This window comes from Mustelus asterias, chromosome 5 (genome assembly GCF_964213995.1).
Source record: "Mustelus asterias chromosome 5, sMusAst1.hap1.1, whole genome shotgun sequence".
Classification (NCBI taxonomy): Eukaryota; Metazoa; Chordata; class Chondrichthyes; order Carcharhiniformes; family Triakidae; genus Mustelus; species Mustelus asterias.
In genome coordinates, this window is record NC_135805.1 from 137,099,277 (window position 1) to 137,380,075 (window position 280,799).

The 280,799-nt window shown below is 44.3% G+C and overlaps 1 protein-coding gene and 1 pseudogene across 1 annotated transcript; one reads left to right on the forward strand and one right to left on the reverse strand.

The window, feature by feature from the left end:
- Nucleotides 1-11,076: 11,076 nt before the first annotated feature.
- Nucleotides 11,077-240,726, forward strand: LOC144493806 (uncharacterized). Its single transcript, XM_078213330.1, has 29 exons — nt 11,077-11,151; nt 18,563-18,705; nt 21,589-22,149; nt 48,188-48,353; nt 48,469-48,694; nt 60,461-60,634; nt 61,234-61,323; nt 64,355-64,438; nt 70,199-70,261; nt 121,083-121,136; nt 121,228-121,281; nt 126,048-126,101; nt 127,746-127,799; nt 127,911-127,964; nt 128,270-128,323; nt 135,778-135,831; nt 162,125-162,169; nt 163,133-163,186; nt 169,312-169,365; nt 173,795-173,848; nt 176,100-176,171; nt 185,533-185,568; nt 197,608-197,652; nt 202,556-202,588; nt 202,692-202,847; nt 202,932-202,986; nt 205,459-205,650; nt 225,025-225,102; nt 238,359-240,726. Exons 2-29 carry the CDS (start codon nt 18,606-18,608, stop codon nt 238,544-238,546), a joined length of 2,904 nt encoding a protein of 967 aa, XP_078069456.1. The 5' UTR covers nt 11,077-11,151; nt 18,563-18,605; the 3' UTR covers nt 238,547-240,726.
- Nucleotides 164,125-164,254, reverse strand: LOC144494490 (U2 spliceosomal RNA; annotated as a pseudogene).
- Nucleotides 240,727-280,799: the final 40,073 nt, after the last annotated feature.

Below are 280,799 nucleotides of genomic sequence, written 5' to 3' on the forward strand. Positions count from 1 at the left end.
TTGGCAATACCAATAGTGATCTAACATTATTATGGGAGGAGTTTTTGTTTTGAAGGTCTAATGCAGTAATATACTGTTATTCAACCTTTAAAAATATTTAAGGAGCTCAAAAGCAAGAGAGTGAAAAGAATAATCGTTAATTCTGAAATGACCTTGGAATAACAGGTAACATAACTTTTGAAAAATTTTACTTTTGCCAATGCAGCTGCTGTGGCCATATGGATTGTCGATCACATATTCTTAAAAGTATTTAGCTTGTTGAATTCACCAAAGCAAATTGCAGAGCAACCTTTAAATAAAACAGATCCAAGGTCTTTCCTTTAGAGATATGTATCCCTTGTGGCCATATGCAACTCTGTTAGCAAATGACATCTTGCCAGATCCACATGAAAAATTGTGAGAGCGAGTCAAGTTTTTAGTAGTTCACAGAGCATAAAGACTCAGGCAACGTCAGTGCACACCTCCTGCTTAGAGATTGCAGCTGGTACAAAGGCTCCTGTCAGCCCTTTCAGATGGTATGCTTCTGAACAATTTATCCTCATTGATTATTGTGTAAGTAGTTGTGAAAAACTATGTAGAAAATTGTACAAAATAGAGAAAAATAGCAAAACATGTTACCCAATTCTAGTATTCAGCATAACTTTGAAAACAAAATACTTAATTCTAAATTTTAAATTCGCATACAGAACTGATTGAAATTGGTTCTAATTAGTTTATTTGTACAAAGTTAAGGTAGAAACAGATAGACACTAAAATTATGCTCTAATATTGGTCTAATGAAAGAATCAGCAGACTTTGCTTTTTTTACATATCTAAAATTAGAATGTTGTTACTTTTGCAGTACATGTAAGCTGTGCCTTGTTCTCAACATACTGTGGTTTATTTAGATTGTTTATTATTGGTAGTAATGATTAAGCAGAAAATATTAGTGACGGTTGGGATTCTTATTCCAAGTACATTCTTAAAATCTGTGAAATATTATTTGTTTGTGGTTATGCTACAAACTGTAGATGGAGCTGATCCTCCCTGAAGCACTGCCATTCATAACATTACAGCATGTTTGTCAGACAATTTCTCATAATTGTTTAATAAACCACAAATAATGAATGAATGATTTTATTATATGCAGGGAAATTACTTTAAGGGTACCATTCACTCCATAGTTCTGTGATTAACCAACTCCATGATGTAAATCTAGATACAAAGCAATTGGGAGCTTTGAGCTGTCGTAAGTAGGCATTTGCTGCATCGATAATATTTGAATTCTTCTTATTATCATTGTTTAATTACTAACTTAGCACACGGGAAATCCCTGTGCCCTGTTGTTACATTTGCTGTTGTAAAATTCAATAATTTTCTTGGTATCCAAGAGTTAAATGAGCATTTTGCTAATATGAAGTTCAGAGCAAGATTCCAACTCCAACAATGTGAAACTCTCTTGTGTAGATATTCTTGTATGTTTGAATATAGATGTTGAATTACCAAGTCGTGACATTTTCAAAAGTGTTGTCACAAATATGGTTTTGAACATTTATTAATTGTACAGATATTGACAATTGCAATCCATGAAAACCCATTGTTAATTTGTGGAAGTGAACACCCCTACATTGCCTTTCATTATTTCTGCTATGTCATTATGCACTATTATACATTTACAACCATTAAATCTTGCCCATGTACAAGTAATTTTCTTCAGAATAATTATATATGATGTCATTTTATATTTTTTTGACATTTATCTTAAAATTTTGAAAGAAAATAGAAAACTTTAGCATTTGCTAGGGTAACTCAAGTTTCTCAAGAGTCTGAGGAGTCTTTATTTTAAAACCTGGTTTTCGTCCAGCTGGATTTACAGACGGCTGTTTGCTATTTATGTGGCTGTAAAATGAGCCTGTGTAGTCCTTGGTGCTACAATATAATAAATTAACCCTGTGTATTACAACTCAGGTTTAGAAGAGACCTGTAGTTGCTCCTGATTTTCCTACAACTACTGCCAGAGTTCAGTCCTGCTCAGGGCATGTTATTGACCTGGAGATGAATTCTGGCAGTCTGAGGGACAGAGAGAAACAGTGCTTAGAGGTATAGTGTTATCAGGAAAATTTGAGCACCTTTTCCAGCTGTTGTAGAAGATGACTTGGGAGTCATTTTTTCTCTATTGATGTATGTTATGTTAAAAAGATAAAGCAGTTTGCTAATCCTGCATAGATCATAATCAGCTAAGAGTGCTCAAATTTCTGGGATTACTCCAATCCATAATAATTCACAGATCTTGATCACCACTACAGATGCATATATTGTTAGGGTACCGATCAGAAACCCCAAGTTATGTTATGAAGCCCAACTATACCCCAACAGTTTTTCTATTTTTTGACATTAGTGTGAGGGTAAGGACTGGAATTCTCTGGTTGTTCACGCCAGTGGGATTCTCCAGTTCCGCCAGCAGTGCACGCTCACCCGCCCACGGGTTTCCAGCCGGCATGGGGTAATGTCAATGGGAATTCCCATTGACAGCAGCAGGACTAGAGAATCCCGCTACTGGCAAACAATGCGCCACCTCCCACTGGCGGGAAACATGTGGCTGGGAGGCTGGAGAACGTGGCCCAAGGTGTTTCACTCCAGATGTTATTGACTCACTTCCTATTGACACACTAGGAAGCTTTTGTCAAAACAAACTTTATTTAACAATACAGTTTAACTATAATACATGAATTAGCTTAACTTCTATCAATTGAAATACTTAAACATGACAAGATACAATTCTTAACTGCCAATCGATCTCTATTAATTCCAATTCAAACAATATTCATCTTATAGACTAAAACTGCTCTTCAAAATCAGTTAGTAACACACAAGCTTGTGTGCTTGATTTTGGGTTGCCAGTCCTTGAACCTCCAGAAACCTCTGGAGTGAGAAATAAGAGAGTAAGAGAGACCTATTTCTCCCAGCAGGTCCCAAACAGCAGCCTTCAGAGAGAGAGAGCTCTTGCCTCTTTCAGAACCTGGCAGGAACTGCCTGCTTTTCCCTATAAGTTTAGCTTCCCCCCTTAAGCGCATGACTCTGTCAATCAATCTAATCATAACCCTGCTCTGAAACCCCAGGGGGATAAACCAAATAAACAAAAATGCATGAACTCAGATTAAAACAAATACATCCCGAGCTAAAATCAATCATTAGCCTGAATTCTCAGCATATGAGATGTCTGTTTTACAGACAAATAGGCACCATGTAAAACAGATCTGAACTCCAAACATACCCCTTACAACAAACATGATACGAATACATTTCTTAAAGGAATAGTATCATCACAAAATGCAGATAGCAGCAGGTGGGCACCAAGCCTCTCTCATGCAATCTGATCCCCCAATACTCCTTTAGTGGTCTTCTTCCTTTCTTCCCAGCACTTTGATACCCTTTGGTAGTGGAACTTGAGTATTGCTGAAAAAGGCATGTTGAACCTTTTGCCTTGCACTGATCAGGAGAATTCACAAAAATATCAAATGTGAAGGAAACAACAATTATACTTCATGAGAAGAGAGTACTAATTGGTTGGCAAATTAACTCTGATTGGTCGAGGTGTTGGCCATGGAGAATGCACCAATTTACTGATAACTGACAGTTAACTGCCAAGTTTTGTTTAAATTCAAACCAAGCAGGTTGACTGATTGGTCAAGGCATTGCCCTGGGGAATGAACTGAGAATGGCTATCTCCTATGTTGTTAGTTAAAACAGGTGCAATGTGTGTAAAAAAAAAATTTCTGTTTGCAAATAACTGAGCCCTGTGTGTTAATATATGTGGCTTCTAACATGCATAAGGTGTGTCTCACTGTGAGCTCAAATGATGATCTTGAATGGTTGTCAGTGTAATTAACATACTGAGGATTGTTTAGCAAATGTTGACCAATCGTAGAGTCACATCTAAAGTTGGACACTATGGATGGGATTCCCTGGTCTTGACCGTGGCAGGACCCATTGCAAGTGAGAATGGAAAATTAGGTGATCCAGCCAAAACTCCATTCACTCTTGATGGCACCGGAAAATCGTAGCTACGAATGAGGATGGATGACTGTGATTTGAGTTTTGCAAGCACGGGCTGGTTGGGTACAGCCAGTACCTTGCTTGTTGCTAACAGCTGAACTACAGATTCTGTTCCCTTTACATTTGGTATTCTTGCAAATTATACTGAGCAGTGCAAGATGAAAAGCTTTGACAACATGTGTCTTTTTTGCAGGAAATCATTGTCATGTTTCTGATTTATGGCCATTTTCTCACAAAATATTTAGGACAAAGTTATATTTATCTGTGCCTTCATAAAGCAAAATGTATTTACGTAAGTTTAATTCAATACTTGAGACAAAAGGTAGTTCAAACATTGATGTATTAAGCATTCAAGTTGTTTCTTCAAAGGCAAAAAGCAATAGGCATTTTTCTAGCCTGTCACAGAAATTGACAAACACATCATGTTCATTTGGCAAAATTTAATGGAGTCCACTGGGGCTGGCCATCAGATTCCCCAACCATTCAGAGTTGGCCGGATCTACAGAGTCTTTGTGGAAGGCCAGCTATTGTGGAGTGGCCTTCCATTAGAGTGGAAAATGCTGCCAAAAGGAGCGAGGAGGTCATCATAATCACCAAACTGAGGGGCATATCAAGGATCTAAGGAGCAGTTCAGAGGAGCTGAGGGGCAGCCATTAGGTGTTGTAGTCTCTCAGGCAAGAACCGGTGCAGTGCCTCAGATGTCAGGTGTATTGGCCAAGCCTGGGCCCCACTGAAGGACATTCCCTACCCAAGTGCAGCAAAGGGTAAAGGGGGATTCATCCACCCAATCCTTCTGGTTTCAAAGTAGAGGAGGATGGACTAGGCATCAGAGGCTCCAGTGCTGGAGCAGCAGCATTAACAGTGACTCGATGGGCCACAGAATGATGAAGGGGGAATGGCAGCAGAAATTAGACCAAAGATGGGTCGTACCATCAATTTTCCATGAACTACTTCTATATGTCAAAGTGCTAGAGAAGACTGAGGCTGTTAAGGGACACCATCGCCAACCCCAGGGATCCACTGGGAATATGTGCAAGATATTCCAGGCAGATACCACTGCATTTAAGAAGTCACTCATGTCTTGTTCAAGAGGTGGAGATGCTGGCGTTGGACTGGGGTAAACAAAGTAAGAAGTCTCACAACACCAGGTTAAAGTCCAACAGGTTTATTTGGTAGCAAAAGCTACTAGCTTTCGGAGTGCTGCTCCTTCAGCGCTCCGAAAGCTAGTGGCTTTTGCTACCAAATAAACCTGTTGGACTTTAACCTGGTGTTGTGAGACTTCTTACTTTGTTCAAGAGGACCAGAGAGTTTATGCACTACCACACTGACCCTGATAGCCAGAAAGGTCTCTCTTGGATTTGAGACATTTACAGGCTTTCCACCAGTGCTGGATCTAATTGATTGCACCCATTTGGCAACCATAGCTCCCTTGGACGAGCCTGCAGCCTTCATAAACAGGAAGGAGTGCTTCTCAAAATGGTATATGACTACTGTAAGTGCATCTTGCAACTGTGAGCCAGCTTCCCAGGGAGCACCTATGACTCTTGTGTACTTCAATATTCCCAGGTGTCATAGCTGATTCCATCCCAAGCATGCCTTGGGGACAAGAGATATCCACACAGGAAACAGCTGCTGACGCTGGTGAGAAACCCTTGCACTAAAGCCAAGTAACATTTATAATGTCTGCCATGCATTGACGAGAGCCACAATTGAGCAGCTAATTGGTCTGATGAAGATGAAATTTCGTTACTTGGAACATTTCGGTGGCACATTGCAATATGCTGCAGTGAAGGTTTCCAGGACCATTGTTGTCTGATGCACACTGCACAACCCTAGCATACAGAGCAGGGGAGGCCTTGCAGCCAGAGGAGTTGGATGAGTCTCACTCATCTTCTGAAAAGGAGGATGTGGAAGAGGAGGCAGAGCAAGCAGAATGAGGCACCTGCAGCAGAGGCAAGAACCATGAATAGTTGAACAAGGGAGGTTCATGCAAATTCCCAACTCCAGCTCCAATGGGGTGCAGTCCAGGAATTTACAGCTGAGTTGCAGGCAGGTTGCTGATCATGATACCCCGTGGCTAGAATAATCTTAGCGGTTATATTCTGGGTGCCCAAGGTCTGGAGGGCCACAGCATCCTGAGGGCTCCTGTACAGATGCAGCTGCCTCCTCTGTGACTACAGCTACTGGAGGCAACAGGTCACTGACAAAGGGATTGAGGAGCAATTCACCATCGGTCCACCTTGAAAAGAACCTCCAGATGTACCAAGCTGCCACTCCTCTTCCCTTTTGAAAGGCAGCTTCTCTATGCTGTCTACTGGAGATAAAGGAGCGCCTGGAGGGAAGTCCAGGCACTTTGCTTCCCTCTTTCTTGCCTGCTCTTGGGTAAAGCAATAGCTTGCAGGTCTGAATGTCACTGAGTGGTCTGCTGAATCTGGCTGTCCATGAGGGTTGCCTCTCAATAAGGGAAACCATGCATTCACACACCTGAGACACAGTAGAACACATGCCCTGGATGGTCACTTTCATTTGCATGGGCTGCGAATATGCAGATAGGGCCTGGGTGTAATTGTTATTGATGCAGGCTTGATGGGCCAAATGACCTCCTTCTGTACTGTAGGGATACATTGATACTATGGTTGGAGTCATACCTGGGACTAAGGAAGATGGTTGTGGTAACTGGAGGTCAATCATCTCAGCTCCAGGACGTCGCTGCAGGAGTTATTCAGGGCAGTGTCCAAAGCCCAACCATCTTCACCTTCCTTCCATCATAAGGTTAGAAGTGGAGATGTTTGCCGATGACTGTGCAATGTTCAGTATCATTCACGACTCCTCAAATACTGAAGCAGCTCATGTCCAAATGCAGCGAGACCTGGAAAATATCCAAGCTTGGGCTGACAGGTGGCAAGTAACAATCACACCACACATGTGCTAAGCAATGACCATCTACAACAAGAGAAGACTCAACCATCGTTCCTTGACATTCAATGGCATTACCATTGCTGAATCCCCCACTGTCAACTTCCTGGGGGTTAAAACATTGACCAGAAACTGAACTGGACTAGCCATATTAAAATTGTGGTGACCATAGCAGACCAAAGGCTAGGAATCCGGCAGCAAGTAACTCACCTCCTGATTTCCCAAAGCCTGTCTACCATCTGCAAGGCACAAGTCAGGAGTGTAATGGAATCCTCTCCATTTGCCTGGATCAGTGCACCTCCAACAACACTCAAGAAGCTTGGCACCATCCAGGACAAAGTAGCCTGCTTGATTGCTATCCCTTGCACAAACACTTAATCCCTCCACCATTGACGAACAGTGGCAGCCATGTATACCATCTATAAGGTACACTGCAAGAACTCACCAAGGTTCCTTCAGCATCACCTTCCAAACCCATGACCGCTACCATCCAGAAGGACAAGAGCAGCAGATACCCGAGAACACCACAACCTGGAGGTTCCCCGCCAAGCCATTCACCAACCTAAATTGGAAATATATTGCCGTTCCTTCACTGTCACTGGGTCAAGATCTGGAATTCCCTCCCTAACAGCACTATGGACATACCTATACCTCAGGGACTGCAGTGGTTCAAGAAGACAGCTCATCACCACTTTCTCAGAGGCAACTAAGGAAGGGCAATAAATATTGGTCTAGCCAGCGACGCCTACGTCCCATAAATGAATCAAAAAACATGCTGCATCCACTCTCACCGAACTTGGAGGATGCTGGCATCAAGTAGCAAATGCTTGTCACCCACATGCAGCTATTGCTCATGATATAGCTGCTGTTGAGTCATACAATTCATTCATCTACCTAGTCAATCCCTCCCCAGTGAGTATCATCGCACCTTGCCCACATGAAAACCACAGTGCTTTCTTCATTCAATTGCCCTCATCCTGACCGTGCAGAGTAAGCCATTGACCCGCTTTCAACACTAGACCTGTGTGCATTGCTGGACCCCATGGCTGTTAACTTCCACTATTCTGTCCATCCGGGTTTCCTTGGACAGGTGGGAGGGTCTCTTCTTGCTGTCTGTAGAAAACAGCACCGCCTGCTGTTCCTGTGTAGACTGGAGGAAAATCCACAGAGACATTGCCGAACCTTTGTTGCCACCTTTTGTCTGCCCTGCAACATTTCCCTGTTTCCAGGCTGATTTGTTGATTGCTTCCTGGAAATATGGGAGTTGATATCGCTTGCTGTGGGAGTTAATGGCTCTTGCTGCATGATTTGAATCTCTTGCTCTTTCTTGTTTCGATCTCCATCGAGACAGTAACTTATTTTCTTTTTGTAAATCGGAAGACCCAGGTATTTACTAAAAGAATGAAGCCACAAGATTCACTGTTTAAAACAAAATAATTTAACTACACAAAAATCAACTAACATGAATACTAGTAACTACATTATGCTTAGTCAATTATGTTAAGGATATTAAAAGTACAATGAACACAGTTACTTGTACTCTGAACCAAACTTCTTAACCAAGTCTCGGTGAACTTTAACACTTACAAGTTGTACACTTTTTAAAATATTCTGCTTTTAGATTCAAAGTAAAAGTACACAAAAAGGCAAGAAAAAGCAATAGACCTGAGGTTTGGAAGCAGATGGACAAAGGGATTGATTAAGAAGGAGAAAATAGAATATGAGTAAACTAGCAAGGAATATAAAAACTCACTTATAAAAGTTTCTATATATAGATGAAGAGAAAAATATTTTTTTTTAAATGTAGGCCCCTTACAGTCAGAAATGGGGGAATTCATAACAGGGAACAAATAAATGGCTGAGGAACTAAATTCATACTTTGCTTCTGTCTTCACAAAGGAAGACATGGCTAATGTACTGCAAGTTCTGAGAGAAACAGGTTTTGGGGAAATTGACGAACTGAAGGTGGATAAATCTCCAGGACCTGATAATCTTCATCCCAGATTATTTAAGGAAGTGACCCTAGAAATAGTAGATCTATAGTTGGTCATTTTCCAAAATTATTTGACTCTGGACTGGTTCCTACAGATTGGAGGGTAGCTAATGTAAGCCTGCTATTCAAAAAAGAGGTGGAGGGAAAACAGAGAACTATAGACCAGTGAGCCTAACATCAGTACTGAGGAAGTTGCTAGAGTACATTATCAAGGATTTCATAGCACCACATTTGGAAAGCAGTGGTATAATCAGACAAAGTCAGCATGGATTTATGAAAGGAAAACCATGCTTGACAAATCTGCTGGAATTCTTTGAGGATGTAACTAGTAGAGCTGAACAGGAATGAGTTGAATGAATGTGGTTTATTTAGACTTTCAGAATGCTTTCGACAAGGTCTCACACAGCAGATTACCATGTAAAGTTAAACCACATGGAAATATGGCCAGTGTCTGGAGATGGATAGAAAGCTGGTTAGCAGACAGGAAATAAAATGTTGAAATAAACGAGTCTTTTTTCTGACTGGCAGGCAGTGTCCAGTGGGGTACCACAGGGATCTATGCTAGGACCCCAACTGTTCTCATTATATCTTAATGATTTGGACAGAGGCAGAGATCTGGAGATGGACCTGCAGATAGTTATATTGACTGCTGCAGTGGAACAGGCTCTAGACAATAACAGGGTGGCAGAGACCATGTGAGCTGTTGACAGCATTTGTTATCACCCTGTCATTCTCACATGATACTCATGCTGAATTGATGTCAAGACTAACTGAAATAGCATGATATGCACAAAATATGGGGGTCGATTTTACCAAATCGGGACTAAGTGCTGGGTCCGGTCGTCAAACGGATCCACGCCTGGCAACCGTGCTCCAGCGCGCCCATACGCCTTTTTTCGGCGCCAGTCTATTAGGCGGGGCTTAGCGCTGTTGGAGCAGCCGGAGTTCGGAACAGACCGCAGGCAGCGCGCCCGGGCGCGAAAGGCAAAGCCGCACAGACAGCAGAGAGGATGAAAGGAATTCCCTTTGGAGGATAATGTCCACGTTATAATCACAGGAACTAAAAACCTGACAGTCCAAAATCTGGGATAATATTACAGGACAGGGATGGGGGGATATACATTTTGAAATATTATCCCAGATTTTGGACTGTCAGGTTTTTAGTTCCTGTGATTTGGACATTACCCTCCAAAGGGAATTCCTTTCATCCTCTCTGCTGTCTGTGCTGCTTTGCCTTTCCCTGGGGGGGAGGGGGGATGGAGAAGGGGAGTGAGGTGTCTCCCCTGGGGGGGGCGGGTGGGGGGGGGGGTGGTGATGGAGAAGGGGAGTGGCGTGTCTGCCCCTGGAGGGGAGGGGGGATGGAGAAGGGGAGTGACGTGTCTGCCCCTGGGGGGGGTGATTCCTCCTCCAATCCCTCCTCCGGTGGGGAGGAGGGATCGGCCGCAGACTGGCAGCGGCCCCCTCTCACCCCCAGGGGCAGACACGTCACTCCCCTTCTCCATCCCCCCCCCGCCCCCCCCCCCCCTCCCCCGCCTCCCTGGGAAAGGCAGAGCAAGGCCAGGAACATGCAGGAGGCTGTCGATGGACTGCAGATCGGAAGGCTGGTGGAGGGAGACCAGCGATCAAGCTAGGTCGGGGGGGTGCCTCCCGGGGTGGGGGGGGGTGGTCTTCTGGTGGGGCCTGCCTCCCAGGGCTGTCCGATCGGTGGGGGGGGGGGGGGGGGGGGGATTGGCTTCGGCGGTTCCCCTGCTGAATTGGAGTCCCATTCGGACTTTTATTTAGCAGGTCGTTTAATGCGCGGACGCGAAATGGGCTGCAACCTGGTAAAGTCGGATTCGTCGGTAAAGTTGGACGCGAGCTTTATTAAGTCGATTTAAATGCATGCAAATGCATTTAAATCGTCGCGCTGGCCGATTCAGGCGCGCGCCAAACCTGCACCCGGATCGGCGCTCGGTAAAGACGCGATCTGCCATGAGTCGGGTGCAGATCGCGTTTTAGGCCTGATGCCCAACTTTACCGCAATTTCGCGCCCGTAAATTTTGGTAAAATCGGGCCCATAGTTTGAAACCTTTTCTCACCTTAAACGAGGCCAATAATTCATGTCTTTCATCTTCCACAGGTCCTTCAAGGGTGAAAAAGCAGCAGGAGGAGGGAAAGCAACCTGAGGACGCACCTGCACATTGTTTGTGAAGTCTCCACCCATGCAGGTACACATAACTTGGTCAATACTACAGTCGAGATATGTAGGTTTTCACACAGTAAGGAACACATCACATGTGAGCAAGGCAATGTTGTAGGCAAGGACAGCATTGGTGAATTCCTACTGGAGGACATAGAATACTTCAAACAATGCTCAGCTAAACTAGATGCTGAACTTCGAGGATCAATTACAAAAAGAGAATTTCTGAAGTATGAATGGGAATGTATGTGCTCCTCCCAGAATTTCTAATGGCAATGTGCACTCTTGCAGAGACTTTGAAGAGGTCTGTCTCTAGCATTAGTGCCGTGACATATCAGACGTTTGTGCTGATGTCCACCTGCATGGAAAGAGTGGCGACCCAAATGGAGAATCAGACATAGCAGGCAACCAAGTGCATGCTGGCCCTGACCCAATGGCCTGCACAGTCAGTCTTTGACTTTACACAGGATGGAGAAAAGCCTCACCTTAATGGCTCAGTGCCTCACTGAAATTCAGTGAAGTTCTGTCCAACTCTTGACTCTCCACATCACAACTCTTGACTAGCAGATAAAAGGAGAAAGACTCTTCTCAAGGTGCTCCTGCTTCTTTACCCTTTCCTGTCACTCTTCTCCACCCCAACAACATCTAAACAGCCCCAAATGTTGTCACGTGCATGGGTTAGGCAGCCTTTGGTTGGGGCCTCACAGGCTTCACAATGCAGAGGACATTCACCATGAGCATCTCATCTGTCAGAGCAGAGGAATATTAGCCTGCCTCTAGCTCAGCTTAAGCCACAGAAATTGCAGCACAAAGGAGAAATTGGAAGTGAATGAGAACAGCTTAATACTTTTACAAGGGGATTCACTTAAGTTTGTAATAATAACATTGATGATATTAGATATATGTTTGTTTCAATGAATCAAGCACTTTATTTGAATTTGTCATTCTCTTGCCATCTACTTTGCTCCCGAATTCCAAATAACCTTAGAGGAATGGTATGACCAGGTTGGAAGGTGTAAAAAGGGATGAGGATTATGAGCAATGTTATGGTAGAATTTTGATTATAGGAATGATTTTGTTGTGGAGGAGCGATAGAGGCACATGGTTTAGAATTGAAGTGGCATGTGGCCTCATACTTAGATTAGCTGAGGCTTCTCTGGCAGCCAGCTGAGTGGTTGCAAGCGTCTTGGTTACAACAAGCTCCTCCTCCTCCTCTCTTCTTCCTCCTCCTTCTGCCCCTCTTCATTGAATATCTTTCATGGTGCTTTTTGATATTCAGCCTTTTAATTTATGACAACTTTGTTCCCTTCAAGTCACGGAGCTTTTCACACAGCTGTTTAATATGCAATAAAAGTAAAGTACTGCAGATGCTGGAGTCTGAAACAAAAACAGAAAATGCTCGAAAAACTCAGCAGCGTCTGACAGCATCTGTGGGAGAGAATAGAGTAAGAAGTTTAACAACACCAGGTTAAAGTCCAACAGGTTTATTTGGTAGCAAAAGCCACACAAGCTTTCGGAGCTCTAAGCCCCTTCTTCACCTGAAGAAGGGGCTTAGAGCTCTGAAAGCTTGTGTGGCTTTTGCTACCAAATAAACCTGTTGGACTTTAACCTGGTGTTGTTAAACTTCTTACTGTGTTTACCCCAGTCCAACACCGGCATCTCCACATCATGGAGAGAATAGAGCCAATGTTTCGAGTCTGAATGACACTTCATCAGAGTTAAGAGCAAAGAGAATCAGCAGAGATTTGTACTATTGGGGTCGGCGGGGAAAGGGGGATGTGGAATTGGACAAAGGTAATGTAAATGAGGATGCAGAAGGCTGAGAAGGTGCTAAGAGTATCCTTTAAGTGATCAGAATATGAGAATGGCAGAACAGTTACAGATTGTTAAATTCAACAACTTCAGAGGATGAACTCTTTTCTCCACCTTTACCCCATTTCCATTTATTTTATTCCTTTTCATTTCATCTCATTCATCCATTTTATCATCGTTCTTTTTCACTTCTATTTTTCCACTTCTCCATTCCAGCTCTCCTTTCCACACCCTGCCCCCACCTGTCCCCTTCAATGCAACTGCCACATTCCTCAGGTATTTAGCAAGGACCCTGGAAGACAACTTGTACAATAAGAAGTCTCACAACACCAGGTTAAAGTCCAACAGGTTTATTTGGCAGGACAAGCTTTCGGAGTCTCACTCCTTCATTAGGTGAGTGAGGACTTGTGTTCACAAACAGGGCATATACAGACGCAAACTCAATTTATAAGATAATGGTTGGAATGCGAGTCTTTACAGGTAATCAAATCTTAAAAGTACAGACAATATGAGTGGAGAGAGGGCCAAGCACAAGTATTGTCTCCAGCCAGGACAGTTAGTGAGATTTTGCAAGCCTAGGCAAGTCGTGGGGGTTACAGATAGTGTGGCATGAACCCAGACCCCAGTTGAGGCCATCCTCATGTGTGCGGAACTTGGCTATCAGTTTCTGCTCAGTGATTCTGCGTGGTCGTGTCATGAAGGCCGCCTTGGAGAACGCTTACCCGAAGATCAGAGGCTGAATGCCCGTGACTGCTGAAGTGTTCCCAGCTAATTAGTAGCCAGCCAGAATACAGAATTCAGGATTACACAAGCAGACATGGTTTCAAATTTGATGACAAATAATTAACATATGCCAATCAAGATATAGGAGTTTTTTCTATCCACTTACAACTATTGATTAGGGTTACATCATGCAAACAATACAAATATTAAAACTAATCACCATCATTGCACGCCTGCTTAATTATAATATGCAATGTTTACTCATGTTAGCTGACCATTGTTACAAGTTATCCTTGATATCCCAGCTTATATCAGAATTTGTAGCTACCAATTACCTCTCTTCTGTCCAGATGTCTGTTTTAATGAATTCTTTCAGACTAAGGGCCTTTGTTAGATAAACAAACCTATATTCTCTGATTTCCTCCCTTGTAATTAGGCCTTGATGCTTATCTGGGTCGGCTTTAATACAAGCCTATGGTTTCTCTCATAACAGCTTATGTGATTTTTAAACTTGTGTGATCATTAACCCTTTCAATGCTAAACAATCTGCACCTTCATCTTGCTGCAAATCCACTCCCCTCTACAGCTCAGTGATATGCAAGGCACAGCAGAACAGTTCTGGAGACCCTTGCTGGTTAATACTGAAGAGCAACCTCAGATATGTCCAGGCATCTAAATTTAATCTTCAGCAAGTCCAATGGCTTTCTCAACAATTGCCTTTCTGGTCATGTTGCCCATATGGTACCTCCCCTCTGCAGCAGTAATAGAGCTTCTCCCAAGAATCATTAACCGGCAGCTTTGTCACCAAGAGCCTGTCATTCATGTTGTGTGATGGAACAATTTTGAAAGTTGATGGAAATGTGACTATCACAGAATGAATGAATCATGGCTGCTTCCAGGATATTATGCATAGACATGCATGATAAACATTTGGTGATCGTCTACAAGCTGAATGCTAAGGGGGTGAAATCCCTTCTGACCAATAAATATTCAAAGCTGATCTGAAAACACCTTGATTGGCATTTGTGTGCAGTAAATGACTCACTATACCTTGAGAAATCCAACCACTGCAGTACAGAGAGCCCTCTGTGACTGATCTCATTATCAAAAGTGGATGTAAGTGGTAGCCTTGGCAAAGATGGCATGTATCGTCAGGAAGATACATTTGCATGTAGCAGAGTGTGAAATCCTGCACGTGTTACTTGCAGCCAAATCCCAGGAATGGGCTAGAGGCAAAGGAACTTAGGCATATAGTGACTTTGACGGCCACTGGCAATGCGTGCCCGCCTGTCCCTTCGGGAGGAGGTCTTGTTCCAAGAGGCTGCCTCAAAAATTTAAGCCTTCTGAGGCACTGTTGCTTTGTCACCTCGAGAAAGCTGTTTCTCTGCCTGTAAACCTTATGTTAGAGTATCATCTTTGTCAATCTGGAGCTCTGTGTTCATCTCCTCTGCCCTGTGGAGCAACATGTGGCTATGGAGAAGGCAACTGCTATTATTGATGCTGTCCATGTTTGTTTTGTTCCTGATTGGTGTTGCTGCTACTCTTTTTCCTCATCGGAGGCCCATGCTCTAACTGGTTAAATTGCTCCCATGCTGCAGTGAAAGCTGAGATAAGGGAAGTTAGATCAAGGTAGGTGAAGTCCAAAGTAGGTGAAATGGCTTCCAAAAAGCTGCAGTACAGTACAGAATGTCTTTAGCTTAAGTATCTGCAAGATTACAGTAAGCAATATCAGCAAAAAATAATTATTTTCAGGAGTGCAGCAGGGTTATTTATGCTAATGGTTGAAGATAATGTTCCACAGAGCAACAGAGTGCCAGGGTTTGTCTTTCGCCTGATTTCGTGTAAGTGCAAATTCATAGAGGTAGTCCAAAATGTACAAATGTGCTAAACATGGGTCTATGTATTTAAATTCAAAGTGCACACTGCTTGACTTATACTGGGAAGAAAAAGGGAGGAAATCAAACTAACTGAGTGAATCTCAAGAAAATTGCACTATAGATATAATTTTGTCATATGCAATATACAATTTATACTCCACCTGGTTTAGACAGTAGCCTCCCATCCACATCAGGATTCTCCAGGAAACTAACTTCAAATGCTAAGGGTATGTTGATGAAACATTTCAAGTTTCTGCCTCTTTTTTGTTTGGCCGATACTCTGGAAATTGAACACTCATAGGGTGTTAGTTGGAATGTATTTGCCTCAAAAAAGAGCTGTCAGGATTATGACTAAAATCTTCAGATGTTGTGTCTGTACCTGTCTGAAGTCACTAAAAATGAATTAATTTAATTAAGACTTGCCAAAATAATCAATATAACATTATACAGAGCAGGGTTTAAATTTAGATTTTGAGAATAAAAGCCGGCATCTTGAACCACTTTGCCTCCTTTTCCCTCACTAAGACACAAGGGAATATTACTCAGAGATTTCCTAGAAACTGTAAATTGGATATCAGATACACATGGAGTCTTGCAAAGGAGTTATTCTCTTGTTACAAAACTTCCCTTTAAGATGCCCTCCAAAACAATTTCTGGATTTAATAATTTGCATTGGATGTTCCACATAATGAGAACCGATTTGCAGCTGGACTTCAGCCAGTAAATATAGTCCTCTAGAAGTGTAGTTGCTGACTTGCTGCACTTTCTTTTTGTCACGTACATACTTTATAATTTGAATATGTTTGGTCGAACAAATTCGAGATGACATCCGGACTAACACACACATTGCTTAAGATTAATATTTGACATTACCAATTATCACTTTTAATTTCTGGATGCAATTATAAATGTTAGAAGCAGCTGATTAATTCCTTGGTAAGAAATTATTAAAACAAATAAAATCATAAATAGATTTTGTCCTCTATAAAGCTTTTGCTTAAAACATAGTTAAACATGTACACCAAAATCTTGCTGCTTTCACACTGGTGGGATCTTGCGGTCCTGCCGACTACACCCCTGCCATGCATTTCCCGGTGACGTGAGGTGCATTAAATAGGAAACCGCGTTGACAATGGTGGGATCATAAGATACCACCACCAGTGAGTGGCATGCTGCATCCAACCGCCGCAAAACGCCAGGGAAGAGGAGAAAAATCCTGTCCATTGCCAAAATCTTACTGCCATTTACACTGGCGGGATCGTATAGTCCTGCCGATGGTGCACCCCCGCTGTAGATGGTAAGACGTGCATTCAATGGGAAACCCCATTGACAACAACGGGATCATAATATCCCGTCACTACGAAACATGCCGTGGAGAAGGAGGAAAATCCAGCCCGTATTTTGCATCTATCTATCTTGTAACAAAAAACATACATTCTGTGTTAAAGGATACTTCTTCCCCTTCCCTTCTGCCAATCTGCATCTAAATTACTGGTGTAACATGGAGGACACAAAGGTATGGACATATTCTGGTTCAGTGCCTTATGCGAAAAGTTTGAAACTTCCTCTGTTGTTTTCTGTGGTTTGATTAAATGCGCAGCTATTTAAATAAGATATTAATACGTGGTAAAATAATGTTACTCAAGACTGCAATCCAATTTCTTTCACTTTCCTCGTTACAGCTTTGGAGCACGCCTATATCCCCCATCCCTCTAAAGATCTGGTGACATTGTTGTCTGTGCTGGTATTTATGTATTAGTTTCCTTAAAGGGTCAAGCTTCTATTGTGAAGTTAGTTTTGTATTTTTGACTTCTTGCTTTGAATCTTTTGGATCTTGAGGCCTAGCTAATGCAGGCTGGAAATGTCTGTATTATTCTTGTCTGAAGTTGCCCAAAATGTTCAAATTTTGTGTTGCAATATTTTCCACGCTTGTTGTAAGGAAAATCTGTAAATCTACAGAAGGGCCACATCTCCCAAGTTCTGTCTTCATTAATGGCTCTGTAAGCAAATATTCCTTTAAATGTTACCAGTGAAGGTATGATGCTGGGGTTTAGATTGATAAATTGAGAGAACAGGTTGCGAAAGCCTGACTTGTAATTTCTTGGCTATAGCCAATTAATGGGTGAAAGAGGAGGGTCAGATCTCTCATCATCATGAGGAGCACCACAACTTCCCTCATAGCGAGTCGCCATTACCATCATGCCTTGCAATCAGACCCGCTGACACTGCCAACACAGACGGGCCCATCTCCCTGGTGTATGGTTGGGTGCGGGGTGGGGAGGGGGGCGGGGGTGGTGGCAGCAGGGTGAAACATATGAAGGGGTGAGGGAACAAGAATGGAGGGCAAAGGCTGGAGGACAAGAGGTGGGGGAACAAAGGAGGAGGAAAAGGAATGGGGGGACAAGGGAAGAGGGCTAGGGGTGCAAGGAGGAATGCAAGGGTGGGAGGACAAAGGAGGAGGGCAAGGGGTAGAGGGAGGAATGCAAGGGATGGGGAGACAAGGGATGAGGGCAAGGGATGGGGGTAAACATATGTTTCAGAAGAAGAGTGGGGGTCACATTGTATCTGCCATGCATATGCCCACTCACTCAACCTGTCCAAATCACGCTAAAGCATCTCTGCATCCTTCCCTCAATTCACTCTCCCACCCAACTTTGTATCATCTTCAAACTTGGAGATAATACATTTAGTCCCCTATTCCAAATCATTAATATATAATGTGAACAGTTGGGGTCTTAGCACAGATCCCTGCAAAACCCCACTAATCACTGCCTGCCAGTTAGAAAAAGACCCATGCTAACTCTTGCTTCCTGTCTGCCAAACAGCTATCCAGCTTTCTCTCCATCACAAAACACTGTCTTCAACCCCATGCGCTTTAACTTTTTTGAATTTCTTCCAGTAAAGATGTTATTCAAAAGCTCGGAGGAATTTGAAAGATCATGGAAAGCATTTTGGTTAAACAGGAACATTTATTTTACTTTCTGTGACTATAACATGATCAGTATTTGTCGTTTTTCTTCATTTCAGTTTTTAATGTGTACTTGGGCTAGTGCTTCCAAAAGCGTATGACATGGAACTGAATGTAAAAGCCATGAAACTTGTCCTGCACAGTTTTCTGTTGCTGCTATTCCAAACATTCAGTACAGCTGTGGAGGATGATGTAAGATCAAGTAAGAAACTAATACTTCATTTTCAGTTTTCTTTTGTGGTATTTGGCTCGTCACATTGATGAATTACATTATCAAGCAATGGAACTTGTGTCCAGGTACAATGTTGATCATGGAAAGTCTCGACCAGATTCAATGAAGACCTCATTTAGCATGCGCTGGGAGAGATCATAGAATCCTTACAATGCAGAAGCAGGCCATTTGGCCCAATGAGCCTGCACCGCTACAATTCCCACCTAGGCCCTACCCCCGTAACACCAGGTATTTATCCTGTTAATCCCCCTGACACTAAGGGGCAATTTAGCATGGCCAATCAACTAACCTGCACATCTTTCGACTGTAGGAGAAAACCAGCGCACCCAGAGGAAACCCACGCAGACATGGAGAGAACGTGCAAACTCCACACAGTCACCTGAGGCCGAAATTGAACCCGTGTCTCTGGTGCTGTGAGGCAGCAGTGCTAATCACTGTGTCATTGTGCCACCATGCCGCCCCAGGAAGGAATATGGAGGGAATATTTTTCACAGAATTACAGAATTGTTACAGTGCAAAAGGAGGCCATTAAGCCCATCCGGTCTGCAACAATTCTCCGACTGAGTATTATAATTTAGTGCCATTCTCCTACTTTTTCCCTGTACTCCTGAACAGTGCTTCTATCCACATAATCACCTAATGACTCGATTGAACCTTCCTGCACCACACTTCCAGACAGTGCATTCCAGACCTGAATCACTCGCTGTGTGAAAAGTTTTTTCTCACGTCGCATTTGCTTCTTTTGCAAATTACTTTAACTCGGTGCCCTCTGGTTTTCGATCCTTTTACAAGTGGAAGCAGTCTCTCTCTCTATCTACTCTGTCCAGACCCCTCATGATTTCAAGGAGAACAGACCCAAATTCTCCAATCTATCCTCATAACTGAAATTTCTCATCCCTGGAACCATTCTTGTAAACCTCTTCTGCACTCCCTCCAATGCGCTCACACCCTTCCTAATGTGTGGTTCCAAGAACTCTACATAATATTCCAGCTGAGGTCAAACTAGTGTCTTGTATATGTTCAGCATAATCTCCTTGCTCTTGTAATCTATGTCCCTAATATCAAGAAATTTAAAAAAAATTTCTGAAAAGCTTATGTGACGATTACCATGCAGTATAACGGTCATCGGTAGATTCTTAATTCCAGATTTTTTTTATTGAATTGTAGATTTTTTTGGATGAGCACTTTATCTACAAAGTGCATACTTAGATAGATCTTTATTTGTTAGCTGAAAACATTGCTATTTAAAACGAGAGATAGGTTGTGAATTCACAATCACAACAAGTGGTTAATTCTTGAAACAGTATCCTGTCCTTCTTCTTTTCAGATGGTGACAGATCTGCTATTTATTTTCGGCAAAGTTATTTTGTTATATTTACAGCTTGGGTACATTAAGAATGATTATTGAGCATTAAGTATAATGATGAATTACAAAAGTGCCTTTTCATCTTTGTGATCAAGTTCAAAGTCAGACATACTATTTGGATAAAATTGGACTATGATCCCTAGTTTGCTACCCACATGGAGAGAAAGGTCTGGACAAGGAGTGTACAATTTTGAAGTATGTGCTTGTAAAGCATACAAAGAAACATGGGATCAGAGTTTTTGTTGGCTATATCAATCACATTCTCAATAATCATAGTTTCACAGGAAAAATTTTGAATTTGGCATAAGTGTTACTTATCTGACGTCTGATCCAGTGAACCATAGAATCCTACCCCCCTCCCCCCCCCCACCCCCACACCTCCCCAACCCCTGTCCTATCCCCGTAACCCTGCATATTTACCATGGTTAATCCATCTAACCTACACATCTTTGGACACTAAGGGACAATTTAGCATGGCCAATCCACCTAAACTGCACATCTTTGGACTGTGGGAGGAAATCAGAGCACCTGGAGGAAACATGCAGACACAAGGAGAATGTGCAAACTCCACACAGACAGTCACTCAAGGACAGAATCAAATCCAAGTCCTTGGCACTGTGAGGCAACAGTGCTAAGCACAGTGCCACCATACCACCCTTATGGGAGTGTTGTTTGGTTACATCAGGCAGGAAGATAAAGTAGGTGTGGGTTTCTCATTCATAAGATGGAATTTGGAGCCTATGTGAAGAACTTTGCAAAGGTTATCAAAGATCCACCTTAAAGGTTACGAAATATGCACCTTATATCAAGCATTTTTGAATAGTTTCGAAACAGTTTTCTTTGTAAACTGGATTTGTATCTATGGACTTCCATATTTGGTATTATTGAAATAGATGTTGCTTTGCGAGAAGCACATGCATGTTATTTTCTTCAAAATACAACTGAAGAAACCTGTGGCTCACGAATCAAAAATTCCTAACTTTCCACGGCCTTTAAATACTTTTTTTGTAACTTTAATAACCTTTTTTTATTCATTTGTGGGACATGGACATTGCTGGCTGGCCAGCATTTATCGCCCATCCCTAGCTGCCCAAGGGCAGTTGAGAGTCAACCACATTGCTGAGGCTCTGGAGTCACATGTAGAAAAATTTCCTTCTCTAAAGAAAAATAGACAACCATATGGGTTTTTCTGACAATTGACAATGGTTTCATGGTCATCGGTAGATTCTTAATTCCAGATTTTTTTTATTGAATTCAAATTCCACCATCTGCTGTGGCGGGATGTGAACCCGGGTCCCCAGAGCATTAGCAGAAAAAATACAGATGGGAACACCAAACAATTAGGTGCAATGTTACATGTATCTGACTCAGATATTTAAACGTGCATAAAAATTTTAGCACAAAAATAATATTGTTACCAACATACTGGATAATATGCACATTATTCCTTTGTAGTAATACCATTTTTCTTTTTTCTTTTCTTCTAGGCTGCAGAACTGCTCCAAATGACTTGGTTTTCATTTTGGATGGCTCATTTAGTGTTGGACCAAAAGATTTTGAAATAGTCAAAAACTGGATTGTCAACATATCCAGCAGTTTTGAAATAGGAACTACGTTTACAAAAGTGGGTGTCATACAATACAGTGATGATCCTCAACTGGAAATTCCGTTGGACAAATATAGGTCTAATGAAGACCTGATGAAAGCAATGGAAGCCATATTATATAGGGGTGGAAACACTAGAACAGGAAAAGCTATAACATTTGGAGTTAACAATGTGTTTGCTACCTCAACCAGGGCTGCGAATGCTGTGACAAAAGTAGCAATTGTGCTTACGGATGGAAAGTCCCAGGATGATGTGAAGCACTCAGCAGAGGAAGCAAGGAGTAAGAGAATTATACTGTTTGCAATTGGAGTTGGTCAGGAAGTAGAAGCTGAAGAACTTCGGGCAATTGCTAATAAGCCATCATCTACATATGTGTTCCATGTAGAGGACTACACTGGTATCTCCAGAATTAGAGAAATAATGAAACAGAAGCTTTGTGAAGGTAAGTAGTTTCTTCTTTATGTACGAGACAAAAAGATTTGTGTGTAAGTGAGGATGGCTCCCAAAAAGTGTTTCATACTAAAATAAAAACAACAAACCTTGCAAAACAATTTTTATAAAGATAAAGCTCAGATCACTGAAGGCTATGGGCCAAGTGCTGGCAAGTGGGATTAGGTGGGCAGGTGAGGGCATTTCATGTGTTGGTGCAGACTCAATGGGCTGAAGGGCCTCTTCTGTGATTCTGTGATTCAGTGTAAAAATATCCTGAACAATATGCTGTAAGATTATGGCCACAATCTTACCAGCTCGTCCCATCAGTTGATTGGTGAGGTGAACCGGTCAGATCAGGTGAGAGGTGAAAAATCAGGATTGTGCCTCTCGCGATCTTACCACTCACTGATTTGGCGGTGAAATCGGCTTTGCGCTCAGGAAGGGAGCTAAGCTGATTTCAATATTCATGACATCATTAGCATGTTATTAGTGAGTCCTGAACGCTATTGTAAGGGCTCACTTGAACGAACCTTCTCACCAGTCGAGGATGGCAAGGATCACATATGGTCCCCACCAACGGGGACCAGATGTGATGGCCTCGCCGGTGGGACCAAAGGCCATTGAAGCCCTACAGGTGGTCAGGGGTTAAGGCTGGGCAGTGCCTGTTGGGCAATGCCAGCCTGGCAGTGCCCAGCAGCACCCTAACACTGCTCACCTGGCATCCTGGCAGTGCCAACTGGCAGTGACTGAAGGGCAGGGCATGATGGTGGGAGTGGGGCCTGAGGGGTGAGGTCTGAGGGGGTGGAGCCATGACAGGGGGTGGGTGGGAGCTCTGTAGAGGGAATGCTGGTGGGGGGGGGCAGGGAGGGGGGGTGGCGGGGTTGATCGGCCGGGGCAACAATTGGGAGGGGTTTTGGGGATGATTGGCCGGGTTGGCAATCGGAGGGATGGGGGTAATGTCTAGGTCTGTGACAGAAGGGGTGGGGACAATCTCTGGAACAGCAATCAGCGGTGGGGGGAATGGGATTCTGCAGTAGTGGCAATCAGCGGGGGGCGGGAGGTGTGTCATGTCCAGGGGCTCAGTAGAGGGAGTGATCAGTGGAGGGTCCCAATGTCTATGGGTGGGGGAGATGGGGAATTTGGGAGGGGTGGGGGTGGTGACAGGAGATCTCCTTGCACAATGAGAGATTGGGGTGCCTGCGCAGTGGCACCCCTTGAGCTCAGCAGGTGGCTTTTCCGGCGAGATTCCCCCTACTGGTGACAATTGCATCCTGGCACCTTTTTTGGCCAAGTGCCACAAGATTGCTTTTTTATAACTCGCCCAAAAAATGAGTCTGCAACTCTCCCGTTTTCTTGTTCATTCAGCAGTTAGAATTTTTTTCAGAAAATTGTGCCCTATAATTTTTCCATATGAAAACTTAATGCCATTTTATTTAATTTCTGTTTGATGCAAATTGCATTACTGTTCATTGGTTAAGTCCATTCATATATATAATTGCTGGGTCATTTTTGTTTAGAAAGTATTAAAAAACTGAAAACAATATATTAATGTAACCGAGAACTGCTTGATTTGAGACTATGTTTGGAATTTCCATTCTGGAGGCTAGGTCCAGCGACAGGCAGGAAAGTTGGTCTGATTCTCACTGGGCAGTGGGACAGGTGAACACGCACGATCTTCTACTTATCAGCTCATTAATTATGCATCATTGAAGTACTGCATCTCCAGAGTCCTTGCGGCTGCAATTCATAATGGAGAAGCTTTCAGATGTGAGGAGCCACATCCTGGGATATACTAGTGTACCTCTATCACCTTTCGCTCACCTCTAGATCTAGAGCACCGCTGGCACTACACCCCAAGATGGGACCAATGCTTGCTGTTGCAATGTTCCATATTTGTCCGCCTCTTGTCCTGCTTCTCTGCTGCTCAGGCTCTTGCTGCTCTTGGTAATGTGCCAACAGTAAGGGCCTTCCTTTCCATCTGGATGAGAGCCGTTAACCCAGGCAGGTTTGCCTGCAGCTGATCATCGACGCCTCAATGTATGTGTGAACGAATTAAAGTGATAAATTAAGTGAGCAAATCCTTTACAGGTTTCACTTTATCTCAGCAGCAAGTGCCAAGCTCTTCACCTGGCCTCCGTCTAGACATGGCATCCCCACCCCAACCCTTCCAAGTAAAAAATGGCGTGGAGGATCAGAGATGGTTATTTCTCTCATTCATACATGAATCCATATGGAGACATTGCTTTTTGACAAGGCTGATGAGAGTTACATGCCGGAAGCCTAACGTGGACACTTCTCCACTTGTCTCTACTCCCCTCCAGATTCTAGAGAGGGACCATTGCCTGTGGAAACATAAAAGACTAAGCGCATGATTCCTTGTCAGCCATGACCATTCACCCAGTCAGATGGATGTTTGGTGTTGCAGATTGACTGCCCTCCACCAGCCATGCCCTTTCGAGGCATTCTACCTCCCTCCCTATCTTCAACCATGCCTCTGGTTGCAGATGATGGCGAATGGTCCCCCACATCCCCAGACACTCCGCTTGACCCCTGTAAGCCTACTTCCCCAGCCAGCCTTCACTCCAGCCTTCCACCTTATCCTTCTCCCCCCCCGCCCCCCACCCCCCCACAGCCTCCAGTCTTCACCTGCCTTCCTTGTCCAGCCTTGGCACAGTGTTTGTAATGGCACTTCAGTGGAGTTATACCCCAGAAAGAGGAAGAACATCAACATAATTCAAAATTGTTGATGAACTGAAGTTCACCAGATGCACATAAGAACAAAGAACAAAGAACAGTACAGCACAGGAAACAGGCCCTTCGGCCCTCCAAGCCTGTGCCGCTCCTTGGTCCAACTAGACCAATCGTTTGTATCCCTCCATTCCCAGGCTGCTCATGTGACTATCCAGGTAAGTCTTAAACGATGTCAGCGTGCCTGCCTCCACCACCCTACTTGGCAGCGCATTCCAGGCCCCCACCACCCTCTGTGTAAAAAACGTCCCTCTGATTTCTGAGTTATACTTCGCCCCTCTCAGCTTGAGCCCGTGACCCCTGGTGATCGTCACCTCCGACCTGGGAAAAAGCTTCCCACTGTTCACCCTATCTATACCCTTCATAATCTTGTACACCTCTATTAGATCTCCCCTCATTCTCCGTCTTTCCAAGGAGAACAACCCCAGTCTACCCAATCTCTCCTCATAGCTAAGACCCTCCATACCAGGCAACATCCTGGTAAACCTTCTCTGCACTCTCTCTAACACCTCCACGTCCTTCTGGTAGTGCGGCAACCAGAACTGGACGCAGTACTCCAAATGTGGCCTAACCAGCGTTCTATACAGCTGCATCATCAGACTCCAGCTTTTATACTCTATACCCCGTCCTATAAAGGCAAGCATACCATATGCCTTCTTCACCACCTTCTCCACCTGTGTTGCCACCTTCAAGGATTTGTGGACTTGATCACCTAGGTCCCTCTGTGTTTCTATACTCCTGATGACTCTGCCATTTATTGTATAACTCCTCCCTACATCATATATATACAGCTGGGAAACAGACCTGTTGCTGGTGGGGCATTCAATTAGCAGGGGGAATGTAATTCCGGTGAGTTAGCCTTTCAATGAGCATTCATGAAATGCAAATTAATGCAGATATGGTTCTTGACAGTGATCAGTAGGAAACTAGCCTCTAACCTGGAATCAAAGTCAGGATAACAAAATTTCAAGCTAATATTCCACTTGCGAAAATCTGACGTTTTCCAAAACACCAAATTTGTTGCCTCTGCTCGCCACAATCCTTGCCACTGGTGCGAACAGCAGTTTCTACCCCATTGTTAAGGCATAGAGACTTGTATTTGTGGATATTGGAAATAAGCTATAGTTTTAAGTTTAATTGATATTTCTATATTGTTGTGTTGAGAAAGGGGGAACCTGAATTTTGGTTTCACTTAAAAGAGTTGCCTGTAAGCCTGTGGGTTTGTTTGTGTATTTGCATTTTAATGAGGTTTTATGATCCTTGAAGTGGAGAGCTGTGCTATCAAGCTGTGCTATCCCTAATGATTCAGGGATGTTGAAACAAAGTTGTAAAACTGGGCTCGTGTCTAACAACAGGGAACCCACACAGACACTGAGCAATAGTTCAGTTGGTAGAAAGTGTCAAGAAGATCTGGACACAGGAGAAATCCAAGGATACAGCCAAAGGTAAGGTGACTCCTTACCATAGGCCTATGAAGCAGTAGTGTTCTGTTAGTACAGCTGAATGTGGAAGGTGCAGCCTGGATGCACATGGTGATGCAGAGGAGAGGAACCTCAAAAGGAAAGGTTGAAACCCTGGAAGTAGATCCTGGTTGAAGTTGTCCAAGTGAAAGCATCGCTTGGAAGGAAATTCCAAGGCGAGTTCTTCAGGAGTGGAGGTCCGAAACCCAAGGCAGAATTTTTGAGAGACCAATTGACTCACTATGTGTTTTGGGGGGATTTGTTGATAAATCTATAGAAGTTGCTTTGTGTGGTATCTGTCACTTGGTTTCAGAATTTCTTGCGTCTGACCACAGATTGCCTATTGGTTTACATGGACTGTACTTACTGTGAACATTAAAGTATCAGATAGACTTTACAACTTGTGTTATCCTTACAAATCTGTACCTATCTCTAAAGGTATAGTTGAGGTGAAGGAGTAGTATAATATAGTTTATCTTTTCTTGTTTAATAAATGTTTATTCCTTTGTTAAAAGTTCATCAGCAGACTTCATGTTTCTAAACCTCCATGTTTCCAAACAAAATATAAAAATTAAGATTTATCATACTAGGTTCCACCCTAGGTTCTGATTTGTTCAGTAGTAACATTAGCTGGGATCATAACATTATGGGTCGAATCTTATGGCCGTTCACACCGAAGGGATTTTCTGGTCCCGCTGCAGTGAACAGAGATTTGACTGGGCACCTAATTCTCCATCCTCGCCGCAGCGACAGCAAGGCGTGAACGGCCAGTAAGATCACGCCCTTTGGATTTGAAACAGTACACATGGAGCTTTTGCTCAGCTGGCACAGAGAAATTAGGTGAAACAGCCTCCTGCTATATTGTAAACCTCTATACAGTTTTATGATTCCAGCTAGGGCAGTGTGGCGAGGCAGGCTTTGGATAGACATGGGAATGGTATTATGGCATGCGTTCTGCTATTTTCCTTAGTGATTAAAATAAATAATTGAAAGCTTCAAAATAATGAAGTGGATTAGGATTTCTGCTCTTATGAATTGAACACTTGGTTTTGGTTTACATTTTAGTGTTATCCAGATAAAATCACATTTGGGCAAACCTGTAACAATTTTTCATTTTATAACCATTCCTCCATTCTTGTGAGGGAGGTGACATTTCAAAGCAAATAATCTGTGATTATTATTCAATTCTGAAAGCAATCGAACAAGGGAGATAAAAGATTTCCACGGGTGCGATCTTACCGCTCATGCCACTCGATCGCTGCAGCGAGGTTGGAGAATTTGGCAGCCAACCAATTCTCAATTCATGCAGCAGGATGGGAAAATCACGTTAGCGTGAACAGTGGTAAGATTCCAGCCTATATGTTATTTTTAGTGCAGCGTTTGCATCAAAGTCAGACGGCCCTGAAGAAGAAATCCAGATACGATCTACGGAGATCCATCATAGGTGCCAAAAGACAGCACCGGACCAAGCTAGAGTCCCAGGCTAGCCACACAGACTCCCACCAACTATGGTAAAGTCTGTAAGACGTAACAAGTTACAAGATGAAGGCATGTAGAATGGCCGACACCAATGCACCGCTCCCCGATGAGTTCAATGCATTCTATGCCCTTTTTGAGCAAGAGGTCAGCAAGAGCATGCCTTCCACCCTGGAAGCCTCAGCCGAACCGATATCCAAGGTCACCATCGCATCATCAGATCAGCCTTCTCGAAAGTCAAAGCGACTGATCCGGATAAGGTACCCGGACAAGCACTCAGATCCTGCACGGACCAGCTGGCGGGGGTATTCACTGACATCTTTAACCTCTCTTTACAACATCCGAGGTCCGTATCTGCGCCAAGATGACCTTCACCCTTGTACCCAAGAAAAGCCAGATAGCGTGCCTTAACGACTATCCCCGGTGGCTCTGACATTCATCATTATGAAGTGCTCCGAAAGGTTAGACATGGCACAAATCAATTCCGGCCTCCCAGATAGCTTGGAGCCACTACAGTTAGGCACAATAGAAAGTATCCTTTCTGGTTGTATCACAGCATGCTATGGTTCCTGCTCTGTCCAAGGCTACAAGAAACTACAAATGGATGAAGCCCAGTCCATCACGCAAACCAGCCTCCCATCCATTGACTCTGTCTACACTTTCTGCTGCCTCAGAAAAGCAGCCAGCAAAATCAGGAACCCCATGCACCCCAGACATACTCCCTTCCATCTTCTTCTGTCGGGAAAGAGATACAAAAGTTATGTACCAGCTGACTCAGAAAAGCTTCTTCCCTGCTGCCATCAGACTTTTGAATGGACCTACCTCATACTAAGTTGATCTTTCTCTACACCCTAGCTGTGACTGTAACACTACATTCTGCACCCTCTCCTTACCTTCTTTATGTAGGTGTGCTTTGTTGGTATAGTGTGCAAGAAACAATACTTTTCACTGTATACTAATACATGTGACAATAATAAATCAAATCAAATTCTTGTACATGCTATTTTTGATGAAGTCAAAAATCCATTTATAACATATTGGTTAACAACGTTCTTACAGAACAAATACAATAATTTGATGTGAAAGTATTAATCAGTGCACTAAAAAGAGTGTATAGAGCAATTTCAACCTTTGCGATATTAATATTACAGTATTCAATTTTGAGTTGTTTTGTTGTAGAAATTTCAAGATGCCATGAATCATTCGAATCCATTAAGTATTTGTCACCATTTTTAACTCATTCACAGGTCGTGGGCATCACTGATTAAGTTAGCATTTATTGCCCATATCTGATTGCCCTTGAGAAGGTGGTGGTGAGTTGTCTTTTTGACATTTTAGTGGTCCACTAGGCTCTTTCAGAGGGCAATTATGAGTCAACCTATCTTACAATGAACCTGGAGTCAAAAGCAAGCCAGGCAAAATAAGAGATGGAACTGTCCTTCTCTAAAGAACATTAGTTAACGAGATGGGTTTTTACAACAATCCGGTGGGTGGAAATCTCCCATTTTGAGACTAGGTGCGATGGCAGGCAGTTCCAGCGGTACCTTTCCCAGTGGCCAGAATGGTGGGATCCCATGCCAAATTCTGCACTTGGAACCTTATTAAATATACACAGGTGAGTTCCCCTCTGAGCCGCCTGCAGGCTAGCAGCTGATTAGTCTGACACCGAGTGTGTTGGTGGCTCCATATTTAAATGCTGGTCCAGCATACTCACATCACTCTCTCCAGCCCACCTGTCTTCACCAGACTGTGTAGAAAGTCTGTTCCTCAACTCAACCACTCTTATCCCGAGCCCATCACCTGCTAGGCACCTATGTTCCACTTGATTTGATTTGAATTGATTTATTATTGAAACATGTATTAACATATAGTGAAAAGTATTGTTTCTTGCGTGCTATACAGACAGAGCATATCGTTCATAGAGAAGGAAACAAGAGAGTGCAGAATGTAGTGTTACAGTCATAGCTAGGGTGTAGCGAAAGATCAACTTAATGCAAGGTAGGTCCATTCAAAAGTCTGGCGGCAGCAGGGAAGAAGTTGTTCTTGAGTATATTGGTACGTGACCTCAGACTTTTGTATCTTTTTCCCGACGGAAGAAGATGGAAGAGAGAATGTCCGGGGTGCATGGGGTCCTTAATTATGCTGGCTGCTTTGCCGAGGCAGCGGGAAGTGTAGACAGTGTTAGTGGATGGGAGGCTAGTTTGTGTGATGGATTGGGCTACATTCACAACTTTTTGTAGTTTCTTGCAGTTTTGGGCAGAGCAGGAGCCATACCAAGCTGTTACAACCAGAAAGAATGCTTTCTATGGTGCATCTGTAAACATTGGTGAGAGTCGTAGCTGACATGCCGAATTTCCTTAGTCCTCTGAGAAAGTAGAGGCCTTGGTAGGCTTTCTTAACTATAGTGTCGGCATGGGGGAACCAGGACAGGTTGTTGGTGATCTGGACACCTAAAAACTTGAAACTCTTGACTCTTTCTACTTCGTCCCCGTTGATGAAGACAGGGGCATGTTCTCCTTTACGCTTCCTGAAGTCGATGACAATCTCCTTTGTTTTGTTGACATTGAGGGAGAGATTATAGTTGCTGCACCAGATCACCAGATTCTCTATCCCATTCCTGTACCCTGTCTTGTCATTGTTTGCGATCCGACCCACTACAGTGGTGTCGTCAGCAAACTTGAAAATCGAGTTGGAGGGGAACTTGGCAACACAGTCATAGATATATAAGGAGTATAGTAGAGGGCTGAGAACACAGCTTTGTGGGGCACCGATGTTGAGGATGATCATAGAGGAGGTGTTGTTGCCTATCCTTACTGATTGTGGTCTGTGAGTTAGGAAGTTCAGGATCCAGTTGCAGAGGGAGCAGCCGAGGCCCAGGCCATGGAGTTTGGAAATGAGTTTCGTAGGAATAATGGTGCTGAAGGCTGAGCTGTAGTCAAAACATAGGAGTCTGACATAGGTGTCTTTGTTATCTAGCGACTGCATCCTGAGTCTTTGTGCCTCACATTCCAGTAAACAATGAGGTAGCCCTTTGACCCCCGTTGTTTGTGAGCTTTTCACGAAGCCCTGTTGGGGTCTAGCTTCCCTTGGACTAAATGTTTGGTTTGCTAGCTGAAGGGCTCTGATGTAATTGTAGTGCTGGAAATAGGAATGCTTTCATCCTAAGACAGGAACACATGTTCATGCTCTGCCACTTCCACAGGGCTGAATGCCAGATTTTTGGACAGCTCTGAGAGCATGCAAACTCCACTGAGCACTGATATCTGTACCTGTGATAGCAGCAGTGAGAACTGGGTGTCAGAAGTCTTGAGCTACACAAGCCAGCACAAGGAGATCGTATAACCTCGAGCTGAGCTTCCACTGCAGCACTGAGACATTGGCAGGCCTCCATTGTCTGAGACAACAGGTAGCCTACGCATCATCTTGGGTTGATTTGGCAATGTTGCCATGCAGTTGCCACCACTTACACAGTGAAAAGACTCCACGCCGCTGGAGTATCTGAGTTCGTTGGTGCGAATGCAAGGTGAAGTTTTGCAGCCTCCACTACACTATTGTGGGATGACTCTTCCTTTTCTTCATGTCTCTTCAGAGACTAAGTAGCCATCAATTTGTGATCACCTGAAAGCATAAAAGGACTAGGAGAGGCAAGGTATGAAAGCAGAGGTTCCAAGGTCACTCCATCACAGTTTCCATTTCGGTGCACCTTTCAGGGTAAGAATGAAGAGTGGATCTAGAAGGTGCATAGGCAGCAACTTACATCATCCTCAGTGGCCTCAGCAGTGCCAGATGCCAGTAGCTCTGTGGCACGATCCTGATGATTCTACGTATCATCTCCTCAGTGACACCAATGTATGCAGGCAATGCTGGTTCACCACTGGTTCTGTAGTTTTCCCATCTGTTGTGTGCCACTTCGTCCTGAATGGGAGACGGAGGAATGTCAGTGGCTTGGTGTCAATGTGCTTGGGTGAGGACTCATCATGTTAGTCTGAGGGGTAAGGAGGTGGTTGAAGAAGACAAACAATGGAAAGCAGAGGGAAGACTGAAACGCCCATGGATCTAGAGCATGCTCCAAAGCCATCCTGACTTTAAAAATTTTCACTGTTCTTTCACTGTCGCTGGGTCAAAACCCTGGAACTCCCTCCCTAATAGCACTGTGGGTGTACCTACACCACATGGACTGCAGCAGTTCACGAAGGCAGCTCACCACTACCTTCTCAAGGACAACTAGGGATGGGCAATAAATGCTGGCTTACTCAGTGACGCCCAATTCCTGTAAATGAATTTTTAAAAAATCTTATGTCTCCCTGGCGTGCCATAGCCGGCAGGAATCACTATTGGTCTCCACAGACGGAGACCAGACATGATGACCATGTGGAGATTGGAGGGGTGGGGAGTGGGAAGTCTTGGAGGCCATTGTAACCCATGGGTGTTCGGGGACACCCGTGTGTTCGCAGGACAGTGCACTGGCAATGCCTCCCAGAAGGCTCAGGTCCTGAAGAAGGTGGGGCCTGAAGGGATGGCACCTGAAGTGGGAGGGCCCCAATGCCGGCATTCTATATTCGGAGAACGGGGGGGTTCCTTCCAGCGTTCTGTACTTGGGGAAAGAGAGGGGAACATGCCATCAATGATGGAGAATTCTCTTGATACTGCAGTGAAATGTCAATCTGAAATTATGTGCTCAAGTGCGTCTTGGGGCTTTAATTGACAACTTCCAGACTCAGATGACAGTAAGCCAATCTGGCACTTGGTCAGGAATGAAGCGTGGTAGACAAAACATTCAAAATAATTTCAACTTATTTCTGATTTCACTTGTTCACTTATTTCAACATCTGTTCTTTTGAGTTTTTAAAGATATTTTGGCGAATGCTTATTTGTCTTACATAAAAAAATCAATGCAAAAATATCCAGATGAGATCAGCTATTCAAATCACACATGCTACACATGCTAATTGACAAAACATCTGCTCAATTAGCTTTACAAACCAGAATCAGAGCATCCCTGAAATCTAAGACTCATTTTGAGTTTCTCTCTGCTCCGGTGATCGACATTGCTGCTTATTTTTCCAGAAATAGCTTCCTCTCTTCATCTGACCTGCCCTAATGCCCTAATTCCTCCCTATCTCAGCTGTCTCATTTCCAACTTTCCTTTGCTGCTGTAAGTTGTCTATAGCACAGGGCGGCACGATGGCACAGTGGTTAGCACTGGGTTTGATTTCCGACTTGGGTCATTGTCTGTCCGGAGTCTGCACGTTCTCCCTGTGTCTGCGTGGGTTTTCTCCCACAGTCCAAAAGATGTGTGCTGGTTAGGCGCATTGGCCATGCTAAATTCTCCCTCAGTGTACCCAAACAGGTGCTGGAGTGTGGCGACAAGGGGATTTTCACAATAACTTCATTGCAGCATTAATGTAAATCTACTTGTGACACTAATAAATAAATTTTAAACCTGTTTGCTCTTTATAAGCCTTGACCCACCCATACACAGTCTTCCCAGATGCATTTTTCAGGATTTTTTAAAGATGTAGTGGCTACTTCCAATTACATCTTTACTTTTATTGCTCCCTTGTGCAGTTCTCACTATTTCTGACTCGACTGCTATGTTAACCATCTCATGTGATACAGGCATTTCATGGGGTTTTCACTCTAGCTCCAAATTTGTGATTAAGCCAGCCAGGGAGTGAATTGTGTTTAACTTAGAGATTTTCAACAATTTGAAGGACTATGAACCGGTTCATATGCTGCAGCATTGGGCAGAATTGTCTCAAAATAGGCCAAAAACAGTGCATTGCACCAAATTTCCATCAGCATGTCTGGCGTGTAATCAGTTGAGACTCAAGAGAGCTTAATCTGTGAGAATTTTGTGGATCTTTTCCTTTACATTTCCATTTAAAGAACTTCAGTACAAATCCCATATGGAGCACAAGAACTAGGAGCAGGAGTAGGCAGTTCAGCCCTCGAGCCTACTCCGCCTTTCATTTTGATCATGGCTGATCTCATCTCAGCCTCATCTCCACCTTCCTGCCCACTCCCATCATCCCACTACTAATTTTTAAAAACCTATCTATCTCCTTAAATTTGATTAGTATCCACTGCACTCTGTTATAGAGAATTCCACAGATTTGAGTGAAATAATTCCTCCTCATTTCTGTTTTAATTCTGCAACCCCTTAAAACAGGAGTAATGTGCCCAGGGTCCTTGAAGAAATAGAGGCTGTAATTCTTCGGCTGTTCACGCTGGCGGGACTTTCCGCTGGCGTGGAATGACATCAATGGGAATTTCCACAGCAAACAACACGCCACATCCCGCCGGCGGGAAACACGCGGCTGGGAGGCCGGAGCATCTCGCCCAGAGTGTAGTTTAGCTAACACTGAATGAAGATTGGAGCAGCAGGCTGGGAGAACATAAGAAAAGCAAAAGGTTTGGACTACTGGGTTCACTGTCAGAATCCTGTACTGAATGGCCCTTGTAATTTTTGTCTCACTTTTCAAACATGTCCACCATTGAAGGATCTAGTGCAATTTGAAGAGAGAAGGACACTGCCTGGGCAAGAAAATGGCACACTGGCCGCTTTCCCTTCTCTACCTCGAGGACCCTGGAGACAAGCACTCATCCTGCACAAGGAATTAATGGGGCACAAACTAGGAGCTTTACAGGATGTGCAGCTATTTCCCCGAGACCCTTACTTGCATGTAGAAACCTAAAATCTGCTTCCTCCACAACAGCAGGAAGACACCAGGGGCACCATTTTCAGCCTGATAAGGGGGGAAAATGAATAGGGTGGGCTAAAGTGTAATTTTGCCAGGTGCATGCCAGTTTACCAATGCCATCCTACCCCAGAGCCATTTTCCTGGAGGCGAGATCAGACATGTGGGAGTTGTGGGGGAGAAATACCTGTCTGCAAGTAGCGGATTAGTTAATTGAAGTAGGTTAAAGGGCATTGAAGGCTAGTTATTCAAAGCTAACTGAAATTCCCCCCCCCCCCCCCCCCCCCCCCACCCCCCCACAACTTCAACCTGGCATTGGCAGCACAGCAGCTGCCTAGTAGCGGCCCCCTGGCAGCAGTTTGAAGAGCCAGTAATCTGAGGCGCCTAATGGCCTACCTTGTCATAGGTTTTCCTGCACAATTTTCAACTGGTAACAATGCCATCTCTTTGTTCAGGTTTGTTAAAGTTGCTCAGGGGGCAGTTCAAGGTGGAACTGCACTCTTTCTCCCTGACCTGCAATTGTAGAGTGCAGCTCCTTCCATGCCAGAAGGACTGCCATTTACTTTTCAGCTTTGAGAGGCAGCCTACAGTCCTTAATAGGCCAATCAAGGGAAGATAACTGACACAGTGCCGGGTCAGGACTCCTATTTGACCCTGATGTTGGTGCCCCACCCAAAATGCAAAATCCTGCCCCTGATCTTTAATATTAACTGCCTAGTGCCACCTGGGAGACCGTCCACAATTGCTACCTTTCACCTAATTCATTCAATTTTGTTGCCTGACAAATGTGCATCCACTATCTGTTAGAGGCAGTGCATGGGTCGTGGGGGAAAGGTTCCCTGACAATGAAGAAATTCCAAAAACCAAGAACTCTATAGCCCAGCAAACTGCCTCTCAATGCCTGTTTCATGTGGACATATCACGTAAAGTTACAGATTAGTTATCTCAGTCCCTGATTTATGATTCTGGTCTCTCACATGCCAGGCCTGTGGTCTTTTGAATGGATTTGATTATTGATGCGCTATCAATAAGGCGAAAGACTACCGGTGTGCCAATACAAGTGTAGGCTTTTATTCACAACAGAATCAGGAGCAGATCCCAACAAATAACCGACCTGGACTGAACAAGGGGGAGGAGACAGCTGCCTTTATACTAGGTGCCGAGGGGAGGAACCAAACTGGAAGGGGATGTGTCCAGGTATGAAAACACACACAACGGTGGTCCATATAGGACAAAGGCACAACTGAGGTCCAACACATTCACCCCTTCCTTTAAAAAAACAACACGGGGGTGAAGCGGAAACAATATTACAAGTCCAGATGAACCGGTGGCTTGATCCGCTGTCGCGATCGTCGTAGTGCAGGTCGCAGAGACGTCCGAGCAGGGAGCGATGTCGGCCCAGGCTCCGTACAGTGAGCGTCGAGAGAAGGCGCCAGATGGTGTGAAGCGGACCGATCCGTCGTCCCGTCCAGTCGTCGGGTACTGCATGGCGACGGCTCCGGCGACTCAAGCGAGCTGTCCACAGGGGCGAGAGGAGTGAGCAGTGGCCCTGGTGGCGTATGGGGAACATTGGGAACCGGAGCTAGGGGGTGGGGGGCTGCAACAGGCTCTGGGCGCACTACATTGGGGATCAGTGATTGAGGGAGGAAGAGGCGCAGCAATCTCCGAGTGGACAACACCAGGGACCGTGGGGCGGAAGGACGTGGTGACCTCAGGGGCACCCGTGGGTGCCAAGTCACGGACAGAAACCGTGTCCTCCCGCCCATCAGGGTACGCTACATAAGCGTATTGAGGATTCGCGTGGAGCAATTGGACCTCCTCGACCAAGGGATCTGCCTTATGGGTCCGGACATGCTTCCGAAGCAGGACGGGCCCCGGGGACATCAGCCAATCTGGGAGCGAAGTACCCGAGGAGGACTTCCTGGGAAACGAAAACATCCGCTCGTGAGGGGTCGTATTGGTCGCTGTGCACAAGAGTGACCTAATGGAATGTAATGCGTCCGGAAGGACGTCTTGCCAACGGCTGACTGGAAGGCCCCTAGACCATAGCGCTAATAGAACGGCCTTCCAGACGGTTGCGTTCTCCCACTCTACTTGACCATTTCCCCTGGGGTTATAGCTAGTGGTGCGGCTGGAGGCAACGCCTTTGGCGAGTAGGTACTGCCTCAACTCGTTACTCATGAAAGAGGACCCACGATCGCTATGGACATAGGCTGGGAAGCCGAACAGGGTGAAGAGCGTGGTCAGGGTCCGAATCACTGTAGCCGTGGTCATGTCCGAGCAGGGGAAGGCAAAAGGGAAACGTGAGTATTCATCAATGATATTCAAGAAATAAACATTGCGGTTAGAGGAGGGGAGGGGGCCTTTAAAGTCAATGCTAAGGCGCTCAAACGCGCGAGTGGCCTTTACAAGGTGCGCCCTACCTGGCCGGTAGAACTGCGGTTTGCACTCAGCGCAGACCCTGCATTGCCTGGTAATCGTCCGAACTTCCTCGAGGGAGTAGGGCAGGTTACGGGACTTGACAAAGTGGAAAAATCTGGTGACACCCGGATGACAGAGGTCGTTATGGAGGGACTGTAGCTGGTCTAGTTGGGCGCTGGCACATGATCCACGGGACAGGGCATCTGGGGGCTCATTGAGCTTCCCGGGCCGGTACATGATGTCATATCTGTAGGTGGAGAGCTCAATCCTCCACCGCAAGATCTTGTCATTCTTAATTGCCCTTTTGCCTGGTGTTAAACAGGAAGGCAACTGACCGCTGGTCCGTAATTAAGGTGAATCGTTGGCCCGCAAGATAATGGCGCCAGTGCCAGACGGCTTCCACGATGGCCTGGGCCTCCTTCTCGACCGAGGAGTGTCGGATCTCAGGGCCTTGTAAGGTCTGGGAAAAGAAGGCCACCGGACGGCCCCTCTGGTTAAGGGTGGTGGCTGGGGCAAAGTCAGACGCATCACTTTCCACTTGGAATGGGATGGATTCGTCCACAGCATGCATCACAGCCTTCGCATTGTCTGCTTTGATGTCGTCGAAGGCCCGACGGGCCTCCTCCGCCAGGGGAAAAGAGGTCGATTTTAGGAGCGGACGGGCTTTATCCGCGTAACGGGGAACCCACTGGGCATAGTAGGAGAAGAAGCCCAGGCATCTCCTCAGTGCTTTGAGAGTAGTAGGAAGGGGAAGCTGCATAAGGGGACGCATACGGACTGGGTCGGAGCCAAGGACACCATTTTCTATCACGTACCCAAGGATGGCGAGGCGGCGTGTCCGGAAAACACACTTCGCCTCATTATATGTGAGGTTCAGGAGAGTGGCCGTACGAAGGAATTTTTGTAGGTTGGCATCATGATCCTGCAGGTCATGGCCGCAGATGGTGACGTTATCCAGATACGGGAAAGTGGCCCGTAGCCCGTGCTGGTCTACCATTTGATCCATGGCCCGCTGGAAGACTGAGACCCCATTGGTGACACCAAAGGGGACTCAGAGGAACTGGTAGAGGCGACCATCCGCCTCAAAGGCAGTATATGGGCGATCCTCCGAGCGGATAGGGAGCTGGTGGTAAGCCGATTTCAAATCGATCGTCGAGAAAACCCTATAGCGCGCGATGCGGTTGACTATGTCCGCGATACGGGGAAGAGGATACGCATCTAGTTGGGTATACCTGTTTATGGTCTGGCTGTAGTCAATCACCATGCGGTGTTTCTCCCCCGATTTAACTACGACCACTTGCGCCCTCCAGGGGCTGGTGCTGGCCTGGATAATCCCTTTCCGGAGCAAACGTTGTACCTCAGACCGAATGAAGGCTCGGTCATCCGCACTATAGCGCCTACTCTTGGTGGCTATAGGCCTACAATCCGGGGTGAGGTTATCAAATAAGGGGGGGGGGGGGCTGATCTTGAGGGTCGAGAGACTGCAGGTGGTGCGCGAGGGGTGCTGCAGTGACGGCGCCTTGCAGACGGAGAGGGGGATAAGGGCCATCATACTGCAGGGTGACGCTCCTATGATGGCTGAGGAAATCTAACCCCAGCAGTACAGCTGCGCAGAGTCGCGGCAGCGCAAGGAGCCAAAAACGCTCGTAGACTGTGCCCTGTACCGTCAGCGTCACCAAACAGCACCCGAGGACCTCCACTGAGTGGGAATTCGAGGCCATGGAGATGGTCTGGCTCCAGGGTCGCACGGGTAGGGCATATTGACGCACTGTGCGAGGGTGTATAAAACTTTCTGTGCTCCCACAGTCGAACAGGCAGTTTTCTGCATGACCATTTACCTTGATCTCCATTATTGACTTGGAGAGTTGATGAGGCTGCGACTGGTTCAGGCAAATCGATGCCACCGTCGAATCCAAGAAGAATCCGTCTTCGTCCCCGTCTGATGACGTCACGGATAAAGCTTCCTGCTCAGCGCGTCTTGATGCCAGTCTCAAAGATGGCGATTCCCGCGCTTCCGGTGACCGCATCAAAGATGGCGATTCCCACACTTCCGGTGACCGCATTAAAGATGGCGATTTGCGCGCAGCCGCCACCTGCCTTAAAGATGGCTGCGCCCGTGGAACACACGTGGCGCCACGAGGCTTTGGAAGCAGCTTTGCCCGGCAGACTTTAGCGAAGTGGCCTAGCTTACCGCATCTGGAGCAAATCGCGTCCTTCGCCGGGCAGCGACGCCGAGGGTGCTTGGGTATGCCGCAAAAGTAACATTTGGGCCCAGCCGGAACAGCCGTCGCGGTGGAGCCGTCGATAGAACGGGATGCAGGGTAAGACCCGAGATTGTGAGAGGCCGCTTCTAACGTTTCAGCCATCGTGGCTGTTCTTCGGAGATCTAGGTCATCTTGTTCCAGCAGGCGCTGCCGGATGTATGTAGACTCAATGCCTGCAACGTAGGCGTCACGGATCAGGTCCTCCGTGTTCTGAGCTGCTGTAACAGCCTTACAGTCACAAGCTCGAGCTAGGACCCGCAGGGCACGCAGAAATTGGGCGCACGATTCTCCTGGCTGCTGCTTGCGGGTAGTTAGGAGATGTCTGGCGTAAACCACGTTAGGGCTCTTTTGGAACTGCCCTTTTAGGAGTTCTATAGTGTCCACGTATGTAGCAGCGTCCAAGAAGATTCCATAGACAGCTTCGCTTACCCGGGCGCGGAGCACATGGAGTTTAGCGCCGTCGGTGTCGATGGCCGTAGCGGTGTCGATGAATGCTTCGAAGCAGTCCAGCCAATGATCGAATTTATCAGAGGCTCCAACCTCTTGAGGGTCTAATGCTAACTTGTCGGGTTTTAGAAACTGCTCCATGCTGGCCAACTGTTGTGAATAAAATTGATGCACTATCAATAAGGCGAAAGACTACCGGTGAGGCAATACAAGTGTAGGCTTTTATTCACAACAGAATCAGGAGCAGATCCCAACAAGTAACCGACCTGGACTGAACAAGGGGGAGGAGACAGCCACCTTTATACTAGGTGCCGAGGGGAGGAACCAAACTGGAAGGGGATGTGTCCACGTATGACAAACACACACAACGGTGGTTCATATAGGACAAAGGCACAACTGAGGTCCACCACAATTATGTCAAGATGAATTGAGGGCCTGGGAAAGCATAAAGTTTACAGCAGGTTGTGACATAGTTGAAGATCTAGAAGGTTGTTTTGCAGGAGGAGCATAAAAGGGAACAGATACATACTCTGGCTGCCTGATGTGGTACAACTTGTTTCGCAGTCTGCTACACTTCCCAGCTGCACTCATGTTGCTAATGGTTACAGTGAATATGTCTGCAAATAGCTCTGGACTGATTTTTAAAAGCAGACACAAACCTCACCATGTGACTTTCCAAATAAGTTGTGGTATTTATATTAATACATATCTTGTGTTGTGGATTAACATCTCTGCAATGGCCTAGCGGTAGTATTGCTATACTATTAATCCAGAAACTCAGCTAATGTTCGAGGCACCCGGGTTCGAATCCCGGCAAGGCAGATGGTGGAATTTAAATTCAACAAAAAATATCTGGAATTAAGAATCTACTGACGACCATGAAAGCATTGTTGATTGTAAGAAAAATCCATCTGGTTCACTAATGTCCTTTAGGGAAAGAAATCTGCCATCCTTACCTGGTCTGGCCGAGAAGTGACTCCAGAGCCACATCATTGTGGTTGGCTCTCAACTGTTCTCTGAAAAAGCCTAGGAAGCCACTCAATTCAAGGGCGACTAGGGATGGGCAATGAATGCTGGCCAGCCAGCGATGTTCATGTCCCAAAATTAATAACCAGTCTAGTATGGATGGGGTAAACCATCATGATACAATGGGATGGTGATAGCAACCATTCATTTCCATCTGCCACCAATTGAGTTTCGAATTCCCCTTTTGTTCAGCATGAGAGGTCTACAAAATTATGAGAGGCGTATACAGGGTGGATAGTCAGACGCTTTTTCCCAGGGTGGAAGTGTCAGTTACAAGGAGGCACAGGTTCAAGGTGAGAAGGGGAAAGTTTAAGGGAGATGTGCGGGGAAAGTTATTCACGCAGAGAGTGGTGGGTGCCTGGAACATGCTGCCAGAGGAGGTGGTGGATGCAGGCACATTAGCAACATTTAAGAGGCATCTGGATGGGTACATGAATAGGGAGGGAATAGAGGGATACGGTCTGAGTAAGAGCAGAAGTTTTTTAAAAAATTTAGTTCGGTCATCATGATCAGCACAGGCTTGGAGGGCCGAAGGGCCAGTTCCTGTGTTGTACTTTTCTTTGTTCTTGTTCTTTGCTAAACATGGGGATGGGTAATCTAGAAAACTCCATGGTCATTTTTGTTGGCCCATCCTCAAACAAAGATATGTGGGAAATCCCCAGAGTTCTGTGAATGTCCTTATTTAATTTGGTATTCACTTGATACTAACTGTAGCTCAAATGCTAATAGTCACGTGATTTGCAGCAGCCATTTTAGTAGTTTGTTTGTATCCAGTTTTCCTTATAGTGTTAACTGAAAGTTCATAATATAATGTCCCTGTACTGGGCATGATATTTAACATTCATAGAATCCCTGCTGTGCAGAAGGAGGCCATTCAGCCCATCAAGTCTGCACCAACAACAATTCCACCCAGGCCCGATCACCATAACCCCACATATTTATCCTACTAATCCTCCTGACACTAAGGGGCAATTTAGCATGGCCAATTCACCTAACCTGCACAACTTTAGACTGTGGGAGGAAACCGGAGCACCCGGAGGAAACCCATGCAGTCACTGGGAGAACGTGCAAACTCCACTCAGACAATCACCGAGGCCAGAATTGGACCCGGGTCCCGAATGCTCTGAGGCAGCAGTGCTAACCACTGTGCCACCCTGCCGCCCATTAATCAGTGCACACTAACTATTCCCAAGTACCATTCAAGAAAAGTAAACACTATGCAATCCATGCATTAAATATTCCAGCGATTTGTTGCAAAAGGTTACAAAAATATCCTTTGCTGATGTGACCACGCACATTTCTTGTGACTACGCATGTTTTTTTTACATGTTAACTGAGGACCTGGCAGCTGAGAAGAGTTAGAGCATCTTGGACTGGAAATGGTCTTCTGTCACCCTGCAGTGAACATGAGGCAGATTGACTCTGTCCAGAATTCTTTGGCAACCTGTCCAGCTATGGTGCAGTTAGTTAGCACGCTTGTCTCTGAGAAAAGGTTTGTGGGTTTAAGCCCCATTCCAGCACTCGAACAGAACAGTTCAGGCTTACAATTCTTTGTGGTGTAGGGGACATGCTGTCTTTAAGATAAAATGTTAAAATAGGTTCATGTCTACTCTCTCAAACGCATGTTAAAATATCCCATCGGGCACCCCCAGGGGGTAGCGCTGGAGCACAGCACAGGGCTTTTCACCAGGAATAATCTGGCATTCTCTAGCCCTTCTGAATCTTCCCTTCCTGACATGGCACATCTAGTGGGATTCAGCTGGTGATCACACACCGGCTGGAGGTTTAGGGAGTGGAGTCCCTTCCTGTTGATGTGGGGGAATTCCATGACGAGACAATGTTTGTAGGGAAACATGTGTGCCACGGACCTGGGGCATCCCGGTGATGGCACTAAGTCCGCATGTCCGGGCAACCAGTTGGGCCTGGTCCTCATTGAAGCAGATGTAATCTGTTGCCTGGGCATTCAGGGCATCCGTGTCATGGTGGATGCATCTGTGCATGGTGTACATTAACATTACAAAGTTAAGAAAATGTAGAAAATATCAACAAGAAATAAAACTTGCCCCCTCACCAAGCTGCATCTTTGTTTTACTTCGGGGAATGGATGACTGGTGGTGGTGATGAGTTTTAGTGGAGGCTGGCAGGGCTTTCTGGAGGGCTATAAGAAGCGGATTTTAGGAGACTATTAGTTGGACTCTCTGCAGCATCCTTTGAAAGATTTGTTCTGGTGGGGCTTTTAAAGACTTTTTCCATTTTCTCCACTTCCGTTTTTTTTCTCTCTGTAGAGCTCCCTATAGCAGTTGACTGCATTGTTAATGCTTCTATTCACTCTTGAACTACTCTCTCTGCCTGGGTCTTCACCAAAGATAGTCATTGCATCTTCAAGTCATTTTCAAGGTATCACCAAGTGATTTTAAGCTAAATGTCTTGGTTGGTTGTTCATCCTCCTTGTCCACAGCGCTCTTTGTTCCATTTCTTTCCGATAGAGTATGGCCAGGTTTTCACCTTCGCATTGTGCCCGTTTTCGGGTGCGACGCGCTCATAAAGTGGGGCGTAAAACGATTCGTGCAATTGGTGCCGGTTTTCGCGCCATTTTACGAGCGTAGGATTTCCGGCGCAGTCAGCCTCTCGCGAAAAATGGGCGAGAGGCAGGTTAATTTATTTAAATAAGCATTTTAATATCATTAGTGAGCCTGGTGCTCAATCGTCTGGGCTCGCCTGCCTTTATAACCTCGCCAGGAAAGGTTCTTGCCGGCGAGAAATAGACATGCTCCCCATGAACAGGGTGCAGTCAACTTGGCCTCGCCGCTGGAACTGGAGCCAATGAGGCCCCCCCAGGCAGGCCGAGTGCAAGAGGGGTGCCCTTGGGCATTGCCAGACTGGCAGTGCCACCCTGGCACCTGGACAGTGCCCACCAGCCAGTGCCAAAGGGTGGGGGCAATAGGGGAGGGGTCAGTGGGGGGCTGTGCAAATGGTGGAGGGGCCAGTGGGGGCTGGCAGTGAGGGAGGGGCCAGTGGGGGGGGGCTAATGGGGGGGAGGGGGCTCGCTGCCACTCTGCAGTGATTAAGGGATTTTCACAGTAATGGCATAGCTCACAGAATAGGGGATTTTCACAGTAACTTCATTACAGTGTGAGTGTAAGCCTACTTGTGATTAACAAAATAAACTTTAAAACTTTAATCGGTAGGGGAGGGCAGCGGGGCTGCAATCAGTGGGGGGAGGGAGGGAGAGGGGGCCCACTGCCACTCTGCAGCAATCGGTGGGGGGAAGGAGGGGATCTCCATTTGATTTGGACGGCGGGAGGGTCACGGGCCCCCACGATTGCAGGGGTGAGGGAGCTGCTTCAGGCTGCATGCAGTAGCAGGGGCCTGGCAGCTCCTTCTTTGTCTGTCAGACGCCCTGCTACTGCTAATGTGCATGTGCAGCATCAGAGGCATGCACATGTGCAATACCTCCTTCTGCAGACTTTCGGATGCGTTAAGCTTCTGCAGCGAGCAACAGGCTCGCTTAGAATTTTGCAGCCATAGTGCGTATGGGGGAGTCTAAAAACATGCCCGAAAGATGGATCTGGAACTCTTCCAGTTCCACGCCCGCCCAGCACTTAAACTAAAAATGATAAAATACTGCCCAATACCTCCGCATGAGATGCAAGCAACTCTGCAACATCCTCGGTGTTTAGTTTATCCAATCCAAATTGTTTGCTCATTTCTCTAATTGGCTTTTGGATTGTCTCAATAGGCTCAACATACCCCTTGGCTCTAACACAATCTGGCCACAAATTCTTCCACACAACATTCATATTAATGAGATGACCTCATTCCAAGCCACAGAGACGTTATCAATGGCCTTAATGATGCTATAATTCTTCCAAAATTCCTTTCAGAGTAGGAGCATCGCTTATCCAAAAATTCTTCAATGGTCATAGGCTTGAAGGTTGCAATCAACTACCCTAATAATAACTAATATTAGTGATTTATCCGTGTTAAAGGTATAGATGGCATGGAATTCTTAAATTGCATTCAGGAGAACTTTTTTTATTTAGTACTTAGCAAGCCAAATGAAGGAACAGTTCTGGACTTAGTTTTAAGGCATTAATGAGGGCATCTTGGTGGTTGTGATCATGGTTCATTAAATTTAAATTATGCAAAATGAAAAAGATAGAGCTGGAGTAACAGTTTTCAATTGGGAAAGACTAATATTACTAAATTGTGATAGGATATGGCAAAGGTGGCCTGGGAACCTGAAGGTAAGTATTTTTGAAAGAAAACACTTTTAGTTCTGTTCAAATATATGTTCAGTATTTTGATATGTGAGTATTCCCACTGTGTCTCCTATCCATAGTGTCCTTGTTGAGCAATTATGGGTTTCTGGATGAAACTGGCTAATGGTACAGTCCACAATGGACTGCCATGTCACTACAGACTATTTTCAATCCCCTTCATTTTTACTCAAGCCCAAAATAAACATCCCTAAGAGCTTATTTTACATTATCAGAACCACTGAAAAACACATTGTTACAGTGTGTATAAATGTTTTAATCTGCATCATAAAACACTAGAACCAAACTGTAGTACAAACATGCTATTCCCTGCATGGAACTACAGTTCTGGAGGCCCAGTTCTGATTTGATTTATTATTGTCACATGTATTGGTATACAATGAAAAGTATTGTTTCTTGCGCGCTACACAAAGCATACCGTTCATAGAGTACAAAGGGGAGAAGGAAAGGAGAGGGTGCAGAATGTAGTGTTACAGTCATATTTAGGGTGTAGAGAGAGATCAAGGCCGGCATTCTCCCAAAAACATTCTAAGTTCCCAATGTGCGGGGAAAATGGGAGTAAATCCCGCCGGTTTATTAGCATGATTTCCGACACCCTGTGCATCACAGAGTGCCCTAGCATGATTCACTCTGAAAATCAGGGGGCAGGGCCTATTCCCACCTGAGATGCTGGCAGCACAGTGCTGAGCGGGCCGCTGAGCATGCACCAATCTGTCAGCGCCAAGATTGACGCATGCGCAGTGGCTCCACATTGCCAGTCTCCCAATTGCTGGCCAGCCCCACAACGCCTCATTGCTGGCCTTTCAACCCCTCAAACCCCCAATCACTGGCCTCCTGGACCTCCCCAGGCCAGCCCCTATGTCTTCCCCACCCTGACCCAACCCCTCCCCCCAACCTGGATGGCAGCCCCAATTGCCCTCAATTCCTCCCTCTCTTAGTGTCCCACTTGCAGAGTGGCAGCGGGTCTCCCCCCCCCCACCCCACCCCACCGATTGCCCCTCCAATAGGCCCCCCCCCCAAAGGTGCCTCTTGGGCAGTGCCAGTTTGCCCCTAGGGCAGTGCCAGAGTGTCACGCCCCCTTACCCCCAATCTCCCGGGGGGCCTCAATGGCCTCTGTTCCCTCAAGCAAGGTCAAGCCGCCTGTTCTCCATTAGTTGAGAGCAGTAGTAAACCCCGCTGGAATGAACACTCCCAGCAGGGGGGAAGCGCTAGCTACATTTTCATGCCTGCAGTACAGCTTTGGGTGAGGAATGCATTTTTTGATATGTGACAATTTTTGAAATCTTGCATGTTTTCAATTCTCTTGTTTCATGAGATTTAATTTTAAAATTCTAATGTCAAAGTTCCAGTCTTACCTTTCAACTTAACAACTGTTATTGAAACCTGCATTTCAATGAATAATTGCCCTGCCAAATTTTGTAGGGGTTATCCCATGGGTGAATTTTACAGCCCCCTGCAAGCATATTTGAGGGCTCGTAAAGTAAAATGTGTGGTCTGCTGCCACCTTCCCGCCCACCCGAATCTATTTCCCAAGTTACAGGGGCAGGGTAAGGAGTCAGGAAGCCCACCCGCCCATGGGCCTATTGATGGCCAATTAATGGCCACTCGAAGGGATAATTAATGGCCATTCAAGGGGATAATTAATGGTCACTCAAAGACCTCATTTTGCCTCCACTGCTATAAATGCGTGTGGTCCTTCTACGGAGGGATCTGGGATGGAGGCTAGTGCATGCAGCAGTACCATACAGCTGATAACTGCACTGGTTCACGGGTTCCCTAGAAACCTGTCCCTTTTGCAATTTTGTGGGGTCCGTGGACCGTGTCTACGTCCAATGTTATAGACTGCACTCCCTTTTTAGTTTTCTAAATAGCCTTTTACTAATATTCTGTTTGCAGTTCAGTCGCACGCTCCTGATTTACGGGCACCCATTACAGAGGAGGGCAGAGAAGGCGGGAAGATCTCCTCGTGAACTGCTCGTGGTCCTTGCCATAAACAGGTCCAGGGAGTTGCCCAACCCAACTGTCTGCTCCTCTACTGCGGCTACATTCATGGCCGGGTGTCCCTGGAGAAAGAGCATGCAGTGGCCGAGGGCACCATTGAGGCCTTCCATGCCCATTGGGCCCCACAGGGATTGGGGTGTATTATTGACCCCTTTAATCATATTTTGGTTTAATGTTTTAAGTTTCCTTTCTGCTTTATTTTTTGGTTCAGGCCGTTCCCATCTTTTTGGGGCATGCCCTTCTTGCTTTGTCCCTAAGATTGTTTAATTTGGTTTATTTTGGTTGGCATCAAAAGGAAATGCTATAACACATATGGTAGGGGAAGGCCAAAGCAAAGTGGGTAGCCCACACAACAAAACAGAAAATGCTGGAAAATCTCAGCAGGTCTGACAGCATCTGTGGAGAGAGAATAGAGCTAACATTTTGAGTCTAGATGATCCTTTGTCAGAGCTTTGTCAAAGTGGGCAGTCTGTTAGTTTTCACTGCATGGAATGCTGTCAGGCAATAAGGGGGGGAATGCTCTTTTGGAGGTATCCCCTGTCTGCATCAGAGGCAGCCCAATTGTCAAGATAACACCCCCCTTCAAGTGCTCCACCCGACCTCTCAGACACAGCCCCCAAATCCCTCCATCATTAACTCCACCACTTCAATCTCAGAAATACCTAAGTCCACAATCCATCAGCTGTCATCTTCAGGGACTGCTGGTAGTCCTAGCAGTGGCCACTATTCAATTCTGGTGCTGCTGGAACTACAGAGCTGCCGAACAATTGGATACTGCTGTGGGGGAGCTGAGTTTAGGGTGGGCAGGCTAACCACAAGCTTGGGGGTTGTGGTGGTGGGGGTGGGTTCATGTGTCTGTTTGGGTGTGTGTATGTATGTCAGTGGTTAGCACTGCTACCTCACAGCGCCAGGGACCCAGATTTGATTCCCGGCTTGGGTTGCTGTCTGTGTGGAGTCTACATGTTCTCCCTGTGTCTGCGTGGGTTTCCTCCGGGTGCTTCAGTTTCCTCCCACAGTTCGAAAGACATGCTAGTTAGGTGCATTGACCATGCTAAATTCTCCCTCAGTGTACCCGAACAGGCGTCGGAGTGTGGCAACTCGGGGATTTTCACAGAAACTTCATTGCAGTGTTAATGTAAGTCTACTTGTGATGCGAATAAATAAACTTAAAAACAGTGTATGTGTAAATTTTAATAGCAAAATCTTTCTTTTTGTCCTCTTCAGAAACTGTTTGCCCTACAAGAATACCTGTGGCATCTCGAGATGAAAAAGGTTTTGATATTCTTGTTGGATTAGATATCAGGAAAAAAGCCAGTAAAAGTCAAGGCTCTTACCGTGGTAAAAAAGCTTATAAGGTTACATCGCAGAGTGATTTAACAGAGAAAACAAGGTATTTGTTTTCAGGATCTGCTCATTAAAAACGTTCCCTTATCTTTTCATTGCAGTATTGCTTACAATTTTTGTGGAGTATTCTGTTATTTATAAATCAAGGATTTTCATTACAGGGATATTTTTCCTGATGGCCTTCCTCCTTCCTATGTCTTTGTGTCCACACTACGATTCAAGAGACCTGTAATTAAGGAAAAATGGGATTTATGGAGAATTCTAGCTACAGATGGCACAATTCAAACAGCAGTTACACTGGATGGTGAAGACAATACAGTAGCTTTTCATACAACACACATGATGAATGATACTCAGTCTGTGACCTTCACTTCTCCGCTTATAAAGGTAGAAAATATTTTAAATCCTGTTTATCTTATTCTGTCTGATAACCTCTTCAGTAGAGACATGCTTATGCAAAATTTTCTGTGGGTACATAGAACTATCATTTATTTCCATTCCCAATTCCATCTGTAAGCCTATTTCTTTTCAATATTGTCATTGTCTTGTAGTTTAAGGGTTACAGAAAACAACTGAAGACCTTCTTGTTCATGGATTTCAATTTGAAATTGTAAAATTCTAGCAGAAAAACAAACATCAGTACATCACGTAATGACTGAATTTTTATCATGCTCTTGATTCCAATGTTTTGCCATTTTCCAGGATGGTTTCCACACCCTCAACTTTTGCTGGGTTTGGCCACATGGACCATAGGCATTTTTAGTGCAGAAGGAGACCATTCAACCTATTCAACCTATTTCGAACATATTTCTAACGGGCAGACTGAGTGATGTCGCTAAGGTTGAGGCCCTGAAACCTGGGACTGGATTTAGGTTGGGATTCCGACATCAGGGTCAAATGGGGATCACAGCATTGCGGGAAGTGGGTAGGTACAGGGGAAATGTTAGGGGGAAGTTTTTCACACAGAGGGTGGTGGGCGAGTGGAATCGGCTGCCGTCAGTGGTGGTGGAGGCAAACTCAATAGGGTCTTTTAAGAGACTCCTGGATGAGTACATGGGACTTAATAGGATGGAGGGCTATAGGTAGGCCTAAAAGGTAGGGATATGTTCGGCACAACTTGTGGGGCCGAAGGGCCTGTTTTGTGCTGCAGTTTTCTATGTTTCTATTCTGTCTGTATTGGTGTTTCAGTCGTTGAAATTTTGTCAGCCCTTTGGTGACAGGGTACAAAGCAAGAAGACTGGCAAAATGGTGTGGGGGAGAGGACACCCAGCAGGAATATCCCCCTGCAGCAGTGCTGTACAGGTACTTAGTAAACACCCTGTGGTGAACCATTGTTGGTTCCCACCAGGTAGTGCTGAGCCATGGTCTGGCCAGTACTATGAGTCTGTAGATATGTTACTGTTGGGGTTAGGGTTGGGCTGTTCTACCTGTTAATATAGTTGTTATGGTACACCCCAGTCGGCTCCGCCTCCTGGGAGAGGTATAAAGGTCACTGCTCTGCCTGGTGATCCTTTAGTCTGGGATCGTATACTGTATATGGTAGCTCTGTTATTGTTGGCAATAAAAGCCTTTATTTCCCGAGTACATCAAGCCTCTCGTGTGTTATATCGCGCATCACACCCCAATGATTTCCAGGGTCTGCTTTCCTGACCGTGATATTTCCAGATCCTATGTAATTACCCTTGAGGGAACCCAGCCATGCGGGTGCCCTTGACATTCAGCTGTAGCCTCAGTATTGGTCACTGCTAGCAGTGGCACTGCTGAACTGCACTCTCTGATTGAATGGCCTTCCAGCTGGCAATATGCTGCCCAGTGTCTTGCCATCAACCAAAGCTCCGGTGGCAAGACTCCTGCGACCTGCATAAAATTCAGCTCAATGTCTTTCCAGTAAGTATATAATCGTATTCCTTTTCTACTTATTAAAATATATGGCTTTACAATTATTTATGTTAAATTATATCTACTACCTGCCAGCCTATTCCACGAATCTGTCTATGTTCTGGGGTATTTTACAGTCCTCTTTGTTTGCCATCTCCTCTCCATTTTATTTCTTCAACAAATTTTGCTGTTGTGAACGACATAACCAAGTTCAAATCAATTTTATAAAACTGAAAACAAAACTTTTCCCAGCCCTCACTCTGGGGGTAGACAACTTCCAGCCCTTCTTCAGAAGCACCATCGTTTTGCTAACTTTTTTTTGTCCATTCACTATCTTCCTGTTTATGCTACTATATTTCCTCATTACATAATTTTTCTCAAGAAGCTTCTTGTGATAACCATTGACTCTCCAAGTAAATATACACATCCACCGAATTTTGATCAACTATTTAATTTGCTTCTTCAAAAAAACTCTGTTTTTCCACCATCATTGGTAAAAACTATTACAAAATACTTACTATGGGCTGGAGATTCTCCTCCCAAAATTGAGCAAAGCCACGTCAGAAGGCTGTAATGTGAGGCATGCGGATCTGCAATTTCAAAGTTGCCAGATTATTTCTCCCACCTGCCAATTCCCTGAGTCAGAAAACATGATGCCTCACAACCTGACATACACTTTAAGTGACATCGACTTCACAATATAAATCCCAGCATCAAATTCAAATCTCCTTTCCCATGGTATTTTCTACGAGGCAGGTAGATTTCTGAAGGCTGTTGGAACCCCTCCTGGTAAATCAGTTTTGCCTTTGATGGGGAAGCCTGTTGTGGAGCTGGGAACCTTTTGACAGGTAAATACTTTTCGATCTGCTCCATGGCTTCCCCAACCCCATGCCACTTCCATTCCCCTTCCATTATCCTCTGAGTCTCTTTCTCTCTCTGGAGTTGGAGACTGAAATCTGCCAGGAAATAGGTCTCTTTCTCTGAGATTCTGATGTTTGGGGGTAGATCTTTCTCTGGAGGTGGTTGCATGAGAATCAGAAGCCAGGTGACTATCTGGATCTTTGTCCAGAGGTGTTAAAAGGCTGGAAATCTAGCATCCACAGGAGCATATCTGTTTTTGTCCTGATTTAAAGAAGGCCTTTATGTCTATGGGCTCCTGCTTATAATTGGAACAGTAGAAATAGCTGTTAAGAATTATACTTTGTCATGTTAAGTATTTTAACTGGTAAAAGTAATGCTAATTCTTTTTGTTATATTCTAACTATGTTCTTAAATAAAGTTTGTTTTGATAAAAGAACAAAGAAAATTACAGCACAGGCCCTCCAAGCCTGCACCGACCATGCTGCCCGACTGAACTAAAACCCCCTACCCTTCTGGGGACCATATCCCTCCATTCCCATCCTATTCATGTATTGTCCAGACACCCCTTAAAAGTCATTATTGTATCTGCTTCCACTACCTCCCTCAGCAGTGTGTTCCAGGCACCCATCACCCTCTGTGTAAAAAAAACTTGCCTTGTACATCACCTTTAAACCTTGCCCCTTGCACCTTAAACCTATGCCCCCTAGTATTTGATTCTTCCACCCTGGAAACAAGCTTCTGACTATCCAGTCTGTCCATGCCTCTCATAATCTTGTAGACTTCTATCAAGTCGCCCCTCAACCTCCATCGTTCCAGTGAGAACAAACCAAGTTTCTCCAACCTCTCCTCATAGCTAATGCCCTCCATACCAGGCAACATCCTGTTAAATCTTTTCTGTACCCTCTCAAAAGCTTCCTAGTGGGTCAATTGAATCATACCGGGAGCAAAACACCTTATGCTCACTCTAATGCCAAATTAAAAAGGAAAAGTTAGGGTTTAGGCTAACTTCACAAGATACCTTGGAGTTTCTGATTTGGTCCCTAACGCTACAGCTTTGGATATAGCATAAAAGAGAACTCTCAACCAGGCAGAGCAAGGTGTAGCCCCCTCACCATCAGTGAATTTGAGTATTTATTTCTTCAAAATGATAATCATAGAATCCTACAGTGCAGAAGGAGGCCATTCGGCCCATCAAGGCTGCACCAACCACAATCCCACCCAGGCCCTATAACCCAATACATTTACCCTAACTAGTCCCCCTGACACTAAGGGCAATTTAGCATGATCAATTCACCTAACCCGCACATATTTGGACTGTGAGAGGAAACCAGAGCACCTGGCGGAAACCCATGCAGACATGGGGAGAATGTGCAAACTCCACACAGACAGTGACCCAAGCCAGGAATCAAACCCAGGTCCCTGGTACTGTGAGGCAGCAGTGCTAACTACTGTGCCACCGTTCCGCCCTAACAATGAAAGAAACTCGAAAATAAGTCGCCAATGTTTCATTACAAGCAGACTTAGCATTGATTTATATTTACTCTTTGATGTCCTGTAGCATTGGTCATGATAAGTAAATCATAAAATAATACAATACGGAAGAAGACCATTTGACCCATTATGCCTGTGCCAGCTTTTGTGAAATAACTATTTAGTTAATTCTACTCTCATGCTCTTTCCTCCTATCCCTGCTAAGTTTTCCCTTCAGTTATGTATCTAGTTCCTTTTTGGAATTCATCCTTGGGAAGAACTTTTAACTGCTAAGGAGCAGTTGGAAGTTAAATACGTGAATTGTCAGGTCAGGAACTTAACAGGGGCCCACCCATTTATGAGTTGAACCTGGGAAGGTTTGCAGGTGAATCGGGCCAACCTGTGGAACGTTCAGTAGGTTGTTACAATATGCAACAAGTCAATTAATTCAGGATTTAACCCAAAGTTCTGGCTTTAACAGCCAGCACAAGGACTTCCCACACTGTGTAGAGCACCCCACCCCCTCCAAGAGCACAGCAGTGAGTGGCACTTTCATGAACGTGATAAGCCTGGAAGCCATCAGAAGATAAATTTGATCACAAGTTAGTTCTCCTCCAGAATATTGTTGAATAATTTTATTGAATAAGGTATGATGGTAAACATGTGATTATATAAGTAAACATGATATATCATGTTTGAGGAGGTATGAAGAAAAAAACATGGGTCATAGGGAGGTGGTTAGCTTTGTGAGAATATAAAAAGCAAATAAGATGCAAGATATCAATCATGTTGGGTTGGGAATCACAGACAAATGACACAAAGCAAAGTGGTTAAATGGGAGAAGGGAGGCGGAGCTGAATAAGGTTGGTAGGAAGCAGAATTAAAGGCAGTGCTAAGCAGTCAAAGGGTGAGGAGAGAAAATAAATTGTAGAAGTGGAGTACATTGGAGAACTGATGTTGGGGAAATAGAATTGTGGTGGGAAGAAGAGAAACAGTGGCTGGAATTTTTCTGAGACAGCAGAAGTCTGCTGCTGGGCCAAAGGTGGCAGGTGATCCCAATTCATCTGGTCGCAGGACCCTGACTGCATTTTGTAAGTGGCTGCCACCGGGCTGCCATCCCAATAAAGGGTGGTGGCCCCCTCCTCAAAAGCTGCAAACCCACTTAGAGGGCCAGAAGCTCAGCAGCCCCAGCAAGACCACTGCTAGCAGCTGCAATTGCAGAATGAAGGCGCATTGATGGCCATGTGCCTTTGAAGACAGGTAGGTGGAGTCAGGAGATGCCAGGGTGAGTCAGACAGGTCTTGACAATCAGGGGAGGCAGTTGGTGGGGTCACTGAGGACTTGCAGCATCAGTGCCATGGAAATGTCTTTCCCACCATACAGCAATGAGCACCCAAAAAGGAGCACCCTCCTCCCTCATCTTAGATGAGCAAAATATCTGTGGAAAATCACTCCTAGTTGGCCACTTAAGGGACTCAGTTGAGCTTCAGGTGGAGGCTTGGGTGCCATCTTTCCTACTACAGACAAAATGGCATGGTGGTCAAGCATATCATCTGGCATCTTCCTGGATAATTTTTCGAGCATTCCTCCTGCCAGCATATCTCCAAAGTTCTGGGAAAATTCAGTCCAGTGAGTTGGTTAGAAGAGAAGAGGAGGAGCAGTAGGATATAAGTAACAGGATAGTGTGATTCAAAAATAATTGGATGCAACGTTTGGGAAGAAAATATAAAAGGAAAAACTATTAGGGAATAATGAAATGAGGACCTTGTCAGAGTGCAGTGGTGAGGTCAAAAGAAGTGTGAGTAGGCGTAGAAAAGATTTATGAAAGACATGGCAGTAGCAGTTTTTAAACTTGTAGTATATTGCCGAAAAAAATATGTTGCACAAAATTCTTTCAGGTTTTTTCATGGAATATGAGCATCACTGACAAAGCCAGCATTTGTTGTCCATAACTAATTGCTCTTGAGAAGGTGGTGGTGAGCTGAGCGAGTAGTTGATAAAGTTTAATTTTAAATAGTTTCTTGAAAAATAAAAAAAGAATCGAAACCATTATATAAGTGAGATGAAGTGGGGCCAATATATATTTATCTGGTAGAAAGTGGACAAATGAAGAACAGGAATTAATTAAGTGTATTTATTTTTGAAATTTGGAACAGATAGTGGGAAACTAAATCAGAGGATTGGTAAAGGTCATCAGATGGAAAAAGTTAAATTAGAGTTATGCTGTAGCAGTTGTTATGGGAAGTCATATATTTAATGGCACATAACTTCTGGGCTGAATGCCAACTTAAGCTGATTGTGCCTGCGCATGCGCGCTGAAAGCGCCAAGTTTGAACTTCCGTTTTGGGTTTGGAAAGCTGCTGGGATTGAAGCACTGAGCTGCAATCTCGCCCTAATTTCCCATCATTTGTGCTGATGACGGGTAAGTTTTTTCCCTTATTTATTTGCACACTTATTTTGTTCTAGCTGCAACGAATAGAGGCAGCAGGTGTTCTTTGGTTGGTATAATGTTTTTGTAAATGTTTTGAAAATGTGTTTAAAAATGCATGTAATGCACAGAAAGTGAAAGATTTTTCTTTAAATTTTACAACTTTGTCATGACAACTAAATCCAATAAAATGTGCATTCATATAGAACAAAGAACAGTACAGCACAGGAAACAGGCCCTTCGGCCCTCCAATGTGGCAAAGTGGGTGTTAATGTCTGGAATAAATTTCAGCTGGTCCATTTGGATTTTGTTATATATTTTAAGCAGCCTCCCGGATGCAACATTAATCTTTATGCAACTTGGCTATTAAGAAAGTATTCCTTAAGATGACATGTGCAAGTATCTTGTAAGCTGATGTGAACTGTCTCTCTGACAGGCATTGCAGAATCCAGTGCGGATTGAAAATCTCGAGTCATGTTCCACCACCAGTGATGCATCATGCTTTCAGCTTGGCTTCTAACTGAAGTTCTTTTTGAGATTTTGAAGTAGGCACAGAAATGTCAGGCTACATGTAAAATCCATACCATGTTAACATGGTATCAAAGTTTTATACTTATAACATTATTTTTGTTAATAGATTTTTTCCATTAAACTACAAAATTCTACTAATGCTTTATTGAAACAAAACTAAACATTTAAATATGAAATTATATGACAGGCACTATCTTACTGGCCGTTCATGCCACGCTCCCGCTGTAGCGAGGTTGGAGAATTTTGCGCCCAGCCAAATCTCCGTTTACTGCAGCGGGATGAGAAATCCCGCCGATGTGAATGGTGCTAACATTCCAGCCAAATGCTTTATTGTAACATACGGAACAGTTAAATACGACAATTGTAAATGAAGTAAGCAAGGCAGAAGAATGCTAATGATAAACACATTTAGATTTTCCATGGCCCAAATAGCGAATTCTTCTTTGCTCAACCTCATGCAGGTATTCAAATCATGGTTCAAGAAGCTGACCTTTCACCTTTGCAATTAAATTTTTGGTTTCCATATTCTAAATTAAAACATACAAACACTTAGCATGCTTGACATAAAGTTATATAATGTTATAATGCAGATTTAAGCAGTAGTTTCACAGATTTAGAACAAATAACAAAACCTATGTGCATTTTATATTTCAAAATAATACTAATTTTCAATCAAAGAAAATTTAAAAATTACATTTTAAATGAGCCAATAACAATAGGATTAACTACTTAAAATAACTAGCAAAAAAATAATTAAGTAAATTTTCAACATACCTTTTACAATAGCAGGAAAATCCTTCTCTGTTTTCAATGCAAAACTGCTATTTCCAAGCTGGACCGCAATGGGTGTTCCCAGTATTGCCGCGTCATTAGGAGGCATGATTAGGGTCCTCCTGTGTCACGCAGGGGCCTGCGGAGATAGCTTTGCTGAAGGCTGTTGCTCCCATCGGAAGTTCAGACTCTATTTTTCAAGGCAGGAAAGTGTGCAAAAAATTATTTTATTTCTGGCAGTCCACAGCTTTCCGCCGCTGATTGGAATTTATGAGCCATTATTTATACGTTTATTAGTTACAGCAACTTTTAAAGAAAATCTGCATTGAAGGGATAGGGACCGTATATTAAAAATAAACTTTGGGGACCGTATATTAAAAATAAACTTTGGGGACAGAGAAAAGTAAGCAATAGTGAAAGAGGGTAACAAAAGGGAGAAGTTATATTTGAACAATCCATTATTTATGTATTTTATTAGCAACAGCATATTTTTAAATTCAGCTTTGAGACAGTAATGGGACAGCAATGAGACAGTATATTAAAATATGTATTTTGGGCACAGAGAGGATTTTAGAGATAAACTTTCTCCCTGCTGCCTAACAGAGGGTGAGAGGAAGGATTGTATTTGAATCAGGATGAGCAGCTAGTTGAGTGGCTTGATCCAAGCAATGTGCAGTGGTCGGAATGGTGTAGTTCAATATTGCTGAGCTGGTAGTGCACCTCTGTCTTAGTCCTTCTCCTGAGTTGTGTCCAGAATATTTCCAATCTCTCATTTCTCTCCTCCTCTGTGCTTAGTAGCATATGTGGAAACTCATTTCTTCCTCTGCTTTTAGGTCTGGCAGATTCTGCTTTATTTCAGTAGCCTCGCCAGAGATGACTAACTAGATGCATTGGGAGGAGGGCGCCATTTTTATCAGAGTACTTTGTGTTAATTTGATCCCAAGCCAGTTGGTGAAGTATAAAACTAGACAGTGATACTTTTCTTGATAATAGGTTGTTTTACAGAATGTAGCGTTACATATGTCTGCTTCCTCTAAGTGCTCTAACCTGTGTACCCTAACAATATAATTAACATACAGTTAACACCCCACTAGATGCAAATTCAGGAACTGAAACTTTATTCTCTGCTGATCAGGCTTTGATGGGCTACACTTTCTCCCAGGCCACACAGCTCAATATTTCACAATTCCTTTTTAGAGCGCTGTCGGAACTCACTCGAGTTAGCAGACTTTATTGCAACTGTAGTCTCTTTGGCACGCTATAATCGTTGCATTTCCAAGGATAAGCCTAGGTTAATGGCATAAACTCAAAACACAAATGAATTCAGGTTACCTGCAGGGGAAATAAGAGAATCAACCCTTTGATATTTAGTTAATAGTAGGTGGGAGAAATTTAATGCACAGCCACCTTTTTAATCAGCATTAGACCTCCAGATTTTGCATTGCAATCTATCACATTTGTTCTACACCAGATATGTATCAGGAGGCTTATTGATTCATTATTCGTTGTAGGTACCCACCTGAAACAGGCAATCAGCTCCTTAAGTGTGGATTTTAGGGGTCTCCTGTCAGTTGTAGGACTGGGGTTGTAAAATCAGATCCAAATGGGTGGAGATTTTAGTTATTCATACTCTGCCTAGTTGTGCTCACGGTTCCTAAAAGGACTTTTGGCAGTCATTCAGAAATACACCCAAAAATATTTAGGGTTTATATTGTGGGTGACAAATTAATTTGGGCTCACTATTGATCCATTTGTGCTCACCATGACATTGCTTTCTTTCCTGACCTGCCAGCCAGCTCACGACTTGCTGCAGTGCCCGACCAATGAACTGCAGTGGACTGCACATTTAGCGCTATAGGTTGATGGCAAAATTGAAAGGAAACTCAAAGCCAAATTTTTCTCAGGCTTCAGTGCGCATGGACCAGCACACAGAATGATCACGCGCTAATGTGCACATTTTCTCAGCCTAGACTTCTCGGACAAAAGTAACTTAATACTCAAACCATCCCCATCCACATTGTTTTCTCTTCTTGGATTTGTTCCTTTGGCATGTTCATTTGCTGTAGAGGTAGCAGCTAATTTCACATATCCATTGATGTTCTGAAATCAGATGAATGAGAATGGATCACAGTGCCTCTAGCTTTCCATTTCCCTTCTTACCTCGAGAAGATGATTGACCTCAACATGGTACTTCACTGGTGTCATATAGAGTCTATAGAAAATTGTGGCCCCAAATGCCCGCATGCCTTATTGCCAACAATCATAAATTTATAGAACAGTTACAGTACCAAGAGGACCCATTGAGTCTGTGCCAGCTCTCTATAAGAGCAAACAGCTTGATCCATTCCCTTGCAAATCATTTCTGTTCAGATAATTGCCCTATTCTATTTTGAAAGCCACGAAGGAATCTGCATTCACCACGTTCTCAAGCCGTGTATTCCAGATCCTAACCACTCGCTACAAAAAAAAGTTTTCCTCATGTCATCTCTGGTTCTTTTGCCAATCATCTAGAGTCATAGAGGTTTACAGCATGGAAACAGGCCCTTCGGCCCAACTTGTCCATGCCGCCCTTTTTTTAAAAAACACCTAAACTAATCCCAATTGCCTGCATTTGGCCCATGTCCCTCTATACCCATCGTACCCATGTAACTATCTAAATGCTTTTTAAAAGATAAAATTGTACCCACATCTACTACTACCTCTGGCGGCTTGTTCCAGACACTCACCACCCTCTGCGTGCAAAAATTGCCCCTCTGGACACTTTTGTATCTCTCCCCTCTCACCTTAAACCCATGCCCTCTAGTTTTAGACTCCCCTACCTTTGGGAAAAGATATTGACTATTTACCTTGTCGATGCCCCTCATTATTTTATAGACCTCTATAAGGTCACCTCTCAGCCTCCTACGCTCCAGAGAAAAAAGTCCCAGTCTACTCAGCCTCTCCTTATACCTCAATCTATCAAGTCCCGGTAGCATCCTAGTAAATCTTTTCTGCACTCTTTCTAGTTTAATAATATCCTTTCTATAATAGGGTGACCAGAACTGCGCACAGTATTCCAAGTGTGGCCTTACCAATGTCTTGTACAACTTTAACAAGACGTCCCAACTCCTGTATTCAATGTTCTGACCAATGAAACCAAGCATGCCAAATGCCTTCTTCACCACTCTGTCTACCTGTGACTCCACTTTCAAGGAGCTATGAGCATGTACCCCTAGATCTCTTTGTTCTGTAACTCTCCCCAACGCCATACCATTAACTGAGTAAGTCCTGCCCTGGTTCAATCTACCAAAATGCATTACCTCGCATTTGTCTAAATTAATTGGGGGAGTCTGTGGGGAGGAAAAGGGACGTCTGGTAAGTGGCATGCTTTCAAAAGTGTGTTAACCAGAGTCTTCGGGCCCGGAGACTTCAGTCCTGGGCCCGCTGATCATACTTAAATTATATTAAAATCCCCCTTTGCATTCCTAATGCAGTTCCTCGTCTCTTTCACGTGCGGAGCTGACGGCACCAGAAATCTGGTGCTGGGAGAGGCGCTCGGGGCCTGTTGCCCAGCGCGGATCGTGCTAACCCAGCCCCGCTGAAATCTCCCGGCCTGCTATGCTAATTTAGCAACGCCATGTTAGCAACAGTATTGTATTAGATAACGTCACTGAACAGCTCTATGAAAATAATAGTGTTCTTTAGCATTGATTGCCCAGGTCACTTATTTTCTCTAATGCTTTAACTTTCAGTTTTCAGTTAAACTTTGAATTTTCTTGGTACCATTTATGGAGAATGATTGTATGATTATAGCCCATTGCTTTATGTTTATCTATCAAAATAATGACACAGCAAAGAATTCTGCCCTCATGGCTTTATTCTGTTTAAATGCATAAAACTAATTCCAAACATTCTCATGGATTCACTGCTATTACAACAATTACAATAAGGCTTACTTTGTAACCAAGGAACTTCTTTATTTCTTGTTTCATTTTAAGGAAGCAGCTATTTTTGCCAAATTCGTCAGAATTTACTAGATTAACTCCTCTCTTGAAAGAATAAACAAAGAGACTGCATATGAATAAGTTAAGCATGTGTATTTTGAACCTTGCATATTAAAATTCAGAACCAAAAGAGATTGTTTGCAGATGAACAGTCATGATATGAAGGGAATAAGAAAACTCAAACTAATGTACTAATACTGATGTTTTTTTCTAATTTATATCTTGTTCAAGGCGTTGTTTGATGAAAACTGGCACTTGTTGCGAGTCCTGGTAACAGAGAGGGATGCCACTTTATACCTCGATGATAAATTAGTTGAAACAAGGCAATTAGAACCTGTTCTTGGTATCTTCATCAGTGGAAAAACACAGATAGGGAAGTACTTTGGGAAAGAAGCAACTGTACCAGTAAGTTTGGCTTTTGTTCATTCATGTAATAATGAATGACAAATGTTCCCAGCATGTGTTACAGGCTCAAAAGGGTAGCTGTGTTTACTGTTTGTTTATCTCTTGACCTTTTACTGATTTTAAATTTAAATGAAATAAAGATGAATGGAATTGCTCTGGTTATGAAATGAATCCGGTGCAAATCAATATGAAGCTGAGATTTATGTTTTCAAAAGATTCTATTAAACTTGCAAACTTGAATATTATTTATTGTTGCATGTAGAACAAAACATAACAGGTGGGATTTTCCAGCTGCACTCACCTCCCAAGACTGGAAAATCCAGCCAGGACCTTTGCATGGTCCCCACCACCCTCCACTGTGATTCCCTTTGTGGGCAGATCGAGAGAATTCCGTCCAACATTGATAAAAAGCAAAATACTATGGCCAGACTTCTCTGGTCTCGCATGCCTTGCTATTGCTGCCAGTGAGAACGGAAAACATGGCGTTTTCAGCCACATCTCCGTAGTAGGACCAGATAATCCCAGCCACTTGTGAGGTTAGAGAATTCCGGTCTACAAATATTGTTTCTGTTTAACATGACATTTCATTGTATTTGCAGTTTGAAGTTCAAAAGTTAAGGATTTACTGTGACCCAGAACAAAATCAGCGAGAAACTGCCTGTGAAATCCCAGCTGTTGTAAGTACCCCTGTACACAAAATATTAAGTTCTTTTCCCGCAATATAACCCTTACTTCTTGTAAGTGTGACCTATAGTTATTATGCCATTTTTCCAATCACACTTCATTGATGATATCCCTATGTCACAAAGAGTATCTCCTATGACTCACCTCAAGCAATTAATTCCACGAGTGAGCTGCTGTTAAATGTGCTCATTTTCATAAATGCATAACACTGAATTAAACTTGGTTTTAAAATAATAAAATTCCTCTTATGATCAAAATGGGAGAATGCCAATCTTCTCTACAATTAACAGCATTAACTGGTCAACCCATAGGATTGGTACTGCCAGCAATATCGATGCTCAGCTGTGAACTGAACTTCTTGACTGCTTCCTTTTATAACTGTTGTAAAATTGCAGGTTGCCCTGAACGAGACAATAGGGATAACTTTCTCACCATAATTTGCATCACATTACTTTTAACTGTCATCAAACATGAATTTAGTGTATTATGGCATCCCATCACTTCCCCCATATTTATTATGCCAGTCCTTGCATTGTGTCAGGTAATTTTGCCATCCAGATGGCTATTGTATAGGTTGAAATGTATAAAAACTACCAACATACTTATCTTTATATATCCACTTTCAATTTGTGCTTCTCTTTAAGTCTATACAACATTTGTTGTAAACTTTGAAAGTTCACTTGCTCCGGCTCCTTTTGACCCCCTCAGAAAATGACCAATGCAAGGGCCAAAAGATCGCAGAAACATAAATACATGTTCCGATCAGTCCCCAAGCGAGGGTCCTACAATTTGAACTCCCACATTTTCTCTCCAGCCACACACATATCTGCCTTATCTTGCTCGGCCTCTACAGATTATCATGTGGCCTGGACATAATCTTAAAACTGTTAAAACCTATATCTTTAACTTGTCTCTTAATTCTTGAAACTCCCTTTACAGGACCTTCCCACTTTAATGGTTCCAAAATGGACCATGACATTTGGCTATTCTCTTCCCATCTCTAAAATCTTTTGTATCCATTCTATTATACATTTCACCTGGCAATTGGGAGATAACACACAATGGGACTCAGGCTTAGGCTACGAAAGTGTTTGTCTATTCCCTAACGTTAACCATGTTACTGCATTTAGGTTCTCCTCTTTGGCTCCATAGATCAAGGATTTGCTTGTAATTGCCTCCTTCAAATTGTTGTCACTACCATAGCCATTTAGTACTAAATATCTGATAGTCAATAGTTTGGAAGGGATCCCGGCTTTCCTCACAAGCAGCATAGAGGCTGCCTATAATGTAGCAATTACCTTGAGGTCCAGAAAAATGACTGGAGCTAGGGGCAAAATGCCAAAGGAGCAGCAGTCTCCCCTTTCCCCAGCTTAAATATAGATAATCTTTGATTCTACTGCAAAATTGCTTGCATTCTATTTGTTTAATTTAATCTATTGCAGCATCTTATTCATTGAGCTATTGGTACTTTCCTTCTGTGACTTCTGTGACTGTTGCACTGTTTCGCTGTTTGAGCTTTTTGTCTTCTGTTAATACCACCAATTTTCTATAAATGGTGAGGCAGTGTCATTTGTAATGTTGCTCAAATATACATTGTTTTGTATCTTTTATTAAATTGAGCATTAATTTTTTTTGGTACCAGTTTAACGATACCTTTTGAAAATTTATTCCAGAATATCCTGGTATGTATTGACTGTCTCATTTTGGAAATAATCAAGTAGGTGATGTTTATATATATGTCATATATTCAGTATATATTTACCTGATCAATTAAAATGTTGGCCTGAATTCTCCAGCCTCCATTAGCGGTTTCTAGGCAGCGCGAGGCAGTGGCCATTCGCTAGCAGCAGGATCTTCTGGTCCCACGACTGTCAATGGGATTTCCCATTGTAGCCATACTATGCTGCCGGGAAGCCCACGGTTGGGTTACGCCTCCGGCTGGTCCAGAGAATCTGTTGCTAGCGAACAATTGGAGTATTTTGGACATTTTTTCTGATTTTGTGAAGATTTTAAACATGTTTCATCTGAAAAAGAAAACTTATATAGTATTATAGAAAATATGTCATCATTATATATGTACAGCATGTATGATGTGCTGTTGTGATGTAATTGGTTGTTTTATTTCCATCTCGTTGTTAATCAGTAGGTGCCATGCTTGCTCGCCTTAAGACACAAGCAGCACGGTGGCACAGTGATTAGCACTGCTGCCTCACAGCGCCAGGGACCAGGTTTCAATTCCCTGCTTTGGCCACTGTCTTCGTGGAATCTGCACATTCTCCCTATGTGTGCATGGGTTTCCTCCAGGTGCTCAGGTTTCCTTCCACAGTCCAAAAGACGTGCTGGTTAGGTGCATTGGCTATGCTAAATTCTCCCTCAGTGTACCCAAACAGGCGCCGGAGTGTGGTGACTAGGGGATTTTCACAGTAGTTTCATCGCAGTGTTAATGTAAGCCTACTTGTGACACTTAACTTTAAAAACATTGCAATATGGACCATCTTTACCGTCATTCTGACAAGAGGTAAATTTGGATTCAATTCAGCAATTATTCATACAGGTGTGTTTTTACAAGTTAAAAAGCACTAAAGCAGTTAAGCAGTGATCAATTTGTGTATTTTTGTGGCTTGTGCCTTTGTGTTCTCTGGGGTGAGGGTGGGCGGTTTGGGAGGGGCGAGATGTCATGGTGGGGAAGCCAGAAATGAGTGCAGGGCCCCACAAAGTGTCAGTCTGCCTCTGATAACGAAGTTACACAGGCATACATAAAACATTTACAAACACTTTATCCTAGAACCAGTTTCCAATCACTCTCAATGGATGAAATCCAGACACATGCATATAAGAAAGGTGGCCTCACTGATGTTTTGGTTAAAGTTGTTTTAGGTTTTGTGCCAAAAGAGCCTTTTCCTTTTCGCAGATTAATTTACTATTTCCAAAAATATTTGTTTTTTATTTAATTACTATTGCGCACAGTTTACCTCACATCAACCAAGAATAAGGTTTATGGTTCTTATTAGAATTGTTCTGTTTTCTCAATTTTAGTGTGACAGTAGCCTTGATGATATTAGTTCTACACCACCCCCTTGTACATGTACCCCAGGACCAGCTGGCCCCCGCGGTCCAAAGGTAAGATGTGTTATTTTTCATCAGGCTATAATATAAATGAATTTATTAAAGAAGGATTTTGTGACTTGACTAAGTGAACTAAAATTAAGTGAAAGTCATTTGGCAGATGCAGTGAGTATCTTGGGAGGGCGGGCGATCTTACTTTCTCGTCCTGCCGGTCAATGGGCAGGGCGAGTGGTAAGATTGCGAGATAGGAGAAAAATTGGGTTTGCGCCCGATTTCTCACCTATCATGATCTTACCGGGCCTAGATATCTGGTGAGATCAGCCGGTGAGAGGCTGATTATAATATTTAAATCTGTTTTAAATCCCCCTCCCCCTGCTCTCAGGAAACAGATCTTGCTTCATTTTTGCTCAGAGTGGCATCAGATTGGATTTTTAAGCTTGCCCAAAAAACGAATCCAAAACTCTCCCGTTTTCACACTCGTTCGGTACTTAGAACTTTTTTGGTAAGATCGCCCACTTGGTATACAGTCAACATATCTAACTATCCAGAAAACAGTAGCATTTTCTTTTAAATCTTGTCATCTTACTGTTCCCTTAATAGCGATTATTCATTGTTAAAGTTTATGTTGCATTTTTCAAAACAAGATACAAGAAACAAAACATAGGCCTCTGTCTCACCCCCAAAATGCAGAATAAGGGTTAATACGTTAAAAAACACAACACCACAACCCCCAACCCACTCCGTTCCAAATATGTGACATAAACAAATCACAGTTTTGTTACAGTACAGAATAGGCTGTCTAGCTGATCGTGTCTGCACTAGCTCTCTGAATGAGCAATTCATTTAGTGCCATTCCCCACCTTCTCGCCACAACACTGCACATTTTTCCACTTCAGATAACAATCTAATTACCTTTTGGATGCTTCCATTGAACCTGCCTCCACCACACTCCCAGGCTGATGACCAGTCGCTGTGTGAAAAAGACTTTCCTCATGTTCTTCTTTTACCAATTGTTTTAAATCTGTGTCCTCTCATTCTTGATCCTTTCACGAATGGGGAACAATTCCTTCCGATCTTCTCTGAGCAAGCACCTTGTGATTTTGAATACCTCAACCAAATGTCCTTCCAGGAGAACAGTTTTAATCCTAAAAGAAGTAGCTACAGAAATAGTGCTGCATTGATTATAATTTCCCAAAAATCCTTGGATTCTGGAAAAGTCCTGGAGGATTGCAAAACTGCCAATGTGATGCCCCAATTCCAAAAAGGGAAAGAGGTAAAAAGCGGGTAACTATAGGCTGATTAGCCTAACATCTATTGTTGGAATCAATTATTAAAAAAGTAAAAGTAGCACATTTGAAAAATCATAATCTCATCAAGCAAAGTCAGCATGGCTTCATGAAAGGGAAATAGTGTCTGACTAATTTATTAGTTTTTTGAGGAAGTCTTCACCAGAGTGGATAGAGGGAGCCAATAGATGTGTTGTATTTGGACTTCCAGAAGGCGTTCGACAAGGTACCTCACCAAAAAAGTTAAGCCGTAAGACAAGAACCTGTGGTGTTGGAGATAGTATATTGATGTGGATAGAGAATCGATTAATGGGCAGGAAACAGCGAGTGGGGACAAGGTGTTCCTTTTTAGATTGGTGACCTGTAACCAGTGGGGCTCCACAGAGATCAGTGCTGGGACCACAACTGTTCACAATATATATTACTGTCTGGATTGTTCTTTCTCCTTTTCCATAGTTATCCTAATTGTTATGATACAATGATCACTATCTCCTAAATATTCGCCCACTGACACTCAAGGCGATATTTCTTGGCCCTTTAAGCTAGCAAGTTCTTCTGGCCCCACCGAAAGCAACTCTCTGTCCTGCCTGCAACAGGTCCTGCTATGGGCAGGACTGACAAGTCCCAGCCTATATTTTCTTTTGCAAAAAGGGTAGTTCAAATCTGGCTCTCTTTCACTCAGAACTTAGATCAATAGATTTTTGTTGGCGAAGGGCATCAAGTGATATGGAGCAAAGGTGGGGAAATGAAATTAGGATTGTAAATCAGCCACGATACAATTGAATGGCAGACTAGAATGATTGAATCACCTATTCCTATTCTGATTGTGGTGGCTTGGCCTCTTTAAGGGGCAATCCTTCATGGGCCAAATGACCTGGCCAGAGCCAATGGAATGCAAGAGCATGAACCTGGGACAACCAAGAACATTCCTGGGGCTGGAGTTAGAGTCAGGGCGTTGTTAGCAGTAGACCTTATTGTTGTTCAACCCTCTGTTGTATGGAGTTCTTCTTATCCAAAAATCCTTAGTTAGTTGTTGCCACAGTTATTACACTGGCGATGAGGAAAAACAGGATCAGTCGTTGAAAGCCCACAGTACAGAGTTGGAGGGGGAGCAGAGTGATCACTCGAGGTCCAAATGCAAAAAGGTAAAGACTCCATCTGAAGATGCCATTATTTGGAAGATAGAACCATTTGACCCCAAGATTGAGAGTTGGGGGCAGTATATTGAGAGGCTGCAGTATTTATTCTTAGTGAACGAAATAGCAGCCGAGGAGAAACAAAAGGCAATTCAGTTCACAGTCTGTAGTCTACAGACTCACAACCTGGTGAGGAGTCTGACACCACCCAAAGCTTAAGACACAAAATCTTTCGACCAATATGTCAACTTAGTCAACTATGGGTCACCATAACACCTAATCTTCCATAATCATGCAATGATACTAATTTCATTCTGCAGTTAGCGAGCCAAGAGAAACAGTTTCCAGCTTCAAGGCCAGACTTTGACGGCCTGCTGAACACTGCAAGTTTGGGACTTGGTTGGGAAACATGTTGAGGGATCGTTCAGTATGTGGGATCAATAACTCCAACACCTAAAGGAAACTGCTTGCTGAAACCAAATTTTCAGTGGAGAAAGCAACAGAGATGGCCCAGGTGACTGGCTGTGCTGAGCAAGACGTGTGTGAGCAGCAAGGCGTGCTGAATGAGGTGAACCAGTTGTGGCTGCTTTTGTAGAAACAACCTGAATGAGGGTGCACTGGAGCCTGAAAAGAGTCATTCAGCATCATGGTCTGAAATATGTTTTAGGGGTGGGGGAGACCACCCCCAAGAGAGGTGCCAATGCAGGGGTTTTATTTGCTTCAGATGTAAAAAGAAGGGTTACCTGCAAGCCAGTCGTAGAGCGAAGCAGGTTGCACAGAGCACTCCAAAAAAAAGAAGGAAACAATTAGTACAACCCCTGTAAATAAGCTGGCAGAGGAACTAAAGGAAGGATATGAGACTTACTCAGTCATGTCCAACTCAGCAAGGTACCACCTATAGATAGTGTCCTAATGGTAAGTGGTCGCCCCCGAAGATAGTGATTGACACAGGCTCAGTGGCTACTGTTACCAGAGAAATTACATTCAAGTATCTCCAGAAGGGACACCCCTTAAGCCTTAGCCATTCTGAGGCTACAATGACAATGTATACTGGACAAACATTAAGAATAATGGGGACAACCTCTGTGCTGGTATTGCACAAGAGCCAGTCTGCTCAGCTGCCCATCATAGACAGAGTACCAGTCTGAATGGGCAGGACTGGTTAAAATAAATAAAACTGGACTGGCTAGAAATATTTAAGGTCCAGGATGGAGGATTCCAGGAATTCTTGTGTACATATCAGCAGGTGTTCTAGAGGGAGCTTGGTCAACTTATAGGGGTTAAAGCTAAAATTTACTTGAACCACCAAGGCTACGCCTAGGTTTTTCCAAGCTCGGTCCATACCATATGCATTACACCAGAAAGTAGAGGTTGAACCAAAAAGGTTGGAAGACTTGGGCATTATCAAACCCACATTGTTTTTTGAATGGGTCGTGCCCATTGTCTCCATCCTGAAACCAGACAGTGGGATTTGTGGGGAATATAAACAGACTGTGAATGGGGAGCCCAGCTGGATCGTTGCTCCATTTCCAGCGTAGAGGACCTCTATGCTAAGTCAACAAGAGGTCTGAAATACACTAAGGCTAGACCTAAATCACACTTATTAGCAACTGAAACTGGAAGAGGACTCCAGAAAATTAGTTACAATAAATATCTACAAGGAGTTATATCAGTACACCAGTCATTCCGTGGCACTTCAACAAGGCAGAACAAGTGAAGCCATATTTGCAGTGCAGGGGTGAGATAAGCTCCAAAGATGGAGTGCTATTGTGGGAGTCCCATGTCATCGTACCATCCCTGGAGAGACTGCCCCTACTCCAAGAGTTACACGACGACCATCCATGCCAGAGCAGAATGAAAGCATTGGCCGGAATTCATGTCTGGGCGTCTCACCTTGTCAGAGCCATTAAACAAATGGTTGGGCAATGTGAAAATTTTCAGCAAGTATTACCTCCACCAGTGAACTTGCATCCTTGGGAATAGTTGGGCTGTGCGTAGTCATGGCTTCATGAAGATTTTGCTGGACCTTTTTTGGGATACATGTTCCTGATCTTAGTAGATGCCCATTCTAGGTTGCTGGATGTTCCACCACAGCCACACTTACTATTGAAAAACTGCAGCAGATCTTTACAATCCATGGCCTTCCCAAAGTGTTGGTAACTGAATCGCATTCACAGCAGATGAATTTTAGACATTAGTCATGTCTAATTGTGTGCATCATGTTAGGTCAGCCTCTACCATCCTGCCTCAAATGGGCTGCTGTTCAAGGTTTCCATGAAGAAGCAGGCCCTTCGTGATTGGCAAGTTTTTTGCTGTCCTATATTACACCGCATGCCACCACTGAGGTCATGCCTGTAGAGTTGCTAATGGGTCGGCACCTGCGTACTTGTTTGGACTTGGTGTTCCCAAATTTGCCAGAAGGTGAAGGCTAGGCAAGCCTCTCAGAGTCACTTCCAGTTATTACATCTATGTTCTTGATTCCAGGCTCTATGGAAGACCCATCCAGAAGGAAACAGGGGGGCCCATCCAGAAGGAGAGAGAGGGGACAGAAATAATGATGATGTAGAGAAACAATTGCAGGAAACAAGAGAGGATTTTTTACTCTTATTGTCTATTGATACATCAGACTTATGGGCAGTAGATTTCTTTAGACCTGCTACTGCTCCACTTCTGCATCCCTGTCCAGAAAAGCTTCGAGGAAGTTCCCAATATACTAATCTATGCATTATAATTGCTATTGTTATTCCAGAATATTGTGAATGGTAGAAAATGTCCCTTGTTTTCAATTCAATTACTTGAAAGTAATGGTGAGGTTGGCCTATGAATTATAAAAATAAAGTTGGCACATTTTGTAGAGTTCTATATATAAAGCAGACTTTATAAAGCAGACCCCTGAGCCTAATCTGGGTATATGCTGTGCAAGATAATGTATTAATGAAAAATTATCAGATCCCAAAATTTCTTGATTTAATTTTGGAAAATAAATTTAAAACATTTTTGCAGAATTCTGTACTTAGCTTGCTGAGTATTTAACTATTGTACACTTTTTGATTTAAAAAAAAATTACTGGAAAAAACTGACAGTATGTTGTGCTTCCTGGCATAGCTGACTTCAAGCATGTTTTTTTTCTATTTGTGAAATGTTCTGACTTGAGTTTATGGTCTATATGTGTAGTTATATGATGCAAGTACATTTAAAAAGATTGTTTTATGCTGAGCAACAATTAATTTTATATTCATTACTGTGTCTAAACATTGAGTGGCACGTTTTATTTTCAGTTCTGCACAGCTGGATTTGCAACCACATGAAACAATACAACAAAGAGGTCTCAGTTTGAGGGGATTAGAACAGGCTCAGACAACATTTACATTAATTTATTTTTTTATATATAGGGAGAACATGGAGCACCTGGGGAACATGGTTATCCAGGAAGAACTGGTGCAGATGGTAAGCCTGTGAGTACTAAATGGTTTACTCACCTCTCTTTGAAAAAAGCTGCCGTGCTTTTCATGAGACATACTTCTTCTAAGATCAATGGTTCATTTTGCCAAAAAATTATCATAATTAATTTGCAACTCCCCTCAATTATTTTTAACATAATAGTAATATATTTTTTACATAAAATTACTGTTGCCATACTTAAGGTTATTTTAACAGAAATGTTTTTCTTTAAGGTTAGTGCAATTGAAACCAATATTTTTAGAACAAAGGTGAGGGAGAGAAATTCAATAACACTGTAATCGGGTGTAGGAATCACAATTAGCCCAAACCCATTCAAAGTAATCCAGCATGGAAACTTTGTGCTAATTAGGTGGCATGCAACTCAGCACTGAACATACTTGAGTAATTGCAGACTTCAGAAGGAGCTCCAAGTTTACGCAAGGCTGATCATTAATGGCTGCTTGATACATTTGACAAGATGTGATATAAAGCGACTTAACGCTTTGTAGGAGACTGCATTTCACTGAATGTTTATTTGGTCCATCTTCAGAGAGATTGTCAAGTACATGGTTCAGATCACAAGGAGATACTACTGTTACATCCGTCAGTCACGCTGTTATGCAAATAGATAAGTTGGGTCAACTCTGTTGTATGCTGCAGTAAGTAATGTTAACACTTGCTCAACAGCAGGCAGCCATTATTGAACTAACTTTATTTATATCAACCCAACAGTGAGCAACAGAGATGGCAATATAACAAAATGCTCAGGTCTTGCAATATACTACACTCCCTTCCAAGACACTTATAAATACAAATTATACTTTAAAATGTTAATTGGTACATGTGCAAAAGTTCCCAGAATACAATATGACTTAACCAACATCAACAATACCTGAATGTTTCACAGGCTGGGTTGTATGCTCATTGTTATGGATTGGGTGGAGACACCTTTCCCTTACTGACTGGGATTTTCCCAACCTTCCTGCTGGTGGGATCTTCCAGTCCCGCTGATGGTGCACCCGTACTGTGGGTTTCCCTGCGGGGGGAAATGGATTGAATGGGAAATCCCATTGACAGCAGCGGGACCAAAAGATCCAGCCAACGGTGGGAAGGCTGCCTCCAGCTACTGAAAAACACACCGGTGGGGGTGGAGGGATGGGATGGGGAAGAGATTCCCGCCCACTGTTTGTAATCACTGTGATTTTGGAGAGGAAGTTGTGTATATTTCTTAAACCACCATCCCCAGTTAATTGTGTGATGAATGTAAATGACAACAACAAGTTTCCATGCGTTTCAATAAAGAGAATTATTTATTCATGCATGCACCTGGAAAGTCTGAACTCTATGTCAATCATTCAGCACTCATATGCACACATTTGAGAAAAATACAGTTAGACGGAATAGTTTACCTTTACAAGTTGTGAAGAAAAAAGTGTTCATAGTAGGGTGTACATTGTTATGAGCCCTGGTAACGAAAGGAGTCTTTTTCACGCTTGAAGCGTAGTTTAGATGAGCTCAAATACCTGGAGTTGAATATCATGATTATTGCAGGATTCTCTTGATGAGGTGAGTGTTCCACGAATCTTGAAGTTAAGCACTTGTGGCGTTCATACTAGGAGGTCGAATTTCTTTGCAGGCAGACTTGGGTTTAGGAATCTGCCTGCTCGGCTTTTAAGATGTAGCAGCCTCCCAAGTTTTAAAATGCTTCAGTGTTACTGCTTTGGTTTGCAACTGATATTCTACAGTGGTGTCCCTTGTATTTTGCCCATATCTCTCTGGGCCTTTGGATAATAAAGGATTTTGGTATCAGAAACCAGTTTTGGTCACGTGACCAACTGCTCTTGTCCACTCAGAATGGCTTAAGGCTGAAAGCTATTGTTATACAATGGAGATAGATGATGGCTCTTCACAGCCACTTGTGGTTAACTGATTTCTTGCTGTTCTTTTTGTTAAGTTGCAAACATGGAGATATAAGGTGGGATTTTCTGGTCCCATCAACGGCGAGCATCATGCAGGTAGGACCGGATAATTCAGAGTTGGGCAAAACACACTCTACACAACCTGGCACACCCAGGGAGGGATGAGTTGCCAGATGGAGATGGAGGAGCTCCAATGAAGTGGATGTCAAGAAGGATGTGCTGGATGAGGGCAAGGATGTTGTGGTGTTAGAAGGAGAAGCCATAGCACAAGCCAGATATGGCAGATATGCCAAGATATCCTTACAGCCACAAGGTTATAGAACGATAAAGATTAATAGCTCATACGAAACACTTTTACCTGTTCCTTCCATGCAGGCTCAACATTAAAACCTTTGTTACTATCCTCATTCTCTCAATAAGGGCCTTCAATCTCAGAATGATAAGTCACAATCTTGCATGACAAAGGACTCATCCTCTGAAGGCCAGGCAGCCTATGGAGCATGTGGCCATTCTGTTATGGAATAGGAACTCTACTAACGTACCACATGAAGAAATTAGACATCATATACTCTTTTAAAGCATTGTGCCAACATTTCACTGCCTATGGCAGCCTTCAAGAGGCATGGCAAAACCTCAGTGCATTCATGGCAGTATGTCTGGAGTGTTTCAAGGCACCACAAGGAAAATAGTCATCTAACACAGATTCTCTCATGAACATCTGAGTTCTGACCTGAATCCAAACTGTGGTACCTCTCCATAGGCCATCCCTCATGCAAGAAGAATGCTCTGGCCTCATCCTCAAACTGATTCCTCAGCATGAGTTCATTCCCTGAGACACAATGATCTGTCATGCTCAGTAATGGATGTGAGTCTGCCAGTCAGCTCACCTTTGTGTGCACAGAGAGAGCTTCAGTAGCACCATCGTCTGATCATTGACAAACGCTCATGAACCTGCCTTCATGTGGAGCATCCAAAGTATTTTGGCATCTGTGGCCTCGAAATGTTGACACTGCATTTTAGGCTTACTTAGTAACTTTGTTGGTAATAAAGTGCTCATGTCAGATCTATTGGGACTTCACCCTGATTCCATTTGAATCCTCCACATTTTCATTCCAGCAGTTTCAGATAAGCACAAGGAAACCCGGCACTCTGATGGCATCGTGCCGATCAAATAACCATGCCAATTGCCCATGGGAGCACTGGTTCAGGGGTTATGTCATGCTAACTAGCTGAGCCTACAGGTCCAGAATGGCAGCATCCCATTAAAGAGTCCGGCACCTGGGACCTAGACACACATCTCTGATCTCGCATAGCTGTTGCCATCTAGCAAACATTTCAGGAGTCACTAAGTGCTAGCTAGGTTCATAGCTCTGCATCATGCAGGTGGAGAATGGGAATTATTATAGGGTGATGTCTAGTTGTACATGCAATTACAATATCACGCTTCAGGCCACTATGAGCACCTAAGATCCCTGATTATTACTTGAAATGTAACCCACACTCAAATCTGACAGATATTACGAGGAGGTAATTGAAATATGCACTGAGTTAGATTGAATTCGATGCAGGTCACCATTAAAACCTATAATATCCCCTTAGACCAATGCTGCAGCATCAGAAGAATAAAACCAAACTGCAAAATCTATACTCAGGCCACATGATATGATCCTCTCACATGTTTAATATGTGTATTGCCCAGCTACCATGTTGATTGAGAAAAAAGTTTATTCAGTAAAGGGGATTTTCACTTCATTGCAATGTTAATGTAAGCCTAGTTGTGGCACTAATAAATAAACTAGAGGCTGTGCTCATGTTGCTGCTGTGGACAGAAAAGCGATTCACTGTACTGAGATTGTGCGAGACACCGTAGACCTGAGGTGCATGATTGGAAATAAATGAGGAAGGAGGGTCACCTATTACCCTTGTACGACCTTGGAGCACTGCATCAGATAGAAGAGTCATTCACTTAGAATTTCAGATAAGCCTTCTAGATTTACAGATGTAAGAAATATATACAGTGGGTGAACACTGTGCCACATTCGTGCCCTCATACTTCTTTATTTTTCTCACCCTGCTGCTACACCTAGGTGCTTCACCTGACAACCACAGCAGAAGTTGAGGCAGCCTGCTGACTGTTATGCCCTATTTTCTGTGATGACTTTGGTAGATGTCCTCTGGAGGGCCCCAGCCTGCTTTGGGTCTCCTGCTGTGGGGCATGTAACCCTCCTTTGCCTGAGTAGCTGGAGTTGCTGAGGTCTTGGGAGAGTCCTGGGTGGATTACCCTATTGTGTCCGGCTGATGCTCCTCCTTGTTGGTGCCCATGGGCCCCTTCCTGACTCCTTAAGCAGAAGGGGTTCCTGGATCGAGGCGCCCAGTCCTCCCCTCTCACATAGCAATTGATGGATCTCACTCATGGCTATGGTGATGGCGTGCAGATCCAAGCACATATCCAGCAGAAACTATGCATTCTGCTACACCAAGGTTTCCATGGCAGTTGCCAACCTTCTAATGGTGACCTCAGTGCACTGGAATTTCAGCGCGGTAACATCAGGCAGAGTGTGGATGGACTCCATTCTCCATTCTAATCTGCAGATAGCCATTAACAACCCTGTCTCCTGAGGCCTTGCCTGTCTCTGGAGCTCTCTCTAAGAGCCAATTTCAGTGGCTCAACATTGAATTTGAATTCAGCAGGAATCTAACGTCCAGCAGTCCTCCAAGTATTGGTGACCTTGGCTGCCATTGCCTCCGACTGCTGTGGACCTGAATGTGTGCTGTGCTCGCCATATGGTGAACCCAAACCTGCTCTAAAACTTGGTCCTACTGAAGTGTGTGTCTCCTCACTGATGGAGGGTGCAGCTGAATGCAGTTAAGGCCTCTTCATCTGGTGAATCCTCATCTGGGTGGTCGTGGCGCTGGGGCTATTGGACTGACTGGCCATGTGTCTCCTTACTGGTGGTGGTAATAGAAATAACTGATGTAACTGCCATGGGCAATCTCCAGGAAATGGACACACACCTGCATGATGAGCATGGTGTGGTCACAGACAAGTTGGGCACTGAGAGAGTGGAATCCCTTTTGGTTCCTGAATGGCACTGCTTGCAGCTCATCCACCCTGTAGCCTCCACTCTCATACAAACAAGCGGAAGGAACCGCAATCCTCTTGGAAAATTGCAGAGGTTGACACACCTGCCCTCTGGGTCCCCTTACCTGCCTCAGCTGCAATCTTACCCTCCTGTCCCTGACCACTTTCTACACCAGAAGGCCCTATCCTAAGGGGTGTGACCACCTCCTGAGACAAAGTTTCCAAGTAACTCTTGCTCTCCCTGACGTGTTGCAGTTTCCACAGCTCAGCTTCCAGCTCAATGATTCTGAGCCAAAACTCCTCAAGGTGCAGACACTTACTCCCAACATGCTTACCCTGGATAATACTGAAATCCATGAGCTTCCAGATGCTGCAGCCATGATACATCACCTTTTCTGCCACGTTTATGACCTCCAATTAATTAGTTAATTATTTTATTCATTTAATTTATTTTCTTTTAGCTATTTATTAATCTTATCACCAATTCCAATACTATTTTAAACCTTAGGAAAATAGACATTGATCACTTACTGGATAGTCACCAGGTATTCATCACAGTTTGCTTTTTTCCCTGTTGTAGAGCCAAAACCAATTCCTACAAGCTGAAAAAGTAGAAGAAGGCAAGGAGTACACCTTTCCCCTCCTCACTGAACTCCTTCAGCTCATCACTCTGGGCCCGACTTTACCATCAAGTTGCGCCCATTTTTGGGCGCGAAAACATGGTAAAGTCGGGCATGAGGCGAGTAGCGTGATCCGCGCCCGCCTCCGCACTGGTTCCTCTTTTACCAAGGCCAAAAAATGGCCACGAACGGGACCGCGCCGGAAACGGGCGCAACAGCCATTTAAATACATTTGCATGCATTTAAATTGACTTATTGGGCTGCACGCCGAATCTTACCAACATTTCCCCCTTTACCACCGCGTTCGCCCATCCAGAATCGGCGCAAAACGGACATGCTCCACTAAAGTCCAATTCGGGCGCTCCAGTTAGTGAGGAGGTAAGTGCTGAGTGTCCAACAGCTCTCTGCTTGAGATCGGCACGGAGAAGTGGGGGGGGGGGGGGCTCCGCTGCTACTCTGCCTGAGATCAGTGCGGGGCAAGGAGTGGTCTGCTGCCATTCTGTCTGAGATCAGTGAGGGGGAAGGAAAGGGAGGGTCCGCTCCATTCTGCCCGAGATCATTGAGGGGGAAGGGGGGGTCTGCTGCCATTCTGCCTGAGATCAGTGATCGGTCTGGGGTGGTGGGAGGGGGTGGGGGGATAAAGGGGTCAATAATGTTGTGAGGATAAGGCAATGTCTGTGGGGGCCAGGGAGAGGCATTATCCGGCCAGGGAGCAGTGTGGCAGGGGAGCCGCATTCTATCTTTTTTCTGCGTATGCATGGTTAGAGGTACCGATCAGAGCTGCAGGATTTTGGGCGTGATTCAGAATTGCTGATATTTTTTCAGGCAGAGTGCGTATGGGGGCACCTGAGAACAGGTCTAAAAATCGGATCTGAAATACTCCCAGTTTCAAGTCCGTCCAGCACTTAGAATCAAAATGGTAAAATGGTAAGAGAGTGCACTCCAATACTGGTCGCACAAAGAATCTCTGAATTTATACATTCTGAACATGATGTACCACAGTGACACCAACTGCCTATCAAGCTCCAAAACCCAGAGCTCAAGTTCCTTTAGCTGAAGGCACTTTCTGCACATGTGATTGTCCAGTCCATGTAAGCATCCTGGAATTCCCACATGAAACAGGATATGTGTTCACATGACTGAGAAGCTTTGTCGTGGCTTTTATTTATTTGATTATCTATTAAATGAAGAGAAATAAACTTAAAATCTTAAGTAAACGCCAACTGCTCACCAATCTGCTCCTTGCTCTTTGCTCATGTCACTTTATTTTATCTGAAATCCGAAGCTAACCCACCCACTTCTGTTTTTAGTGGAGCCAGAATGGGCTGAGGCAGGCAATCAACTTTTTCACAGAATACAGACTGGTTCCTAAATATTGCAATGAGACTTCTTGTCTCAGAATTAACTGCTATTTTAAGTTTTAGCCCAGTAAGACATTTCTTAGGTTTTACAGTTCTGACCCAAGTATTATAGAAATAATGAAAGCACGTTAAAGCTTAAAAATCTTTATTACTCTTTTGCAATGCAATCTATTCACATATTCGAATAAACAAGGGGTGATAGGTTATCGGGGGTGGCAGGATGCAAATTTGAGGTTACTATTAGATCAGCCATGATCTTATTAAATGGCAGAGCAGGCTCAAGGGACTGAATTGCCTACTACTGCTCCTTGTTCATGTGTCCATATGTCGTAATATATTCAATACATTATTAAGTGATAGAATGCACAGAATGATGGAGTTTCAAGGAACTTCTACCTATAAATCATTCAAGAACAAAGAACATTACAGCACAGGAACAGGCCCTTCGGCCCTCCAAGCCTGCAGCGACCATGCTGCCCAACTTAACTAAAACCCCCTACCCTTCCGGGGACCATATCCCTCTATTCCCATCCTATTCATGTACTTGTCAAGACGCCTCTTAAAAGTCAGTACCATATCCGCTTCCACTACGTCCCCCGGCAACGAGTTCCAGGCACCCACTACTCTGTGTAAAAAATCTGTCTCGTACATCTCCTTTAAACCTTGCCCCTCGCATCTTAAACCTATGCCCCCTAGTAATTGACTCTTCCACCCTGGGAAAAAGCTTCTGATTATCCACTCTGTCATGCCTCTCATAATCTTGTAGACTTCTATCAGGTCTCCCCTCAACCTCCGTCACTCCAGTGAGAACAAACCAAGTTTCTCCAACCTCTCCTCATCGCTAATGCCCTCCATACCAGGCAACATCCTGGTAAATCTTTTCTGTACCCTCTCCAAAGCCTTCACATCCTTCTGGTAGTGTGGCAACCAGAATTGAACACTATATTCATAACCATTCATGAATGGTTAGGTTCGCATTGATTGTCGTCTTTGGTAGTTGACCAAATGACACCTCTCTCTCTGTTAATTGAAGTGTTGAAATTCAAAAGTTATATTGTTTATACATTTAAAGTTCGTTAACATATTATTTTGAGGCTAGATCTTCACCCTCATTTATTCTTCACCTGAACTTGGTTCAGGTTGACTAAAGTGAGCAATTCTTCAGACGTGAAGCCTGAGTGCTTTGTATATTGGCTAGTAATGAGTAGTGTTTGTTAAGCTACAGGGGCATTGACTGAGACAGATTTGTTTTTCCAGACCTTCAACGTCTAGTTTTATCCTTTTTTGCATAAATCTTGTTTAACCTTTCTTATTAAGACATAGTCTAGCTTCGTTATGAGAAACAAATACTTCACAAAGACATCCCACAGTCCAGCAAACTTGAACAAAAGAAAACACCAGCCCTACTCCCAATGTCCCGAAGCATAATGAATTTCTTAGTCAAGCTTAAGTATTTCATATCTATCATTATGGTTGAATAGCCTGTACAATTCTCACCCATGAGCTACGGTTCTTCTTTTTACAGATTCCATATCCTACATATCTGACCTCAGGAAACCCAGCAGCTAGAGGGAGATGAGGACTGCTGGATTCAGGAGGTAAGTATCTTCCCACTTACCTGCTGGATCCAGTTTACATGATTCAACCACCCACACCTGTCTCTTCCAATCTTCTAAAATGTTTCCAATCTCCAATACCACATCCTTCCCAATTCACCCATCTGAGGCATCTTCTTCTCCAAAGTCCCTTATTTCCCACCTCTCAAGGCCACTAATCTCCTTCATGATCAACCCATCCCATCTCCCCTCTCCAATGCTCTCAAAAGTCTCTGATGCCATTTACAGCAACCCTTATTTTCCCTTGCCCCACTCTCCAACCTACCTCCCGAATGTCTCCAATCCCTCCCTCTCTTCAATACTCTCTTTGGCCATGTCCTGGTGAAAAGGCCTATCTTTCCCACAACCAGTCAGCAGTGTTTCCTCTTGGCTATGCATCTGGTAACAGCCCAATCGTTTCCATACAAGCTGAAGACAAGTTGGTCCCTTTAAACATCCATATTGCTGTTCAGAAAAATGTAACTGGTCCATGCACTGTATTTAAATGGATAGGCCGCACACAAAGGTGGGACGTTGCCAGCCAGCCTTAACCTGGCTGGCTGTAGCCAGGAAACATAGACAAAAATTATTAGCTAGTTCCTTCCATTAAATTTGGTACGGTCTAAGGGTAATCTGTTCCATGATATCAAAACAACAGCACCCCCCCCCCCCCCCCCCCCCCCCCCCGCAACCACCCTGTCTTGAAGCTAATATCCAGTCTTATGATATCACTGGGAAGGAGAAGGAGAATTATATACAAATTACGAAGAGGGAGGTCTGAATATGGAGCTCTGGGATACACTATACATGAATGTGCAAGCAAAGGATAATATACCTAATGAAGGTAGTATATGAACTGTAATTTATCACCTGTACAAGGCCAACATTGCTTTTAGAAGTTAAAACAAAGCATACTTCTTCTGACTCAGTCTTTGGAAGCAGTATTAGCATCAAAATTGTTCATCCAAACCTTTTGGGAAAAGATTGAGTTGGATAGCAAGGATCTAGGACATAAGTGGATTGGGAGAGAAGTGGTGGCCTTCAGAACTGGCATGATATTTTAAAATCGTCAGGGGTAAATGCATCAGAAACTGGAGATTATGGGATGGTTAAAGACCTGATTAGGGCAGGGGCTGCAGGGAAATCTGGGACTTAAATAGCAGAGGCAGAGGAATGTTGGGGTGCTGCCAATGGAGGTAGCTGCAGTTATGCCGATGGCTTAGATGTTGAATGGATAAAATTTCACATTCGTTCTATTTTGTGTCCAAAATGATGATGGAGGTAGGGAAACCAAATGATACGGGTAGAATCATAGAATTGTTACAAAGAGGCCATTCAACCTGTCATGTCAGGCCAGCTATCAGCAAGAGCAACTGATTCAACTTCCTGCCTTTTCACCTCAGCCCTGCAAATTTTGGCTTTTAAGTTAATTATTCAATTCTCTTTTGAAAGCCTAGATTGAATCTGCCTCCATTATTCCCTCAAGCAGTGCAATCCAGATCCTAACCACGACATTTAAAGGGTTTCTTCTTATCACCTTGCTTCATTTGTTAATCATCATATATTGGTGTCCTCTAGTTTTGATGCTTTCATCAATGGGGCCAGTTTCTCCCTATCTACTGTGTCCACACCCTTCAATATTTTTGAGACCTCTATCAAATCACCTCTTAATCTTAATTTAAATGCAATTGGCTGGTTGGAAGCCTCCACGGATGCTATGCAGCCCCCCAGCAGGAAGTCGTGCGGGCACCAATTAGTCTTGGTCCCGACTGGGAGAAGGCGCTAACCTCGGGCTGTCCCTCGGGATGGGGCTCTTGTGACTGGACTTTTTGTGTAGATATCATTCTTAGGATGGCAATTTCAGGTATCTTTCTGGTCAAATTCTTTAGTCTGTGAAGAATAAAACCTTTGAAGTAGCCTTGTCTCATTAAAATCCATGCTCCCTGAACACCTGGAAGCCTTCAAAATCATAGCAGCACTCAATTTTAGGGGATTGCCCTTGGTTGATTACAGAAGCTGTAGGTTTTATCAGACCTTTTTGAAGTGCTTTGAGCGACAGGAGCTGTGAGTTTCACTAGGGAGATACCCTTTTTTAGCTTGAATTAGCCCCAGCATTTCTGAAACCTTTTACAACTGCTGTGATTGACAGCTCCAGAGCAGATCAAGGAGGGGATTAGCTGAGGTTTGTTTGGTCGATTAGCTTTTTTGACTGACAGCTCCAGGGCATATATGTATATGGAAGACCTATTTCTAAAAGCAGAGGAGTCATAGAGGGGAATAGATTGATAGTCTAAGGGATTAAAGGGGAGTCAATGGGAAACCTAGCTATGACTGTAACATTACATTCTGCACTCTCTCGTTTCCTTCTCTATGAACGGTATATTTTGTCTGTATAGCGCGCAAGAAACAATACTTTTCACTGTATGTTAATACATGTGACAATAATAAATCAAATCAAATCAGATCAAGGGGTTCATTGTTGTTACAATCAGTTCACTTAATTAAGTCTGTAGAGCTTTCTCTTTTCACCACACTTGTTCTCCCTGGCTTCATGTTTGAAAATTGCAGCTGTTTTTCAAGTCTGTTATCCTTCCTAGAAAACAGATATGCTTTCTAATAGCACTTGTAAAAACTATTGGCTTTCTTTTCTTGCCTGCAAAGCTTCTCACTGAAGCGACAACCTTCATATCACCACTTTTTTCACTTACTGTTTTTTTCAACTCTCCCAAGCTTCAAGATTGGATAGGCTGGTGTTTTTATCTTTAAGAAGAGGAGGCGAGGAATATTTAATTGAAGTGCATAAAATAATGAGGGGGCCTGAACAGAGTGTATATGGAAGGACCTATTTCTGAAAGAGAAGTCATAGAGGGGCATAGATTGATAGTCTAAAGGATTAAAGGGGAGTCAAGGGGAAATTTATTTTAACTAGAGAGTGGGGGTGGGAGGGGTAGCAGTAAAGGCAGAAAGCTTCTGAAACATGCAGCGAATGATTATCCATTAGAAGTATCATGATCTACGGGGCTACTGCCATGGACTGAAAAATGAATCTCTTTCAACTGGCAGACATCTGATGGGCTGATTGGCTGCCTCCTCGGCTATTATTTTCTATCAATCTATAGCCAATCTCCTCATTTCATCCAATTAAACCCTTAACAGTATTCGTATTAGTTAAATAAGACATCAAAATAATTCTGCCATTGAGACGAGAATGCAGAATCATTGGCTCTTAGAAGTTTCACAAGTCTGACTTTTGTTGTGGCTCCCTTGGATTTAAAATTGATCTTGAGAGTTATGACGATACCACACTTAACAAACATGCCACATCCTGCATGTGAAAACTAGTAATTAAAGCACCAGATTCTTTCCATGTGATTTTGCTTCCTCTTCATGAATGTTGGCCTACTTAAGAACTGTTCATAATATTTCAGTGTAATTCTTTGGCCATCTGGGACGTCAAGAAGACATGATAAGGTGCTATGTAAGAATACAAGTCTTCTTATGATGGTTTTCTCATAATTTCCGGCACTTACAAGTGAGATGTTGGGCAGCTAGTCATTAGGAGGTATGCCAGGGGTGATATTGGGGTAACTCTCCTTCCCTGTGTGAGGAGTGTTTGCCTTCCAATGATGAGATGAGATTGGAAACTCATGAGGAATTATATGCGCTAATCTATATGGGATGTACCCCAGGTTACTGTGGGAGGCGAGGGAGGAGATTGCGGAGCCTTTGGCGATGATCTTTGCATCGTCGATGGAGACGGGAGAGGTTCCGGAGGATTGGAGGATTGCAGATGTGGTCCCTATATTCAAGAAAGGGAACAGGGACAGCCCGGGAAATTACCGACCGGTGAGTCTAACCTCAGTGGTTGGTAAGTTGATGGAGAGGATCCTGAGAGACAGGATTTATGATCATCTAGAGAAGTTTAGTATGATCAAAAGTAGTCAGCACGGCTTTGTCAAGAGCAGGTCGTGCCTTACGAGCCTGGTTGAGTTCTTTGAAAATGTGACCAAACACATTGACGAAGGAAGAGCGGTGGATGTGGTCTATATGGACTTCAGCAAGGCGTTCGATAAGGTCCCCCATGCAAGACTTCTTGAGAAAGTGAGAGGGCATGGGATCCAAGGGGCTGTTGCCTTGTGGATCCAGAACTGGCTTGCCTGCAGAAGGCAGAGAGTGGCTGTGGAGGGGTCTTTCTCTGCATGGAGGTCAGTGACCAGTGGAGTGCCCCAGGGATCTGTTCTGGGACCCTTGCTGTTTGTCATTTTCATAAATGACCTGGATGAGGAAGTGGAGGGATGGGTTGGTAAGTTTGCTGACGAGACCAAGGTAGGTGGTGTTGTGGATAGTTTGGAGGGATGTCAGAAGTTGCAGCGAGACATAGATAGAGTGCAAGACTGGGCGGAGAAGTGGCAGATGGACTTCAACCCGGATAAGTGTGTGGTGATCCATTTTGGCAGATCCAATGGGATGAAGCAGCAGTATAATATGAAGGGTACCATTCTTAGCAGTGTAGAGGATCAGAAGGACCTTGGGGTCCGGGTCCATAGGACTCTTAAATCGGCCTCGCAGGTGGAGGATGCGGTCAAGAAGGCGTACGGCGTACTGGCCTTCATTAATCGAGGGATTGAGTTTAGGAGTCGGGAGATAATGCTGCAGCTTTATAGGACCCTGGTTAGACCCCACTTGGAGTACTGCGCGCAGTTCTGGTCACCTCATTACAGGAAAGATGTTGAAGCCATTGAAAGGGTGCAGAGGAGATTTACAAGGATGTTGCCTGGATTGGGGGGCATGCCTTATGAGGATAGGTTGAGGGAGCTTGGTCTCTTCTCCCTGGAGAGACGAAGGATGAGAGGTGACCTGATAGAGGTTTACAAGATGTTGAGAGGTCTGGATAGGGTAGACTCTCAGAGGCTATTTCCAAGGGCTGAAATGGTTGCTACGAGAGGACACAGGTTTAAGGTGCTGGGGGGTAGGTACAGAGGAGATGTCAGGGGTAAGTTTTTCACTCAGAGGGTGGTGGGTGAGTGGAATCGGCTGACGTCGGTGGTGGTGGAGGCAAACTCGTTGGGGTCTTTTAAGAGACTTCCGGATGAGTACATGGGATTTAATGGGATTGAGGGCTATAGATAGGCCTAGAGGTGGGGATGTGATCGGCGCAACTTGTGGGCCGAAGGGCCTGTTTGTGCTGTGGCTTTCTATGTTCTATGTTCTATATCTCTCTGCTTTATTGCATTCAAGCTCAAAACCCTAGTGTACTATGCCACCCTGATGCTCCTGCACTAGGTACTATTTCAGAACCACACCTCATTCTATTGTGGGTATGTATGAAAGATAGAACCATTGATATGCAGTTGTCATGGAGAATTAAAATACATGATTCCGTTACATCACATATTTTAAATGGCCATTACATGGAACATTTAAGTAGTCTTGTAATGAACTAAATTTTGGGACAACAGTTCAGATCCAGGCTGCAATGATTTTTTTCTGGGTTCTTGCTGCAGTGTCGATACTGTCAGAGGCAAATCTACAGTTTTACATCAGTAAGATTGGTCTCATAAAAAACTAACATAAAATGCTTCTTGAATTAATGTGAGACTGGGTTATTCTTCCTTCAGTTATTCTGAAAGAAGGAAAAGCAGAAAATGTTCTTGAATGTTAGCTGAACAGCTGATCGCCAATTTTGAAGCCTCACATGCATAGTATTTTTGACCCGGTTTGATTCACGTGGGAGCATTTTTTTGAGTTTTAAAGTGGTTGAATCTACCTCAGTAATGTTGCCAGCTTAAGCAGGAAACAACCAATTTTCCCACTGGCAGAGGCATTTAGAGTCCATTCGGGAGAATTGGGGCCATTACCTTATATAATACCCATACTCAAAAACCCCAAATCAATTTCATTAAATATGAATTCTCAGGCAAATATTGGTAGATTACAAACTATACATTACACATAAAATGGTGGATACAACCAAGCCCAATCTTCCAAATTTGGCACAGTGGTCTATTCAGCATACAAGTCTTCAATTTCAGTCACAAAGTCCTTCAAATTTGGCCTCTTTCACAAAAATCTCAGCTCCTCTGCTAGAAGCTAGCTTGATCCCCAACCAATGGAAGTGCAACCAACCCAGGTTCCATAGGCACAGTCTTCACCAAAAATTGTATAAATCTACAAAACCTCCTTAACTCAGACTGGATAGCATAGATCCATAAGAACATAAGAACTAGGAGCAGGAGTAGGCCATCTGGCCCCTCGAGCCTGCTCTGCCATTCAATAAGATCATGGCTGATCTTTTTGTGGACTCAGCTCCACCTACCCGCACGCTCACCATAACCCTTAATTCCTTTATTAATCAAAAATTTATCCTTGCCTTAAAAACATTCAATGAGGTAGCCCCAACTACTTCACTGGGCATGGAATTCCACAGATTCACAACGCTTTGTGTGAAGAAGTTCCTCCTCAACTCAGTCCTAAATCTGTTTCCCCTTATTTTGAGGCTATACCCCCTAGTTCTAGTTTCACCCGCCAGTGGAAACAACTTCCCTGCTTCTATCTTATCTATTCCCTTCATAATCTTATATGTTTCTATAAGATCTCCCTTCATTCTTCTGAATTCCAATGAGTATAGCTCATCTATTATCTTCAAGTAGCTGACACAACTGCAGTAATCATGTATTTACTTATTCTCAGTATCTGGATCTTGCCTCAACTTCTACAACTTAAACCATTGGACTCAACATCTTCAACTGAATTTGGTCTGAATTTTGCCCTTTTATTTGCTTTCAGTCAAGTTCAGACTCCTAGAAGTTTTGGGTTCCAATTGCAGTTTCAATTTTAATTTCCTTAAGATTGGAAAGTTCATTTCCCTTTTCTGTTTCCCTTTTCAATTAGAATCTGCCTCAGAACACCATTGAATATCTTCCTCTTATCTAAAAATAACTGCTCCCCACTACTTCTCTCTTACCTGACATGCCAGTCAACTGTATAGCCATGCTGTCATTATCCCTTTAACTCCATGGACTTTAACTTTGTTAACAAACCTGACAGTTGGTCAAAATGCCTCTTTGGAGTCCAGGAACAACACATCAACCACATTACCCTCATTGACCCTTACTGTTAAGTCATTAAAAAACTCAATTAAGGTAATTGCACCTAATTTGCCCTTAACAAATCAATGCTGTTTTTCTTAAGCAATCCACTTGTGTCCAAGTTATTGTTAATTTTGTTCCAGATTATCATATCTATAAACTTTCTTACCGCTGAGGTAAAACCGACTGGCCTGTAGTTGCTGTGTTTATCCTTATGCACTTTTTAAAATTGTAAATTTGCAGTTCTCCAAGCCTTCACCAGTCCAGCTGTTTAACTTTGACCAGGACCAGGTGAGCCAGGGTGCCAAGGCCATGGGCGTCATCCTCATAGCAAGGATGCACCCATGTGGCTCTTAAGTCACCATATTGGCATGTGGCGCCATTAAGGAACCGCACTACCTCAACATGCAACTTGTCTGCGCATCATGCAGGTGTGTAACCCTTTCTCAGGAAACAACCATGTGTTATATCTTGGGTCACATGCAAATAGAAACATAGAAACTGAGAAAATAGGAGTAGGAGGAGGCTATTTGGCCCTTCGAGCCTGCTCCACCATTCATTACGATCATGGCTGATCGTCCAACTCAATCCTGCTTTTTCCCCATAACCTTTGATCCTATTCGCCCCAAGTGCTATATCTAGCCGTCTCTTGAATACATTCACTGTTTTGGCATCAACTACTTCCTGTGGTAATGAATTCCACAGGCTCACCACTCTTTGAGTGAAGAAACGTCTCCTCATCTCCGCCCTAAATGATCTACCGTGAATCCTCAGACTGTGACCCCTGATTCTGGACTCCCTCACCATCAGGAACATTCTCCCTGCATCTACCCTGTCTAGTCCTGTTAGAATTTTATAAGTCCCTATGAGATCCCCCCTCATTCGTCTGAACTCCAGCGAAAACAATCCTAACCTAGTCAATCTCTCCTCATACATCAGTCCGGCCATCTCCAGAATCAGCCTGGTAAACCTTTGCTGCACTCCCTCAAAAGCAAGAACATCCTTCCTCAGAAAAGGAGACCAAAACTGCACACGATACTCTAGGTGTGGCCTCACCAAGGTCCTGTGTAATTGCAACAACACATCCCTGCTCCTGTACTCGAAACTTCTCACAATGAAGGCCAGCATACCATTTGCCTTCTTTACCGCCTGCTGCACCTGCATGCTTACCTTCAGTGACTGGTGCACAAGGACACCCAGGTACCACTGCACATTCCCCTCTCCCAATTTACAGCCATTCAGGTAGTAATCTGCCGCCTTGTTTTTGCTTCCAAAGTGAATAACCTCACATTTATCCAAATTATATTGTATCTGCCATTGATTTGCCCACTCACCCAACCTGTCCAGATCATTCTGAAGGATCTCTGCATTCTCGTCACAGTTCACCCTCCCACCTAATTTGGCATCATCTGCAAACATCTGCTACATTTGTTACATTTTGTTCCCTCATCCAAATCATTGATATATATTGTGAATAGCTGGAGTCCCAGCAACGATCCCTATGGCACCCCACTAGTTACTGCCTACCAATTTGAAAAGCACCCATTAATTCCTACTTTTTGTTTCCTCTCTGCCAGCCAATTTTCTATCCATTTCAATACACTTCCCCCAATCCCATGCGCTTTAATCTTGCACGATAATCTTTTCTGCAAGACTTTGTCAAATGCTTTCTGAAAGTCCAAATATACTACATTGACTGGCTCGCCCTTATCAACTCTACACGTTACATCTTCAAAGAGTTCCAACAGATTTGCCAAGCATGATTTCCCCTTCATAAATCCACGCTGACTCTGTCTGATCCTGCCACTGCTTTCTAAATGCTCCGCTTGATAATGGATTCGAGATTTTTCCCCACTACCGATGTTAAGCTTACTGGTCTATAATTCCCTGTTTTCTCTCTACCTTTTTGAATATTGAAGTGACATTCTACCCTCCAATCTGCAGAGACTGTTCCCAAGTGTATTGAATCCTGGAAGATGACCACCAATGCATCCATTATTTCTAGAGTACTCTGGGATGTAGATTATCAAGCCTTGGGGAATTATCTGCCTTCAATCCCATCAATTTTCCCAGCACCATTTCTCTGCTAATACTGAGTCCCTCAGTTCTTCCCTTTCACCAAATCTTGCATTCTTCAACATTTCTGGCATCTGATTTATGTCGCTTTTGTGAAGACAGAACCAAAGTATGTATTCAGTTGCTCAGCCATTTCTTTGTCCCCTATTATACATTCCTCCATTTCTGTCTGTAGGGGACCAAGAGGTCTTCACCAACCTCTTCCTCTTCTAGTGTCTATAGAAACTCTTAGTGTCAGTCTTTATGTTCCCTGCAAGCTTACTTTTGTACTGTATTTTCCCCTTGGTCTTTGTTGCTGAATTTTAAACTGCTCCCAATCCTCACCTATTATTTTTCTTGGCCAATCTGTATACTTTTTCCTTGGATTGGATACTCTCTCTAATTTCCTTTGTAAGCCATGGATTGGCCCTCTTACCCATTTTGTGCCAGACAGGAATAAATAGTTGCTGCGTCCCTTGAACATTTGCCATTGCCTATCCACTGTCATCACTTTAAGTAACACTCCCCAATCTATTAAGGCCAACTCACGCCTCATATCCTCATAGTTTCCTTTATTAAGATTCAGCACTCTAGTCTCCGAATCAACTACTTCACTCTCCATCTTGATAAAATATTCTATCATGTTATGGTCGCTCCACCCCAAGGGGACTTGTACAGCTAGATTGGCAATGATTCCCTTCTCATTACACGGTATCCAGATGGCCTACTCTCTAGTTGGTTCCTCCACATATTGGTAAAGAAAACCATCCCATAAACACTCCAGGAATTCCTCCTCTATGGCATTGTGGCTAATTTGATTTGACCAATCTATGTGCAGATTAAAATCACCCATGATCACCAATCTTCCCTTATCACATCAATCTCTAATTTTGTGTTTAATGCCAATCCCAACATCACCACTGCAGTTTGGGGGTCTATATATGACACCCGCTAATGTTTCTTGCCCCTTAGTATTTCTCAACTCTACCCATAACAGACTCCGCATTGTGAGAGCTAATATTCTTTCTCACTATTGTGTTAATTTCCTCTTTAACCAGCAATGCCTCTCCACCACCTTTTCCTTTATGTCTGTCCTTCCTAAATATTGAATACACTGGGACATTCAATTCCCAACCCTGGTCACCCTGCAGCCATGTCTCCGTAATCCCAATTATATCGTACCTGTTTACATCTATCTGTGCAATTAGTTCATCGACTTTATAGCAAATGCTCCGTGCATTAAGACACAGAGCCTTTAAACGTATCTTTTTAACATCGTTTGTCTCGCTCCCAATATTTTTCTCTATAGCCCTGTTTGAACTTTGTCCTTGGTTTCTCTGCCTATCACTTTTCTTATTCCCTCTTCTAACTTTTGTTTTTGTCAATGCGCCCTCCTTCTCTGACTCCTTACATAGGTTCCCATCTCCCTGGCATATTAGTTTAAACCCTCTCCAACCGCTCTAGCAAACAATCTCCCTGGGACATCAGTCCCAGTCCTGCCCAGGTGTAACCCATCCAATTTGTACAGGTCGCACCTCCCCCAGAACCGGTCCCAATGCCCCAGGAATCTGAAACCCTCCCCCTGACACCATCTCTTCAGCCACATATTCATCTGATATATCCTGTCATTTCTACTCTGACTAGCACGTGGCACCGTGAATAATCCTGAGATCACTATCTTTGAGGTCTGATTCCTTAATTTTCTTCCTGGCTCCCTGCATTCTGCTTTTAGGACCTCATCCCTTTTTTAACTATGTCATTTGTACAAATGTGTACCATGACCACTGGCTCTCCCCCTCCTGAATGTCCTGTACCTGCTCCAAGACTCTAGCACCAGGGAGGCAACATACCATCCTGGAGTCTCGTTTGCAGCCACAGAAACAGTTGGGGAGGGTTTAAACTAATATGCCAGGGGGATGGGAACCTATGTAAGGAATAAGAGAAGGAGGGAGCATTGACAAAAACAAAAGGTAGAAAAGGGAATAAGAAAAGTGATAGGCAGAGAAACCAAGGACAAAGTTCAAACAGGGCTATAGAGAAAAATATTGGGAGCGAGACAAACGATGTTAAAAAGATACGTTTAAAGGCTCTGTGTCTTAATGCACGGAGCATTTGCTATAAAGTCGATGAACTAATTGCACAGATAGATGTAAACAGGTACGATATAATTGGGATTACGGAGACATGGCTGCAGGGTGACCAGGGTTGGGAATTGAATGTCCCAGTGTATTCAATATTTAGGAAGGACAGGCAAAAGGAAAAGGTGGTGGAGAGGCATTGCTGGTTAAAGAAGAAATTAACACAATAGTGAGAAAGAATATTAGCTCTGACAATGCGGAGTCTGTTATGGGTCGAGTTGAGAAATACTAAGGGGCAAGAAACATTAGCGGGTGCCATATATAGACCCCCAAACTGCAGTGGTGATGTTGGGAATGGCATTAAACACAAAATTAGAGATTCATGTGATAAGGGAAGATCGGTGATCATGGGTGATTTTAATCTGCACATAGATTGGTCAAATCAAATTAGCCACAATGCCATAGAGGAGGAATTCCCGGAGTGTATATGGGATGGTTTTCTTTACCAATATGTGGAGGAACCAACTAGAGAGTAGGCCATCTTAGATTGGATACCGTGTAATGAGAAGGGAATCATTGCCAATCTAGCTGTACAAGTCCCCTTGGAGTTGAGCGTCCATAACATGATAGAATATTTTATCAAGATTGGAAGCGAAGTAGTTGATTTGCTGAATAGGGTGCTGAATCTTAATAAAGGAAACTATGAGGATATGAGGCGTGAGTTGGCCTTGATAGATTGGAGAGAGTTACTTAAAGGGATGACAGTGGATAGGCAATGGCAAACATTCAAGGAACGCATGGGGGAACTACAGCAACTGTTTATTCCTGTCTGGCACAAAAGCAAAATGGGTAAGAGGGCCAATCCATGGCTTACAAAGGAAATTAGAGAGAGTATCCAATCCAAGGAAAAAGTATACAGATTGGCCAAGAAAAATAATAGGTCTGTGGATTGGGAGCAGTTTAAAATTCAGCAAACAAAGACCAAGGGATTGATTAAGAAGGGGAAAATACAGTACGAAAGTAAGCTTGCAGGGAACATAAAGACTGACATTAAGAGTTTCTATAGATACGTGAAGAGGAAGAGGTTGGTGCAGACAAATGTAGGTCTCCTACAGACAGAAATGGAGGTATAATAGGGGACAAAGAAATGGCTGAGCAACTGAATACATACTTTGGTTCTGTCTTCACAAAAGCGACACAAATCAGATGCCAGAAATGTTGGAGAATGCAAGATTTAGAGAGAGGGAAGAACTGAGGGAGATCAATATTAGTAGAGAAATAGTGCTGGGAAAATTGATGGGATTGAAGGCAGATAAATCCCCAGGGCTTGATAATCTACATCCCAGAGTACTTAAGGAAGTGGCTCTAGAAATAGTGGATGCATTGTTGGTCATCTTGCGGGATTCAATACGCTTGGGAACAGTCCCTGCAGATTGGAGTGTAGAATGTCACTCCAATATTCAAAAAGGTAGAGAGAAAACAGGGAATTATAGACCAGTAAGCTTAACATCGGTAGTGGGGAAAATTCTCAAATCCAATGGCAGGATCAGACAAAGTAAGCATGGAATTATGAAGGGGAAATCATGCTTGACAAATTGATGGAACTCTTTGAAGATGTGACTTGTAGAATGTCTATTCCCCTTATAATTGAATCCCCCATAACTATTGCACTGGCACACTTTTTACCCCTCCCATCTGCAGCAGAACCAACCGTGGTGCAACGCATTTGGCTGCTGCTGCTTTCCCCTGAGAGGTCATTCCCCTCAACAGTATCCAAAACGGTATATCTGTTTTGCAGGGGAATGGTCACAGGAGATTCCTGCACTACCTGCCTATCTCTTTTGCCTGTCTGGTGGTCACCCTCTCCCTTCCTGCCTGCGGAGTCTGAGCCTGAGGTGTGACCACCTCTCTATACATACTATCCACGATACTCTCTGACTTGCGGATGCCCCACAGTGTCTCCAGCCATCGCTCCAGCTCTGAAACTCGAGCTTCCAGGATCTGTAGCTGGAGACACTTCCTGCACACATGCTGACCCGAGGGACTGGAACTGTCCTTAGCCATGGAGCAAGATGAGCAAACCACGGCTTGGAGCTCTCCTGTCATGTCTTAGCCCTTTGAATTAAACTTTTATAAGATGTTTTGATTCAGATTATATCCAATTCTCTAGGGCCCTTCTTTCCCGCTCCTCTTACTACTGAAATAACCTTTACAAACTATAAACCACAGAAATTACACGGAAACACTATTGTAGTGTACAACAACAACAATGCCAAGAGAAAATAGAAAAGAAAAAACTACTTACCAGTCACCTGCCTATTGCTTACCTGCTGGCTGTGATGGCATGGTTCGATTTCCTTCTACCTCTCACTTGCCCTCGAGTCTCCCTCACAGATCTGCCTCTCCCAATGATGAGCACCTCTTTCCCCTCAGCACCGAATTCCCACTTAGCTCCAAATTCCTGATACCCTCACTCTGGCTGAAATCTCACTCCGGCTGCAGTCTCTCTCTTACTGGCGTGCGCAGGCTCACTGCCAGCATCTTTATGGGAGAGAAGTGACTGGAGGGATAGCTCCTCGGGGATAAGGGGTACCCACTCAGAAAGTGGCTGATGATGCCAGTGTAGAGGCCCCAAACACCAGCGGAAACTCGATACAATGAGGCTCATGCTTCAACGCGCGTGCTAGTGGAGCAGAACATTGGTCTGCTGAAAATGTGGTTCCAGTGCCTGGATCGGTCAGTGGATGCCCTACAATACAGCCCCCAGAAAGTCTTCTGCATTATTGTGGTCTGCTGCTTGCTCCAAAACTTTGTGCTGCAGAGGAAAGCCCACCAGGAACAGGAGGAGATAGGCTTGTGCCCCATCTCCTTGAATGAGGAGGATGTTGAGGAGGGAAGTGGGCATGACAAAGACAAGGAAGTGGAGGTGGAGGATGTGTAAGGCAGTCTATGGACAGAGTAGAATGGGCCTCTGAGCAAGGAGGCCCTTACAACATCTCATTTTGGGGACAAGTGGGAGTTGCCCATGTCAAGCCCTCCCCCCACCATGGGTGTGAAGTAAAACAAAAAATGTGGTGCCAGCATCATCCAACCAATGCTGCATGTCTTCATGGGCAACAGGCCGAAGCCGTTGGCCAGAATCTGCAGGGGAATGATGATGACTTGTTGCGGGGACAGAGCGATGCTCCTCTGATCCTCAACGATATGTCTGACTCATTTCGAACATAGAATACCTACAGTGTAGAAGGAGGCTATTTGGCCCATCATGTCTGCACCGACAATAATCCCACCCAGGCCCCATCCCTGTAACTCCACTCTCGCTAATCCCTCTAACCTACGCATCCCAGGACACTAAGGAGCAATTTAACATGGCCAATCAACTAACCCACACATCTTTGGAATGTGGGAGGAAACCGGAGCACCCGGAGGAAACTACACAGACACGGGGAGAACGTGCAAACTCCATACAGACAGTGACCCAAGCCGGGAATCGAACCCAGGTCCCTGGAGCTGTGAGGCAGCAGTGCCTACCATGCCGATAGACTCCTACCTAGCAGAGAGCTGCATGTTTCTTGCCAATGAACGGGTGGGCTTCATAAATGGTTTAAGATGAGCATCAGGTACTACAACCCCTTTGGGGTAAGTGCTCAGCTTTTCAGTTTCAGCTTTCACCTGAGATGGGAAGGCTCTCAGCATTTCAATAGCTCCTTCTTGGCCTCTGCCATACAGGTGTAATGTTGCACACTTGAAGTGCTCTAACTTTGATTGGAGAAGGGTGGAGCAGGGGAGGGAAGTCCCTTTAATGAATGGGGATGTGGGAAGGGGGAAGGGTTTCTGGTGTTTTTTTGGGGAGTGGGTGTTGACTGTAGCAGTGTGCCTATAATTTCTTCAGTGCGAATGAAACATTGCACAGCCATTCTCACACTCATCAGGGATGAAGCACTGTGTGTGTGCAGGTGTTCGCATGGCACCAAATGACGCAGTGGTGACTCTGTGGGTGAACAAAGTGAATATTTATTCTAAAACTATATACCGTGGTGACTTTTCTACACTTGTGCCTACTTTCACCCATGCCATCTAGATTCCTATAACTTCCTACTCTTCCTTACTCTTGCACTATACCATTAGTGCAGCCGTACTCTCCCCCCCCCCCCCCCCCCCCCCCCCCCCCCCCTCAGCGAGCTCGAGTACTTTCTCCTTGAAAGACGTGAGGTTTCTGAGCTCTGGAATGACTCAGGCTGGTTAAGCCCACTCACTTGTTGTGGTTGAATTGGTCCTGCAATGACACAGATAGGGAGAGTGTAGGTGGGCATCGTGAGATTGAAGATGGTGATGAGGTGTGGCAGGCGTGGGGCTTGAGTGGGAGCTGAAGTTTGAGGAGCATGACAGCTACCAGGGGAGAACATGGTGATTGTGGGAGTTTAAAGAGGGCCTCATGCCTGGTGTTGGCAACCCCCAAGGTGGCTGAGTGAGAGGTGGAGGTAGAAGGGATGTGCGAGGGAGAGACTGGAGGTATTCCACTTACTTTGGCTGAGCACAAAGGACTATTCATCTTCTTCCGACACTGCTGTCCCATCCTCATTAGCAGCGAGCCTGTACTCACAAGGGCTGGCTTGCATCCCCGATGGGGGGGTGGTGACCTTGCTGGAAGGTCTTTTCTTGGAGTGGAGGTAGAGTGCATCCCGTTTTTGCTGCACACCATCCAGCAGTCTAGTCAGGGCTCCCTCCAAAAAGCAAGGTACGGACCTTTTGGCTACCATCCCCTTGGATAGATGTGGATCAAGTGCTGAGATGTGCTGATGAGCCGTGATATGGAGCTCCCCAGTGATTAAGTTGTGGCAGGATGGGTGAATCAGAGAGAGCACACTGCCAGAGCACTGTGATATTTGTGGGCATAAAACATTTTGCTGGTGAGGCATAAGATTTGGTTAGGAATCCTACCGGTGGCGTCAGTGGGAATCATCCCGTTTTTTGCTCCAGAAACGACACTGACAAATTCCGCCCATTGTCTCAGTCCTGACTGTCAAAAACATTCCAAAACACATCAAATAAAATACAGTAAGTGCTTCAAATAACATGCACCATTATAATCACATGCAAATTAACAATCCAGATTTTGCATACTAATTAAACACTGAATAAACGAAAATACAAGTATAATGTATAAGTTAAATAAAACACTTTAAAAAACACCCACGACCATGGAATCTCCCAACCACGGAGATCTGAGCATTTGCAACTTCTGGATTGGCACTATAATGAACTAGAAAAACAAGCTAAGTAAAGTAAACAGTATGAAGTGTCAAGTAAATGAGTTGTATTGAGGTTATTAACAGCACAGCAGACCGATGATGGGGCTTTCCGTCACATCCCATTATCACCAGCAGAGTCTTAAAACTGCAGTGTTTCTTTCAGGTGTGTGGGCTACCACTATGGGTCAGCATGATGGCACAGTGGTTAGCACTGCTGCTTCACAGCACCAGGGACCCGGGTTCGATTCCCTGCTCGGGTCACTGTGTGTAGTCTGCACATTCTCCCCGCGTCTGCACATTTCCTCCGGTTTCCTCCCACAGTCCAGAAGACGTGCTGGTTAGGTGCATTGGCCATGCTAAATTCTCCCCTCAGTGTACCCGAACAGGCGTTGGAGTGTGACGACTAGGGGACTTTCACAGTAACTTGATTACAGTGTTAATGTAAGTCTATTTGTGACACTAATAAATAAACTTTAAACATTACTGACCTACTCTCCTTCTTGGGATAGAAAGCAGTCCAACCTACCCCCCTCGTAAAATCCAGCCCCAATAGCTTTATTTGCCTCACAATTATTTCTGCAAATTCCTATTGCTACAATATTGCTATTGCCTCCTCTATGGCTCTGTGAGATAGTATCTTCTTCTGCACCTGAGCCTCGAAGGTTTGCAATAACCTAAATATGTCTATAATTCTTGGGTAAGTTCCTTATCTTATCCCAATATGCTCAGTAGAGACACTGCACTTGAAAGTGGTGGTATACAGCCACTGGATTTGGAGTCTCCTTGCTACAGCCTCCTTTTCTTCTAATTGAGTAAAACCAGGCACCTTAGAGAGGAAACCTTATCTTTAAATGTTTAAGGAAACAATGGGGGGCGATTTTCCCATCACGACCCGCAACTTTTCTGGCGGGTCAGGGTGGGAGATGGGCATCACCGGCCTTGTTCCAGGATTTGCACATGCCCCGGGAATGCATGAGCATCTCCCAAAGCCGGAGGACAGCCGGAGACCAGACCGTGCTGGAAACCGGCGGGAAGACAGGTAAGTCATTTGAATCATTTTTTAATATGTTTTAAATGTATTTTATATGTAATTATTGGGAACTTACCGGTCCTGACTAAATCTCCCATTCCGCCAGGAGTACTTCATTCTGGCAGGGTTTAGAGTAGCTCCCCACATTCGGGGAACTAGCGGGAGACCACGCTGGAATGAAGGGAATTTGGGTGGCGGGGGGGTGGTGCCCCCTGGGCATGGGCACCCTGGTGGCGCCAGCCTGTAGCCGCCAGCACTACCCAAGGGACAAAGTGCCCATTCCCAGGGGGCACCTTCGCACTGCCCACCGGGCATTATGCAGTGCCAAGGGGGCAGGGCCTATTGTGAGCAGGGCTTAGGAGCAATTGGTGGGAGTGGAGGAGCTGCCACTCTGCATGGGGATCGGTCTGGGATGGAGGGAGGGCAGCGAGGAATGAGGGGGTGGTCTGCCTGGGAGGACCTGCCTCCCCGGGGGGGTAGGGCTCTGACCTCGGAAGGATCGGGGGGCGGTCAGACGGGGTGAGGGGGTATCGTCACTGCTGGGGGGTGGGCTGGACACAGGGGTGCTCCAGGGTGGGGGCGGTGGGGGGGTGGTCAGGGCTGGCCCGGGAATTGTTGTGGGCTCCGCGATCGGGCCCTGCCAGAATGAAGTACTCCTGGCGGAGTGGGAGATTTAGTCAGGACCGGTAAGTTCCCAATAATTACATATAAAATACATTTAAAACATATTAAAAAATGATTCAAATGACTTACCTGTCTTCCCGCCGGTTTCCAGCATGGTCTGGTCTCCGACTGTCCTCCGGCTTTGGGAGATGCTCATGCATTCCCGGGGCATGTGCAAATCCTGGAACAAGGCGGGTGATGCGCATCTCCCACCCTGACCCGCCAGAAAAGTTGCGGGTCGTGATGGGAAAATCGCCCCCCATTGTTTCCTTAAACATTTAAAGATAAGGTTTCCTCTCTAAGGTGCCTGGTTTTACTCAATTAGAAGAAAAGGAGGGTGTGGCTGGAGGGGCAGCACTACAGGGGTCCCGGACTGGCCAGCAAACGGGGAGACTGACAGATTGGGACCACTGCGCATGCGCAGAGTTTCAGAACTGTCAGACTCTGGCGCGAATAGGCCCCGCCTCCCTGGGTTTTTAATGAGATTCACGATTGGGACCTCTGCAGTGCACAGTGAGTGAGAAGTTGAACTGACAAAACAGTTGTGATCTAGAACAGTTTTCCCGCAATTCAGCGCTTTTTGGAGAATCGCCCCCAACATTTCAAGGCAAAATTAAGCCTAATGCAAACTACAGACTAAATGTTAAGATTTAAAATATCCTTTTTAATCTAAAGGATGGCATGGTAGCACAGTGGTTAGCACTGTTGTCTCACAGCGCCAGTGACCTGGGTTTAATTCCGGCCTTGGGTGACTGTTTGCATGTTCTCCCCGTGTCTGCATGGGTTTCCTTCGAGGGCTCAAGTTTCCTCCCAAAGTCCAAAGATGTGTAGGTTATTTGGATTGGCCATGCTAAATTGCCCCTTAGTGTCCTAAAACGTGTAGGTTAGGGAGATTAGCAGGGTGAATCTTGGGTTTACGGGGATAGGGTGGTGTTGGGCTTGGGTAAGATGCTGTCAGAGAGTCAGTGTGTACTCGATAGGCCGAATGGCCTCTCTTTGCACTGTAGGGATTCTGTTCTATTCTATAAACTGTTGCTCCTGAAAGAAAATAAGTCAGTCTAATTTTGATATGCAGTAACTTTTGTAAGGAAGAAAAATAATTATTTAGACTTCTTCATTGTAGCTTCACCAGATCTTTGTTTATTGAATTAATTTTTTTTAATTACGAGCACTAATTAATGGAAACCTGTATTTGTTGGGCCAATTTTCTGAGTTCATCTTACTGGCAGGGAACCTCTCTTTCCATTTCGTTGGAAAATTGTGAGTAGTACAATTGTAATTTCCAGCTATGCATGGCTAGCAGCTGAAGTTCCACACAGGCAATGTTCAGAACATTAGTCCTAATTTGTCCTTAATCCAAAATATACTCCTTTGTGTTATCAGTATGATATAACTTGGAAGAAAATGTACAATGCTAGTCTTGTATTATTTCTGGATGTGGCGCAAAAATGCTATTTCAGGTCCCAAAAGACTAAGATGGCCTCCAACTCTAATAGAGAGTTGAGGGAAGGAAAAGGGAAACAGAAAAACACTTACCTTCTCAACAAAATAGCTCTTTGGTCAAGATCATGTACTACATCTTGTAATGTTAAATTTACTTTTCGTAAAATAAGTGCTTGAAATATGACTCAAATTAAAATAGAAGTTACTACAGAATTGCTTTGGGAAGGCTTTGTAATAACCCTGGTGGAAAAACGAAAAATGCTTTTTTTCTTCATGAATCACAGTCCTCACCTGGAGTGGCACAAAAATTCAACATTGTTTCAAAAGTAGACAGAATAATATTCAAGGTTAAAATACAATAACAAAAATACATCATTTCCACCAAGCCTCAACATTATAATGATACTGTCTGCGGTTAAATCCACTGAGAGGTATTGTTTCCTACCTTTGTTCGGTTTTTATATGAACTCAGTCATTGTTGGTATGTAGTCCTATCTACTTTGGGGCAGAAATACACAGGGGGCAGAGCATCACTATACCCATCACTCCAAGATCTCATCACTGACTGCTGCAAGTAGCATCCAAGTTCAACCGAGCATTGAAGTGTTCTCATCTGTTTGACACAGCCTACCTTTTGCCACTAGAATCATAACTTAAAGGACAAGACTTTCAATTCCATATGCCATCGAAGTTTTAAAGTTTATTTATTAGTGCCACAAGTAGGCTTACGTTAACACTGCAATGAAGTTACTGTGAAAATCCCCGAGTTGCCACACTCCGGCACCTTTTTAGGTACACTAAGGGAGAATTTAGCATGGCCAATTCACTTAACCAGCATGTCTTTCGGACTGTGGGATGAAACCAGAGCACCTGGAGGAAACCCACACATACACGGGGAGAAAGTGCAGATTCCACACACAGTGACCCGAGCCGTGAGTCGAACCCGGGTCCCTGGCGTTGTGAGGCAGCAGTGCTAACCACTGTGCCACTTAGAAGCAGCCTTGGCGAGTGCTGCAATGCACATTTTTATAATACACACTGCTGCCACTCTGTGCTGCCGGTTAAGGAAGTGATCATTTAAGTTGGTGAAAGGGGTGTTGATCAAATGCACTGCTTTGTCCTGGATGGTGTTGGGTTTCTTGAGTGTTGTTGGACCAGGCAAGTGAAGAGTATTCCATCACACTCCTGACTTGTGCCTTGTAGATGGTGGACAGGCTTTGAGAAGTCAGGAGGTAAGCTACTCATCATAGCATTCTCAACCTCTGATCTGCTCGTGTAGCCACAGTATTTGTTAGGCTTTGTCAATTATGCAAATATTACTTGTCATTTGTCAGCCCAAGCTTCATTGTTGTCCTGATCTTGTTGTACATGGACAAGGACTGCTTGAGTATTTGAGGAGTTACGATCACATTGTGTAATCATCAGTGAATATCCTCACTTTTGACCACCTGATGGAGGAAAAGTCATTGATATAGCTGTTGAAAATGGTTGGACTTAGGACATTACCTTGAGGAACGTCTGCAGAGATATCCTGGGACCGAGATGATTCCAACGACCACAACCACCTTAATTTGTACTAAGTATTAGGATGCCCATAGAAGACCAATACCTTTAAAATAAAGGAATTGTTATGAAGCCAATGGAAAGAAAACTGACGGAACATATTCCTTTTTTTGTTTTATTGTAAGAAACCAACTTAACAATAATAAGGTAAGTTTAACTTTAAATAGTTGGTGCAACAAAGATGTGCCTCACATACTTGCAAGAACTATATTTCTTTCTGCATAAATGTGGAACCATGTGTAAAAGTCTTTTCAAATCAGCCTCCATTATGTAGGGCTCTCACTTTCAAAAAAACAAAGAACAATACAGCACAGGAACAGGCCCTTCGGCCCTCCAAGCCCGTGCCGCTCCCTGGTCCAAACTAGACCATACTTTTGTATCCCTCCATTCCCACTCCATTCATATGGCTATCTAGATAAGTCTTAAACGTTCCCAGTGTGTCCACCTCCACCACCTTGCCTGGCAGCGCATTCCAGGCCCCCACCACCCTCTGTGTAAAATATGTCCTTCTGATGTCTGTGTTAAACCCCCCTTCACCTTGAACCTATGACCCCTCATGAACGTCACCACCGACCTGGGGAAAAGCTTCCCACCGTTCACCCTATCTATGCCTTTCATAATTTTATACACCTCTATTAAGTCTCCCCTCATCCTCCATCTTTCCAGGGAGAACAACCCCAGTTTACCCAATCTCTCCTCATAACTAAGCCCCTCCATACCACGCAACATCCTGGTAAACCTCCTCTGTACTCTCTCCAAAGCCTCCACGTCCTTCTGGTAGTGTGGCGACCAGAACTGGACGCAGTATTCCAAATGCGGCCAAACCAACGTTCTATACATCTGCAACATCAGACCCCAACTTTTATACTCTATGCCCCATCCTATAAAGGCAAGCATGCCATATGCCTTCTTCACTACCTTCTCCACCTGTGACGTCACCTTCAAGGATCTGTGGACTTGCACACCCAGGTCCCTCTGCGTATCTACAGCCTTTATGGTTCTGCCATTTATTGTATAGCTCCTCCCTACATTATTTCTACCAAAATGCATCACTTCGCATTTATCAGGATTGAACTCCATCTGCCATTTCTTTGCTCAAATTTCCAGCCTATCTATATCCTTCTGTAGCTTCTGACAATGCTCCTCACTCTCTGCAAGTCCTGCCAATTTTGTGTCGTCCGCAAACTTACTGATCACCCCAGTTACACCTTCTTCCAGATCGTTTATATAAATCACAAACAGCAGAGGTCCCAATACAGAGCCCTGCGGAACACCACTAGTCACAGGCCTCCAGCCGGAAAAAGACCCTTCCACTACCACCCTCTGTCTTCTGTGACCAAGCCAGTTCTCCACCCATCTAGCCACCTCCCCCATTATCCCATGAGATCCAACCTTTTTCACCAGCCTACCATGAGGGACTTTGTCAAACGCTTTACTAAAGTCCATATAGACGACATCCACGGCCCTTCCCTCGTCAACCATTCTGGTCACTTCTTCAAGTTAGTGAGGCATGACCTCCCTCTCACAAAACCATGCTGACTATCGTTAATGAGTTTATTCCTTTCTAAATGCGCATACATCCTATCTCTAAGAATCTTCTCCAACAACTTCCCCACCACGGACGTCAAGCTCACCGGCCTATAATTACCCGGGTTATCCTTCCTACCCTTCTTAAATAACGAGACCACATTAGCTATCCTCCAATCCTCTGGGACCTCACCTGCGTCCAGTGACGAGACAAAGATTTGCGTCAGAGGCCCAGTGATTTCATCTCTCGTCCCCCTGAGCAGCCTTGGATAGATTCCATCAGGCCCTGGGGATTTGTCAGTCTTTATATTCTCTAACAAACCTAACACTTCCTCCCTTGTAATGGAGATTTTCTCCAACGGTTCAACACTCCCCTCCGAGACACTCCCAGTCAACACATCCCTCTCCTTTGTGAATACCGATGCAAAGTATTCATTTAGGATCTCCCCTACTTCTTTGGGCTCCAAGCATAATTCCCCACTTTTGTCCCTGAGAGGTCCGATTTTTTCCCTGACAACCCTTTTGTTCCTAATGTATGAATAAAATGCTTTGGGATTCTCCTTAATCCTGTCTGCCAAGGACATTTCGTGACCCCTTTTTGCCCTTCTAATTCCCCGTTTGAGTTCTTTCCTACTTTCTTTGTACTCCTCCAGAGCTCCCTCCGTTTTTAGCTGCCTGGACCTAACATATGCCTCTCTTTTCTTTTTGACCAGTCCCTCAATTTCCCTGGTTATCCACGGTTCTCGAATCCTACCCTTCCTATCCTTCTTTTTTACAGGCACATGCCTGTCCTGCAGCCCTAACAACTGTTCCTTAAAAGACTCCCACATGCCAGATGTGGATTTGCCCTCAAACAGCTTCTCCCAATCAAGAGCTGCCAATTTCTGCCTAATCCCACTAAAGTTAGCCTTCCCCCAATCCAACACCTTACCCTTGGGACATCACTCATCCTTTTCCATCACTATCCTAAAGCTAACAGAATTGTGGTCACTATTTGCTACATGTTCCCCTACCGAAACTTTGAAGACCTGACCGGGCTCATTCCCCAGTACTAGGTCCAGTATAGCCCCCTCTCTAGTCGGGCTATCTACATATTGTTCCAAAGAACCCTGCTGTACGCATTTTACAAATTCCTCCCCATTCAGAGTCCCAGCTCTCAGCGATTTCCCGTCTAATTGTTTCAATTGTTTCAGCCCTTGAGTTGCATTAACCAGAAACCACATTGCATTTAACCTTTCTAGATACAATCAACACCAACAAGACGCACATCTATGAGTCCTCTCTTGGGTCATGACAGTCCTGATGTCACAGAATCCACAGAGACTTCCTTCTCTGAACACTTTAAATGGTCTGGTGGACTCTGAGCCATTGGAACAGCAGCAATGTGCCTGGTCCAATCCACAACCCCTTTCCCTTCCTGTCTTCAGCTCACTGCTCTTTCTAACCAGATAACGCAGACAGTAACAAAGACCAGAATTTTATGACCCTACCACTGCGTGTCTCCCGCCAGGTGGGAGGGGCCATAAAATCTTGGCCAAAGTCTCTGCTTTAGTCTCAGAGACCTGTTTCAACACCAGGATCTGTTGAAAGACTGTCAAACAGAAAAGTTGCATTTAGAGAGAACTATGCTTGTTTCTTCTTTGACTGAATTCTCTGTGTATTCTGAACGGACAAACAGAAAACCCAACCCTGTTGCAGTCCTTTGTTTCTTTACTGTTCATCCCATGAAGACCTCAGGCCACATGTGAACTTTCTGGAACCCTATGATGCCTTAATCAGGAAACAAATTTACTCCCTTTCTACATACTCATCAACCATTTTGGTCTTACATGTACTTTGTACGAAAGCAAATGGAGGTTTTCCCAACAGATGGGTTGGGAAAACCTCCATGTTCCCTCCTTTAAAGAAAAGCATCCTTACTTAAAAATTTATCTTAAACACACAGTACAGATTAACTTTTCCCTTCATGACATTTTACAATTAAACATTTTGCATCAGAACACCATAAAGCTTAACCACTTACAAAACCAACCAAGATGATAGATGAAATTCTCTGGCCTCCCAGCCGCATGTTATCTGCTGGCTGGAGGTGGCGCATTGTTTGCTATTGGTGAGATTCTCGCCGCTGTCAATGGGAATTCCCATTGACATCGCCCCACACCGGCGAGAAACCCATGGGCTGGGGTGCGCTGCTGGCAGGACTGGAGAATCCCACCGGCATGAACAGCCGGAGAATTCTGGTCAATAATTAGGTTTAAAGTTGCACCTGCTTGAGTTCTTAGAGCCCCAATATTCTTGCAAAGTAGAATTTGTTTCATTACTAGTTGATTCACTTTCTTTCAATCTTCTCAAGTGATCTCCTTTCCCATTCCTCATGGTCTTTCCAGTTTTGACGTGTCTTTCATTGTACATTAAGTTTGCATTCCTTTGTCATTTTCAAAAAATCTGTATTGGATAGTGTATACTCTGGACTCTGAAATAGCATTGTGATGGATCCACAGGTTTTACAGTATGCTTGGTCTGGTTAACTTTGTCACGAATAACATTGCTGATTTCAGACAATCCATCTGACTTGAGGACTGGCTGTTATGAACTGGAACTTAAGAAAAAAAGTTCTTGTCATACCACTTCCTTCCCTCTCAATTCAGCAATTTCAATGCTTTTTTTAAAAACTGGACACCAGACCACCATCAGGGCCCTCTTTGGTGCTAGTTTCAGAGCTTTTGCTTTTTAAAACAGGGATTGAACCAGTCTACTCATGTATCAACTCCTGATCCTCCACTTTATTCCCTGTCTGTAGGATAATTAATGTTCAAGTCTCTGATAAAAGTGTCCGTCAGCCAAACATCTGAGTTGTTATAGAACATAGAGCATAGAACAGTACAGCACAGAACAGGCCCTTCGGCCCACGATGTTGTGCCGAGCTTTATCTGAAACCAAGATCAAGCTATCCCACTCCCTATCATACTGGTGTGCTCCATGTGCCTATCCAATAACCGCTTAAATGTTCCTAAAGTGTCTGACTCCACTGTCACTGCAGGCAGTCCATTCCACACCCCAACCACTCTCTGCGTAAAGAACCTACCTCTGATATCCTTCCTATATCTCCCACCACGAACCCTATAGTTATCCCCCCTTGTAATAGCTCCATCCATCTGAGGAAATAGTCTTTGAACGTTCACTCTATCTATCCCCTTCATCATTTTATAAACCTCTATTAAGTCTCCCCTCAGCCTCCTCCGCTCCAGAGAGAACAGCCCTAGCTCCCTCAACCTTTCCTCATAAGACCTACCCTCCAAACCAGGCACCATCCTGGTAAATCTCCTCTGCGCTCTTTCCAGCGCTTCCACATCCTTCTTATAGTGAGGTGACCAGAACTGCACACAATATTCCAAATGTGGTCTCACCAAGGTCCTGTACAGTTGCAGCATAACCCCATGGCTCTTAAACTCCAACCCCCTGTTAATAAAAGCTAACACACTATAGGCCTTCTTCACAGCTCTATCCACTTGAGTGGCAACCTTTAGAGATCTGTGGATATGGACCCCAAGATCTCTCTGTTCCTCCACAGTCTTCAGAACCTTACCTTTGACCCTGTAATCCACATTTAAATTAATCCTACCAAAATGAATCACCTCACATTTATCAGGGTTAAACTCCATTTGCCATTTTTCAGCCCAGCTTTGCATCCTATCTATGTCTCTTTGCAGCCTACAACAGCCCTCCACCTCATCCACTACTCCACCAATCTTGGTGTCATCAGCAAGTTTACTGATCCACCCTTCAGCCCCCTCCTCTAAGTCATTAATAAAAATCACAAAGAGCAGAGGACCAAGCACTGATCCCTGTGGCACTCCGCTAGCAACCTGCCTCCAATCCGAAAATTTTCCATCCACCACCACCCTCTGTCTTCGATCAGACAGCCAGTTACCTATCCAATCGGCCAACTTTCCCTCAATCCCACACCTCCTCACCTTCACCATAAGCCGACCATGGGGGACCTTATCAAACGCCTTACTAAAATCCATGTATATGACATCAACTGACCTACCTTCATCAACACACTTAGTTACCTCCTCAAAAAATTCAATCAAATTTGTGAGGCACGACTTGCCCTTCACGAATCCGTGCTGACTATTCCGGATTAATCCGCATCTTTCTAAATGGTCGTAAATCCCATCCCTAAGGATCTTTTCCATCAATTTACCAACCACCGAAGTAAGACTAACCGGTCTATAATTACCAGGGTCATTTCTATTCCCTTTCTTAAACAGAGGAACAACATTTGCCATTCTCCAGTCCTCTGGCACCATCCCCGTGGACAGTGAGGACCCAAAGATCAAAGCCAAAGGCTCTGCAATCTCATCCCTTGCCTCCCAAAGAATCCTAGGATATATTTCATCAGGCCCAGGGGACTTATCGACCTTCAGTTTATTCAAAACTGCCAGTACATCCTCCCTCCGAACATCTATTTCCTCCAGCCTATTAGCCTGTAACACCTCTTCCTCAAAAACATGGCCCCTCTCCTTGGTGAACACTGAAGAAAAGTATTCATTCATCACCTCGCCTATCTCTACTGACTCCATACACAAGTTCCCACTACTGTCCTTGACCGGCCCTAACCTCACCCTGGTCATTCTTTTATTCCTCACATAAGAGGAAAAAGCCTTGGGGTTTTCCTTGATCCGACCCGCCAAGGACTTCTCATGTCCCCTCCTAGCTCTCCTAAGCCCCTTTTTCAGCTCGTTCCTTGCTACCTTGTAACCTTCAATCGAGCCATCTGAACCTTGTTTCTTCATCCTTACATAAGTTTCCCTCTTCCTTTTCACAAGACATTCCACCTCTTTCGTGAACCATGGTTCCCTCACTCGGCCATTTCCTCCCTGCCTGAATCCCTATCAAGGACACCCAGTATTTGTTCCTTGAAAAAGTTCCACTTTTCATTAGTGCCTTTCCCTGACAGTTTCTGTTCCCATCTTATGCCCCCTAATTCTTGCCTGATCGCATCATAATTACCTCTCCCCCAATTGTAAACCTTGCCCTGCCGTACGGCCCTATCCCTCTCCATTGCAATAACAAAAGACACCAAATTGTGGTCACTATCTCCAAAGTGCTCTCCCACAACCAAATCTAACACTTGGCCCGGTTCATTTCCCAGTACCAAATCCAATGTGGCCTCACCTCTTGTCGGCCTATCCACATATTGTGTCAGGAAACCCTCCTGCACACACTGCACAAAAATTGCCCCATCCGAACTATTTGACCTACAAAGGTTCCAGTCAATATTTGGAAAGTTAAAGTTCCCCCATGACAACTACCCTGTGACCCCCACACATATCCATAATCTGCTTAGCAATTTCTTCCTCCACATCTCTATTACTATTTGGGGGCCTATAGAAAACTCCTAACAACGTGACCGCTCCTTTCCTATTGCTAACCTCAGCCCATATTACCTCAGTGTGCAGATCCCCCTTGAAGTGCCTTTCCGCAGCCATTAAACTATCCTTGATTAACAATGCTACTCCTCCACCTCTTTTACCAGCTTCCCTACACTTACTGAAACATCTATACCCCGGAACGTCCAACAAACATTCCTGTCCTTGTTCTACCCACGTCTCCGTAATGGCCACAACATCGTAGTCCCAACTACCAATCCACGCCCCAAGTTCATCTACTTTGTTCCGGATGCTCCTTGCATTGAAGTAGACACACTTCAACCCACCTTCCTGTCTACCGGTACCCACCCTTGACCCTGATACCTTCCCCAATACTTCACCACCCTCACTGACTTCTGGACTACAACTCTTTTTCCCACTCCCCTGACAAATTAGTTTAAACCCCCTTGAAGAGCCATATCAAATTTCCCTCCCAGGATATTGGTGCCCCTCTGGTTCAGGTGCACCCCGTCCTGTTTGTACAGGTCCCACCTTCCCCAGAATGTGTTCCAATTATCCACGTATCTGAAACCCTCCCTCCTACACCATCCCTGCAACCACATGTTTAACTGCACTCTCTCCCTGTTCCTCAACTCGCTATCACGTGGCACCGGCAACGTACCAGAGATGACCACATGTTTTGTCTTGGCTCTCAGCTTCCAGCCCAGCTCCCGAAATTCCTGCTTTAAATCCCCGTCCCTTCTCTTACCTATGTCGTTGGTACCAATGTGTACCACGACTTGTGACTGTTTCCCCTCCCCCTTAAGAATCCGGAAGACACGGTCTGAGACGTCATGGACCTTGGCATCCGGTAGGCAACATACCATCCGTGAGTCTCTTTTGCTGCCACAGAACCTCCTATCTATCCCTATGAAGGACAAGTGAATTCACCTGATCTTGTTTAAATGCAGGATCATTTTTCTGCCAAGAAACGTCCTCTTTAGCTGCTTTAAGAAGCTCATTCAGGTTATTTTGATGTTCAGCTAAGAGAGTTTGATTGTCCTTTTTAATCAATTCACTATAACCTGTAACTTCCTGGTTCCCCAGAGCTGGATTTGAGAATATCTCAGAGATGCACTGAGAATCCCTCTCAGAAGTTCCCAGGTGAGGGGAACACTAGATGCAAGTTTTCCATTTTCCATCAAAGCATGTATTCCCCTTGTCTTGTCATTAGCTTTGAATACTGTCTCTATCGGCTTTGCCACATCTTGGCACGTACTCTCTCTGCATTTTAATTCAGCCTGTTGTAAAATTTCTTCAACTGTCATTAACTTTTCTTCCTTATTTTCTCCAATGTCTTTTTTAAACTAGTAGACTGAGTTTCTCGTCGGAATTCTACCGCCCTACCCGCCACGGGAATCGGAACAGGCGAGGGGTAGACAATGGGAAGGTCCGTTGATCTCAGGAAGAGCGAGACCATAAAATCCCGTCCACTGACTCTTTAAACACATCAATAGACAGAATATCTAACCGGCTTACAAAGTAATTTTTTTTAAAGTCACTCAGCCCTTCAGTTTCTGCAACGTCTTCAGTCTTTTCTAAAACCACTGGAGACAGCAATACTCCCAAAAATACATCCACTCCTTCAACAGGCAAATTAGAACTGACCCCCACAGTAACAAAACCATTAACCGCATCACATTTTAAACTACCTTATGCAAGGGTTTCTGCAATTCTAACATTCAGCTTTACATGTTCTTTTCTATGACAAAAATAACTCTGTATTACCAACACTACACCCCAAGAGTTTGGTTCCATACAAAAAGACCAAGATTAAAAGTAAACAATATTGCACTTTAAACTAAGGTCTCCTCGTTCCACTGCTAGAGCATGCCAGTGGATGAATTCCATTATAAATGAATGGACATCCCTGGCTTTCAAAGGTTAACAGAATATCCTCAGTGCACATATATCAAATACCCTTGTCAGGATAAAAGACAATGGGCAAGATTCTCCGGCCTCCTAGCCACGTGTTTCCCGCCAGCGGGAGGTGATGTATTGTTTACTAGCAGCGGGATTCTCTGATCCCGCCACTGTCAATAGGAATTCCCATTGACATCTCCCCATGCCGGCAGGGGTGAGCTGCTGGCAGAACCGGAGAATCCTGCCGGCAACATCACAAAAACAGGATTATAATCACAAGGGGATTCGTTTGGGATTAATGATGCACTGCAGGATAATATAGCCATCCACAGAACTTTAAAAGGCCAAAATCTTGCTGGGCAAGGATCCATCCATAGTTTCACTGAAGCCTCTGCATCTCTGTTGCGTTATCGCCCAGAAGCTCCGATAAAGACGTAGGCCTCAGCAGCTGGCAATGTCCAACCGCATCTGGCTGCCTCCAGCCCCCTCAATGAACACTGAGATCAAGACAACGTAAGACCAGCGATCGACCAACCCCAGATCGGATATAGTACGTCTCTTTGAACATGAGACTGTTGCTGCGCCTACCGCACAGTCTGTTTTTACCCTTATACGGTGGACAAAGAATTGCGAATAGACTTCTTGTTAGTACAATAATATTTATTTACACACAATTATTAATCACCCACCTAATCATCAATAAGTTATCTTACAGAATACTAAAGTACAAGTCCAATACTCAGACCCTGACTTAACTTTTGCGTGACTGGCAAGAACCCTGGCAGATATTGGCCTTTATCCGCGTGTTGGTCTCCGTAGTCCTCTGCGTAGTCCTTTGATCTGGTCTGATACTCTAGTTCTGATCTTCCTTCCTTCTTGGGTGTGGTGGCTCTCCTTGTGCTGGTTGTTGCTGGTGATGGTCACCGTTGTTGTCACTCGTTCGTTAGTTAAGAGAGAGAGAGATTCTTCTGTTGTGCAGCACCCACATACCTCATTGGTTTTCGTTCCCTTTTTGGTCATTGCCAATCAATCGATCAGGACTTGATCACCCTGATCGATAAGGTCCAATCAGGTGCTGCCACACCGATCTCTGGGTGGTTCCCGACGGCCATGCCTGTAGGTGCTAGAGGTACGTAGGTCACATACCTCCCTCCCAAATAGGGGGTTAAGGCGCCGCTATGTCTGGTAAACAACCCAGTGGGACCAGGAAGTGTCCCTTGTCCAGGAGGTGGCCTATATCCTGTGTATTCCAGCTCCTGCAGCTGCAGCGTTTATCTCTGTCCAATTTATTTTGAGGCTGCAGCCTGTCTGTTTCAGTGTTTGTCCAATTATCCCAGCGTGCTCTTGCAAACTACCATCTTAGGTGGCCCATTTGGCCACAAAACAGTCAGCATTCAAATCGAGATTACAAAAACATGCCAGTCAGTTCTCAAATGCAGCTCGAATTTATCCCCACTCCCCTCGGTAGATTGGGCGTACTGGCACTCCTTCTCCAGCCCCTTCTCCCCAAATTAGCCAGGATATCCGACATACCATGTAACAGGATTTCCAAGGTCTGAAGGCGAGCCTACACCAAGGAAACTGCCGTCGCAACTGGCAGGATTCCTCCTCCATTTCATTCATTTTCTTTTGGTACCTTGCAGTTCATGAACATGAGCACCAATGATTTGTGCCAGTGATCTGAGACCATCATCCACAACTTTACTCACAATGTCAGCCATCACCTCCATGTCTGCAACAGCTCACCAGCTAAACTGCCACTGTGAACAAGGCCCCAAGCTGGCTGTCTCCAACTGCCTTGAACACACAAGGATTTTCTTGACTTAACTCAGTTCCCTATCACCCATATTTAACCAGGATCTTCCAGGAAAATAGCACGGAGTATAGACTCTAGGATTAGACAATTATTGGTTGTGCATCAGGATAAATAAAAGGATTAAAAGATGAGTGGCACCAGAGCTCGTGAGAAAGCAGCTGTTGCAGCACTTACAGCATATGATTCCTCCTGGCAGTTTTTGAATAATGTCATAATCAGAAAATCAACTAACCCTCTTTCAGACTTTTCCAGCACATGGGTCATTATGTTGCTCGATATGACTTCCATCACTGGAGAGTTTTTCTCCTAATTCCCATTGACTTCAATTTTGCCAAGGCCCCTTGATGCCACACTTGGTCAAATGATGCCTTCATGTCAATGAAAGCCACTTGAGTTCAGCTATTTTTTCCATGTTTGGATCAAGGTTTTAATGAGGCCAGGAGTCAAGTGGGCCTGATGCAATCAAACTAAACATCAGTGAACAGGTTATTGCTGTGTAAATGCTGCTAGATAGTACTGTCGATGACATCTTCAATCACTTTGATGATGATTGAGAGGAGTCTGACAGGATGGTAATTCATTGGAACGGGTTTGTCCTGTTCTTTTTTTGGACAGAACATAGCTGGATATTCCACATTGTTGGGTACATGTCTGTGTTGTAGCTGTACTGGAACAGATTCGAAAGGGACATTGCTAGTTGTGGAGCATAAGTCTTTGGTACTTATGTTTGGATGTTGTCAGGGTTCATAGCTTATGCAATATCCAGTGCCTTCAGCCAGATCTTGATATCACGTGGAGTAAAGTGAATTGGCTGAAATTGGCGTCTGTGAACCTGGGGACCTCAAGAAAAAGACAAAGTGGATCATCCACGAAGCACTTCTGGCTGAAGATGGTTGTAAAAGTTTCAGCCTTGTCTTTTACCTTGATGTGCTGAGCTCCCCCATTATTGAGGATGGGAAATTTGTGGAGCCTCCTCCTCCAGTTCGTTGTTTAATTGTCCACCACCAATCGCTTCTCGGCCTTTTGGCTAAGATCAAGTGGTCGGCAGCCCATGGTCGGCCACACTTGGTTGAGGTCATTAGGTTACACTGAGGCTTCATATGTTTCATATGAAGCAATTTTTTAAAGCGGCATCTCGGCCTTTTGGCTAAGATGCAAATGAGCTCAAGTCTTGGAGGAGGAACCTCCCCCTTCTCCAATCAGCTTGGCTCATGTAGATCAGGCCCAGGACAGGGTGGTTTGGTCACTCGCCCTGTCTTGTCAGCCTGGATCTGAAATGTCTCAACTTGTTGAGACTCTGAATTGGATTTGATTTGATTGAATTGGAAAAGTATTAAAAAAAAATTCACAGCTGAATGTTGCAGGACTGCAGAGCTTAGATCTGCTCTGTTGGTTCTGGGATTGCGTAACTCTGTTGATTGCTATGCTAATTCTGCTGTTTAGCATGCAATAATAGTGTTGTAGCTTCAGACATTTTTAGGTATGCCTGGCGCTGCGCTTGGCATACCCTCTGCACTCCTCATTGAACCAGGATTTTTCACTTTGCTTGCCACTAGAGCAGAGTACTTCCCCAACAAATCTATGACTGTTCTTTGTGAGTTCTTCAATGTTCCAGTTGTCCCTTCAAGTCACATATGTACAAGCTTTAATGCTGTGAAATATTCCTGTTTTACTATCATTTTGTACAAAGTTCTGACCCTATCTTTTTATCTGCTGGTTCTCTCTGGGCCCTCTCTGTTAATGCTGCTCATTTTTATCTGCTTTTCCTCTTTCTGTTCTTACATGTGTTTCTGGTTTTTTTGGTTTTGTTAGTTTATTCTTCTTGTTCCAACTTTGCTATGTTATTTTATCCCTGGCTGTGCTGGCCTGTGATTTTCTCCATTACCCTATTTTATTACTGCCACCAGTTCTTCATTTATTTTCTACATTTGTGTTGAGTTAGAAACAGACATAATATTTTGTTAGTGTCAGGGTGAGATTTATGAAATGTCTGCCTACTCACTTTGCACTTTATTGGTATTATTTTTCAAATGAATTGTGAAGGAAAGTAGTTCATAGATTCATACAGCGCAAAAGGCATTAGACCCATCAGGCCTGTGCTGGTGCAGTGAAAGAGCTATCCAATTAATACCAGTCCTTTGGTCTTTCCCCATGGCCCTGCAAATCTTTCCTTTTAAAATGTCCAATTGTCTTTTGAAATTAACCACTGAATGTGATTGCTCCGTCTTTTCATGCAGTGTATTCCAAATCATAGCAACTTACTGCCAATCAACTTAAATCTCTGCCGCCTGGTCATCAAACCTCCTCCATTGGCAACAGTTTTTCCCTATCTATTCTGTCAAAACCCATCTTTATTTTGAAGACTTCTGGTAATTCTCTGCTTAACCTTCTCTGCCTTAAGGAGAACAATCCCCAGATTCTTTAGTTTTAAGCTAAGTTAAAGTTTATTTATTAGTGTCAGAAGTTGGCATACATTAACACTGCAATGAAGCTACTGTGAAAATCCCCTAGTCGCCACAATCCGGTGCCTGTTCGGGTACACTGAGGGAGAATTTAGCATGGCCAATGCACCTAACCAGCATGTCTTTCAGACTGTGGGAGGAAACCGGAGCACCCGGGTGAATCCACACAGAAACAGGGAGAACGTACAGACAGTGACCCAAGCCGGGAATTGAACCTGGTCTCTGGCGCCGTGAAGCAGCAGTGCTAACCACTGTGCTATCATGCCGCCCCAGAGAGAGCAGACAATAAGTGTCCTGAAAATGCGTTTCTGATGTTTGGACTGCTCAGGTGGGGCTCTGCAATACTCACCACAAAGTGTCCAGGATGATCATTGTTTGTTGTGTCCTGCACAACCTAGCATTGCAAAGGGGGGAAATGCCTTTCCTGAACAAGAAGTCTCCTCTGACAAAGAAGATGTTAAATGGAATGGATTTAACGAGGGGCATGATGTCAGTGAGCCACATGAAATGTGTACAATGCATCAGATATACCTTTGACAATTGATAGCTACAAGATTCCAAGATGAGTAATGTGCCAACGCATTCTCACAATTGTTTGATTCTCTTGCTTTTACATGCTGTTGACTTTTGTCAACAGCATGCCTCTCTTAAATTCCATGCTTTCTTAAGGATTGGGGAAATATCAGTACTCAATATCTGTCCTGATGTTGGGTTCATCATTGGAAAGCGTTAAACTATAGTTAAATGAGTAGATTTGGCAACATATGGCTGCTGTAGAACCTGAACAGCGCTCCCTACTCCCATGACCTTGGGCAACTTTACATAGGATAGTTCCCTAATCCATGTCCTCAATAAGTCAGTATGCACGTCAGCTTATAAATGGCTTGAACTCAAAATTACCCAGAGATGCACCCCTGTCACCCTGACTCCTGCTTAATAAGGTGGGTTGACCACAGATCATTCGTTTAGCATAACCAGATAGTTGGCTCAACAGGGAGCAACAGCATGAGAGCACCACATGTCCCATCGGCAGGACTCCTCAAAGCAGATTGATAAAGCATTATCTTGCTAATGCCAGCTAATTGCCATTTGGACATCATAAAACCAGAAGTATTAACACCTTGATCATGCAGTTAAATTTCAAAGTTTGTTTGCAGTGTCCTCACTGCGAGTGCCTCACCAGGTTTATGGTTTGTTGAGGTCCAACTACTTGGGACCGTGAGTCATCAGAAGTCTTAGTCTCAGTCCTAGATGACCTTTACAATAGGGCGAGACCTTGAGCACTCATTTTGGACATACAGCCAAGGGAGCATTGTTTCCTCCATGGACCCTGCAGGGGCCTTAGAGAGTTGGCTTTGCATCACATTGAGAACATCACAATCCTCGAAATGGTACAGCACACATCCATTCCTGTCTCTCTCTCCTTAGACGCTGAAAGTCCAGTCATGCAACACTTTCCTATTTGAGAAGAGTGCTATGCCTTTACCCAAGGACTTACTGAAACGCTTGCTAAGGAGGCATGCAGGTTCAAATAAAAATAATTTGAACTCAGGAATCAGCTTCAGCAAGACGAACACTTCTTAAGTCACACATTTGAACCCCTCTTGCGGTCAAGTTTAAGGTGCGAGTTATATCCTTACTTGCCTAGTTCAGCATCATGTTCACTGAGAATGACAATTCGCCAAGGAAAGACATTCAGCATTAAACATGCACACTACATCTTCCTCCCGGCTCGTGTGGAAGCTTATGATCATTATGGGGGAATGAACGGCAATGTGAAATTGAGACCACAACCAGATTAGCCACTATCAAATAAGCAAGGCGATGCATTTTAGCAGGTCAATTCAGGTGGGAGATATAAAATAAATGGCAGAAACATTTGGAGCATAGACCCACAGAGAGATCTGGGAGTGCAGGTCCACAGATCTTTAAAAGTGGCAGCACAGGTGGAAAAGATGGTAAAGAAAGCATATGGCATGCTTGCCTTCATCGGCCGGGGCATCGATGATAAAAGTTGGCAAATTATGTTACAGTTATATAACACGTTGATTAGGCCACATTTGGAATACTGTGTCCAACTCTGGTCGCCATACTACCAGAAGGACGTGGAGGCTTTGAAGGGAGCACAGAAAAAGTTTACCAGGATGTTGTCTGGTACTAGCTATTAGCTATGAGGAGAGATTGAATAAACTGGGATTGTTCTCCCTGGAAAGACAGAGGCTGAGGGGTGACCTGATAGAAGTTTATAAAATTATAAGGGGCATAGATATGGTGAACAGTTGGCAGCTTTTTCCCAGGGCAGAAATGACAATCACAAGGGGGTTCAACGTTATAGTGGAAAGGTTCAGTAGAGATGTGTGGGGGAAGTTTTTTACACAGAAGGCCTGGAATGCACTGTCAAGTGAGGTGGTTGAGGCAGACATGTTAGCGACATTTAAGACTTATCTGGATTGACACATAAACAGGTGGGGAATAGAGGGTTACAGGCGGTTGGTCTAGATAGGACAATGTGATTGGCGCAGGCTTGATGGGCCGAAGGGGCTATTCTGTGTTGTACTGTTCTTTGTTCTTTGTCCTTATAGGTTTCAATTGCTACCATTACAGTGACCGAAAACAGTTTCTCACAGCTGAAAAATCATTTGAAATGACATTTTGGACAGATGAATTTGATTTAAGTTGCCATGACTACTCTTGCCATCAAAATAACTGACATTGCAACAGCAACAATAAGTGCAATAACTTCGATGAGCATTTCTCCAGAATGCTAAAGAATAGTTATCAGAGATAATTAGTCTACAGGCGTACTGGTCAGGCAGCACAGTCGCAAATGATGTGAATTGGCTGATGTTGTACATTTGCCATTATAGACTGCTCAGTCTGGGGACAATTAGAAGAACTGAACCATTTGAGTTTCCTGGAAGGACTCCATTGGGGGGCCAACATTGTGGAGCCTTAACTGACCGCGAAACTTTGAAAAAAAAAGAAAAATGGATTCCATAAGACTTGCCACCAGTGTGCTTTCAATACTCTCTCATTTTTCTAACCCTACTACTACATTTAGGTGCAATCTCCACGTCCGCAGTGGAGGCAGCCTGCTGATTGCTATGCCCTATAAACTGAAATTACTTTGGTGGACATTTTCTGATGGCCCAGGGTTTTGTAGGCCCCAGCCTGCTCAGGGTCTCCTGCTTAGATCCACTCGCTTTGGCCTGACCTGCTGCAGTTGAACAGACGGGAGGTGAAGTGGCAGGACATCCTTAGAATCTCCTGGGTGAATGCTCCCAGGTTGCTTTGCTGATGCTCCTCCTACTTGTGGGCGACTGATGGCCCCTCCCTGACTCCTTGAGGAGAAGGGACACCTGGAGGGAGATCGAAATGCCGCATCCTCCTTTAGCCTTGCCATTGCTGAAATGCACTCATGGCTACAATGATGGAGTGCAGGTTCGAGCGAAATTTGCAGCAACAGTTGGACCTGGGGCTCCAAAGTGGCTGCCACCCTACCCTTGGAGACTTTGGTGTGCTGAAAGGCCAAAGCCATGATTGTAGATAAAACATGGACATACTCCTCCAGCCTTCAGTTCAGTCTGCAGATGGCTTCTGGTAACTCTGCCTATGTTCCCTTGCCTGTCTCTGCACCTCCAAGAGATCTGTTAGGGTCAAGTCTAGAGGCTCATCATCTGACCAGAAGTCTTAGTATCCCCTGGTCTCCAGCGATCCTCAACTGTCACTGCCTCCTCCAGCCTTGGTCCCATGTTTATGAAGTCATCACCAGATTGCGAACCCAGGCCTGCTAGAACTAGGACCCATTGGGTGCCTGTATCTGTACTGGTGGAGGGTGCAGGTGAATGCAGTGATGATACTTCCTCTGAGGTACTAAGACTTCTGCCTCAGAGTTGGGCTGGGGCTATGACATCCCTTTCATGATGTCCTCCCCTTTTTCTTACTGCTTCCTGGAATAGAGAAAAGAGAGAATTAGTGATTGACTAAGCAGCCTAGTATATTAAAAATTACTCACAGTCAGTGGCCGCATATTGTAAAGGGTTACTGTATGCATCCTCACTGCGTTGTTGGACCTATCTTGCCTTCTGTGGCCTATTCCTCAATGTTACTGAGGGGACCAATTTCCAGAGTGCCAAATTGCTCCCCCCCCCCCCACCTCTCCGCCCCCCCCCCACCCCCCCCACCCACCCCCCCCCCCCCCCCCCCCCCCACCCAACCTCCCAGGTCCTTGCCCACTCTCTTTTGTTATACAATACCTTACTCCGCAAAAGCTCAGAAGAATTGAATGTGAGGCCATTGGGTGAAAGAGTCTGTTCTCTTATTCACCTACTGAGGAAGGATCAGCAGCTACAACAGGCATGCATGCCTGTTGTAGCTGCTGATCCTTCCCCAGTAAGTGAAGAAGAGTCTGTTTGTGCAGTAACTATTATGAGATGGAGAGCTTAAAGTGGTTGGCACTCATTGTGTACTGATGTCCCATCTGCAAGTCATATGTGAAATTGCTGTCCATTTTAATCCTTACTGTCCAATACTCTTTCAAGTGTGAGATAATAATGGATAGATGGTTCACTTAGCTTAGGAAGCACAGCAAATCATTCTGTCTCTTCCTGTACTCCAGGCCAGTCCATTTTTGGGCTTAGCACCCAGTGATCACCTCCTCGGCACCATGATCAGGTGGGAGGGCCTCCTCCTCACATCTGCTTCCCTCTTTTTTGATTTGACTTTGGGCTCCACATCAATGTGCAGCATGTCCAAAGGTAAGCTGTCTGGGAGAACAATGTAACGGATGTTGTTTCCTTGGCTACTCAGTGTCTCCATCTGTACAAGTTCTCTGTTCTTTAATGTCATCTTCATAGTTAGATTCTCTCTTGTTGGAGATTGTTTTGCCTGACATTTGTGCTACAATTAAGTTTCAATAGCTTACAAAAATGTATGATGCCAACTTTTATAACTACAAACCGTTGCTGCCTGCCTCAGAACCTTGACCTCCAAGTAGTAGGAAAAGTAATGAAGTATCACATGGCCAGTCCCTGTCACCATCATTTAGATTTTTTCTTTGACCATTATGACTTGCCCCCATATATTCAGCTCTTCCTCTCTATTGTATTTTCCCCCTATCAGCAAAAAAAATTTACTTGTTGGAAGCAAAAGTAGGAAATGCTGGAGACAATCGGCAAAGATAACAGACAAGTTAATGCTTCAACTTTTGACCCTTTGGGTGGAATTTTCTCAAAAAAGTTCTAAGTGTCGAACAGGCGAGAACATATTTTTTTCAGCGAGATAGTTAACGGAATTTACGAGACTCTATGCGAGACGTCATGCGATTCTCGCCAGAACGGGTGTGGGCGAGCCTCAGCTTGCCTGTGAAGCTGGCTGCTGAGCTCCAGGGGCACCATTGTGCAGGCACTCCAATATCCCAGTATACTGCCCCCCCCACCCTCTCCACGGACATCGACCTCCCCCACCCCCAATCGTTGCCCCAGACATCAACCCCCTCCTGATCACCACCCCGACTGACCGTCCCCCCCCTCCCGCCCCCCCATCACCGCCCCGACTAGTCAACCTTCCCCCCGAACGCCGCCCCCACCGATCAACCACCCTCTCTGCAGAGCTCCCCAATTTCCTTCCCCCCTACACAGCTCCTCCCTAGAGATGGTCCCAATTTCCGTTTCCCATCCCTGCAGAGAAAATCTAGCCTTCTGTTTCCTCACCACAGGTGCTGTCAGACGTACTGAGAATTTACAGCATTTTTTATTTCTATTTCAGATTCCCAGCATCTACTGTATTTGTTTTTGTATATTGAACACACTAGGATTATATTCCTGCAATTTAGAAGATCAAGTTGATTTGTTTGAAGTATTCAAAACATCAAAGGGAACAGATAGGGTAGAATCTGATTGAATTTTTGAAGAGGTAACTGTAGTGGATGGGGAATATCTTTGGATCCCGAAGAATTTGTTAGTCTTTCTGAAAAGTCTGTTAGCTAAGGTTGAAGTTCATGTTAATGGACAGCAGGGCCCAGGATAGGAAGGGATACAGATGGTGCCAAACACCAGGATCCGTGGGCTAGAGGGGTCCCGCACTTGGAGTTTTAAACTGAGTTCTCAGGTTGTCTAGCAGGAGCTTCAGACCTTAAAGGCTGGCTTAAAAGCTTCAGTAGTATCAGGCTGCATGCTCTGATTATTTACTTACGGTCTGTCAGTGTCAGATCCGACCTTTGGGGAACTTCAGGATTCTGATTTTTTTTATGAATAGCCCACCAAAAAACGATGGAACTGCCCAAAGGTCAGCAGCAGTAGTGCAGCAACTGTCAAGAGAGTGTTCTCTATTCAAAAATGACTAGTGAAGTCCCTGCAATTTTAGAAACAATTGGTGCTGTGTGTGTTCCTTGGGGGGGAGGGGGTGGGTGGGGGTGAAGGGATGGAATCTCCATTTCTCATGAAGAGATTGCTTAAAGAAAGGTTTTACAAATCTGTACTCCACCCTAGGTTCACCTCACCCTGCATTATCCTGTTTAAAATCTAGCAGAAGGTGGTTACACTGTGGCACTAAAATTTCTCTGGGGTTGAGGATTCTGATCATCCATTGTAACCTTGACAAACAAATCCATTGAAATCCCAGAGAAATGGCATGAAGGGCTTGTACCATTTAAGGGTCTTTATGAGAACCTAATCCAATGGCTTAAGTGCTTCCAAAAATGATTTCTCTCGGGATTTTGCTGTCACATTATTTTCTTTGTTGTTGGAGCTTCTTACTTTCCACTTAATTTGTCTGTTTCTCTCATATCTCAAACAACAATTTGAATTTTTTTTTAGTGCATTTATTTAATACAAATCATATGGAACCTGTGGATAAGCTGTTAATTCACAGTGTACAAAACAAATGTATGACAGTGGATTGGTGTCAGAGAGATCAGAATGGTACAGTTGTATTAGCTACAGAGCTGAATTATTTTTTAAGTGTGCTGATTTATTTGAATCCACTTCCTTAGCATCAACTGATTGCTCTGTGGTTAATTATCCTTCAGCATTGGGTCTCAATTTCATCATTTCTACAGTCACTCTGTCTACTGCATGCAGGTGTAATGAATGAAATACAAAACCTACATTTATACAGCACCTTTCATGATATCCCAAATCATTTAACAGCCAATTAAGTACTTTTAAATTGTAGTTCCAGGGGACTGTGATTATTGACCTCCAACAATCACAACTCATCCTACTTTGTGCAAGGTATGACTCCAACTAGCGGTGAGTTTTCCCTGGATTTCCATTGACTCCAATTTTGTTCAAGCTCCTTGATGCCACACTTGGTCAAACTTTATGTCAAAGGAAGTCACTCTCACTCCACCTCTGGAAGTCAGCTCATTTGCCCATCTTTCGAATAAGCTGGTAATACGGTTTAGAGCTGAGTGACCCTGGCAAAACCCAAACTGAATATCAGTAAGGTTATTGCTGAGTAAGTGCCGCTTGATAGCATTGTCAACATCACCTTCCATCACTTTGCTGCAGATTGAGATTAAATTGATGGGGCAATAATTGGCCAGATTGGATTTCTCCTGTTCTTTTTCTGGATGGGACATATTCAGACAATTTTCCATATTGTCAGTTAGTTGCCAGTGTTGCAGCTGTACTGGAACAGCTTCAGAATGGAGGTTTCCTCTCTCCAAGCTTGTAAAATTGGCTTTTGCAGCCAAGCTCTGTAAGGCACTCAGGAGGGTGGTAGAGGGTGAGCTCCTCCGCAGGGCAGCCTTCAGCATCCAGGTCAGCAGGAAGGGGCTCAAAAGCAATAGTGACACTTACTGAGCCAAGCTGATGCTGAAGTTTATCCTCCCTAATGTTGTACTTCTTTCCTAGCTCATTGAAACTGTCTCAAGTCTAAATTAAACTGTACTTGTTGTATTTAAGTGAAGTGCCATACCTAGATTGATAGATTTTGCTGAATTTTCATTATGGTGTTAAAAGTGTTAATATTATTTTACAGGGAACGCCAGGATTGCCGGGAAGCCCAGGCATACCAGGACCCCAAGGCATTCAAGTATGAACAATGCTTTAGTGAATTGTATTGTTCAGTTGACATTCACTTTACAATTGCTTTCTTTGTTAATTTTCATGATTACCTTTTACAGGGATTGCGTGGATTTCATGGATACAACGGCGAGCAAGGGAGGGCTGGTGTTTCGGTAGGAATCAGCGTATTACATTTGAACTCTTTCTCTAAAGCAAGAAACAAATGTAAAGAATAATAATTTGCATGCACCAAGTAGATCTTGTATTTGTGTGATGATAGCAGTTTCATCTCTGGAAATAAAAATCGGGAGAGATGTAAAATAAGCTGCCAATTTGCTATCACCCAATTTAACTCATCCTGTGGTCTCATTATTTCTTGATAGTTAGCATTGATTTTATATATATAAAATTCTTGCAATTCTAAGTGTCTTTTCACTTAAGGTACAGTGGAATCAGCTAGCTTGTTGTCACTGTTCAGGAGCATGGAGAAGTCCAGTTCCAATTTGGCACAGGGCTTCATGCAGAGCTTGGAACCCATCCTTTCTACATTAAGGTGGTGGCCAACTCGATTAAAATATTAACAGACCCAACCATGATGCGTCTGTTAGCTGATATTTCAACTTCAATTGCAGCACAAACTTGAATCTGAATGCTGCAATGGAGGCTTAGACTGATGTCATGAATCTCAGCTTGTTGTGACACAAATTCATCTTGATGCCTTGCATATTCAAACTTCTGCTATCATACCTGCAGATGCCAGTGCAGCAATCTATGCTCCAATAGATTGCTAGGATTACTGAGGCGTTGCCCCTGGGGAGTGGAAGTGGCTTCATGGAACATGAACCTGCTGTCTTCTCTCAGGATGACAGGAGTTTTCTCCCACCGCTCCCAGTGCTCTATTGCCCAGCTCAGATTACTGCTGCCCATACCAAGATGGTTCAGTCCACAGCTAGGCCTTAAATGCCCAGAGATGTCCAAAGGTATCCAAAGGTGTCATCTCACTCACTGAAGGCAAGCAGCCTTCCACCAGCCATGCTGCAGTCCTCGATTTAACTGCATCAGAGCAGTAGGCCAAGCAAAGGATTTCACAGTGGTGTTTAATCAAGTATTGTATGGAATTTTGGACTATTACTGGATAAAGTTGGTATGAAATGGCTGTTCTGTGGTGCTGTATTTTGCAGGGTTATGGTCAACAGAACATTTTCAGGTTTTGTAACAGAGGGCAAGTACTGTGAGGAAGTGTTGTACCATGAGGATCTGAAGTTTCATTCATGGAACTGGATGATGTGTTCATAAGCAGCCTGTCTGGAGTGTGAATGTTCTGGATGTTTTTTCCTTTTCTCCTCTTTCTCTCCTGAGATTGTTGCCAAACCTGGAGTATTGAAGGAGGATTTTCCACCTATCCCCTTTAACTTCATCTTTACTAGCTGTGTGTTTAATTGTCCACCAGCATCTGTGTCTGGATGTAGCAGAACTGTAGAGCTATGATTTTATTCATTGTTGTGGGATCACTTAGCCATGTTGATAACCTGCTACTTCCACTATTAACTGAAAAGTTGGTGTTTCAAGCCAACCCAGGAATGAAGGCTTCCTTTATTTAATAGTGGCAGCTGTGACTCAGTTGATAGCACTCTCACCTCTGACTGTCACTCCAGGACTTGAGCACAAAAGTGTGGCTGACCTTTCCAGTGCAGCACTGCACTTTTGGAGGTTTCAAGTGAGATGGTAAACTGAGGTCATGTCTTACCTCTCGATCGGACATAAAAGATCCCATGACATTATTTTGAAGAAAAGTGGAAGAAATATCACTGGTACCTTGATCAATATTTAGTCCTTAATAAACATCACAAAAGCAGATTATCTGGCCATTATCGCATTCCTGTTGGTGGGTTTTTGGAGTGTGAAAATTGGCTACACTTCCTACATTACAATGGTGTCTACACTTCAAAAAATACTTGAATGACTGTTAAGCACTATAGATCATCTTGTAGTCATGAAAGGTACCAACAATTGCAAGTTTTTATTTTTACACACAGTCCTGTGATATCGGTTCACCAGATTGGTACCTCAGGCAGAATTTTCCCAAAAAATGGCAGTGTTGTTTCCAGCAAAAAAACGGTGTGTTTCCCTCCAGAAAAACTGGCTGTTTTTCTCTCCAGATCTTCCAACACTGTGCCAAAATAAATCAAGGGGACTTGTTTCATGCCATCACGCAGGGAGGCGGGGTCTCAAAACACCCGCAAAACTCTGCTGCTCAGAGATCGAGGCGCCTTCTTAAAGGACACCGCGATCAGAACCTGAGTAAACCGCCCCCCAACCCACCATGGAGGTTTCAGGGCCCCCCCCCTCCTGATCCCCAATTGAAATTAGCACTTCTCTACCCACAACCCGATCATTAGCCCCTTCTGCCCCCACAACCCAATCATCGGTCCATTCTCCAGTGAGATCAATAGCATTGCGGACAGATGCATCAGTGACAAACAGATTGCTGAGGACAAGGTCATCCATGTTGAATCTCTCACTCAATCAGGTAGCAACATCCTTAAGGGCTCTGCCAGCTTGATCAGTTCTGGTACTACAATAATGGACCTTGAAGTCTTGCCATCAAAATACATTCTATGTCCTTGCAAACCTTAGTCCTTCCTCTATGTGGTGTTCAGCATAGAAGAATACTGATCCATCAGCTGAGGGAGGATGGTTAGGTGGTAATGAAAAGGTTGTTTCTGTGCTCATGATCCAGAATCAATGCCGAGGCATGGCATCGGGTACCTGCAGTTTTCCAGTAACATTGCAGTGATATCTGAGGCCCAATTTCAGCTGAGCCTTGAGTTTCCTAATTTGAGTGCTTGCTGGAAGTGTGCCATTAGTTAAAACAGCCCAGATAATCTGTATCCTCTTAAATAATGTTACAGAAAATTTGCTCATGTTTTAAATGTTTCCCTATGATGATTAAATAATATTCTGTGTTAAGCGCTTTTTCAAGCTGGTTGTATTTTCCAAGCCTTTCCCTAATTCAATCTCTTTATCATTCCTCTTTCAATATTTGGACAATGATTTAGCCAAACAGGTCTTGGCTTTAACATTTCAAGAGTGATTGATGTGGAACTGGAGAAATGTAAAAAGAACGTACATCATATTACGACTTATCATTGCACAGAATTATTGAATTATTGAAAAATGCATGCAATTGTAGAGTAAATGTTTCACATTTTACAGTAATAATTATCACACTTAGTTGAACTTTGTTCATTGTAATTGAATTCATGACTTTTCAATGTAACTTTCACACCACAAACCAAGAAACTTTCAGTTACATTTTCAGCTGTTTAATTATTCCTTGCTGAATCTTTGGGAAGAAAAGCATTAAATTATTATCAAATCTACATATGAATACTAATAGAAGCAGCTTCCTATTCTATTGTATATTCTAATTTGAATCAGTAATACACAGATATCATTATGATTCAAGCTTGCAGGCCAGAATGTTGTTCCTGCCAATTGGAGTATTAATGGGAGTCCTGCACCATTTCCATGGGGAAAGTCCAACGCAATTAAGTGCTGATCAGGCACCCAACTAGGCAATGGCAAGCCACCCTTGGGATCTGGGGCCCTGTGGATGGAAATCCTGCCTGCAAATCAGGCCAGCAGTTCTCCTTTGCCATCAATGCCACCAGGAGCAGTGGCTGCTGGGAATGGGGGAGGGGAAAGGAGGTCGAAGGCCTCACCCCACTTCCCGATCAGACACTGAGTGCCTGTGAATGAGGGGCTCTTCCGCCGCCGCCCCCCTGCCCTCCACCCAGGCTTCTGATAAATCATTTTTAAATCTTTCATGGGATGTGGACATCAATGGCAAGTCCAGCATTTGTTGCCTGTCCCTAAGTACCCTTGTGAAGCTGGTGGTGAACCACCATGGTTTGCTGAATGTCCTTTGAGAGGCAGAGGAAAGCTGTCAGACACCCATTTAATCTCTGGGCCACCACTAAACTTCAGTGGGCTCAGGGATAATTAGTATCAGGTAGCTTATTAATAAACCTATTGACATACTGCTGACAGCAGGTGGGATTTCTACATCAGACCCTTCAAATGAGTATAGGCCCAACTTACCATCATTTCCTTATAAGGCAACTTTTTCATGCCAGGAATCAGCCTCGTGAACCTTCTCTGAACTGCTTCTAATGCAAGTGTATCCCTCTTTAAGTCAGGAGACCCCAAAACTGTACAGTGCTCCACATGCAGTTTCACTGATTCCCTGTTACGCTATAGCAAAACATCCATACTTTTAGACTTCATTCCTATTGCAATAAAGGCCTGTTCATTTGCCTTCCTAATTACTTGCTGTACCTGCATGCTAACTATTTGCAACCCATGTGCAAGGACACCCAAATTCCTCTGTACGGCCACAATTCTTTAGTCGATCTGCCTTTGAATAATGTTCTGTTTTCCTATTCTTAATGTCAAAGTGGACAACATCATATTTCCCCACATTATTCATTTAACCTATCTACTTATCTTTGCAAGCTCTTTGTATCCTCCTCACAACTTGTTTTATTGCCCATCTTTGGGGGCAGCACGGAGGTACAGTAGTTAGCACTGCTGCCTCACTGCGCTTGGGACCCAGGTTCGATTCCTGGCTTGGGTCACTGCCTGTGCGGAGTCTGCACGTTCTTCCCGTGTCTGCGTGGGTTTCCTCCGGATGCTCCGGTTTCCTCCCACAGTCCGGAAGATGTGCTGGTTAGGTGCATTGGCCGTGCTAAATTCTCCCTCAGTGTACCCGAACAGGTGTCAGAGTGTGCTGCTCGTGTACGTAGTTTACTGTGTGAAATAGACAAAATACTGAATTAATCTGTAATCACACTGTAAATTACGAAGTCATTCAGTTTATTTGATTTAATTAAAAGGATTAAGTTTATTTTGTGAAATCATATTTTAATTGTGTCAGGGTGAACGAGGAGTTCCAGGATTTCAAGGACTACCTGGTCCACAAGGCCCTAAGGTAATGGAGAACATTTCGTAATCCTTTCATGTTGGAGGTTACTAACTTAATATGTTTACATCTGTAGTGTTACAAAACGTTATATTGAACAATGGAAACATAAATGATCATATATAACTTCATATATATGCCTCTTGGGTCTGGTCTGATTCAGGCAAAACCAAGATTATAGGCTTCAGAAATTGATGCTTGGTCTGATAATGAAATATACTTTCTATTATTGTCAGAGATGAATACCTTAAGAAATAGGAATAGAAGTAAGGCTTATGTCGACTTGAGCCTATTCTGCCGTTCAATATGATCATGGCCGATTTTAAACCTCTGTTTTACCTTCCCACCCGATCCCCATATTTCTGAATTCCCTTAGGTTCTTAGAGTCTATCGGTTTTGGCCTTGTGGCCTCAATTACTGAGCATCCACAGTGCTGTGGGCTAGAGAATCCCAAGGATTGGCATCTCACCCGTGAAGTCTCAGGTTTCAGATCAAACAACAGTTCAAAATGATCTTTGTTCACCAATTACTGCCCCCTCCTCACCTACTAACCAGTCAATGCCCCTCCATCTTGAATGTCATTTGGAGGAAACTGCTCTGTGAAGGGCAAGTCCAATCCCAAAAGTGTCTCAGTAGGAACAAAGGGATAGGAGTAGGCCATTTAACCTTTCAAACCTGTACCACCATTCATTGAAATCATGGCTGATCCTCAAATTAACTCTATGGACCCAACATTCCCCCAGATTGTTTTTCATTTTTTATTCATTCTTGGGATTTGGAAATTGCTGGCAAGGTCAGCATTTAGTGTCCATTCCTAATTACCTTGAGAAGCTGGTAGAATCAGAGAATCTCTACAGTGCAGAAGGAGGCCATTCGGCTCATCAAGCCTGCACCAACCACAATCCCACCCACACCCATCCTAGTAACCCCACATATTTACCTTGCTAATCCCCCTAACATTAAAAGGCAATTTAGAATGCTCAACCAACCTAATCCACACATCTTTGGACTGTGGGAGGAAACTGGAGCACCCGGAGGAAACCCACACCGACATGGGGAGAATGTGCAAACTCCACACAGACAGTGCTGTGCGGTAGCAGTGCTAACCACTGTGCTACAGTGGTGAGCTGCTTTCTTGAATCACTGCAGTCCATATGATACAGTGTTGTTAGGGAGGGAGTTGCAGGATTTTGATCCAGCAACAGTGAAAGAATGGAAATATTATCCCAAATCAGAATGGAGAGGAACTTAGAAGTGATGGTGTCCCCGTGTGTCTGCTGTCCTCGTCCTACTGGCTGGTAGAATTCTGATGGCTTTGGAGTTGCTGTCAAAGAACCCTGGGTGAGTTGCTCCAGTATACCTTGTATATGGTAAAAACCATTTGTGTGTAGAAGTGTTTCCTAATTTCACTCTGGAGAGATCCAGCTCAAACCTCAAGGCTACGTCCGCTAATCTTAAACCCCCAGCCAAAGTAAAGTTTTTCTCTATTAGAAGCTTTGGTCAAATAAATACATGCACAGCCGACCTAAAGAAGCCTATTTAATGATGCTCTACAAAGGGACAAATCCTGCTGAATGATCTTATAATTTTTACTGTCGAGGACTAATTTTGGCATGTGATGTTTGATTACTATACATTTTATTTGAATTTCAGGGTTCTAAAGGTTTCAAAGGGGAACCAGGCCTACGTGGCTTTGAGGGTAAAAAGGTAGATGTGAAATCATTCAAAATTTTACAAGTAAAAAATTTTCAATCTATTACTTTACATATATATAAAATTAAATATTTAAAAACTAAGTTTAATTTTTTTTTGCACAAGGGTATAAAAGGTGACAAAGGTTCTCATGGTTATCCTGGATTACGTGGATCTCCTGTAAGTTTAAATGAACTAATATTTGATGTTGAAATTTATAATCATTGGGTGAGATTCTCCGGTCTCCCAGCCGCATGTTTCCTGTCGGCAGGAGGTGGTGCGTTGTTTGCGAGCGGTGGGATTCTCTGGTCCCACTGCTGTCAATGGGAATTCCCAATGATGTCACCCCACTCCAGTGGGAAACCCTCATGCAGGGGTGCATTGCCAGCGGGACCAAAGAATCTCGCTGGCGTGAACCGCTGGAGAATTCCAGCCCTTAAGTGTACATAATAAAACAATTGCAATAACTTTTTTTTACATCATAGGGACATCAAGGTGAAAGTGGAAAAAATGGCTCACCTGGAATTCCTGGCACAAAGGTCTGTGAAGTTTGTAATTGTTTTCTATCCCGATACTATAATTGAATGTTGCTGAAAAGAGAGACATGTTGGCAAAGCTTTTCGACTTGCACTCATCAGGACAAATGCAAGAATGCCAACATGGTAGCACAGTGGTTAGCACTGCTGCCTCACAGTGCAGAGACCCAGGTTCGATTCCCGGCTCGGGTCACTGTCTGTGTGGAGTCTGCACGTTCTCCCCATGTCTGCATGGGTTTCCTCCGGGTGCTCCGGGTTCCTCCCACAGTCCAAAAGACATGCTGGTTAGGTGCATTGGCCATGCTAAATTCTCCCTTTGTACCCGAACAGGCACCGGAGTGTGGCGACTAGGGGATTTTCACAGTAACTTCATTGCAGTGTTACTGTAAGCCTACTTGTGACACTAATAAATAGAAAACCTTAAAAATACTTCAAAAATTTATACCACAGGAAAAGGTGCTGATTGATTGGCAAGTCAATCCTGATTGGCTGAGGTGTTGCTATGGAGAAAGTAATGGAGAACTAAAGGTCCCCATGCTTCCAGGTAATTCAAAAAATGCACAAGGCTTGAATAAATTCCTTTTGTTTGCAGAAAATAGCTCCCTGTCTATGAATATATGTCATATCTAGTAAGCATATATAAGCCATCTAACGAGTGCGACTGATTATTTTTAAAATTTGGTTATTTTGAAACTTCAGCAACATGTCTCTTTTCAGCAAAAATGTTTGTATCTTTTGCCAATCACTTTGAATTGGTATCCTCTGGTTCTGAGTTCTTTCACCTATCTGTAGGCCCCTCATCATTTTGAATTCCTCTATCAAATGTCCTTTCAACCATCTCTTCTTGAAGAAGAACAGTTATAGTATCTCCAATCTGTCTACTAACTGAAGTTCATCATCTCTGTAATCATTCTCGTGAAACTTTTCTGGACGCTCTCTCATGCTTTCATAACATTTTCAAAGTGTGGTGTCCAGAATTGGACTTAATACTCCATTTGAGGCTGAACCAGATTTTATGAATGTTTATCATATCCTCCATGTTTTTGTACTCTAATCCTATAAGAGACCATAAGACCATAAGACATAGGAGCGGAAGTAAGGCCATTCGGCCCATCGAGTCCACTCCACCATTCAATCATGGTTGATTTCAACTCCATTTACCCGCTCTCTCCCCATAGCCCTTAATTCCTCGAGAAATCAAGAATTTATCAATTTCTGTCTTGAAGACGCTCAACGTCTCGGCCTCCACAGCCCTCTGTGGCAATGAATTCCACAGACCCACCACTCTCTGGCTGAAGAAATTTCTCCTCATCTCTGTTCTAAAGTGACTCCCTTTTATTCTAAGGCTGTGCCCCCGCGTCCTAGTCTCCCCTGTTAATGGAAACAACTTCCCTACGTCCATCCTATCTAAGCCGTTCATTATCTTGTAAGTTTCTATCAGATCTCCCCTCAACCTCCTAAACTCCAATGAATATAATCCCACGATCCTCAGACGTTCATCGTATGTCAGGCCTACCATTCCTGGGATCATCCGTGTGAATCTCCGCTGGACCCGCTCCAGTGCCAGTATGTCCTTCCTGAGGTGTGGGGCCCAAAATTGCTCACAGTACTCCAAATGGGGCCTAACCAGTGCTTTATAAAGCCTCAGAAGTACATCCCTGCTTTTGTATTCCAAGCCTCTTGAGATAAATGACAACATTACATTTGCTTTCCTAATTACGGACTCAACCTGCAAGTTTACCTTTAGAGAATCCTGGACTAGGACTCCCAAGTCCCTTTGCACTTTAGCATTATGAATTTTGTCACCGTTTAGAAAATAGTCCATGCCTCTATTCTTTTTTCCAAAGTGTACGACCTCGCACTTGCCCACGTTGAATTTCATCAGCCACTTCTTGGACCACTCTCCTAAACTGTCTAAATCTTTCTGCAGCCTCCCCACCTCCTCAATACTACCTGCCCCTCCACCTATCTTTGTATCATCGGCAAACTTGGCCAGAATGCTCCCAGTCCCGTCATCTAGATCGTTAATATATAAAGAGAACAGCTGTGGCCCCAACACTGAACCCTGCGGGACACCACTTGTCACCGGTTGCCATTCTGAGAAAGAACCTTTTATCCCAACTCTCTGCCTTCTGTCTGACAGCCAATCGTCAATCCATGTTAGTACCTTGCCTCGAATACCATGGGCCCTTATTTTACTCAGCAGTCTCCTCTATTTATAAAGCCCAGTATCCATGCAGTTTGTTTAACCACACTCTCAACCTGCCATCTCACCTTCAATGATTTGTATACATATATTCCCCAGATCCCTCTGCTCCTTTGCCCTCTTTAAAATTGGGTCTTTTAATTTAATTTGCCTGTCCCAGTTCTTCCTGACAAAATGAGTCACTTCACACTTTTCTGCTTTCAATGTCATCTGCCACATGTCAGATATGTTTGATAGTTACATACAAACATAAGGAGGGACGATTCTCCCAGCAAAAATAGTTCAGCGGGCCTGGAAACTCAAGTGGAGGCCATTATGTGGGTTTCCCGCTGGGCGCCATGGCCTTTGCAAGTCTCTGAGCACCGGATTTCCTGCGCCGTCAGCTCCGTGTCAGAAATGGGCGTAGAGCTGCATAATGTTAATTCCCATTATGATATAATTCCCATCTTATTAGCGGGCCTGGGACTGAAGACTTATGGCCCGCTAGCCTCTCCCTCCCTCCCCCCGCCAGGAGTGGTTCACTCCAGCAGGGTTTAGTATAGCTTCCCATTTATGGGGAGCTGGGGCCCGACCCCGCTGGAGTGAAGTAGGGCCATCGAGGCCCTCCAGGAGGTCGGGGGTGAAGGGAGTGCCCTCTGGGCATTGCCAGACTGGCAGTGCCAGCCTAGGCACCCGGACTTGCCCAAGGGCAGTGTCAAGGGGCCTGGTCCTTATGAGTATGGGGCCTATAGGCAACAAGACCGCTGGGGAGATTGGTGGGGGTGAGGGGTCCTGCTGCCACTCTACACTGGGATCAGTGACAGAGGGAGGGAGGCCAGTGACCGGAGCTGGCCATCAAGGTTGGGGGTAATAGTAGTTAGGCCTGCCGGGGGGGGAGGGGGGGGGGTCAGGACTGGGCGGGGTCAGGGCTGCCGGTCTGGGGGGTAGAGGGGGTTGGTATCCAGCGATCAGGACTACGGGTTGGGGAGAGTGGGGATCGGACCTGGCTCGGATATGTCCGGAAGACCAGCGACTGGGTCATGGGGGGTTGGAGGGGCAATGATGCAGGATCATGGGGGCTGGCCAGCAATCGGGAGGCCAGCATGGCGGGGCTGCTGTGCATAAACCGATCTCAGCGCTGACAGATCGGCGCATGTGCAGTGGGCCGCTCAGCACTATGTGCCGGCCTCTCCTGTGGGAATAGGCCCCCCCACTGATTTTCAGTGTGATTCACGCTAGGGCTCTCTGCAGTGCACAGAGTGTGGGAGATTCATTTTGAAACTCACGCTGAAAAAAACAGTGGGATTTACTCCATTTTGATAATTAGAATTTTTTTGGGAGAATCGCCACCATGAATTAGGAGCAGGAGTAGGCCACTCAGCCCCTTGAGCCTGCTTGTTTTTCAATACCATCATGGCTGATCTTATTGTAACTTCATCCCCTCAAACCTGCCTAACAACAACCTTTCATTCCTTTGTTAATCAAGAATCTATCCCATTCTGCCTTCAAAATATTCAAAGACTCTGCTTCCATAGCCTTTTCAGGAAGGGAGTTCCAGCAACTCATTGCCCTCTGAGAGAAAAAAATTATTATCTCTATCTTAAGTGAGCAACCCATTATTTTTAAACAGTGACCCCAATTCTAGATTCTCCGACAACGGGAAACATTCGCTTCACATCCATCCTGTCAATACTCCTCAGGACTTAAAAGTTTTGATCAAGTCACCTCTTACTCTTCTAAACTCGAATAGAAACAAACTCAACCTCTCTAACCTTTCCTCATAAGTCAGCCCACCCAATGCTGGTATTAGTCTCGTAAACCTTCCCTGAACTGCTTCAAATGCATTTACATCTTTTCTTAAATAAGGAGACCAATTCTGTACACAACACTCCAGATGCAGTCTCACCAATACCATGCACAACTGAAGCATAAGCTCCCTACTCTTGTAATCAATTCTCCTAACAATAAACAATAGCATTCTGTTAGCTTTCCTAATTACCTACTGTACCTGTATACCAACCTTTTGTGATTCATGCACCAGGGCACCCAGATTCCTCTGCACCTCAGTGCTCTGCAATCTCTCACTATTTAGATTAGAAATGGACAATATCACGTTTGCCCACAATATACTCCATTTGCCAGATTTTTGCCCACTCTCTTAACCTATCTATATCCTTTTGAAGCCCCCTTACATCCTCTTTCTACCTATGTGTCATCAGCAAATTTAGCAACCATACCTTCAGTCCCTTCATCCAAAGCATTTGTATAAAAAGTTGAGACCCCAGCACTAATTAACCATAGAATCATAGAGTCTCTACAGTGCAGAAGGAGGCCATTCAGCCCATCGAGTCTGCACCAACAACAATCTCACCCAGCCTGCTCATCCCCCGAAACAAAGGGCAAATGTAGCATGGTCAATGCACATAACCTGCACATCTTTGGACTGTGGAAGGAAACTAGAGCACCCGGAGGAAACCCATGCAGACATGGGGAGAATGTGCAAACTCCACACAGCCAGTGACCCAAGCTGGGAATTGAACCTGGGTCTCTGGCGCAGTGAGGCAGCAGTGCTAACCACATCTTGCCAATTAGGAAAAGACTCATTTATGCCAGTTCTCTGTTTTCTGTTAGCTAGCCAATCTTCAATCCATAGAAACATAGAAAAACTACAGCACAAACAGGCCCTTCGGCCCCACAAGTTGTGCTGAACATATCCCTACCTTCTAGGCCTACCTATAACCATCCATCCTATTAAGTCCCATGTACTCATCCAGGAGTCTCTTAAAAGTCCCTATTGAGTTTGCCTCCACCATCACTGACGGCAGCCGATTCCACTCGCCCACCACCCTCTGTGTGAAAAACTTCCCCCTAACATTTCCCCTGTACCTACCCCCCAGCACCTTAAACCTGTGTCCTCTCGTAGCAGCCATTTCCACCCTGGGAAACAGTCTCTGAGAGTCCATCCACCCAATCTATGCCTCTCAACATCTTATATACCTCTATTAGGTCTCCTCTCATCCTACGTCTCTCCAAGGAGAAAAGACCGAGCTCCCTCAGCCTATCCTCATAAGGCATGCCACTCAATCCAGGCAACATCCTTGTAAATCTCCTCTGCACTCTTTCAATCATTTCCACATCCTTCCTGTAATGAGGCGACTAGATCTGAGCACAATACTCCAAGTGGGGTCTGACGAGGGTCTTATATAGCTGCATCATTATCCCCGGACTCCTAAACTCAATCCCTCGATTGATAAAGGCCAGCACACCATATGCCTTCTTAACCACCTCCTCCACCTGCGGGGCCGATTTTAGAGTCCTATGGCCCCAGACCCCAAGGTCCTTCTGATCCTCTACAGTACTAAGAGTCTTTCCCTTAATATTGTATTCCTTCATCCCATTTGACCTGCCAAAATGGACCACTACGCATTTATCTGGGTTGAAGTCCATCTGCCACTTCTCTGCCCAGTCTTGCATCCTATCTATGTCCCTCTGTAACTTCTGACATCCCTCCAGACTATCCACAACCCCACCAACCTTCGTGTCATCGGCAAACTTACCAACCCATCCCCCCACTTCCTCATCCAGGTCATTTATGAAAATGACAAACAGCAAGGGTCCCAGAACAGATCCCTGGGGCACACCACTGGTGACCGACCTCCATTTAGAAAAAGACCAATCTATACACACTCTCTGCCTCCTTTGGGCAAGCCAATTCTGGATCCATGCTAATATGTTACCCCCTACATCCTGAGCTTTTATTTTGTGCAATAATCTTTGATGTGGCACCGTATCAAATGCCTTCTGGAAATCTAAGTACAGTACATCTACCAGTTCCCCTTCATCCACAGCACATGTAATTCCTTCAAAGAACTTCAACAAATTGATTAAACGTGATTTCTCTTTCACAAAACCATGTCGACTCTGTCTGATTGCCTTTAAGTTTTCAAAGTGCTCCGACATCTTTGATAATGGCTTCTAACATTCTCCTTATGACAGATGTTAACAGTGTCCTGCTTTATGTCCCCCTCTCTTTTTGAACAAAGGAGTTACATTTGCTACCTTTCAATTTAATGGAACCTTCCCTGAATCTGGGGAATTTTGGAAGATTAAAACCAATGCATCAACTATCTCATTAGCCACTTCTTCTAAGACTTATGGTGAAGTCCATTTGGACCCGGGGATTTGTCAATCCGCAGACCCAACCATTTTCTCAATACCACTTCCCTAGGAATTGTAATTTTCCTGACTTTCTCCTTTCCTTCCAAATCCTGATTTACAGCTATTTCTGGATTGTTACTGGTGTTTTCTACAGTGAAGACCAATGCAAAATACCTGTTTAATTCATTTGCCATAGCCCTACTTTCCATTATCAATCCCCCAGATGCACTTTCTAAAGGACAAATGCTCACTATGGCAACTCTTTTCTTATTTAAATATATATTGAAACTCCTACTGGCCACTTTTATATTACTGGCCAGTTTTATCTCATTCTCTAGTTTTTTGTTTTGTATAAATCTTTTTGTCATTCTTTAATGTGTTTCATATTTTTTCCAATCTTTTGACCTGCCAGTCATCTTTGCACACATATATTATAGAACCCCTACCAGACAGAAGGAGGCCATTTGGCCCATCGGGTCTGCATCGATTTTCCAACAGAGCTTCCCACCCAAGAACTGATATATTATACCTTTCTCAAAACAAATTACATTACTAACAAACATGGCATCTGAAAATGGATGTGGAGTAAAAAGTCTCAATGAGTATAGTTTGCTACTTATACAGCTTACATTATTTGTTTAATATTCTCACTTTTTTTGTCAATAACCCTATAAGTTCCTCATAGAATCCCTGCAGTGCAGAAGGAGGCCATTCGGCCATCAAGTCTTCACCAACTCTTCAACATAGCATCTTACCCAGGCCCTATCCCTGTAACTCCACATATTTACCCCACTAATTCCCCTAACCTATACATCTTGAGGAAAATTTGCCATGGTCAATCCACCTAACCTGCACATCTTTGGACTGTGGGAGGAAACCAGAGCACCCGGAGGAAACCCATGCAGACACAGAATGTGCAATCTTCTAACAGTCACTCAAGGCTGGAATTGAACTCAGGTCCATGGTGCTGTGAGGCAGCAATGCTAACCACTTTGCGACCGTGCCGCTTGGGTGTGAGGGAAAAGGAAATAATCCAAAGTAACAAATGGTCTAAATTATATTGTTAAAAGTCCAGTAATTTTTTAAAAAATCCTTGTGTTTCTTTTTATTTTAGGGAGAACCTGGAAGGGCCGGTTTCCCAGGATTGGATGGAATGGCAGGAGTACCTGTAAGTACATTTAGGACATACTAATTAGAAATTTAGTTTATATGTATCTTAAACTGCGTCTTTTCTCAGATGCTGTATGTGAAATTGATCTTCAATTGTAGCACAAAGTGGGCAATACTAAATCATCAACTGTTTCATATGTCATCTAATTTTCAAGCTGGTCATAGAGTGAGCTGCCAGTTCATTATTGCTCATTTTGATTTGATTATCAAAATACAATTTCAACTATCACCATCCACCTTGATCCCATAATTTAGACCATTACAAAGTATTACAGTGCGGCCCCGTTATAACGCGATGGTTGGGGTCCATAAAATGTTATCGCGAAAAAAGCGGGGTCGCACTAAATCGGGGTGCAAGAAAATCAGCGTTCAAACTTACCCAATGTTGACCTAACATCCTAACTATTTCAGTGTCTTTGTGTTCAATGTTTCCATTCTAGGTCTGCCTGTCAGTTGTGAAGGAAAATGATCTTGAAATGTTTTCCTGAAAATCTTTAATTGTTGCACCCCTATTCAGTGTGACATTAAATTAGGTCCCCGAGGAGCAGGGCGAGAAGCAAAGCGGCCCCACTACCGTTTAGAGATAAATTTTCACTTCCCTAGTTACCAGCCAGCGTTGACATGCAGGGCAATGCTAATGCCCCTTCCACCACTGACATATTAGGGTTCTGCCTAAAGATCGCCACATCTTTCCATCCCGGGAAGAGCTGGAGACTACCTGACTATCCAATTCAGCCGGTTGCAGCAGGGCGGCCGGTTCAACGTGATGGTGGATATCGAATCCATACTAGAATTGGGATTCCACTATATTAGTCCAGGCAGCATGATAGAGCGCGGACCATGAAAGTCCTGACTTGTGCCGATTCAATCAATTATGCGCCTATTGACATTACTGCCTGATGCAGCCGAATGATGCTTCCAACTTTCAACTGATTCGCAGACTGTTCCCACTGTCTATTAATATTCACGCTTCCACTTGCAATCTATAGCCTTCCGCACTCCAACGATGCCGGCATGATTTGCTCATGTAAAAAAAAATCCATCTATCATCTGCAACCTGCTTTCCGAGAAAGAGCGGATAATGTATTCTGAGACTGTACACAGACGTAAAGAGAGTTGTGAATAATTTCAATATTCTGAAAATAGAAGTGTTGTTACATTAACACCAGGACTTAAGTTTATAAGAAAGTAACAGCAACAAAAGTGATTGACAATTACATGAAAGGGAAAAAAAAGGGTCCAATGATTCATCGCGTTATATCCGAATTGACGCTAAATCAGGGCGCGTAAAATCGGGGTTCCACTGTACTTTGAAATACAATAACTGTTGCTATGTAGGTGAATGTGTCAGCTATTTTGTACTCAGAAAGGTGAACGGTAAATTTATCAACTTCCGGAGATGCTGGTTGATGAAACATATTGGTCAGAACATTGGGTGATCTCTTTCTCCTTCATTCAAATATAGCTGAAGAATTTTTAGTGTCAGTTTTTAGACTTTTGAAGCAGGCAGACTGCATTAATCAATGCATTAAAAGTTACACACAGAAGAGTTGAACTTCGTCGTAGGATTTCAGGACCTAAATCACCACTGATTCAAGAAGAAAATGGCAACAGTTGAAAAATTTGACCGCCAAAATATTGGCAAAAATAGTTGAATAAAGTAGAATCTCTTATAGCAGGAAAATAATCTAATTTTTCATTGATTAGAAGTGACTTTCTTGTTTGAATTTACTAAGAAAGATCAAGATTCAAAGAAATCAGTAAAGGAGAGGAAATTGCTTCAAGTTATGCCTTCAATCAAAACCTATTATTACACAACACAAGAGTCAGGAGTAGGAATATGCCATTTGGGCCCTCTAACCTGTTCCATCACTCAATAAGATCAGGGGTGATCTGACAGCATTTTCCTGTCTTCCCTATAACCCTTAACTCCCTTGTCGATCAATCTGTCTAATTCGGCGTTGAATATATTCAATAACACCCTCCCCGCACTGCCCCAACTGCTTCCTGGAGAAGAGAATTTCACAGACTAACGACGAAAATTCTCCTCAGCTTAGTCTTAAATGGAAGAGCCTTAATTTTTAAACTAGTTAAGCTAGCTCTGCACAGGTGCATGAAGCACATAATTTCAGGCTGGGAATTGCAAGATACATTTAACTCGCACCTTCATATCCAAAACACAAGTCATCTTAAGGGTATCTCTTCTGGCATTATAGAATGGAAATCACAGATGTGGCGAGTTTTTAGCTGTGCTGTACAATAACTGGTTGTACATTTCAACTGGAGGCCGGGGGGGTTGGGTGATGATGGAATTTGCCCGCGAAAAGACCACAGCAAAGAGGGCAAATTATTCCTCAGCTCAGTCCAGAGAGATTCTACCAAGGCTTCTTTTATTTAATTTCTATGCTGTAATGCTGTAATATTAGGATTGACAATGACCTGGTCTATATACTACTGCACCCATAGCCAGGTACATGTTGTTGACAGGCACTCACGATATAACTTGGGTAACCATCACATCAAGGAAGGTAGAAAAAACAGCCAACAGTGCTTCCGTCTTATGGGACTACCAGTAAAGAATGTTGCTGAAAAATGACATGGGGTGAAATTTTTCAGCAGTGGGCTGGAAAGAATTGTGTTGAAGCTGCCTTCCCCAACCCCGGCTTTCTCCACCATATTGGTCAGCCGATCGTGGAAGAAACGAAAGGGGCAGGTTCCACAATGTAAAATTGGCCCTTTTTTAAAGGGTGCCCCGAGGCAAAAAAAACCGAAGCCCCTTACCCCTTTAACACCACCCCCAATACCCTCCTCTGCACATATTCCCCAAAGACTGGGAAGTGCCAGGGTGCAGTGCTCTGGCATGACCCTCTCCCCCTGAGCGATGCACTCAGCTGAGCTCCTCTGGAGGGTTCTGCTTGCCGGGGGCACACCTTGGGAGACCTGTTGCAATTCACATCAGGGTGCCCTCACAACCTCGTGAATGGATTATGTAACAGGAGGATTGTCAGGCATAGAGGTCTGATAATTAGATGTAAATTTATTGTATGCGCTTCCTGACATTGAACAATGGGATTCCCAGTATGGCAGAGACAATCGCGTCTCACCTTTACATCAGTGTAGTCCTCCCAAGGGATCTTCTGCACTCATCGCCAATTCTGCCTGATGAAAATGGACTGAAAAGTCTCCCCCATTGGGCGAAGTTCTCTCATGCCCTCAACAATGGCGGGCAGGGAGAACTCAGCAGGAGACCGCAAAATCATTTTTAATGCCAATATGAATTTCCCATGGATCTTCCAATAGTGCCCACCAGGGTGGATCGGGAAACTGGCTGGAGGCTAGTATGAAACTCATTTGCATCCCACAAATGGAATGCAGATGGAAACCCAACCACTCACACCCAATTGTCCACAGCGCCAACAGGAAAACATACTCTTTGGAAAAAACATGGTGTGCAGATGAGGGGATGCCTCCAGAGTTCAGGCTGGAGGTTACCGGCAGACCTGGATCCTGGAACACCACAGCAGTTGTCAGTGTTTAAAGTTTATTTGTTAGTGTCACAAGTAGGCTTACACCGCAATAAAATTACTGTGAAAATCACCTGGTCGCCACACCCCGGTGCCTGTTCGGGTACACTGAGGGAGAATTTCGAATGGCCAATGCAGCAAACCAGCACATTTTTCAGACTGTGGGATGAAACCGGAGCACCCGGAGGAAACCCTCGCAGACACAGGGAGAACTTGCAGACTCCACACAGACAGTGACTCAAGCTGGGAATTGAACCCAGGTCCCTGGTGCTGTGAGGCAGCAGTGCTAACCACTGTACTGCTCTGGTATTACTGATCATTGTGTGACAATTACCTAATTAAGAGAATTGCCAGTTAAGCCTGTGACATTGATCGTGCTATAAATAGAAAAACTAATACTTTGCTGGGTTGAGTTCCTTGTAGGCCAGCAGCTCAGAAGAAGAAGCTTACAGTAAAATAGCTTGAAAGACTAGTGTAAAGTGTTTCTTCCACCACAACTGTTTCACATACACACACACTGAGTAGTTATGAGGAGCAGATGACGGGAGACATCAGCTGGGTCTATGCAGAAAAGGTATTCCCAGACAGCATGTACAAGGCCAAAGTGAGATTAGTAGCCCGAGGTTTTGAAGAGAGATTAGGGGATCAGGATATCAGGGTGGACTCGCCTACCGCAGAGAAATAAGTTTGAGGATCTCCTCGGCTATTAGGCATCATATTCCTGGGAGTTTAAATCGATTGATATAAAGGCTGCATTTTTACAGAGTGAAAAGTTCCAAAAAGAAGATTTTTTGAAACTGTCTACGGTGGCACAGTGGTCAGCACTGCTGCCTCACAGCGCCAGGGATCCTAGTTCAATTCCCAGCTTGGGTCACTGTCTGTGCAGAGTCTGCACATTCTCCCCATGTCTGCGTGTGTTTCCTCTGGGTGGAAAACAGGTAGAAGCACTGGATATAGGGGTTTACTTGTCCAGTATGTTGTCAGAAATTTTTGATGAAGGAGGAATGTGGGGAAAAGATTACCCACAGGATGTCAGTAGATAACTGGTCTCTTTGGGACAATATTCTTTCAACAACAAATGTAACAAAAGCTAAGAATAGACCTAACTGGCATAAAATAAACATCAGAGAGAGAGGAGAACTCTCCAAAATACAATGGGTTGACACAAGTCACCAACTGTTGGACTGTTTTACAAAAAGAAATGCCTCGGTCTAAGAAATTACCATAAATGTATTTTAAAAGGGGCTTCTTGTGTTATACTGATGAAATGAAAAATAATTTTTGTTTTTAATAATGACTTATGTATATTTGTAAAGGAGTTACAGGATTCATAGATGTGAAAATGTGAGATCATTTATTTCTGGTTACATTTAAAAGAATGTTTTTTTCAAATTTTATTTTTTCTTCCCAAGTTTTGATTTAAAAAGAAGAGAGGGGAATCTGTCAATGTACTACTTAGAGTGTGGTCATTATCCTGTTAAGAGAATTGCCAGTAAAACTTGTGACATGTGCTGTAAGTAGAAAAACTGCAACACTTTGCTGAGTTGAGCTTCTTATGGGCCAGCAACTCTGAGGAAGAGGCTAACAGTAAAAATAGCTTGAACCTAAAGACTAATGTGAAGTGATTCTTCCACCACTTATCGAGTGTAACAGCAGTAGGTGGAGGGTGCATCTGAAGGTAAACCTTCCAGTTTTAGTGTCCTGAAGAGAGTCCATCTTCTAGCCTCAGAATGCTTTTGGAGATCCATCTTCATTTTCAAGAGGCACACCTTTTCAATATGGCACCCAGATAGCAGACTATACGCCATCAAGCCTGCACTGCCGTGGAATACAGCACAAAACGTCTGGGTGCATAATTAATGAGGTCGGGACCAGAAGAGTTGGCGTGTTTTTCTGCCAAACTCTGCAGCGGGAAACACTCCACATTCCTGCCCCACCACAGGACTTCGTCACAGGAGAATTCCACTCATTTTGTCAAAGCCATCAAGCCAAAAGACGTACTGCCTAAAGCACAAATGAGTAATATGGTATATGATTTTCAGTGCCAGCATGATGTTACGAATGTATATCCAAAAGACTGGTGGATCTTATCAAATAGCATGTCCCTCCCACTGTTCAAACAGACAAAAGTACACACCGTAACCAACCAGCCAGTGTTTGCAAAACATAAAGGGAACGATTTTACAATTTTTATTCTAAGTGCTGGGTGGACTTGAAACTGAGAGAGTTTCAGATGTGACTTTTAGGCCCATTTTTAGCTCTCCCCCCCCCCCCCCCCCCCCCCCCCCCCCCCCACCCCCAATATGCACTCTGCCTGCAAAATTTTGAGCGTGCCAGATTTGAGCTGCAGAAGCTGGAAGGCGGGGCTTAATACACCTGAAAGACTGCAGAGGGAGGTAGTGCGCATGTGCAGTCTTTGATGCTACACATGTGCATTAGCAGTAGCAGGGGTCTGACAGAAAAGAAAGAGTTGTAAGGCCCCTGCCACTGCAGGCGACTTGAAGTAGCTCCCTTCCCCTGCAATTGCCCAAGATCAAGCCCCCACTGACCCCACCTGCCGCCCAGACTGATCGCGGAACCCTTCCCCCATTAATCGTGGACCCGCCGCCCTGCCCCCACTGATTAAGAACTAACCGCCCTCTCCCCACTGATCACTGCAGAGTGGCAGTGGGCCCCCTCTCCATTCCCCTCCCTCCCTCAACCAACCCCTGCAGAGTGGCAGTGGGCACTCCTCCCCCACTTGCCTTGCCCCCCATTAGCCCCACCCCTGGTACTGCCCAGTGGGTATTGCACAAATGCCAGCCTGGCATTGCCCAGGTGCCAGGGTGGCAGAGCCAGTCTGGCACTGCCCAAGGGGCATCCCCCTTTGCCCTCGGTCTCCTTGGGGGGGCCTCAACGGCCTCAGGTTCCACCGGCGAGGCCATGTCGACTGTTCCACATTCATGGGGAGCATGTCTACTCCTCGCCTGCGCGAACCTTTCCTGGAGCAATCATAAAGGGGCCCGAGCCCGGACGATTGAACACCAGGCTCAGTAAGCAGATGCAAATTGCCATTTTAATAGATTTAAATATATTAACCTATGTATTAGCCCGCTTCCGGTGAGGCTGTCTGCGCCGGATATTGGCTCTTGTAAAATGGCCCCGGTCACGAAAACCAGCACCAATCGCACTCAGCCCATTATGGTCCATTTTGCCACCACGTCGCACCCGAAAATGGGCACAACGCGATAGTAAAATCGCCCCAAAAAGTCCAACATTAGATATGATTCTGTGATTAGACGATATTTGCTAAATAATCTTTCGTGTGCTTAAAAAGTACGCTGACAACCAAACCTCAGATTGTCAGTCAGGCTCATAGTGTGTCCTGGAAGCTACGTATATTAAGACACAGGGCCCTGTTCTTTGCAGACAGAAAGAACAGGTACACACAGTGCACCTGTTTCAGCGAAACAAAGTGAGTGATAGCCATTTGCTGGATCATTCCACAGGGCAATGCCTTGACCAGAGTCAAGCTGCCTGGTTTAAATTTCAAACAATACATGGCAGTTAACTGTTCATCACCATCAACTGGTGCATTCTCCATGGCAACCCTCATCCAATCAGAGTCCACTTGCTAACCAATCAACACCCACTTGTCATATAGGAGAAAGTTGTTGTTTCCCTAACATTGGTATTCTTGTAATCGTCCTGATTCGAGATAGATAAAAGCTTCAACAAAATATATTTTTTCAATACTCAAGTTCTGTAGTACAAGTGACTATTAGAAATATATTTTTTTTATTGGCAGCTCTTTAACTGGATTACTTTCTTGTTTGGGTTGGCAGATAGCAGGGGGAATCCAAGCTTCTAAAAGCAGAAGGTTGGCTTAACTTCATGCATTTAAGCATAGTGAGTGTTCACTAAATCCGAGGACAAGGGTAAGGAAACATTCAGCCTCCCAGTCCCCTCCCTGATTATGCAAGTTCTGCACAGCAGAGATTTCCACTGGCTTTTCGTAATAAATATATTCAAGGTACTTGGAAGCCAAACAACGGTATCAAGCCATTCCAAATCCAGTTCAGGCCAAACTCCTTGTACTTGTTTGGTTACCTAAATGGTTTTGTTTTAATATGATTGGCTTTTCCCTTAAGCCTGCTATATTGAAGGCAAAAATAATGCACAACATTTGTACTAAGCTAGGCCGAGGACCTGATTTTCAGTTAGCGAGTTTACAATGACTGCCAAGGTAAAACTAAACAAAATAGTTACTTTTTCCTTTCATTCCCCTACTACATTAACTCTCTCCTCCTAATTTTACTTTGAAAACCCTAATTTCTTAGCCTGCAGTATGTATTAACCTGTTCAGAAGACTGTTCCATTTATCATTCAAACAAATGTGATCTTAACTCATGTTTTCTTTAGATCAGGGCAGCACCCTGGCACAGTGGTTAGCACTGCAGCCTCGTGGCCCCAGGGAACTGTGTTCAATTCTGGCCTCGGATGACTGGCTGTGTGGAATTTGCACATTCTCCTCGTGTCTGCATTGGTTTCTCTGGGTGTTCTGGTTTCCTCCCACACTCCAAAGATGTGTGGGTTAGGTTGATTGGCCGTGCTAAATTGCCCCTTAGTGTCAGGGGGACTAGCAGGGTAAATATGTGGGGTTACGGGGATAGGGCCTGGGTGGGATTGTAGTTGGTGCAGACTTGATGGGCCAAATGGCCTTCTTCTGTAATGTAGGGATTCTATGATTTGTTTTTACTTAACTTATTTTTTAAGTCCTCTAGTTCTTCTTTCTTGGCATGCATCGCAGTAATAATCTGGTTACCTTATCTATTGTAATTTATATTTTATATACTTTAGTGAGGCATTCACTTTAACCTTTTCTTTCTAGAGTGTGAAGCGTAAGTCTCTTTAATCTTTCCTCATAGCTTATTTGCTTTGACGTGGTTCATCAGCACGGCCTTTGTAGAATGTTTGTGATGCGCACAGTGAGCTTGCTTACAAATTCTCTCTTTTTTTGTTAGCTTTACCCTTTGCCATCAGTTTCCTCCGACAAAGATTGTTAAGTGTAAGACTATGGTAGTAATAAAAAATAAATATAATTTTAAAAAGCAAATTGCATGGTGACAGGCAGGGGTCAGAGGATGCAAGGTGACAGCGGCAAAATGCCACCTTGCCCCCTCTTGCATGCCTTCCCTCACAGGAAATGGAAATCTCAAACATAGCCCCTGTGCTGGAGTCAAATGTAGATGAACAAAAATGACCGTTGTGGAACATGATCAATCATTGAACAAACACAGTGCCTGCTACTGAGCTGTTTTGGTGCAGGATGGTGCATTCTAGACTGAGCTATTCAATGATTGATGGTGGGTGAAAGTTTACTTTGGATCTTGAATGGGTAGAAGAAGAATAACATTACAGGAATTAAAATTTGCTTCATGCAATAACAAAGCTCAGAGTTAGTCAATAATCAATAATCTACATATTGAGAAAGGCACTTTGATGAAGGATTAAACAATGGTATAATATATTCTTCACACAAATAAAAATTAAGTCAATCTTTGGTGAAGATGAATCTTTGGCTCAGTGGGAAGCACACTTGACTCTGAGTTGGGAGATCATGGATTCAAACCTCACTCCAGAAAACTGTGCACACAATCTCAGCCAATTTTTCAGTACTGAAATAATGGTGCATCTTTCAAATGAGGCATTAAACTCAAGCCCCATCTACTCTTGTTGGGTAGGCATAAAAGATTCCAAGCTCTTTTTCAAAGCAGAATCTCTAGAGTCCAAGTCAACATTTATCATTCAACTAAAACTTTAAAACAGATGATTTCATTATTTATCTCTCTGCTATTTATGGGGCCTTGCTGTGTGTAGGTTTACCAGTGCATATGCAGTAACTGTGGCCATAACTTTCCGGCAGGATCTTCCGGTCCCACTGATGGCGCACCCCGCCACAGGCTTCATTGCGGCGAGGGGTGTATTCAACGAGAAAGCCCTTTGACAATGGCGGGGCCAGAAGATCCTGCCACCAGCTAATGGCGGGCTGCCCCTGCCACCATGAAACATGGGCAGAAGGTCCCACCCACATCTCAAAAGAACCAATGTGTTTTGGGATACCCTGAAGTTGTGAAAAGGACTTAATAAATGCACATTATTTCTTTCTGTCCAATTAATTAATGCTTCCCTGAACGAATAGTTCAACTAATTTGGTAGATATTTCTATGGTGTCAACTAAATAAATGCAGAAACAAGTTAATGGCTGGAATTTCCAATGGCGGGTCGCCTCTGCGGAAAATGCAGCAGGGGTGGTGGAAAATCCCACCCAATGTGTGTGTTTTGAAATTCTGCTCTCTTCCACTCTTTAGATAAATACACAATACACATGTGGACTGAAATTGTACCGTGAGATACCTATATTTAAATCAAGAACATTACTCTTTCTCTTTGTATTCTATGTAATGAACCATATAGCACTTTTAATGTAATAAATCATCCCAAGACATTTCACAGAGGCAATATAAAGCAAAATATGACACCTGAGCCACATGAGGAAGTATTAGTATAGAAAACCAAAAGCTTGATCAAGGAGAGAGGTTTGAAGGAGTACAGACGAACAAGGAGCAGGAGGAGACCACTTAGCTCTACGAATCTGCTCCTCCACTCAGTAGAATCGTGGCTGATCTAATTGTTATCCCAACCCCAGATTCCTGCCTAATCAAGAATCCATCTACCTCAAAAATATTCAAAGACTTTGTTTCCATTGCCTTATGAGGAAGAGCGTTCCAAAGACTCACAACCCTATTAGAAGAAATCCTCCTCATCCCTGTCTTAAATGAACTAAACATTATTTTCTTAAAGGAGAAAAGCAAGTTAGAGAGGAAGAGGAGTTTTGGGCTAAACTGAAGTCTCCGGGCTCACTAGCCTGGCAGTGCCAGCCTGGCACCCTGGCACTGCCCAAGGGGCATCTTGGCACTGTCAGGCTAGAGAGGGCAGGGCCTATTGGGGGTGATTGGCAGGAGTGGGGGGAATCTGCTGCCACCCTGCACTTGGGATTGCAGGCAGAAGGAGGGAAGAGGTGCCGGGGGGTTGGGCTGCCGGTGGTGGGGTTGGGAGGGGATCAGGAGATTGGGGCTGGCCTAGTAAGGGGTTGGGGAGGGGATGTCAGGGCTGACCTGGGGAGGTCCGGAAGTCCAGCGATCAGGGGTTGGGGGAGTCGGAAGGCTAGTGATGGGTCAGCATTGCAGGACTGGCCAGCGATCTGGAGGCCTGCAATGCGGGCCACTGCCCATACGCCGATTTCCTCACTAACAGATTGGCATATGCACAGTCGCCCTCTCAGTGCTATGCTGCCAGCCTCTCGGGTGGGAATAGGCCCCACCCACAGATTTTCAGAGGGAACCCCACTAAGGCATTCTGTGATGCACAGAGTGTCAGAGATTCATTCTGGAAATCATGTTAAAAAAACAGGATTTGCTCCCATTTTCCCACAAGTTGGAGACTTAGAATTTTTCTGGGAGAATCCCGGCCACTGAACTTGAATCTTCTCTGATACCGTAATATTATTGTGATGTGAGTTGGCCAGTCAATTTCAACTGTTCTTCAAATAAAGTTATACAATCACTGTGCAAATGAATTATGATTATACGTCAGTCTATACCCTTTTGGAATTAGGGATGTCCTCCAAAATGACAGGAGCCACCCACAGTCACGTGTTATATGTTACTAAATGTGAATTACAGAATTAAATGATTTACAAGTAGAAAGCTAGATGTTACTGTTAGAAAAGTTATTACACGAAATGAACATGCTCTTCGCAAAGTTTTCTGTCCAGTCTTTTAATATTTGTCTTAATTTGAATATTTTAACTTGATTATTCTAACATAAGTAGGTAGGTAGTAAGTAGGTGGGAGAGATCTCTCTTACACTCATCCAAGAAATAAAAATAGAAGGAACATGTTTACATATACTCCCCATCTAGCATTCTATCATTGCCTCAGGTCATCCATCTCAAAGTGTTTCCATACAGTGAAGTGTTATGGAGACAAATGCAGCAGCCAACTTATGCGCAATAAAGTTCCGCAAACAGTAAATAAAATGAAGGCCAAGATAAATCTGTTTAAAATCTGTTTATAAATCTGTTTCTGAGGAAAAATTGTTGGCCAGGGTGCTGGGGAAGTTCCTTCTCTTCTTTGATTAATCCCATTGGATCAGCTGCATCCACTTGAATCATTGGAACAGCAGATAGACTAGGTTTAAAATATGCAGCTGGATATAGTCAGCCTGACAGGCGTCACACCCAGCAGTCAGTCAGCCGGCAGGGAACCCCACCAGCTCCATGGGGTAAGTGGCCATCAACTGACCTGGCAGGGGATTCAGGACTCTGGTATCAGACATCCCACCCCTAAGAGCAGTCAGGAGCAGTGGCAACTGCCAGCTGTGCACTCACCAGAGGCCCAGGATTGTAGAGAGACCCCAGGCCAAAGGTGAGTGAGGGCAGGGTGATGATTGCAAGGAGGGGGTTGTGGGAGAGGGGGTCAGAGGCAAGGACAGGAGGGCGACTTTTAGGGTTCCTCCACTTCCCAAAGACGAGTCCCTCAATCAGGCACTGAGTGCCTTATAAAGAGGGGCCCCCTCCTTGGCAGGCGACTGGCAAAGTTTGCTGGATAGCCTTCAGGAGGCACAGAAAAGCCAATTGGCTCCCATTTAATCCCTGAGCCACCACTGAATAGCAGTGGATTTAGAGAGAATGGGTGTCAATTGGCTCATTAATGAACCAAATTGGCATCCCACTGCTGGCAACCAAGAATTCGGTGTTAGCCCTTCCAACCTCCGGGATTCTGGGGATCTTTTGTCCCCACTGGTGGATCCGGCCACAATGGTTCCCTTTGAGACAGATTGCATTAAATCCAGCCATGGTCTGAAAGGTGATATCTCTGAGTACCCTTCCACTGCTGCATATGTGCTTGCTTCCTGGACTGGGGCTTGAATCCACAACCTTCTGACTCTTGAAAGACAGAAACCATGACACTAAGGTGAAATAAAGAGGAAATAACAGGGACCAAGAGAAAATATTCCAAACATCGAGATAAAAGGAGGTGTTTGGAGAGAGAATTAGTGAGCCTCTGTACTTTACTCAAGAACAGTGAAAATAAAATGAAAGCAATCCAAAGGCATCAGTGACTATTTGTGCAATTAAACAAAATGGACTGACATATTATTACATATAGAGATTGAGAAACAGAATTCTGAGTACCGAGTGCCCCTCCCACTCATCACGGTGATCTGCTAAAATGTAAAAATAAATAGCTCTATTCTTTCTCCACAGATGCTGTCAGAGCTGCTGAGATTTTCCAGCATTTTCTGTTTTTGTGTTAGTATCTGAGGAGATGTGTATGGTACTGAATATTGTGCAATCATCAATGAACATTCCCACATCTGACCTTATGCTGGAGGGAAGGTCATTGATGAAGATGAGTGAGCCTAGGACACTACTCTTAAGGACTCTTTCAACAGTGTCTCAGGATTGAAATGATTAACCTCCAATAACCACAACCATCTTGATTATGCTAGGTAAGACTTTCACCAGTGAAGAGGTTTCCCCCTGATTCTCATTAACTTCAGTTTTGCTAGGGATCTTTCATGCTGCCTTAATGTCAAGGGCAGTTACTCTCAGTTCAGCTATTTTGTCCATGTTTGGATCCAAGCTGTAATGAGCTCAAGTGCCAAGCGGTCCTGGCAGAACCCAAACTGAGCATCAATGAGCAGGTTATTACTGTGTAAGTGCCACTTTATAGAGCTGTCGATGACACTTTCCAGTACTTTGCTGGTGATCAACAGTAGACTATGGGGACAGTAATTGGCCAGATTTTATTTGTCCTGCATTTTGTGGACAGGACATACCTGGGCAATTTTGCATATTGTCAGATAGTTGTCATTGTTGGGTAGTATAATAACTCCAGGAGTTGGCTATGAAGGAACCATGCTTTTATTGCACAAAATGAAAATAAACAATAACCACAAGGCTGTGGTGAACACAATAGGTCGCAGCCGGGACTAAAAGGTTAATGGACCCTCTCAGGGTCTTGCTTTATACAGGGCTCAGTATATGAGCTCCACCTGGTTGGCTAATTACCAATCCCCAATGAGCCCAACTGGGAGGTCAATTAGTGATTCCCCATGCAGGTTATCACAGGTAGATGCCAGTATTGTAGTAATATTGGAACAGCTTGGATAGGGGACTGGCTAGTTCTGGAGCACAAGTCTTCAGTACAACACAGTGATGTTATTACAGCACATAGCTTTTGCAATATCCAGTGCCTTCAGTCACTCTTTGTTATCGGGTAGAGTGAAGAAAATTAGCTGAAGACTGGCAGCTGTGATGCTGGGGACCTCAGGAGGAAGCCAAGATGAATTATCCCCTCATTTGATTGTAACAGTGTGTTCACAATAGGTGGTAGGAATTTTCTAGAAGGACCAAATGAATAGGTAGTGGCCTATGCTTTACCCTCCATTGGCCATTTCTTGAGAAAACTTTATACTGTGCTTTTTCAGCAGCATCCTTCTCCCATACCCAAGAACCAAATTGCTCCATGTCACCACTACCATTCTTGTGCTGCCATACCTGAATCCACCTAGTTGCCACCTTCAACAACCTCCTCCTAATCCTCCCAGTGCTATAGCAGCTTGGAATGCATTCTCAATCACCACCACCTCCCCCCACCCCCACTTGACCCAAGGCCAGAAATTCCCGCCCGAGCTCAGTGGACTTTTGCATGGTCCACCCCAGCCTGCCACGATTCCCATGGGGGGCAGAATGGGAAATTTCCACCTCAGGGGCAGTAGGCAGCAATACAAGTGGAAAGAATGGAGTTTGGTAGATTGTACATCCCAAGAAAGGCATCAGGTAAGAGGCAGGAAGCAGGCAGACTGCTAGGACTGGAGTACCAAATGATCAAAGCTATTCATTTATTAATTCATTTATACTCACTGCTCCATTCGTTCATTAGTGGCCTGGTGTTAGCTGGCCCCTTGAATTTTTTTAAAAACTTTTCTTCTATAAAGATCTAGTCACTGATAAATTAGTAACCACACCAAACAGCAGAAGCAATTAACATTGCTGACCTTGTGAAGTCATGATACCTGGTCCTGCATTCGAGGAGCTCTGCAGTTAGCGAGTTGTCACTTCTTTCCACAGGTCCAGGCTGCTCTTTGTCATCCACTTTTATTCCAACCTGAAAAGCTTTAATTTGCTGAACCCAAATATTAGGACAGGGTCAGCATTGAGCAGGTTGGTGGGAAGTCCAGCAGCAGACCAAAGATAACCTATTAATTATATTAAGGATAAATTCAGTGGGTCAATACTGGAGAGGCAGTGGCATAGTGGTCACTAGACTAGCAATCCAGAAACCCAATGCATGATCTGGAGACCCATATTCAAATCCATGGCAGATGGTGAAATTTGAATTCAATAAAAATCTGGAATTAATCTTGAAACCGATTGTCGACCCTTCGGGAAGGAAATCTGCCATTCTTACCTGGTCTGGCCTACACATGATACCAGTATGTGACGTGACAACAATGTGGTTGACTCTCAAATGCCCTCCGAAATGGAGGGCAGTTGGGGATGGGCAAGAAATGCTGGCCCAGCCAGCGACGCCCACATCCCATAAATGAATAAAATCAGAAGAATATTTTTTTTCTCATTATAAAGTTTTGTTTATTTCTGCTGCTGTGCCTGATATCTTGATTATCTTGAATTATAAATTAGCTTCCAAACTGCTTGTTCTCCATAATTGTCCTTTAACAAGCAACAAAAAGGTTGTTTAGCTAATTTCCTCAAGATCATATTTTGTCTCATCCTGAGACCCAAGACATAAACTCAGAGGGAAATTGGTTTGGGATGATAATGCAAAGCAGGTGATAGCCAATTACCTGTCCAATTTATAATACAACTGGGTGATGGCTTGATGGTATTATCATTAGACTATTAATCCAGAAATCCAGAAACTCAGTTAACGTCCTGGGTCCTGGGGACCCAGATTCGAATCCCGCCACAGCAGATGGCGGAATTTGAATTCAAAAAGAAAATCTGGAATTAAGAATCTACTGATGACCATGAAACCATCGTCGATTGTTGTAAAAACCCATCTGGTTCACTAAAGTCCTTTAGGGAAGGAAATCTGTCGTTCTTACCTGGTCTGGCTGACATGTGACTCCAGAGCCACAGCAATGTGGTTGACTCTCAACTACTCTTTGAAATGGCCGAGCAAGATATTCAACTCAAGGGCAACTAGGAATGGGCAATAAATGCTATCCACTCAGCGATGCCCATCTCCCATGAATGAATAAAATAATTTACATCGTGCCTGATTCTTTTTTCTTTCATTTTTTCCAATTTCAATAACTCAATGATTGTTAGTACAGTAATGTTCACCTTTTTATTAAGATTAATAACACAGAAAATACAGGGCAGAGTGAGGAAATTGAGGCCAAGTTCTCCTAGACTGTCTTCCTCCCCACATAGCAATAATTCCGCTTTAAATTCTAGTTGTATTAATACTACAACAACTTGTATTTATACAGCCAATAAAATCTGACAGCAAGTCACATAACTAGATATTATGACAGGTGGCCAAAAACTTTGACAAAGTGGTAGGTTTTAAGGAGCATCTTTTATGGCGGCATCATGGCACAGTAGTTAGCACTGCTGCCTCATAGCACCAGGGACCCAGGTTCATTTCCCGGCTTGAGTCACTGTCTGTGTCGAGTCTGCACGTTCTCCTGCCTGCAGGGGTTTCTTCCAGGTGCTCCGGTTTCCTCCCTCCAAATGACATGCTGGTTAGGTGCATTGGCCATGCTAAATTCTCCCTCAGTGTACCCGAACAGTCGCCGGAGTGTGGCAACTAGGGGATTTTCACAGTAACTTTATTGCAGTTTATTAGTGTCACAAGTAAGTCTACTTGTGACACGACTAAATAAACTTTAAACTGAAAAAGAAGAGAGAGGTGGAGAGGCTTAAGGGCAGAAATTCCAGAGACCAGGAACGGGATACCTGAAGGTGAACAATAATGTACTAACAATCGTTGATTTTATCCTTTCTATAATTAATGGGTTATCTTTGGTTTGCTGCTGGACTTCCCACCAACCTGCTCAATGCTGACCCCCTCCTAAAATTTGAGTTCAGTAAATTAAAGCTTTTCAGGTTGGGATAAAAGTGGATGACAAAGAGTAGCCTGGACCTGTGGAAAGAAGTGACAACTCGCTAACTGCAGAGCCCCAACAGTATGAAGCATTCAAACAGGGATGAGCAAGAGGTTAAAATTTGAAGACTGCTGAGATCTCCAAGGGTCGTGGGCTAGAGGAGGTCATAGGGATAGAAGGGGCGACAAAGATTTGAAAATAACAATGAGAATTTTAAAATCAAAGCACTGCCAGACTAAAAACCAACGTAGGTCAGCAAGCACAGAGATAATGGGTGAATGGGACTTGGTGCAAGTTAGTATATGGTCAGCAGAATTTTGGATGAGTTTATGGAGGTAGGAATGTGGGATTCGCCAGGAGACCACTGGATATTAATGAAGGTTTCACTTGCAGGTGACCTGAAGCAGTGCAGAGACAATCAATGTTACCAATGTGGTCACTGTCAGGGTGGAAGCTGGTCCTGGTGATGGTCAGAACCCTTACAGTGCAAAAGGAAGCTATTCAAATCTGTACCCAGCTCTCTGAAAGAGTATGTCACCCAGGTCCACCCATCCTTCTACATTTACCAAGGCTAATCCACCTAACCTACACATTTCTGGAAATGAGGGGCAATTAAACATAGCCAAACCACCTAACCTGCACATCTTTGGATTGAGGGAGGAAACCAGAGCATCCAAAGAAAACCCATGCAGACACGGGGAGAACGTGCAAACTCCACACAGACAGTCACCCAAGGCCGGAATTGAACCTGGGTCCTTGGCGCTGTGAGGCAGCAGTGCTAACCACTGTGCCACCAGACCCTCTGGATGACTAATCTTGCAACATTACCATTACACCACCACCTCCGCATTAACAGTTAACACAAGTTCCATCTGTACATCTGGGTTCCTGGTGCTGTGATGCAGCAGTGCTTGCCTTCCTGCTGGTGGGATCTTCAAGATAATCAAGGTATCACTGTTGGTGACCTACCCTCAATGTGTTACCTAGCGGCGGAGGTGCGGGGCACGCAAAAACCCCAGAGACATCAGTTGAAACCAGAAGATCCCGCTGCTGACAGGCTGCCTCTGCCAGCGGAATATATGCCACAAGGGATGGAAATTCCCACACCATGGCTTCCGTTTTCCCAATATTTGGAGGAAGTTTCTGTTAAACAAGCAGCGTAACAAGCCAGAGACAATAAAAGGGAGGAGAGAGATGATGGTGAATAGTAGAATGCTAATGATGATAGCAATATTTCAAACTATTTTAAAGGCATTATTACAAAACAAAATGGAAGATTTGCATGTTTGTAAAATGCATTTGGCACATCTGTCATAACAGCATTAATTTGGTACAACAAGTTCATTAAAAAGCAATATCGCAAAGTGGACAACTTTGAAACAACATTTACCAGCAGGTAACACTTTTTAGTGTAAGAACAGATGCTGTGCATTGGTGCAGCATGATATCCATAATGACTCACATTTTTTCCTTCCAGACTCTCGAGATGCATTTTCAGCATTGGACGTTTAATAATGTTACCTTCAGTGTAGTATCTGTCATCATTTTAGGACACTGTAAATCCACTCCAGCTGATCTGAGCACTTTTCCAGCAATTCTAAGGAATATTCTTCCATTCTGTGTGCCAGTGTTCTATATTCTATTACTAAAACACATGTCTCCATGACTTGGTCAATAACTTGCACTATTTTTCATTACTGCAGTCACTTTCATTCATTAATTTTTGCAAACCAATTGCCTTTTTAACAACTATTCTATTTTCGCATCCAACCAAGTAACATTCTAATAACTGCAGGAATTCCATAAGTGCATCTTGGTCTCTAACTAGTATTCGGTTTCTAAAACTAATGAAGATGCTTGTTCTTCTGGATAGTACAGACAGAATCACGTCCACAGCACCATCGATGGTTCATCTGTACAGGGAGGGAGGAGGAAAGATACAAAAGCCGGGAATTCAAAAATTATTGTGGCCGCAGACATGGATTCAGGATGGTGAGCTGCCTCTCTGGAGCCAGAGTCACTGAGCGGTCGAGGGGTGAATACTGCAGAAACCCTAGAGGAGTATAAAGAGAATAGGAGTGAAATTAAAATGGAAATCAGAAAAGGAAAGAAGGCATGGAAAAAATAATGGCAAGTAAAATCAAGGAAAACCCAAGGATGTTTGATGAATACATAAAGAGCAAAGGGATAACTAAGGAAAGAGTAAGATGGATAAGCGACCGAAATGGTAACTGGTGTGTGGAGGCATAAACATGTGGCTGTGGTTCTTAATGAAGTAAGAGTTTTAACAACACCAGGTTAAAGTCCAACAGGTTTATTTGGTAGCAAATGCCATCATTAATGCCATTCTTAATGGATACATTGCATCCCTTTTCACAAAAAAAGGGGACAATGCAGACATTGCAGGTAAGGAGGAGTGTGAAATATTGGATGGCATAAACCTAGGAGAGAGAAAATATTAGTAATTTAGTATCTTTGAAAGTGGATGAAACACCTGGGGAGGGGGTCCAATCTTACTTTCTTGCTGTGCTGGCCAATGGGCAAGCTGAGCTGGTAAAATCGTGAGAGAGCTGATAAATTGGATTCGTGCCCGATTTCTTGATCTTACCGGCACCTGATATCCGGATGGGCACAGGGCTGATTGTAATATTTAAATGTTAATGGCATTTAAATATTAGAAGTGAGCCCGGGATGCAATCGTTTGTGTTCACTTGCCTCTTTGGACACGCCAGTGAAGGTTCTCTCCGGCAAGGATCACATATTGTCCCCATCAACGGGGACCTGTTGTCATTGCCTTGCAGATAAAACCGGAGGCCATTGTGCCGCCCCCCCTCCCCCAAGAGGCTGGGGCAGAAGGGTATGTCCCTTGGGCGGACGCCAATCTGGCACCCTGGCACTGCCAGCCTGGCACTCTGGCAGTGCCAAGGGGCAGGGCCGGATGGGGGTGGGGCCAGATGGGGCTATTTGGGAGGGGGAACCACTTCGCACTCTGTAGCAGCGATCATTGGGGGGGAACCACTGTGCATTCTGCAACAGCGATTGGTTGGAGGGAGCGGTTGGGATTTCATCCATGATAGGCCTGGACTGGGGGCGATATCAGCCATGGAGCCCTGCTGTAGCAGGGGTGGTGATCAGCCACAAAGGCTGGCTCTAGCTAGGAGAGGCAGTGACAGATCTCTGTGCTCACTGTGCATTGGTGCCCTCTGCTACTATCATAGAGTCATAGAGGTTTACAGCATGGAAACAGGCCCTTCGGCCCAACTTGTCCATGCTGCCCATTTTTTTGAACCCCGAAGCTAATCCCAATTGCCCACATTTGGCCCATATCCCTCTATACCCATCTTACCCATGTAACTGTCTAAATGGTTTTTAAAAGACAAAATTGTACCCGCCTCTACTACTACCTCTGGCAGCTTGTTCCAGACACTCACCACCCGCTGGACACTTTTGTAACTCTCCCCTCTCACCTTAAACCTATGCCCTCTAGTTTTAGACTCCCCTACCTTTGGGAAAAGATATTGACTATCTAGCTGATCTATGCTCCTCATTATTTTATAGACCTCTGTAAGATCACCCCTCAGCCTTCTACGCCTCAGAGAAAAAAGTCCCAGTCTATCCTGCCTCTCCTTATAACTCAAACCATCAAGCCCCGGTAGCATCCTAGTAAATCTTTTCTGCAGTCTTTCTAGTTTAATAATATCCTTTCTATAATAGGGTGATCAGAATTGTACACAGTATTCCAAGTGTGGCCTTACCAATGTCTTGTACAACTTCAACAAGACGTCCCAACTCCTGTATTCAATGTTCTGACCGATGAAACCAAGCATGCTGAAAGCCTTCTTCACCACTCTGTCCACCTGTGACTCCACTTTCAAGGAGCTATGAACATGTACTCCTAGATCTCTTTGTTCTGTAACTCTCCTCAAAGCCCCACCATTAACTGAGTAAGTCCTGCCCTGGTTCAATCTACCAAAATGCATCACCTTGCATTTATCTAAATTAAACTCCATCTGCTATTCGTCAGCCCACTGGCCCAATTGATCAAGATCCCGTTGCAATTGGAGATAACTTTCTTCACTGTCCACTATGCCACCAATCTTGGTATCATCTGCAAACTTACTAACCATGCCTCCTATATTCTCATCCAAATCATTAATATAAATGACAAATAACAGTGGACCCTGAGGCACACTGCTGGTCACAGACCTCCAGTTTGATTTTTAAAAAACCCTCCACAACCACCCTCTGGCTTCTGTCAAGAAGCCAATTTTGTATCCATTTATATACCTCACCCTGGATCCCGTGAGATTTAACCTTATGCAACAACCTACCATGTGGTACCTTGTCAAAGGCCTTGCTAAAGTCCATGTACACAACATCAACTGCACTGCCCTCATCTACCTTCTTGATTACCCCTTCAAAAAACTCAATCAAATTTGTGAGACATGATTTTCCACTCACAAAGCCATGCTGACTGTCCCTAATCAGTCCTTGCGTCTCTAAATGTCTGTAGATCCTGTCTCTCAAAATATCTTCCAACAACTTACCCACCACAGATGTGAGGCTCACTGGCCTGTAGTTCTCAGGCTTTTCCCTGCAGTCCTTTTTAAACAAAGGCACAACATTTGCCACTCTCCAATCTTCAGGCACCTCACCCGTGACTATCGATGATTCAAATATCTCGTCTAGGGGACCCACAATTTCCACCCTAGCCTCCCACAATGCCCTGGGATACACTTCATCAGGTTCCGGGGATTTATCTACCTTGATGCACTTTAAGATTTCTAGCACCTCTTTCTCTGTAATATGTACACTCCTCAAGGCATCACTAATTATTTCCCCAAGTTCCCTAACATCCATGCTTTTCTCAACAGTAAATACTGATGAGAAATATTCATTTAGGATCTCACCCATCCCTTGTGGATCTGCACATAGATGACTTGTTGATCCTTAAGAGGTCCTACTCTCTCCCTTGTTACTCTTTTGCCCTTGATGTATTTGTAGAAGCTCTTCGGAATCTTCTTTGCCTTATCTGCCTGAACAATCTCGTGTCCCCTTTTTGCCCTCCCTGATCAGACAGCTTTCAGGCGAACTAGGCCCTGCCAACTCTCCCTGCTGGTGGAAAATTGGTTTGGCCTCATTTTATTGAGAGTCAGGTAAGATTCAATTTTTAAGTCACCAAAAAAATATGCAAGATTCTCTCGCTTTCACACTTGTTCGGCACTTAGAATTTTTTTGGTAAGATCGTCCCCAGGCCCATCTTAACTGCAAGTAGAGAGGGAACTCAAGGAAAATTAGGGATGGATAATAAATGCACAGCTTGCCAGCGAACCTACATCCCATGAACAAAATAAAAACCCTTGATCCATCGATCGTCCCCCACCAGCAATCCCTTCCTGGAATGTTCAGGAAGTGAAGCAGCAGCATTTAAATGAGGCCTATTGGCTAAAGTTTTCATGGACTTCTGCTACCTCTGGCAGGTGTGAAATTTGCTCACAAAGGGGTTTCCAGCCTTCAAGTTAAAATCAATCTGAAAGATGGGCAGTATTTTTTAATTTGATTTATGAAAAGCTGCTTGAAATACTAGTCTTCAGCTATTTGTGATAATGGAATTAGCAGTTTTTTAAACCACCTCGTTTCTTTCTGCATTGTAATGAGTGCAGACTTTCCAAGAGTTATTTGCAAAACCTTTTACTCTTCATTTTCCGAATCAGGAAGATATAAGAATTATAGACCTGGCAATCTTTCTTGTAGAGCAAAGATCGTGCAGACCCCATTCCTGACATTGATTTTAGGGTGGCACAGTGGTTAGCACTGCTGCCTCGCAGCGCCAGGGACCCGGGTTCGATTCCCGGCTTGGATCACTGTCTGTGTGGAGCTTGCACATTCTCCCCGTGTCTGCATGGGTTTCCTCCAGGTGCTCCGGTTTCCTCCCACAGTCCAAAGATGTGCAGGTTAGGTGTATTGGCCATGCTAAATTGCCCCTTACTGTCCCAGGATTTGTAGATTCGAGGGATTAGTGGGGTAAATAGGTGGGGTTACAGGGATAGGGCCTAGGTGTCGGTACAGACTTGATGGGCCGAATAGCCTCCTTCTGCACTGTAGGGTTTCTATGGTTTCTATGATTCAGATGCAATTGCAATTCTTTTTCCAAACCATGGGAAATTTCTCAAAGGTTTCAAAAAGATGCTCCATATCTTTAATTAGAGTCTGGAAATTGATTTTGATTTGATTTGATTTATTATTGTCACGTGTTAACATACTGTGAAAAGTATTGTTTCTTGCGCGCTATACAGACAAAACATACTGTCCATAGAGAAGGAAATGAGAGAGTGCAGAATGTAGTGTTACTGTCATAGCTAAGGTGTAGAGAAAAATCAACTTAATGCAAGGTAAGTCCATTCAAAAGTCTGACAGCAGCAGGGAAGAAGCTGTTCTTCAATCGGTTGGTACGTGACCTCAGACTTTTGCATCTTTTTCCCAAAGGAAGAAGGTGGAAGAGAGAATGTCTGGGGTTCGTGGGGTCCTTAATTATACAGGCTGCTTTGCCGAGGCAGTGGGAAGTGTAGACAGTCAATGGATGGGAGACTGGTTTGCATGATGGATTGGGCTACATTCATGACCTTTTGTAGTTCCTTGTGGTCTTGGGCAGAGCAGGAGCCATACCAAGCTGTGATACAACCAGAAAGAATGCTTTCAATGGTGCATCTGTAAAAGTTGGTGAGAATCGTAGCTGACATGCCAAATTTCCTTAGTCTTCTGAGAAAGTAGAGGCGATGGTGGGCTTTCTTAACTATACTGTCAGCATGGGGCGACCAAGACAGGTTGTTGGTGACCTGGACACCTAAAAACTTGAAACTCTCGACCCTTTCTACTTCGTCCCCATTGATGTAGACAGGGGCATGTTCTCCTTTATGCTTCCTGAAGTCGATGACAATCTCCTTTGTTTTGTTGACATTGAGGGAGAGATTATTGTTGCCGCACCAGTTCACCAGATTCTCTATCTCATTCCTGTACTCTGACTCGTCATTGTTTGAGAACCGACCCACTACGGTGACGTTGTCAGCGAACTTGAAAATGAATTGGAGGAGAATTTGGCCGCACAGTCAAAGGAGTATAGTAGGGGGGCTGAGAACACAGCCTTGTGGGGCACTGGTGTTGAGGATGATCGTGGAGGAGATGTTGTTGCCTATCCTTACTGATTGTGGTCTGTGAGTTAGGAAGTTCAGGATCCAGTTGCAGAGAGAGGTGCCGAGGCCCAGGCCACGGAGTTTGGAGATGAGTTTCGTGGGAATAATAGTGTTGAAGGCTGAGCTGTAGTCAATAAATAGGAGTCTGACATAGGTGTTGCTTTCTAGGTGTTCCAGGGTTGAAAGCAGGGCCAGGAAAATGGAATCTGCTGTGGACCTGTTGCTGCGGTACGCAAACTGTAGTGGATCCAGGCAGTCCGGGAGGCTGGAATTGATTTGTGCCATGACTAACCTATCGAAGTACATCATAATGATGGATGTCAGAGCCACCGGCCAATAGTCATTAAGGCACATTGCTTGGTTTTTCTTAGGTACCGGAATGATGGTTGTCTTCTTGAAGCAGGTAGGGACCTCAGATTGTTGTAAAGAGAGGTTGAAGGTGTCTGTGAATACCTCCGCCAGCTGATCCGTGCAGGATCTGAGTGCACATCCGGGTACCCCATCCGGGCTAGTTGCTTTCCGTGGGTTGACCTTCAAGAAAGCTGTTCTGACATCTGCAATGGTGACCCCAGGTACAGGTTCTTCCAGGGTGGAGGGCATGCTCTCGCTGACCTCTTGCTCAAAACGAGCGGTGAATGCATTGAGCTCATCAGAGAGGGGTGCGATTTTACATGCCTTCATCTTGTAGCCTCTTATGTCTTGTGTCTGGAGATTTTGGGATGGGTATCGCCAGCAAGGCCAACATTCATTGCCCATCTCTAATTGCCTTGAGAAGGTGGTGAGCTGCCTTCTTGAACCACTGCAGTCCATGGGTGCAGGTACATCCACGGTGCTGTTAGGTAGAGTTTTCCAAGATTTTAACCCAATGAAAGCAAATGATTTACAATGTCGTCCCAAGTTAGGAAGATGAGTGATTTGACGGGGAGCTTGTAGGTGGTAGTATTCTTGCTCTTGTCCCAGATGACTCCCTTTGAGAGGGAAAGCTGTCTAGTGGTGATTTAACCTGAGGCAAGGAGTAAGGTTGATAAGGTGGGGCCTTCATGAATAACCTCAGCCGGTACGAGAATTGAACGTTGCTCTATATCACAAACCAGCCATTCAGCCAACTGAGCTAACCAATCCCTTTGTCAACCTGCCTTTGGAGGACAGAGCACTATGATCAATTACTGTAGTAAAAGCACATCTAATTTATAAGACAGTATCTAATAATAACTTTTGAAGTTGTCAAAAGATTAGCACTTACTGTCAGAATGTTCTAGACTCCTCAGGCTTCCACAAAGGTTCTTGAGCTTTCTTACCTGGCATTTTCCCCAAAGTCTTCCAAACCCACTCACACCGATAAAAATACTGTGGGACATGAAATAGAAATTTTGACAGCCCAGGCCATGAAACCAGGCCTAATCTGAACCTTTTCCAGGCTATGGGAAGTTAATGTGGGACTCTTCTTGAGGGAAATTTCAAATTTCGGTCCAGCCACCTCTATTTTTCTACATCTATTCGCAATTTTTTTGGGACACGAAAATCTGATCTCAGGGCCAGGACTTTTCAGATGTTGCTGCCACCAAATGAGTCAGTAAAGAATACACCCGCCAAAGGTAGTCAGTGAACATTCCAAGGAGCATTAATTAATTGGCTGGAGTTGGAACACCCGCCACCCACTTGGGAGCAAGTCCTGCATCAAAGAGCTGCTGCCAATCACATGGGCTTGCAGCTCTGTTGTCCCAACCAGCACCATAAGCAATAGTGGCCACTCCCCAGAGTCTTATGTACTGGAGTCCAGGATCAGATGAATGTGGGGCTTCTCACAGCAGGAATGGGCAGTAAGACCTGAGGAGGGTAGGGTGGGAGTGTTGATGGAGAGGCCAAGTATGGAGCAACAACTTGAGGAGACGTTGTGGAGTGGCGGGGGGGGGGGGGGGGGGGGCGGGTAGGGGGAGGAGAAGCACCCAATTTTGAAAGGAGGCTACTGATGGAGACAACCCCATCCCTAGGCCCCACCTGTACCACCATAAAACTGCAACAGGTTGAAGTTGGTGAGGGGTAGGGTTGGGACAGCCTTCTGGGGAGTTTTATAGGCCCACTCCTACATGCAAATTCACCAGCGAGGGAGGGACCATACAATTCTGCCCCATATGTTTCCTCTCCCTTGAAGGTGGACTGCAGTAATTCAAGGAGATGGCTCACCACCACCTTCTCAAGGATAATTAGGATCAGCAACAAAATGTTGCCCTTGCTAATGACACCTAAATCCAATGAAGGAATTTTAAAAGGTTTACTATTTATACCTAAATTCAATAGGATTTTCCCTTTTTTTTCAGACAGGATTTTTTTGTCTTTATTGAATGCTTTAATATCAAAGAATAATAATAATTTTGTTGTATTTCTCTTGTAGGGCATTCTTGGAATGCCAGGACATATTGGACCAATGGGACACAAGGTTTGTATATACTTTCAACATCAAACTTGCAAAGCCAATATTATAGCGAGGTGCTGAAATAGAGCATCCTGCAGGTTAATGACTCCCTGATCAGATCATTTTGCACTGTATGTTATATTATATTACATTATATTATGCAAACTCATGAATGGGCCTAAGGCCTTTGGTCCTGGAAAGTGCCCAGTCTACTGAAATTACCCTGGTGCAGCTTCCTGCAGTAGTATCATGAGTTCATCATTAAAAGAATACTGCCATCAAGCCAAAAAGATGTTCTGCCCATCACACAAATGAGTAAGGTGGTATATGAATTTCAGTGCCAATGTGATGCTCGGTATGTAGGCCTTATATCCCACAAACTGATGAATCATATCAAATAACATGTCCCTTCTGCTGTTCACAATGGGCAAGGTATTGACCATACTCAACCAGCCCGTGCTTGCAAACTCAAAACACAGTGTCCAAAATTAGATTTATTCCTCAATTGGACAACATTTGCAAAATAATCCTCAGTACGCTAAGAATTACAGTGGCAACCAATTTAAAATTCCGCCCACCATGGAAATTGAAGTGGGCAAGGGGTAGACTATGGAAAGGTCCGTTGAACTCAGGTGGAATTTTACAGTTTTGGGACGAGCGAGGCTGTTAAATCCTGCCCTGCAAGTTCTCTCTATGTCTGTGTGGGTTTCCTCCAAGTGCTCTGGTTTCCTCCCACTCTGCAAAGATGTGCAGGTTAGGTGCATTGGCCATGCTAAATTGCCCCTTAGTGTCAGGGGGATTAGCAGCATAAATACATAGAGTTAAGGGCATAGGGCCTGGTGGGATTATAAATGCAGGCTCGATGGGCTGAATGGCCTCCTTCTGCCTGTAGGGATTCTGTGAATTGCTGCAGTTTTAGATTAGCTTAAGTATAATAATACAAATCAACCCTTGTGTGGAAACTAATTTTAATGTGATTTGTTACAGGGTGAAAATGGAATTCCCGGGGAAAAGGGAGAAAGGGGATCTTCTGGCAAAACAGTAAGATGTCTTATAATATATATGTATATATAAAACATGGATTCTAATTACATAAATGTTGAAGTATCAAATAATGGCTATTTAAGAAAATTTAAGTTTTGTTTCTATATTTTACAATACAACAATGTGTTTTATTAATATTATTCAGACAGTATTTTGTAATTTTTTATCAAAAATTTTATACTACAAAACAAAGATCCAGAAAATTGCATAGATTTGATCCAGATTTTGGAAATGCTCCAAAAAACTAGCCACAGGTAATGCAGTGCACCTAAGAACAGTAAGTGTTTTTATTTTTGCCAATTCAACACTGAATTGACCTTGCCATTGATGGATGATAGACAAAACTGACTTAGCACACTTTGTAATATCCAGATTCAAAATTCCTGCCACTTCATTACAGGTTCTGATGGCATCACAGACACAAAATTGAGCTGTCTAGCACCACAGGACCACAGTGGGCCACACTGACAGCTGCCACTAATGCAGTGCCCTATACTGGGCAGGATGCTGGTGTGAGCATGGCACAAGTGCACCAATAGCACAAGGAGGGGTTGGACAGTTACATTAATCAACCATTCCAGCTGATTTGATGCATGTTGTTGAAACTTAGTCTGCACAGCTCTACTCAACTTCTGTGCTAATCACTCTCAGCTAAATATGCATTCAGCTGCATGAGGAACCCCCACTAGTGCTATTGAAAGGGACTGGCTTTCCAAATTAAAGTGAGGTGCCTTTGACCTACTTTTGGCTAAGATCAATTCAATCAGATCAAATCCAATTCAGAGTCTCAACAAGTTGAGACATTTCCGATCCAGGCTGACAAGACAGGGCGGGTGACTAAGCCACCCTGTCCTGGGCCTGATCTACATGAGTCAAGCTGATTGGAGAAGGGGGAGGATCCTCCTCCAAGACTTGAGCTCATTTGCATCTTAGCCAAAAGGCCGAGATGCCGCTTTTAAAAATTGCTTCATATGAAACATATGAAGCCTCAGCATAACCTCATGACCTCAACCAAGTGCAGATCCGATACTACACTTGATCTTAGCCAAAAGGCCGAGAAGCTTTTGGCTAAGATCAAGTGTAGTATGGATCGCCTGCACTTGGTTGAGGTCATTAGGTTACGCTGAGGCTTCATATGTTTCATATGAAGCAATTTTTAAAAGTGGCATCTCGGCCTTTTGGCTAAGATGCAAATGAGCTCAAGTCTTGGAGGAGGATCCTCCCCCTTCTCCAATCAGCTTGACTCATGTAGATCAGGCCCAGGACAGGGTGGTTTTGGTCTCCCGTCCTGTCTTGTCAGCCTGGATCTGAAATGTCTCAACTTGTTGAGACTCTGAATTGGATTTGATTTGATTGAATTGGAAAAGTATTTAAAAAAAACTTCTGCTGTGGAGAGGTTTGTGGAAGTGGTTTGTTTCAGCAGGTCTGTTGGTGAGCTTGTGCATCATTTCAGGGAGGCCAGAGGATTTTGTTACTTGTAGTTTGCAAGAAACATGAGAGTTTTGTTGGAGTGCTTCTGGGTCTGAACATAACTAACAGATGGATTAGAAGCTGCAGAAAGTGGAAACTCTGAAAACAGGGAGGAAGGAGATGGCTCTACCTTTTCTGCACACTGAGAGTTTTCTGACAGCATGTTTTAGACCCTCAACTGAGCCAGGGGAAATGCCTGAGGTGTATTGGGTTTACTAAGGAGGTTGTTATGGAACTATGTCACCTCTTTGAACATAACCTGAAGCTTTACCCCAAGGTTAAGATGATGCTACCAATGACCAAAAGTTTCCATGGCTTTAAACTTCTACGTAACTGGTTCTTTCCTGGCAGGAGTGGGCAGCATATCCAATATCTCCCAGCATATTCCAGTAAGGCATCCAGGAGGGGACAGAATCCTTATATATACCAAGAGAGGTGATGATGTTGTATTTCCACGTTACAGAAAAAAGGATGTATTTTTGGGCATGCATTTTTGCCAGCATAGCAGGATTCCCAATGATGTAAGGAATCACACAGGTGATTTTCAGGGGGGTCACCACGTCAATAGGAAGTGATGTGGGATCCATAAGGGTTTCCATTTCGTCACTGTGCAGTTGGTGTGTGGCTATGTATTTCGTGTCAGTGAATATCTGCTATCTTGGCAGCAGCCATTCTGCTTGCTGCCATTCCAAAGGGTTCTGTCGATACTGCTGTCTTCATGCCTCCAAGAATAACAAGAGGATGCTGATTTGGCAACAAAGGATATCTCCTGTGCATCTGGTTGATGATCTCCTCCCATCTGCCACTCGATCACGCAATAGTCGGCATATAATGAGAGCCATGGAGCCACCAGGAAAATTATGGCACAGACTATCGGCTTGTTGGAGCAACACTCAGCTGGTCTCCAGTTATGCCAGAATGTATCACTAAAATAAAAGCAAAATACCCTGAATGCTGGAACCTTGAAATAAAAACAAATCACTGGAAAAATTCAGCAGGTCTGGCAGCACCTGTGGAGAGAGAAACAGAGTTAAAGTTTGGAGTTTGTTGCTGCCAGACCTGCTGAGATTTTCCAGCATTTTCTGTTTTTATGGCAGAATGTACTTCCCAGTTCCTGGTGACCTGCTGCTTCCTCCATAATTTCACTATCATATGAAAGAATTCCAGTCTACATGAAGATTAAAGTCCGCCACAATCGTTACATTGCCTTTGTTACTAGCTCCAATAATTTCTTGTTTAATGCTCTGTCAAATGGTATAACTATTAGCATTTTCTGATTCTTGCTATATTTACTGTCATCCATACTGATTCTACTTCATGATCCTTTTGTCCTTTTACTATCAGGACTCCCCTTCTGTTTGGGATTGAAATGCAATTCCTAAAGCTCCTACCTAGTCACATAGTCTTGTGACCTTTGCCATGAGACATTAGCTGGGGACAGCCATGTTGCATTAAGTTCTAATAAAGACATTGGGGCTAGTTTTCCCGTTCCACCCGCCATGGGAATCATAGCGGGCGAGGGGCGGCCAGTGGAAAGATCCATTGACCTCGGGCAGGATTTTCCGGTTTCAGGGTGGGCGCGACCAGTAAATCCCGCTCATTGTACTAGAAATAAGTTCATAATATGGGGTCTGAATTGAAGCTGAAATTGCATCTTGAAGAGCTAGAGAGAAGTCACTGTTACTGAAAGAGAAACAAAAATGTTCAGAGCTCCAGAAAGTTTCTCAAAAAAACCACTGAAAAGGAAAACAAACGAATTGTGTGTGTCAAATTGGCTGTTAATGTTCCTCGCCCAACTCTTGTCAAAATGAAAGGCAATATGCAGCAGAGCTGGCAGCTTTTCCACTTACAAAAGCAAAACTATGAGATTGCAATATATTTAATTAACAAGCCCAGAACTAATGTGAGCAGCAACACTTAAAACTGTTGAGGAGAGACTGCTACAAATTGCATTTCACATAAACTCTCCAAAGAACAGAAAAAAACAGACAGCAGAAAGCTTGAAGGTATGCTTTGAACCCCAAGTAAACATAATTTATGAATGTCCTGTGTTCAATATTAGGGCTAAAGATAAAAAAGAGTCTACTGATCAGTATGTGACTGCAGTAACACAGCTCACAGAATTCTGTGAATTTTTACAACTAAAAGATAGAATGCATATAGAATTCCTCCAGTGCAGCAGGAGGCTATTCGGCCCATTGAGCCTGCACCGACTCTCCGAAAGAGCATCTTAGCCAAGCCCACTCCCCCTGCCCTGTCCCCATAGCCCCATGCATTTGCCATTGCTAATCTATCTAACCTAAACATCTTTGTGTCCCTAAGGGGTAATTTAGCATAGCCAATCCACCTAACCAGCACATCTTTGGATTGTGGGAGGAAACTGGAGCACCCGAAGGAAATCCATGCAGACACGGGGAGAATGTGCAAACCCCCCCAGGCTGGAATCAAACCCAGGTCCCTGGCACTGTGAGACAGCAGTGCCACTGTGCCACCCTCGATGATCTCATTAATGGTAGGGTAGTCTTAGGTATAAGTGATTCTACAGTGAGAGCAAGTCTACTGAGAGGGGAGAACTTAGTCTGAAGAAGACAATTGACATGTGCAGAGGGAAGCATCAGCTAGAGCATATGTATGACAGAACAGACCAGGTATTGCATTATGCTGATAGACATTTCAAATCAAAAGAGCAGATCACACACAAGGGCAGTATGCAAATACTGCAGAGGACATCACACAAAAGAAAGGAAGGAAGGCTTGTCCAGCTTGGGAAAAGTACTGTTCTAACTGCAAGAAGCTGAATCATTTTGTACACGTGTTTGGCTAGAAAAAAGCAAAACAAGCCCACACAGATGGCCACTAGAGAAGTACCAACCAAAGAATCTGATCAACCACTGTTCACCATAAAGCAGGTTGACTTTGTCAAGTGTATAGGTGATAAATGGTTTGTGACTGTTAAAATGATGACTGCAGGAGGAGAGCATCAAATGAACATAAAGTGTCAAATAAACACTGGTGCATCAGGCAACATCATGACATTCACAGACCTGTATGAAGTGGTTCAACATGGAAATCCAAAAGTGAAGCCCACGAAAGTAGGGTTGAGGCTACATGATTGCACGATACCCATGTTGACAGGATAAATTAACCTCTCGGGCGGGATTTTCCGGCATTGGGGCAAGCGTGGCCAGAAAATCCCACCCTACCTCTTTGACCAAGCCTTTGACATCTGCCCTAATATTTTCTTATATCGCCCTTTATCTAAGTTTGCTTTATAACGTTCCTGTGAAATGCCTTGGATCATATTATTATGATGTGGAGATACCGGCGCTGGACTGGGCACAGGAAGAAGTCTCACAACACCAGGTTAAAGTCCAACAGTTTATTTGATAGCACGAGCTTTTGGAGCACTGCTCCTTCATTAGGTGAGTCTCCTGATGAAGGAGCAGCACTCCAAAAGCTCGTGCTACCAAATAAACCTGTTGGACTTTAACCTGGTGTTGTGAGACTTCTCATTTTATTATGTTAGGAATATTATATAAATATAAGTTATTGTTTCTTGATCAAGTATGCTAAAAGTTGGGAATGTCATTCTTTGCCAACAGCAATAACATTCATATAGTGTCTTTAAAGTAGTGAAGCATCAAAATTCACCTACTATAGGCAGTAGATTTGCTTCAATACACTCTCACTTGTCTCCATTACAAGACTGCCTCGGTCAAGTATGTCAACTCTTTATATTGCATATTTAAATTTAGTGAGACCTAAGTTCAACATTATGCCCTTGAACTTTAATTCAAGAGGCTTGTGATTTTTGCAGCGATGGAATAACTCATTAGCTCAAGAAGAGTCTCATGGGGTCAAAGTGTGAACTCTGTTTCTCTCTCCATAGATGCTACCAGCCCTGCTGAGTTTTTCCAGCTTTTTCTGTTTTTATTTCAAGTGCACTCAGTTTTGATTCCCTACTACTATATTTTGTAACATTTAGAAAAAAAACTATAAAGCAGCTGAACTGTATTTTTCCTGGCCAGTTTACATTAAAGAAAAAAAATCTGAAATGAAAAACATCTTTATCTTAGTGTCACTCATTCTTACTGCAGCCCCTCAGGAAATTGAAAGAATTCTCCAGCTCCCTATATGTCATTCATATTTTCTTTATGAAATATCGCCATTACATTTATGCCAAAAAGTACAAGTTCATGGTCAACTCACATTTGGGTAACAATTCAGTTGAAACTATCCAAACTTTTAATGGAATTTAATGGACCGTACTCTAGCCTATCAACCTGCAGGATTTACTGCTCATCTGTGTTAGAGTATTTTGAACACTCTGTTTTTATCTGCACAAACTTTATATTCCAGTCAGTATGCAGTTAGTTTTAAGTGTCTTTCATTGCTTTATTACTGATTAAATCAAAACAGGGAACAGCAATGTTTAATTTACTTTAATATATAGAAATTATGCTATGCAAAGATTAGGAGCAAATGCTTGATTAAAATAAATGGATCATTTACCACTAAAATAGTCATTAAATAAATTTAATATAAATGCATTAAACCATTCCACTCTAATTTTTGCGAAGTACAACTCGATCCCACAAATGTAACATTTTCTCATTTCAATAATAGATGTGTGTTTTTTTCTTTTGCATTAGGGTGAATTGGGATTACCAGGTATACCTGGTTCACAAGGACTACCTGGGACCAAGGTATTGTACATAAAGATACTTTCAATTCAAAAGATCAGGCACTTACATGTTAATTAATTTGAAGCTGTATATGAGATGATAACATCTGCAATACTGTTCATTATCATACTGCATTTATTTTGAATTACTTTCTATTTTCATTTGTATTTCTTGTAACTTACCAGCAGAAATAATGCAGAAGAAAAATGCCTCATGAAAACTGCCTTGATAGGGAGCTAGCAATGAATAATGCTTTAAAAATATTTTTATTAATACATGGAAGTATACAGCTTTTAAAGTACTTTGGGTGAAATTCTCCAGCCATGTGTTTCCCACTGCTGGGAGGTGGCGCATTGTTTGCTCTGATTCCGCTGTAGTCAATGGCAATTCCCACTGATGTCACCCCATGCCGGCAGCAAAACTGCGGGCAAGGGTGCACTGCCGGCGGGACCGGAGAATCCTGTTGGTGTGATCAGCTGGAAAATTCCAGCCTATGTATTTGAATATAGAACATAGACTGTTAGAAATTTACGATTATCTGATATAAGATGGCTAAGAAAACCTAGCTTGTCCATGGTGAGCATCCAAAATGACTAACCGCCATGTTTCCAACTTGAAGCCAGAGGGAATAGGAAAGATGCTGCTAGCATTGTCAATGTTATGGAATAATGTTTTTTTTTAATATGTGTAAATCTCACTTTTTGTACAAAATAAAAGCTTTGATTGTCTGGGAAAGGGCTTTTGAGACCATTTGTCATCAGTAGGGCCTCACTTGAAACAGGTGCCTTCCTGTCAGACTGTAGGCTGTTCATTGATGTTTTTCTCATCATCTGAGTGTTGTATGCAAGGTTCTGCCAGGAGCCCATAGATTCAGAAATACTCATCCTTTGTGTACGTTGGGCTTGAATGTTTGTGCACATGGACTCACATTTCTTCTGCAAACAAGTTTGATTATTTGTAAATGGGAGCCTTTTTTGTATAGATGTTTGAAGTTTTACATAAGTGGCTAGTAAGTCTTTATGTGTGAGATATTTGGATTTTCTGCCTACATGGGCTTGCATTTCTGAGGTTGCATATGCCCACTCATTGACCCCAATATTTATTGCCCAAGAGGGAGAGTGAAAATGGCTGGGGCCACACAGATCCTGTTGAACTGAATGACAGGACCAAATTATGATTTTTCATTTCCCATCTTGTAACCAACTAAATTGACATTTTTGCCGGCTGCTGGTGTGAAAACCAGCAGCAAAAGGTTGTAACTAGGGTGACGTGGAGTTCATCCCTAGCAATCAAGAGGCGGTAAGATTGGAGATTGGGACTTTGAAGGGAGGGGAAAGAGTCCATTGCCTTGGTGTGGGGCAGTGGGGGGAGGAAGGCTAGGTTTCAGTGCTGGGAGCCTGAGGGCAATCGTGACCACAGCGGCGGGAGGGAGAGGCTGCAGTCAGCACCAGAGAGGCTTCTTCTTGCCCATAGGGGTGCTTTAAAAGGCATTTCTCTTCTTGAATCAGCAGCTCCTGCTTCCTTTTCACAACCGGGTTTTCTGAGCCTGAGCCTGAATAACAGCAACTTGTATACACTTAGTGCCTTTATGTAATAAAGGTTGAGATTCTCCAACCTCCCAGCTGTGTGTTTCCACCGGTGGCAGGTGGCACGTTGTTTGCTGGCAGCGGGATTCTCTGGTCCCGCCGCTGTCAATGGGAATTCCTATTGACGTCACCTCATGTCAGCAGGAAACCCACAGGTGGGGGTGCACTGCTGGTGGGACCGGAGAATCCCGCCAGCATGAATGGCCGGAGAATTCCAGCCAAAATGTCCAAAATTACAGGAGCATTATGAAGCAAAATCTGACACCAAGCTGCACAAAGCTAGGGCAGATTTCCAAAAGCTTTTTACTTTATTCTTTCATGGAAACAAGGTCAGCATTTGTTGCACGTCCTTAATTCCCATTGAGCAATCGAGCTGGTGTAGGTACACCCATAGTGCTGTTAGGAAGGGAGTTCCAGAACTTTGATCAATCAACAGCGACATGGACAGTGGGGTAGTGGTAATGTTACGGGCTAATAATCCAGAGGCCTCAGCTAATGCTTTGGAGACATGAGTTTAAATACCACCAAGATGACTGGAATTTAAATTTAATTAATCCTGGAATTAAAAAGCCAGTCACTGGAATGATGCCTATGAAAATGCCGGGTCATTTAAAAAAATCATTTGGTCCACTAACATGCTTCAGGGAAGGAAATCTGCTATTCTTACTCAGTCTGGTCTAATGTAACTCCATGAGCACAGATTTCTCAGAAGAGTGTACAGCGGGAGGAGATTACAGAGACAAAGGGAGATGAGGCAATGGAGGGATTTGAAAATAAGGACGGTAATTATAAAAATTGAGGTTTTGTTTGACCTGGTTCCAGTGAATATGAACAGACACGGGTGGATAGGTGAATAGATTTGGTCTGAAACAGTAGATTTTTGGATGAGGTCAAGTTTATGGAGGGTAAAATGTGGGAGACAGCCCCAGTGGTAATACAGGCCCACAAGAGGCAAGATGCCTAGGGCAGTATGGTGGCACAATGATTAACACTGCTGCCTCACAGCGCCAGGGATCCGGGTTCAATTCTGGCCTCAGGCCACTGTCTGTGTGGAGTTTGCACATTCTCCCCATGTCTGCATGGGTTTCCTCCGGGTGCTCCGGTTTCCTCCCACATGTCTCCCAACCTCCCAGTATGCTGGGAGATCGGCGATTATGCAGTGGCCCCCTGAGCAGTCTGATGCCAGCCTCGCGAGCTGGTTTAGGCCCAGCCTCTCCACAGGCATAAATCGCCTGATGGCCTCTGTGCTGCACAGAGTGCTATAAACTCATTTAACTAAGCCTGTCAAAAAACTGTTTTCCTGCCCGTTGGTCACTTAGAATTCTTTTGGGAAAGTCGTGCCAAACATCTTGAAACATATTATATTATGGCCACTATTGCCTCGACATCTTTATACCTTTACTTCTAGGTCTGCTCTGGCTCATTTCTCATTGCTAGATCCAATAGAATATTCTCCCAGTTGGATTTCTTACATATTTGGTTAGAAACTAATCCTGTTGTCGATGTAGGAACCCAAGGCCTGCATAACTAAAACAATCCTTTTGTTATGGATGGGTACCAAGATACAATATCACACTGCCCTCTTGCATCCTGAAATTTCCAATATGGCAGTGCAGTCTCGCATGCTGACATTTTCAAACTGACAGTGCCAACCTTTCACTGCCAGTTTGGCAGTGCCTGGGAACTGTACAGCCATGCCCCTGACCACCCAGGGGCCACAAAGAATTCTGATTAGCCCCGGCCCCATCCCTGGCATAGTTCTCATTGTACAGCGGTTGCAACAAGGTCCTCATTGTGGTGCCCCTGCATCTTGAGTGGTGCCAGCTACTTGCATGATGGATCACCACCTCCAGTGCTGGCATTCTGTTCAGGCAGGAGAGGTTCTGGGATTTCAGCTTTAAACCAATTGGGCTAACCAGAGTATACTGAGAGATAGTGGTGTAGTGGTAATGCCACTGGACTAGTAACCCAGGGGCCCAGGCTAATGGTCTGCGGACATGGGTTCAAATCGCACTACAGAAGTTAATTGAACTTAAGTTCAATTAATTAAATCTGGAATTGATGCTAATGTCAGTATTGGTGACTAGGGAACTATTGTTGATTGTCATAAAAACCCATCTGGTTCACTCGTGCCTTTTCAGGAAGGAAATCTGCCATTCTTACCAGGTCTGGCCTCCAGACCCACAGCAGTGTGGTTGATTCTTAAGTGTCCCTTGAAATGGCCTAGCAGGCCACTCAGTTCATGGGCAATTAGGATGAGCAACAAATGGTGTTTCTGCCAGCAATACCCTCATCCCATGATAGAATAAATTTTTTAAAATGCATTATTTATATTGTATGTAAATACACTTTTCCGTATGTTTTCCGTATTTTATGAAAAGGTTAGTGATAATGAGTTTCCCAGATAGTACAACATGGGTTACACTCATAAGCTTGATTTGATCCAGATCTATAGCCAACATGTTTTGAGAGAGAATCTGCCAGCGACAGGGGAAGCAGCCGCTCCTCTCCAAGGAGAAACACTGGAAATCAGGTGGTTACAAAAACATGTTGCAGGAGGCCTGAAACCTAGTTGGCTCACGCTTATTCTCACTTGCTAAATGTTGCATAGTACCAGGGGAACTCAGTAAAATAAAATAATATAGAATAAAGAGAATAAATAAAAGAAGAAATGCCATTATCTGATGATCCCAGTGTAACTCAGATAGTTGTGATCTCCCCATTTAAACCATCGGACCATGGAAGCCATGCACCAACACCCCCACCCCCCCCCCCCCACCCCACCCATATTTGTTAATACAGTAAAATTGAAGCAAATTCATAAAGTAGCAATGTTAAATGGCTTAATCTGTTTCATTATATAGGGTAACAAGGGTGAACGAGGAATCCAGGGTATTCAAGGACAATATGGTACTAAGGTAATAGATCAAAATTTTACAATTTGTGATATAAGTTGTCATTCTTTCTGTCCAAATCTAACTCTTTTGCAAATTAAGCAGGATCAGCTTTGTGGATTTTTTGCATTTCATTGTAAATTTAAAGATATTCTGTAGTTCCAATATTTATTTTTAAAAAGCTTTAAAATGTTACAGATTATTGTCTAAATGTTAAAACTTTTAATGTTGTGAAAGAGCAACAAAGTTGTTAACAAAGACAACATTTAGTGTACTTATTATTATGCAATGGTAGGACTGATAAAATAGTACACATTTTCTAAAACTTTAAAACATTGCATGCTTACTTCATTCAGCAGCACAATCAGACAAAGTGAACCCAGTAGTATCGGTGCTTATCAATTGGACATCTTTTTGTTGAACTTCCATGTCCATGTCAATTTATTCTTATTATAAATTCTCATGTCCATATTCACAACAAGAAACACTCTAACCACCACCACCACCAGTGATGGTGTTACCATCACTGAATCCTCCACATCCTTGTCGACATCCTTGGGGTTACCATTGACTAAAAACTCAACTGGACTCGCCACATAAACACAGTGGCTACAAGAGCAGGTCAGAGGCTAGGAATACTTTGGCAAGTAACTCACCCCCTGTCTCCCCAAAGCCTGTCCACCATCTACAAGGCACAAGTCAGGAGTGTGATAGAATACTTTCCTCTTGCCTGATTGGGTACAGCTCCAACAACACTCAAGAAGCTTGACACCATCCAGGACAAAGCAGCCCATTTAATTGGCACCACATCCACAAGCATCCACTCCCTCCACCACCAACACTCAGTAGCAGCAGTGTGTTCTATCTACAAGATGAACTGCAACAATTCACCAAAAATTCTTAGACAGCACCTTCCAAATCCATGATCGCTTCTATCTAGAAGGACAAAGGCAGCAGATACATGGTAACACCACCACCTGCAAGGTCCCCTCCAAGCCACTCACCATTCTGATATGGAAATATATTGCCGTTCCTTCACAGTCACTGGGTCAAAATCCTGGAATTCTCTCCCTAACGACATTATGAATCAACCCACAGCACGTGGACTGCAGCGATTCAAGAAGGCAGTGCAGCACCACCTTCTCAAGGGCAACTAGGGATGGGCAATAAATGTTGGCCAGCCAGTGACGCCCATGTCCCACAAATGAATTTTAAAAATGGAAACGTCCAACATAAATTATTACACTATAATCAGATCAACCTGGCACTGGAAGCACTGTAAAACTTGACACTGTAATAATACCCACCTGCCACTGTAACACAATGAATGTGTCATGCTATAAGTACAACTTCTTTACCCTGGTACCATTGTGTTACATTGTTAAACCCACCTGCCACCGGTTACACTTGTCACTGTGAATATACCTACCTTCTACTTGTTAGGTTGCAGCACACAAATGTTGCTATGCTCAGCTCCTCAGTCTGTAATACAGAGAAGCTCTTATGTCCAAACAACTCCTCTTATTCCCAAATATCCCTAAATTCTACCATTTGACAACCAAGAATAATATAAGATCAATAATGCCTGACAACAAGGCAGTATCACTTTAAATAGAGATTGAATTATGTCTGGGTATCCGGGTCAAATTATACCCAATAATGCCTGCTTCACCTAGAGTCTGCATTGATCTTCCATGCTGTGGATCCCCCCCACCCCGCCCGACCCCCCAACTCCCCCACCCCAGTCAGGATGTGTGACACAAACTACATTATACAGCAAAACATATAAGTACCTCATAAAAATAGCGTCCTCTTTTTCTAAAGTTAGCTCAGTTTTGTGATTTTTGAAGCTATCGAAATTCAGAAATTTGGAAAATAATCATTTTTCGTGTTTGAACGCTTAAGTGATGTTGCTAATCGCAAATGTTTGAGTGTTGTGGTTGTGACAATTGATGACATTAATGTCAGTTATGGTACATTTAATATCAAATGGTAGCTAAGTAATTGGTTTAGACTGCAATTGATGCTAAATGATTGTTTTTGAACATAGTTAATGCTAAATGATTGCTTTTGAACACAATTGATATAAAATGAGTGCAAATAACTACTGTTGAATGCAAATGAAGTCAAACTTTACAGGTCAGCATTCTCATTCTGCTTGACATAACTGAATGCTAACATGGAGTCTAAAAGGACAAGAAGGAATATAGAGTTGGGTTTGAACACGGCAGTTCCTTAAGAAGAGCAATGATAGGTTTTGTTTTGTATTAAATAGGGGCAGAAAGGAGAACCAGGTTTACCAGGTCAGCCAGGACACTCTGGAATGCCAGGAATTAAAGGAATAAAGGTATAGTGTTTCTATTCTCACTTTGTAGCCCTGTCATAACCTTCACAAGAAGCTCCCTGACTCAGCAAATTTATGATGTGGCGATGCCGGCGTTGGACTGGGGTAAGCACAGTAAGAAGTCTCACAACACCAGGTTAAAGTCCAACAGGTTTATCTGGTTTATTTCACCTGAAGAAGGAGCGACACTCCGAAAGCTTGTGCTACCAAATAAACCTGTTGGACTTTAACCTGGTGTTGTGAGACTTCTTACTCAGCAAATTTATCCAGTGAGTTGAGCTATCCAGACAAAGAAGCTCCCAGGTTCAGCTCTAGTTTGTGCCAATCCTCAGAGCAGTGGTCAGCTTCCCCGGATTGGGGAGGAATCAATCAGGATTCTTGTTTTCACTCTCCACCAATCCCTCTTAGAAGACTTCATGCGTAGACTAGTTTGAATCTGTCTACAATGTCTCTGTATGTATAACTCACCAGCACCCACTGTTGGGTCTCTCACACACAAATTAGTGACTATTTGGATCAGGTTTCCTACAGATTCATGCCCCATCAATAAGTCACGCCTTCAGGAACAGAGGAGAGAAGCAATTTGCAAAGAGCAGATACAATTACAGGAAATTTGATCCACTGTATGATATTTCATTTTTCATTAAATTATAGCATTCATCAAAGATCCAGATAGTCGACAATTTGAATTTAATTTCTCCATTCCTCTCCCACAGGCGCTGACTCATGCTAACTCACTTTCCACAAGTGCTAGCTATTCTCCAGCTGTCTATCGAGTTGCTGACTGTCAACAGACTATTGTCCAAAGTGAGCATGACAGCAAAGCCTGATTGTCCACACATTGGGTGGTGACATGTACATGAACTTTCCAGTAAGGGATCACTCAATGGTGATCAAGAGTGGGATCCTGGAAAATGTGTTTCCATTCTCAGCTTGAATCAAATTTTAAATGTCTGTTGTCTCCTTCACTGAATTAGCTCAGGAACATACTGAGACTAAACCCACTCGGCAATATGTTTACCCAATAGGCTATCTGGTGAAGAAATCATTCATTGTCTAGATTATTTCGGCATTTTCATTATTTAAAAAAATCACAAATGGGAGATTCTCAGGTTTAATAGTCTCAGATTGAGAGGTTTGGTTAAGTCTTAAAGCAATTTATGATTTTTATTCAGATGAGATTACTGTTTGGTGATCATTGCTATGGAACTATATTTCATAATAGTATTATAAAATGGTAGCATTTTATCTTGTATTGTTTTATTGTCAACAAGAATAATTGAATGCCAGCTTATCCTGACATAATACTGTGGCTAAAAGAACAGGTCAGAGCCTAAGAATTCTGTGCGCGGTAATTATCTTCCTCTCTGTGACCCCAACTACCTCGAAGGACAAGGGCAACAGATGCATGGGAACACCACCACCTGTTCCCTTCCAAGTCACACATCATCCAGACTTGGAAGGGTACAGGTGGTGGTGGACTTGGAACTATCGGAGGTCCTTCACTGTCACTGATCCAAAAGATGGAATACCACCACCTTCTTGAGGGCAGTTAAAAATGACCAACAAATGCTGGCCTAGCAGTAAGATTACATCCCATGAAAGAATTTTTAAAATCCCAACTACAAAAGCTCTACAACAGCAACATTTAGCAACATTTAAAAAGCATTTGGATAAGTACATGGATGGGAAAGGATTAGAGGGATATATGCCAAACGTGGGCAATTGGGACTAGCTGGGAGGGCACCATGGTTGACGTGGATCAGTTGGGCTGAAGAGCCTGTTTCCATGCTGGCATGAATCTATGACTCTAACAAATCTAAATTATGATAGGCTGCTAATTATACTCAAAATGGTGGTGATACAAGTGAAAATTTGAGACCAAGTGAAAAGTTGGTTGAAGGTTTTGAAATAACATATGCCCATTAACAGAATAGGATGAAGGAAGGTGCTGAGTACAGTCCTCCGCTGAATCAGAGTCTGTTTTCATTCTTAACTATCCAATCATAGCCAGATGATCACCTGTAGTGGCTGCTCTTCCCACTCTCAAACTATTACCCTTGCTCTAGCCCCTTCAAGGACCTATCCTTGCCCATTGCACCCCCCCCCCACAGCCCATTTCTTATCAACACGCCCCTCAAGGACTTCACCTGAAAGCATAGCATCATTCACACTGACAACACCCAGCTTTACCTCACCATCACTTTACTCATTTCCTCCACTCTCTCTAAGTGATCAGGCTGCTTGTTCAACATCCAGTGTTGGATAAGCATAAACTTATTTGGGAAGATTGTCAAATTTGGAAGTAACAAAAGCATAGATTAGGATTTCAACAGCATATGTCATTGGTCATGGCTACAAACTCTATTCTCTGGCCACTAAATCTGTCCCACTCCTGGCAACTGCCTGAGACTAAATTAGACTATTCACAACCTCGGTGCCATATTTGACATGGAGATGAGCTTCCAACCACATACCTGCGTCAATAAAAGACTGCGTGCATGATTTTCCAGGCCTGCTGCATTGCTCGAGTAGCGCAGCAGGCCAGGAAATGTCAGCGGGAGGGCTGAAACGGGGAAGCCAATCATGACTTTCCCAGGCCATTTTTTATGGCTTGATCAGCCATGCGCTGGGAAACAGAGGCTGATTACAATATGAAAATTCACATTTCCATCTCATTAGCGAGCCTGGGATGGTAGTGTCCAGGCTTGCTAATGTTTCTGACCTCACCAGAGGAGGTTCTCACCAGCAGGGATTAAAGCTGGTCCCCATCAATGGGGACCAAGTGTGATGGCCTCGCTGGTGGGTGCAGAGGATATTGAGGCCCCCCAGGGAGGTTAGGGGCAGGGAGATGCCTCTTGGGCAGTGCCAGCCTGGCACCTTGCAGTGCCCACCAGGCACCCTCCTGGTGCCAAAGGGGTGGGGCCTTCTGGGCGCAGTGCCAGACTGGGGATGGGCCGATTGGTGATGGAGCGGAAACCACTGAGCACTCTGCACAGCGATTGGGGGGGAAGGAGGGAGGGGTCAATTGGGGCTGGCCATGTTGGGGGGGGTGGTCAGGCTGGCCATCGGGGGGACAATCAAGGCTGGCCATGGTGGGGGGGTTTAGGCTGGCCATCGGGGGTGGGGGAGGGGCGGAGGCTCAAGGGCTGGCAATCAGAGGGGGCGTGGGGAGGAGGCTGGTGATGGGCACACTGATGCCTGTCTGTCAGGTGGGATTAGGCCACGCCACCCCCCTCCCCCCACTATCAGTGTGAATCCCCTGACGGACTCTGTGAAACACAGGGTGCTGGAAGTTCAACTAAGTTCACCCAAAAAACGGGTGGGAAAATCACCCATTTTCCCACCAGTTGGGCACTTCATTTTTTTTAGAAAATCACGCTCTGCGTATTTCCACGACCATAACATCACCCAACTTCATCTGCGTCAGTTCATATGGTATTGAAATTTTAATCTATGCTTTTGTAACTTATAAACTTGACAATTCCTATGCATTCCTTGCTGGCCTACCATATTTTACCCTCTGTAAACTTGAAGTCATCCAAAACTCTGCTGCCTGTCTCCTTATAGCACCGAGTCCCATTCATCTCATCCCATACTCACTGACCTGCACTGGTTCCCAGTTAAGCAAGATTTTTAACATTTTAAAATTCTCATCAGTGCTTCTAAATCCCTCTGTGGCCTCGCTCATGCCTAACTCTGTAATCTTCAATAATTACAAACCTCATAACCAAACTAAGTAGCTGCATTCCACTAATTCTGGACTCCTGATCGACCCTGATTTTAATTGCTCCACAACTGGTGGCCATGTCTTCAGCTGCCTAGGCCTGAATTTATGGAACCTCATGCCTACACCTCTCTATTTCTTTAAAACCTATCTCTTTAACTAATTCCTTAGCCAGAAAGTCTCCACTATCCAAAGAGTCGGTGAGGAACACATCCCCATTGAGTCTGACTGGCCCTGCAGCGATTTTACACCCCATTGTACATTGATTGGCATTAGGCAGGACCTCCATCCCTCACTCAGAAGGGCGTCCCACCTTGGAGATCTGTCAGCCAATCTGATTGGCCAACAGCTCTCCAGTCCCTCCAGCAACAGAGCTGCAGTGGCCAGAAGAAGAACTGAATGGTGCTGCCTGAGACTAGGTCCTGGGAACTGGTGACCCAGGTAAATGTAAGGGTTCCCGGGACGGAGAGGGTAAGGAAGATCTGGGCGGACACAAGGGGGGCAATCAGGGTCTCAGGGAATAGGCTGGAGTGGAGTGAGGTCCGCAGGTCCCTGGGCCTTAAGGGAAGGGTGTTCAGCCGTAAGATGACACCTGCAACCTCCCATCCCTTCCGACTCAAGATCTAACTATTTTTATATTCAAATTTCCCTGACAGAACTTAAATCGGCCACGGGCATAAAAATTGAAGCTGGGCAGGAAGCTGCCTTTAAGTGGCCAAACTTAAGGACAAGGGTGAGCTTCCTATCCAAGTCCTTGCCTGCCCCAGCATAAAATCAGGGCAAGTGGGAACCTGGAGGGAATCCCATCCCTGCAATTGCATGCACTCCCGAGGCAAGCATGAAATTCTGGTCCTTATGTGGCATGGCGTCAAATGTTGCTTTGTAATACTCCTGCATAGAAAATAATACATCTTGAAACTGAGGACAAAATTTCTCTCTCGTGCTCATTTTATTGTAAAATAAATGAATGAAACTGGTGTAATTGCACTGATCTCAGAATTTCTACTGTGCTAAAATGGATCATTGGCATAGCAGATTGTTCCAATTTTATTTAGTTTACATGAGTTTGTACAGCTGAGCTTCAGACTCAATTTAAAAAAACAGTTGGGCAATTCTCCGGGGCCGCAAGCTTCAAGTGGGATTCACGATGGCCCATTGAATCGGGTATGATAACCAAAACGGGATTCTCGCCAAGCGTGAAACCCATTGTGAGTCTCCTGGCCCACTGCGCCAGCCCCAATCAGTTTCTCACCCAGAGCGGGTGAGGACTTGATGAATACTCATTCATATTCATTTAAATCTAATTACCGGGTTTGATGCCATATCCTCCCAGCCTCCTGATACGCTTTCATCGTTGCACCCGCCCCCCCCACCCCCCCTGCCCACAGCCTCCTGATACGCTTTCATTGCTGCCGCCCCCCCTGCCCCTCTTCCACCCCAGTGGGAAGCCCAGCAGGCACCGATTAGTGCTAGTCCGTGCACCAGGCACCTTGGACTCTGAGGGGGCTAAGTACTGTGCCCACATGCCCCTCTGCTGCTGCTAGGCTGCAGAGCGAGGGTCCCGGGAATTGGGTGGCTTCGGGCTAGAGGTTGACCTCGGGACTCTCCTCTGGGATGGTGGTCTTGTGGCCGGATGTCTCCTTCTTGCCCTCGGAGACTCTTAGCATGGTGATTTCTGGCAATTTTCTGTTTTCATTATTGTCTGTGTTCTGTATTTTTGAAATGGCCTGGTCACATTAATATCCCTGCCCTTGAACATCTGGAAGCCTTTAAAATCACAGCAACACTCCATTCTACAGAAGGGATTGCTCTTGGTTGATTTCAGAAGCCCCAGGTGTGATCAGACCCCTTTGAACTCATCTGATTGGCAGGAGATGTCAGTTTCACAAGGGGGTTTCCCCTTTGTAGCCTGAATGAGCCAAAAACTAGAGTTCAACTTAGGCTCCTGGCGCTGTGACACAGCAGTGCTAAGGACTGTGCCACAGTGCTGCCCCATTGTCTTTGTTCTGAAGATCATGGTGGGTCTTCTTCACTCCCTCATCAGGAATAGCATGCATGCACTGGTGGTAGCTCTCATCCATAGAAGAGGCTGCCACCATTCTTCCTGCCACCCTACTATGCCCCCTGCCATCCTGGCACTGACACCCTGGCACTAACAATTGGCAGTTTGGCACTGCCCTGGGTTGGGGCCTAAAGGAGTGGGCTGAGGGAGGGTGGGGCCTTTGGTGACCCCATATTGCCATGTCTCTCTCTTGTGAGGGTGGGGGATGGGGCAACTGATTTAGGGGGTGGGTTCGGGTTACCCTTATGCCTAAGTGGTGGGAGGGTGGGGGTAGGGTGAGATGGGGAGTGAGTGACCCATACATTTAGTGGTGGAGTGGAAGGGAGGTTACCCCCCCAGTGGTGAAAGTTTGCAGGCGCTCCCTTGGTTTGCAGAGTGTTGCCATGTCCATGGCAGGGAGGGGGCTTGTCAATTAACTCCGGGTGCCCTTCAATTCTTGTGAAGGTGGGCTGGCCAGCATGTATTCTATTCAGGATTTTTTCAAAGTCCAAAGATGTGCGGGTTAAGTTGATTGGCCATGCTAAATTGACCCTAGTGTCAGGGGGATTTACAGAGTAAATATGTAGGGTTACGGGAATAGGGCCTGGGTGGGATTGTGGTCCGTGCAGACTCGATGGGCCAAATGGCCTCCTTCTGCACTGTAGGGATTCTATGAAAAATAGGTGACTGTATCTCACCTGGCAAGTGCTGCCAGTGCCAATCGGAAACACTCCGGTTTTCCCGCTGACGGCAGCATTTAGTTTTTATTCTGGAATATTGGAGCCAGTATTTAACTCCAGAACAAATCTGGCACAAAATCTGTTGTGGTATCATCACAGCAGGGACAGCAGAGTATGGAACCAAATGTTTTAAACACTTCGCTGATCATCCATTCTAATCCAGAGCTCGTGAGCTGCCAAAAGAATGATTGAAATTTAATTAAGAGCCCCCATCCTCTCAGTAAAATGATAATTTTAAAAGGTTACCTTTCACTGTGGAATAAAAAGATTGAGGAGATACATGTTTTAATTTAAAAAATGACTAATAATTATATACCCCACATCCTTTTAAAACAAATATAAGTGGATTATAACTGGCGCTCATAAAGATGCGTTCTATCTAGATTTTAATTTTTTTTGTCCTGATCCTCTTTGAAAATAACCAAAGACGGAGCATCTGCAAAACAGACTGGTCCAAAATTTGCTAGAAATTTCTGCCTTAAGAACATTCACCATTATTCCAATGCAGACATTCCAGGAAGTTATGGTGTGTATGACTTACAGAGAAACTATTTCCGCTGTTCATGGATCTCAACAGAATGGCATAACTATCTGGAACATTTGCACCACTTCACCATCACCTCTCAACAAAAAAAAATTGGCCTGGATTTTGTAGTCAGTGATGAAGGAATGGCGCTAAGCTGGCAGCTGCCCCCAGACTTCTTGTGGACTTTATGGAAGAACCATTGGACATCTGATATAGTTCAGCAACTTCTGCAGGAGACTTTTGATTTGATTTGATTTATTGTTGTCACGTGTATTGGGGTACAGTGAAAAGTATTGTTTCTTGCGCACTATACAAAGCGTATAGGTTCATAAAGTATATAGGGGAGAAGGAAAGGAGAGGGTGCGGAATGTAGTGCTACAGTCATAGTTAGGATGTAGAGACAGATCAACTTAATATGAGATAGGTCCATTCAAAAGTCTGATGACAGCAGGGAAGAAGCTGTTCTTGAGTCAGTTGGTTCGTGACCTCGGACTTTTGTATCTTTTTCCCGACAGAAGAAGGTTGAAGAGAGTATGTCCAGGGTGCGTGGGATCCTTGATTGTGCTGGTTGCTTTTCCGAGGCAGCGGGAAGTGGAGACAGAGTCAATGGATAGGACTCAACTATGAGAGAGGGTGATGTAGTGGTAATATTGCTGGACTAGTACTCCAGAGGACCAGTTGAATGCTCTAGGGATGTGAGTTCAATTCCCACGCTGGCAACTGGTGGGATTTAAATTCAATAAATAAAATCTGGAATTGAAAGCTAGTATCAGTGATAGTGACCAATTATTGATTGTTGTAAACCGTGTTTGATTTACTAATGTCCTTTAAGGAAGGAAACTGTCACCTGACCTGGTCTGGTGTCTATGTGACTCCAGATCCACAGCAATGTGGTTGATTCTTAATTGCTCTCTGAAATTACACTCAGTTCAAAGGCAATAAGGGATGGGCAACAAATGTTGACCTTGCCAGTGATGCCCACATCTCATGAAGGAATAAAGAAAAAACTGTACTATATCAGCTGGGTGCAGCAAATATCAGCTAAAAATGGTCAGGTTGGAACAACAAATTGCATTTATATTTTGTTTAATGGAGTAAGACACCCATAAAGAAACTGGTCTGATTTTTGTTCAATAATTTACATCTTTAATACTCACACATCTGGGTGCTTCACACAGATTAATATGTGCAGCAACCTTTACCAAAAGTAGATTTGTGAGTGGATACAATAGTCACTAAAACAAAGGACTACCTAGGAAAGAAATTGGCAATGATTCAAACATCTGTTTCATTTAAAAATTAAGAAAGCTCCAATATCTGTATCCTTAATTATTGCCACAATCTTCTGGCTTGTGAAAGAAACTGAAATTCACCATCCGATTCAACATGTTGGCCGCGACAAAGAGTAATAATTGAAGAATTTGTGAAATAAAGTTGATTTATTGAGACATCTTCCCATCAATAAGGTTACATAAAAATGGGGTCCTATAGCACTGTGCAGTACCAGATTTATCAAAATGTTTTGTACCTCAGCTTAAATTTTTATCATACTCAAGTGGGGATATCATTTATTACAGAAATTGGATCAATCCTTAATCAGAGATATTTAAGCAGTGTGTTATCCTTACTACCTATACTGTGTTTTCATTTTTGTCATAGCTTGGTACTCATAAATAGCCTATTTAGAAATATGCCATTTTTACTTTCATGGAGAATCATTGAATCCCTACAGTGCAGAAGGAGGCCATTCGGCCTATCGAGACTGCACTGACTCTCCGAAAGAGCATTATAACCGTGCATATTTATCATGGCCTAAGCCACCTAATCTACATATCTTTGTACACTATGGCCAGAGTTTTACCGTCTCCCCGCCCCAGAATCGGGTGGGCGAGGCTCACAGAACGGCATTCTCCGTTGGCCTCAGGCGGGATCTTACAAGCCTTGGGTGGGCGAGAGTATAAAATACCAGCCTATGGGTCAATTTAACATGGCCAATCCACCTAACCTGCACATCTTTGGACTATCCAGGAACACCTGGAGGAAACCCACGCAGACATGGGCAGAATGTACAAACTCATAGACAGTTACCCAAGGCCGGAATTGATCCCAGGTCAAATACTTCAGACCAATAAATGTTAAAGATTAAGCAATGACATTTAGGTTTCTTTTCATGGTATTCTTTCTATTTTTTTACTTTGATAAACTGTAGTTAAATTCCACAGGATACAGATGACACTGAATGCTGAAATGGTTCATAATTTTTAGTTTGCTTGTACCAAGTGAGAAATTTTCAAGAAAAATTTCAGAAAGTTCAACCTGTTTTCTTTCAGGGTGACAAAGGGAACACAGGTGTCAAAGGAAATCAGGTAAATTGCACTATTCTCTTTATAATGGCGAATCAATTAATAGTTAAAATATTCTAATTACACAAATATGAATAAAATTGCAAAACAAAATCCATAATGCTAGTATGAAATGTGAGAAAAGAATCAAGGTGCGAAGGAAACTTGGGAATTTTATTTGAGTATTATTGTAATGCACACCACTACGTGTTATTATTGTCACAATTTGAATTATATCAATTGTTAAAAACTTGGAACATAAAATATTAAATGTGCGAACAGTGTCCAAGAATGCAACCAATTGTTCTGTGCCTCGGAATAAAATATGGGTGTGAAGTAGAAAGTACCACATACGTGCAGTATTTGCATTTTAGTGCTGTATAAGACAATAAGTACAGGTTAAATTGAACTTTTAATTTAAAAATAACGGGCAGAATCTTCCGGCAGTGCTCACCCCAAAACCAGAAAATCCCGCCTGAGACCTTTCCATGGTCTGCCCCTCGCCCGCTATGATACCCGTGATGGGCGGAACGGGAAAATTCACCCCAACATTTCACTCTTAAATACATTCTAATGGAAAGCATTAAACCTTTTTAAAAATGTATTTATTTGTCACAAGTAAGGCTTACATTAACACTGCAATTAAGTTACTGTGAAATTCCCTTAGTCGCCTCACACCAGCGCCTGTTTGGGTCAATGCACCTAAACTAGAAAAATATCAGATAATAGCAGCTTATATTCTGAGTCATTTTATCTATTTTGATTAGAATACTTTTAATTTTAATGAAATAATCAAAATATTTGACACCATTCATTGAACAAAACTAGTTAAAGTAGATAAGGGGACAATGAAAGAAGCATAGAAAAAAAGAAAGAGTTGACATACTGTAGATTATTTCATGTCTTAGGGTGAAGTGATTCATAGCCAATGAATTACTTTGAGATGTGGTCACTGTTGGTTTATAGGAACACACAGCAACTAATTTGCAGAAACGTTGCTGTCTGCAGGATGTTGATTAGATATTGATGCTTTGCATTCGTGTGTTGCTTTAATATTAACCAAGGGCAGCCTAAGCTCTCAGCCTTTTTGTACATGTCAGCAATGCACTTTTGTCATTGCTGGCTTTAGGAGGGGGCACCTTGCTTTCCAAAGTATGGCTTTAGCCACCTGTGTAGACCTATGGCCCAGACCTGACACTGACTTCACTGTCCTAAACTGTTCCTTTGCTTTTCAATGGATGCCTCTACTAGTGAGGTCCAACACTCTGTCTCAGCATAGCATGTTGCTCCTCTCTAAGATCCTTGAACCTTTCTCTGTGTAAGCATTCTACGTAGCAAAAGCCACTAGCTTTCGGAGCGCTGCTCCTTCGTCAGGTAATTGGGAGTTCTGTTCACAAACAGGGCATATAAAGACACAAACTCAATTTACAAAATAATGGTTGGAATGCGAGTCTTTACAGGTAATCAAGTCTTAAAGATACAGACAATGTGAGTGGAGAGAGGGTTAAGCACAGGTTAAAGAGATGTGTATTGTCTCCAGCCAGGACAGTTAGTGAGATTTTGCAAGTCCAGGCAAGTCGTGGGATTACAGATAGTGTGACATGAACCCAAGATCCCGGTTGAGGCTGTCCTCATGTGTGCGGAACTTGGCTATCAGTCTCTGCTCAGTGACTCTGCGTTGCCGTGTGTCGTGAAGGCCGCCTTGGAGAACGCTTACCCGAATATCAGATTCCGAATGCCCGTGACCGCTGAAGTGTTCCCCAACAGGAAGAGAACACTTGCCTGGTGATTGTCGAGCGGCATTCATTCATCCGTTGTCGTAGCGTCTGCATGGTCTCCCCAATGTACCGTGCCTTGGGACATCCTTTCGTGCAGCGTATCAGGTAGACAACGTTGGCCGAGTTGCAAGAGTATGTACTGTGTACCTGGTGGATGGTGTTCTCACGTGACATGATGGCATCCGTGTCAATGATCCGCGTTGGAACTTCCGATGCGCCACAGCGAAAAACCGCACCGACCTCCTCAGAAGACAAACATGGGACACGGCGGACAGAGTACCCTTTGTCATCCAGTACTTCCCCGGAGCAGAGAAGCTACAACATCTTCTCCGGAGCCTTCAACATGTCATTGATAAAGACGAACATCTCGCCAAGGCCATCGCCACACCCCCACTTCTTGCCTTCAAATAACTGCACAACCTCAAACTGACCATTGTCCGCAGCAAACTACCCATCCTTCAGGAGAACAGTGACCACGACACTACACAACCCTGCCACAGCAACCTCTGCACGACGTGCCGGATCATTGACACGGATGCCATCATCTCACGTGAGAACACCATCCACCAGGTACACGATACATACTCTTGCAACTCGGCCAACGTTATCTACCTGATACGCTGCAGGAAAGGATGTACCAAGGCATGGTACATTGGGGAGACCATGCAGACGCTACGACAATGGATGAATGAACACCGCTCGACAATCACCAGGCAAGTGTTCTCTTCCTGTTGGGGAACACTTCAGTGGTCACGGGCATTCGGCCTCTGATATTCGGGTAAGCGTTCTCCAAGGCGGCCTTCACGACAACGCAGAGTCACTGAGCAGAGACTGATAGCCAAGTTCCGCACACATGAGGACAGCCTCAACCGGGACCTTGGGTTCATGTCACACTATCTGTAATCCCCACGACTTGCCTGGGCTTGCAAAATCTCACTAACTGTCCTGGCTGGAGACAATACACATCTCTTTAACCTGTGCTTAACCCTCTCTCCACTCACATTGTCTGTACCTTTAAGACTTGATTACCTGTAGAGACTCGCATTCCAACCATTATTTTGTAAATTGAGTTTGTGTCTTTATATGCCCTGTTTGTGAACAGAACTCTCACTTACCTGACGAAGGAGCAGCGCTCCAAAAGGTAGTGGCTTTTGCTACCAAATAAACCTGTTAGACTTTAACCTGGTGTTGTGAGACTTCTTACTGTGTTTACCCCAGTCCAATGCCGGCATTTCTACATCATAGGCATTCTTCAACAGGGTGAAAATTGATTTGGGGCCTCTGCACAACCAAAGTAGTTGTATAAACATTAATGAAAAATGCTGTCATTCCGGTGTTAATGATCTGGGTTCATGTAGTTTAGTTTTACACTATTGTTCCAATGGAATTGTGTGATGTTCAGTGTCAGAGTACAGTGCTGATAATTGCTGCTGTGGGTGTTGAACCCACATTCCCGATAAACAATGCTCCTCTGTTCTAAAATACTCCATCAGAAAGCAGGCTAATTGGCCTCTATATCCAGAGGCAACTCATAAAGTCCAATCATCAATCTGGCTTTTACCTCAGCAGCTGCACCAATGCTGAACCCTCACCATCAATAAATCTTTGCTTGACGAAATGCTGGCTCATCAGTAAATAATGGATGCCAAGGCATGATCCTAAATTACTCTGAACCCATTCACTTACACAGAATTAAAATTAGGCCCAAAGTATCTATACTTGAGCAGCTGACAGATGCAGCTCTATATGGATAGTCCATGCTATAGTGATTGTTCTTCTGCTGACTCAGATTTTCTTGCTGTTTGGACAGCATATTTGACATTATTAGTTTTGAAGCAAAATATTTATTTGTTTAAAAAAGTCATTAATATAGTGGCTTTTGCAACCTCAAAATGTCCCAAAGTGCTTTACAGTCAATAAAACACTTTTTGAAGTGTAATTGCTGTTACGTTCCAGGGAACACAATTGGGCGGGATTCTCCAGCCTTGGCAGAGGGCCCGCAAGAATCCCAATGACCCGCAGAATGGGGCGATGGCCAAAATTCAGGATTCCCAACAGGCATCAAGGCAATCGGAATTCACATGACCTTCCCCGCCGACCTTGATCAGGTTCCCACCCATAGTGGACGGCAACCCAATAATTATGCAAGTCGACCACCCATTCACCAGCCCCCTGCCATGCATCCAGCCACCCAGTGGGGACAAATTAGTTGTATAAACATTAATGAAAAATGTTTCATTAGAGCTTTGTGATGGCAATCACAAGCATGGATATACCATGCCAGACCCTAAGGGTCCAGGGGAGCTCCAGCAACCCTTCAGAACAGAGGGACATCCTCCCACCAACCATTCAAATCACAGGTCAACCCCGCGACACCACACCGCGCAGGCATGAGGGTGACCCGACCCCCCCTCAGCCCCCACCCCCTCAAACCTCCCACTCAGGCTTCCTTCACCCTCAGATCCACACTGAGGCCTCCCCATTCAGGCCATACACCTTGGGAGTGCCAGTGGTGCACTGACACTCTGGCACTAATATCCTGGCCTGGCACCTTGGGTCCTGAATGGGATCAAGGAGGTAGGTACAATGGCCATTTGCCCCTCTGCCACTGCAGACTGCAGAGGATGGGTCCCTCAAGGATCCTGGGGATTGGGTGGGCTCAAGTTGGGGGAAAGGGGTTGACCTCGCCACTTTCCCCTGGGATGGGAGTCGTATGGCTGGACCGCCCTTGCTAGCCCTGGCAAACGTGAAGACCATCCCTGGCATGGTGATCTCAGGCAGCCCTGTGATCAACGTCTGAGTTCCTGCCTGTCAGCTGTGCAATTTCTGAAGTAGCCAGGTCACTTTAACCTCCATGCCCCCTGTCACCTGGCAGGATTTTAAATCGTTGCAGCACTCCATTCTGCAGCCTCCCTATCTGAGTGGGGAGGGAGTCTGAGGGGGGTGAGGGGCTGTGGGTGTTTGAGGTGGGAGAGGGGTTGAGAGGGGAGGAGGCTGAGGGAGGAGGGGGACTAAGGGGGGCCTGAGAGGAGAGGAAGGCTGAGGGGGGCCTGAATGGGTGATGTTATGGGGGAGTGGGCTGAGTGGGGGTCTGAGGGTGGGGTGGGGGATGCAGAGGGCTGTGGGTGTCTGAGATGGGAGGGGGGCTGTGGGGGGAGGGTGCTGAGGGAGGAGGGGGGCTGAGGGAGGAGGGGGACTAAGGGAGATTGAGATAAGGTCTAACGGGGAGGTGGCTAAGGTAGAAGAGGGGCTGAGGGGGGCCTGAGAGGAGAGGAAGGCTGAGAGGGGCTTGAATGGGTGGTGTTAAGGAGGTGTGGGCTGAGTGGGGGTCTGAAAGGGGAGGAGGCCTCGGGGGTGTCAGGTCAGATCACCCTCATTCCTGCATAGTGTGGGTGGAGTGGCCCCTTATTTGAGTGTTGGGGGGGAAGATGCCCCTCATTGTTGAGGAGTTGGTGGTGCTCCCCTGGACACTCAGAGTGCAGCATGCCAGGACCATGGTAGTGATGATCAACACTAAAGCCCACCCAGTGCATTTCCTGCTGGGGGGTTGGGTCCATGTGAATGGACCCTCAAACCTGCTAATTGTAATATATTAATCTGGTTGACACTCATTCTCGGCAGGAACCTGACCGGGGCTGGCAGGGTGGGTTGGGTGAATCCCGATAGCCCTCACGCCCAGCGGGAATCACAATTTTAGCCACAAAGCCCGATTCAGTGGGCAATCAGGATTCCCGCCATCGGCGAATGGGGCCAATGGATACCCCTCCACCCCCAAGGATGTTTTATTAGTTTATTTATTAGTGTCACAAGTAGGCTTACATTAACACTGCAATGAAGTTACGTGAAAATTCCCTTGTCGCCATACTCTGGCATCTGTTTGGGTACACTGAGGGAGAATTTAGCATGGCCAATTCAGACTGTGGGAGGAAACCAGAGCTTCCAGAGGAAACCCGCGCAGACACGGGGAGAACGTGCAAACTCCACACAGCCAGTGACTCAAGCAGGGAATCAAACCCAGATCTCTGGCAGCAGTGCTAACCACTGTGCTGCCGTGTTTTAGTTCCCAATTCACATTATAATCTCGCCAATAAGTTTCCAATTTAATTGCCAAACCTAATTGCAAACCAATCGATTGGCAGGAGCATTTTCTCTTAAAGAGAGGTTGCATTGCCTTGCAGTTTCCAAGATTCTAAAAGAATCTGCTCTAAATGAGCCACAGGCAAGCCTCTTCTTTCTCAAAGGTGATTGTAAAAGAGGTGGGGGTGATGAGGAAACTCCTGTTTCCCAGCAATGCCAGGCAGCTTGTCAATCACTCCATCTACCATGTGTGGAGACACAGTTTCAAGGTCACCTGGCCAGCACCAATGCAGTAATGCTTCACTGCAAGGTTAAGTACTGCACTTTATTTATTCCTCTCTCTTGAACCCATAGCAGAGGTGCTTCAAGGCTCCCCTCACTCCTCAACCAACCCTCCATCCAGCACTATGAACAATTCCCTCCCTTCTATCACAAGACAAAATTCTACTTCTTCCCATTCTCATTACAAACACATATTCACTACTGACCAAGATTAATTTTGTTCTTGGCTTCCCAACCTCTGCTGTGCCACTTTGAATTTGCAAACTCCAGAATTCAAATGCTTCAAGAATATGAATACTGCATTGTGATTAACCAAATTGTATTTGTTGTTTCCAGAAAATGTAGCTAATTAATCCTTTATTTGAAAAAAGAGCAGAAACACCGGGGCATGACTTTTGAAGTCAATATTCTGGAACTTTCAGTTTGAGCAACAGAGCCAAGATAACTGTTCACGGCAGTACATTCTGGTGATGTCGGAATAGATATTTTAAGATTTTGTTTCCAGACAGTTCACACTGTTTGGAGGTAATCCACATGCAGCTTGTACTGCAGCTGTCTAAACCCAGACTGTTAGAAACAGCATTGCAAAGCAAGCATTCACAAGGACACATACATGACTGGATTCATCCTTTGTGGATGTGTTGGAATGAAATTGCTGTATTTCAGACTAAATATGTTTTTGCTTTTTCTCCTGCAAATTGATTTCATTTTTGTATTATTCCCATTTTTGACAAGGTGGTAAAACATCTAAATCTAATTTCCATGGCAATTTTTCGATGTAAACACTTTACTTTCCAAGGAAAACATAGCAATTACGATAATGCATACCATTCCACACCTAACGTAAGTTACGATAATGCATAACCATTGCACACCTAGCCTAAGTGACATATTGTTAGGAAATAGATATCGTTTTAAGTAAGATATATTTATATTTATGCGTGTTGGGTATTGTCTACAGCTTTACTTTTTAGTTTCATTTTTAAAAGATGCCTCTAAGTCTGCAGGTTTGTTTAGATACCTGCCTTTTAATGAGGGTTTTATGATGTCAAAGCAAACACAGGGCATAAAAAACAGGGTTGTTACCTAGCAACCAGGGCCCACACAGAAAAGCAGAAGCAGTTTGAGTCAGTTGGAACAAGGTAACACAGAAGCAAAGAGCTTTTCACAGAAACTGCCAGAACAGGGATGAAGAGAGGCTACAGAGACCAAGCCCCAGACTAAAGAACAGGAAAGTACCAGAAACCAGGCAATGGGACAGAAGAAAGTTCCAAGAAGACTGTGAAGTCAAAGGAATAAAGAACGGGAATCTGAAAAAAAGGTCCTGTTCAGTGAAGTCAAGAGAGGTTCCCAGTTAAAAGGAAGGGCTGCAAGGAGCAGATCTGGGATAATGTGGCTTTGCAAGAAACCAGAGAACCAAGGTTGGTGACTCCTTCCTATGGGCCTGTGGAACACTAGTGCTTTGTTGGCATGCCAGCTTATCTAAAGATTGAATGGAAGGGGAAGCTTGAAAGCACATGGCATTCCAGGAAACAGGAATATCTCAAGTAGATGTTGAAATCCTGGAGGGGGATCCTTGATAAAGACACCTAGGAAAAGTTTGGAGAAGATTACAAGGCGTGTTCTTTGAGAGCAAAGATTGGAAACCCTCAAGTGAAAAACAGAATTTCAATCAGACGAGTTGTCTAATAGCGTGACAAGCATCTGGGGGGATTTGATGAGAAATTCATAGAAGTTGTTTGTGTGGCATCTGTCACTTGGTTTCAGACTGTGGGGTGTCTGACCACCGTTCACCTATTGGTTTACATGACTGTGTACATACTATGAACACTAGAGTATAAGATAGATTTTGTAACTGGTATTATCCTTACAACTCCATGTATATCTGTAAAGGTATAATGGGATGAAGGAGTAGTATAATATAGTTCATCTTTTCTTACTTAATAAATGTTTTTTCTTTGTTAAACATTTGTCAGCTGGCTCCTATTCAGTAGCCACCTTCCATGTAGCTAAACAAAAAATAAAAGTTAGGACCTATTTATCTATCCACCCTGGGATCTGACTTGGCCAGTGGTAACAGCAGCTAGGATCATACTATATATTGTAAACTTTAACCCTAGCAGAAATGTGTCACTTATGTTACAATGTAAAAAATTGAATGACCAGGTAATCATATGGGCCATGAATTGGGTAACCTGGCCTGTGCATTTGAATTGCTAATACGCATTTTCAGCACATAATGCTCAACACCACTAAACAGTAAAATGTGTCCACTCATTTCTGTCTATCTCCTCCTTAAATGTAATCAATGTCCCAGCATCTACCACACTCTGGGGTACTGAATTCCACAGATTCACCACTCTTTCAGAGAAGTAGTTTCTCCTCATCTCAGTTTTAAATCTGCTACCCCTTATCCTAAATCTAAGACCTCTTGTTCTAGATTGCCCCACAAGAAGAAGCATAGGCCCCATGTCTACTTTGCCAATACCTTTTATCATCTTATATACCTCAATTAGATCTTCCCTCATTCTTCTAAACCTAAACAAGCCTAAACTGATCAATCTCACTTCCTAAGACAAACCCCCTCATCTCTGGAATCAATCGAGTGAACCTCCTCTGAACTGCCTCTGATGCCACTGCATTTTTTCTCAAATAAGGGAGACAAAACGGTACTCAGTGCTCCAGGTGCGGTCTCATCAATGCCTTGTGTAGTTGCAACAACATTTCCCTACTTTTATACTCTCTTCCTTTCGCGAGAAATGCCAAAATTCCATTTGCCTTCCTTATTGCTGCTGAATACCAGTTTTTTACGATTCATGCATGAGGACACCCAGATCCCTCTGCACCAGAACACTCCAATGTCTCTCTCCATTTAGATAATGAGTTGGCTTTCCATTCTTCGATCAAGATGGATAACCTCATATTTATCCATGTTAAACTCCATCTGCTACATTTTGGCCCACTCATTTAACGTATCTACATCCATTTGTAAATTTCTTATTTCCTCATTGCAATTTCCAGTTCCACCTATTTTAGTATCACCTGCAAATTTGGCTATAGTACCTTCTATCCCTGTATCCATTAATATAGATTGTAAATAGTTGGGGCTCAAGGACTGAACCCTGGCGCATCCCACTGGTTGCTAACCAGAAAAAGACCCATTTATCCCAACTCTCTGTCTTCTGTCAGTTAGACAGTCTTTATCCAAGCTAATAAATTACCCCTAACCCCTTATGATCTTACCTTGTATATTAACCTTCTGTGTGGCAAATACCTTCCTGAAGTCCAGATATATTACATCTGCAGTGTGGGGGGGTTTGGGGGGGTTGGGGGGGGGGGTACCCATTACCACTTTGCTTCAAAGAACTGTAGCAAATTAGTCAAACACGATTTACCCTGGTTGTCTCAATGGGGGCCTTGTCTCTCTATCATTAGTAATATAGAATGCTGGCCCCAGAATGACAGTTCAGAGATGCTGGAAAATAAGCATTGGTCTAGTTCAGTGCCACATGATTTGGAAAGTATGCAACATAGAACATGTGGCCACTCAATTTTAACACAGGTGGCTATTGTTTCTTCAGCCAGCCCTGGCTGGCTGTCAAGGGAAATGTCTGTGCAGGTCTGCAGGTGTGCAATACATCCTGTTTCCAGACCCTGAAATGGGGCAGGCAGATCCCCCACACCCCATTCCATGACTGCTGGACCATCCCTTCCTCCCTCCAACTGAGACTGTGGAACTACCCAACTGCACATCTCTCACATGAGACACAGGACAGCAGTATAAATTCCAGGACAATCACGTAAAATACAGGATAGTTGGTCACTTGGGTGGAAGCTCGAGAAAGTCTGTGCAATCTGATAACATAGGCAAAGTTCAATAAGCAGCACATGGGCATGCAGAAAAATGGAGAGCACTAGTCTGATATCAGACATTTGTGACACAGAGGCACAATGGTTAGCACTGCTGCCTCACAGCGCCAGGGACCAGGGTTCAATTCCTAGCTGTCTGTGCGGAGTCTGCATGTTCTCCCCACATCTCTGTGGGTTTCCTCCGGGTGCTCCGATTTCCTCCCACAGTTCAAAAGACATGCTGGTTAGGTGCATCGGCCATGTTAAATTGTCCCTCAGTGTCCCAGACAGGTGCTGGTGTGGTGACAAGGAGATTTTCACAGTAACTTCATTGCAGTGTTAATGTAAGCCTACTTGTGACACTAAAACTTGGACGGGTTCATGGATGAGAGGGGTGTTGAGGAATATGGTCCAAGTGCAGGTCAGTGGGACTAGGCAAAAAATGGTTTGGCACAGACAAGAAGGGCCAAAAGGCCTGTTTCTGAGCTGTAATTTTCTATGGTTCTATGGTTCTAATAAATAAACTTGAACACAGAGTTCAGGGGACCATAGAGAGACTAGCAGTGTCTAGACCAGTTAGTTTCCAGTTAAATCATCTGTTCCCAGTAAATCACAACCAGAAACAGCCAGTGTTGGCTGACAAGATCAGGCACCAACTGATTTCCATTTGGATTTCCCAGTTGTTCATGTTGCATGCAGGTTATTCCAGTTGCATGCCAGTTCGAAACAGTTGCAGTTTTCAACCAGTTTCACCAGACTTTTCCTTCTGAGAGTTCCTTGCAAAGAACTTGAGGGGGTAAAATTCTTTCCTAGCATTGACTCCAGTGAGGTCTAGCAGTGCTGTGTAGTGGGCAAAAATGACAGGCAGTTTTGGTTGCGGGCCATCTGTGATTTTCCCCGGCGAGGGGTAAGTACAAGTGAGCTCAAACAACAGCATCTGTCACTCACTAATGACATGTAATTCATGCCATTAATGTTGATACCAACCTCGTGTCCTTTCTGGTGATTTTGCTGGCAAAACAGTACCAGTAAGAGCAGGTGAGGTGAGAAAGCAGGAGCTAACCCAATTTTTCACCTCTCGCGCTATTTTACTGACTGGCCACGCTGGTCGATCGGCATGGCAAGCGGGTAAGATTGCACCCTTGGTTTCCACTGGTGGAGACCAGGTGCCATGGCCATGCCAGAGGAATTGGAGGACATTGAAGCCTCCAGGTGGTCAGGGGCATGGCTGGGCAGTGCCCATCATGCAATGCGCATCTGGTGCACTGGCAGCGCCCACTTGACACACTGGCAGTGCCAATTGGGCACTGTAGGTGTGACAGCACAGTGCCAAAGGGGTGGGGCCAGAGTGGGCCTGGCACCTGCGTGGGGTCTTTGACAGGAGATGTAACTGGGGGTTATAATGGGTACCTATGCACAGAGGGTCCATACAGGGGGTGCAGTTCGTGCAAGGGTGGATCGTGATGGGGGTCATAATGGGGGGGCATGTCGGGGGTCTGCACAGAATGGGCATGTCAGGGGTTGCCAGGAGACCCATCAGGAGTGCTCTGATTCCCTGATACCAATGTCCTGTGTCAGTGTAGGGGGGTTGAACATGCCGCCCATGAAGGGGGGGGTTCCCAATGTCCATAGGTGGCGGAAGGAGGTCTCCCAGTTCACCGGCAGATTGGGGCGCCCTGGTGAAATGGTGCCCAAGCACTCTGAAGCCAATTCCACCATGTGTTAGCCTCCCCTCCCTTGCCAGCACCAACTCCCAGTTGTCCAGAAAAGTGGCGGAGTGTCGAAAGATTACGACATTCTGATGCTTGTAATGTCTTGTGACATTATGATATTAGAATTTTTGTGGGAAAATTCTGCCTTTGATATCTAAGCAGCTCTATTTAAAATGTTTTCCTATTTGAATGTTTACTCACTGAAAGTTAATTGGTTAAAATATAATTTTGATGTTTTCGTCCAAGTTAGGACTATTAGATATTGACGTCAGTAAATGTATCATACAGTTAAATAACCTTAATTGTATGATACATTTACTGACATAGATCCTCTTAGTAATACTGATTTCCATTTCTGTTGAAAGGGTGACAGGGGTATAACAGGAGAGCGAGGAATGCCAGGACTACAGGTAACACCTAACCCATATATTTCCCTTTGCTTGTAATTTATGTCCTTTTGCATATCTATATACAGCATCATATTAAAGTGTTTTTGACTTAGATTTGTTTAAAATTTGCATACAAAATAGCAATAATCTCACACAATGTTCAAGGTAATTACAAAAGTAAAATACTGCGGATGCTAGAAATCTGAAATAACGTTTTCTGTTTCTACAACAGCTTATATTTATATAGCACCTTTAATGTAATAGAATGCCCAAGACACTTCACTGGATCATTACTTTTTGTAATTCATCCCTGGGACGTGGGCCTCACTGTTTAGGATTTATTGCTCATTGCTAGTTGCCCCTCAGAAGGTGGTGGTGAGCTGCCTTCTGAACCGCTGTAGTCCCTGAGTTGTAGGTGCATTCGCAGTGCTGGTAGGGAAGGAATTCCAGAATTTTGTCCCAAGACAGTGAAGGAACGGTGATATATTTCCAAGTCAAGAAGGTGAGTGGCTTGGAGGGGAGCCTACAGAAGGTGGTGTTTCCAGCATCTGCTGCCCTTGTCCTTCTAGTGGTTGTTAGTTTGGAAGGTGCTTCTTAAGAAACCTTGGTGAGTTCCTGCCGTGCATCTTGTAGCTGGTACACACGGCTGCTATTCATTGGTGGTGGAAGAATTGAATGTTTGTGGAAGGGGTAGCAGTCAAGCAGTGAGTTATTCACCCCAGGGTTCCTAGCCTGTGGCCTGCTTTAGTATTTATATGGCTAGTCCAGTTCAGTTTCCGGTCAGGGTAATAGTGGAGGATTCTGCGATGTTAATGTCAAGGGGTGATAGTTAGATCCTCTCTTGTTGAAGATGGTCATTGCCTGGCAAGTATGTTGCGCAAATTTTACATCATTTGTCAGCCCAAGCCTGGATATTGCCCAGGTCTTGCTGCATTTGGACATGAACTTCTTTAGTTTCTGACGAGTCACAAATGGTGCTGAACACTGTGCAATCATCAGTGAATAGCCCACTTGACCTTATGATGGAAAGAAGGTCATTGATGAAGCAGCTTTAGATGGTTGGGCCTATTTTAAACCAAGATAAAATATCAAGCCATATAAGGCAGCATTATGGCAGAAAGCCAAAAACTTGGTTAAAGAAGTGGGTTTCAAGGAACATCATAAAAGATAGAGGCCACAATTTAATCCAGAAGATGTGGCTTTTCCCATGTTTCTCATGAAAGTTGCGAAAGGTCTGGTTCCTCCGACGTGGGATGCCATGACACAATTTTGTGTGGCTCAGAAAATTAGTTGCCCCAAGAGGCAGGATATCCCACCTCCAAGAGCTGCCAGCCAATCAGAGTGCAAGCAACTCTTAAGGCTCAGCAGCTCCACCATGAGCAGGGGCCACTCATTCGACTGCACCCGTCCTGGACCCAGCATCAACGGAAGTTTAGGCAAATGGCACAGGCTCACTCAGGCAGGCCCTAGTGTGAGGCTGGGGTTTGGAGTATGGGGGTGGGGACAAAGATCCTGAAGCCATAGGGGGACAAAGCAGGTGCAGTCTTTTCTGCTGGATGTCCTCTGGGAGGCATGGGGTGCCTGAGCAGGAGGGAACATTCTCAACATCAGGCCTTGCCACGTGGATTGGCACCCCACCACAACTGGTAAAACACCAGCAGCAGCATGAAGAGGCACTTAATTGGCCTACCACAAGCACAATTGAGCCACTTACGTGGCCGATTATGGGCCCTTTCCCACCTCTGTTAAGATTTTGCCCACGTCAGAGGAGCTCACCAAGTAAACCCTGGTGGCCCGCCCCCATCAGACTTTCAAGGAGGGAAGAGGCCTTCCTTTATGAGTACTCCATGGTCCACAGAGAAATCATTGTTAGGAATGTCTATCACCCCCATAGCAATAGTACCTCATGCCCTCAGTGACCCCTATCCTCCTCTGATTGCTGGGGTCTGCTTGCTTTGCCCAGGCATCCCCCAACCTCACTTACTTGCCTTCGAGAGTGTCTCAGAAATTGACGGATTCTCTCCTTGCTGCTGAGATTATTGAGCTGCCAGCCCTCGGATTGGCTGAACAACTCTTGAAGGCAAGCCAGCGTGATGGCAGCCACTTTATTGACCGCTACCTGTAAAATGTTGCCCCTGAGTCCCTGGCTGGCCAAAGGGGCCTCGCCTCCGGTTATGACACTAACAGTGGGATTTCTGGGTCACATAGAATTCAGCCCCAAGGTTGCGAACAGTCAGGTTTGGTATCAGATATTTGCCAAGGTGAGAAATAGAGTTGGTCACTAGGGAGTGAATACCTGCTTTCGGATGTTGTGGCCATGGAATACATGTAGCTGAGAAATAGGGACTGTAATAATCTTACCAAGGCCAATCTGCCGTCACCATCACCCTTTATCTACAATGTGCTCAAAATGCCACTCGGTGGCTGCAGTTTACAGATCAGCCCACAAGTCTTTCAGTTGCTGGCCTGAGTGGAGCCAGCTGGTTTTAAACCCCCTATTGGGCAAGCCGCCACTTGCCTAACAGGAGAGCTCATATTCTAACAGGCCCACGGGAGATCTCGTGATGATCCCCCAGGGTCAGCATAATATCCCTCCCCTCTCAAGCCTGTTTCTTTCCTAGCACAGGAGGGTCTTTTCCGCCACTTAGCGATTAGCCTGAGGCAGGACCGGATCAAGAGGTGTGAAACAGATTGGAGACCTTCACTTCCAAAGGGAGGACCATAAAGCCATTGATACTGGTTCTTCCTGAGGTCTTTCTTCATTTGGGGCACCGATCTCTTCGCTTCCATCTCGGAATCCGTGTCCTCATCACCTGGGGTTGACTTTTGGTGGTGGTTCGATGCTGGCAGTGATCATCCCCATGACTGGTAATGAGACCTGCACTGGCATGAGCTCCCTATCCTGAGATGGTCCAGGTGCTTCCTGACAATTTTACCCCACATTCGGGCCTTATATAATACAGGCCCCATTTTTTTTGTTATGATCTCGGGAACCTAACTGAGGCCATCCCCAAAGTTCCTCATGTGACGAGGTCACCAGTTTAGAACATTCTTTCTGTCCTTGCAAAATCATAGTCCTTCTTCCGATTCTCTTGTTGGGACTTCACCCTCCCCATCAGGTTTGGGAACAGTAAGCTTAATCTTGTCCAAAGCCTCAGTTGCATTAATAATTCCACTGAGGCAAATCCTGTCATGAGGGGTAGCCCTTTAGTCAAATAAAAATCTTGCCAGTTTGGTCTCTGTGGACGCTTGTGGGTTTCTTCGTCCTGCCAAACTTAAAGGTCTGCATCGCCCATTCAGCCAACCCATTCGATAATGGGTAATAGGATGCTGATGTGTTTGATTCCACTGGAAAGCATGAAGGTCTGAAACTCGGTGCTTATAAAGGCGGTGCCATTGTCAGAGATCAGGACTTCAAGTATCCCATGCGAGCAGAAACCTTGTCGCAGTTTCTCAATAGTAGCATGGGAAGTGGCGGAACCTATGCGACGTATCTCCAACCATTTGGAGTAAGTATCAACCATAATTAGGAACATGGAGCCCAAAGATCCATCATAACAGGGACCAAGAGTAAATCCTTGGAGGATATCAAACAGATCAGGAAGAGAAGCCTTTACAATTTAATTGAAATACAGATGGAAAATCCAAATTTATTCAAATTGGAGTAGATGGTGTGGGAAAACAAGAGAGAAATCAGACTAAACAGATTTGGTACTAAAATAATTAGGTTATTTTCAGTGTTGCAATTAACAAAGGAACCGTTTCATGTTCTTATATTGTAATTGACCTGGAGATGGGAGTAGTGATTTAAAATGATTGAGATGTGTCCTCTGGATCCAATTTGATAGGAATTCAATCAGACTAACTAATCAAAACACTAATTAATGTTTTAATTAAAAAGCATAATAATTATGTGCCAACATAAAATCAATTAAGTGCTTTAAAAATCAGGTGATATTTATGGAAATATTGTACTAAAATTATATTGTCGTTCATAATGCAATATTGTTACGATCAGGTGAGGAGGAGTGAATTGGCTCTCCTCTGTTAAGTGTCCTAGATTGCTCACAACAAATGTTTTTAAATTTATTTTCCCCGTGGCTTCCTTTTCCAAATCCAAAGCCAGAATTCTCCGATGACGCCTGCGGTTGGGATTCTCCAGTCCAGCTGCAGGGAATGGCAACTTGGCTGAGCACCAAATTCTTCATTCCTGCTTGATGCAAGGGAATTCTCAGGTGTATTGAGTGAAATCAGTCATGGTTGACAAAATGATGAGGAGCCAACAAAAAATTAGTGCTATCATAAATCAAACTACGAGCAATGGCGTGTTTTATGGTGACCTTATAGCGAAAATAATGCTTTCCAAGTATATTATCAATGTTATTTTGCTCTGTTCAGAGCTGAGAAAAGCTATCGATAGATTGAGACAATAATAAGTAGCTAACAGGGTTGATGTTATAGCTATTAAGACTGGACATCTCAGTTATCTTACCATAAAGTACTTGCAAGTTAGATTGACAATATTAATCCTGAATCCTAAGTTAATTGTTTTGGAATATACTGGCAAATCAAATTGCATTGACACAGTACATATAATGATATTGCAGTATCTCACCTTGACCATTTCACAAATAATGGGTGAGATTCCGTGACCTCCCCTCAGTGATTTTCTTGTGGGCGGGAGAGGGAACACCATTCACTGGTGGCGGGATCCTCTGGTCCTGCCGTGGTCAATGGGGATTCCCAATGAAGTCACCCTAAGCCAGCGGGAAATCTGGGGCAGGGGATGCACCACCGGCAGGACCAGAGAATCCGCCAGTGTGAACGGCCAGAGAAGTCTGGTCATTCAGACAGATTTTACTTATCTTTTGCCTGGGTGTATTGTTCAAATTAAGTACACTGATCATTTAATTATTTTCTACAGGGGACCAAAGGCTCAGAAGGATCAAAAGGAGAGGTAGGCCAACTAAAAAAAGGCTAGCAAATGAATTGTTCATATTATATTTAAGTGTTATAAAATTACCAAGCAATCACTGTTATTCAGAGTCTTTTTCTTCTAGCCAGGTGAGCCAGGAGCATTAGGCACTGCAGGCATTAGTGGTCAAAAGGGAGAACCTGGCTTACCTGGTGGAACTGGTCTTCCAGGGCCTAAAGGAAACAATGGATTTTCAGGAGCACCAGGACCTCCAGGACCTCCAGGACCAGAAGGAATTTCTGTAGGTGTACATGTAAATGTATTTTGATACAACTTCTTGTTTTGTATGCTTTTGCTTATTCCTAATGCCAAACTGTTTTAATAGGGAAGAACCATTTCAGATGAATACATCCGACAGGTTTGCATGGATGTGCTAAGAAGTAAGTATGGAGCATTAATCCTTCCAGATTTAAAATCAACTGAAATTAGTTAAAATAATCACTGCAAAGAAATTTTTATCCTAAAGCTACTTATATTGAAGAGAACTCAGCATAGAATTTTCTGTTGAAGCGTATAAGGAGAAGTACATAGACAGGGATGAAGGATTTCACTTATGTGGAGACACTATGGCTGGAATTCTCCAACCTCACTCATGGCTGGGATTCTCTGGTCCCACTGCTGTAAAGGGAGTTTTGGCTGAGTGCCAAATTCACTGTTCTCGCTGGCAACGGTGGCGGGGCGAACAACATCAGAGAATTCCAGCCTATAAATTCAAATTGCTCTCTTTAGGTGAAGGGATGATTTAATAGAAGTGTCCCAAATTATGCAGTTGGGTCACTAACCAGAAGATGTAGATTTAAGTTAATTGACAAAAGAATCAGAGAGGATATAAGATTTGTTTTATGCATTGAACTATGATCTGAAATTCAGTGCCTAAAAGGGTGGTGGAAACACACTCAATATTGACTTTCAGAAGGGAATTGGATCAATACTTGAAATGGACATTTTGTATTTTGATTTGATTTATTTATTGTCACATGTATTAGTATACAGTGAAAATTAATATTTCTTGTACCATTATTTTAGCTAGTTGGCCACCAGTGGAAGATGGGGTCTCATGAATACATGCAAATTGGACTCCAGTTTGTTGCAATTAGAATGCTGCTGCCAAAAATCACAATAGTTACATTCAGCATCCAAGCTGCCAGTAAAATCGAGTGGCATTGGTTTCCCAGAGCTGCTGCAGTAATATTTTTAGGGTATTTACCAATCATCGGCTGGTAATTCAATTATTGCACCACTATCATTTGTGCTTTATGAATGGCCAGGAGAGTCTGCAGGTTCTTTCACACAGTATTTTGCATGACTTACTTCTGTAAGTTGTATCATCTTGTCACAAGAGTTTTATTGCTCGTTTTGGTTGGAGAAGAGGATTATTTGAAGAAGAGGAGTGGCAGTACTGGCAGCCAATATCAAGAAGCCTATAAAAAAACTCGCCTATAGTTTTAAACCCTTTTCCATTTCTTATTTCTGCTCATAAAGTCTCCGTGCCAATTTACTTCTAATTACATCCTTTCTTATCATTGATATGACCTATTCTTTATCCACTAAGCCTATTCCCGTACCATTTCCCCTATCTTTTCTCATTTCATTCATGGAATGTGAGCATTGCTGGCAAGGCCAGCATTTCTTGTCCATCCCTAATTGCCTTTGAGAAGCAGGGTGGGGCAGGGGAGTGGGGATCATTGAGGCTTTCTTGAACCACTGCAGTCCATCTGGTGCCAATGTGTTAAGGAAATTCCAGGGGCAGAATTTTACACTCCTGCCAAGGCGGTTTAGATGTGAGGGGGAGCATAAAATTGAATGGATGGGATTTCCCCCGGGAACCCTCCCACCCAAATCCAGATGCAATTTCTTAGGCGGACAGGACATCAGGCAGGAACCCCGTCCATTCATCAATTAAGGCCCTTAAGTAGCCACTTAATTCACACTGCACTCTGTTCCAACCACTTGTAAGCAAGCAACAAATTAATAATAGTTAACTTGTTTTGCTGTTCATTGAGGGAAGAATGTTGAATACCTTGATCTTTTTATATAGTGCCGTGGGATTCTTTTTACCCACAACTCAGCAGACAGTCAGTACCTCTAACAGTGCAGATCTCCCTCAGTACTGCACTGAAGTATTATTCTGGGTTACGTGCTCAATTCAACACTGGTGTTTAAAGCTACAACCTTTGGACTCAGGCGAAGCTGGTGCCTACTGGCATTAAAACATAAATTCTGAAGAAATCTTACTTCAATAACACAAAAGATAATCACTCACATATACACAATGATCCAATGATCCTACAATCTGAATGGTAGACTGTGCACAGATGAACTAGGGTGAGGACAATCACGACCACAGTATTGTAGTATGTTTGCCAATCTACACACCTCAGTTCCCCCTTTGAAGTACAATATTGCATAAGCACCTTACGTATAATGTTTAAAGTTTATTTATTAGTGTCACAAGTAGGCTACTGCAATTAAGTTACTGTGAAAATCCCCTGGTTGCCACATTCCAGCGCCTGTCCGGGTACACTGAGGGAGAATTTAACATGACCAATGCGCCTAACCAGCACGTCTTTCGGACTGTGGGAGGAAACCGGAGCACCCGGAGGAAACCCACACAGACACAAGGGAGAACGTGCAGACTCCACACAGACAGTGACCTAAGCCTGGAATTGAACTGGGTCCCTGGCGCTGTGAGGCAGCAGTGCTAATCACTGTGCCACCGTGCCATGTATATATAAAATGTGTGTTGCTTTTTGGCTGTGCGGTGTTGATGAAAATAACTTTACTTTAAATATTTTTGTTTGATTCAATACTTGATTTGATTTTTCATTGCCGCTCCATTCTTTTTTTATTAGCCCAATTATCTTCAGTTTTGCGGAACCAAAGGAATCAAAACTGTTGGCACTGTCAGACACACAAGGGTTCGCCCGGGCCACCAGGACCACCAGGACTGCAAGGCCCACAAGGTTTCCCAGGTCTGGATGGTGAACAAGGTCAACCAGGGCATTTAGGTTTACCTGGTCTTCCAGGCATTCAAGGACTTATGGGTAAGATTGAAAAAATATGTTGAAATCCACTTTAATATGCAACTCATTATACATGTGTATTACTTTTCTTTTTCTTTAGTCCACATTTGGCAAAGAATTTCTAATGTTTGTTTCTGTTTTATTCCTTCAAAAAGAGTGACAATATTGATAAATAGAACTGAAGCACAAGCGAGCTTTTAAATATTCATCCATCTTAAAAATGGCAGAGGCATTAAAACACTCACTTCTGTGTTTTGATGATTATAAATTACATTGAATTCTGCAGCACAGAAACAACTGGTCTATGTCAGTGTTACGAGCATTCTCACATACCACTTTATCCAACTCTATCAACATATCTTTATAATCGTTTCTTCCTCATTTTCTTAACCGTTTTTCTATTAAATGCGATGCAAGGTTAATTTATGCTGAACTTTGCAAGAATAGTGATCACGCATAAGTGCATTTGATTTTCAATTGAGGCGAGGCAGAACTTTACATGGGAGTAATTAAGAGCCAATCTGTTAATCTGCCTTTATTGGTGGTCAGTTCAAAGCACGCCATAATCAGCTTTTGAAGGAATTCAGCAATTAAAGGATGTCAAGTAATAACTGCTTCGATCAAACAAAAAACAGTTATGGGCAGCAGAGAAACTTTGGCAGATGCGCGTTGAAAATGAAAAACATATTCTTGTAATGTTGTGATTGAATGGTTTTACACAGGTCTTTTCAAGTCGCTAAAGTATTGTGCAAATATCAAAAAAGAGCCATGTCTTATTTTGACAAGAAAATGGGTTTATAATGTTCAAAAATACTGGGAGAAATTTTACCAAAAAATGGCAGTGTGTTGGTTCTGGCGCAAAAGATGGAATGTTCCCCGCCAATGGCAGCGGCGTGTTTTCAGGTCGGATCTTATACCTCATTCACAATACTTTCTGTGCTCATGAGTTTCACACCACACTTGTGGCATGTTCCATCTGATTTGCCCGCTCACAACGACTTAACTGTTGAAGGCACTGGGAAGCTCCATATAAGTGGCTCCCCAGCACTTATTCTACAACGGCTGCAGGGGATGGCAGCCAGGAAGCCTGCACCATATTTTTCAGAGGGGGCCCACACCAGGATGCTGGATGCAGTGGAGCAGAGATGGGACACACTCTAACCCCGTTCCAGGAGACGGCCTTCCAGCAGGGTCACCATCTCCACCTGGGATGCAGTGGCAGCCCTGGTAAGTGCAAACACACTGCATAAGAGGATGGGGCAATAGTGCCGGAAGAAGGTGAATGATATTCTTCACTCAGCCAGGATAAGGGAACCATCCCCAGTCTCCCACTGGACCCCCTCGCATCCCCAACCCTTTCTCTCACTCAACCTCCCTGGACTTAGCCAACACCATGTACCAGGTTTCTCACTCCCTCCCACAATCACCATGTTCCCCCAGTAGTTGCTATGCTCCTCACACTCCATCTCCCCACCCAAACCCCACGTTTGCCAGACCTCGTCACCATCTTAAATGTCAACAATCCCACCTACACTCTCCCTCTCTGTGTCATTGCAGGACAAACTCAACCACAACAAGTGTGAGTGGGCACAGCCGGCTGGAGTCAGGCCTGGGCTCCAAACCCTCACGCGTTTTGAGGAACGAGCCCTCAAGCTGGCCAGGGAGTAAGAAGACTGTGCCTGCGCTACTGGTGAAATGGGGGCAGCAGAGAAACATGAGCATCCTCAAAACATATGCTGTCATTCCTCAGGTCTCAAGTGAGCATGTCTCAAGCCTCATGTTTCCTCATATCCCCTGATGCCATGTCTCTTCTCTTGCAGACCAGCCAGTTGAACAGCCTCATGCCCCCTGGACCCACCAGATTCCAACAGTTCAGGGGCAACTTCCCCAACCCCACCACTGAAGAGGCGTCACAGCTGTCACCTGCACCCAGCTCCAGCGCAGATACTCACACCTCAATAAGTAGAGAGGCTTCTAGGTCACTCACTGGTGAGCACTTCACAGCTGAAGATCCACAGCAGGGATGTCCTAGATTATCGGCACTTGGAGGGATGCTGGAGTCCAGGACTCTGCTGAGCCACTTGCCAATGATGTGCCCTTGGGCCTGGTTATGCCATCCTAGAAGCTGCAGAAGTTGCAAAGGCAGAATTGTGAGTATCAGGAAAGGATGACAGCAGCCCTCCTTGGAGTGCAAAGTTGTTTGGAGGACTCCCATCACCATCTATCCAAGAAGATGGTGCCATCACGTCAGTGCAATGAGGCAACACTGCGAGGGTGGTGTCCATAGTGGAGACCTTGGTGCAGGACGAGCACTCCATGGCAGAAGATGTCCGCATCATGGCATAGCTCATGACCTCCATGTCTGTGCGCGAGCTCCATGGTGCTGGGGTTCAACTGCATGGTGCAGGCACTGGTGGGAATCCACGAGTGGCAGTGCCAAAGGATGGCAGCGCTTCTGGATCTCACTCCAGCTGTGCCTCCATCCTGTGAAGGAGCACAGGGGTCCCCGGGAACCCAAAAGGAAGAGGATTGGCAGGAGTACAACCAGGACCCTCCAGCCAGGGGATCCAGGACTGAGTGAATTCCCGCCACACATGGAGCAGGTGAATGACCACTCCCCGGCGTGAACCCGCCAGTGTGTCAGGAACCCGGAAAATGTTCGAAACCTCTTTGAGCAGTGAGAGCATCTGAACGGTCCCTCCTCAGTGTGAATGCTCTGCTGAGCCATCAGTTCCCCATGTCCCCAGACCATCTGACACCCCCTTTCCTATGAGGAACAGATTTCCAGCCCCTGACATTTAGGAGGGTATCAGGCAAATGCTGCCCAATGCAGGCCTCGGCTCTCAAGGTTCTCGCCCCCCCAAGGCCATCTCAAGCAAAAGAGCGTGGAAGTCAGCATCCACCTCAGCCTCAGCTGTGGATCCTGGGAATATCCCTAGATGTAGCGTGAGGGTGAGGAAGATTAAGGAACCATAGGCACTTAGTGTGCATGGGTGAATATGGGTCACCCGTGTCGATAGGTCACCATTTTGTATTGAATATTTGGCATTGAAAGTCACTTCTTTCATCCACAGAGCCTCCACCCCATCTGTTCATACCAGCAAGCTTGGGGGAACCATTGCACATACCCTGTCTTATCCCTGTGGGGTGTAAGAATGGCCCTACGTTCCTCCCTCACCAACAATGCAGTAAGGAGGCCCTGCTGCCGGCATCGTGCCCCCTGGAGCCCATCCCCCAACCCCCATCCATGAAAGGTTGAACCCCTTCACCCAACTCCATCAAAACTCACCCTCTCATGTCTAACAGTGCTCTCTAACAGTCTAACAGTGCTCTCTAACAGTCTAACAGTGCTCTCTCACAGTCTAACAGTGTTCTCTAGTGATTGCAATACCGAGGTGTTGCCTGGCTGCCCACCTCAACTGGAAGATGGATGTGAATACCAGGACCCCTGATGTGGGTCACCTTATAGTAGCTGATGCTGCGCGTCCCGCCTTTCTGGGCCCTATGATAAGCCCAGTTGATGGCAGAATGCGTGTAGCTCTCTGTCAGGCAGGAGTCAGATATAGCACTAAGGATGAGAGGAGAATCGCTCTATCTTACATGCATAGGCGTCCCTAGCACGCCAGCCCGGTCGAGCCCTGACCACCTCCTGGCCCTCTTCTACCTCCTCGAATGCTTGGTCACCCTCATCATCCTCTTTATCTGAGGAAATGTGGCACTCCTCCATCTGTTCCAGGTCCTGGTGGTCTCCCCTCTGCAGCGCCAAGTTGTGGAGAGTACAGAAGACTACAGTGATGCGGGAGACCCTCTGGGGCCTATATTCTAGGGCACCCCCGGACCGTCCAGGCACTGGAAACCACATCTTCAGCAGACAGATTGCCTTCTCAACCAGCACGCGCTTTGCAGCATGAGCCTCACTGTAATGATTCTCAGCAGGTGTTGTGGCCTCTGCACTGGCATCGTTAATGATTTCAAAAAGAAATTGGATGAACACTTGAAGGAAATAATCAGGGCTACAGGACTAGAGCAGGTGAATGGGACCAACTGGATTGGTCTACAGAGAGCCAACATTGATTTGATGAGCCCAGTGACCTCCTTTTGTGTTGTAATTTATTATATGACATTTTCTGACACTAGACTCAGGCCTTGGGCACCACACTCCTGCCGACAGGTTCTGCGATGTCCAGCTATGCCTTGTTTCGTTTTTTTTTGGCGGGGGGGGGGGGGGGGGGGGGGGGGGGGGGCGGGTGTGGGAGTGGTGGCTGGTCTCTTCCTGCCATACTTAGAAAAGACACATTCATCATGCTTAGGAAATACACTGTGACTTTCACTATCTCCTGCACAACTTCCAGGGAAGAGTCAAAGAACCAGGGTTGGAGGAGCAGTCTTCCCATGTCTTCTTTCTATTTACTTGCCTCCAGAAGTCTTCATAACCAAGGTTTCCTGAATCCCTTCTGACCTTTTCCAGGGTCTCTTTAAATAGAGATAGAAAGTGCTAGAAATACTCAGCAGATCTGAAGAAGAGTCATATTCGGCTCATTAACTCTGTTTCTTTCTCCACAGATTATGCCAGATCTGATGAGTATTTCCAGCATTTTCTGTTTTTTGACTTATCCTTTTTTCACTTATCTTTATCCATCAGTACCTTAAAGCTTACTGAATTGTGGTCACTGTTCCTGAACTGCTCCTCTACTGAAACGCGACCACCTGGCTGGGCTCATTCCCCAATACCAGGTCCATTATGGCCCCTTCCCTAGTTGGACTATCGCAAAAACTCTGTCTGCAAGTATAACAGGTGATCAAGAAGGCAGATAGGATGTTGGCATTTATTGCGAGGGGGATAGAATATAAAAGCAGAGAAGTCTTGCTGCATCTGTACAAGGCATTGGTGAGGCCGCAGCTGGAATACTGTGTGCAGTTTTGGTCCCCTTACTTGCGAAAGGATATATTGGCCTCGGAGGGAGTGCAGAGAAGGTTCACCAGGTTGATACCGGAGATGAGGGGTGTAGATTATGAGGAGAGATTGAGCAGATTAGGTTTGTACTCATTGGAGTTTAGAAGGCTGAGGGGTGAGCTTATAGAGGCATATAAGATAATGAAGGGGCTGGATAGGGTAGAAGTGGAGAGATTCTTTCCACTTAGAAAGGAAACCAGAACTAGAGGGCACAGCCTCAAAATAAAGGGGGGTCAGTTTAGGACAGAGTTGAGGAGGAATTTTTTCTCTCAGAGGGTGGTGAATCTCTGGAATTCTCTGCCCACTGAAGTGGTGGAGGCTACCTCGTTGAATATGTTTAAGTCACGGATAGATGGATTTCTGATCGGTAAGGGAATTAAGGGTTATGGGGAGCAGGCGGATAAATGGAACTGATTCACTTCAGATCAGCCATGATCTTATTGAATGGCGGGGCAGGCTCGAGGGGCTAGATGGCCTACTCCTGCTCCTATTTCTTATGTTCTTATGTTACATACTGTTTCAAGAAATCCTCCTGGATGCTCCTTACAAGTCGACGGTAGTCATGATATGGAGATGCCGGCGTTGGACTGGGGTAAACACAGTAAGAAGTCTCACAACACCAGGTTAAAGTCCAACAGGTTTATTTGGTAGCAAAAGCCACTAGTTTTCAGAGCGCTGCTCCTTCGTCAGGTAAGTGGGAGTTCTGTTCACAAACAGGACATATAAAGACACAACCTCAATTTCCAAAATAATGATTGGAATGCGAGTCTTTACAGGTAATCAAGTCTTAAAGGTACAGACAATGTGAGTGGAGAGAGGGTTAAGCACAGATTAAAGAGATGTGTATTGTCTCCAGACAGGACAGTTAGTGAGATTTTGCAAGTCCAGGCAAGTCGTGGGGGTTACAGATGGTGTGACATGAACCCAAGATCCCGGTTGAGGCCATCCTCATGTGTGCGGAACTTGGCTATCAGTCTCTGCTCAGCGACTCTGCGCTGTCATGTTTCGTGAAGGCCGCCTTGGAGAACACTTACCCGAAGATCAGAGGCCGAATGCCCGTGACCGCTGAAGTGTTCCCCAACAGGAAGAGAACACTCTTGCTTGGTGATTGTTGTTGTAGGGAAATATCCCTTACCAGTGCAGAATAGAAGTTGAGTCGCAAATCAAGGTTCAAAGCGTGTCTTTATTGTACAATTACTGGGATCCCAGGGAGACCCCCGTAGCCAGCTCAGAAACAGTGGCTTGGCCACGTTGATCTCAATTAAATCACATCAGCTCTGGATCTTTATAGGGATCCAAAATTCGCGCGGGAACATTTGATTATGCCTTTTTTTACACAATGTATAAAGTGGTCTGTCAGTTTCAAAAGTCCCTAGGAAGTTTCATGGATTAGCATTTGTATGGTGTGTGTTCGTGTTAATGGGATTACTTGGTCCTGCCCCGGTGTCTAAATGCGTTTCCCATTACCATCTCTATGTGTCCTCTTATTTAAATTGATCCTATTGTTCCGTGTCTGTGTTTCCTGCTTGTGAGATTGAGTGTTAATGTCATCCTGTCCTGTTGGGTGTCTGGGGTATTTCATTCTTAACCTTTTATCCTTATCTCTTAGTTTATCAGATTTTTATGTCTGCCTTGGCCAGTTTAAAATGCAGCTACGCGCTGTTGCTAGGCAGATTAGGGATCTTCCGTAGTTTCTGAAATTCGTGAGTCTCTCAGCTGTGCAGGGGGGGACCCGATCGAATATCCATCCGGGGGTGCCCCTCTGCATTGTTGGCCCGTTATGAGTGGTGCCAATTAGTCCAATATGTAAATATGTTTGATGATGCAAATATGGTTTTCTGGAAAATTTCCTCCTTCATTGTCGAGCGGTGTTCATTCATCCGTTGTCATAGTGTCTGCATGGTCTCCCCAGTGTACCATTTCTCGGGACATCCTTTCGTGCAGCGTATCAGGTAGACAACGTTGGCCGAGTTGCAAGAGTATGTACTGTGTACCTGGTGGATGGTGTTCTCATGTGATGGCATCCGTGTCGATGATCCAGCACGTCTTGCAGAGGTTGTTGTGTGGTGTCGTGGTCACTATTCTCCTGAAGGATGGGTAGTTTGCTGCGGACAATGGTCTGTTTGAGGTTGTGCAGCTGTTTGAAGGCAAGAAGTGGGGGTGTGGGGATGGCCTTGGCGAGATGTTCATCTTCATCAACAACATGTTGAAGGGTCCGGAGAAGATGTCGTAGCTTCTCCGCTCCGGGCTTTTGCGAGCAAATAAACCTGTGGACTTTAACCTGGTGTTGTGAGACTTCTTACTGTGTTTACCCCAGTCCAACGCTGGCATCTCCACATCATGACTACCATCAACACCGAAAACTGCCGGCTCCAAGTGGAGAGGATCTCCAAGAAGATCGCGCATATCGACACAGACATCAAGTTTCTACAAAGATGCAAGAAAGCAGACAAGATACCGAAAGGACTACAGATCACGAACCCACTCAGGTCAACCTATAACACAGACTATGCTGAGAGACTTTGCCGTCGCACCTCTCTCACACTCCTCAACCACCTCATACACCAGCTCTACAGCAAACGTCACATCCTGGAAACCAAGATAGAGTCCATATTCTCAACTTGCGCTCAGGACGCAGACCAGCTGCGAAACTCTGCCAAGCAGATGAGACAAAGGAACAACACCAGCTACATGCACACCAAGAACAGGAAACTTGAGAAACTCAGCATCATCACCAGCAGCAACCAAGCTCCCCCGGTACCACAGTAGAAAACAGTACCACTGCAGGGAGGTCCATTGTCAACTTGTCGGACTACACACTTCAACCAGATGAAATCGAAGTTCTCAGCCGAGGGCTCAATTTCTGCCCCACCACCAAAATAGACCCCATCAGTCTCGCAGCAGACACAGAGAATTCATCAGCCGAATGAGGCTGCAGGAGTTCTTCCACAAACCCCAAGAGGCCAACAGCGAACACAATGAGACAGCTAATTAACCGGAACAGCCGACAGAGAGATCCGCAGTGCAGCAACCGAAGAGGAACGAGTCGAATTGGACTCCTCCGGAAGGCCGCTGCACTCGACTTGACATGTATGCCCAAGCCCATCAGGAGGTGCGTCAACACCAGATTCATCAGCCGCACTCACAAGACAGCCCCGAACATCACCCAAGCACAACGCAACGCCATCGCGCTCTCAAGATCAACCGCAACATTGTCATCAAACCAGCAGACAAAGGAGGGGCCATCGTCATACTGAACAGAACGGATTACTGCAAAGAAGTGTACCGACAACTGAACAACGGGGAACACTACAGACAGTTACCCGCAGATCTGACCAAAGAACCCACCCATCTAGTCAACAGACTGATCAAGACCTTTGATTCAGACCTTCAGAGGACCCTCCGTGCTCTCATCCTACGTACTTCCCGTGTTGGAGATCTCTACTGCCTCCCGAAGATACACAAGGCAAACACACCCGGCCATCCCATTGTATTGGGCAATGGGACCCTGTGCGAGAACCTCTCCAGCTATGTCGAGGGCATCCTGAAACCCATTGTACAAAGAACCCCCAGCTTTTGTCGCGACACTACAGACTTCCTACAGAAACTCAGCACACATGGAGCAGTTGAACCAGGAGCACTCCTCGTCACAATGGATGTCTCGGCATTCTACACCAGCATACTCCACGACGATGGCATTGCTGCAACTGCCTCAGTACTCAACGGCGACAACTGCCAGTTTCCAGATGCAATTTTACAACTCATCTGCTTCATCCTGGACCACAATGTCTTCACCTTCAACAACCAGTTTTTCATCCAGACACACGGAACAGCCATGGGGACCAAATTCGCACCTCAATATGCCAACATCTTCATGCACAGGTTCGAACAAGACCTCTTCATTGCACAGGACCTTCAACTGATGCTATACACTAGATACATCGATTACATTTTCTTCCTTTGGACTCATGGTGAACAATCACTGAAACAACTATATGGTGACATCAACAAGTTCCATCCCACCATCAGACTCACCATGGACTACTCTCCGGAATCAGTTGCATTCTTGGACACACGCATGTCCATTAAGGACGGTCACCTCAGCACTTCACTGTACCGCAAGCCCACGGATAACCTCACGATGCTCCACTTCTCCAGCTTCCACCCTAAACACGTTAAAGAAGCCATCCCCTACGGACAAGCCCTCCGAATACACAGGATCTGCTCAGATGAGGAGGATCGGAACAGACACCTCCAGACGCTGAAAGATGCCTCATAAGAACAGGATATAGCGCTCGACTCATCGATCGACAGTTCCGACGCGTCACAGCTAAAAACCGCACCGACCTCCTCAGAAGACAAACATGGGACACGGCAGACAGAGTACCCTTCGTCATCCAGTACTTCCCCAGAGCGGAGAAGCTACAACATCTTCTCCGGAGCCTTCAACATGTCATTGATGAAGACAAACATCTCGCCAAGGCCATCCCCACACCCCCACTTCCTGCCTTCAAACAACCGCACAACCTCAAACAGACCATTGTCCGCAGCAAACTACCCAGCCTTCAGGAGAATAGTGACCACGACACTACACAACCCTGCTACAGCAACCGCTGCAAGACGTGCCGGATCATCGACACGGATGCCATCATCTCACGTGAGAACACCATCCACCAGGTACACGGTACATACTCTTGCAACTCGGCCAACGTTGTCTACCTGATACGCTGCACGAAAGGATGTCCCAAGGCATGGTACATTGGGGTGACCATGCAGACGTTACGACAATGGATGAATGAACACCACTCGACAATCACCAGGCAAGAGTGTTCTCTTCCTGTTGGGGAACACTTCAGCAGTCACAGGCATTCGGCCTCTGATCTTCAGGTCAGCGTTCTCCAAGGTGGCCTTCACGACACACGACAGCGCAGAGTCGCTGAGCAGAGACTGATAGCCAAGTTCCGCACACATGAGGATGGCCTCAACCGGGATTTTGGGTTCATGTCACACCATCTGTAACCCCCACGACTTGCCTGGACTTGCAAAATCTCACTAACTGTCCTGTCTGGAGACAATACTCACTCTTTAACCTGTGCTTAACGCTCTCTCCACTCACATTGTCTGTACCTTTAAGACTTGATTACCTGTAAAGACTCGCATTCCAATCATTATTCTGTAAATTGAGTTTGTGTCTTTATATGCCCTGTTTATGAACAGAACCCCCACTCACCTGACGAAGGGGCAGCGCTCCGAAAGCTAGTGGCTTTTGCCAACAAATAAACCTGTTGGACTTTAACCTGGTGTTGTGAGACTTCTTACTGTGCTCCTTACAAAACATACTGTTTCAAGAAGCCCTCCTGGATGATCCTTACAAAACATACTGAGAAAACAAAGAGATTTAGGATTGGCAATATCACCACCTCCTAACACTGTGACTCACATCACATGTCTTAGTAATTTCTCTGCTTCTTTTAGCACTTTAGAATTACTGGTTGGAAGCAGCCAAAGAATCAGTATTTTATGGCAAACTCTCCCTCTCTTGTGAAATCTGCCTGTTAATATCATGGGAGAGGAAATCCATCTGTCCATGTGTGGAATCTGATAACACCACATGAGAGAAAGTAAAGCACAAGACATTTGCTTTCATGATTCCTCTGAGTATTTTTCTAAACCAGAACATAACATTACAATGTAATTCAGGCATTCTGATAAGAAAAAAAAATGCACTTATACAGCATTTTTCATATGACCAGAGTGTCCCAAAGTGCTTTACAACCACTTATACTTTTGAAGTTAATCAGTGGTATAATATCAGACTAAATGTGGTTACCTCTCTTGCTTACTTTTAAGATAACAGACTAAATCAGGATAATGTACTTCTTTAAATGAATAGAAATTGAAAACCCTACCCTAGATTTCTATTTTGCGAACTATAAATGGAATTTGAAAATCTGAATATACTTCTAATACGCTCCTGTCATAATTCAGCAGTATAGCTGGTGGAAATTACACAGAGATCTAAATAAACCAGGTCCTAAAGGTGGTTCCCTTCATCAGAGAAGGCATTGCCAGGGGTAATTGGGAGGTGGGGGTGTTGTACACTCACCATCTTGGAATTTCCTCATTTCATATCTGTGAATTCACTACAAAGCTCAGCGAAGGTAGCATAATGGCTTAACATTCAACAGATATGGAGCCGAACCAACCCTGACCTGATTCGTGGCCTGATTCCCACAAATGCTTACACAACTTGACCAACTTTCAACCACCTTTTCAAGGACTGATGGGGATATTTACAATATTTTTCAAGGTTGTTGTGGGTAGGATTCCAACAACCACATTGTTCCACTCTCAGAGTGATCATCCTTTACCAGGATTCCCAAGCCACATCTAGAATGGTGCACACGCCACCAATATGATGAGGTGATGTCCCTTGACTTTGCATACTCCAGCAGAGTTATCACTAAAGGACACCAGTGAATCATAGAATCCCTACAGTGCAGAAGGAGGCCTGCACTGACAACAATCCCACCCAGGCTCTATCCCCACAACCCACGTGCCCGATTTTACCATCACGTTGCACCCGTTTTTAAATTGACTTCATGGGCTGCACACCCAACTTTACCGACACTTCCCCCTTTACCACCACGTTCACCCATCCAGAATTGGCACGAAACAGACATGCTCTACAAAAGTCCGATTCGGGCACCTCAGCTGGTGAGGAGGTAAGTGTCGAGCATCCGACGGCTCTCTGCTTGAGATCAATGGGGGGTGGGGGGAAGGTGGGTCCGACGGCTCTCTGCTTGAGATCGGTGGGGTATGGGGGGAAGATGGGTCCGATGGCTCTCTGCTTGAGATCGGTGGGGAGTGGGGGAATGTGGGTCTGACGGCTCTCTGCTTGAGATTAGTTGGGAGGAGGGGGGGAAGAGGAGGTCCGCTGCCACTCTGCCTGTGATCAGTGAGGGGGAAGGGGGGATCCGCTGCTACTCTGCGTGTGATCAGTGAGAGGGAGGGGGACCCACAATTGGCCTGGGTGGCGGAAGGGGCGGGGGGATAAGGGAGTCAGTAATGTTGTGGGGGTGGGGCAATGTCTGTGGGGGCCAGCGGGAGGCATTATCTGGCCCGGGAGCGATGTGGCAGGGGAGCCGCACTCTATAATTTTTTCTCTGTGCATGCGCAGTTGGAGGCACCGATCGCAGCTGCAGGATTTTGGGTGCATTAAGCCCCACCGCAGGCTTCTGCAGCACGATTTGGAATTGCTGATTTTTTTTCAGGCAGAGTGTGTTTGGGGGTGCCTGAGAACGGATCTGAAACACTTGCAGTTTCAAGTCCACCCAGCACTTGGAATCAAAATGGTAAAATAGGGCCCCACGTATTTACACTGCTGGTCCCCTGACCCTAAGGGGCAATTTAGCATGGCCAATCCACCTAACCCGCACATCATTGGAGTGTGGGAGGAAACTGGAGCACCTAGAGGAAACCCACACAAACATGGGGAGAACGTGCAAACTCCATAGAAACAGTCACCCGAGGCCAGAATTGAACTCAGGTCCCTGGCGCTGTGAGGGAGCAGTGCTAACCACTGTGCCACCATGCTTGATGCTTTTAAAAAGCATAGAAAGTGGGCAACAATAACAAGGCTACATTATCGAGCATGCTGGGACTGAGAAGTTCATAGTGATCATTCTCCTTGAATAATTGCAATCCTTATGCCAATTTTTGGCTGGAATTTCAGGTACATGATAGTGGCCCCTTTCATCCAGAAATTTTGCTTGACTCCTGCCATTTCAATAGCGTACTCAATAACAAGGTTAATCCTCCATCATTTTCCTACAGCACAATAGTGACTTCACTGGCTGTAACACACATTAAAAGCAATTAAAACTACAGGGTAAACTGTGCCACAGAAGTTTTCAGTTCAAATTTGGTTGAATGTTCTTGCTAAGTGATTCATGTATTACAATGAACAGATCAGTTGCTTAATTAAAATTGACTCAGCTTGTTAGTGTAGTAAAGAATGTCAACTGGATAATGTACCAAAATTGCGCATTTATATTGATCTACACAGTCAGTATCTGAATACCACGTGGTCCAATGTAGAATTTGACATATTCCACAGAATATTGTGTGAGATCATCTGTATAGATACAGTAGGGTTGAAATTCATCTTTGGCAGGAGCATAAAACGTGGTTACACAACATATCTATCCATTAAAGACTCTGCCATGACTTCTGTTTTATATCCCTGCCAGGGTTTATTTTCACCCCTCTCCTCTCCATAAATCTTAAAGAATATGAATTCTCCCAGTCCTGTGGAGATGAGGTTGAGGTAAGGCCAGCAGCAAGCCCTTGCAAGCCATTGCTTCTGCCTAGAATCCAAGCAGTATTATCACCTATAGATCTTTGCCTATGCCGAGAAATTTTGAATATTAAATGGGCTTTGTTTGTGCATTCTGCAATAGTAAGAATTCACTAACTTCCTGCACCATTCGGAAAAGATCTGCATTGTGCTGGGCTTTATTATGATCATACAAGCCATTGTGTATGTGCTGACTTTTGAAGAGCTATCTAATTAGTTAACTTCCCTTCACTTTTCCCATAGCCCTACAAGTTATCATTTTTTCAATTTAATTTGGAAGAGTGGTTGGGGTGTGGAATGGACTGCCTGCAGTGATAGTGGAGTCAGACACTTTAGGAACATTTAAGCGGTTATTGGATAGGCACATGGAGCACACCAGGATGATAGGGAGTGGGATAGCTTATCTTGGTTTCAGATAAAGCTCGGCACAACATCGTGGGCCGAAGGGCCTGTTCTGTGCTGTATTGTTCTATGTTCTATGTTACTGTGATAACTCCCATGATCTGCATGGGGAGTCACTAATTGACCTCCCAGCTGGGCTCAGGGTTGAATACGAGCTCCCTAGAGATTGATAATTAGCCAAACAAGTGGAACCCGTATACCGAGCCCTGTATAAAGCAAGACTTGCGTGGGTCCATTCTCCTTTTAGTCCTGGTAGGGACCTGTTATGTTCATCACAGGCTTGTGGTTATTGTTTATTTTCATTTTGTGCAATAAAACACAGTTCCTTCACTGTCAACTCTTGGAGTTATTATAGTTACAATTAAGTGTGTTATAGTTACAATTAAGTGTGACTCCACCATCCTTTCAAGCAGTGTGTTCCAGATCATACCAACTTGCTATGTAGGTTTTTTCCTCACCTTCTCCAATTAATAATGCCTTTATTAAAATAACATTCAACAGAACTTTATCCACTGGAGTTTAAAAGAGTAAGAGGTGACTTGGTTGAAACATACAATACTCTAAGGGGACTTTATAGGATGGATGTGGAAAGGGTATTTCCTCTTGTGGAAGAATCTAGAACTAGGGGACCACTGTTTAAAAATATGGGGTCATCCATTTAAGACAGAGATTATGTCAAGAAAAAGAAGTTTTAGTATTTTTTGTTTTGGTATATCACTGTTATATTGTTTATCTTCTTAGGCAGTTCCTTGAAGTCAAGGATGACTTGCTTCCACACTAAAAATGAGTTCTCAGGTGACTGAGGAGTCCAGTGCATGACCTACAGTCTCTATCACAGGTGGAGCAGACAGTGGTTGGAGGAGCGGGTGGGTGAGGTGCCCGAGTTGTCACGCTATCCTTTTGCTGCCGACTCTTGGCTTCAGCTTGTTCTAGGAAATGAAACTCAAGATGTTCAGCTCCTTCCCGGATGCTTTTCCTCCACTGTGAACGGCCTTAGGCCAGAGATTCCCAGGCGTTGGTGGGGTTGTTGCACTTTTTCAAGGAGGCTTTGAGGGTGTACTTGAGCGTTTCCTCTGCTCTTCTGGGACTTGCTTGCTTTGTCGAAGCACTGAGTCGAGTACTTGTTTCAGGAATCTTGTGCCAGGCATGTGGACAATATGGCCTGTCCAATGGAACTGATCAAGCATGGTCAATGCTTCAATGCTGGGGAAGTCAGCCGTTTCGGGAACACTGACATTGGTGTGCCTATCTTACCAATAGATTTACAGGGTCTTGTGGAGGCAGTATTGCTGGTACTTCTCCAGAGTTTTGAGGTGCTTTCTGTACATAGTCCATGTCACTGAGCCATATAGGAGACGGGTATATCTACTGCTCTGCAGACTGTCTGGTGCCAAGTCTTAGATCTTGGTCTTCAAACACTCTCTTCCTCAGATGACCAAAGACTGCGCTAGCACACTGAAGACTGTGTTGAACCTCTGCATCAATATCTGCCCTTGTTGACAGTAGGCTCCCAAGGTAAGGAAAGTGGTCCACATTGTCCAACGACTCATCATGAATGTCGATAACCCAGGGGGGGTTGCGCGGCAGTGCTGTGTGACAGGGTCAGGTTGGTAAAGGACAAAGGGCCTCTATCTTACAGATGTTTAGTGTATGCTCCTGTACACCTCAGTGAAGATGTTGACGATGGTTGGAGCTCGACCTCCGTGTCTGCGCCGAAGCAAGCATCATCTGCATACTGTAGTTCAATAACAGAGGATGGGAGGATGGGACAACGCTAGATCTAGCCTGCGGACAGCAAAAGTTGAACAGATTCCTGTTTGCTCTGCAATTTAGCTCCACTCAATGGGGAGCTTGCTGAGATTGAAATGGAGCATTGCAGCAAGATTGAGAAGAGTGTCCGTGTGATGACACAGCCATCCCTGACCCCAGTCCAAATGTGAATTGGGTCTGTGCTGGATCTATTGTTCAGGATCATGGCTAGCATGTCAACATGGAGCAGGCAGAGGTAACAAACCTTTGGGGGCAATCAAAACGGAGGAGGATTTTCCATAATCCCTCGCAGTTGTCAAAGGCCTTTGTGAGGTCAAAGAAGACCATGTACAAGGGTTGGTGTTGTTCCCTGCATTTCTCTTGTTGCCACACATTGCATATCATGTCCATCATGCCCCATAGTCGGCAGAATCCACATTCCAACTTTGGAGGAGCTCTTCAGCCACCGGGAGAAGGCAATTAAGGAGGATTCTTGCAATGCCTTCCCCTGTGGTCATCAGCAAGAAAATTCCTCTGTAGTAATTACAGTCGGACCTGTCACCTTTCTTGAAGATGGTTGACACATTGTATGTACTGGGAAATAAACTTATAGGATGTGACTAGTTTAATGGGATTGGAGACACAAAGCCTACAAAGGACAAATATCAATAAGAAAGGTGCGAAGGCAAGTATTTTGATATGCTCTGATGAAGAGTAATCCAGACTTGAAATGTTAGCCCTATTCTCTCTCCACAGATGCTTGCAGACCTGCTGAGATTTTCCAGTATTTTCTGGTTTTGTTTCAAATCCCAGACCCTGGTCATTTGTTTTTATCTTATGGTTTGATCTGTTGATGAGGGTGCCAAGAAAACCTACATAAGAATTTATATAAGGCAAAGAAAGAGGTGGTAAAGAGACTGTTGTATTTCAAAAGGGAACATATAATTGGAAGGTTGTAAATAAATGAGGAAAGAGAAGGTACGTTTACTGTAAAAATTGAACTTCTAAAGGATTGTAGCAGATAACAGAGGGAAGGTGAAAGGAGAGAAACAGATTTAAAGAAAGATTGAAGGTTGTATGAGGGCAGTGGCTGGTAAGATCTCAATGAAGACAAGAATGTGGACAAGGCCAGACCTGGAGAACCCGTTTGCTGTTACCCACAGAGCCATAGGGCAGTGTGGTGAAGTTATGCTTTTACTGTATCCAGTTTATAAAATGGCGCAGCTTGTTTTTATTATTTCATGGGATGTGTGTGACAATCCCAGCACTTTTTCCCATCCCTCATTGCCCCTTGAACTGAGTAGTTGCCTCGGCCATTTCTGAGGGTAATGAGGAGTTGCTGTGGGTCTGGAGTCACAAAAAAGGATGGCAAATTTCCTTCCCTAAAGGGCATTAGTGAACCCTTTGGGTTTTTACAACAATTGACGATAGTTTCGTGGTCACCCTTACTGGGACCAGCGTTATTGTATAGATTTATTAATTGAATTTTAAATTCCACCAGCTGTGGTGAGATTTGAACCAATTTCCCCAGAACATTAAAGTTTATTTATTAGTGTCACAAGTAGGCTTACATTAACACTGCAATGAAGTTACTTTGGAAATCCCCTAGTTGCCACACTCTGGCGCCTGAGGGAGAATTTAGCATGGCCAATGCACCTACCCAGCACATCTTTTGGAGTGTGGGAGGAAACCAGAGCACCCGGAGGAAACTCACACAGACACGGGGAGAATGTGCAGACTCCACACAGACAGTGACCCAAGCAAGGAATTGAACCTGGGTCCTTGGTGCTGTGAGGCAGCAGTGCTGCCGTGCCCCTGGACTCCTGGATTACTAATCTTGCAACATTACCATTACACCACCACCTCCCCATTAACCGTTAACACAAGTTACATCTGTACAGTGACTGGAAAGATAAATTAGTAAAACTTAAACAAAGTAATAATATTTCAGATTTGCTGTAAAAAGTAACAGTGAGACTAACGATCCTCACCATTAATAAGGTATAAATCAGACAGCAATTTATTTTGAGTGCACATACACAGATAAATACAGAAATTAAGAAGTTACTGTCTGAAGTGAGCTGCTCCTCCAAAAGCTGCACAAAAATGGTATCTCAGCATTTAATGACACTGAATAAATGAGATTGCTACACTTAACTCATTGATGTGAACTAAACTTGCTGGAAAAATTCAGCGTTTGTCCATTGCAGCATAAGCGCCCTTTTAAAGGTATGATAGGCCTTAATTCCTGCCAATCAACCTCTATCACTGAAAATTTACTTTTACAAGTATGGAGGTACAATACTTCAGACTTTAATTATCATTGGATTTTTTGTTCTGTCTTCCTCTTAATCCAATCTTCCTTTCCTTTTCTGAATTTGATTTGACATTGAATTCAATATTCTAACTGATATTTTTTTGCTCATACTTTGAACTGCTTATTAAGAATTCACCAATTTGATCGGTTAAAGGAATAGATAGTCATTTTCAGTTAAGTGCACAAATCCTAGATATCCTATATGTTGAAGTGGAAACCTTCCTGCTTCTTGACTGTGATAGAAAGACTCAACAAAATTTGTTTCGACTAAATAACTTTGTCTTTATTTACGAAAGACTGCATGCAGTATATGGCTGAAACCTGAGGTCAGAGAGCAGTTGGTACAATTTGCTAATTCCTCCTCAAGTCCACAATTACACAAAGAATCAGTTCAGTATTTATACATAATCATTATCAGTTTGCGTGACCAGAGCATATTCAGGAATTCGATTAGTAATAGAATCATAAGCAATGTCATTAATCATGTCATAACTTGCTGACCTCCTCGAACTCTTTGTCTCATCATTCATACCCTTATCTTGTCCTTTGATGTAACAGAAGAAGGTCGGTGACTCCGTCACCCCTGACCTTATCTTGTTTTATTTACTCATACAGCCTTAAAGTTATGCGGAGTCAGCCTTGCTTATATTGTACCAAATAGCTGACCAATTTTCCCATCATGCTATTCCTTAGTTCGTACAACTTCACATATAGACAACATTGAACTTTTTGGCTGAAACCAGCATGTCCCAACAAAGTCTATGGGAGTTTGCAATCTAATGAACATCTAAAGTCATTTATTTCCTGGTAAAATCAGCCCAAACAACTTTACAAATAGCTTTACATTAAATAATTAAACAACTTCTGGAGAATTAGACTTGAGTCAGAACTGTAATTGAACACATGAAACTTCATTAATACCAAACTTATTTTTTAAGATATGAGTGTTTTGGAATGAAATATTCAAAGATGTTCACGGACGAGATTCTCCGGTCTCCCAGCCACATGTTTCCCATTGGCGGGAGGTGGCATGTTGTTTGCTAGCATTGGGATTCTCTGGTCCCACCGCTGTCAATGGGAATTCCCATTGACATCACCCCAAGCCAGCTGGAATCCTGCGTGTGGGTGTACTGCTGGCGGGGCCGGAGAATCTCACTGGCGTGATTGGCCGAAGATTTTCAGCTTTTTTTTACTAGTGAAGCTAGTAACAAATATGTTTATGTGCAACTTGATATGTTTTAATTTCACATAAATGCCACAATAATGCAAATATAAATATAGTTTGGGATGATCATAGTAGATTGGAACGACCTGATACTTACCAGGCATTATTCTAAGTATTAGACTACATAATTGAAGTGTAAGTTGCCAAATTTACAACTGTGTCTGATCATTTAACTCTGGGGGTAGTATATATCATTTTAATCTTAATGCAGTATTCATACTTTTATTCTCGATGTAATGTTCATTGTTTTATTTTAGATGTAGTATTTATCATTTTATCCAGGTATAGTGTTCATTATTTTATTCTGTGTGTTCTAGTAGACACTACATCCGAATGTTTTAGTCTTTTACACCATCAGTTCTGTTGTTGTCAACAATTGTTTTTCACAGGATTCCCTGGTGAGAAAGGTGAGAAAGGTGATAGAGGAGTAGGATCCCCTGGACTGCAAGGCCTACCAGGACCACCAGGTACTGTAAAATGCTAACCGTATATCTTGTTTTCTCTTTTGAATTTTATGTACAGAGATGTACTTGTCAGCATTTTAAAATGTAAGTGAGCAGGTTAAATATTTCAGTGTAGACTTTTGAGAAGGGAGAACAGGAAATTTAGAAAGGTTGCATGTTGGCCCACACTGACAATTGATCTTGCCAGAGGTGGGGTCTGACTGCTAGTGAATCCCATCCCGGGAACAGCAGGTAGCTAGCTGAGTGCCTATGTGAGAGCAAATTGTGAGGCCAGGAACTGATACTGCCAGGAACTTCCCTCTCCAAGCAGGTGGCTTAGAGGCAGCCTCCAAGAGGCAGGCTGGGGATCCAGTGAGATCTCCTTTAAGTTCCCATCTCCACTCTACCTCTTCAGAGCCACAGGTGCCAGATCTGCAGCTGCAGCTATTAGTCATCCTTTTGAAGTCTTCAGAGGACACTTCCATCTTGTGGTGTACTTGCGGTCTCTGACAAGCATCAACAGTGGCCACTTCTCTTGGTGGAGTTGCTGACCCACCAACAGCCTTGGGTGCTCTGATTGGCCGTCTGGCCTGTGCGGCCCACCCAACATCCTTAAGCAGACAAGATCTTGGAAGGCAGCCTGTTAATTGGCTGCCTCTGGGAAGACCTCACAGGGAACTCTGACACCATTTGGGGTCAAGATCCACATATGGGATGGGATTTTCCATCCGCACTCGTCCCAAGACCAGAAATTCCCACCCGCATCAACGGACCATTGCATGGTCTGATGAATTTTCTGTCCCGCCCGCTACGATTCCCATGGCGGGTGGGCGAGGAAATTTCTGCCCTTGGTCTCGGATCTCCATTTACAATCAATGTCATTAAAATTCCATTCAGAGATTTGGATGTGCTTAAGTTCACGGAGGATGGAAGGTGCTAGGTCATGCAGGAGATCATTGGAATAGTCACACCTAGAAGTAACAAAGCCATGGATGAGTGCTTCCATGGTTAAGTGCATCTGCTGGCCTTAGAAAATAAGGCATCAGTGACTTGGGAGACGCACTTATGGGAAACAGGTTGAGAGCTACTTGAGATGTCATCAAAAAATCCTTCGATGGAGTCAGAGGAGTAGAAATCCTGGGCTTTGGTGCTGCCATTGCCTACATCTCTCTATTCACCCTCTGTCATTGGGAGTAGCATGTAGCTGCAGAGAAATCAGCTGCTGTTGGTGTTCTTTGCTGGCCTGGCTCCCTTGCTGTTGATGTGGGTCCTGCTGTTCTTGCTGCTCTCTTTGCTGTTAGTCTGCCTCCTGGCGCAGCTCCTGATGTTGCAGCTTCTGTTGCTCCCTATGCTACTACTGCATGGGGTTATGGGGATAGGGCAGGGGGTGGGCCTGGGTAGGATGCTGGTTTGGAGTGTCAGTGCAGACTCAATGGGCCGAATGGCCTCCTTCTGCACTGTAGGGATTCTATGAAATTGCTCCTATGCTGCAATGAAGGTTGACAGCAAGTAAGTTGAGATTAAATTGAATATGCTCCAATATAATAACAGCAAATTACTGTGGATGCTGGAATCTGAAACAGAAAATGCTGGAAATTCATCCAGGTTAAACCTAGACGTAGACAAAATCATGTTGGGGGAACACCTCCCTCTACTCCCGACACTAGAACCTCCTCCACCTTAGCAGATAAATTTTAGTTGGAGGAGATTTCTGCCTATGGATGTTAGATAAGAATAGATAAGAATTGTGATAAATCAGAGTATCAGAGATGCTGGAGGGGTTGGGAGAGGTGATGGGGAAGTAAAGCTAGTTGTCATTGGTGCACGTGTGGAACTTGACATTGTGTTTTCAGATGATGGCCGGAATTTTACCATCCCGCCCGCCATGGGAATCAGAACAGGCAAGAGACGACCATGGAATGGTCCATTAACCTCGGGCGGGATTTTACGGTTTTAAAATGAGCAAGGCCGTAAAACCCTGCCCGATGTCTCTGAGGGGCAACATGTAGATGAGGAATAGGAATGGTCAATTATACATCCTTCGTAAACTCCAGAGATAATTGTATGGGAGCTGCAAGAAAAACCATTGTAGGTCATTCTCTGGATCCAGGAAGCCCACCTGGACTACACAGGAAGAGGATGGTGTGATCAAGCATGTCAAAGATTGCAGATAGTCCAAGGAGGATAAGGAGTTTACCACAGTTACAATGCATATTAGTTGTGAAATTGATACGGGCAGTTTCAGTGCTGTTACATGGCAGAAACCTGATTGGAGGGGTTCAAATATGAAGTTACAGTTTAAAGTTTTAAAGTTTATTTTATTAGTGTCACAAGTAGGCTGACATTAACACTGCAATGAAGTTACTGTGAAAATCCAGCAGTCGCCACACTCCAGCGTATGTTCGGGTACACTGAGGGAGAATTTAGCACAGCCAATCACCTAACCAGCACGTCTTTCGGACAGTGGGAGGAACGTAGAGCACCCAGAGGAAAACCACGCAGACACGGGGAAAATGTGCAGACTCCGTGCAGACAGTGACCCAGGAATTGAACCCGGGTCCCTGGCACAGTGAGACAGCAGTGCTAACCACTGTGCCACCATGCCTCCCAGATACTTCAAAGTTTCGGTAGGGGAACATGTGGCAAATAGTGATCACAATTCTGTTAGCTTTAGGATAGTGATGGAAAAGGAAGAGTGGTGTCCCAAGGGTAAGGTGTTGGATTGGGGGAAGGCTAACTTTAGTGGGATTAGGCAGAAATTGGCAGCTCTTGATTGGGAGAGGCTGTTTGAGGGTAAATCCACATCTGGCATGAGGGAGTCTTTTAAGGAACAGTTGTTAGGGCTGCAGGATAGGCATGTGCCTGTAAAAAAGGATAGTAAGGGTAGGATTCGAGAACCGTGGATAACCAGGGAAATTGAGGGATTGGTCAAAAAGAAAAGAGTGGCGTACGTTAGGTCCAGGCAGCTAAAAACAGAGGGAGCTCTGGAGGAATACAAAGAAAATAGGAAAGAACTCAAACGAGGAATTAGAAGGGCAAAAAGGGGTCACGAAATGTCCTTGGCAGACAGGATTAAGGAGAATCCCAAGGCATTTTATTCATACGTTAGGAACAAAAGGGTTGTCAGGGAAAAAATCGGACCTCTCAGGGACAAAAGTGGGGAATTATGCTTAGAGCCCAAAGAAGTAGGGGAGATCTTAAATGAATACTTTGCGTTGGTATTCACAAAGGAGAGGGATGTGTTGACTGGGAGTGTCTCGGAGGGGAGTGTTGACCCGTTAGAGAAAATCTCCATTACAAGGGAGGAAGTGTTAGGTTTTTTAGGGAATATAAAGATTGACAAATCCCAAATCCCCAGGGCCTGATGGAATCTATCCAAGGCTGCTCAGGGAGACGAGAGATGAAATCGCTGGGCCTCTGACGCAAATCTTTGTCTCGTCACTGGACACAGGTGAGGTCCCAGAGGATTGGAGGATAGCTGATGTGGTCCCGTTATTTAAGAAGGGTAGGAAGGATAACCTGGGAAATTATAGGCCGGTGAGCTTGATGTCTGTGGTAGGGAAGTTGTTGGAGAGGATTCTTAGAGATAGGATGTATGCGCATTTAGAAAGGAATACACTCATTAACGATAGTCAGCATGGTTTTGTGAGAGGGAGGTCATGCCTCACTAACCTGGTGGAGTTTTTTGAAGAAGTGACTAGAATGGTTGACGAGGGAAGGGCCGTGGATGTCGTCTATATGGACTTTAGTAAAGCGTTTGACAAAGTCCCTCATGGTAGGTTGGTGCAAAAGGTTGGATCTCATGGGATAAAGGGGGAGGTGGCTAGATGGGTGGAGAACTGGCTTGGTCACAGAAGACAGAGGGTGGTAGTGGAAGGGTCTTTTTCCGGCTGGATGGCTGTGACTAGTGGTGTTCTGCAGGGCTCTGTATTGGGACCTCTGCTGTTTGTGATTTATATAAACGATCTGGAAGAAGGTGTAACTGGGGTGATCAGTAAGTTTGCGGAACGACACGAAAATGGCTGGACTTGCAGATAGTGAGGAACATTGTCAGAGGCTACAGAAGGATATAGATAGGCTGGAAATTTGGGCAAAGAAATGGCAGATGGAGTTCAATCCAGGTAAATGCGAAGTGATGCATTTTTGGTAGAACTAACGTAGGGGGGATTTATACGATAAATGGCAGAACCATAAAGGATGTAGATACGCAGAGGGACCTGGGTGTGCAAGTCCACAGATCCTTGAAGGTGACGTCACAGGTGGAGAAGGTGGTGAATAAGGCATATGGCATGCTTGCCTTTATAGGACGGGGCATAGAGTATAAAAGTTGGGGTCTGATGTTGCAGTTGTATAGAACGTTGGTTCAGCCGCATTTGGAATACTGCGCCCAGTTCTGGTCGCCACACTACCAGAAGGACGTGGGGGCTTTAGAGAGAGTGCAGAGGAGGTTTACCAGGATGTTGCCTGGTATGGAAGGGCTTAGTTATGAGGAGAGATTGGGTAAACTGGGGTTGTTCTCACTGGAAAGACAGAGGATGAGGGGTGACCTAATAGAGGTGTATAAAATTATGAAAGGCATAGATAGGGTGAACGGTGGGAAGCTTTTTCCCAGGTCGGTGGTGACATTCACGAGGGGTCATAGGTTCAAGGTGACAGGGGGAGGTTTAACACGGATATCAGAAGGACGTATTTTACACAGAGGGTGGTGGGGGCCTGGAATGCGCTGCCGGGCAAGGTGGTGGAGGCAGACACACTGGAAACATTTAAGACTTATCTAGACAGCCACATGAACGGAGTGGGAATGGAGGGATACAAAAGAATGGTCTAGTTTGGACCAGGGAGCGGCGCGGGCTTGGAGGGCCGAAGGGCCTGTTCCTGTGCTGTATTGTTCTTTGTTGTTCTTTGTACGGCGGTACAGGAAAGATGGACACAAATTTGGAAGACAATAAAATGTTCAAGCAGGAAAGAAGACAAATGTTTATACCTGAGAATGTTTTAGAAGTCATTGATACTCCATTAGAAAAATACTTATACAACTTGGACAAGGTCAAATAAGAGCCTGTTGAAGTATGGGTCACAAAGGAAGCACATTGATCAAGGAGAGAAACAATTGCTAGGAAACAACATTAGCAAAGTTTGGTTCAGATGATGTGAACTAGGCCCAGTATGTAACCATACCTCTCTGTCTACTCCTGGAAGGAACTCTTTCTCTTCACCCACCATCCTCCCACCCTCACTGATCAGAGTCAATGAACCTCAAATCTCAAAAAGGTCCCATTTCATCCCACCAAATGGAACACAAACCCACATTGAACTCCACTGAATTTGACACATGGGTACAGGAATACATACTGAACGACTAATGGAAACCCCAATGATTGGGCAGAAATTCTGGCATTAGACCACAAGCCCTTATTCATTCTGCATGCCCTCATCCCATATAACTCCTACCCCCACACACTAAATGAACAATAGCTGACTCACCAACCAATTATTGTTTTGGTCACCAGAACCCAATCTCCTTATCTTCTTTTCTACTTCTATATCCAAACCCCCTAAAGTAAGCATCCCATGTCTCTAAATCTTCTCCATCTCCCCTGCTTCCTCTTCCTCTCTTTCACATCTCTGTCTTCTCTCTCGCTCTCGCTCTCTGACTCTGTCCTTCTCCGCCCTCTTCCCTTAGTGTTAGGCAGAGCTTAGTAGGTGATGCTGTCACCTCTGAGCTAGAAAATTATGGGTTGAAGCCACACTCTAGAGCCATGAATCCATGAACCTGGCTAATACTTTGGTGTAGTACGAAGAGAGTAAGTACTTCTTCATCTGTCTTTCCGATGCCCTGCCTGCCTTCTCAGGTGGATGTAAAAGATCCCTTTGGACTATTTGAAGAGCAGTGGGGAGGGTTCTCCCTATGTTCTGCCAATTTTTATCCCTCGACCAACTGTTAACACAGATTGTCTGATCATTATCCCATTGGAACTAGGCTATGTGCAAATTGTCTGCCACATTTCCATACATTACAACACTTGAAAACAACCTCAATTGCTGTGTAACATCTTAGAATGTCTTAAGGACGGGAAAATTGTTAGAACATGCAAGTTCCCACTTCCTCATTCTCACTTTCCTGTCCCCTCCTTAGTACAAGTTACTCTCCACCCTCTAACCTTGCTTTACCTGAATACTACACTTGGTCATGATTCCCTATATGTGCATCACCATAGCATTTATATAGACATGAATAGATGTGACAAAACTGCTATATGAGGAGAAAAGTTGCAGTAAATAATGTGCAAATGGGAATCATCATTTAAAGGAGTTATTTACTCAAGCGCCAATCCATTCCAATATAAACAAAACTGCTGGTTTATATGAACAATTTAGATCAACATTCCTGTAATGTGATGTAACACAGCAGGAAATGCGTAAGTAAAAATATGCAGTTCCTGCAGGGTAGGGATTAGGAGTTGGTGGCCAGCTGCACTCACATTGTGCTACTTGCATATGGCAACAGAGATTTACAAAGCAGTCGTTGTAAAGAGGGAGAAGTGGAGAGCAATGACAATGCATGTACACATTAGGTCAGAGGTCAACGTTCACTATGACAACATCGTAGAATCCCTACAGTGCAGAAGGAGGCCATTCAGCCCATTGAGCCTGCACTGACAACAATTCCACCCAGGCTCTACCCCCTTAACCTTACCCTGCTCGCCTCCCTGACACTAAGGAACAATTTAACATGGCTAATCAACCTAACCCACACATCTTTAGAGTGTGGGAGGAAACCGGATCACCGCGAGGAAATCCACACAGACACAGGGAGAACATGCAAACTGCACACAGACAGTGACCCAAGGCTGGTATCGAACCTGGGTCCCTGGCACTGTGAGGCAGCAGTGCTAACCACTGTGCCACCGTGCTGCCCTAGCTAAAGTCAACTCCCCAGCTAAAGTTAATGGAAACAGGGCACAGATGATGTGGTCCACATAAACATACATGAATGGACAGGATATTGTAATGTTGAAAACCCAATGGCATCAGTTAGAATTGATAGTCAGTAATGCATTGTAGCTTTTCAATCCAGTGAACAAAATAAATTTCAAATGTAACAGTTAAAGCTGACTCTAAAAGTTCTTCTGCTTTGATTGTTCTCAAATGCAAACTGAGTTTAGTGTAATTTATCATGAAGTTTATGGTTTATATCTACATAAACAAGTTTTGGACAGACTAAGTGACGGTCCCAAATTATGTTTTTATGCTTTGTTAATTTTATTTACAGTGATACAGAAATGGCAAGTCTGCTTAGCAAAATATTTCATTATTTAAAGCCATAATAAATGTATTTATTTATAGAGTGTACAGATGGATGTTTGAACTCCTGACAAATTTATCACTGCAATTGCAAGCCTGCCAAGATAAACTCAATTTATACAGGATTTTTCTTCTGACTGATGTTTGTTACAGTCACAGAATGAGTGAAGCATTCCATTTATCCAAATATTTTCAGTAGATAAAACACATTACAACTTCATGTACTAGCTCCATCTGGCAAGTGTGCTTTAGTGCCAATATGTGGTCAAGAGCCAATGTAGTTAATCAAATGATAACAGTAGCTTTTCATTATGTAATTAAGTGGTAATATATAACTGATAATCCCTCTAGGTCCAGTTCAGCCATGATCATGATGAATGGCGGAGCAGGCTCAAAGGGCCAAATGGCCTCCTCCTGCTCCTATCTTCTATGTTTCTATAACAGCCAGAAGCAAATAAAAATATACTTAAGTTTAAGTTTATTTATTAGTGTCACAAGTAGGCTTATATTGACACTGCAATGAAGTTACTGTGAAAATCCCCTAGTCGCTACACTCCGGCGCCTGATCGGGTACACTGAGGGAGAATTTAGCATGGCCAATGCACCTAACCAGCACGTCTTTCAGACTGACACTGGAGGAAACTGGAGCACCCGGGGGAATCCCTTGCAGACACAGGGAGAACGTGCGGACTCTGCACAGACAATAACCCAAACTGGGAGTCGAAACTGGGTCCCTGGCTGTGTGGCAGAAGTATATGAATAAAGCAGTAAATCAAGATGATATTAGAACATAGAACATTACAGCGCAGTACAGGCCCTTCGGCCCTCGATGTTGCACCGAAAATCATACCCAACCAAGTTGTAGAACGCATGAATTAATGCATAAGTACATAGAACCAGTAGTATAATAATCTCCAATTCAATGTACTGTCACATACAGAATTTTTATGTTTCTTTTTACTGCCCATGATCAATACATTTGTATGCAAGGAGTACATGTTTCCTTACTCTCACAATGGTAGTCCCAATTAAAATAACCCAAGCAGCAAGGGTTTCGTGAGTTTTAATAATGAAGATGGTTATTTATTATCATGCACTTGTCCCGGAGGTTTAAAATACAATGTCCCACTTCCTCAACTCGCACACAATATCAAGCACACAACATAGAAACATAGAAGATAAGAGTAGGAGGAAGCCATTTGGCCTTTCGAGCCTGCTCCGCCATTCATTAAGATCATGGCTGATCATCCAATTCAATAGCCTAATCCTATATAAAGATTAGATACTGATCAAATGCAGATCTATGTTGATCAAATACTGATCATTATGCAGATCTAAAGATCTAATCAAGCACATAAAGATTAGATACTGATGAAGGTAAAGCAACACAATTGCAATTCATGATTGTCTCAGTCTTTTCCTTGGCAGTTTTTTGATGAAATTGATGCTTTCACTGAAGTGATCATAGAATCCCTACAGTGCAGAAGGAGTGTGAATATATCAGTGCCAGTCCTATTAACCTGTCCATCTTGTACAGGCCCCACCTGCCCCAAAACCAGTCCCAATGCCTCAGAAATCTGATACCCTCCTTCCTACGCCATTTCTCCAGCTACATATTTAATTGACTAATCCTTCTATTCTTATGCTCACTAGCACTTGGAACTGGGAGTAATCCTGAGATTGCTGCTCTTTATTATCTCCTATTATCTCAGCTTATTATCTCCATTATCTCATATTATATGCTCCATTCTGGGCATTTGTAAGAGTGGTTAGTTTCAATTTGAAATTTGAAAATATTTATCACTCAGTGCAAAGTGTAAGTTTTCTGTTAACAAAGCCCAGATAGAAATAGCACATTATTGCAGGTGATTAAATTTATGCTAATTTTCTGGAAGTTTTAGCATTTTTAAGCTTGGAAATGAAACCAAAAGTCATGGAATATGTCACTGTTGGTTCAAGATATTTTCATTTGTACGGGGATTGTTGTTAGCCGTGCTTGTGAGGTTCAAGTCTTTTAGATACTGCTGTCTGGATTTTGGGGGTGATTCGCCCAAAAACATTCTAAGTGTCGAATTTGCGTAAAAACTTGAGTAAATCCCGTTGTGTTTTTCAGTTTCAAAATGAATCTCCCACACACTGTGCACTGCAGAGTACACGAGTGTGAATCTCACAGCAATTCTGTGGGAGGAGCTTATTCCTGCTGGAGAGGCTGGCAGCATAGCACTGAGCGGGCCTCTGTGCATGCGCCGATCTGTCAGCACCGATCAATGGCCAGCCCCACCACCCTCGCATTGGTTCAGCTCTGAGTACCCCACGACCCGATCACTGACCCCCCCAGATGTGTCCGGGCCAGTCTCACCCCCACCAACCCCTCGCCACCCCAATTTCCCAATCCCCCCCCACCACTGGCAGCCCCAACCCCCGCCTACCCCCCAGCAGTCCTGACCCGTCCTGCTGCTCCGACCCCCCCACCCCCCCCCAAGCAGGCTGACCCCGACCCCCACCCCCACCCCGATGCCTAGCCCCAATCGCTGGCCTCCCTGTCAGTCAACCTGGGACCCCTCACCACCACCGATCTCCCCCCCAAAGACCCTGCCCCCATTAGGCCCCGCCTCCTTGGCACTGCCCGATGCCCAGTGGGCAGTGCCAAGGTGCCCCTTGTCGATGGCACTTTGCCCTTGGGCAGTGCCGGGGGCTGACCATCGGTGGGGGAGTTCAGGCCTGGTCATTGATTGGGGCTGTATAGATTGGGGCTGGGCCAGCGATCGGGGTTGGGAGTGTCCGGAAGGTGGGGTTCCGGGGAAGGCCAGCGATCGGAGGCCAGCGATCAGGAGACGGGCAATGGGGGGGGGCGGCGGGGGGCTACTGCACATGTGCCGATCTATGCGCAGTGGCCCACTCAGCACTATGCTGCTGGCTTCTTGGGTGGGAGTAGGCCCCATCCACCCCTCACTGGTATCAATCACTCTATGGAACTCTGAATTGCACAGTGTCGAAGATTCATTCCAGTAAATATGCCCAAAAAACAGGTGGGAAATGCTCCCATTTTCCCTCCTGTAGGGCACTTAGTTTTGTTTTGGGAGAATCCCTGCCCTAAACTTTCAATAGGTTTTATAAACAGAACATGTGGTATTAAAGCCAAGAAGTTTTTCTAAATCTAAATATAACAATTCAACACCACTGCGGCTATGGTTCCCAATTCTGGACACCCAAAGGATGTGAGGGAGAAGGTTGAAAGAGGGTTGGATATGGGGCCTAAAAACATGCAAAGCACTGGGTCCCATGATTTCTCTGCCTGACCTTGCTCACAGCTAGTTTGAGGGTCTTCTCGTGTAACTTTGCCTCTGCAAAACAGCTTCTATTATTTTAAATGCAGACAATAAGATGTGACTTGTACAATTCAAAATTCCTTTTTCCAAAAGGGAGCAGGTTTGTTGATTACACATCCTGCATGCTGGCTTTCTAACCTTGAGAGTTTGAGACAGCTATTGTCTTTGTATCTGAATTATCCATTCGATTTGAAATTACCCTTTGATTTAGCTTCAGGGAAAAGCATTGAGTTAACATCAGCTGGACAGATCCTTTTGTTCCCTCTGGAGACAGGGGAGTGTTTCAATTCACAAAAGAAGTCAGGTGATCCTCTACAACCATCTTTTTGCAGCCTTTTTGTGGTTAGTTTTAGAATCATAGAATCATACAGTACAGAAAAGGCCTTCTGCCCATCAAGTCAAAACACCTGAATTCCCACCTATTCCATCTACCAGCACTTGCCCCATAGCTCTGAATGTTATGATGTGCCAAGTGCTCATCCAAGTACTTTTTAAAGGATGTGAGGCAACCTGTTTCTATCACCTGCCCAGGCAACACATTCCAGACCCTCATCACCCTCTGGGTAAAAATGTTTTTCCTCACATCCCCTCCTAAACCTCTTGCCCCTCACTTTGAACCTATGAACCCACGTGACTGACCCTTCAACTCAGGGGAACAGCTGCTCCTTATCCACTCTGTCCATGTCCCTCATAATCTTGTACATCTCAATCAGGTCACCCCTCAGTCTTCTCTGCTCCAACGAAAACAATCCAAGCCGACCCAACCTCTCTTCGTAAGTTAAATGTTCCATCCCAGGCAGCATCCTGGTGAATCTCTCCTGCAACCCCTCCAGTGCAATCATATCCTTCCTATAATGTGGCAATCAGAACTGCATACCGTGCTCTAGCTGTGGCCTCACCAAAGTTCTGTACAACTCCAACATAACTTCCCTACTTTTGTAATCTATGCTTCGATTGATAAAGGCAAGTGTCCCATATGCCTTTTTTACCATCCTACTAACATGCCCTTCTGCCTTCAGAAATCTGTGGACAAACACGCCAAGGTCCCTTTGTTCCACAGAACTTCCTAATGTCCTACCGTTCATTGAAAACTTCCTTGTCAAATTACTCCTTCCAAAGTGTATCACCTCACACTTTTCAAGGTTAAATTCCATCTGCCACTTATCTGCCCATTTGACCATTCATCTATATCTTCTTGTAGCCCAAGACACTGAGCCTCACACCCAACCAATCTTTGTGTCTTCCGCAAACTTACTGATCTTACCCCCTACATAGTCATTTTAAAATATAAAAATTAATTTGAGGTTCAGAATATATTGAAACATGACAGCACAATAGACGGGCAGAAAGTGGGTATATAATGTTCTTCCAATGGAAGGAAACTTTCTTCTGTTTTAGAGATGTTATAAACATTCTGAGAAGATTTCTGTACAGGCTTTCTATAGTGAGATTGTAAATACATTCTAAAGGAATATTTTTACAATTTAATTAGAATTAGTGCCAGGTTTAGGGCAGAACAACAGTTGCAGAAAGTTAGTTCAATTTCTTAGAGCCAATATTTTGATTATTGATTTGATTTATTATTGTCACATGTATTAGTATACAGTACAAAAAGGATTGTTTCCTGTGCGCTACACAGACAAAACATACAGTTCATAGAGAAGGAAAGGAGAGAGTGTAGAATGTAATGTTACAGTCATAGCTAGGGTGTAGAGAAAGATCAACTTAGTGCGAGGTAGGCCCATTCAAAAGTCTGATGGCAGCAGGGAAGAAGCTGTTCTTGAGTCGGTTGGTACGTGACCTCAGACATTTGCATCTTTTTCTCGACGGAAGAAGGTGGAAGAAAGTATGTCCGGGATGCGTGGGATCCTTAATTATGCTGGCTGCTTTTCTGAAGCAGCGGGAAGTGTAGACAGAGTCAATGGATGGGAGGCTGGTTAGTGTGATGGATTGGGCTACATTCAATATGTGTAAGAGTGCTCTCCTGGGTTCCACAACAATGACCTATGATGCTCTGCACCACCCCCCATGATCATTGTTAAATATTGTGCCTATGAAATAATTCTACATTTATTGAAGAGAAAGGACTTACATTTAAAGAACACCTTTCGTAATCTCAAGATGTCCCAAAGCATTTTACAGCCAATTAAGTAAGATGGCACAGTAGTTAGCACTGCTGCTTCACAGCGCCAGGGACCCGGGTTCGATTCCTGGCTTGGGTCACTGTCTGTGCAGAGTCGGCACGTTCTCCCCGTGTCTGCGTGGGTTTCCTCCAGGTGCTCCAGTTTCCTCCCACAGTCCGAAAGACGTGCAGGTTAGGTGCATTGGCAATGCTAAATTCTTCCTCAGTGTACCCGAACAGGCGCTAGAATTTGGCAACTAGGGGATTTTCACAGTAACTTCATTGCAGTGTTAATGTAAGCCTACTTGTGATACTAATAAACTTAAGTATTTTTGAACTGCTTTAGGAAACATGACAGCTAATTTGCATGCAGCAAGCTGCCACAAATATAAATAAGATAATAACCTGCTCAAGTTAAACATTTTAACAAGACAAAATTTATATTGATAGTATTGAAACAAAGCTTTCGATCAGAAGTGGCCTGTTGTTTGGTGAAACAATTCCTTATTTATCTTTCTGTTCAGGTTCTATGGGCTCACCTGGAATTAGTAAAGATGGATACCCAGGAAAGCCAGGCATACCTGGAAAAGCTGGAGTTCCTGGAATATCAGGAAGAACTGGACCTCCAGGCCCACCTGGCACATGCCAACCATCTCTATGCTATGGAGCAATAGTAGGAAGAGATCCCTTTAGAAAAGGACCAAACTATTGAAGCTGTATCATCAAGCACATTGTATGAATGAACTTAGAGAGGTTATGGTGGATATTACTCAATTTGGTGCTTTTTTTTTAATCCTAAAAAAGGCTCAGGACAATTTACATGAGAGTGCATATGTTCTGCATTATCATTCCACTTTTACTGAGGCATTTCTAAAATAAGAACAATGTCAACTGTTGAAAAGCGATCATTAGCTATTTTCATTTCAGTTTTGTTTCATTTACATCAGTTGTATTTGTTATTTAATGCTATGCTGGGAGGTGGAAAGGTCAGATATTGTAATGTGTATTAGTGAGCTTACTGTACAACATGCTTTGATCTGGCACTATCTGTTATTTCATTAAACCATGGTCATTTCTTTAGTGTGATGTACTGCTTTATATATTTTAGCAAATTAAATCAAGTAAGATATTGGGGGGAATTTTCCCATCCCCCCTCCAATGGGAATTGTAACAGGTTGTGGGGGGAGGACGATGCAAAGGTCCGTTGACGTCAGACAGGATTTTCCAGTTTTGGGGTGAGCACGGCAGGAAAACCTCACCCAATGTTCCTACTGATATCACAACTGTAAAAATGTTCCAAACAATGCATTCTGTGCTGTCCTCGCAAAGTCTCACATATATTCCTTCTGAGATATATATTTAAAACAGAAAAGAGAGACATGTTGCAGAAGCTTTATGTCTTGCACTCATCAGGACAAAAGCAAGAATGCCAAATTTCAAATGAGCACAACAATTTATACAACAGGAGAAAAGGGTACTGATTGGTTGGCAGGTCGACTCTGATTGATCACGGCATTGCCATTCGAGTCAACTTGCCAACCCTTTTCTCCTATCGCATTAATTATTTTGCTCATTTGAAATTTGGCATTCTTGCCTTTGCCCTGATGAGTGCAAGGCTAAAAGCTTCAGCAACATGTCTCTCTTTCTAGTGATGTTCAAATTCTGTTTGACCCAATGACTATATTTAATATAGTCACAACTGAAGTCTTTTCACTTGCAGTTTATCTTTAAGTGACTTCTAAGAATATTAAAGTCAAAGAAGAAAACTAACTCAAGAATACTGTTTAGAAAATTGACTTGTTTTTCCCCAGTCTTTGCTGTTTTTAAATTCTCATTGAAAATTCACCAATGGCACAGAATCACTGAATTGTTATGGCTTGGAAGGAGGCCATCATGTCTGCACCTACTCTCCAAACAAGAGGAAGGGCATTTCCCTGCCTTTTCCCCTTATACCTGCAAATTGTTTCTATTCAAATAACCATCTAATACCTTCTTGAATGCCTCGATTGAACCTGCCTCCACCACACTTCCAGGCAGAGCATTCCAGATCTGAACCACTCGCTGTGTGAAAAAGATTTTCCTCGCATCACATTTTCTTCCTTTGCAAATCACTTTAAATCTGTGCCCTCTCATTCTTGACCCTTCTATCCTTTTAGGTTTCTACCTATCTGTCCAGCCCCCTCATGATTTTAAACATCTCTATCAAACCTCCTCTTAGCCTTCTTCTCTCCAAGGAGAACAATCCCAAACTCTCCAATCTATCCTCATAACTGAAGTGTCTCATCCCCGGAACCATTCTTGTAAATCTCTTCTGCACTCTCTCCAATGCGTTCACAATGTTCATTTTGTTGGATATCTAAAGTATGCTTCTGGTAAGGTTTAATTTTATTGGGCTGCTTTATTACTGTTTTAGGATTGCAATATTTGGCATGAGTTTGTGTACTGGTACTCTTTACATGGAACTTCTGTCAAGAGATTTGCTTGGGGAGAGATGGTTCCACCATTCCAATGAACAATAATTTTTTATGTACAATTTACAAACAAACAAAACTGTATAAAGGTTTATTTACTTTAATATTAACCCACATTTTGTGGTAGTTTTCAACAGAGCATAAGGTAATAATTAATAGTCCAGACTTCTTCAGTTGGAAGTAAAAGTACATTTGTCAATTTATCATTTTTCACTAACAGTGTGGACTGAATTCAAGATGCAGCACATTTTAAAATGAACCTGGCAGCATCATAATTATAATGAACTGTTTTGTAACTTCCGCTGATTGCTGTAAATGAAGTAATTTGTATGATATTTTAATTATTAGCATTTATTCTAAAATCTGGGGGTTACTGCATCCTTGCTTTTAAAAAAATCTGGAAATAAAAAGGAAATGTCAGTAAAATTGTGGCTTTTTTTTTACTCATTCTTGGGTCTCTCACTAGCAAAGAAAAAATGGCAGATACGGCAAATCAGATAAAAACATAATGCTGGAAATACTCTGCAGATTGTGCAGCATCTGTGGAGAGAAAAAGTTTAAAGTTTATTTATTAGTGTCACAAGTAGGCTTACATTAACGCTGCAGTGAAGTTACTGGTGAAAACCCCCTAGTCACCATACTCACGTGCCCGTTCGGGTACACTGAGGGAGAATTTAGCACGGCTAATGTACCTAACCAGCACGTCTTTCAGACTGAGAGAGGAAACTGGAGCACCCGGAGGAAACCCACGCAGACACGGGGGAACATGCAGACTCCACACAGACAGTGACCCTAGCCAGGAATCGAAGGCAGGTCCCTGATGCTGTGAGGCAGCAGTGCTAACCAATGTGCCACCATGCCACCCTAAGTGATGGGTTCTGCCTGCCAGCTGGAAAGCAAGCAAGAGCCCCATGTCACCAATTTTTGGGAAGGCTATGCTGAATTATGTGCAAATCAGGCACTTAACTGTGCAGAGGCAAGACTTCCTCGGATCAAGAATCCTGGGGGCACAAATCACTTGGTGAATGTCATTGGCAGTGGTTTTGCAAAAGAGTAAGTGAAATCACAGGCTGTCAATCAGGATTAGAATCTGTCTATATCGTGGTCAGAATCAATGGGGTACTTGAGGTGCGTTCAACTGTGAAGGGAAATCAAAATATTTATTATTTATTGGTCACAAGTAGGCTTACATTCACACTACCATGAAGTTACTGTGAAAATCCCTGGTGACTGGAGGATGACAGAAATCCCTTGATCTTACAGCTGAATCTTTTGAGGCACTGCAGGTTGAACTTGTTACAGATCAAAAGCTTCAAGAGCAATGGAGAGAGTTTCAGTGATGTGGGAAGCCATGGCAACTTCAAATCAAAGCTCTGTGCATGCATTGGGGCCGAGTGCATAGCTTGGCAGGCTGGAACCACCCCTCCACCCCCTCCCCGCCCCCCCAACTCCCACAGTGAAATTGACATCTCTCTGTCAGAGAACTTAAAAGAACTTGAAAGAATCTCACCTGCAGCTTCTGACAGGGAAAAGGGAAAATCCCTGCTGCAGAATGAAGTGATACAATGATTTAGAATCCTCCAGGGGGGTATGGAGGTTAACGTGACCAGGCCACTTCAGAATTTGCACAGCTAACAGGCAGGAACGCAGATAGTGATCACAGGGCTGCCTGAAATCACCATGCCAAGGGTGATCTTCAGGTCTGCCAAGGCTAGAAGTGGCAGTCCAGCCACAACAGCCCCCTCTCGGTGGAGAATGGTGAGATTAACCCCTTGCCGCAGCCCCAGGCCATCCTTGATGGACCGTCCCTCTGCAGCCTGGCAGCAGCAGAGGGGCAGATGGCTACTGGACCTCCCTCCTCAAGCCCCCTCAGGGTCCAAGGCATCAGTGCCAGGGGGCAGTGCACTGTTGGCACTGCCCAAGGTGCTTGGCCTGAAGGGGCCTATGTGTGTGTGTGTGTGTGTGTGTGTGTGTAGGGGGGTGCTGAGGAGGAAGGGGGCTGTGGGTCTGGGAGGGAAGGAAGTCTGAGTGGGGGGCTGGGTCAGATAAACCTCATGCCTGCGTGGTGTGGGGAGGAGGATGCCTCTCATTGCTGAGGGTTTGGTAGTGCTTCCTCAACTCCCAGAGTCCAACACGCCAGGTCCTCACTTGTGAGGAACTGTACAACAGCCCACCCACTGCATATCCCGCTGGGGGGGAGGGGAAAAGTGAAGGCCATTTAACTCAGGCTGCAAGCTCGCTAATGGTATTGAAATATGTAGATTTGAATATGCATCGGGTTCCTGCCCACTATGGCCGTGAACTGGACTGGGACAGGCAGCGTGGCCTGGGAGGGTTGCAGCAGCTTTGGTGACCAATGCAGAACCCGCTTTCCTGCCGACTCCCAACTCCCTGGGCTGTCACAATTCACGATCGGGGCTCACAGGTCAGGAGAATCCCCCTAATATTTTGGTAAATTTCCTGATGCCCTCCCCTATCTGTTATATAAATTAAAAGCAGCATGGTGGCACAGTGGTTAGCACTGCTGCCTCACAGTGCCAGGGACCTGTATTCGATTCCCGGCTTGGGTCACTGTCTGTGCGGAGACTGCATGTTCTCCCTGTGTCTGCGTGGGTTTCCTCCAGGTGCTCCAGTTTCCTCCTACAGTCCAAAAGACATGCTAGTTAGGTGCATTTGCCGTGCTAAATTCTCTCTCAGTGTGCCCGAACAGGCGCCGCAGTGTGGCAACTAGGAGATTTTCACAGTAGCTTCATTGCAGTGTCAATGTAAGTCTACTTGTGACACTAATAAATAAACTAAACTTAAATACAAGTGCCTGGGATATTGGGGTTACTGAGTTATTTTATAACACATTGCAATTCTTAAATGTTCAAATTTTATTCAGGTTAATTCTGGATTTTAACATCCACTGTGTCAATTTACATCGTTGTTTCGTAGTATTTGTACATTCCTGCATCATAGAATATTGACAGTGTAAAGGCAAGTATATTAATGTTCCCAAATAACCTTAAATGCAACTCAAGGGTGAAACATCAGATATATATACAGATTGTATTTTTGATGGCACAGTGTAGCGCTGCCAGGGACCCAGGTTCAAATCCAGCCTCGGGTCACTGTCTGTGTGAAGTTTGTATGTTCTCCCCATGTCTGCGTGGGCTTCCTTCAGGTGCTCCGGTTTCCTCCCACAATTCAAAGATGGGCAGGTTAGGTTGATTGGCCATTTTAAATTGACCCTAGTGTCAGGGGGATTAGTGGGGTAAATGTGTGTGTGGTTACAGGAATAGGGCCTGCGTGGGATTGTGGTCAGTACAGATTCAATGGGCCAAATGGCCTCCTTCTGGACTGTAGGAATTCTATGATTCTATGATTATTACTCTGATCTGTAGAATCCCAGCAGTGTCGAAGGAGGCCATTCAGCCCATCGAGCCTGCACCGATTCCCCCACGGAACATCTTACCCATGCCCACCATCCTATCCCTATAATCCCACGCATTTATCCCACTAATCCCTCTAACCTACACCTTGGGATACTAAGGGGTAATTTAGCATGGCCAATCCACCTAACCTGCACATCTTTGGACTGTGGAGCACCTGGAGGAAACCCACACAGACACAGGGAGAATGTCCAAACTCTATGCGGAGAGTGACCCAAGCCAGGAATCAAACCCCGGTCCCTGGCGCTGTGAAGCAGCAGTGCTAAACCATTGTGCCACTCTTCAAAATTCATCAAAGCTCAGTAATCTGTATAAAGTAAAGTTAATTTATTAGTCGCAAGTAGGCTTACATTCACACTGCAATGAAGTTATTATGAAAATCCACTAGTCGCCACACTCCGACGCCTGTTTGGGTACACTGAGGGAGAATTTAGCATGGCCAATTCACCTATCCTGCACATCTTTGGACTGTGGGAGGAAACCGGAGCACCCAGAGGAAACCCACGCAGACACAGGGAAAACGTGTCAACTCCACACAGACAGTGACCCAAGCCGGGAATTGAACCCAGGTCCCTGGCGCTGTGAGGCAGCAGTGCTAACCACTGTGCCACCTTGCTACCCTATGTGTACTCTCTGCCATGATTCTCCAGGGTACAGACACAAGGGCACTTTGTAGTTTTGCAATAATTGTGGAAATTAAAGGATCTTGGTCAGTCATGTTACTTGTATTTCCCTTATATTTAAGCATGTAAAAATTCTGTTTAATTATAGGCCACAGAGCACCAAATGACATAGTCTGGAAGTGGAAGATCAGGGATACACATCATAGCTAATAAATAACAGTTGTCTGTTACAGTAATGTCACTGGGAAATAGTTGATTTGATTTGATTTGATATATTATTGTCACATATACAGTGAAAAGTATTGTTTCTTGCACGCTATATAACAAAGCATACCGTACATAGAGAAGGAAAAGAGAAGGTGCAGAATGTAGTGTTAGGGTGTAGAGAAAGATCAACTTAATAATAGTGCATTGTTAGAGAGTTTAAAAGAGTTAGAATAGAGTTTTAGAAGCATAGAACAAGAGTAAAAGGTGGAATTAGAAGGTATGCTGGGCACAGTTTGCAAGAAGTGGCCTCACTCCAGCGCCATCTTGAATTAGTTTTGTATCTCACTGTTTTAGATATTCGGATATCTGCTAGTCTCTTCCGCATTTGGGATTTCCACCTTTTTCTCCCGTCAGCTCTGACAGCCTGTGACTCGTGCTTGTTTGATGATTGTAGCCAACTACCCTTGCTTAATATAAAAGCCAGGCTTTTCTACCATTCAACATCACAGACAATCCACACTCCATCTCCGTTAAATATCGGCATAGCTCAGTGTGGTGGACCTCAGTTGTGCCTTTGTCCTATATGGACCACCGTTGTGTGTGCTTGTCATACCTGGACACATCCCCTTCCAGTTTGGTTCCTCCCCTTGGCACCTAGTATAAAGGTGGCTGTCTCCTCCCCCTTGTTCAGTCCAGGTCGGTTACTTGTTGGGATCTGCTCCTGATTCTGTTGTGAATAAAAGCCTATACTTGTATTGGCACACCGGTAGTCTTTCGCCTTATTGATAGCGCATCAATCAGCTTTCAGCATTTATCACTGCAGCAGGAATGCCTTCTTCTTTCAATCATGCCTAGCCTTGGAACATTGGTTAAGATCAGTTTCCAACAAACATTGCCACAACATTCCTGCATACATTCACATAAGTCTTATCCCGTATAAAGTTTCTGTGCTCTAATCTATTTTATAGGAATAAAATTTTGGATTAATATAATGCTACATTCGGAATGTGCCATGGCACTTAGTGGGGAGGTGATGGCCTAGTGGTATTATACCTGGACTATTAATCCAGAAACTCAGCTAATGTTGTGGGGACCTGGGTTCGAATCCTGCCACAGCCGATGGTGAAATTTAAATTCAGGAATGCTGAGGAGTTAAAATCAGGAGAGCAAGGAATTAAAATCAGGGGTGTTGAGGTTGGAAAGCAGACATTTGAAGAAGGTGTCTGTGAATGAATGGGAGTGAAAGGACAATAGGTTGCAGGTAAGTATGAGGTTTTTCCATTGAGTTGGAGATTTGGGAAGGAGCTCGGATATGAAAAAATATGTGCAAGATCGGAGGAATACTGTAAGGGAGGTGAGGGCCAGAGACTCACCTAACCTGCTGAGGTCATTGAAACTTTTCCATAGTGGATCCTCCTGCCTCAGCAACCTGAAGCCACAACTGCTCAGTGAAGCTAAATGGCCTCCTCCTCCTCATCCTCATAGAGGAGTATTTCCCTCACTCTTTGGATCATCGCCTCCAGAGGGCAAGTCTGAGAACCACGGGGGCAGCCTTGCCACATCTGGCATTCATTCTCCGCCCTCTCTCACAATGTCCTTTTCCCTCTAAGCACTGCTGCTATTTTGAGCTCTCCAAGGGCCCCTTTAAAAAGATACCTGCAGATTGTTGCATTAAGCTCATCATCCCATCTACCTTCGGAGCCGGGCTGCTAATCGGTTGGCTTTGAGAGAAAACAAGTTCGGCTATTCAGAGAGTTGGGATCCAAATCCAGTTATCCCTCCATTCTGGCACGGACAATGCTGAGAAGATTCCAGAGTTACTGTTGTTTTATTTGGAAACACAGAAGCCAATTTGCACACAGTGAGGTGTTATTAGTGATTTTGATCAAGGCATAAATATTGGGTAAATATAGAAAATATGGGAATTCTAATTTGAAATAACGCCGTGAAATTGTTCACATCCTCCTGAGCAGGGAGGTGGAATCTTCCCGTCCCACCCGACATGGGAATCGTAGAGGGCGGGATACGGATCACGCATAGGTCCGTTGACCTCGGGCAGGATCTTTCAACCTTAGGGCGAGCGCGACTGGAAAATCAAATCCCCCGGATCTCAGTTTAACATCTCATCTGAAAGCCAGCCCCTCTGACAGTTCTACACTGTGCTGCACTGGTCTGTCAGCCCAGGCTCTCTGCTCAAAACTCTGGAGAGGGGATTTGGACGTGATGACATTCTGACCTAGAAGTGAGTGCTCCTGACTGATGTTCCCTCGAGGCTGTGCAAAACCCAAAAGCTCCCACGCAAGATGCAAATGAGACAGCCCCCTCAAATTCCTGCATTGCTTCAGCCAATCAGCTGCTCTGCAAAGTGGAGTAAAGGCCATGCCTTCCCCCCCGCTTCCCAATTCAGGATTCAATTAGCCCTCCAGGAGGCTGACAGAGCTTCAGCTGACTCGTACGCTTGTCGAGTTTCCAGGGCTGGCCATTGACCAGTGGCCAATTCCAAAACTCACTGAGTGAGCTGTTCCACTGGTTTTTCAAATTACAAATGTAAATGAATCACAATAAGGTAGTTTGCAGGTGCAATTCTGTTCTTCATTGCTCGAGGGATGGAGTTTAAAAACAGGGAGGTTATGTTGCAGCTGTATAAGGTGGCACAGTGGTTAGCACTGCTGCCTTACAGTGCCAGGGACCCGGGTTCGATTCCCAGCTTGGGTCACTATCTGTGCAGAGTCTGCATGTTCTCCCCGTGTCTGCGTAGGTTTCCTCCGGGTGCTCCAGTTTCCTCCCACAGTCTGAAAGACATGCTGGTTAGGGTGCATTGACCTGAACAGGCACCAGACTGTGGCGACTAGGGGAATTTCATGGTAACTTCATTGCAGTGTTAATGTAAACCTTACTTGTGACTAATAAATAAACTTTCCTTTAACTTTACCTGGAGTACAGCTGCAGTGGCACAGTGATTAGCACTGCTGCCTCACAGCACCAGGGACCCAGGTTCGATTCCCTGCTTGGGTCACTGTCTGTGTGGAGTTTGCACGTTCTCCCTGTGTCTACGTGGGTTTCCTCTAGGTGCTCCAGTTCCCTCCCCACACAGCAAAGATGTGCTGGTTAGGTGAATTAGCCATGCTAAATTCTCTCTCAGTGTACCCAAACACGTGCCAGATTGTGGCAACTAGGGGATTTTTACAGTAATTTTATTGTAGTGTGAATGTAAGCCTACTTGTGACTAATAAATAAATTTTACTTTACTTTTTAACAGTGTACAGTTTTGGTCTCCTTACTTGAGAAAGGATATGCTGGCACTGGAGGAGGTGCAGAGGAGATTCACTAGGTTGATTCCAGAGTTGAGAGGGTTGGCTTATGAGGAATTCAGAAGAATGCGGGGCGACCTTATAGAAACATATAAGATTATGAAGGGAATAGATAAGATAGAAGCAGGGAGGTTGTTTCCATTGGCAGGTGAAACTGGAACTAGGGAGCAAAACCTCAAAATAAGGGGAGCAGATTTAGAACACAGAACATAGAACAAAGAAAAGCTACAGCACAAACAGGCCCTTTGGCCCACAAGTTGCGCCAAACATGTCCCTACCTACTAGGCTTACCTATAACCCTCTATCTTACTAACTTCCATGAACTTATCCAAAAGTCTCTGAAAAGACCCTATTGAATCCGCCTCCACCACCACTACCGGCAGCCAATTCCACGCACCCACCACCCTCTGAGTGAAAAACGTACCCCTAACACCTCCTCTGTACCTACTCCCCAGCACCCTAAACCTGTGACCTCTTGTGGCAACCATACCAGCCCTGGGTAAAAGCCTCTGAGAATCCACTCTATCAATACCTCTCAATATCTTATACACCTCTATCAGGTCATCTCTCATCCTTCGCCTCTCCAAGGAGAAAAAACCTAGCTCTCTCAACCTATCCTCATAAGGCATGCCACCTAATCCAGACAACATCCTTGAAAATCTCCTCTGCACCCTTTCTATGGCTTCCACATCCTTTCTGTAATGAGGCGACCAGAACTGGGCACAGTACTCCAGGTGGGGTCTGACCAGGGTCCTATACAGTTGCAGCATTATCTCCCGATTTCTAAACTCAATTCCTCTATTGATGAAGGCCAGTATTCCATATGCCCTCTTAATTACAGCCTCTACCTGCGACGCTGCTTTGAGTGTCCTATGAACCCTGACCCCAAGATCCTTCCGATCTTCCACACTGCCAAGCGTCTTACCCTTAATATTATATTCTTTCATCCTATTCGACCTGCCAAAATGAGCCACCACACACTTATCCGGGTTGAAGTCCATCTGCCACTTCTCTGCCCAGTGTTGCATCTTATCTATGTCTCGTTGCAACTGCTGACATCCCTCTACACTAACGATTTAGGACTGAGTTGAGGAGGAACTTCTTCACCCAAAGGGTTGTGAATCTGTGGAATTCCCTGCCCAGTGAAGCAGTTGAGGCTATCTTATTGAATGTTTTTTAAGGCAGAGATAGATATATTTTTGAACAGTAAAGGAACCAAGTGTTATGGTGAGCGGACGAGTAAGTGGAGCTGAGTCCACGAAAAGATCAGCCATGATCTTATTGAATGGCGGAGCAGGCTCGAGGGGCCAGATGGCCTACTCCTGCTCCTAGTTCTTATGTTCTTATGTTTACATAAAGGGTAGGCAGACCTCAAAATCTTGTCCCTCAAGGGTGGAGAATTCATTTTACCTTTGTGAGAAACTGTATTAATGGGAAGTTAAAAGTCAGTTTTCTGTGCGAAATGATTGCAAGCAGGGAGACGGCAGTGAATGAGACTGGAGGTTAGGAAGCAGGGAATTGAGTAACAACAGTGGGAAAATGCAAGGACCTGAATCCTTTGATACTTGGAGGTGTAAATTCTTGAGCCTGGTTTTTAACTGCCAGCAGATTTTTAACTGTCAAGGTTGATTTCCCACCCATCCAGGTCAGAATGACGCATGGGTCTCAGGTAAATGATGCTGACCGAGCAAGACTTTGTAGGCAGGAGTGGAAAATCATGGAGCCTAGATGTCACCTGTTGACAACAGGTAAGTGGTTGTGTTTGATGTCTCTCCAGCCTGTAGGGGTCACTGGGATTGCAGAGACAGTCAGTTCATGCCCGGTAATGCCTGAGTTTTCCTTATGAATCCAAGAGGAACTCTGATGTTCTTCTGGGCCCATGACCCTCTCAACCAGACATCCCACCAGAGAGGGAGAGAGACCCTTCTCTGCTTACAATCTCCTTGACCGCATTCTGTTCCGAATGCCCCCAGACATTTCCCAATGTCCAAGATGCCTCTCCCCATGGTTTCAGCTCTCTGAATCTGTCCCGAATGCTAGGAGGCCCCTACTAATGCTCTCTGGCGTTCAGGCCCTCCATGTGCTGTTAGATCCTGAAAGATCAACTCTGTACCCAACGCCCCTTTCCCAGTGCTCACAGACTCAGGGGTGTTGCCAGTGGTATTCCTGTTTGCTGTAACATATATAAAGGCACTAGCTCATTAATGCCATAGAAGATTGATGCGCGTTGTCACACACGAGGCTTGAGATGCTCAGGAAATAAAGGCTTTTATTTGCTGTTACAACGAAGCTACTAATTATATACACGATCCCAGATTGAGGGGTCCCAGACAGAGCAGTGACCTTTATACCTCTCCCAGGAGGCGGAGCCCGACTGGGATGTACCACAATAACTATAATACAAGGTGTAACAGCCCAACCCTAACCCCAGCAGCAACAAGTAGAACACCCCATCCCTAACCCCAACAGCAACATATATACATACTTGTAGTACTGGCCAGACCCTGGCTCAGTACTATCTAGTGGGAACCAACGATGGTTCACCACAAAGATAGTTCACCACAGGATTTTAATTGATAATCTAAATTAAAGTATCAGGTATTATGTATGATAGATTGTAGGAATGGTTAATTTGATCTAATCAGTGATAAAAGTCATAACATTCTCTTTTAAGTCTGAATTATTAAACCATACCCAAAGTAAAAAGTCCTTTCTCATGGGGCTACTTGGACTGTTGGGTGCACCTTAACTTTCCAATATTGAAGATGGCATTCTAGTAGATTATTACTCCAGAAAACTACATGTGTTCAAATTTTTAACCCTGGGATGAAATGAGACTCTCTCATCAGTGATATCGGAGCGTGGTGACTTCTTGCAAGCTGTGCCCAGCATACCCTCTAATTCTATCTTTCACTCTTGTTCTATGCTTTTAAAACTGTAGTCTCTTATATACTCTCTAACAATGCTCTAATTCAATCTCTACACCCTAACAGTCACTGTAACACTACATTCTGCACCCTCTCCTTTCCTTCTCTCCTATGTACTCTATGAACGGTATAGTACATAAGACACAATACTTTTCACTGCATCCCAATACATGTGACAATAGTAAATCACTCACTCACTCACTTACTCACTTCCTAAAAGTGGCAACACAGGTGGCCAAAGGTGATTAAGAAAGCATATGATGCCTGCCTTCATCTGCCAGGGCATTGAGTACAAGAGTTGGGAAATCATGTTGTAGCTATATAAAACCTTGGTTAGGCCGTATTTGGAATATTGTGTGTAATTCTGCTCGCCACACTACCAGAAGACGTGGAAGCTTTGGAGAGAGTGCAAAGAAAGTTCACCAGGATGTTGCCTGGTCTCGAGGGCATTGAGGAGAGGTTGAATAATCTAGGATTGTTTTCACTGGAAAGATGGAGGTTGAGGGGAGACCTGATAGAAGTCGACAAAATTATGAGAGGCACGGCCAGGATGGATAGTCAGAGGCTTTTTCCCAGGGTGGAAGTGTCAATTACAAGGAGGCACAGGTTCAAGGTGAGAGGGGGAAAGTTTAAGAGAGATGTGCGGAGGAAGTTTTTCATGCAGAGAGTGGTGGGTGCCTGGAACATGCTGCCAGAGGAGGTGGTGGAAGCAGACACATTAGCAACATTCAAGAGGGATCTGGATGGGTACATGAATAGGGAGGGAATAGAGGGATACGGACCAAGTGAGGGCAGAAGGTTTTTTTTAGTTTAGTTGTGGCATCATGATTGGAATGGGCTTAGAGGGCTGAAGGGCCTGTTCCTGTGCTGTACTTTTCTTTGTTCTTTGATCTTTGTAAATCAAATCAAATTAATGTGGCACTGTTCCTTCAGAATCGCTGCTAGCAATGTCCTGAAAATGAATGATATAAAACTGAAATAAAAGATTTACAAAATGAAAGAAATATGGGATGTTTACCATGTAAACCCATCCAAAAGCAAAAATATAAGAATTTGAAACTGAAAAAACAGTATCCAACTTTCTTGATCATTCAATACTTAATCCGGGGTTTGATCTGGGTTTCCCATCATTCTATTCCAAGCCATATTTCATTACTCTTTATGGAGTCAGGAACTGATCCAGTTCTATTTAGCATTCTTCTGTTTGACAGCAAAGTGCGAATGGGAGCACTTTTAATGAAGGCAGTTTTATGCGTACATGTGACCTTTCAAACTTAAACAAAATTTCAAAAGTAAATCATCCACATTTGAAAATTAGTTCTTGGAAACATTTTCTGTTGATTGTTTTGTGTTGAATTGTTTTAATCCATTTTAATTGATTTGATTTGATTTGATTTGATTTATTATTGCCACATATATTGGGATACAGTGAAAAGTATTGTTTCTTGCGCTATACAGACAAAGCATACGGTTCATAGAGAAGGAAATAAGAGTGTGCAGAATATAATGTTACAGTCAACTTAATATGAGGTAGGTCCAATACGGTGGCACAGTGGTTAGCACTGCTGCCTCGCAGCGCCAGGGACTCGGGTTCAATTCCAGCCTCGGGTCACTTTCTGTGCAGAGTCTGCACGTTCTCCTCGTGTCTGCATGGGTTTCCTCCGGGTGCTCCGGTTTCCTCCCACAGTCCAAAGAGGTGCCGGTTAGGTTGATTAGTCATGCTAAACTAACCTAGGTCAGGGGGATTAGCAGGGTAAATATGTGGGGTTATGGAAATAGGGTCTGGGTGGGATTGTGATCAGTGCAGACTTGATGGGCCAAATGGCCTCCTTCTGCTCTGTAGGGATTCCATGATTCTAAAGTCTGACAGCAGCAGGGAAGAAGCTGTTCTTGAGTCGGTTGAAACGTGACCTCAGACTTTTATATCTTTTTCCCGAGTGGAGAAGGCCCATCTAATTTCCTTTCTAACATCTTGATTCTTAATGAAGTTACTGACTAATCAGCCTAAAGTGGGGTTTGTGACGTAAGTTTTGGGTCAGCCATGCTTATTTAACAGTCTGCTTACTGGGATAATGGGTTGTTCTTGTGGGTGACTGATTTTATTTACATTACTTAGGAGAAAGAGATTAGGGGGGAATGCCAGCCATGTCAGATTCCCATCATCCAATATTACTCTCCCAAATTCATTTGCAAAGATGGACTTGACTGAACCACTGCTCTTTTTTAATCTTTTTTTAATTCATTCGTGGGACATGGGCATCGCTGGCTGGGCCAACATTTATTGCCCATCCCTAGTTGCCCGAGGGCAGTTGAGAGTCAACCACATTGCTGTGGCTCTGGAGTCACATGTAGGCCAGACCAGCTAAGGTCAGCAGATTTCCTTCCCTAAAGGACATTAGTGAACCAGCTGGGTTTTTCCGATAATCGACTGCACGGTGAGTGCTGCCTGACTGTGAGGAGTACTTTTGGAGTTGGGTGAAAACAGGGAGTTCAAGTGGTAATTTATAAGGAGGTAAGTAGTCATTAAACTTGCTTTAAGGTGAGCTAAATTAGTTCTTATTTGGGAAGTTAAAGCTGCACTTTAGTGCAACCCTGCAACAGGAATCAGCTGAGTCAGCTCTCAACTGAACTTGGCTGGTTGTTTGTACAGCTAGTTAAAACCAGTTCCAGGGCTACTACCTGAGCCACGAGCTAATTGGCACAGTGTCAATAAGATTAAGGAGGTAAATGCATGGCTCAAAGATTGGTGTGGGAGGAATGGGTTTGAATTCATGGGACATTGGCACCAGTATTGGGGAAGAGGGGACCTGTTCCGATGGGATGGTCTTCGTCTGAATCGTGCTGGGACCAGATTCCTGGCGAATTGTATAACTAGGGCTGTAGATAGGGCTTTAAACTAAATAGTGGGGGGGGGAGGGTTCAGTTGTATGGAGAATTAGAAAATCAAAGTTAAAGGAGAGGGTAGAAGTGAGCTGAGAGCTCAGGAGAGGTTAGTAAAGTTTCCAGACCACGTAATAGAACAAAGAGTATAGAAGGTGGCAAAAATGTAACCTCAGGCAGAGCAAAAAAGGTGACAAGTATGAGAAGGGAGATGGTCAATGCAGGACCGAGGGTGTTGGACCTAAATACACGCAGTATACGGGACAAGGTAAATGAGCTTGTTGTGGACATTGAAATTGGCCAGTAAGATCCTGTGGGTGTCACAGAGACGTGGCTGCAAGGGGATCAGGGCTGGGATTTAAATATCCAGGGATATGCGTCCTATTGGAAGGACAAGCAGATGGGCAAAGGGGGCGGGGTTGCATTGTTAGTAAGGAATGAAGTTAAATCGATAGCAAGAAGTGATATAGGATCAGAAGGCACAGAATCTCTGTGGGTAGAGTTGAGGAATCGCAAAGGTAAAAAGACCCTGATGGGAGTTATGTACAGGCCCCCTAGCAGTAGTCAGGATGTGGGGCAGAAAATAAATCAGGACATAGAAAAGGCAATGTTACAATAATCATGGGGGACTTCAATATGCAGGTGGACTGGGAAAATCAGGTCGGTGGTGGATCCCAAGAAAAGGTATTTGTGAATGTCTAAGAAATGGTTTTTTGGAGCAGCTTGTGACAGAGTCTACTTGGGAACAGGCAATCCTGGATTTGGTGATGTGTAATGAGGCAAACTTGATTAGGGAACTTAAGATGAAGGAACCCTTGGGGAGCAGTGACCACAATATGATAGAATTTACCCTGCAGTTTGAGAGGGAGAAGCTGGAATCAGATGTAACGGTATTCATAGAATCATAGAATCCCTACAGTACGGAAAGAGGCCATTCGGCCCATCGAGTCTGCACCGACCACAATCCCACCCAGGCCCTACCTCCGTATCCCTACATATTTACCCACTAATCCCTCTAACCTACGCATCTCAGGACATTAAGGGCAATTTTAGCATGGCCAATCAACCTAACCCGCACATCTTTGGACTGTGGGAGGAAACCGGAGCGCCCGGAGGAAACCCACGCAGACACGAAGAGAATGTGCAAACTCCACACAGGCATTGACCCAAGCCGGGAATCGAACCCAGGTCCCCGGAGCTATGAAGCAGCAGTGGTAACCACTGTGCTACCGTGCCGCCCGTACCTTTATTACAACTAAATAAAGGTAACTACAAAGACATGAGGGAGGAGCTGGCCAGAGTTGATTGGAAAGGGAGCCTCACAGGGAAGACAGTGGAACAGCAATGGCAGGAGCTTTTGAGAGTTATTCGGGAGGCACAACAGAAATTCATCCCAAGGAGGAGGAAACATGCTAAGGGAAGGACGAGGGAATGACGAGGGAAGTCAAGGACAGCATAAAAGCAAAAGAAAAAGCATAGAAAGTAGCAAGGATTAGTGGGAAGCCAGAGGATTGGGAAGCCTTTAAAAGAGAGCAGAGGACAACTCAAAAAGCAATAAGGGGGGAGAAGATGAAATATGAGTGTAAGCTAGCTAGTAATATAAAAGAAGATAGGAAGAGTTTTCGTCAATATATAAAAGGTAAGAGAGAGGCAAAAATAGCCGTTAGACCACTGGAAAATGAGGCTGGAGAAATAATAATAGGAAACAAAGCAATGGCAGAGGAACTGAATAGTTACTTTGCATCAGTCTTCACAGTGGAAGACACCAGTGGGATGCCAGAACTCCAGGAGAGTCAGGGGGCACAGGTGAGTGTAGTGGCCATCACTAAGGAGAAGGTTCTGGGGAAACTGAAAGGCCTGATGGTGGATAAGTCACCTGGACCGGATGGACTGCACCCCAGTGTTCCAAAAGAGATAACTGAGGAAATTGTGGAGGCATTGGTGGTGATCTTTCAGGATTCACTGGAGGCAGGGAGGGTACCAGAGGACTGGAAAGTAGCTAATGTAACACCGCTGATTAAGAAGGGAGGGAGGCAGCAGACGGGAAATGATAGGCCGGTTAGCCTGACTTCGGTCATTGGCAAGATTTTAGAGTCCATTATTAAAGATGAGATCGCAGAGTACTTGGAAATGCATGATAAAGTAGGACTGAGTCAGCATGGCTTTGTCAAGGGGAGGTCATGTCTGACAGATCTGTTAGAGTTCTTTGAGCAGTTAACAAGGAAGTTAGATAAAGGAGAACCAGTGAACGTGATTTATTTAGATTTCCAGAAGGCCTTTGGCAAGGTGCCGCATCGGAGACTGTTAAATAGGTTAAGTGCCCATGGTGTTAAGACTAAGATCCTGGCATGGATAGAGGATTGGTTGACTGGCAGAAGGCAGAGAGTGGGGATAAAATGGGTCTTTTTCAGCTTGGCAGCCGGTGACTAGTGGTGTGCCTCGGGGGTCAGTGCTGGGACCACAACTTTTAATAATATACATTAACGATTTGGAGGAAGGAACTGAAGGCACTGTTGCTAAGTTTGCAGATGATACAAAGAAATGTAGAGGGACAGGTAGTATTGAGGAAGCAGGGGGGCTGCAGAGGGACTTGGACAGGTTAGGAGAGTGGGCAAAGAAGTGGAATATGGAATACAATGTGGAAAAGTGTGAGGTTATGCATTTTGGATGAAGGAATGGAGGCATAGACTGTTTTCTAAATGGGAAAATGCTTAGGAAATCAGAAAGACAAAGGGACTTGGGAGTCATTATTCAAGATTCTCTTAAGGTTAACGTGCAGGTTCAGTCGGCAGTTAGGAAGGTAAATGCAATGTTAGCATTCATGTCGAGAGGGCTAGAATACAAGAGCAGGGATATACTTCTGAGGCTGTATAAGGCTTTGGTCAGACCCATTTGGAGCATTGTGAGCAGTTTTGGGCCCCATATCTAAGGAAGGATGTGCTGGCCTTGGAAAGGGTCCAGAGGAGGTTCACAAGAATGATTCCTGGAATGAAGAGCTTGTCGTATGAGGAACGGTTAAGGATTCTGGATCTGTGCTCGTTGGAGTTTAGAAGGATGAGGGGGGACCTTATTGAAACTTACAGGATATTGCGAGGCCTGGATAGAGTGGAGGTGGAGAGGATGTTTCCACTAGTAGGAAAAACGAGAACCAGAGGACACAACCTCAGGCTAAAGGGACAATCCTTTAAAACAGAGATGAGGAGGAATTTCTTCAGTCATAGAGTGGTAAATCTGTGGAACTCGTTGCCGCAGAAGACTGTGGAGGTCGGGTCATTGAGTGTCTGTAAGACAGAGATACATCGGTTCTTGATTAATAAGGGGATCAGGGGTTATGGGGAAAAGGCAGGAGAATGGGGTTGAGAAAAATATCAGCCGTGATTGAAAGGCAGAGCAGACTCGATGGGCCGAGTGGCCGAATTCTGCTCCTATGTCTTATGGTCTTATGGTTTCGTGGTCATCATTAGATTTTTAGTGTTCTTTTAGTGTGTTTTAGTGTGTGTCCCAGCATACAGGACTATGCAACATGCCAGTCTGCATCACTGGGTCATGGACAACTCGTTGCAGAAGTACATCAACAAATTTCCCTGAGTAAAGAACTTCCTTGAATTCCTTGTTGAATTTATTAGTAGCTTGTTTATATTTATTTTTGATTTCCTCAGAAGTGAAAACATATCCTCTACAACTTGCCTGTCAAGCCCTTTCATAATTCTAGAGATATCTATAGAGCATTTCTCATCTCTTTTCTAGAGAAAAAAAGTCCCTGACTGTTCACTGGTTCCTAATATTTATAATTTCCCAGCTTTTGCATCATCCTTGTATATCTTTTTTGGACCTTCTAGATCTCTTTTGTAATATGGAGAGTAGAAACATGCACAGTACTCTGATTGGGACCTAATCAAGGGCCTATAAACAATATCTTCCCTCAATATTCTGGCCTTTTGTGTATCCCCAATTTTAATTACCCCATCACTGGCAAACCTGCCTTCAGTCACCTACCTAGGCCCAAAACTCAGGAATCATCTTCCTTAACCTCTCCAGTTGTCCTGCTGAGATTAAAAGCAAAATACTGCAGATCCTGCAATCCGAAACAGAAACAGAAAATGCTGGAAAATCTCAGCAGGTCTGACAGCATCTGTGGGGAGAGAATAGAGCTAACATTTTGAGTCTAGATGACCCTTCGTCAGAGCTCTGACGAAGGGTCATCTAGACTCAAAACTTTGGTTCTATTCTCTCCCCACAGATGCTGTCAGACCTGCTGAGATTTTCCAGCATTTTCTGTTTTTGTGTCCTTCTGAGATTGTCTATTCAATTCTTCAGCACTGACACTAATTATATGACTATGTTCGGCAGAAACAAGGACATTATGATGTTTAATCCATTTACAAACTGTCCTGTGGATGACCCATTTCCCATACCAATATTCCAATATGTGCACCAATCTAGTGCCTTCTATAAATCCTCAACTCTGAGATTGGTCAAAAACCCTTAGGTTGTACCTCAAAAACCAAAAGAGATGCGTAATGCTTCCTGCCTTGCAAGAGTTAATTGTCCCAAATTTTGGCTGGAACTACTTTTGGATTCTCATGCTTACTTTTAAGATGACAGAGGACCTAATCAAGGACCCTGCGCACCCTGGGCATACTCTCTTCCACCTTCAAGAAACTACAAATTATCATGAATGAAGCCCAGTCCATCACACAAACCAGCCTCCCATCCATTGACTCTGAAGGAGGGAAAGGGTTAATGTTTTTTTGTACTCAATGTATTTTGTACCTAAAAGGTTGAACTTTGTAACTGGAATGTATCACAAACATAACCCTTCCTTATTGCTAGTCTCCCCTTTGTTTATATTGCTCCTGGTAGTATAAGCCATTTGTTCATGTCTTTCATCTTTAACTTTCAGTAGTATAAGCCATTTGTTCATGGTTCCCTCGCTTGTTTATATCATTCTGATAAAACAGACAGTTAAATGTAAATGTTGGGTGGTAAGTCTTACGTTTCCCGTAGGCTTGTGTATGATTTAAACAAAGGAAGCAGCTACCAAATGGTAGAGTGCGAGAATGGCCGTTTGAAGGAGGACTCCCACTGGGACAGCTGCAATCGCACACAGTCACTTCAAAGGAAAGGTCGCGGGAAGAGCAGGGGGACCAGAGATTGCATCTTGACTATAACTACCAGGAGAATTGTGCTTTATGACCCAAGGATACCAGATGCACTCTGGATTATGGTTAGAGACTATCAGAAGCTGTTAAAGGAACTATAATTTATGATCAAGGACTGTTAACTGGACTTTGCTTCATGACTTGTATTGGGAACCCTGATGTATAAAGGTCCACGCTTCTTGTGTTCAGAGAGAACTTTGGCTTCCGCTTTCAAGGGGTCAAGTTCTCCCACAAGCTTGTGAGAATAAAGCTTTACTCTATTTTGACTCATACCAGCCTTAGGAGGTATTTTTACCGACTTCAACTCCGTCTGCACTTTCTGCACCTCAGAAAAGCAGCCAGTATAATCAAGGACCCCACGCACCCCGGACATTCTCTCTTCCACCTTCTTCTGTCAGGAAAAAGATACAAATATCTGAGATCACGTACCAACCGACTCAAGAACAGCTTCTTCCCTGCTGCTGTCAGACTTTTGAATCGATCTACCTCACATTAAGTTGATCTTTTTTTACATCCTAGCTATGGCTGTAACACTACATTCTGCACCCTCCCCTTTCCTTCTCTATGAACGGTATGCTTTGTCTGTATAATGCGCAAGAAACAATACTTTTTACTGCATACTAATACATGTGAAAATAATAAATCAAATCAAATCAAAGACAACCACAACACAGGCTACTTGTGTGCCAAACAGAGGGAGCAGTAAGCAATAGATGGATCTAAGCGATTTCACAACTAATAGATCAATTCTAAGCTCTGCAGTCCTGCCATATCCAGTCATGAACGGTGGTGGACAATTAAGCAACTCATTGGAGAAAGAGGCGCCACAAATATCCCCATCCTCAATGATGGAGGAGCCCAGCATAGTGCAGAAGATAAGGCTGAAGTATTCACAGCAATCTTCAGCCAGAAGTGCAGAGTGGATCATCCATCTCAGTCTCCTCTTGAGGTCCCCAGCATCACAACTTCAGTCTTCAACTTATTTGATTCATCCACGAGCTATCAAGGAACAGCTGAAGGCTGCACAGGCTATGGGTCCTGACAATATTCCAGTAATATTACTGGAGACTTGTGCTCCAGAACTTGCTGCACCCCGAGACAGCTTCCCAGTACAGCTTCAAAGGTGACATTAATGTGGAAAATTGCCCAGGTAAGTCCTGTACAGAAAAAGTAGGACAGACTAGCCGATCGATCTATTCATGGCCATCAGCAAAGTGATGGAAGGTGTTGTCAACAGTGCTATCAAGCAGCACTTATTCAGCAATAACCTGCTCAGTGACGCCCAGTTTGGGTTTCGCCAGGGTCACTCAGCTCCTGACTGCATTACAGCCTTGGTCCAAACATGGACAAAAGAGCTGAATTCCAGAGTTGAGGTGAGAGTGACTGCCCTTGACATTAAGACAGTGTGGCATCAAGGTGGCCTAGCGGAACTGGAGTCAATTGGAATCACAGGGAAAACTCTCTGCTGGTTGGAGTCATACCTGGCCCAGAGGAAGATGGTTGTGGTGATTGGAAGTCAATCATCTCAGTTCCGGGACATCACTGCAGGAGATTTGTTTTCATGGGATGTGGGCATCGTTGGTTAGGCCAGCATTTAATGCCCATTCCTAATTGCCCTTGAGGTGTTGGTGGTGAGCTGCCTTCTTGAACCACTGCAGGCCATGTGGTGTAGGTACACCCACACTGCTGTTAGGGAGAGAGTTCCAGAATTTTGACCCAGTGACAGAACAGCATTATATTTCCAAGTCAGGATGGTGAGTGACTTAGAGGGGAACTTCCTGGTGGTGGTGTTCCCACGTGACTGCTGCCCTTCTCCTTCTAGATGGTAGCAATTGTGAGTTTGGAAGGTATCGTCCAAGGAGCCTTGGTGAATTCCTGCAGTGCATCTTGTAGATGGTGGGCAGGCTTTAGGGAGTCTGGAGGTGAGTTACCCACTGCAGTATTCCCAGCCTCTGACCTGCTGTGGTAGTAACTGTATTTATATGGCTCGTTCAGTTCATTCTCTGGTCAGTAGTAACCCCAGGATGTGGGGGATTCAGCAATGGCAATGCCATTGATTGTCAAAAGGTGAAAGTTAGATTCTCATTTGTTGGAGATGGTCATTGTCTGGCACTTGTTGGTTCAAATGGGCAGCACGGTGGCACAGTGGTTAGCACTGCTGCCTCACTGCGCCAGGGACCCAAGTTCAATTCCGGCCTCAGGTCAACTGTTAGTGTGGAGTTTGCACATTCTCCCCGTGTCTGCGTGGGTTTCCTCTGGGTGCTCCGGTTTCCTCCCACAGTCCAAAGATGTGCAGGTTAGGTGGATTGGCCATGATAAATTGCCCCTTAGTGTCAGGGGGACTAGCAGGGTAAATGAGTGGGGTTACGGGGATAGGACCTGGTTGGGATTGTGGTCGGTGCAGACTCGATGGGCCAAATGGCCTCCTTCTGCACTGCAGGGATTCTATGATTCAATGATTTTAAATTACTTGTCAGCCCAAGCCTGGATAAGGTCCAGTCCTTGCGGCATTTGGAATTCCTCAGGAAGTGTTCTAGGCCCAACCATTTCCCACTGTTCATCTCTGAATTTTCCTCTATCATAGGGTCAGAAATAGGGTTCTTCAAGAATGATCACATGCTGTTCAGCATCACTCGTGACTCGTCAGGTACTGAACCAGTTCATTTGCATTTGCAGCAAGATCTGGACAATATTCAGGTTTAAGCAGATAAGTAATAAGTAACATTTGTACCACACAAGTGCTTTGCAATGACAATCTCCAACAAGAGATACTCTTGCCATTTCCCCTTGATATTCAATGACATTACCACCACTGAATGCTCCACTATCAACATTCTGGGGATCACCATTGACCATAAACAGAACTGAACCAGCCATATATGGTAAATTCGTCATAATATCAGATAACCATCGACTGCTCCCCCCTTTATGAGGGAGAGCTGACTGGTGATGATTTAACTGAGGATCACCACACCTCGGGCCAGGGGCAATGTTGAGAAGTCAGGGCCTTTGTGAAAAACTCAGCCGGCACGGATATTTAACCTGCACTGTTGGCTTTGCTCTTCTTCTCAAACCAGCCTTCTAGCCCACTGAGCTAAGTGACTGTGGTGAACCATCGTTGGTTCCCACTAGATAGTACTGAGCCAGGGTCTGGCCAGTGCTACAAGTATGTATATATGTTGCTGTTGGGGTTAGGGATGAGTTGTTCTACTTGTTGCTGTTGGGGTTAGGGTTGGACTGTTACACCTTGTATTATAGTTATTGTGGTACATCCCAGTCGGGCTCCGCCTCCTGGGAGAGGTATAAAGGTCACTGCTCTGTCTGGGACCCCTCAGTCTGGGATCGTGTATATAATTAGTAGCTTCATTGTAACAGCAAATAAAAGCCTTTATTTCCTGAGCATCTCAAGCCTCGTGTGTGACAACGCGCATCAGTGACCCCCATATACTGTGGCTACAAGAGCAGGTCAGAGGGTGGAAATTCTGCACTAACTCAGCTCCTGACCCCCCCACAAAACCTGTCCACCATCTACAAGGCACAAGTCAGGAGTGTGATGGAATACTCTCCACTCACCTGGATGGCTGCAGCTCCAACAACACTCAAGAAGCTCAACACCATCCAGAACAAAGCAGCCAACTTGATTGCTACCCCTTCCACAAATATTCACTCCCTCCATCACTGACGAACAATGGCAGAAGTGTGAAACATCTGCAAGGTGCACTGCAGCAATTCACCAAGGTTCCTTCCAACACTAACTTTCAAGCCTGCAACCTCTACCATCTAAAAGGACAAGTGCAGCAGATACCTGGGAACACCACCACCTGAAATTTCCCCTCCAAGTCGGTAGCACAGTGGGTTAGCACTGCTGCTTCACAGCTCCAGGGACCTGGGTTCGATTCCTGGCTTGGGTCACTGTCTGTGTGGAGTTTGCACATTCTCCTCGTGTCTGCGTGGGTTTCCTCCGGGTGCTCCGGTTTCCTCCCACAGTCCAAAGATGTGCGGGTTAGGTTGATTGGTCATGCTAAATATTGCCCTTAGTGTCCTGAGATGTGTAGGTTAGAGGGATTAGTGGGTAAATATGTAGGGATACGGGGGTAGGGCCTGGGTGGGATTGTGGTCGGTGCTGACTCGATGGGCCGAATGGCCTCTTTCTGTACTGTAGGGTTTCTATGATTCTAAGTCACTCACCATCCTGACTTGGAAATATATCGCTGTTCCTTCACTGTCACTGGTCAAAAAAAATGAGAACTCCTTTCCTAACAGCACCGTAGATGTTCCTACAAAGCCAAGGTTGCAGCGGTTCAAGAAACCATCTCACCACCACTTTCTCAAAAGCAGTGAATGCTGGCCTAGCCAGAGGCACCCACACCTCATGAACAAATAAAAAAAAGTCTAGCAATAACAAGGATACTTAACTATATGGCTGCACGGTGTCACAGTGGTTAGCACTGCTGCCTCACAGTGCCAGGGACACAGGTTCGTTTCCTGCTTGGTTCACTGTCTGTGTGGAGTCTGCACGTTCTCCCCGTATCTGCATGGGTTTCCTGCGGATGCTCCAGTTTCCTCCAACAGTCCAAAAAATGTGCTGGTTATGCGCGTTGGCCGTGCTAAATTCTCCCTCAGTGTACCCGAACAGGCGCCGGAGTGTGGTTGCTCGGGGATTTTCAAAGTAACTTCATTGCGGGTGTTAATGTAAGCCTACTTGTAACAATAATAAATAAACTTGAAATCTTAAATTCATACAGGTCAAATTTTGTTTGATAATGATCCAGTGAAGTGCCTTGGGAGATTTCACATGTAGGTCCAAATTGTCCTTGTTGATGTAACGGTTATGTTCTGGTTTTAGCTTCCCGGAGCTAATGGGCCCAGGGAGTGGGAGGCAGTGGGTATTTAAGTCAGGGAATCAATTGTTTAGATGCATGGATGCATGGAACATTACAGCGCAGTACAGGCCCTTCGGCCCTCGATGTTGCGCCGACCTGTGAAACCAACCTAAAGCCCATCTAACCTACACTATTCCAATATCATCCATATGTTTAATCATGGAGTTGCGGTCATTATGGTGTGGGAAGACTAATCCTGTCCATCAATTCTGTATAGATTAGTAGAATGCAGCAAAAACACAGAAAGCTACAGTGAAGAAAGGATCTTGTAAAAAGCCACCACTGCGGCCACACCCTTGTCCTTGTTCCAATATCCTGAGAAACTCCATCTGGTTTGCATAAATCCAACTGTACTCCCTCCCCCACTCTAAAGTGACTTCAAGACCTCAAGTAAATTACCACTTTCTGGAAGCTCGTTATTTCAATTACATTTCCATCCAGCAGAAATGGTAAACCGATAAGAGTTTACTTGCAAATCTATGGAAATCTCGCCACAACAGTGAAACCAGAAACAGGCTTGGAATGGAACTCCAGGAAAAATACATGTGGGATCCTTCCTACATGTTGCAGGAGGCTTAAATGATTAATGAAAGGGAATTGGCAATGTGGAGGATGCCAATAAATTAAATAAAGAATGAAATTTATACAGTCCTCCCAGCAAAGAAAGCACTGTGCATCTCCAGCACCAGGAAGTGCACAAAGCCTATGCAGTGTGATTCGTAACTTGGACATCAACACTGTCAGAATGAGAAGTGATAAATTTGTGATAAAGGGATAAATTTTGCAGCGTGGCCCAGCGGCCTAAGGCACTTGATTAAGGCTCCAGTCTCTGTGAGGGCGTGGATTTGAATCCCACGGATTTGAATCTCACCGCTGCCAAATCCCCCTTATGGTGTGGCATGATGGCACAGTGGTTAGCACTGCTGTCTCACAGCACCAGATTTGATTCCCGGCTTGGGTCACTACCTGTGTGGAGTCTGCACATTCTCCCCGTGTCTGCGTGGGTTTCCTCCGGGTGCTCCGGTTTCCTCCCACAGTCCGAAAGACGTGCTGGTTAGGCGCATTGGCCATGCTAAATTCTCCCTCACTGTACCCGAACAGGCGCCGGAGTGTGGCGACTAGGGGATTTTCACAGTAACTTCATCGTAGTGTTAATGTAAGCCTTACTTGTGACAATAATAAGTAAACTTTAAACTAAAGAAAGTGTTATATCCACCACTGGCCTCCAGAGGGACACAGACAGAGATTTACTGGGTATGCTCATTGACATTTCCATCTGTGTAAACATAGGTGTGATGGAAATGTGTGGGGAGCTAGTGCAGGCTGAATTTCTTTTTTATATTCATTCATGGGATGTGGGCATCGCTGGCTTGGCCAGCATTTATTGCCCATCCCTCATTGCCCTTCAGCTGAGGGCATTTAAAAGTCAGCCACATTGCTATGGATCTGGAGCCACATGTAGGCCAGACCAGGTAAGGATGGCAGATTTCCTTCCCTAAAGGAAGGACTGTTCTGTTTGTCAGGCTGTTAATGAATTAAACATCAAATTTCAACGATCCTAAAATGACCTCTAATGTCCCCTCCCTGAGAAATCTATTTAAGTTTATCACTTCCCATTCTGACAGTGTTGATGTCCAAGTTACGAATCACACTGCATAGGCTTTGTGCACTTTCTGGTGCTGGAGACGCACAGTGCTTTCTTTGCTGGGAGGACTGTACAAATTTCATTCTTTATTTAATTTATTGGCATCCTCCACGTTGCCAATTTCCTTTCACTAATTATTTAAACCTCCTGCAGCATGTAGGAAGGATCCCACATACATTTTTCCTGCAGTTCCATTCCAAGTTGGCTTCTGGCTTTGCTGATGTGGCTAGATTTCCACAGATCTGGACATTAGTGAACCAGATGGGCTTTTACAACAAGTGACAATGGTTTCAAGGTCATCAGTAGATTTTTTAAATTCCAGATCGTTATTGAATTCAAGTTTCACCATCTACATGGTGGGATTCGAACCCGAATCCCCTGAGTCTCTGGATTACTCGTTCAGTGACAATTCCACTATGTCACTGCCTCCCCATAATCAGCAGGAGACTTTAGGGGATTTTCACAGGAACTTCATTGCAGTGTTAATATAAATCTATTCTGTTCAGCCTTCTGAATGGCACAGTGAGGACAAGAGGCAAAACAGGAAAGGAAGGACTTGCATTTACATATCACCTGCTATAACCTCAGAACATCACAAAACGTGTTTCAGTCACTGTGTAGGTAAGCTAATTTAGACACAGCATGTGTCCAATAAGAGCAATGTGATAACTAGATTTGATTTGATCTGATTTACTATTGCCACATGTAACGGTATACAGTGAAAAATATTGTTTCTTGCACGCGATACAGACAAAGCATACCGTTCATAGAGTACAGAGGGGAGAAGGAAAGGGGAGGGTGCAGAATGTGGTGTTACAGTCATAGCTAGGGTGTAGAGAAAGATCAACTGAATACAAGGTAGGTCCATTCAAAAGTCTGATGGCAGCAGGGAAGAAGCTGTTCTTGAGTTGGTTGGTACGTGACCTTGGTACGTATCTTTTTCCCAGCGGAAGAGAGTATGTCCGGAGAGAGTGGAGTCCTTGATTATGCTGGCTGATTTTCCGAGGGAACGGGAAGTGTAGATGGAGTCAATGGATGGGAGGCTGGTTTGCGCGATGGATTGGGTTACATTCACGACCCTTTGTAGTTTCTTGTAGTCTTGGTCAGAGTGGGAGCCAAGCTGTCATACATCCGGAAAGGATGCTTCCTATGGTGCATCTGCTTTAGTGGTGTTGGTTGAATGTTAAATATTGGCCAGGACTCTTCTTCACAATAGTGCAGTGGCTCAGGAAGCAGCGTGAGAATACATGCCCGTACGGAACGATAACCATGGCATTGGCTAACATGGGCTCCAAAAACCAACTGCTGCTCCGACCCTCTGAGAAGCAACCATCCGTGGGTGGATTGTGCAAAGTTAAAATTTGTCACTTCCAGCTGCCATTTTTCACATGAACCCGTCTGACTGACCCTTGAACAATGACAGACTAGGTTCAGCAAACTCACTCATTCAGAGCCACTGGACGGCAGAGGAGTCGATGGCACTCAGGTGGGAACATCGGAAACACTCACACAAACTCTGGATTCTGGTTCTTGCACGGTTAACTTCAACTCATTTAGTAATTCTTAGAAATAAAATCCATTTAATATCACCCAGCAACCAATTTCCACATAGAAAGATCCCACAAGCAGTATTGTGGGCACAATAATTCATCTTTTAGAGATGTTGGTTGAGAAATAATATCGGTCAAGAAACAAAAGAAATATTCAAACTATTCTGTAGGATCTATTTTGTCCACCTAACAGAGTAGATGAGGCCTCCATTTAACACCACATCCGAAATCGCGTTCCTCCAGAAATGGCATACTCGCTCAGTACTGCGCAAAAGTGTTCGTTGGGGTTTTGTGCTCAAGCTGTGAACTCATGTGCCCTCTAATTCAGAGCTCTCAATGCAGACATTGATTCACAGCTGACACATTATGATGGCTACATCAACGGGGATGAAGTGGAAATGGTCGAGAACTTCAAGTCTCTAGGTATCTGGATCACCAACAACCAGTCCTGGTCCCTCCATACTGATGCTATAGTTAAGAAAGCCCACCAACATCTCTACTTTCTCAGAAGACTAAGGAATATCAGCATGTCCGCTACAACTCTCACCAACTTTTACAGATGCACCATAGGAAGCATTCTTTCTGGTTGAATCACAGCTTGGTATGGCTCCTGCTCTGTCCAAGACCGCAAGAAACTACAAAGGGTCGTGAACGAAGCCCAGTCCATCACTCAAACCAGACTCCCATCCACTGGCACTGTCTGCACTTCCCACTGCTTCAGAAAAGCAGCCAGAATAATCAGGACTCCAGGCACCCTGGGCATTCTCTCTTCCACCTTCTTCCATCGAGAAAAAGATACAAAAGTCTGAGATCACGTACCAATCAGTTCAAGATCAGCTTCTTCCCTGCTGCCATCAGACTTTCGAATGGACCTACCTTATATTAAGTTGATCCTTCTCTCCACACTAGCTATGACACTCTACTCTGCATCTTCTCTTTTTGTTCTCCCCTATGCACTCTATGAACGGTATGCTTTGTCTGTATAGAATGCAAGAAACAATAATTTTCACTGTATCCAATACATGTTCACATTATATATTAATGATTTGGAAGAGGAAATTGAATGTATTATCTCCAAATTTGCAGACGATACAAAGTTGAGTGGGTGAGCTGTGAGGAGGATGCAGAGATGCTTCAGTGTGATTTGGACAGGCTGAGTGTGTGGGCATCTGCATGGCAGATGCAGTATAATGTGGATAAATGTGAGGTTATCCACTTTGATAGCAATAATAGGAAGGCAGATTATGACTTGAATGGGTGTAAATTGAGAGAGGTGGATATTCAACGAGACCTTGGAGTCCTCGTGCATCAGTCGCTGAAAGTAAGCGTGCAGGTACAGAAGGCAGTAAAGAAGGCAAATGGTATGTTGGCCTTCATAGCGAGAGGATTTGAGTGTAGGAATAGGGATGTTTTGCTGCAATTGTATAGGACGCTGGTGAGGCCACAGCTGGAGTATTGTGTGCAGTTTTGGTGTCCTTATCTGAGGAAGGATGTTCTTGCTATAAAGGGTGTACAGCGAAGGTTTTCAAGGCTGATTCCTGGGATGGAAGATCTGTCATATGAGGAGAGACTAAGTTGGTTAGGATCATATTCACTGGAGTTTAGAAGAGTGAGAGGGGATCTCATAGAAACTTATAAAATTCTAACAGGGTTAGACAGGGTAGATTCAGAAAGAATGTTCCCAATGGTGGGGAAGTCCAGAACAAAGGGTCATAGTTTGAGGATAAGGGGTAAACCTTTTAGAATTGAGGTGAGGAGAAATTTCTTCACCCAGAGGGTGGTGAATGTGTGGAATTCACTACCACAGAAAGTAGTTGAGACCAAAATGTTGTCTAATTTCAAGAAGAAATGAGATATAGATCTTGGGACTAAAGGGATCGAGGGATATGGGGGGAAGAGGGGGATAAGGATATTGAATTCGATGATCAGCCATGATCAAAATGAATGGCAGAGCAGGCTCAAAGGGCCGAATGGCCTACTCCTGCTTCTAGTTTCTATGTTTCTACGTGACAATAATAAATCAAATTATGAAGGGAATAGATAAGATAGAAGCAGGAAGGTTGTTTCCACTGGCGGTGAAACTAGAACTAAGCTCAAAATAAGGGGGAGCAGAGTTAGGACTAAGTTGAGGAGGAACTTCTTCACCCAAAGAGTTGTGAATCTGTGGAATTCCCTGCCCAGTGAAGCAGTTGTGACTACCTCGCTGAATGTTTTTAAGGCAAAAATAGATAAATTTTTGAACAGTAAAGAATTTAAGGGTTATGGTGAGCGGGCGTTGGAGCTGAGTCCACAAAAAGATCAGCCATGATCTTATTGAATGGCAGAGCAGGCTCGAGGGGCCAAATGGCCTACCCCTGCTCCTAGTTCTTATGTTCTTAATCAAAATCAAATGAAGAATGTCCGTTTATTGTCAATGTCCTGAAAGAGAGCATCATAATAGTCAAACCTCCATCTCATCATACACTGAGGGCACAGATTAACAGCCAGTATTCAACATACAACATAAAACATACTGTTTTCCCACATTGAAATTTATAGAGCTATGTGCAGGCTTGATACCAGAGCCACAAAGGAAAGAAAGAAAATATAGATTTATATGTATAATATAGATAAATATGTATTTATATAGATGGAATACAATGTGGAAAAGTATGAGGTTATGCACTTTGGAGGCATAGACTATTTTCTAAATGGGGAAATGCTTAGGAAATCAGAAACACAAAGGGACTTGGGAGTCCTTGTTCAAGATTCTCCTAAGGTTAACCTGCAGGTTCAGTCGGCAGTTAGGAAGGTAAATGCAATGTTCGCATTCATGTCGAGAGGGCTAGAATACAAGAGCAGGGATGTACTTCTGAGGCTGTATAAGGCTCTGGTCAGACCCCATTTGGAGCATTGTGAGCAGTTTTGGGCCCCTTCTAAGGATGGATGTGCTGGCCTTGGAAAGGGGCCAGGGGAAGTTCACAAGAATGATCCCTGGAATGAACAGCTTGTCGTATGAGGAACGGTTGAGGACTCTGAGTCTGTACTCGTTGGAGTTTAGAAGGATGAGGGGGGAACTTATTGAATCTTACAGGATACTGCAAGGCCTGAATAAAGTGGACATGGAGAAGGTAATCGGAAAAACGAGAACCAGAGGGCACAACCTCAGGCTAAAGGGATGACCCTTTAAAACAGAGATGAGGAGGAATTTCTTCAGCCAGAGAGTGGTGAATCTGTGGAACTCTTTGCCGCAGAAGGCTGTGGAGGCCAGGTCATTGAGTGTCTTTAAGACAGAGATAGATAGGTTCTTGATTAATAAGGGGATCAGGGGTTATGGGGAAAAGGCAGCAGAATGGGGATGAGAAACTTATCAACCATGATTGAACGGCAGAGCAGACTCGATGGGCCGAGTGGCCTAATTCTTCTCCTATGTCTTATAGTCTTATGGTCTCATCATAACCTCTGGAAGTCTCAAAGTGCTTTACACTCAATGAAGTAATTTTGAATTGGAGCCATTGCTGTAATGAAAGATATGTGACAGCCAATTTACGCTATGCAAGCTCCCACAAACAGCAATGTTCTATTGGCCAGTTAATCTGCTCTTGTGGTGTAGACTGAGGGATGAATATTGGCCAGGACGCCAGGGCTAATTTTCCTGCTGTGGTGAACCATAGATGGTTACCACTATGGGTACTGAACCATAGATGGTTATCACTATGGGTACTTGTGCATATGTTACTCTTGTTACTGTTGGGGTTAGGGTTGGGGTGTTCCACCTGTTAGCATTGTTCTGTGGTACACTCCGTTTGGCTCCGCCTTCTTATAGGAGTATAAAGGTCACTGCTACTTCCTAGTGACCCTCAGTCTGGGATAGTATTGTTAAGCAGTGTGCTCTATTCTTGTTGCGAATAAAAGCCTTTATTTCCCGGGTACGATCTAGCCTCCCGAGTGGATTAATCGCGCATCAATTTTATTCGCAACAAATTTTGTTCAAAAAAACCCAAAAAATGGAGCAGATGCTGAAACCCGATCGGCTAACCTTGGATCCGCGTGCCGCGGGAGCGTCAAACACTTTCGACCATTGGTTGAAGTGTTTCCAGGATTATATCGACGCCTCAACAGCAGTCCAGACTGACGCCGATAGATTGCGGGTCCTCCACGCAAGGGTGAGCGACACTGTGTATGCAACAATCCGTGATTCCCAAGATTACAAAGAGGCCATCGAATTACTCAAAAAGCTGTACCATAAACCGCCAAACGAAATCCATGCTCGTCACCTATTAGCCACTCGACGGCGGCAGCCCGGCGAAACGACGGCACAGTACCTGCGCGAACTTCAACAGCTAGCCAGAGCCTGCAATTGCAAGCCGGTGTCGGATACTCAATATACCAACGATCTGATCCGAGATGCGTTCGTGGCAGGAATCGGCTCATTGTTAAGCAGTATGCTCTATTCTTGTTGCGAATAAAAGCCTTTATTTCCCGAGTACGATCTAGCCTCTCGAGTGAATTAATCGCGCATCACCTGCTTTACTTGAAGCAATGCCATGGAATCTTTTTTATGTCTCCAAGCAAGCAGATGGGGTCTCAGTTTAAAGCATTACCAGAAAGATGGCACCTCCAACAGTGCAGTATATTGCTCCACTCCTCAGCACTGAACATAGAACATAGACATAGAACAGTACAGCATAGAACAGGCCCTTCGGCCCACAATGTTGTGCCGAGCTTTGTCCGAAACCCAGATCAAGCTATTTCCTCCCTATCATCCCGAAGTACTCCATGTGCCTATCCAATAGCTTCTTAAATGTTCCTAAAGTTTCTGACTCCACTATCCCTGCAGGCAGTCCATTCCACACCCCAACCACTCTCTGAGTAAAAAACCTACTTCGGACATCCTTCCTATATCTCCCACCATGAACCCTATAGTTATGCCCCCTAGTTACCGCTCCATTCACCCGAGGAAATAGTCTTTGAACGTTCACTCTATCTATCCCCCTCATCATCTTATAAACCTCTATCAAGTCTCCTCTCAACCTCCTCCGCTCCAAAGAGAAAAGCCCAAGTTCCCTCAACCTTTCCTCATAAGACCTACCCTCCAAACCAGGCAGCATCCTGGTAAATCTCCTTTGCACTCTTTCCAGTGTCTCCACATCCTTCTTGTAGTGAGGTGACCAGAACTGCACACAATATTCCAAATTAACTGGAGTGTCTGCCTTGATTTTTGTAATAAAGCCCTGGATTGGGATTTGAACACAATAAGTAGTCTCACAACACCAGGTTAAAGTCCAACAGGTTTATTTGGTAGCAAAAGCCACTACCTTTCGGAGCGCTGCTCCTTCGTCAGGTGACCTTTTCACCTGACGAAGGGGCAGCAAACACTCTGAAAGGTAGTGGCTTTTGCTACCAAATAAACCTGTTGGACTTTAACCTGGTGTTGTGAGACTTCTTACTGTGTTTACCCCAGTCCAACGCGCCGGCATCTCCACATTGGGATTTGAACCCAATGCTGGTGACCACTGAATCATCACTCAGTGGGACCACCATTCAATGGGTCATATGGAGAGTATTGCTGAAAAAAGAGACCTTCTGTCAAAGCTTTCCATCTTGCACTCATCAGGACAACTTGCAAGAATACCAATAGAACATTACAGCGCAGAACAGGCCCTTCGGCCCACGATGTTGCACCGACCAGTTAAAAAAAAAAAAAAAAAACTTTGACCCTCCAACCTAAACCAATTTCTTTTCGTCCATGAACCTATCTACGGATCTCTTAAACGCCCCCAAACTAGGCGCATTTACTACTGATGCTGGCAGGGCATTCCAATCCCTCACCACCCTCTGGGTAAAGAACCTACCCCTGACATCGGTTCTATAACTACCCCCCCTCAATTTAAAGCCATGCCCCCTCGTGCTGGATTTCTCCATCAGAGGAAAAAGGCTATCACTATCCACCCTATCTAAACCTCTAATCATCTTATATGTTTCAATAAGATCCCCTCTTAGCCGCCGCCTTTCCAGCGAAAACAATCCCAAATCCCTCAGCCTCTCCTCATAGGATCTCCCCTCCATACCAGGCAACATCCTGGTAAACCTCCTCTGCACCCTCTCCAAAGCCTCCACATCCTTCCTGTAATGTGGGGACCAGAACTGCACACAGTACTCCAAGTGCGGCCGCACCAGAGTTGTGTACAGTTGCAACATAACGCTACGACTCCTAAATTCAATCCCCCTACCAATAAACGCCAAGACACCATATGCCTTCTTAACAACCTTATCTACTTGATTCCCAACTTTCAGGGATCTATGCACACATACACCTAGATCCCTCTGCTCCTCCACACTATTCAAAGTCCTCCCGTTAGCCCTATACTCAACACATCTGTTATTCCTACCAAAGTGAATTACCTCACACTTCTCCGCATTAAACTCCATCCGCCACCTCTCGGCCCAACTTTGCAACCTGTCTAAGTCTTCCTGCAAACTACGACACCCTTCCTCACTGTCTACCACACCACCGACTTTGGTGTCATCAGCAAATTTGCTAATCCACCCAACTATACCCTCATCCAGATCATTAATAAATATTACAAACAGCAGTGGCCCCAAAACAGATCCCTGAGGTACACCACTTGTAACCGCACTCCATGATGAATATTTACTATCAACCACCACCCTCTGTTTCCTATCCGCTAGCCAATTCCTGATCCAATTTCCTAGATCACCCCCAATCCCATACATCTGCATTTTCTGCAGAAGCCTACCATGGTGAACCTTATCAAACGCCTTACTAAAATCCATATATACCACGTCCACTGCCTTGCCCCCATCCACCTCCTTGGTCACTTTCTCAAAAAACTCAATAAGGTTAGTAAGGCACGACCTACCTGCCACAAAACCATGCTGACTATCACCTATCAATTCATTACTCTCCAAATAACTATAAATCCTATCCCTTATAATTTTTTCCAACATCTTGCCGACAACAGAAGTGAGACTCACCGGTCTATAATTCCCGGGGAAGTCTCTGTTCCCCTTCTTAAACAATGGGACAACATTCGCTAACCTCCAATCTTCTGGTACTATACCAGAGGCCAACGACGACCTGAAGATCAGAGCCAGAGGCTCTGCAATCACTTCTCTTGCCTCCCAGAGAATCCTTGGATAAATCCCATCCGGACCAGGGGATTTATCTATTTTCAGACCCTCCAGAATATCCTGCACATCCTCCTTATCAACTGTAATACTGTCTATTCTACTCCCCTGCAACCCAGTGTCCTCCTCAGCTATATTCATGTCCCCTTGCGTGAACACCGAAGAGAAATATTGGTTCAATGCTTCACCAATCTCCTCCGGTTCCACACATAACTTCCCTCTGCCATCTATAACTGGCCCTAAACTTGCCCTAACCAACCTTCTGTTCTTGACATACCTATAGAACGCCTTAGGATTCTCTTTAACCCTATCCGCCAAAGTCTTCTCATGTCCCCTTTTAGCCCTTCTAAGCTCGCTCTTCAACTCCCTCTTAGCCAATCTAAAGCTTTCTAGTGCACTACCCGAGTGCTCACGTCTCATCCGAACATCCGAACAATGTCAGGGAAAACACCAAATTTTTACTGTATGAGAAGAGAATGCTGATAGATTGGCATGTAGATTCTGACAGGGAGAGGCATTACCATGGAGAATGCACCAGTTAATAGTGGCTGACGGTTAACTGCCAAGCATTGGTTGAAATTTCAACCCAGCAGCTTGACTCTGATGAGTCAAGGCACGGCCTTGAGGAATGAATCAGCAAATGGCTGACACTTTTTTTGTTTAGCTGAAACAGGCCCAATGTGTATGCCTGTTCTTTCTGTCTGCAAAGACCAGGGCTCTGTGCATTAATATGAACTCGGCTGAATAGGAACAGGAGAAAGTTATTCAGTCCCTCAAGTATGTTCAGTTATCTGATCTGTATCTTAACTCCATTTAGCCACTTTATAACTCTGACACTTAAATCTATCTAAATCAGCATTCACAGACTTTGGGAGGAGAGATTTCCTCATTTCCATTATCCTTTGTGTGAAAAGGTTTTACCCGAATTCACTCCTAAACCTAATTTTAAGGTTAGGACCCACTGTTCTAGAGCCTTCCGACAGAAAACGAGTTTCTCTCAATCAACCCTGACAAATCAATTTATAATTTTAAACACCCTAATGAGATTACCCTTTACTCTTCTGTACTAAATCCTACTTCATACAAGCTTGCCTTCATAATTTTACCCTTTTAACCGCAGTGTGTGTTCAGTACCTGGCCTCCTTGTGGTAATTGTTCTTAACGCTGAAATGTTTGTCAAAAGGACATTGGAACCCACTTAATCTTCCGTTGCAGAATTTGCAATCTTGTCCCTGAACTCACAGGTCCAACACCACAAAAAATAGATGATCGGATCCTTAATGTCTGTGGGAGCTTGCTGTACATAAATCGGCTGCACCCTTTCCTGCATTAAAATAGTGTGGGGCGGCACAGTGGTTAGCACTGCTGCCTCACAGCTCCAGGGACCCGAGTTCAATTCCCGGCTTGGGTCACTGTGTGGAGGCTGCACATTTTCCCCGTGTCTGCATGGGTTTCGTTTGGATGCTCCAGTTTCCTCCCACAGTCCGAAAGACATGCTGGTTAGGTGCATTGGCCATGGTAAATTCTCCCTCACTGTACCTGAACAGGTGCCAGAGTGTGGCGACTAGGGGATTTTCACAGTAACTTAATTGCAGTGTTAATGTAAATCTACTTGTGACATTGATAAATAAACTTGACTACACTTCAAAGAAAGACCAGAAGGGGTTTACCAGGATGCTGCCTGGATTAGAGGGTACGAACTATAAGGACAAACTAGGGTTGTTTTCTCTGGAGCGGCGGAGGCTGAGGGGAGACCTGATAGAAGTCTATAAAATGATGAGAGGCATAGACAGGATTGACAGTCAGAGGGGTGAATTTTCCCATTCTGCCCACCACGGGAAGTGTAGTGGGCGAGGGGTGGACCATGGAAAGGACCACTGACTTCGGAGGAGGGGGGTGATTTCTTTGGTTTCGGGGCGAGCGCAGCTAGAAAATCCAGCCCAGAATCTTTTTCCCCCCCTCGAGTTGAAATGTCTAACACTCGGAGCCATGCACTTAAGGTGAGAGGGGGAAAGTTCAAAGGAGATATGGGGGGCAAGTTTTTTTACACAGAGAGTGGTAGGTGTCTGGAACACGCTGACAGGGGTGGGGGTGGAGGCAGATACAATAGGGGCGTTTAAGGGGCTTTTAGATAAGCACGTGAATATGTAAGGGATAGAGGGATATGGACCAAGGGCAGGCAGAAGGGATTCGTTCAATTTGGCGTCACATTCAGCACAATGTTGTGGGCCGAAGGGCCTGTTCCTGTGCTGTACTGTTCCATGGAAAGGGCTTTGGGACACTTGAGGCTGTGAGAGGCACGCACAAGATAGAATTAGATAGATAGAAAGACAGACAAATGGATAGACAGATAGACAGAGACAGATAGACAGAGACAGGCAGACAAAACTGCTCATTACAGCATCCATCACAGGCAGCTAATAACCTCAGGTGATATAAAATATTAGATATGTGAGAGTGATTTCCAAGGCTGTAATTGTATCTCTGGATTGAAACAATTGCTATAAACAATCTGGTATCACACATAACGAGGGAACAGGAGGTCTCACAATGAGATTCCTGTCCTTTAATCACTCTCAGCTGTCCACTGTTTCCAATTTATGGCCATTTGCGAATTGAAGGAGGAATAATCAGAGAGAAATGCATCAACTGTTAGATTATATACAGACAATATAATCACCATTGCAAACTGTGTGAGTTCACACAATTTTCCAAACAGTCTCAAATAAATGCATAGACATAAATATGTGGCACATTTTTATCTCGCCGTATGATTTAATTTCTTTGTGGATTCAACGTTTGCATCCAAACTTTGACATTTACATTGACTGTAGCAAATTTCAGTGTCAGGGAGGTTTTGTGAGTCTCTTCTGCCCCCTGCTGTTCTACATTGAAAGAGTTTTAACAACACCAGGTTAAAGTCCAACAGGTTTATTTGGTAGCAAATACCATAAGCTTTCGGAGCGCTGCTCCTTCGTCAGATGGAGTGGTTTTAGTTTCAGTTTCAGGAGCAGCGCTCCAAAAGCTTATGGTATTTGCTACCAAATAAACCTGTTGGACTTTAACCTGGTGTTGTTAAAACTCTTACTGTGTTCACCCCAGTCCAACGCCGGCATCTCCACATCAGTTCTACATTGAACCAACTTTGAAATATTCTGTTTTTGTTTTTGAGAAGACTTAAGTTTAAGCTTATTCATTAGTGTCACAAATAGGCTTACATTAACACTACAATGAAGTTATTGTGAAAATCCTCTAGTCGCCACACTCCAACACCTGTTTGGGTACACTGAGGGAGAATTTAGCATGGCCACTGCACCTAACCAGCATGTCTTTCAGACAGTGAGAGGAAACCGGAGCACCCGGAGGAAACCCACGCAGACACGGGGAGAACGTGCAAACTCCACTCAGCCGGTGACCCAAGCCGGGAATCGAACCCGGGTCCCTGGCGCTGTGAGGCAACCACTGTGCCATCGTGCTATCCCACATCTCAAGAACCTTATATCGCAATCTTTCAGGAGACACACCTTTGCATTAAGGATCATATCAGATTGTGCAAAGCCATGGATTGGCCAGGTGTTTCATTCTCTTAAACAAAATCTCAGATCCTGGAGGTCGCTATACAATAATTAGTGGCACATTTTTTCAAACTCAGGTAATTTTGGTGAATGTCTATGCCCCAAACTGGGACGATACAAAATTTATTACGTTGTTTCTCTCCTCCCTTCCCAACCAACCATCTTATTTTTGGAGGAAATCTAAACTGTGTGATGGATCAAGAGCTGAAATGGTCAAGTCCAAAGACCTTTCGCCCCTTCCAGCGTTTCCAAGGCTCTCTCCACCTCTATGACTGAAATGAGTTGTGTTGACATTTGGCGTTATCTCCACCCAGTCACAAGGGACTTTTCCCCCTTCTCTCATGTACACCATGCTTACTCACACATTGACTGCTTTCCTTTAGACAGGGGTCTTCTCCCCACAGTTAAAGCTGCCAGGTTTTCTGCCATAGTTATCTCACACCGCGCGCCTCATTTCCTCGACCTGGTTCTTATATCCAAAGCTGAGGACCAGATTCCATGGAAATTTAATGCAATCTTACTATCTGACAAAGGTATTTTGATTTGATTTGAATTGATGTGATTTGAATTGATTTGACTAGCTTTTACAGATGCATCATAGAAAGCATTCTTTCTGGATGTATCACAGCTTGGTATGGCTCCTGCTCTGTCCAAGACCACAAGAAACTACAAAGGGTCGTGAATGTAACCCAATCCATCACTCAAACCAGCCTCCCACCCATTGATGAGATTGTAGAATCCCTACACTGCAGAAGGAGGCCATTCGGCCCATAGGGTCTGTACCGACAATAATCCCACCTAGGCCCTATCCCCGTAACCCCACATATTTACCCCGCTAATCCCTCTAACTTACACATCCCGGGACACTAAGGGGCAATTTAGCATGACCAATGCACCTAACCCGCACATCTTTGGAAAGTGGGAGGAATCCAGAGCACCAGAAGGAAACCCATACAGACACGGGGAGAACGTGTATCATCTTCTTGACATTATACTTTCCCCAACTGACTCGAGTAACCCTGAAGTTATTGTCTCTCTAGATGCAGAGATGGCTTTTGACCAGGTGGAGTGGGATAAATTTGGGTTTGATTCAGAATTTATTCCACAGATTCGCTTCTCTGTACCTCCCCTCCCGCAAGCATGCGCACTAACCCTCTCACACTTGAAGTACTCCCCTCTAACCAGAGGAACCCATCAAGGGTGTCCGCAGTCTCCACTTCTCTTTGCCCTCGCAATAGAACCACTCTCCATAGCCTTAAAAAGTCCTCAACACTGCTAAAAGGTATCCACTGAGCCCCTGTGAGACATCTTGTGTCCTTATATGCTGACAACCTCCAGACCACATTTGGAGTACTGTGAGCAATTTATCAAAGAAAGGATGTGTTGGCCCTGGAGAGGGTCCAGAGGAGGTTCACGAGAATGATCCCAGGAATGTAAGGCTCGACATATGAGGAGGGTTTGAGGACTCTGGGTCTGTACTCGATGGAGTTTAGAAGGACGAGGGGGATCTCATTGAAATCTACAGAGTACTGAGAGGCCTGGATAGAGTGGATGTGGGGAAGATGTTTTCATGAGTGGGAACTTATCCGAGGGCATAGCCTCAGAGTAAAGGGACGAACAACCCTTTAGAACCGAGATGAGGAGGAATTTCTTCAGCCAGAGGGTGGTGAATCTATGGAATTCATTGCCACAGAAGGCTGTAGAGGCCGGGTCATTGAGCATATTTAAGACAGAGATAGATAGGTTCTTGATTGGTCAGGGGATCAAAGGTTACAGGGAAAAGGCCAGGAGAATGGGATTGAGAAACATATCAGCCATGATTGAATGACGGAGCAGATTCGATGGGCCAAATGGCCTAATTCTGCTTCAATATCTTATGGTCTTATTATATATTACTAACCCTTTTGCCTGTGTTGAGGACATAATGAATATTCTTCACACCTTTGGCTCATTCTCTGCCTATAAATTGGATATTAGCAAAAGTGAATGCTTTCCAATCAACCCTATAGTCAAAACAATTTCCCCCAGAAGCCTTGCTGCTTTGTATATCTACTGCTGGTTTTCACTACTTGGGTATGAACATAACAATCTTTTATGACTCCTCATAAAACAAACTTTACGAACCTGGTCACCAAAATTAAGGCCGCTTTACAGTGCTGGGATAGTTTGTCTTTCCTTAAATGGCAGAATTGAGTCTATAAAAATGAATGTTCTACCCAGGTATAACCTACTAATCTCCTGACACTAAAGGAAATTTAACAATCCACCCAACCTGCACATCTTTGGAGTGTGGGAGGAAACCCACACAGGCACGGGAGAACGTGCAGACTCCGCACAGTCATCCGAGGGTGGAATTGAACCCGGATCCCTGGCAGTGAGGCAGCAGTGCTAACCACTGTACCACCGTGCCAACCCATAGTAGGTTCTTATTTCTTTATCAATGTCTCTCAATATATTTACCAAAATCATTTTTTGTTACAGTAAACAATTTATTTTGGCAGGCTTGACTCCTAGAGGTAGGGTAACACTTCAGAGAGAAGTGGGATGCTGGACGAGCACAGTCTAATTTACTGTATTAATAGTGGGCAGCCAATATTCAAAAGGTTTTAATATGGTGTCACAAACCAGGTATAAACTGGTGTATCAGTGTCACAAGTAGGCTTACATTAACAGCGCAGTTGTTACTGCGAAAATCCCCTAGTTGCCACACTCCGACGCCTGTTCGGGTACACTGAGGGAGGATTTAGCATGGTCAATGCACCTAACTAGCATGCCTTTCGGACTGTGGGAGGAAACCAGAGCACCCAGAGGAAACCCACACAGACATGGGGAGAACATGTAGACTTCGCAGTGACCCAAGCCAAGAATTGAACCCGGGTCCCTGGCGCTGTGAGGCAGCAGTGCTGACCACTGTGCCATCGCACATACTGCTCATCCTCATATTCCCTTAATTTGTGCCCCGCTATCCTTCTAAATATACATCAAACCCTATTTCAAATATATGGAAGCAATTTTGTCAACATTTTAAACTTACCTCTCCTTCGTTACTCGGCCCTGTTTGTAATAACCACCTATTCTTGCCCTCCAAGCTTGAACCTTGTGGGGGGAAAGGAGACTCAAACAGTTCACTGACCTGTTTGCTGACAGGACTTTTGCTGGTTGCAGC

Excerpts from the sequence above, each read along its gene's own strand:
- LOC144493806 (XM_078213330.1), top strand. The coding sequence starts at position 18,606 with ATGGAACTGAATGTAAAAGCCATGAAACTTGTCCTGCACAGTTTTCTG. Across the intron at positions 163,187-169,311 it reads GGGGATCTTCTGGCAAAACA|GGTGAATTGGGATTACCAGG; the intron begins GTAAGATGTCTT and ends CTTTTGCATTAG. Across the intron at positions 173,849-176,099 it reads AAGGACAATATGGTACTAAG|GGGCAGAAAGGAGAACCAGG; the intron begins GTAATAGATCAA and ends TGTATTAAATAG.